Raw genomic sequence first — 256,251 nt, forward strand, 5'->3', positions numbered from 1 at the left:
TGGGCAGGGTGTTTTGCCATCGGTTGGCAGCAGCGATGTCGGGAGTTGGGGAACACATCATTTTATTTGTTTGGTTTCCGATCACGGGACGATTTGCAAGTTTGGCTTCATTTCCTGGCTATGTATAATGGTCGCTCATTGTGGATGTCTCAGGCGTTTGACATTTTTGATCTGGAGTTGTTCACTGACGCGTCGGGGCGCGTTCTGGAAAGGTCAATGGTGTGCGGGTCAATGGACGGCTTCTTGGGTAGAGTCGGGTTTTACACTCAACTTGGCCCTGCTCTAACTGTTTCCCATAGTGGTAGCAGTTACCATTTGGGGCGACAGGTTCCGGGACAAGAATGTTCGCTTCCATTGCGATAATCTGGGGGTGGTGATGGCTATAAACAACATTTCGGCGGCGGCTCCTCCGGTAGTTCGTTTATTACGCCAGTTGGTGCTCACCTGTCTACAATTGAATGCGTGGGTGGTGGCGGTGCATTTTCCAGGGGTAGAGAATTGTATCGCTAACGCGCTTTCTCGCTCGCAGTCGAATCGTTTTCGGCAGCTGGTTCCGGACGCAGAGTTAACTGGGATGGACTGTCCCAGTCATCATAGGGAGCTCGTATCCGGGCTGCAGGTGCATTAGTCGAACAATCGCTGGCCAGCTCGACGTGGGCGGTGTACTCTGCTGGATGGCGTCAATGGGAGGAGTGGGTGAGATCCCTGGGTGATGTTGTGTCTGATGATGACAGGATAATTGTTTTGTTGTTTAGGTTGGGGGAAGCTTTTTCTGCTGGTTGCACGGTTGCCAAGGTCAATCGCTTTGTGGCCATTGCTTTCGGTTTTAAAGTCTGTGGGTTAGTGGACATCACAAAGCATTTCTTGGTGGGTAAGGTATTGCGGGGCCTGAGAAGGGGTGTGATGGTGAAGGATCAGAGGCTTCCAGTGTCTTTCCAAATGTTGTGTTCTATGGGAGATGTGGTGTGGCAGGTGTGTCATTCGCCTTATGAGAGCGAGTTGTTTCGGTTGTCTTTCTCGCTGGCTTTCTTTGAGGCTTTTCGGGTGGGGGAATTGGTTTCGCCTAGTTCATCTAGACCAGGGGGTCTGATGCAAGATAATGTGGATTTGTATGCGGATAGGGTGGAGATAGTTCTCCGTCGTTGGAAAACATATCAAACGGGTAGGGGTAGAAGGGTGGTGTTGTTTGCATTACCCGGGAATGTAGTATGTCCAGTTTTCTGCCTCAGGTAGTTTGTAGCGGGAAGGGGTCTCTCGGATTCCCCGTTGCTGAGACACGCTGATGGTATGTTTTTGTTGCGTTTTCAGTTTGTCTCTGTATTTAAGAAATGTTTGGTGGAATGTCACGTGCGGATAGAACAATACTCGTCTTATTAATTTTGAATTGGAGCTGTGACGGAAGCAGTAAGGTGGGGATTAGACGAAGCAGGGGTGTGGCGTATCGGATGTTGGGAATCGGCGCGTATCCATTATTGTGCTCGCCCGGATATGTTATGATCTGTGTATTTGTGTAACAACGTTCTGGGTGTGTGCGTTCCGCCTGTGATATGATTTCTGATAGTGTGCGTGAGTTGGTGTGTGTGTATGTTCTCCTTTGTCTTGCAGGATATAACCCCTGCATGGTATGAATTATGGGGCATTCGCATGTGTACTGGGGTGCCCTCCAGGCGGACATACGGCCGGACGGTCGACAGCTCCGGATTCCTCGTGACACAGCGATCCTGCGTTGGATGGCTTTCCGTGGCATGACCTGGAGTCGGGTGTTGCCTGAATTCCATAACTACATATTTTTAGACAGGGCACCAGAGGTTCTGGTACTGCACGTTGGGGGCAATGATTTGGGCTTGCTCCCTTTTCGGGAATTGGTGCGGGACGTCAAGCATGACCTGCTTTGCTTGTGATCGTTACATCCCAAGCTGGTGACCGTTTGGTCGGAAATGGTCCCGAGGAAGAGTTGGCGGTTGGCTCGCTCCGTAGCTAGGGTTAACAAGGCCCGCATTAAGGCCAACAGGGCTATATCGGGCTTTGTGCCACGCAACGGCGGTGTTGCAGTTCTTCATTGGGTCTTGGAGTCTGGGACGGGGAACTTTTGGAGGGAGGACAAAGTGCACCTGAACGATGTGGGAATGGATGTGTGGAGTCTGGCTTTGATGGATAGAATTGAACGAGCGGTGGGTGTGTGGAGGAGCTGACAGGCTTGAGGCGGTCAAGGCTTATTTAGCTTTGGCGGGGGGAGTCCTTGAAGTAGGTCGTAAAAAGTAGTGGGGGGAATGCATCACGGGATGCACCCCCAATTAGTTGGAATACGGCTTCTTAGGGTGTTACCCCTTTTGAAGGCTGTGATATATATGGTGAAGGTCATCTGCAAAAGGTAATCGGTGCCCCCGAGCCGGGTTACGGCTGGGAGCTAAGGTATTGGTGGGCAGATGACCCATGCGCGTTACAACAGAACAAGCCAATATACACCACGTGACAAGTGACGTGTCGTATACCCGGCAAAGAATTCAAGATCAACAAAGCGGCAGAGCCAGTGCAGAGAGTGCCGTCACCAGTCAAGTTCCCCACAGCAGGATCTGGAAACAGGGCCACTTTGGAAAATTTAAGTATATTACAAATGTATTTACATTTATAAATTACATGCATTAAAGGGGTTTTTGAAAATATGATGCTATCTCGGACAACCCCTTTAAGCTCAGATGTGATCCTCACACAAGTTTTCTCAAGTTCTTGCTGCAAAAGCTGTGAAAAGCGTGCAATGAGAACTTTATCCCCTGAATATGCATCAGTGGCAACCTGTAGCTGCGGGGAGGGAGATTGAGAATCGCCATTTTGTCCAGCCTGGCTGAAGGAGAACCTCTGCACCACAGGCTCTGCAGAGGAGGCACTAGACCCCTCATCCCCCAATAAATCTGAGGCCGGGCTCACGCTTCGAAAACACGGGGTACCTCAATTCATAGTAAACATCAGGTCCTGCGAAGATGCCTGCAGCTGGGGAGAGTGAGACGGGTCCGGCGCCATCACAGCCTGTTCCGCGTGTGTGCTCTGTAATGGAGGCTTCGACACAACAGCCGCAGATCTGGTCACGATCCAGGACTTTTTGGCGTTCCCTTTCACCATCAAACGAACACTGAATAGAAGCAGGAGGAATTCCGGTGGAGTGTGAGGAAGGTGAGCAGCTTAAAATTGTTGAAATACGCTGGATACTCCCGCTGAGGTGCGGAGCTCTAGGGAAGCACGTCCACCATCAGTCTTGCGCGCATACGCCCCCTCGACTGAAGCGATTTTGAAGAGATTTTCCAGCTGCTCAACGCATTCCAATTGACAGTACATTTCAGGGCGTTTGTTTTTTTTAATGAGCAATTCAAAGTCTAGCCCTAGCCTGAAAGTGATTCAGTGTGATGAGGATATTAGCCGCACATTTTTTACAGGTGAAACACGTTCACAACATGTGATTTACTGGTAAAAACACGCAGCCATCGCAAAGCTGGTAGCTTATGGGCAAAGCTTAAGGCGCCAACATGCAGTTTTACTACAAAACAGTATGGATTGCAAATGATTGTAATGTCTACGCATTTTTTGCTGTCCCGCCGATACGTGTGTCCCTACACTCACAGACTGATCTGCTGATCAGTTAATCTTACCGGGCAGCAGAAAATATTAATAAGTTATTAATAAGTTGTATTTAGCAACTTTCAGGAAGGTGTACTTATTTTTGCAAAAGTAACTGATAAATCAGAGTTTCTGGAACATCACATCAAATAGGAAACCTAAACATGTTTTATTTGTGAGGACAAATTGCTGAAATGATTAGGTTTCAGAGTTTCTGTACTTACTCTGTATATATTTGGTTGCAATGGTGGATAACCCTGCACTCAAAGTGTGGGAAACGTAATCGGTGAGGGAGATTTATTAAATCTGGTTCAGAGGAAATGTGGAGCAGTTTCCCATAGCAACCATTCAGATCACTATTCTATATCTATTTTTTAGAGGTGTTTGGAAAATAAAAACGGTAAAATGACTGCTTGCTTTGAGGAACTGCTCCACTTTTCACTTGTGCTAGCTTTTTCAAAAAATGTCAACCACTATGGTGTTTGGCAAATAAGTTTCAATATGGATAAATGTAAAGTTATGCATCTAGAGAGAATTAATCTGCGTGCACCATATGTCCCGGGAGGAAAGTCAACACTGGAGAAGTTATACTTGTAGATTATAGACAAATAATAGCTTGCAAAGCTCATCCGCTTTTTCTAATGTCGGCAGGATACTGTCGTGTATTAAAACGTATGGATTTACGATACAGACACATAATCCTGTAACTCAACTTGAGTGTAACTTTGCAAAGCATTAGTACGCCTCATCTAGAATAGGCAGTACAGTATAAAGAAGGGTAACAACAGGATTATCATTGCTGCTGTTATTCCCTTGTTCTGCTCCTCTGACGGAGCAGAACAACGGAACACACCAACGCAGGTGTGAACGAAGCCTAATTAGATAATAACGAACTAAAAATCCTTTCAGAGCCCTGGTCATTTGGTTCTGTAAAAGATAGTAGATAAAGTGATACATTTTAGGGTATTTTTCATATGTGGCAGATTTGTTGCAGAAATTTCTTCAACAAATTTGACAAGTGTGAATATATCCTGACTGGTTAACTAGAGTTGAAATTGCTGAAAGTCTTGTCAAACTTCACACAAAAATTCCATTATATAAACGATCTCAGGGTGACTGTGCTCATGAGAAACTTGTAGCATGAAAATAAATCCATGCATAAATTAATATTTAATATTCTGATCACTGTCTTTGTGTCTGAGAACAGTGCATATCACATGACGATAAGTAAAATAAAAATTATATTCCCTTGTGGCTGTGGCAATAAATGTATGCTGTACAGATTCAGTCTTGACCATAGAAGAATCTAACATCTGTTGAAAGTTTGTATGTTTCAAACAACCACTGTTGGAAACTGATATAATTTCTGTGCTTTGTTGTTTGACCAGCAGGTGGAAACAGTGCTTTATATTAGACCAGGGGTCTCAAGCACGCGGCCCGCGGGCCGCATGCGGCCCCTGGGGCTGTAATCTGCGGCCCGCGGGACACAGAGCCGCTAGTATCGGCTCTGCTCCGAGACTATGGAATTCCCTGACATCGCTGTCCACATATGAACAGCGATGTCTGGGGCTTCCCCAGAGCCGGAGTCCCGGGCAGAGCGCTAGTACAGGCTCTGCTCCGGGACTCTGTGGAATTCCCTGACATCGCTGCCCATATATGGACAGTGTGTCAGGGTCTTGCCCAGAGCGGAGCAGAGCGCTGGTGTCTGCTCTGCTCCTGGACTCTGTGGAATTCCCTGACATCGCTGTCCACATATGAACAGCGATATCTGGGGCTTCCCCAGAGCCGGAGTCCCAGTGATGTCAGGAGCACAGCTGGAGTCCCAGGAAGAGCCTACTAGCGCTCTGCCTGGGACTCCAGCTCTGGGTAAGCCCCTGACATCACTGGGGCAGCCTCTACAGAGGGCACTGGGGCAACCTCTACAGAGGGCACTGGGGCAGCCTCTACAGAGGGCACTGGGGCAGCCTCTACAGAGGGCACTGGGGCAGCCTCTACAGAGGGCACTGGGGCAGCCTCTACAGAGGGCACTGTGGCAGCCTCTACAGAGGGCACTGTGGCAGCCTCTACAGAGGGCACTGTGGCAGCCTCTACAGAGGGCACTGTGGCGTTATCTACAAGTGGGTGTGTGACAGTATCTGAAGAGGACACTGGCATTATCTAGGGGTGTGTTGCATTATCTACAGAGGGCACTGTGGCCTTATCTACAGAAGGCACTGCGGCCTTATCTACAGAGGGCACTGTGGCCTTATCTACAGAGGGCACTGTGGCCTTATCTACAGAGGGCACTGTGGCCTTATCTACAGAGGGCACTGTGGCCTTATCTACAGAGGGCACTGTGGCCTTATCTACAGAGGGCACTGTGGCCTTATCTAGGGGTGTGTTGCATTATCCACAGAGGGCACTGTGGCCTTATCTACAGAGGGCACTGTGGCCTTATCTAGGGGTGTGTTGCATTATCCACAGAGGGCACTGCGGCAGCATCCACAGAGGGCACTGCGGCACTATCTAAAAAGGGGCTGCCCAATCTTGACGTGTGCTAACTGAGCCGCCGGACTGCATTTGGCGACACTTAAACTGGAAAGCTGGATTGTTGAAATAAGCACGTGGAGAAATATCTCAAATTTTAAACCTAGCGCTATTATTATAGTAATGTAGTATTATTATTCTAGTAATATAGTGTTATAGTAGTTCAAATAACTAATTGATTAACAATAATTTTGTATTGTATCAAATTTGAAAGTAATGCGGCCCGTCAACTTTCCTTTTTTTCTATATGCGGCCCACTTACCCGGCCGAGTTTGAGACCCCTGTATTAGACTTTATATCAATATAGAATATGACTGTGTCACTTTTATATCAGTGTTACTTGTTTGGGTTTAGTCAACTTTGCTTTCTAAGGGTCCTTTAACACCGGCCAATGGTGTAGACTGACAGCTTGTTGATTGGGGCTCGTTTTCTCCTTTCACAAGAAGCTATGTATGGGGATGAGTGATCGTTACTACGACTGCTGATCGCCATGCATTGCTATGCTATCCACAGCTCATCTCCCTGTTTATACAGGGAGATGTGCTGCCGACAATGATAAGATTTTGTGCTGCATTAACCATGCGATCAGTCGATGAACGAGCATTTGCTTTTTCATCAGCTGATCGTCGCCCTGTTTGCACAGGGCAATGATAGGGAACGAGCGATCATATGAACGCTTAAGGTTTACTATAACAAAAAGGCTAAACCTTGTTTTTTATAAATTAATTTCGCTCAGCCAAATATGCATTGTGACCCCCGTTGTGGACAAGGACTAATGTCAATGGAGAAAACTTCTGTATAGCACTCCAGAATAAATTGGTGATACATAAGAAGCGGGAAATAAATGCATGTTAATTCTATGTATGTGGGGGAGATAAGTGACTCTCTGGGGCACCATGGCAGAACTATTAATAGTGGGCACTCTACTGACACTATAAATGGGGCAATCTGCTGGCTATACTCTTAGTGGGTGTTCTGATGGCACTAAAAATAGGGCCAGGGGCATGCTCTCTCTCTCTCCTCCTTGATTTATTGTTTGCTTGTCATAAGAAGTCTTCACGATTAATTTCAACTCCATGAAGACAGAGTAAAGACAGCCGTGAAGATATACAATGCTACAATGATGCTGGAGTATTTGACAATTAATTTACTGTTTCAGGAACTCATGCATAAGCATGGATGGGGTCAGCAGGTTAACCCACCTCCATCCCTGACAGCACTAAAGGCCCTTTTACATGGAACAATTATGGGGCAAACGAGCGATCATATTAACGCTCGCTCCCAATCATTGCCCTGTGTAAACAGGGAAACGTTCAGTCGATGAACAAGCAAACTCTCGTTCATTGGCTGAGCGCATCGTTTATGAAGCATTTAATATTATCCTTGTTGGCAACACATCTCCCTGTGTAAACAGGGAGTTGTGCTGCCGACATAATGGAAATGTATGGGGATGAGTTAGCGTAGTAATGATTGTTCATCCGAATACATTGCTCCGTTCATCCGTCTTGTTGATTGGCGCTCGTTTACACGGCCCTTGTCAGGCCGTAGAAGAGGAACCTTAATCCCTTACCCACTGCAGCCACTTTTGACCTTCCTGACAGAGCCTTATTTTTCAAATCTGACATATCTAATTTTATGTAGTAATAACTTTGGAATGCTTTTAACTATCCAAGCGATTCTGAGATTGTTTTCTCGTGACACATTGGACTTCATATTACTGGTAAAATTTGGTCGATACATTCAGTATTAAATTGTGAAAAAAAAACAAATTTAGCGAAAAAATTTCAAAAAATTTGCATTGTTATCAATTTAAATGTATCTGCTTTTAAGTCAGATAGTAATACCACACAAAATAGTTACTAATTAACATCCCCTGTATGTCTACTTTAGATTGGCATAATTTTTTGAATATCCTTTTATTTTTCTAGGACGTTACAAGTCTTAGAACTTTAGCAGAAATTTCTCATATTTTCAAGAAAATTTCAAAAGGCTATTTTTTCAGGGAATAGTTCAGATCTGAAGTCGCTTTGATAGGCCCATACAATACAAACCCCTATAAATCGACCCATTTTAAAACATGCACACCTCAAAGTATTCAGAAAAGCATTTAGAAAGTTTCTTAACCCTTTAGGCGTTTCACAAGAATTAAAGCAAAGTAGAGGTGACATTTTCAAATTTATTTTTTTTGCAGGAAGTCATTTTTAATTCATATTTTTCTGTAACACAGAAGGTTTTACGAGGGAAATGCATTTAATATTTATTGCCCAGATTCTGGCGTTTTTAGAAATATCCCACACATTGCCCTAGTATGCTTATGGACTGAAACACAGGACTCAGAAACAAAGGAGCACCTAGTGGATTTTGGGGAATTCTATTTATTAGGTTATATTTTAGGCACCATGTCAGGTTTAAAGAGGTCTTGTGATGCCAAAACAAAGGAAACAACACAATAAAGACCCGTTTTGGAAACTACACCCCACAAGGAATTAATTTAGGGGTGGAGTGAGCATGTTGGCCGCTAGTGGCCCCGTTTTGATCCCCTGAGGACGCTGTGTTGACAGCGAAACATGTCGGGGGGGCTAAATTTACAATTTTAAAGAGCCTAGCTTGCGTGGTAATCCTAAGCACGCATACCATACCATATCCTATCCACTAAAGCTCGGCAGTCTGCAGCTGCCGACCTGATACTCTGCAATCTGAGTACCTTACACTCCGTCTGGCAATACATGCAGATCGAGTGGAAACAAGCGTGTGCTAGAGCAATACTGGCTACTAATTTTAACTGTTCGTGCTGAATGTTATGTCCCCTTGGACATCTTTAATGGCAAAAATATTAAAAGTTATATTTTAATTACACTGATTAGCAGTTGGGAAATCGATTTTCAGTGTGCCTCAGGCACATTTGGTTCTTTCTAAACTGCTGTTTGGGCACACGTAGGACTCAGAAGGGAAGGAGCGCCATTTGGCTTTTGAGGTGCAGATTTTGCTGGATTGGTTTCTGGGCGCTATCTCGCATTTGCAAAGCCCCTTCCATTTTGGAAACTACACTCCTCAAGGTATTCACCTAGGGGTGAAGTGAGAATGTTAACCCTGCATTTATTCTACAGAAATTAGTGTATACTCGACGTTGCAGAGTGAAAATGGCAATTTTTCCATAGATATGCCAATATGTGTTGCCCATGAAAAGACAGCTCTCTAATTAATATGCTGTGTTTCCCGGTTTTAGAAACACCCTACATGTGGCCCTAATCTTTTGCCTGGACGATCGACACTACTCAGGAGTGAAAGAGTACAATGCGAAATTGAGGCCTAATTTGGCGACTTACACAGTATTGGTTCACAATTGCAGAGGCTCTGATGTGAAATAATAAAAGAAACACATGAGAAGTGACACCATTTTGTAATCTACACCCCTCAAGGCATTTATTAAGGGGTGTAGTGAGCATTTTCACCCCACAGGTCTTTTCCATAAATAATTGTGCTGCGGATTGTGCAAAGTAAAAATTGACATTTTCCCCTAGATATGGCATTTCAGTGGCAAATATGTCATGCCCAGCTTGTGTCACTGGCAACACACGCCCCAAAAATTGTTAAAACGGTTCTCCCTGGTTTGGCGATTCCATATATGTGGAAGTAAACTTCTGTTTGGGATTGTTTTAGGGTTCAGAATGGAAGGAGCGCCATTTGGCTTTTGGAGAGTGGATTTTGCTTGGTAGTAGTTTTGTTTGGACTTTTACTGGTATGTTAGTTTATAATGTGGGGGCATATGTAAACTGTGCAGATTACATCAGGGGCATAGTCAGGTGGTATAATAATGGGGTAAAAAAAACAATGAAATAATCCATAGATGTATGTTACGCTGTGAAACAATCCTTTATGATGGTGTCCTTACTTATCCCCCTTTTGGTACAAACTCTGCACCTTTGCAGTTTGGGGAATTTTGCAGGGAAAGTGTTGTCCTGGTATAATACGGGCACCCTCACTTCCAGCAGATATGTTTGAGTGCTCCCCCTTCCTCGTTCCCTAATTTTAGGGCCTTGATAAATCGCCGCTTGAAACATTAGAAATGTTCCCCTCGGGCCTGCACAACTGCATATTTTTCTTTCCTAAATAGAAGCCTTAACTTATTTCATTTTTTCATAGATGTAGTGGTATGAGGGCTGTTTTTTTCCGGGACGAGCTGTAGTTATTAATGGTACCATTTTGGGGTGCATGCGACTTTTTGATCACCTTTGAGTCTTTTTTTTGGGAGGCAAGGTGACCAAAAAACAGCAATTCTGACATAGTTTTTTTTTAAAAATATATATACAGCGTTCACCGCGCATTATAAGTTAAATATTAACTTTAGTCTGTGGGTCAGTCCGATTCCGGTGATACCTAATTTATAGCAGTTTTTTATGTTTTACAAGTTTTTGCACAATAAAATGACTTTTGTAAAAAGAGTGTATTTTTTCTGTCGCCAAGTTGTAAGAGCCATAACTTTTAAAAATTTTTGTCAACGGAGCTGTATGAGGGCTTTTTTTTTGCGAGACGAGCTATAATTTTTAAAGGTACCATTTTTGGATACATGTGACTTTTTGGTCACTTTTTATTAATATTTTTGGAAGGCAAAGTGACCAAGAAACATAAATTCTGACATTGATTTTGAGGGTTTTTTTTTTATGGTCTTCACTGCGCGGTATAAATAAACTAATAGTTTTATAGTTCAGGCCGTTACGGACGCGGCGATACCAGATATGGCTTATTTCGGGTTTTTTCAATAATAAATGCTTTGATAAGGGAAAAGGGGTGATTGTGTTTTATTTTATTACTTGAAACTTTTGTTTTATTTTTTACAAACTTTATTTTTACTTTTTTGTACACTTTTCTTTAGTCCCACTAGGGGACTTGAAGGTCTAACTGTTTGATTGCTGTTCTAATACATTGCACTAACTATGTAGTGAAATTTATTAGAACTGTCAGTCGTTCACTGACAACAAGCCAATTAGGCTCCACCTCCGGGCGGGGCCTAATCGTCTTCCGTAATGGCAGACCAGGAGGCCATTGTTAAGCCTCCTGTTGCGATAGTAGCAGTCGGCAACCCTGTGATTGATCTCTGCATCTAAGGGGTTAATGGCAGGGATCGGAGCTACAGATGTAGCCTTCTTTAATTTAATTCTGATAACTTGCTGCAGTGTGATATCACACAACAAAAGCCATTGAAAAAGTCAAGATAAGAAATCTAGCCATTGTTTATTTAATGCGTTAAAAATCAAGGTAAAAATCAAGGTTCCTGCCATTACAGCAGGGTGTCCGCTCTAATATACAGCAGGCACCCACCGCTGATGACGCCGGCTCAGCTTCTGAGCTGGAAGCTGTGCTGGTGCGATCTTGCCGTCAGTACCAGAAGCCTTTTAGGCCCCGTCTCCAAGCGGGGCATAGGAGGCTTCCGTAGCGGTCAGACCGGGAGGCCAGTATTAGGCCTCATGTTGCTATTGCAGCCCCCGGCAACCCAGCGATCACGTTGCTGGGGTGACGTTGGCTAAAAAACCCTCAGATGCTGCGATCTCTATTGAGCACAACATCGGAGGCTAGTTTCGGTGTTAGCCGTTACAGCAGGGTGTCAGCGACGTATCATTACTGCGCTTTGCGGGAACTTCTGCTTAACAGCTTCGGATATATACGGTGGATGTCGAGAAGGGGTTAAAATCCAGTTTGTGCTTCAGAGTCCAAGATATGTGTTCTCAAATTGGGACAGCAGTGAGGGGACTGTAGTGTGTGCCTTTGTGTGTATTGTTAGCATGTCGCTAACTGGAGGGGGTGTATTTCTCACCTGGCTGGTTAAGATGGGTGAGATGAGGAATCCAGGAAAGTTGGGTTTCTCAACAAAACTTTGTTTGCTGAGGCTTGTATTAAGTCTGTTTTCCAGGCCTTGAATTCTTTGGTATGGCAGGTAAGATTGGTAGAGGTACTTGCAATTCCTTCCCCGCTCCATTCTAGGGTTTCTCCTAGCCCAAATCATTACAAGTGTGCTCACTGGTCTATTTAGAACTGCCGTGAATTCAGTTCAGTGTGACAGCCTGGAAATCCCCCTTGATAGCTTGGAAAGCTTGATCTAAGGAACACTGTACTCGTGCTTTAACCCCTTAATGACCGCCGTATATATGTGTTTTCACGGCGGCCATTAACCCCTTAAGGACACAGCCTATTTTGGCCTTGTGGACACAGCGGATTTTTGCAAATCTGACATGTGTCAATTTATGTGGTAATAACTCCAGAATGCTTTTGCCTATCCAAGCGATTCTGAGACTGTTTTCTCGTGACATGTTGTACTTTATGATACTGAAAACATTTTGTCGTTAAATTCAATATTTATTTGTAAAAAAACACCAAAATTTAGAGAAAATTTGCAAAAATCTGCATTTTTCAAAATTGTAATGTATCTGCTTGTAAAACAGATCGTAATACCACACAAAATATTTACTAGTTAACATTTCCTATATGTCTGTTTTTTGAACGTGCTTTAGCTGCAATTTCTCGCATTTTCAAGAAAATTTCAATAGGCTATTTTTTCAGGTACCAGTTCAGTACTGAAGTGGCTTTGAGGGCCTTATATATTAGAAACCCCCTATAAAACAGCCCATTTTAAAAACTGCACCCCTCAAAGTATTCAAAACCACATTCAGAAATTATTTTAACCCTTTAGGCCTCATTCACACGGCAGGGTTTCCCGGCCGGGTGCCGGCCGTTCATAAATCGGCCGGCACCCGGCTGCATTAGGAATAATAGACCCCTAATGGGGCTATTCACACGATCGATTTTTTGACGGCCGGGAAAACCGGCCGTCAAAAAATAGGACATGCTCTATCTTCGCCCAGGTACCCGGCCCCCATAGAAGTCTATGGGGCCGGGTATTACACGGCCATCACCGGGATGTGTCCCGAGTGATAGCCGGGTTTTCCGGCGCTTGCGCTCTATCTCCTCCTCCTCACAGCGCAGAGTGCATGTGAGGAGGAGGAGTTGATGCCATTCTGACGAATGGTATCGCTGTACACTGTGTGGCAGGGCCTGGGTGTACAGCAGGTGGAAGGGAGCGCTGCGCTGGCTCCCTTCCCCTGCTTGTTTTAAAAGCACCCTGGCCCGGCGACACCTTCGATGGCGCCGCTAGCAGCTGCAGCTGCTGCTGCTACTACTGTAGCGACGCCACTATAGCAGAGCGGGGAGGTATCTCCCCGCTCTGCTATGTGCTAGCCACACTTTAGCTCCTTGAAGGAGCGGAATCCCCGTGTTTTCGGGGATTCCGCTCCTGGACAGAGCGCTTGATGTCTCTGTCCATATCTGGGCAGTGACATCAGGGGAAACTCCTGAAGCGGAATCCCCGAACACATGGGGATTCCCCTTCAGGAGTTGCCGCTGATGTCACTGTCCGGATCTGCCCGGCCCGGCACGGATGCAAAACTTAATGCAAACCGGCCGGGCAAAATGGCCGATTTTACCGGCCGACACTCGGGCTCGGGAACGACCCGGTCGTGTGAATCCCGCCTTAGGCATTTCACAGGAAATAAAGCAAAGTAGAGGTGAAATTTACACATTTTTTCTGTAACACAGAAGGTTTTACCAGAGAAATGCAACTCAATATTTATTGCCCAGATTCTGCAATTTTTAGAAATATCCCACATGTGGCCCTAGTGTGGTAATGGACTGAAATACCGGCCTCAGAAGCAAAGGAGCACCTGGTGGATTTTGGGGCCTCTATTTTATTAGAATATATTTTAGGCACCATGTCAGGTTTGAAGAGGTCTTGTGGTGCCAAAACAGTGGAAACCCCCCAAAAGTGACCCCATTTTGGAAACTACACCCCTCAAGGAATTTTTCAAGAGGTATAGTTAGCATTTTTAGCCCACAGGTTTTTTGCTAAATTTATTGGAACTGGTCTGTGAAAATGAAAATCTACTTTTTTTCTGAAAAAACATACGATGTTTTCGTTTTTACAAGGAATAAAGGAGAAAAAGCACCCCAACATTTGTAAAGCAATGTCTCCCGATTACGGCAATACCCCATATGTGGTAATAAACTGCTGTTTGGACCCACAGCAGGGCTCAGAAGGGAACGAGCTCCATTTGGATTTTGGAGCGCAGATTTTGCTGGAATGGTTTTCGGTGCCATGTCGTGTTTGCAAAGCCCTGGAGGGACCATAACAGTGGAAACTCCACAATAGTGACCCCATTTTGGAAACTACACCCCTCAAGGAATTTTTCAAGAGGTATAGTTAGCATTTTTAGCCCACAGGTTCTTTGCTAAATTTATTGGAACTGGTCTGTGAAAATGAAAATCTACTTTTTTTCTGAAAAAACATACGATGTTTTAGATTTTACAAGGAATAAAAGAGAAAAGCACCCCAACATTTGTAAAGCAATGTCTCCCGATTACGGCAATACCCCATATGTGGTAATAAACTGCTGTTTGGACCCACGGCAGGGCTCAGAAGGGAACGAGGGCCATTTGGATTTTGGAGCGCAGATTTTGCTGGAATGGTTTTCGGTGCCATATCGTGTTTGCAAAGCCCTGGAGGGACCATAACAGTGGAAACTCCCCAAAAGTGACCCCATTTTGGAAACTACACCCCTCAAGGAATTTTTCTAGGGGTATAGTGTGCATTTTGACCCTACACGGTTCTTGCTGAATTTATGGGAATTATGCCGTGAAATTGAAAATCTAAATTTTTTCTAATAAAATGTCGTTTTAGCTCAGATTTTTTCATTTTTACAACAGATAAAGGAGAAAAAACACCCCAATATTTGTAAAGCAAACTCTTCTGAGCACAGCAATACCCCATATGTGGTAATAAACTGCTGTTTGGACACATGGCGGAAGTTAGAATGGACGGAGCGCCATTTGACTTTTGGAGCTCAAGTTTTGCTGGAATGGTTTGCGGCCCCATGTGACATTTGCAAAGCCACTGAGGGGCCAAAATAGTGCAAACCCGGCAAATGTGACCCCATTTGGGAAACTATACCCCTCGTGGAATTTATCTAGCGGTATAGTGAGCATTTTGACCCCACAGTTGTTTTGCTGAATTATTGGGATTATGCAGTGAAAATGAAAATCTACATTCTTTCCACTAAAATGTTGAATTGTTTTCATTTTCACAACGAATAAAGGAGAAAAAGCGCCCCAAAAATTGTAAAGCAATTTCTCCCGAGTACGGCAATACCCCATATGTGGTTATAAACTGCTGCTTGGATACACAGCAGGTCTCAGAATGGCAGGAGTGCTACTTGGCATGTAGATTTTGGTTGATTGTTTTTTGGGCGCCATGTCGCATTTGCAGAGCCCCTGAAATACCCGTACAGTAGAAACCCCTGAGAAGTGACTCCATTTTGAAAACTTTACCCCTCAGGGTAATCATCTAGGGGTGTACTGAGCATTTTGATCCCACAGGTGTTTCATAGATTGTTTTAGAATGAGGCAGTGAAAATGAAAAATTATTTTTTTTCCCAAAAATATGTCGTTTTGCACCCAATTTTTTTTCCCACAAGGGGTAATATGAAAAAAAACAACACATAATTTGTTACCCAATTTCTCCCGAGTACGGCAATACCCCATGTGTGACCCTAAACTGCTGTTTGGGCACATGGCAGAGCTCAAAATGGAAGGAGTGCCATGTGGCTTTTAGAGCACAGATTTTGCTGGACTGGTGTAGGGGCGCCATGTCGCATTTGCAGAGCTCCCTTAGGTACCAGACTAGAGTGTAAAACCATGAGAAGTGACCCCATTTTGTAAACTACACCCCTCAAGGCATTTATCATTTGCCTGGACATATGACAGGGCTTGGGAGTGAAAGGCGCATGTGAGACCTATTTTGGTGATTTTTGCAGCATTAGCCCACAACGGCAGGGCTCTGAGGTCAAATAGTAAAACAAACCCCCAAGTAGTGACCCCCATTTTGGAAACTGCACCCCTCAAGGCATTTTGACCACACAGGTTTTTTTTTTTCTATTAGAAATGAATGCTCAGTGGATGGTGCAAAGTGGTGAAAATTGCAAATTTCCACAGGTATGTGCCATTTTAGTGCACAATATTTTGTGCCCAGTTCGTGCCACTGAAGACAAATACCTCAAACTGTTAAGCGGGTTCTCCCGGGTATGGCGATGCCATATATGTGGACGTACACTGCTGTTTGGGCACGCTGCAGGGCGCACCATTTGGCTTTTGGAGCGTGGATTTTGCTCACTAGTTGTTTTGTTTGGGGTTTTGCTGGTATTTCAGTTATGATGTGGGGGCAAATGTAATCTGTGCGGAGAACATCAGGGGTATAATAAGAGAGTATAATAATGGGGTAAATAAGTAATTATCTACAGATGTGTGGCCGGTGTCGCACTGATAAATGGCGCCCGATCTTATCCGCTTTTGGACACTTTGCACATTTTGCATCGCCATATTCTGAGAGCCAAAACTTCTTTATTTTTTCTCCACCGGAGCCGTGTGAGGACTTATTTGTTGCGGGACAATCTGTAGATTTCATTGGTACCATTTTGGGGTACATGCGATTTTTTGATCACTTTGTATTTCATTTTTTTGGCAAGCAAGGTGACCAAAAACCTGCAATTCTGATGTTTTTTATTATTTTTTTTTTTCGGCGTTCGCCATGCGCTATGAATGACGATTACGGTGATTCCAGATGTATATAGTTTTTCTTATGCTTTGAAGCGTCTGCACGATAAAATCACTTTTGTTTCAAATAATTTATTTTTGGTGTCGCCATATTCTGAGAGCCATAACTTTTTTATTTTTCCGTCAAAAAAGCGGTGGGAGAGCTTGTTTTTTGCGGGACGGGCTGCGTTTTTTAATGGTATAATTTTGGGGTACATGCAACTTTTAGATCCCTTTTTTTATTCTGTTTTGTGAGGGGTAGCGACTAACAAACAGCGATTCTGGAACTGTTTTTTATTTAATTTTTTTACGGTGTTCACCGTACGGGTAAAATAGCGTGATATTTTTATAGTTTGGGTCGTTACGGACGCGGGGATACCACATATGTGTACTTTTTTTTAATGTTTTTTGGTTTTTCCTATAATAAAAGACTTATTATAGGAAAAAAGGCTGTAAGGCTTTATTCAGACGAACGGGAAAAACGTCCGTGCAACGCGCGTGATTTGCACTCGCGTTGCACGGACCTATATGTGTCTATGGGGCCGTGCAGACATGTCCGTGATTTTTCATCAGCGTGAGTCCTCTGAAAAAAAGTCACGACATGTCCGTTCTTTCGGCGTTTTGCACGCATCACGCACCCATTGAAGTCAATGGGTGCGTGAAAATCACGCAGCCGCGCATCATACACGGATGACACACGGAGCTGTCAAGTGGTTTTTGCGCGCGCAAAACGCCGCGTTTTTGCGTCCGCAAAAACGCCACGTTCGTGTGAATCCATCTTATAGTGTTTTTTGACATGAAACGTATTTTTTTTTACTTTTTTACAACATTTTTATTAACTTGTTTTAACTTTTTTTTGTCCCACTAGGGAACTTGAAGGCATGAGGCCCTGATCGCTATTCTTATACACTGCACTACCTACATAGTGCAGTGTATTAGAGCTGTCAGCTATTCACTGACAGCAAGTCTATTAGGCTTTGCCTCCCGGCGGGGCCTAATAGGCTTCCGTACTAGGAAGCGATTGTTAGGCTATGGTTGCCATAGCTGCATCTAAGGGGTTAATCGGCCGGATCGGAGCCTTGCTCCGGTCCTGGCCGTTAGGGCACGATGTCAGCTGTGACAAACATCGTGGTTGCCGACAGGCTACAAGACACTTCGATGCATCGATCACGTTGATCGATGCATCGAAGGGGTTAATCGGCCGGATCGGAGCCTAGCTCCGGTCCTGGCCATTGCAGAGGGGCGTCGGACAGCTGATTCCCAGCGGTGATAGCGCTGGCTCAAGCTGAGCCAGCGCCATCACATACACTACGTCATGGAGCTGTGATTGGTCAGTCTGCTTTGACTGACCAATCACAGCGATTGCCGGCAGGAGACCGCTGTGAATGGTCCCCTGCCGTGTTACTGTGCCGGTCAACTGTCATAAACAGTTGACGGCACAGTTCTGTCACCTTGTCCTTTGACAGGGTGACAGTTTTTAGCCAGGACGCGCCGGTACGTCCCTGTGCTTTAAAGCACTTCAATGCAGGATTTACCGGTGCGTCCTGGTGCGCTAAGGGGTTAAGGGTACTTATACCAGAGCGCCGCTTTTTCACGGTGGCGCTTTGGCATAAGATAGCGCCCCGAGGAAGCGCTTAAATTCTGTGTACTCAGCTAAGGAGGTAGCTGAGGCCTCTTAGCACAGACCAAGGACCGTTTTGTCTGGTCCCCGGTCACGTGATCGCCGTTATTCACCGAATAACGGCGATCGCTGAAAAAACAGCAGCGGTTAGTTCTCTCTCTTCTCTCACAGAATACATTCTGTGGGAGAAGAGGGAAATGGTCAAAATAGGGGCCAGCACCTCCTATTAGACCCCCGATCAGCCCCCCATCCATCCCCCCTGTACCTGATCATCAAAATGGCGTGACTGACTGTCACGTCACAATGACAGAACACATTATACTACGTAGGTAGTGTAAGGCTGGATTCACACGAGCATGTTCGGTTCGTAAAGGACGGAACGTATTTCGGCCGCAAGTCCCGTACCGAACACACTGCAGAGAGTCGGGCTCCTAGCATCATAGTTATGTACCTACCTCTCCGTGGAACTACTGTCCCGTACTGAAAACATGATTACAGTACAGGACAGTTGTCCCGCAGCGAGGCAGGGACTCCTAGCGTCGTACATAACTATGATGCTAGGAGCCTGGCTCCCTGCAGTGTGTTCGGTCCTGGACTTGCGGCCGAAATACGTTCCGTCCATTACGGACCGAACATGATCGTGTGAATCCAGCCTAATGTGTTCTAGCAGCGATCAGAGCTGCAAATCAAAATGTTCCCTAGAAGGACAAGTAAAAAAAAGTAAAAAAATGATAATAAAAAAGTTTTAAAAAAGTGTAAAAATAAAAGTTATAAGTTACATAAACAAAAAATGCTTTTTTTTTCCCATAATAAGTCTTTTATTATAGGAAAAAAATGAACACATTAAAAAAGTACACATATTTGGTATCACCACGTTTGTAACGACCCAATCTATAAACCTATAATATTATTTTTCCCGCATGATGAACACCGCAAAAAAATAAGTAAAAAAACAATGCTAGAATCACTATTTTTTGGTTACTACTCCTCTCAAAATATACAATAAAAAGTGATCAAAAAGTCGCATGTACGCCAAAATAGTACCACTAAAAACTACAACCCGTCCCGCAAAAAACAAGAACTTACACAGCCTTTTTGACTCAAAAATAAAAAAGTTATGGCTCTCAGAATATGGTGACAAAAAAACAATTATTTTCTAAATAGGTGATTTTATTGCGCAAACGCTGCAAAACATAAAAAAACCTATATACATATGGTATCGCCGTAATCGTACTGACCCGCAGAATAAAGTCAAATGGTCATTTATAGCCCAGGGTGAACGCCGTAAAAAAAAAATAATAAATAAAAAACATTGTCTGAATTGATGGTTTTTGGTCACATTGCTTGCCAAAAAATGGAATAAAATGTGATTTTAAAAAACGCATGTACCCCAAAATGGTACGAATGAAATCTACAGATTGAATGAAATCTACAGATTGTCCCGCAACAAATAAGCCCCAACATAGCTCCGGTGAAGAAAAAATAAAGAAGTTCTAGCTCTCAGAATATGGCGATGTGCAGTGTTCCAAAAGCAGATAAGATTGGGCACCATTTATCAGTGCGACACCGGCCACATACCTGCGGATTATTATTTATTTACCGCATTATTATACCCTCATATTATGCCGCTCCCTCCCTTCTGAGCCCCACAGCGTGCCAAAAACAGCAGTTTACATCCACAGATATTGGATCTCCATACCCGGGAGAACCCGGTTAATATTTTATGAGGTATTTGTCTTCAGTGGCACAAACTGGGCATAACACATAGTGCATTAAACTGTCAAATCGGCGGAAAATTTAAATTTTCACACTGCACCTTCCGCTGCGCATTAACCCCTTCGCGCACCACGACTTAATAGCATGTCTCGGTGTGGAGAGTTATGTATGGAGCGGGCTCACGCGCTGATCCCGTGCCATACGCTGCGGGTGTCACAGCTGACACCGGGGACTAACGGACAGGAACATGGATCGCGCTGTAAAAATTACAATATATTGCAATACATTAGTATTGCAGTGTATTGTACCAGCTATCTACTGATTGCTGGTTCAAGTCCCCTAGGGGGACTAATAAAATGTCTAAAAACAAAAGTAAATTATTATTAGTGGAAAAAAAAATCTTTTCACATTTTTTCTCTAAAGTAATATAAAACAATAAAAAAAATACATAAAATTGGTATCGCTGTGTCTGTAAAAGTCCAAACTATTACAATATACCATTATTTAACTCGCACGGTGAACGCCGTGAAAAATAAAGAATTTAAAACGGCAAAATCGCAATTTTTTTGGTCACCTTGGCTCTACCAAAAAATGTAATAAAAAGTGCTAAAAAAGTTGTATATACTAAAAAATGGTACCAATAAGAACTATAGCTCGTGCCCTCACACCGCTCTATTGACGGAAAAATAAAAAGAAAACTTAAAAATCAGTCCTGAAAAGGGTTAGTTACTTTCTAATGAAAAAACATTTATGACCACATGTGGTTACTCGGGAGAAATTGCTTTACAAATGTTGGGGTGCTATTTCCTCCTTTATCCTTTGTGAAATTGAAAAAATTCAACATTTTAGTGGAAATAATGTTGATATTCATTTTCATGGCCTAATTCTAATAAATTCTGAAAAAGACCTGTGGGGTCTAAATGCTCACTATACCCCTAGATCGATTCCTTAAGTGGTGTAGTTTCCCAAATAGGGTCACTTTTGTGTGGTTTCCACTGTTTTGGTCTCTCAGGGGCTTTGCAAATTCTACATGGCACCCGTAAACCATTTCAGCTAAATTTGAGCTCCAAAAGCCAAATAGCGCTCCTTCCCTGCTAAGCCCTGCTGTGGGTCCAAACAGCAGTTTATTACCACATATGGCGTATTTACGTAATCAGGAGAAATTGTTTTACAAATGTTGGGTTTCTTTTTCTCATTTATTCCTTGTAAAAATAAAAAATGTCTACGTTTTTACACAAAAAAAAGTAGATTTTTACCTTTAGGATATGTTCACACGCAGTGTTTTCAGACGTAATTCGGGCGTTTTATGCCTCGGATTATGCCTGAAAAAAAGGCCCTAATAAGCCTACAAACATCTGCCCATTGCTTGCAATCGGTTTTATGGTGTTCTGTTCCCACTAGGTACGCGTCGCTGTCAAAATACGGCGCATAAAAAGACGCCTGCGAAAAAGAAGTGCATGCAACTTCTTGGGATGTTTTTGGAGCCGTTTTTCATTGACTCCATTGATAAACAGCTCCAAAAACATCTGTAAAATACGCCGCGAAAAACGCGAGTTGCTCCAAAAACCTGAAAACAGCTCCATATTTTGAGATGTTTTTTGGTCACTGCATGAGAACATACCCTTACAGACTTACAGTATTTTGACAGCGACGCGTAAAATGAAGGCTCGTGGGAACAGAACACTGTAAAACCCATTGAAAGCAATGGGCAGATGTTTGTAGGTGTATTAGGGGCGTTTTTTCAGGCGCAATTCGAGCCGTAAAACGCCCGAATTACGTCTGAAAACACCGTGTGAACATACCCTATTTCCAATGAATTCAGCAAAACAACTGTCTAGTCAAAATGCTAAATTTACCCCTAGAAAAATTCCTTGAGGGGTGTAGTTTCCAAAATGGGGTCACTTTGGATGGTTTCCACTGTTTTGGTCCCTCCAGTGCATTACAAACGTTACACTGCACTGAAAACTATTCCAGCAAAATCAGAAATCCAAATCCAAATGGTGCTCCTTCTACTGCTATAATCGGGAGAAATTGTTTTACATATGTTGGGGTGTTTTTTCTCAGAAAAAAAGTAAATTTTCATCTTCACATACTAATTAAAATAAATTTAGCAAAAAAAAACCTGTGGGTTCAAAATGCTAACTATACCCCTAGATAAATTCCTTGATGGGTGTAGTTTCCAAAATGGGGTCACTTTTGGGGGGTCTTTACTGTTTTGCCACCACAAGACCACTTCAAACCTGACATGGTGCCTAAAATATATTATAAAAAAAGGAGGCCCCAAAATCCACTAGGTGCTCCTTTGCTTCTGAGGCCTGTGTTTCAGTCCATTAGCACACTAAAGCCACATGTGGGATATTTCTAAAAACTAGAGAAACTGGGCAATAAATGTTGAGTTGCATTTCTTGGGGGAAAAACATTCTGGGGTACAAAAAAAAATGAAATTTGTAAATTTCACCTCTGCTTTGCTTTAATTCCTGTGAAACGCCGTGTTCGGTCCGTGATATATGGTCCGCATGTACCGGACCGAACACAGTGCAGGGAGCCTGGGTCCTAGCATAATACTTATTATCTATGATGCTAGATGTCACTGCCTTCCGTGGAACTACTGTCCTGTACTGTAATCATGTTTTCAGTGCGGGACAGTAGTTTCGTGGATAGGCAGTGACACCTAGCGTCATAGATAATAAGTATTATGCTAGGACCCAGGCTCCCTGCACTGTGTTCGGTCCGGGACATGCGGCCGACATGCGGACCGTATATCGCGGACCAAACACGGTCGTGTGCATGGGGCCTAAAGGGTTAAAACACTTTCTGGATGCTGTTTTGAATACTTTGAGGGATGCCGTTTTCAAAATGGGGTTATTTATGGGGACTTTCTAATATATAAGGCCCTCAAAGCCACTTCAGAACTGAACTGGTCCCTGAAATTTATTTTTACATTTTCTTGAAAATATGAGAAATTGCTGCTAAAGTTCTAAGCCTTGTAATGTACTAGAAAATAAAGGGACGTATTGGGAAATATAAACTAGTAACTATTTTGTGTGGTATTACTATCTGTTTTACAAGTAGATACATTTAAATTTAGAAAAATGCTCTTTTTTGCAAATTTTCTCCAAATCTTGGTGTTTTTTACAATTAAATATTGAATATTGACCAAATTTTTTCACTAACATAAAGTACAATATGTCACGAGAAAACAATCTCAGAATCGCTTGGATAGGTAAAAGCATTCCGAAGTTATTACCACATAAAGTGACACATGTCAGATTTGAAAAATCGGCTTCGTCCTGAAGGCCAAAACAGGCTCAGTCCTGAAGGGGTTAAAATAGGTGAGGAAACCTGCTGTTAGTGCCTAGACGAACAAGGTGTTTGGTTTGTTTTGTTTGAATGCTGCAACAAAAGTTTGGACTTAAAGCTTGGAAGGAATCGACATTCTTATTGCCAACCGCAACCCCTCATACGCGCAGATCCTGACAGTATGTACACACACACACTTTCCCAATCACCAGGGGAGGTTGGTGGTCAGAAGTGCAGAGGGCTTGTGTCTGCAATGTTCTGGGGCATGTTTCTGACAATGTTACAGGGCATTTGGCTGCACTGTAAGGCTGGATTCACACCAAGCATGTTCGGTCCGTAAATGACGGAACGTATTTCAGCCGCAAGTCCCGGAACGAACACACTGCAGGGAGCCGGGCTCCTAGCATCATAGTTTTGTACGACGCTAGGAGTCCTGCCTCTCCGTGGAACTACTGTCCCGTACTGAAAACATGATTACAGTACAGGACAGTTGTCCGCAGCGAGGCAGGGACTCCTAGCGTCGTACATAACTATGATGCTAGGAGCCCGGCTTCCTGCAGTGTGCTCGGTCCGGGACTTGCGGCCGAAATACGTCAATGTAAAACGCCTGAATTACGTCTGAAAATAGGTCACGTGAACATACCCTTATAGGACATATGGCTGGCAGGTGTTATTTGGCACAAGGTTGTCACAATCATAGAGGCACTGGTGCTGGTAAGAGGCCAATGGCGGATCATCATAATGGCATTTTGGGCAGCCCAAAGTACATTGCAATTTTGGTGCGGATTTGTTGCAAATCGCGGCAAAAACCGTGACAGAACTGCATTTTGTATGTCCTGCAAAAGGACCTGCAGATATATGGTTACATGACCTTATGTCTGCAGTTCTTGTTACTGTTTAGAGACCTGCAGGTCACATGACCGCAGGTCCAACAACAGCAGCAAGACTCCAGAGAGAAGATTGGGGGGCTGGATTATTTTAAGGGGTCTGTATTTAGGGGGTCTGGTCTGGGGTTTGTATTAGTGTAAAATGTCTGGCGTATGTATTTAGGGGGTCTGTATTAGTTTAAGGGGTCTGGGGTTTGTATTTAGGGGTCAGTATTAGTTTACGAGGTCTGTATTTAGGGGGTCTGGGGGTCTGTATTAGTTTAAGGGGTCTGTATTTAGGGGGTCTGTATTAGTTTAAGGGGTCTGGAGTCTGTAATTAGGGGGTCTGCTCTAGGGTCTGTATTTAGGAGGTCTGTATTAGTTTAAGGGGTCTGTATTAGTTTAAGGAGTCTGGGATCTGCATTAGTTTATGGGGGTCTGTATTTAAGGGGCCTGGTCTGGGGTCTGTATGTATTAGTCTGGTCTAATGTCTGTATTTAGGGGTCTGTATTAGTTTAGGGAGCCAGGTCTGGGGTCATTATTAGTTTAAAGGGTCAGGTCTTGGGTCTGTATTTATTTAGGGTGCTTTTTCTGGGCTCTGGATTTGATTTAGGGTGCTTTTTCTGAGGTCTGTATTTGTTTAGGGGAGTCTGGTTTGGGGACTGCAATAGTTTAGAAGGTCTGGGGCCTGTATGTATTATAGGATCTGGTCTGGGGGTCCAAATTTTTAGTCTGAGTTGAAGAGGTTGTGTGGCCACGTGGATAGGTCATCAGTATGAAAAGCCGATCTGTGCCCATACAAACTCTTTAATGTATGGGCCTGGGCCATGGTGTCTGAATTTTTGTGTTTCTATAGAGGCTGGAAATGGCTGCAGAAGCGAGGAGCAAAGATGTCTCATCAGGAGAACTCGCCATAATGGTCTGTGTCAGATGGAGAAGAAAAGAGAACGATTCCCATCAGAGAAGACATCACTTGTGAGTCACTGGATCTATAGAGGATCTGTCCCCTCTCCTGACATGTCTGTTGTAGGAAATCCTTGTATATCACATAGTCTTTGTGTACCCAGGACTAATAGACAAATGTGTGTTACCATTCCCGTTGTCAAGAGGATGTGTCCCTACACAGTGTGAATGTGCCAACGATGGTTGGAGACTGTCAGTATGTAGGGACACAGCCCTTTGACAAGGGGTATCGTAACACCCATTTGTCAATGCTCGCACAGAAAGGTGCTGTTCACTATAGACACGGCAGAGTGGCGGTGGGTAAGGGGGGCCCAGGTTTGGGGAACAGCCCAGAGCCTATGGTCTACTTAATCCGCCACTGTAAGAGGCACTGTGGTTAACACCTCTAGCTTTGTGCTTTTCTGTACAGGTAACTAGTAAAATCTACATTCAGACTGGATGCCAAGTTCCTTTATAACATTTTTATTTATTTCTTAAGGTTGTTTCTTCAATTGCCACCTGTAAGCATTATACACATTCATCCCAACTGAATTTAACATTAAGATCTTTCATTTTCTCCTGGTAAATTATATCCATATATTCATTTTGTTTCTGTGTAAAATGGTTTTTCCAGTCACCAATGATCCCTAAAAAGAAATATGGTAAATAGGTCAGACATCTCAAACAGTAAGGGTATGTTCACACGGCTTAGCAAAATACGTCTGAAAATACGGAGCTGTTTTCAGGCGAAAACAGCTCCTGATTTTCAGAAGTTTTTTTAGCAACTCGCGTTTTTCGCAGTGTATTTTACGGACGTTATTGGAGCTGTTTTTCAATGGAGTCAATGAAAAACGGCTCCAAAAACATCCCAAGAAGTGACATGCACTTCTTTTTCGCGGGCGTACACATCGTCTTTTGACAGCGACCCATTGAAAGAAATGGGCAGATGTTTGTAGGCGTAATGGAGCTGTTTTTTCAGGCGTAATTCGAGGCGTAAAACGCCCGAATTACGTCTGAAAACAGTGCATGTGAACATACCTTAATAGCTCTCTATTATTACTGACTCATTATAGATCTATTCCAAAGTCCCATATAAATCATAGAAATATCAGTTTTATAATACACTAGACCGCAGAAGCACAGCTCACAGGCCCACACCAACATAATAATCACAAGTCTAAACAACATATCAGAAGATTTGAAAAGTGGAATACCCCTCTAACTCAGAGTTTTACAGTAGATTAATATTTCTTTGCAGGTTCTAGAAGCCATCGATTACTGCTAATGGCATTGTAATACTTATTTGCTCCTTACCTTTCCTCATAAAATTATTGTTTTTTGTATCCATAATATAGTCTGGAACCAGGCTGTTGTTGGACATGTTGTTGTTTTTCATGGTGTTGAATCTGGAATTCTCCACAACTGAGTCAATAGCTTGTTCTTCTAGCTCTTTTTCAAGGAATGTACAAATCTTTTTTATAGTTCCTCTGAGGTCCTGGAAAAAAAAATAAGACTTAAACAGCTTTAATATGGGCAGATATTTAGCAGATAAACAATCGCCGATTGACGGTACAGCACATGGATCGGCGCTCGTTTTTATTTAAAACGGAACAATGATTGGAATGTATGGGGACGAAGGATCGTTAATACAATCGTTTTTTCCCATACATTTTGTATCTTGTCAGCAACATATCTCCCTGGTAACACGGGGAGATTGAATCAAATTTCCTGTTTTGTGTCTAAAAGTCTAAATCAAGCACAGCCACAGAGTTCATACATGCCACTTATGCCTAGGTCTACATGCACGTATCTTCAGAAAATCACCAAAACTGAAAAGAAAAATATGTTTTTAAGTGCCAATTTTGAAAGCAAATACTTTATAAAAGAAAACAGGGATTACACAATTGAAAGTGAGTGTACCACTACATCCTATATATTTCCAAAAAGCAGACAACCTAAAGAATGTAAAAGCCCCAATGCTTCCTAATTTATTAGCTATGTGTGCAGAACAGTTTCTATACACTGAATGGCTATTTTATTAGACACACCCATCTAGTAGCGTGTTGGACCTCCTTTGGCCTTCAGAACTGCAGCAATTTGTCATGGCATAGACTCCACTAGGTGTTGAAATTGTTCTGCAGGATTAATGTCCCATGCGGACAAGATAGCTTCTCACAGTTGCCACTAAAGTGTCCTTCTGCCATAGAGTAAACAGCTGCCATGAAGGGATAAACTGGGCTGGCCACAATGCTTAGGTAAGCCCTATTGTCCAAACATCTATCCACAGGTATCAGAAGAACCAGGATGTGCCAACAAAACATTCGCCACACCATTACTCCACCACCAGCCTGAACTGATGACACCTGACAGGAAGGGTTCATCGATTCATGCTGTTTGTGCCAAATTCAGACTATCCCATAAGCATGGTGCAACAGAAATCTGGATTGATCTGACCAGGCGATGTTTTTTTCACTGCTCAGTGATCCAATTTTTGCACTCTTTTGTCCACTGGAGTCTTGCCTTTCTGTTTCCTGGTCATCCATTGTTATAGCCCATCAGTACAAAGAACCGTTGAGTTGTGCATTTGGACATATCAATTGGAGCACCTGTCTTTACTACCACAGGTATCCCTGCTCGAACTAAAGACTTTACTTGGTACACTGTTTGGCCAGCTGCTATCCCACTACGGCGGTATGTCCCAGTAGGTCCACAGAACGTGACAGTACGTTCAGGCCATGGACCTCGCTGGTCAACCCAAGACCGTGACGACATCACAAGCCATGCAGGCGGATATACTAGTCTGCCAATTACGACAGGACCAACTCCTCCAGGCGGTGAACATTATTGCATGTCGGCTGGATACGCAAGCTGCAGTTCCTCTGACACCTGTTCCTATTGGCTCTGCTGCTCCTCCTACTACACCTCCTGGCAGTACTGACCCCCCGACTACACCTTCTGGCAATGCTGACCCCCGATTTTCTCTGCCACTACCTCATCACTATGATGGAGACGCGAGGACCTGCAGGGGATTTCAGAACCAGTGCCAGATCCACTTCAGACTACATGCCAGAGCTTTTTCTACTGATGGTGCAAGGATCGCTTTCATCGTGTCTCTCCCTCTCCTTACTGGCAAGGTCCTAGCATGGGCGAGTCCCATCTGGGAACGTCAGGGACCAGAGACCTCCAGGTTTTCCTACAGATTTTTTGCATGGTGTTTGAGGAACCTGGATGAGTCTACTCAGCAGCTGAATCTCTGCTGACCCTTCGCCAGGGGGACACCTCCGTTGGCGAGTACGCCTTTCAGTTCTGCACCCTGGCGGCAGAGCTGTCCTGGAACAATGAGGCCTTGGGGGCTACATTCTGGCAGGGACTGTCTCCTAAGATTAAAGACGAGCTCGCCGCTCTTGATCTGCCACCTACCCTGGATGACCTCATACTTTTAGCTACCCGGATTGACATGAGGATCTGGGAGCGATCCCAAGAGGCTCACCGGGGGACAAGATTCCCACCAAAGGAGTCTATGCAAGTGGACCTGTTTAAACTGTCTATACAGGAGAGACACCGCAGACACACTTCAGGACTTTGTATTGCGGCCTCGGAGGCCATATTGTGCGTTGGTGTCTGCAGAGGCAAGCGAGACACCCGTGCCTAGGATTTGTTGGAGAGACAACCCTAGGTGGAACAGTGCTAGGGAGAAAGTTCTCCTCGAGACTGTCATTCCCGTGACCATAGTGTCTGGTGAAAAGACGCACCGGGTCTCTGCATATCTGGACTCAGTGTCCACAGTAAACTTCATCTAGAAAGACCTAGTGGACCTTCTTCAGTTGCCCACAGTCCCCCTGGGGACATCTTTGGCTGTTGTCTCGGTGAATGGACTGCCTCTGCCCAACCAAAACGTAGCGGAGACCAAACCGCTGAAACTCCAAGTTGGAGCCCTTCATTCGGAGCTAATCTCATTTCTCGTTCTGCCCAAAGCCGTCAACATTGTGCTGCTGGGTCTGCCTTGGCTTCGGCTACATGCCCCAGTTCTTTACTGGAATTCTCCAATGGGGTCTCAAGTGTCGCAATCGCTGTCTGTCGCAGATCCATCCGGTCCAGTCTCCTTTCCCTCAGTCATTGTCAGGATTGCCTCCTCAGTACTCTCAATTTGTGGATGTCTTCAGCAAGAAGTAGGCTGAGACGCTCCCGCCACACCAGGCTTATGACTGCCCCATTGAACTGGTTCCAGATATGTCCCCTCCCTGTGGCCGGGTATACCCTCTTTCCTTTCCAGAGACTCAGTCCATGTCAATCTACATCAAGGAGAATCTGGAGAGGGATTTCATATAGAAGTCGTCCTCCCCGGTTGGGGCCAGGTTCTTCTTTGTCAAGAAAAAAGACAGATCTCTTCGGCCTTGCATTGACTACCGTGGTCTCAATCAAGTCACGGTGAAAAACAAATTTCCGTTACCTCTAATCTCCGAACTATTTGACCGCATAACAGGAGCCAAGCTCTTTTCTAACCTGGACTTGCATGGGGCTTACAGCTTGATTCGAATCCGTCAAGGTGATGAGTGGAAGACGGCGTTTAACACTCGAGATGGGGACTACGAATACCTAATAATGCCCTTCGGTCTGTATAACGCTCCCGCGGTCTTCCAGGAATTCGTCAATGACATCTTCCGAGACCTCCTCTATGTCTGTGTTGTGGTCTATCTCGATGACATTTTAATTTTTTCTCCAGATCTGACGGCTCATCGGAGACATATCCGTCAAGTTCTGCTGCGACTAAGGGCAAATCGCCTGTATGCCGGAGAAGCTGGAGAAGTGCGTGTTTGAAAAAATTCTCTCTCCTTCCTGGGCTATATCATATCGGATCAAGGCCTCAAGATGGACCCTGAGAAGGTAAAGGCCATCCTGGAATAGCCATGTCCTCAAAGCTTGAGATCCATACAGCTCTTTTTGGGATTCGCCAACTTCTACTGGCAGTTTATCCCACACTTCACTGACGGCTCCCATCTCTACCCTCACCAAGTAAGGTATGAATGCCAAGGTTTGGACTCCAGAGGTAGACACTGCATTTAATAGCCTTAAGAGTGCCTTCATGTTTGCCTCAATCCTCCATCATCCCGATGTATCCCTACAGTTTTCGTTGGAGGTGGACGCCTCCTCTGTTGGTGCAAGCGCACTTCTGTTCCAGAGAGGCTCCAAAGGGAAGGCAGTGGTATGTGGCTATTATTCTAGACTTATTTCTTCCACAGAGCGCAATTACTCTATTGCCGATTGGGAGTTATTGGCCATCAAATTGGCTCTGGAGGAGTGGAGACATCTACTAGAGGGTGCAGCTCACTCCATCCTGATACATACTGACCACAAGAACCTCACCTATCTCCAGTCGGCCCAAAGGCTCAACCCCCGTCAAGCCAGTTGTTCGCTGTTCTTTGCTCAGTTCCAGTTTGTGCTCCACTACCGCCCTGCCGACAAAAATGTGAGGGCCGATGCCTTGTCCTGGTCGTTCGAGACAGAGGACACTGTGGTCTCCGCAAAATATCATTGATCCATCCTACATCATCCCTCTTAATCCCCTGCAAGTTATAGACATCCCTACGGGGGAGGACTTTTGTACGCCTGGCAGACAGGAGGAGAATCCTTTGCTGGGGACACAGCTCCAAACTGGCGGGGCACGCAGGTGTCCATAAAACCTGATCTGAGATCTGATTGCCCATCAGTTCTGGTGGCCCACGCCACCCAAAGACATCGTGGACTTTGTCATGTCCTACACGGTGTGCACGGCTAATAAGGTTGCTCATTCCAAGCCTGCTGGTCTGCTCCAGTCATTGCCTGTGTCCAATATCCCCTGGTAGCATATAGCAATGGACTTTGTCACGGACCTGCCCCCATCTGCTGGATACAGTACGGTCTGGGGCATCAGAGGAAGTCGGAAGGGCGAAACCCAGGGCTGGGCGAGAGTGTTTGGCGTGCCGCCTAGAAATGTTAAAGATTTTTACTTACCTTGATGCTTTTATTTCTTGTTACTTCTAGACATAAGATCCTTTTCCTACCAGGAGTTCTTTGAATGTGGAGAGAGACCATAGGGAGCTCGGTGGAACTACAAGGATAAGAATTACCATCCACACCCTCATTGGATTGTGGATTGTCCACTGCATTTTTCTGGGAGAGAGTGTCCATACTGAATGATATTGGACTGTTTACCAGTGCCATCTGAGCGGTAAACTTAACTGTACTTTAAAGATTATTAACGTTTGTGATCCTCATTTTGATGAAAGTATTTTAGCACCGGCTATTTGTGTCTTAAATGGGACTCAATTCATGAGATCTATTTGTACAAATCTTTTAAGAGTTACTCCCATTTTGTCCATTCTTTTTTTTTCCCTCTAAAGTGAATATATGTACAATCAAAAACCATATGTACCCTTCTTATGTAATGTATATTATGCTTTTATGTCTGATCTCTGTGGCTCCGCACCTCACTCTCTGGCTTCTTATGGTTTGATAGCGGTACTAAGGCACGGCCTTCTGAGTGCCAAATACAGCATGAGTGCCACGTTCAGGGCTACTGCGCATGTAATTGAGATTTGCGCAAGCATAGCCCTTCTTGCAAGATAGCAGCGATGGCCGTATCCATTGGAAACAAGCAATATACAAATGAAGGACCATAGGGTGAACACTAAAAGATATCTAAATAATGCTGCATTTTTAAAAAGAGAAGGGTAAATACAAATTTTGTTCTAGTGACTTCAGGAACTATATTAAAGGGGTTTTCCCATCGGAGACATTTATGACATATCCACAGGATATAATCCAAAAAATAAAGTATTTGAAGCAGCACAAATCCCGATATCAGGGGCGGTGTCACGCTGTAAAATCAGACAAACCCGGTCTGACGTAATGTAATCCTCAGATAAAGCATGGTTGAACAACAGCACACGTCTCCAAAATTTCAATCAATATATTCTTTTATTGGTCAAACATCCAGTAAAAAATGGCAAAGTTTCGACCCGTGACAAGTGGAGGGTCTTTCTTAAGCTTGAGAAGGAGGAGGACTTGTCACGGGTCGAAACGGTGCCATTTTTTACTGGATGTTTGACCAATTAAAGAAAATATTGATCGAAATTTGGGAGACGTGTTCTGCTGTTCAACATGCTTTTTCTGAGGATATCCAAAGGATATGTCATAAATGTCATACAGATTCGTGTCCCACCTATGGGACCAGCACCTATCCCTAGAACGTGGCCCCCTAAATCTCGTTCTATTGCTATGTGTTGTAGCTAAAAAGTGTGATTTCCGAGCATGATTTAAGGAAACAGTGTAGCTCGCTGAGCTACTCTGTTTCCGTAACTCCCATAGTAGTGAATGGCAGTTACGGAAACAGCATAGCATGCAAGTTATGTTGTTTCCGTAACTATCATTCAGTTCTATATAACTTACGGAAACAGCGTAGCTCAGCAAGCTACACGGTTTCTGTAATTCATGGTCTGAAATCAAACTTTTCAGCTACAACAAATAGCAGTAAAACAGGGTTTAGTGGGCCCCTGTAATGTTAGCGTTTACCTCAAGGCTGCTGGAGTCTACCAGGAGAGAGAGTGCACGTAAACCGCAACCTCAAATCCGCAACCACTCTGATCGACAGCGTCTAAGGCTATTCTGAGGTGTTCGCCAGAGCCAACCGCAAAGTGGGATGGACTTTGCTGCTCAGAACTCAGGTTGTCTCAGCAGAGTGCAGTCAGGGTTGAGAGGTGCAATGCAGGCAAACTTGAGCTGGAAACCAGACAGCCAGAGAGTATTTGAAAGCTCAAAACAGAAGGCAAGCGGATTTCAGGAAAAGCAAAATGTCAAAACCGGCCAGGAGCGGATAATCAAAATCGGTAAGCAGCGAGTAAACGGGAGACAAGCCGAGGTCAGTGTACACGAGGTCTAGAATCAGAAGTACGTGTAATGGCTGAAGCTTGATCAGAAACCAAAGGAGGAAATTCACAAGCAAAGGACAGGTGGAAAAAGGCATAAATACAACCCCACAGCTGATTGGCAGACAGACAAAGAAAAGAGATAGGCTCAAGGCAAAGGAAGAACCACCCAGAAGCTAGAGAAGTCATCATAGTGACCTTAAGGGAGCAGGTGTTTTCCCAACAGTACCCCCCTGCTTTGAGGGACCTCTGGGCCCTTAAGTCTTGGCCTAGGCTTTAAAGGAAACTTCGAATTAAAAATGTTTACCAAACGACTGGCGTGTACTGAATGGGCAGAAAACCCAAGTACGATCTTCTGGCCCATACCCCTTCAAGGAGCACTAAGTACTGTAGAATACCCCTGACCCTTCTAGAATCCACAATCCTCTGAACCTCAAACTCCATATCTTCCTCTACTAGAACTGGAGGAGGAGGTTTCTTTAGTGGATTGGATGGTGGAAAAAAACATTTCAGGTGAGATTTGTAAAATACATTATGAATCCTGAAGGATGAAGGAAGAGCAAGATGAAATGACACAGGGTTAATAATGTCAACAATTTCATAAGAACCAATAAACCTAGGGACAAACTTACGAGAGGGTACCTTTAGTTGCATATTTTTCGAAGAAAGCCACACCTTTTGACCCACACAAAATACAGGACCCACAGTACGTTTTTTGTTAGCATTTTTTTCCTGAATAACTTGGGAGTCCTTCAGGTTCAATTGAACCTCAGCCCACACTGTGCACAGTTTATTTGATTCAACTTCAACCTCAGGGTTATCACTAGTAGAGGCATAAAATGAACCAAAATGAGGATGAAAACCATATTTACAGAAAACCCGGCGAGGCATCAACAGCAACATCGTGGCGATTATTTATAGCAAACTCCGCTAAAGGAAGACATGAGACCCATTCAACCTGGTTATATAACACCTAAGATATTGTTCCAAGGTTTGATTAAATGCTCGGTTTGACAATTAGTCTCAGGGTAGAATGCAGAAAAGAACGACAACTGTACCCCAAGCTTCTTACAGAAGGCTCTCCAGAAGTTAGCTACAAATTATACACCTCTATGGCTATGTTCACACGGGGTATTTTGCCGAGTTTTTTGACGCGGAAACCGCGTCGCAAAACTCGTCAGAAACGGCCCGAGAACGCCTCCCATTGATTCCAATGGGAGGCGTCGGCGTCTTTTTCCCGCGAGCAGTAAAACTGCCTCGCGGGAAAAAGAAGCGACATGCCCTATCTTCGGGCGCTTCCGCCTCTGACCTCCCATTGACTTCAATGGGAGGCAGGAGGAAGTGTATTTCTCGCTGTTTTATGCCCGCGGCGCTCAATGGCCGCGGGCGAAAAACGGCGCGATAATTGCCGCGAAAATCGGCGTGCAGGGAGAGGAATATCTGCCTCAAAGTTCCAAACTGAATTTTGAGGCAGATATTCCTCCCCCAAAATACTCCGTGTGAACATAGCCTATCAGAGACAATATTTTCTAGAATACCATGCAGGCGAACCACTTGATCAACAAATAGTTTAGACAAAGTTTCGGAATCAGGGAGTTGAGGTAACGGAATAAAATGACAATCTTGTAATAAAAGCAGACACATGTTAGCCAGAGTATTAAAGGCTCAGTTTGCCCAATCCCACATACCAAATATTAAATCTTCCTCTGGCTACGTGGTCCATACGACCCCCGAGATTGCGGACTGCTTTCACCAATTTTATTCTGACCTCTATAACCTTAGGCCCTCTACTGCCTCTTCCTTCCCGGGCAGGCCTCTCTCCCGTCACACTTTTCACGCCTTTGTCTAGTGAGATGGCTGAGGAGATGGAAGCTGATTTTACCTCGCCGGAGATCCTTGCAGTTATCAAGGACCTCCCGGGGGAAAGAGTCCTGGACTGGATGGGTACACTGCCAAATTTTATAAAACATAGATTGACTGTTTGGCGCCACTTCTGCTCCAAACCTTTAATTCTATCTCCCCTGAAGTCTTGTTCTCCACTGGCTCCACCTTAGCCCATGTTACGGTCATCCCTAAATCGGGCAAAGATCCTCAGCTCTGCTCCAGTTATCGCCCCATCTCCTTGCTCAACGTCGACCTAAAAATGTATGCCAAATTGCTAGCGAACAGATTGAATAAACATCTCCCATCCAGATCAGGTGGGATTAGTGCCTGGTCGGGAGGCGCGCGATAATACCCTTAAAGAGGCTCTGTCACCAGATTTTGCAACCCCTATCTGCTATTGCAGCAGATAGGCGCTGCAATGTAGATTACAGTAACGTTTTTATTTTTAAAAAACGAGCATTTTTGGCCAAGTTATGACCATTTTTGTATTTATGCAAAGGAGGCTTGCAAAAGTACAACTGGGCGTGTATTATGTGCGTACATCGGGGCGTTTTTACTTCTTTTACTAGCTGGGCGTTCTGACGAGAAGTATCATCCACTTCTCTTCAGAACGCCCAGCTTCTGGCAGATCACGCTGTGACGTCACTTCCCCAGGTCCTGCATCTTGTCAGACGAGCGAGGACACATCGGCACCAGAGGCTACATCGACTTACCTGCAAACGCCGATGCTGCTGCAGAATCATCTGTAGCCTCTGGTGCCGATGTGTCCTCGCTCGTCTGACACGATGTAGGACCTGGGGAAGTGACGTCACAGCGTGATCTGCCAGAAGCTGTGCGTTCTGAAGAGAAGTGGATGATACTTCTCGTCAGCAGAACGCCCAGCTAGTAAAAGAAGTAAAAACGCCCCGATGTACGCACATAATACACGCCCAGTTGTACTTTTACTTTTCAACATGCCCAGTTGTACTTTTGCAAGCCTCATTTGCATAAATACAAAAATGGTCATATCTTGGCCAAAAATGCTCGTTTTTTAAAAATAAAAACGTTACTGTAATCTACATTGCAGCGCCTATCTGCTGCAATAGCAGATAGGGGTTGCAAAATCTGGTGAGAGAGCCTCTTTAAACCTTGGATATTATCCATCATGCCCAGACTCACCACATCCTCCTCATGATTCTGTCTCTAGATGCCGTAAAGGCGTTTGACAAGATATTCTGGCCCGCCCTTCACCAAACTCTTCAACATATAGGACTCGGACCTTCCTTTATGAGTAAAGTCATGGCCCTTTATCATTCCCCATCTGCCCAATTAAAAATAAACGGCTCCCTCTCTGCGCCGTTTGCTATTCATTGGCTGCCCTTTATCCCCATTGTTGTATGTCCTCGTTATGTAGCATCTCATGGCCTCCATTTGGAACAACACGGATATTAAGGGTATTCTCATAGGCAGGATAGAATATAAGTGCTCTGCATTTGCTGATGACCTATTGGTTTATCTCATGAACCTGCATATATCTCTTCCCTCGTTGATGTCTGAGCTGTCTCATTTTGGAACATGGTCCAATTTTAAGATTAACTTCTCCAAGTCTGAGGCTTTGAATGTATCTCTTCCATCCTCGACACTATCACTCCTCAAAAGTAATTTCCCCTTCTCCTGGCCTGCTAAGGGTATAACATATTTGGGTGCATGTATAAACTCTGATCTCTCACAACTGTTTGCCAATAACTTCACCCCTTTACTAGATAAATTTTGCACAGATCTCGCCTCTTGGCATAAAAGGGAATTCTCCTGGTTTGGCCGTATTAACATTATTAAAATGTCACTCCTCCCCAGGTTGCTGTACCTCCTGCAGACAATCCCTATATCCATCCCATCCTCTTATTAGCTACGTATCAATGTTTTGGATCCCTCATATACCCAATGGGTCGTCCCCGTAAGGGTAGGACAATTCTTACTCGTTCCAGGGACGTTGGGGTTGTTGGTCTACCGGACTGTCGTCTTTATTATCTGGCGTCGACTCATGCTCGTGTCCTTGACTTATTTCATAATCATGACTCTAAACTTTGGGTTAGTTTAGCCCAACAACTCTGTTCTCGTACCCTATAGACTCCCGCCTCCTTTGTTGTTCTCCATACCCTCTTGCAATGCGGTCCTCTGGGGTGGGGGGCTCACTGGTTGACCCACTGGGTCCACTGACCCCTATTACTGACAACCCTGCCTTTCCTGCTGGGGAGGCGCGTCTTTCCTTCCTGGGTAGGTCTCCCGCCAATCCGATGTACTTCACTCAGGTCCTATCCGATTACTCTCTACTCCCATTAGCCACTATCTGCTCAGCTGATGCACCTTCACCACGTCACATATCTCAATACTCCCAGTTAAAACAATTCTATAGTGTTACTAAGCACCAGGTCCACCTTCACCGGCCACTTACTGACTTCTAGCACTTATGTGTTTCCGCCCTGTCCCCTACGCACGCCATTTCCATACTCTATAGAATACTCCTCTCCCAGCGATCCCCTCATCTCCCATCCCTCTGCAAGGCTTGGGAGACAGAATTGAACGCGACATTCTCTGACGCACAATGGAGACGATGTTTTCCCCTTTCCCAGAAAGCCTCGATAGCCATATGAGCTCAGGAAACTAGCTATAAAATGATCTCTAGGTGGTATCGGCTCCCCACTGCCCTGCATAAATGGTGCCCATCTGTACCTTACATGTGCTGGCGCTGTGGGGCGACAGGGGTAAACATGTCTCATATTTGGTGGAGTTGTCCCTCCTTGCGGCGTTTCTGGGTGGTGGTTCTCCAAATGAGATTAGAAGTTACTGGGGTCTCGGTCCCTAGCTTAGACACCTCCTCCAAGCTGCCAAATCAGTTATTCCTCGCAGGTGGCGAACGGCAGTCTCTCCACTGTTGGATGAGTGGTTCCAGGAAGTTGCCTTACTACAGCGAATGGAGCACCTTCTGGCTCATTCTGCAGCTGCTTTTACCAGATACAAGGATACTTGGTCTCCATGGCTTATGTTCCTTTCTTCCTCCACCTACCGTGATGTAGTGACTTGAGACACATGGGACTTCCTCGGGGCGGGGACTACATACAGCTGTGTGGGGTTTTGCTTGCTCCAATCATGTCTCTGCAAGGTACATAGCTGCTTCTTATTTACCCATGACAATCCGGAACCGAAGTCCAGGTTCACCATAAAAACCCCCGTGTCTCTTCTTTGCCCTTGTTTGTTTCCCATTCTATCTTCTCCTTCCCTTCTTATGTCTTTTTTAAGTGGTCATTGGCTTCCTGTGATTGTGCTTACCCACTATTGCCATTGCATTTTAGGACGTATAGGAAGTTGAACTGTTACTGTTTTCCTTCTTAAGCAATGCTCCTTTCTCTTATCCTTCCTGAGACTGTTGTAGTATTTTGTGCTTTCTATAGGATGTGATGTTCACCCTCATGTTTGAGCTGTGCCCTCATTTGTCATGAATATGAAAAACAATATAAAATAAAATGACAGTCTTCCCTTCGGAGGTTAAATCAATAATGAAATCCATGGACAGATGAGACCAAGGTTTCTATGGAGCTGGCATTGGCAGTGTGACATCCATGGCCACGGACCATCGGTATTACTCACCCCCCAACGGCCGCCGCCATGGATCAGTGAGCACTGGCCCGCATCTCCTCCTCAGGAGATGCCAGCGCTCACTTTCGCTTCACTCTGCTATGTCCCGTAGGGTGCGCGCGCACGCTCGTGCTCGGCCAGCGCGCACACCTGAATTGTATAGAAAGGCCAGGAACGAGCGTGCGCACAGCTGAATTGTATATAAAATTAGCCCATAACCTTGGACTATAAGTAGGGCCCCTCCTTTATTGCCTGAGCGTTGTTGTGTTTACCCGTGTTAGTCTTTGCAAATGGTCCCTTAGTGTTCCCAGTTCCCAGTGTTGCCGTACCTGCTACCTGTATCCTGTATCCCGTGCTACGTTATTCCTGTGCCATTGTCAGTTGGAGTTGTGTTGTGTCGTATAGTACGCCTTCCGTGTTACCCACGCCTGGTGTCTGCCTGCTGCCAAGGTCCCATCCGAGCCTACCATCGCTACTGTCTGAAGTTACCACAGGTACCCTTATTTGAACTATAGATTTTGACTTGGTATCCTGTTGGCCAGCTGCTATCCCGCTACGGCGGTACAGCCCAATGGGTCCACGCACCCATTGTGAAAATACGCTCAGGCCATGGACCCCGCTGGTCAACCTAAGACCATGTCGACATATCAAGCCATGCAAGAAGATCTGCGAGACCTTCGTTCATGACAGGACCAACTCCTTCTGGCAGTGAACTCCATTGCACAGCGGCTGGAAGCGCAAGCTGCAGCCTCCTCAGCTCCTGTTCCAGTTACCTCGGCTGACAATCCTGCTACACCTGCTTTCAGCACCAGTGCTGATCCCCGATTATCGCTACCACTACCTCCTCGTTACAACAGAAACGTGAGTACCTGCAGGGGATTTCTCAATCAGAGTCAGATCAACTTCTCTCTACATGCCAGAGCATTCCCGTCTGATGGCGCCAGGATCGCCTTCATTATTTCTCTGCTCACGGGCAAGGACCTAGCATGGACGAACCATATCTGGGAAAGACAAGGACCAGAGACGCATGACTTCAAGGGGTTCCTACGGACATTTCGCACTGTGTCTGAGGAGCCTGGACGAGTCTCGTCGGCAGCTGCCTCCCTGCTGATCCTTTGCCAGGGAGACACTTCCGTGGGTGAGTACGCCATTCAGTTCCGTACCCTGGCAGGTGAGCTGTCCTGGAACAACGAGGCCTTGGTGGCTACATTCTGGCAGGGACTGTCATCCGAGATCAAGTACGAACTGGCCGCTCGTGATCTGCCATGTACCCTGGACGACCTCATTTTCCTTGCCACCTGGGTTAATATGAGGTTCTGGGAACTATCCCAAGAGATTCGTCGGGAGAGAAGACTCCCCAGGCTGGCCTCCACTTTCCAGCAGTCCCTGTTGCCCTTACCAGGTGGTCCACCTGAGGAGCCTATGCAGGTGGACCGGCTTAAGTTATCCGTTCAGAAGAAAGATCGCAGACGCACTTCGGGAATTTGTCTGTATTGCGGCCTCGGAGGCCATATCGTGCGTCTGTGTCCTCAGAAGCCAAAAAACTCCAATGCCTTGGATTGTTGGGGAGACAACCCTATGCCATGCAGCACTGGATAGAGAACTATTTTCTAAGCTGTCCATCCCTGTGACTATAATATCCGACGAGAAGACCCACCGGGTCTTTGCCTAACTGGACTCTGGGTCCGCAGCCAGTTTTATCCACAAAGACCTAGTGTATCTCCTCCAGTTACCCCCAACCTCCCCGGAGAGGCCATTGATCGTCACTTCGGTGAATGGACTACCTCTGCCAAACCCGATTGTAGCCGTAACCAAACCGCTAAGGCTCCAAGTGGGAGCCCTTTATTTTGAGCTCATCTCGTTTCTTGTTCTACCCAAGGCCATCAACCCTGTGCTGCTGGGCATGCCCTGGCTCCGACTACATGCCCCAGTTCTGGACTGGAATTCCGGAGAGATTCTTCAGTGGGATCCCAAGTGCCTCAACTGCTGCCTGGGGCAGATCCATTGGGTCCAACCTCCTTGGCCTCAGTCATTGGCAGGATTGCCTTCTCATTATTCTCTGTTCTCTAATGTCTTCAGAAAGAAGGAGGCGGAGAAGCTGCCTCTACACCGGGCATATGACGGCCCTATTGAGCTGGTTCCTGATGCATCCCTTCCCTGTGGTAGGGTAAATCCTCTCTCCTTGCCAGAGACTCAGTCTATGTCGGCCTATATTAAGGAGAATTTGGAGAGGTGTTTCATGCGAAAATCCTCCTCCCCGGCCGGGGCCGGGTTCTTCTTCGTCAAAAAGAAGGACGGATCTCTGCGACTCTGCATTGACTACCCGGGTCTCAACCACATCACGGTCAAAAATAGATATCTGTTGTCATTGATTTCAGAATTTTTTGACCGCATATGAGGAGCCAAGATTTTTTCTAAACTAGACCTGCGTGGGGCTTACAACCTAATCCTGATTCGCCGGGGTGACGAATGGAAGACGGTATTTAACACCCGAGACGGGCACTATGAATATCTAGTGATGCCCTTCGGCCTGTGTAACGCTCCCGTGGTCTTCCAAGAATTCGTCAATGACATCTTCCAGGGTTCTCCTCTGTGTTTGTGTTGTGGTCTATCTCGATGACATCTTAATTTTTTCCCCAGTCCCAACGACTCATCAGAGACATGTCCGTCAAGTTCTGCTGCGATTGAGGGAGAATCGCCTGTATGCCAAGCTGGAGAAGTGCATGTTTGAGAGGAATTCTCTACCCTCGGACCAAGGTCTCGAAATGGATCCAGAGAAAGTAAAAGACGTCCTGGAATGGCCACATCCTCAAGGCTTAATGGCCACATCCTCAATAGACCATACAGCGTTTCTTGGGATTTGCCAATTTCTACCAGCAGTTCATCCCAAGCGTCTCCTCACTGACAGCTCCCATCTCTACCCTCACCAAGAAAGGCATAAACGCCAAGGTGTGGACTCCAGAAGCTGAATCCGCATTTAATAGCCTGAAGAGAGCCTTCACGTCAGCCTCTACCCTCCATCAACCTGATGTATCTCGACAGTTTTCGTTAGAGGTGGACGCCTCTTCGGTTGGTGCTGGCGCACTTCTGTTCCAGAGAGGTCCCAAAGGCAAGGCAGTGGTATGTGGCTATTACTCTAAACTTTTCTTTGCCGCAGAGCGCAACTACTCGATTGGGGATCGGGAGTTACTGGCCATAAAATTGGCCCTTTGGGAGTGTAAATATCTACTAAAGGGTGCAGCTCATCCCATCCTGATATTTACTGACCACTAGGACCTCATCTATCTCCAGATGGCCGGATGACTGAACCTACATCAAGCCAAGTGGTCGCTGTTCTTTGCCGGGTTCCAGTTTGAGCTCCACTAACGCCCGGCCGACAAGAATGTGAGGGCCGATGCCTTGTCCAGGTCGTTCGAGACAGAGGACACCATGGATTCTCCACAAAATATCATTGATCCATTCTGCATTATCTCTGTCAACCCTCTGCAAGTTAGAGACATCCCTCCAGGGAGGACTTTTGTGCGCCTGGCAGACAGAGGGAGAATCCTCCGCTGTGGAGACAGCTCCAAACTGGCAGGTCACGCGGGTGCATGTAAGACCCGAGATCTGATTGCCCATCATTTCTGGTGGCCCATGCTGCCCAAAGACATCATGGACTTTGTTTTGTCCAGCACGGTGTGCACGGTTAACAGGGTTGGTTGCTCACTCCAAACTTGCTGGCCTGCTCCAGCTCTTGCCTGTGCACAATGCTCTGTGGCAGCATAGAGCAATGGACTATTGTTATGGAACTGTCTCCCTTTGCTGGATGTAGTACGGTCTGGGTGTTGGTGGACCGGTTTTTCGAAGATGGCTCATTTTGTTCCGCTGACCGGCCTACTTTCTTCTTCTCGAATGGCCAACCTCTTCATCCAACACATCTACCGCCTGAACGGCTTACCTCGGCATATCGTGTCTGATCGAGGGCTTCTGTTCACCTCAAAATTCTGGAGAGCCCTCTGTAAACTCCTTGAAGTAAAGTTGGACTTTTCCTCAGATTACAATCCCCAGTCCAATGGTCAAGTCGAGAGGATCAATCAGATCATGGAGAACTATCTACGACACTTCATCTCCAGACAGCATGACGACTGGGTGCAGCTTCTTCCTTGGGCCAAGTTCTTGTATAATAACCATACAAGCGAGTCCACAAGAACCACACCGTTCTTCATCGTCTAAGGCCAACACCCACAAATTCCTCTCCCGGTGTCCGTTACGTCCGAGGTGCCCGCAGCTGATTCTGCTTTCAGGGACTTCCTGCAGATCTTGCAGCAAACCCGATCCTTCATTCTGCTGGTGGCCGACCGCATGAAATGAAAGGCAGACAAATGGAGAAGAGAACCTCCCCAGTTTCTTCCAAGTACCAAGGTCTGGCTGTCCTCTAGAAATATCCGGCAGAGGGTGCCATCATACAAGTTTACTCCCAGGTTCCTCAGACCCTTCAAGGTCTTGCAACAGATCAACCCTGTCTCCTACAAGCTTCGGCTGCCTCCTAGCCTCAAGATCCCCATCTCCCTCCTGAAGCCTGTGGTCCTGAATCGCTACACCAAGATTCCTAGTCCTGCAGTTGCCCCCAGCGGTTCATCGGATACATTCAAGGTTAAGAAGATCCTGGACACCAAGAAAGTAAGAGTAAGAACTTTTTATTTGGTGGATTGGAGGGGGTTTAGTCCAGAAGAGAGGTCCTGGGAGCCAGAGCAGAACCTCAATGCTCTTACCCTCCTAAAGAAGGTTCTCTCCCGCTCAGGCCCCAAGAGGAGGGGGCGTAAGAGGGGGGATACTGTGACACAGATGGCCGCGGACCGTCGGGATTACTCACCCCCCGACGGCCGCAGCCATGGATCAATGAGCGCTGGCCCGCATTTCCTCCTCAGGAGATGCCAGCGCTCAATTCCGCTTCACTCTGAGGTGTTCTGTAAGGTGCACATGCACGCTCTTGCGAGGCCTTAAAAAGCCAGCGCGCGCACCTGAATTGTATATCAAATTAGCCCATAATAACCCTGGACTATAAGAAGGGCCCTGCCCCTTCCTTCATTGCCTGAGCGTTGTTGTGTTTACCCGTGTTAGTCATTGCAAATGGTCCCTTCGTGTTTTCCAGTTCCCAATGTTCTCTTACCTGCTACCTGTATCCTGTATCCCGTGCTACCTTGTTCCTGTGCCATTGTGAGTTGAAGTCGTGTTGTATCTTATAATACGCCTTCCGTGTTACACCACACCATTCTTTAATTTCAGTAGTAAGATCAAATGATATTGCAGAAACCACTATCCCTTTAGACAAAATAGGTTCAGGATTAAAGTCTGGAATCTGTGAGGAGCAAAAACTTTGATATAATGCGTTGGCCCTGAAATTTTTGGACCCGTGTCTGTAGGTTAAAATGAAGTCAAATCTGGTAAAGTACAAAGCCCACCTAGCCTGTCTAGGGTTCAGGCTTTTATGGTCAGTCAGTACAGTAGTTTGATGTCTGGCTCCCTCCACGAAGTGGCGCCACTCTTCAAATGCCCACTTAATAGCAAGAAGCTCACGATTACCTATATCATAGTTCTTTTAGTGGAAGAAAATTTGCGAGAAAAAAAAGCACAGGGACGCAAATTAGTTAATATAGAAGATCCTTGAGACAACACAGCCCCCACACCTATTTCTGAGGCATCAACCTCAACAATAAAATAACTAGAAAGGTCAGGTTGAACCAAAACATGAGCTTTCATAAAACACTGTTTTAACGTTTTAAAGGCGGAGATCGCACTAGGTTTCCAATTAACAAGATCAGAACCCACTTTAGTAAGATCCATCAGAGGTTTAGCAAGGAAGGAAAATTATTAATACATTTCCGGTAATAATTAGCAAAACCTAAGGACCTCTGCAGCGCTTTTAATGAAGTGAGTTGAACCCAGACTGGAATTGCTTGAACCTTAGTGGAGTCTATACGAAAATCATGAGGAGACAGCACATAACCAAAGAAATTAATTTCCTGAACTCCAAACAGAAATTTTTCTAATTTTGTATACAGACAATTCTCCCTCAGTACTTGAAGGACTGACCTTAAATGTTGGATATGAGAGGACAAATCGGAAGAAAATACAAGAATATCAGCCAGATACACAAGCAGAAAGCGTCCAATAAAATTTCTGAAAATATCAGTGACCAGATTTTGAAAAACTGCTGGAGCATTACCTAAACCAAAAGGCATGACCAACTACTCGTCCATCTGGAGTATTAAGTGCTGTCTTCCACTCATCCCCTTTGCGGATACGAACAAAATTGTAGGCCGTGTGTAAATCTAGTTTAGAGAACCACTTGGCTCCTGAGATCTGATTAAACAGGTCCGGGAATGCGTGGAAGAGGATATTGATTCTTCACAGTAATCTTATTCAATTCACCATAGTCAATAACGGATCTTAAACCGCCATTTATTTTTTTTAACAAAGAAAAACCTGGCTCCCACCGGAGAAGTAGATGGACGAATATGACCCTTATGGAGACTGTCTTTAACATAGTCTTTCATGGCCTGTCTTTCCGGAGCAGAAAGATTATACATCCGTACCTTGGGTAGTTTAGCATTACGGAGAAGTTCAACAAAACAGTCATACGGCCTATGAGGAGGGAGAGATTCACAAGCAACTTCAGAAAAAACATCCTCATAATCTTGAATGTACTCAGGCAATGATGGTGCGATGCAAATGATATTAGTAGTAGACAAAGACATGAAAGAATCGTAACATTTAGTATTCCACTTAACCACATCTGCTTTCACCCAGTCAATAACTGGATTATGTGCCTGTAATCATGGGATACCCCAAATTATTTCAGATGGCAAATTTTCTAAAATACAAAAATACATTTGTTCAGTATGTAAAGTACCCACTTTCAATGTAACAGGCGGAGTAGAGAACTTGACTGACCCCTGAGCGAGAGGAGTATTATCAATAGCGGCAAGTTTGACTGGGGTACTCAATTGAACAAGACGGATAGCCAATTTTTTAGCAACCTGGAGATCTAAGAAATTTGCTGCAGAACCAGCATCTACAAAAGCTAGTCCAGAAACACAGACATTATCAAAACACAAATCCACAGGCAAAAGGACTTTTTTTGAAAATGTGGGGAAAACCTGACTGCCCAGATGGAATTCCCGGGGACCATCTAGGCTCTGAAGTTTTCTGGAGCTGGACGTTCAGGGTATTTGGAACAGTTCTTGAGAGTATGACCAGCGTCCCCACAATAAAAACAGCCCGTTGCGCTTCCGAAAAAGTCTCCGATCCTGAGAGGACATAGTGGAGCCCAACAAAATGGGTTCTTGAGCATCAGAAGAAGGACTCTCAGCACAGAGAAGAGGAGCAGTCATAACAATCTTTTAATTTGTGCGCTCTTGTAGTCGTCGGTCTAGACGTACTACAATGGTCATAGTATCCTCTAGAGTAAGAGGTGGAGGATAATTGAATAAGAGATCTTTTACGTTTTCTGAAAGGCCACAGTGGAATTAACAACGGAGCATCATGCCACTGAGAAAAAATAGACCATTGTCTGAACTTCGAACAATAATACTCAACTGGACGTAGTCCCTGCTGGAGAGATAACATCTCGCCCTCCGATACTGCAGTGACATTTGGTTCTTCATAACTTAATACCAGAGCAGAAAAAAAGGTTTCCGCAGACAAAAGTTCAGGGGCATCAGGTCCCAATAAAAAGGCCCAGGTTAGAGGATCATCCTGTAGGAGTGATATGATGATACCCACTCGTTGTTGCTCAGCTCCAGAGGACATAAGTCTCAGACGAAAATATAATTTACAGCTGTCCCGAAAATTAATAAAAGACTTACGATCACCAGAGAAACGATCAGGTAAGTTCACTTTCAACTCCACAGGAAATGCCGCTGGATCGACTGCTCAGGCATGCGCAGTTTCATGCTGTTGAACCTGTATAGTCAACTCTTGCATCTGGTCCACCAGGGCTTGCATAGGTTCCATTGTGGAAAAAATTTAATATATTTTAGGCTTGTGAATATGTAATGTTAGCGATTACCTCAAGGCTACTGGAGTCTGCTGGGAGGCAGCGTCCATGTAAACCGCAACCACAAATCCGCAACCACTCTGATTGACAGCGTCTAAGGCTACTCTGAGGTGTTCGTCAGAATCCTGACACTTCTGAATCTTTTCTGTGAGATTTGCAGCAAGGGAAACAAAATCTCGTTTCCTCCGTAATCTCGTTTCCCTTGCTAGAAATCTCTAACAAAAGAGTCAGAAGTGTCAGGATTCTGAATACACATGACGTCCAGGCTGGATGATCATGTGTATTCATTATCAGGACACTTGATTAACGTTAATCTCTGTTTATGTGGCTGCACATCGCTGCCACATCAATGGAGATGAGTGTATGATGCTGACTGGTCACTGATTGGTCAGCGTCATACACGTAAACACGCCCAGTTAAAAACACAATACACGCCCAGTTGGACATAACGAAAAAAAACCGCCCAGTTTTCCATTTCAAACCTCATTTGCATATACAGTGAAGGAAATAAGTATTTGATCCCTTGCTGATTTTGTAAGTTTGCCCACTGTTAAAGACATGAACAGTCTAGAATTTTTAGGCTAGGTTAATTTTACCAGTGAAAGATAGATTATATAAAAAAAAAAAAAAAAAGAAAATCACATTGTCAAAATTATATATATTTATTTGCATTGTGCACAGAGAAATAAGTATTTGATCCCTTTGGCAAACAAGACTTAATACTTGGTGGCAAAACCCTTGTTGGCAAGCACAGCAGTCAGATGTTTTTCATAGTTGATGATGAGGTTTGCACACATGTTAGATGGAATTTTGGCCCACTCCTCTTTGCAGATCATCTGTAAATCATTAAGATTTCGAGGCTGTCGTTTGGCAACTCGGATTTTCAGCTCCCTCCATAAGTTTTCGATGGGATTAAGGTCTGGAGACTGGCTAGGCCACTCCATGACCTTAATGTGCTTCTTTTTGAGCCACTCCTTTGTTGCCTTGGCTGTATGTTTCGGGTCATTGTCGTGCTGGAAGACCCAGCCACGAGCCATTTTTAATGTCCTGGTGGAGGGAAGGAGGTTGTCACTCAGGATTTGACGGTACATGGCTCCATCCATTCTCCCATTGATGCGGTAAAGTAGTCCTGTGCCCTTAGCAGAGAAACACCCCCAAAACATAATGTTTCCACCTCCATGCTTGACAGTGGGGACGGTGTTCTTTGGGTCATAGGCAGCATTTCTCTTCCTCCAAACACGGCGAGTTGAGTTAATGCCAAAGAGCTCAATTTTTGTCTCATCTGACCACAGCACCTTCTCCCAATCACTCTCAGAATCATCCAGATGTTCATTTGCAAACTTCAGACGGGCCTGTACATGTGCCTTCTTGAGCAGGGGGACCTTGCGGGCACTGCAGGATTTTAATCCATTACGGCGTAATGTGTTACCAATGGTTTTCTTGGTGACTGTGGTCCCAGCTACCTTGAGATCATTAACAAGTTCCCCCGTGTAGTTTTCGGCTGAGCTCTCACCTTCCTCAGGATCAAGGATACCCCACGAGGTGAGATTTTGCATGGAGCCCCAGATCCATGTCGATTTCAGTCATTTTATATGTCTTCCATTTTCTTACTATTGCACCAACAGTTGTCTCCTTGTCACCCAGCGTCTTACTTATGGTTTTGTAGCCCATTCCAGCCTTGTGCAGGTCTATGATCTTGTCCCTGACATCCTTAGAAAGCTCTTTGGTCTTGCCCATGTTGTAGAGGTTAGAGTCAGACTGATTAATTGAGTCTGTGGACAGGAGTCTTTTATACAGGTGACCATTTAAAACAGCTGTCTTTAATGCAGGCACCAAGTTGATTTGGAGCGTGTAACTGGTCTGGAAGAGGCGGAACTCTTAATGGTTGGTAGGGGATCAAATACTTATTTCTCTGTGCACAATGCAAATAAATATATATAATTTTGACAATGTGATTTTCTTTTTTTTTTTTTATATAATCTATCTCTCACTGGTAAAATTAACCTAGCCTAAAAATTCTAGACTGTTCATTTCTTTGACAGTGGGCAAACTTACAAAATCAGCAAGGGATCAAATATTTATTTCCTTCACTGTATATAAAATAGCTCATAACTTGGCCAAAAATGAACGTTTTTAAAAAAAACAAACGTTACTGTTATCTACATTGCAGCGCCGATCACATGCAATAGGAGATAGGAATTTGAGAATCTGGTGACGGAGCCTCTTTAAGGGAGCAGGTGTTTTCCTAACAGCCCCGTTCTAGGGATAGGTGCGGGTTTCAGAGGTAGGACCCGCATCTATCTGACATTTATGACATATCCTTTGGATATGTCATAAATGTCTCTGATGGGAAAACCCCATTAATATGGGATTGCCCGTTTAAGACAAATGTAGTGCAGTATGATGGTAAGATCTCTGCAAAATCACATCCAGAACACAAATTAAAAGTTTATTGTAAATCTCAAACAGAAACAGATAGGGTTTATTTTAAAGTAGATTTTTTTTGTTAACAATAAATATCTTAACTTACCTGACTTAGCTCTTCATATGTAACAAACAAGAAGTTTTTGTTGTCTTTCATCTCCATCCAGCCCTTTATGTGATCAAACCAGGAGCCAAATGGCACTGAAGGGGAACGATATAATTGAAATACATTAGATCATTGAAATGAATTAGTCAAAAAGGAAATAATCAAATATTAATTTCAAGTTGACCTTTTTCTAAATCGAGATTGCTGCAGCATAACTAGAGTATATAACATATGTGTACAAATGTATGTGTCAAGTTAAGTAGTAATTGTAATGGACGATAGAACCAATCCTAAGAAAGACAGTGAAATAAATGTACCTAACGAACAGTAAGACAGGCAGGAAAAAAAAAAAAAACTGTAAAACCCTTGCAATAATTCTCCTCAACATGCCGTATTGCATTATCTTACAGTGGTAAACGGAATAAATATTAACCACGCGGTGTGGCTACTTTTTTTTACAAGCTATTCTATTATTGCTATATATCTTTTGCTCAGCCCAGGCTAAGATTTATTCTTTTCAACAGAATACTCGTAAATGCAGATGAACAAAGTGCAAACATTTTTTTATATTGGCTAGTTATAGTCATAATGCCAGTGTGAATGAAGGAGAGCAATGGTAAATGATAAAACGATAACTTATTTTTGCTGCTAACAGCGTCATTTACGCATATGTTTAGGTAGAGCTGTTGACAGCCTACAATGGCGCTCCTGATATCCATTACAACCTCAGATCCTTTTCAAACCATCCATTGTTCATCAGCGGTCTGAAAAATGATTGTGTGGAAACAAGTTTTCAGTTTAGTTCAAACTATTAATATACAGTAAGTAACATCATAACTGCAATATAAATATTATATACAAAATGACAACTCATTATTAAAATATGTTATTTATAAGAGCAGAGAAGGGCAATCCTTCACATTTCATGACACATACCTCTGCCCTGCAAGAAGTCTTCTATGAATTCATCAAAGCTGTTAGGTTTTTTGATGACATATGACATGTGGGCATAATGATAAAGAGACACCAAGACATCTTTTGGGCTTCGAGCTGTGTAAATAACCTAATAATAAAACGAAAACAGAAGTGTTTTAAAGATACAAACAATATCCCACTTGGGCAAAATCTTAAAGCCCTTTGAACTTTATATTCTTTTTAAAATAAAACAATATTTGAGGTGATTTTAAGCAACTTTTAAATTCATTTTTTTAATTAAAGAAATGTTTTACTTTTTGAGATTCAGCTTCTGTGCGTCCTGATTATATAAAAGCTGTATCTTGCCATGAAAGCCAATTTCATTAGGTCAGCTGGACTTACGGCTCGTCTGAAAGCTGGTCCTGCGTATCTCTGAAACGCAGGATCCAGTTAATAACAATCACATATATGTTGATGAACTCAGATATAATAATTATTAGCGGGATCCCGTGTTTAAGAGACACGCAGGACCAGCTTTCAGCTGTCAGTACAGATAGTGCAGGATACATAGAAGCTTTATCTCAAAGAAGGTAATTATTTTTTTTTTATTAAAAACTATTTAAAAGTTGCTTAAAACCAAATTAAAAAAATTGTTTGCAAAACTGACAGAATTTAAAACCCTTTTTTCCATCTTAGCTTCTGTCCTGCTGTGCAGCTGACTAGGGGGAGGGGTTACCTGCTCCCAGGTAGTATAAATTATCCCTCAGGCCTCTGTAGAGCCTGCTCTGTTTTGGCTTGCTAAACAAGTGGTTTGTATACCAAGTGGAGTTACAAAACCAGAGTTAAAGCCCCTGTAAGTACTCTTCTTTTCTTTTACTTTAACAATTGTTCACTGTTTTTTTTGTAACTCGGATAATGGATAGCAAGATTGGAGGTATTCTTCAGTGCACAGTCTGCCATATGTATGCACGACTGAAGCCGGAGTTCCAGGGTTAATACCTCTGTGGCAGATGTGAGCATGTTGTTCGCCTGGAAGCTCGCATTAGAGATCTGGAGGAGCAAAATGCAACACTGAGGACGATAGACAATCTTGAGCGGAGCATGATGCTGACTGAGCAAGCAGTTAGTGGGGTAGAACTGGAGGGTGAAGACATGGGTCAGCAGGATAAGGCAAGTAGCTGGGTTAATGTAGTTAAGGGCAGTAGAAAGGGGTCAAAGAAAAGGAAAGCCAATCCTGTTTCTGATATTACAAGCAAAATTGCCATGTTGGGTGACGATGCGAGGGTGTCGGTCTCAGAAATGGCAGCCCTAGTGGATACTGATCTCCCTAACAGACGGGAGAATAGCCCAGCTAGTAGTCGGCGGGATGGAAATGAAGGTAAGGCAAGACAATTGGTAGTTATAGGGGATTCTATAATCAGGAAGACGGATAGAATAATTTGTCGCCAAGACCGCTTCAACCGAATGGTTGGCTGTCTACCTGGTGCCAGGGTTCGGCATGTGGTAGAATGGGTGGATAAATTACTGGCAGGGGCTGGTGATGATCCTGCTGTCGTGGTCCATGTGGGTACCAACGACAGAACAAATGGTAGGTGGAGGAGCCTTAAGAATAATTTTAAAGAATTAGGCTACAAGCTTAAGGGAAGGACCTCCAAGGCTGTATTCTCAGGAATACTGCCTGTGCCATGCGCATCACAGGAAAGACAGCGGGAGCTCAGTGAGTTAAATGCATGGCTTAAGTCTTGGTGTAGAGGAGAAGGCTTTGGATTCCTAGAGCACTGGGCTGACTTTTCATTGGGGTACAAACTGTATTCTGCAGATGATTTGCAACTAAATGGAAGGGGGTTCGCTGTGCTGGGGAGAGAATTCTAGCTGGGCTGGCGGAGTATTTAAACTAGGGCTGAGGAGGGAGGTCAATGTAGAAAATAAAGGGGTAGTCCGGTTAGAGAGGGGTCAGACTATATTGGTGGGGGGATAAACAGACTGTGGGGAGAGGACTAGACAACAGGATAGGGAGATCCTTTAGTTACAAAAAAGCAATGAAAATAAAAATGCCCAAATAATGTCAAATAATCACATTTCTGATACTGAAAGTGAAAAGCTGACAGGCAAGTTAAAGTGTATGTTCACAAATGCCAGAAGTCTAGCAAGCAAAATGGGGGAGCTGGAGGTCTTGATACTGGAAGAAAGTATAGATATAGTTGGTGTTGCTGAAACATGGCTAGACTCTTCTCATGACTGGGCTGTAAATCTACAGGGTTTTTACACTTTTTCGGAAAGACAGGACAAATAGGAAAGGCGGTGGTGTATGTCTGTATGTGAGAAGTGATATGAAGGCGAGTGTGAAAGAGACATTAGAGGGTGAAGATTGTGAGGAGGTTGAAACCTTGTGGGTGGAACTAGAAAGGGAGGTAAACACTGAAAAAATTACTTTTGGTGTTATCTATAGACCCCCCAATATAACTGAGGAGATGGAAGGTCAGCTATATAAACAGATGGAGCAGGCTGGTACTGTAGAAAGATTTTAATTACCGGGATATTAATTGGCATCATGGTTCGGCTTCAACTGCAAAGGGGAGACATTTCTTCCACCTGTTGCAGGAAAATTTTATGAGCCAGTTTGTGGAAGACCCAACTAGAGATGAATCTCTGTTGGTTCTGTTAATTTCTAATAATGCAGTGCTTGTTGGGAATGTCAATGTTCGTGAAAACCTTGGTAACAGTGATCACAATATAGTTAAATTTTACCTATGCTGTAAAAAAACAAACACAGGCTGGGAGGGCAAAAACACTTAATTTTAAGAAGGCCAATTTCCCCAGGATGAGGACTACAATTCAGGATATAGACTGGTAAAAACTAATGTCAAATAATGGTTCAAATGATAAATGGGAGATTTTCAAACCTACTTTGGGTAATTATAGTGCAAAATTGATTCCTATGGGTAACAAGTATAAACGACTAACATTAAACCCCACATGGCTCACACCTTCTGCTAAAAAGGGCAATACATGACAAAAAAAAAAGGGCATTTGAAAAATACTAATCTGAGGGTACATCTGTAGCCTTTTTAAATTATAAAGAGCGTAAGAAAATCTGTAAAAATGTCATAAAATTAGCAAAAATACAAAATGAAAGGCAGGTGGCGAAGGATAATAAAACAAATCCCCAAAAATTCTTACAGTATATAGAAGCCAAGGTCTGAAAATGGACCCTTAGATAGTAGTAATGGGTGTAACGTCTATGGCCGGGGGTCGTCGTTCAGACTTACCCTCTGACGGCCCCGGCCATGGAGATCTGACTTTGCGGCGTCAGCTCCCTCCAGGGAGATGCCGGCACTCAAAGGGCCTGTACGCGTCCAGCTGTCACCCATCAATAATTAGCCCAAATGGCTGCTGGACTAAAAAAAGGGCTCTGCCCACTTGTTCCCCGCCTGAGCGTTGTTGTATACCTAAGTTTGTCTTGCAAATGGTCTCCCAGTATTTTCCAGTTTCCAGTGTTACCCGTTCCTGCTGCCTGTACCCTGTATCCCGTGCTATCGTATCTACTGAAAAAGTCAAGTCGTGTCTTTCGCTGCATCCACGGTGCCACCTGCTGAGAAAGTCAAGTCGTGTCTTCCACTGCACCCACGGTGCCATCTGCTGTGAAAGTCAAATCGTGCCTCCGCTACTGTCTACCTTGTTGGCCAGCTGCTACCCCGCCACGCAGCACGGCCCAGTGGGTCCACACCCTGCGCCGTGACAGTACGCTCAGGCCATGGACCCCGCTGCCCAAGTCAAGGGCCTGTCATCCTCCCAAGCCATGCAGACCTCCAGCATCTGCAAGCACGACAGGATCAACTCTTTGTGGCAGTAGACTCCATGGCACAGCAGCTAGGGGCGCTAGCTACTTCCTTCACCGCTCCTATTCAAGCTCCTCTGATTGACTCTCCTGCTACATCTCCTGGCAGCCCCAGTTCGGACCCTCGGTTCTCGCTGCCATTGCCACCTCGGTTCCATGGAGACGCAAGTTCAAGCAAGTGGTTTCTGAATCAATGGCAAATCCACTTCACTCTGCACGCCCGAGCATTTCCTTCAGATGGAGCCAGGATCGCCTTCATTATATCTCTAGTTGCCAGTAAAGCCCTGGGAATCCAATCTGGGAACGACAGGGACCCGAGACTTCCAGGGGTTCGTGCGGTTGTTCCGTTCCGTATTTGAGGAACCATGGCCGAGTCTCGTCGGCAGCCACTGCTATCTTTAACCTGCGTCAGGAGGACACCTCCGTGGGCGAATACACCATCCAGTTCCGGACTCTGGCAGGAGAATTGTTCTGGAAAAAAGAGGCCTTGGTAGCACCCTTCTGGCATGGCCTATCGCCGAGATCAAGGACTAACTGGCTGCTCAAGATCTTCCAGCTGCCTTGGACGACCTGATTCTACTGGCTACCCGTGTGGACATAAAGCTCAGGGAGAGATCTCAAGAGATTCTATAGGAGAGACGGCTTCCTAGACTGGCGCCCAACTTCCAGCAACCCCTCTTGCCTTGTTCTTGTGCAGCGCCCGAGGTTCCGATGCAGGTGGATCGGTTTAAACTGTCCGTTCAAGAAAGACAGTGCAGACACACCTCTGGACTCTGCCTATATTGCGGCCTCACTGGCCATGTTGTGCGTCTGTGTTCCCAGAGGCCAAAGAAACCCCAACGCCTGGGATTGGTTGGAGAGACAACCCTGGGCGCTACGGCGTTTAACCCCTTCCCGACATCCGCCGTATATATACGGCGCACGCCGGGTGGGGGAATATGGAGCGGTGCGCTCTTTTTTTTCAAGAATCCACCAAACCATTGATTTGACCACTCCTAACATTTGTGCTATCTCGCTGATGGATTTCTTCTTTTTTTTTTTTGCCTAACGATGGTCTGTTTCACTTGCATTGAGAGCTCCTGTGGCCTCATATTGTGGGTTCACAGCAACAGCTTCCAAATGAAAATGCCACACCTGGAATCAACTCCAGACCTGCTTAATTCATGATGGATTAATGAGGGAATAGCCCATTAAATAGCTTTTGAGATAATTGTCCAATTACCTTTGGTCCCTTGAAAAAGAGGCAGCTACATATTAAAGAGCTGTAATTCCTAAACCCTTCCTCAAATTAGGATGTGAATACCCTCAATTTAAAGCTGAGAGTCTGCACTTTAAGCCCATGTTCATTATATAACTGTATATTCAACATGTTTGGGTAAACAGCTAAAATGCCAAAACTTGTGTCACTGTCCAAATAATTCTGGACTTAACTGTAGCTAAAGATGTCACATAAGAGGGAAACTTTGGAGCTTATCTCCATTTCTTTGAGGGGGGTGCTCTTTAACTGCAGGAAATGTTAAAGATCTCAATGTTAAAGGGGTTATCCGGGTTTTTAAAATTGATGGTCTATCCTTAGTACAAACGAGAACCATGTGAACAATGAAGAGACTGCAGCACTCTTATGAGCGCCGCGGCCACTTCAACAGCTGAATGGCCGCGGTACCAAGAGTCGAACTCCCACTGATATAATATTGATGGCCTATTCTAAAAATTTAAAAATCCAGATAAACTCTTTAAGGAAATTGTGAAATGTGTTTTTTATACTATTATATATTAGATATAACTTTACAGCTGAAATTTGTCTAGCTTCTATTGCCCATCAGTCCCATTGTACTTTGTACCATTTAAAATGCTTCATTATCTAGTATCGCAGTCCTCACCTTTGCTTTTGAAGAGGATAAATACTTTGGAAAACACTGTATTGGTAAATGAGATGAAAGAAAACGTGGGGATTGACATCCAACAACCAACTGTTCTCCAATCCCACTAACATCAAGCCAGGGGATCCTCATGTAATTTGGGACTTCACGGCACCAGGTAAAATCCCCATTTCTACGGATAAGGCTCAAGATTTCCATCATCCACGTGGTTCCTAAAAAGTTATTAAAATCAACAGGTCATGGTCATATGTCGCTTTGAGGGCCTTTGAAGAACCCAAATTTGTGGAGCACTCCCTTGTGGTTAGACATAGCTGTATGTGTTTAACTGGATACTTTGTCCTGAAAATCTTACATAGCATTAAATTAAGCTACATTAAAGAAACTTACCACAGAATTAACAGGTGTACAAAGAATGTATTTTCATAAAACTCAGAGGATGGAATATCATAATTCTACCATAAACGCAGCCCATGCAGAGCAGAATGGTGAGAGAAAAAAAAAAAACAGTAAAATCAAACATGAACCATTCATTTTCTCACTGAATAGAAGCCTGCAATATACAGTGCATGGAGGGCTTTGGGACTTTCATGTTCTAATAAACAAATAATGATAAAGGGTAAAAGAAGGATGTCAACTGCTAAGGGTTTGCATGATGCAACCCCCCTCATATTCTAAAGATGGCCATAGCTATAGCTAAAAGTCTGCCATATCCACCAATTTTGGCAGTATCATGAAACGGTCTAATGTGTGTGAGAGTAGGCAAACCGTCCACTGGGGGGACACATGGGAGAAAGAAGGATCGGACATCTTGGATTTCACTATGCCTGATTTTTTGTTCTCCGAGGAGATAAACCGCTGGCCAGAGCTGTGTGGCAGCAGCTTATGCCCTTCTAAACATTTAATTAAACATGCATACTCGGCAGAACTGAGCGTTCATGTTTGTTGGAGGTATGAGAAGATATGCTCTTGCCCAAATGATCATTCAGCCCAGCTATCTAATGTATATTACCAGCATAACAAACTAAGGTATCCACTCAGTAATAACTCATTTGGCGGTTGGTAGTAAAGATGCTATGTATTTGGAATGTCCAAATATATGAATGGAAATTCCTAAAATCGGGCTACTGTAGTAAAAAGCTACCACTAGAATGCCCTGTGTAAATATCTACAGCAGGGGCTAGCACTCTAATTTGTGCTGCAGCCAATTTATAAATAAATAAAAATCAAAGTTGAAGTACTCTGTATGCCATGCAACATGAAAGTCATATACCACGGAATATTACCATATATGTTAAGAAGATAAACTCAAGCACCCCTCTTGTAGAGGAGTGCTTGAGTTGATCTTATTACCAGAGGAGTGCTTGAGTTTATCTTATTAATATATGGCGCTATTATAGTTAGTGGTGCAGTGTATGGCGCTTTATTATATTTAGAGGTGTTGAGAATTTTAACTTCGTCTATAGGTGCAGAAATGTTTTAAATGTGAAAAGCTGAAGACATCTGAGCAGAAAATGGGTCATGGCCGGGAGAAATCCATCATAGAGGTAGAGGGAGAAAAAAAGAACTAGAATCTGAGACGTCACCGGTGAGTCACTTAATGTAAATGTTTATTCTGCCTCTAATCAGTACTGTAGTCACTGTATGATCTGCAGCGAAATGATGGGTGGTATGAATTTTTTTGTGAAACAGCATCTCCCAGCATATCCTTACTATTGTTTGGGCCATGCTGGGAGCCGTAGTTTTACGCCTTACAAACCTATACGGCAGGGGTTGCACTAAATTGAGCTGTATTTGTTCTGGTGTTGTATATATGTACTGAGCTTTGTTCTGGTGTTGTATATATGTACTGAGCTTGGTTCTGGTGTTGTATATATGTACTGATCTTGGTTCTGATGCTGTATTTAGGTACTGAGCTTTGTTCTGGTGCTGTATATATGTATGAGCTTTGTTCTGGTGCTGTATATATGTACTGAGCTTGGTTCTGTGGATGTATATATGGATGTATATTCTGGGGATGTATATATGTACTGAGCTTGGTTCTGGGCTGTATTTATGTACTGAGCTTGGTTCTGGGGCTGTATTTATGTACTGAGCTTGGTTCTGTGGCTGTATTTATGTACTGAGGTTGGTTCTGTGGCTGTATTTATGTACTGATCTTTCTTCTGGTATTGTATATATGTACTGAGCTTGGTTCTAGTGCTGTATTTATGTACTGAGGTTGGTTCTGGTGCTGTATATATGTATGAGCTTGGTTCTGGAGCTGTAATTATATAGGATATATTTATAATAACAAAATTGCATGGGGAAATGGAATTGTTCTCAATTCATTGTATATTTCATGGGAACCTGTCTGGTAGTTTTAACCCGTTGAACCACCACCATGCGGTAATACATGACCAGACAATATTTCCAAATGTATGTTTTTTTTCCCAGATGCAGCAAAATCTTTAAAATCCACTTTTAAAACAGCGTGCACTATATGCTAATTACTCATTAAAGGGTCATGGGGCAGTGCCACTATCCTGAAGAGTCACATAGTCCTGCCTCCAAACCCTCCTTTTCATGTTTGATTGACATCCCCCTGGCTGATACAACTTTCTCGGATGTGCCATTGCCTTGTGGCACTATATACAAGGGGGGCTGTGTGGCACTGTATACAAGGGGGGCTGTGTGGCACTATACACAAGGTGGAGCTGTGTGCCACTATACACAAGGGGGAGCTGTGTGGCACTATACACATGGGGGGGCTGTGTGGGACTATACACATGGGGGGGCTGTGTGGCACTACTAAGAGGGGGGCTGTGTGGCACTATCTACTAGGAGGGCTGTTTGGCACTATCTACTAGGGGGGCTGTATGGCACTATTTAAAAGGGGAGTGCTGTATAGCGCTATATACAGGGGGGCTTTATGGCAATATCTACAGGGAGCTGTATGGCACTATCTACAAGGGGTAGGTTGGGGCGCTATCTATAAGTGGGGTGTGACACTGTCTATAGGCGGGACTGTATAGCACTGTCTACAGGGGGGCTGTATGGCACATTCTACAGGGGGCACTATCTATAAGGGGGGCTGCTTGTGGCACCTGGTGGGGAACCAGTCAAAAGATTGCTATGGAGCCCAGTCTTTCCTAGTTTGATTCAAACTGAGAAGAACAATCCTTCCCCCAATTGGTCACCCAAAGACATCAGATAAAGAAGTAGATAATATCGCCTGGACAAGAACGCTTAAAAAATGCTTTCATTTTATTAAATCTTTAAAATGGGCTAATGAAGCCAATATTTCCTATAGATACCAGACTAACCAGGTAAGTAGGACTAGATAAGGATGCCAATATACTTAGATTAAATTATTTATGGAACTACTCCAAATATCTAGTTAAAACATATCAATTCTATCCGTACCTGGATGAGATAGCAAAGTGCGCATTCACACTGAGTAAAGATCTGATACTTAGCAGCAGAGTGTGCATGAACACTCAGTAGCAGAAACGCAACACCTACGACACAGTGTGCATTCACACTGAAATGAAACACAGCACATACATTTCTTATGTATTAGCACCCATAGATACTAGTGCAGCACCTAGAGTAGTAGTGTGCTAAACAAAATTGAACGCCTAACGCGTTGCCACTGGCGGTCAGGTACCAGAACCGTGCTGTTATAAGAAAAGCTCTAGGAGACACAGGACGGACAGACAATATTGCAAGAGAAACTGATGTGCTAATGTAATGATGGGGTAGGGAGACAGACAGGTGAGCCCTAATCTACCCGCCACTCAGTCCCTGCCTACTTGCAACGACCCGCCCTAGGCGACGGGGTACAACTGGGCGACGGTCCCTACACTCAATAGGTGCATGACAGACAAACAGACAAGGGTACAAAGAAGCCGGGGAAATGGGGAAGTTGCCCACGGGAACACCGTGAGCAACAAGCGAGGTGAACGAGCCGAGTCAAACCACGAGATGAGCGAGGTACAAAACGCAGAGCAGAAGAGTGGTCAGTAAAGCCAAGGTCAATAACAAGCAGAGGGTCAGTAGTTCAAGAAGCTGCAGCAGGGCCAGGAAACCAGCAGAGAAGAATCACAAGCAAAGGAGGAACAGGAAAGGCAGGTATAAATAGACAGAGGGCGGGAGCTAGCTCCGTCTGGCCAGGCTGTGATAGGCTCTCCCACTCCTAAGCCTGCCAATCCTGAGTGGTGGAAGATGGAGTCAGTCTCACAGACATAGAAGCAGGTGCAGACTGATTACCTATGGGCATTGACACAGAAGCTGTGTCTGGCAGATCCTTTACAGTACCGGACCCTTTCTAGGTGGACCTGGTTTATTGGGGAAACGAAGGTGAAACCTCCTGACCAATACCCCAGCGTGAACATCCCGGGCTGGAACCCAAGTCCTCTCCTCAGGCCCGTATCCTCTCCAATGGACCAGGTACTGGAGGGAGCCTTGGACCATCCTGCTGTCCACAATCTTGGCCACCTCGAATTCTACCCCCTCAGGGGTGAGAACAGGGACCAGAGGTTTCCTCGAGGGAGCCAAGGACGGGGAGCAGCGTTTAAGGAGGGAGGCATGAAACACGTCATTTACTCGAAAAGACGGGGCAACTCCAGTCGGAAGGAGACAGGGTTGAGGACTTCAATGACCTTGTACGGCCCTATAAACCGGGGAGCAAACTTCTTGGACGGGACTTTAAGGCGCAAATTTTTGACGATAGCCACACCAGATCCCCGACCACAAACAAGGGGTTAGCAGAACGTCTTCTATCTGCCTGAGTCTTTTGTATGCTCTGGGACGCCTCTAGGTTCTTCTGAACCTGGGCCCAGACTGTGCACAGTTCCCGATGAATGACCTCTACCTCGGGATTGTTGGAACTACCAGGCGAAACGGAGGAGAATCGTGGATTAAACCCAAAATTACAGAAAAAGGGGGAAACCCCTGACGAGTTACTGACCCGGTAATTAAGGGAAAATTCGGCGAGGGGAATGAATGAGACCCAATCATATTGACAGTCAGAGATAAAACACCTTAAATATTGTTCTAGAGACTGATTAGTCCTCTCAGTTTGGCCATTAGTTTCAGGATGGAAGGCAGAGGAGAAGGACAGATCAATCTCCAACTTTTTACAGAAGGCTCTCCAAAACAATGAAACAAATTGTACCCCTCTGTCAGAAACAATATTGACAGGGACCCCATGGAGACGCAGGATGTGTTTGACAAACAAGGTAGCTAACATCTTAGCATTGGGTAGTTTCTTGAGGGGCACAAAGTGGCACATCTTACTGAAGCGGTCTACTACAACCCACACCACCAACTTGCCTTGAGATGGAGGCAAATCGGTGATAAAATCCATGGAGATATGGGTCCAAGGTCTCTGGGGAATGGGCAAAGAACATAGTAAGCCCGCTGGTCGGGACCTGGGAGTCTTGGACCTAGCACAAACTTCACAAGCGGCGACGTAGGCCTTAACGTCTTTAGGCAACCCAGGCCACCAATAGTTTCTGGCAATGAGGTGCTTGGTACCCAGGATGCCTGGATGACCAGATAGTGCGGAGTCATGATTTTCCCTAAGTACCCTTGGCCGAAATTGCAGGGGAACAAACAGCTTGTTCTCAGGAAGGTTCCCGGGAGCTGAACCTTGATCAGCCGCAATTTCAGAGACTAAATCAGAATCAATAGAGGAAATGATTATACCTGGAGGCAAAACACAAGCAGGATCTTCCTCCAAAGGAGGGCGGGCCATGAAGCGACGCGACAGTGCATCAGCCTTAATATTTTTAGACCCAGCCCTACCCTTAGGGAGCTTAGCTCCTGGTATCAAATCAATTGCGCAATCGTATTCTCTATGAGGAGGTAACACTTCGGAGGCCTCTTTAGAGAAAACATCAGCGAAGTCCTGAACAAACTCAGGTAGAGTGTTCACCTCCTCAGGGGGAGAAATAGAATTAACAGAAAAACATGACGTCATGCATTCATTGCCCCATTTAGTAAGATCCCCAGTATTCCAGTCAAACGTGGGATTATGCAACTGCAACCAGGGAAGGCCTAGAACCAAATCGTACGATAATCCCTGCATCAACAGTACAGAGCACTGCTCCAAATGCATGGAGCCAACAAGGAGTTCAAAAACAGGGGTATGCTGTGTAAAATAACCATTAGCAAGAGGAGTGGAGTCGATACCCACTACCGGGACAAGTTTAGGCAAATCAATCAATGGCATAGCTAGAGACATAGCAAATTCCACAGACATAATATTAGCAGACGACCCTGAATCCACAAAGGCACTGCCGGTAGCAGACCTACCACCAAAAGAGACCTGAAAGGGAAACAAGATTTTATTACGTTTCATATTTACGGGAAATACCTGTGCGCCCAAGTGACCTCCCAGATGGTCACTTAGGCGCGGAAGTTCCTCCAACTGGTTATTCTTACGCCTAGGACATTTGTTCACTTGATGCTTGTCATCCCCACAGTAGAAGCAGAGACCGTTCTTCCTGTGGAACTCTCTACGTTGTTGGGGGGACACGGAGGCCCTGAGTTGCATAGGTACCTCCGAGTCTTCCGTGGAAGAACGAAGCAACGGAACCTCGGGAGACATCATGGGGGAGTCAGGGGAGAAAACACAAAAACGTTCAAGTCGTCGTTCCCTGAGACGTCGGTCAAGTCGTACCGCTAAAGCCATAACCTGATCTAGAGAGTCAGAAGAGAGATAGCTAACTAGCAGGTCTTTCAGGGCGTTCGACAGACCCAATCTAAACTGGCACCTTAAGGCAGGGTCATTCCACCGAGAAGCTACACACCACTTCCTAAAGTCAGAACAATACTCCTCAACAGGTCTCTCACCCTGACGTAAGGTCACCAGCTGACTCTCGGCAAAGGCAGTCTTGTCAGTTTCGTCATAAATGAGCCCAAGAGCAGAAAAGAAAAGATCAATGGAGGAAAGTTCAGGGGCGTCAGGAGCCAAGGAGAAGGCCCATTCTTGGGGCCCGTCCTGGAGCCGGGACATAATTATACCCACCTGCTGGCTCTCAGAACCAGAGGAGTGGGGCTTTAAGCAAAAATAGAGCCTACAACTCTCCCGAAAGGAGAAAAAAGTCTTCCGGTCCCCTGAGAACCGGTCAGGCAACTTGAGGTGGGGTTCAAGAGGTGAGGTGAGGGGCACTATCAGGGTAGCATCAGGCTGGTTGTCCCTCTGAGCCAGGGCCTGTAGGGAGAGGCCCTGCATTTGCTGAGCCAGGGTCTCAAGGGGGTCCATAGAGTGTCAGGGACCAGGGTAGACTAGGTATATGGGCTAGTGATTATGTAATGATGGGGTAGGGAGACAGACAGGTGAGCCCTAATCTACCCGCCACTCAGTCCCTGCCTACTTGCAACGACCCGCCCTAGGCGACGGGGTACAACTGGGCGACGGTCCCTACACTCAATAGGTGCACGACAGACAAACAGACAAGGGTACTAAGAAGCCTGGGAAATGGGGAAGTTGCACACGGGAACACTGTGAGCAACAAGCGAGGTGAACGAGCCGAGTCAAACCACGAGATGAGCGAGGTACAAAACGCAGAGCAGGAGTGGTCAGTAAAGCCAAGGTCAATAACAAGCAGAGGGTCAGTAGTTCAAGAAGCTGCAGTAGGGCCAGGAAACCAGCAGAGAAGAATCACAAGCAAAGGAGGAACAGGAAAGGCAGGTATAAATAGACAGAGGGCGGGAGCTAGCTCCGTCTGGCCAGGCTGTGATAGGCTCTCCCACTCCTAAGCCTGTCATCCTGAGTGGTGGAAGATGGAGTCAGTCTCACAGACATAGAAGCAGGTTCAGACTGATTACCTATGGGCGTTGACACAGAAGCTGTGTCTGGCAGATCCTTTACAGCTAATCTTCTTCAGTACCCATGCCTCTGAAGAAACGTTCTATTTAAACTAAGGATGTGGAAACACGTTAGGCGTTCAATTTTGATTTGTGTGAATGCACACTCTTGTTCTCGGGTGTACAATATTCGTCATGCATGAATTCACACTACTACCTTAGGTGTTACCCTGCTGCTGAGGAGTGTGAATGCACATTACCTGTATGTGCTGGTCGTTATTTCAGCGATAATGCACACTGTGTTGTAGGTCCTGCTAATTAGTGTGAATGCACATATACTTTACCATATCTATCTAGTGTGAATGCACACTTTTGTCTAAATGTACAGTTCCTTGTAAGTGTGAATGCACTCTACTGCTCTAGGTGCTGCACTGCTATCTATGGGTGCTAATACATAAGAAATGTATGTACTGTATCTCATTTTAGTGTGAATGCACACTCTGCTAGGTATCAGATCTTTACTCCAGGTAGGGACAGAATTTATATGTTTTAACTAGATATTTGGAGTAGTTCCATAAATATATTAATCTAAGTGTATTGGTATCCTTATCTAGTCCTACCTACCTGGTTAGCCTGGTATCTATAGGAAATATTGGCTTGATTTGCCCATTTTAAAGATTTAATAAAATGAAAACATTTTTTAAGTGTTCTTGTCCAGGCGATATTATCTACCCAAAGACATTATAAACCCAAATGAGACCAGCTTCCTAGCGTCCCTAGTCATGGAACCTTTGCGAAAACCATTCATTGCCTGTTTAACCAAGAAGGTGACATCAGTTTGATCCCGTAATTTAAACCGAATGCTATAGCCGCCAGCCTGCGGCCCATATCGGACTTCGACACCCCTTCACTATATGATCTGTCAATAAAATAGGGGAGGCACGCCTCCCTATCACTAGTTTTATTCCTCACCTGAGCGCTGTGCAACAAATCTTCCAAATCCTGCTGTAAGCCGTCCACATGCCCCTCACACAGATCTCTGCACCAAAGACATCACCATTACAACACCATAGTCCAGAGCAGCTCTGGACAAGGGATCCCCTGTGCCTCTGCCACCGGCGCCAGTAGGCATAACCTGTCCTACTGTTGATGAGAAAGGGAATCAGCAACCGAGTTCAGAACACCAGGCACATGTACTGCAACAAAATGCGAATTTAACATAAAGCCCCGCAAAACTAAGTGACGCAACAAAGACACCACTGGGTGGGGGGAATTTGCCATTTTTGCATTAATGGAATGAACCACTCCCATATTGTCGCAAACAAAACGCATCCACCTATCTAGCAATCTGTTCCCCTCAATTTCCACAGCCACAATTATGAGGAACAATTCCAGCAAAGCCAGATTACGAACCAAACCAGAAGAGTGCCAAGCCTCCGGCTAAACCCCAGCACCTAGAAATGTGCCCTAAAACCACACACTCCTGGCGCGTCCGTAAAAAATTCCAGGTCTACACTGGAAACAGGCCTATCCATTAGTACCCACCAGCTGTTGAAACAATTAAAAAATTTCATCCAAACAAATAAGTTGGCTTTCAGGTCCCCACACAACCAAATAAAATTATGAGGGCAACGAACTCCAACAGTAGCACTAGCCAGCCGTTGACAAAAAAAAACGCCCCATGGGCATAATCCGTCAAGCAAAATTAAGTTGACCCAACAATGATTGCAACTTCCGTAATTGGATCTTCTTCAACCTCAATGCCCGCCACACTAAATCCTGAAGCTCCCCCCAACTTATCCTCCGATAGCAGAAATTCAATCTTATCTGAGTCAATAACAATCCCAAGAAACTTGAAGACCATAGCAGGTCCCTCAGTTTTCTCAGGTGCTAGTGGAATGCCAAAACTGTCCGACACCTTTTTCATGGTATACAACAATGTAGCACACACATACTTATCCGGCGTACAGACGAACAAGAAATCGTCCATGTAATGCAACACAGAGGCCACCTGAGCCTCCTGGCACACTACCCATTCCAAAAAGGCGCTGAACGTCTCAAAATAGGCGCATAAGATTGAGTTACCCATCGGGAGACAACAATCCACAAAATAACCACCCTGCCAAAAACAACCTCACAAACAGAAACTATGCACAGGCAACATTCGAAAAGCAGCTTCAATGTCCGTTTTAGCCAACGGAGCCGCTTTACCATACCTCCGAACCCAATCCACTGCTGCATCAAAAGAAGTGTAGCTAACTGTGCAAAGCTCCGGATCAATACCATCATTCACCGATGCGCCATCAGGGTACGACAAATGGTGAATCAGGTAGAATTTATTAAGCTCCTATTTCGGGACCAAGCCCAAAGGGGATACACGCAACCCATCAGCAGGAGGGGAATCAAATGGCCCAGCTATGTGGCCCAGAGCCAAATTTTTCATCAATTTCTCCATCACTACATCCGGCTTAGCCAATGCAGAAGATAAATTGCGTGGAATACTCTGAGGACAAGGCAATGAACAAAGAATTTTAAAACCATTCAGGAAACCACTCTACAACAATTCCGCCGCCTGCCTATTTGGATAAACCGCGAGAAACAGACGCATCTTTTCCACCCTCCATGGCTCATCACCGACCTTGCCTCGATGCTTCTTAAAGCACCTGGAAAGTCTGTGTGCCGCTCCGCAACCAGAGCACTTGCGCTTGTACAGTACGTACCAAACTTACAGTGTCCCTCAGTGAATTGCCAGCAAAATCCTATACCGGATGCAGCTGACCGACCAGTCGCTGCCCCTGACCACAGGCTGCTTAGCAAAAGTGCTGATGCCCCCCATTTGGCGAACATAAGGCGCATCCAAAGACTAATATCCTTATGATCCCACTTCAATGAAGGATGCACCACCTTCAGTTGACTAAACAGTTCGTCATACCGCAAACACACATTTCCACCATACACCCTGTAAGCATCCCCCACGGAATCCAGGTAACAAAAAAGCGCGGAACAATTTTCCGGCACCTTCTCTCCCGCCACATTTGCCAATATAGCGAAAGCCTGCAACCAAATAGAAAAGGTGTGGGGAATCAACCTATATCTCCTCCACTCCTCCTCCTTCTTGCTCTCATCTGGTCGAGATTAAATTATTCCAAAGGAAGCAAAGAAAATATCTCCACACACTCGTCCTTCCAAATCTTCTGTCTAACCTCCATCTTCAAATGCGCCCCTAGAGGACCATCAAAGCAAACATACACTTTGCCCTTTGTGGCATCAGCCAAGCGTACCTCATCCACCACCTTTTGGGGGCCCCACTCCCTGCTTCTGCCGCCATCTCAACCCCTACCGCCGTGTCTATAACAAATGCCTCAGAACCCCCCCGCGGAAGCACCTGCCACTACCGCCATTACCAGTTGGTCCCCATACTGAGGCCAGGTACTGCCTGGACCCTATCCCACCTCTATTAAAAAAATTCCTGCATCCCCCTAAAAAACAGTTGCATACTATCTACAGAAAACATGTCCCCCCAACCAACCCCCCTTGCAGACCCAGGCAAAAGTAAAGGTGGTAGACTCACCCGGCCATCCCTGAGCAGTGGTCGTCACCAAGGATCCGGAAGATGTCGCCGCGATCCTGGATTAACCAGATTCTTGCCCTGAAGGGGCCGACCATGACCTGCTGCCGGCGGAGTTATGGAAATGCGGTGATGCAGGCCTTGTGGGAACTAGCCCATCAGAAATAGTACGATCCACCTCAGGCGTGGCATAAGCTGAGTTGCCTTCCACATGCCTGAGCTAATACTCCTTACTGCATCTTGGACTGTAGTCGCCGCCCTCCTGCTGCCGTTGTCCTCTCCCCCATCTTGCTCCCTTGGGCGGGCAAGATGGGCGCCGGCCTACCTCCCGAGCGTAGGCCGCGGCGTCAGCATCAGGTACAGGCCAGGTGCTTCCGGCCTCCAGCGCCATCCTCCCTACTCCTGTAGGAGGGGTAGACACTCCTCTCTCAGACCCTGCCCGCCGGTGACGACTCCAGCTCTGCCCGCAGAGCCCCCCTGCGCTCAATACTTTAGTGCTGGGGACAGCCGTGACCTTGCGCTGTGCAAGTACAGAGAGGGGGAGGAGGATGTTCGTGGCCGTGCTCCTCCCAATGCCTATGACACCGCCCACCTGACGGGATTCCTCCCAGCCCTCATGCCGCCCGAGCAAGACAAACTCTTGGGAGCCAGAGGGTCCCTGCTGGGACTCCCACGGCGGTGACGGGAACGAGGCGTATCCTCCGGGGAAACCCGCACCGCAGGCCTAACATGCTGTCGCGTGCGGGTCTCATTACCATCCACCACAGTGGGAGGCACCAGAGGCAATACCCCCCCTATCTACTTTTCCAGCAGCCCGCACCGTGCTGCAGAGCCGCATCACTTTCTAGTTACAGTGCCCATAAGGAAAGAGGGATTGCCTCTATCCCAACAGTCCTTATATTTCCTTTAACTCCTCCCATTTTCTTATCAGGCCCATTTACCAACCGCTTTTCTATTAACCCTTTAATTCACTTCCCATGCTACTTAAACCATCTACATGACTTTCCAAACAAACTTATCATGTGCCCCTTACACTATGCCTGCGTCTTCATTTAGTTGGGGCTTACTTTCTGAGTTTAGGAGTCCAGTAGGCAGTCCTAATCACTGATTGACACCTATCTCTATATTCAAACTCATACAGGGAAGGCTTTCAATCATTAAGTAGGACTGACCACTGTATTCCCAAGCCCAGAATGAGCAGAAGTTTAAATCAATAAATTACAAGTTGTACTGAATCTTTTGCTACCAAATTATAAATCAACCTGCTCAGCTCCCCCTGCTCTATAACATGCTGCCCTCAGTTTGGATTGCATCTTCAATGTGACATGTTCCCTTTAAGGTAAGGCTGTGCTGTCAGCTATCTCACACTGCACTATAATCGTGCAAATGCTAATTTTACCAATTCTGGCACAGTCAAATCCTCTACAGCACATACCTGCTCAAAATAAGAGAGGATTGATAGGGACATATTTGTTTCAGAAATTTCTGTGACTGTCCTGCTTATCTAAATGGAACTTGTGCTCCGCACAGCTTAGTATTGAAATACATGAATCTAGTCACAAGTACGACAAAGAACATGGTGCGTGCACTACACAGTGACCCAATGTTCTCTTTGTTCCGCTCCGGCAACATTACAGGAGGAGAGAGCAACGCTCCTCATCCCGTGACTGACATTACTGTTGAACTATACTTCACATCTATGCTCGTCATGAGCGGCTTGGTGTCATGACGTGCATAGACATCATGCTGATCGTGCCAGGAGCAGGGCAACAGTTGTAATATACAGCCACAGCCCTGCTCTAATGGCGGAGATCAGAGAAACCACTGATATTCGCCGTTGACCCCTTGAATGCCTTTATCAACGCTGATCGCTGCATTTATAGGGAAAATGAGAAGGGTGATCCCTCCTTTGAACGCATCACAGGGCATCCCTGGGACTCGATCAAAGAACATACCTTATATGCACAGACAGCCCAGCTGTTGTTAGGGCTAAGGCTTCATGCCCACTTCAGTCTTTTCCTTCAGGGTGCTAGCCGTTTTTCTGACGGCTAGCACCCTGACTCATTCATTTCAATGGGGCCATGAACACTTCAGTTTTTTTGACGGTCCCGTTGCTCCGTTCCGACAAATGTAGAGCATGTCCTACTTTGGTCCGAGATTCCGTGACCGCGAGGACCATGCAAGTCAATGAGGCAGTCAAAAAAACTGAAGGCACGCGGAAGGTGTGCCGTCCGTGTGTGACGGAGCCGTTGCCTAGCAACGGCCGGGTGGGCAGAAGTACACTACAGATATTACACTAATCGGCAGCCACTTCTCTCTATCCAGCACTGATAGAGTGAAGAGGCTGCTGATAAAAATAAAATAAAAAGCAGTTCATACGTACCCCGGTCATTGTCTTGGTGATGAGTCCCTCTTCTTCCTCCAGTCCAACCTTCCTGTATGACTCGGCAGTCCATGTGGCCGCTGCAGCTGTGATTGGCTGCAGAGGTGGTCACATGGGATGAAGCGTCATCCCAGGAGGCCGGCCTTCTGTTATGACTTTTATCCCATGTGACTGCCACTACAGCCTGTGATTGGCTGCAGCGGTGACATGGGATGAAACGTCATCCCAGGAGGCCGGACCGGAGGAAAAAGCAGGGAGTTCTGGGCAAGTATGAACTGATTTTTTTATTTCATTCGAATTGTATTTTGCGAGCGCCGTGCATGGTCATTCTTCAGCGCTAGTCACTGTCCAGGGTGCTAACAGAGTTTCCGCCGATCAGTGCAGCCCATTAACTCTTTCAGCACCCTTTACAGTGACTAGCACTGAACAACCATGCTCTTTCAGCACCCTGGACAGTACCATGCTCGGCACTCGGAAACGGAAACAGAAACACGGAGTGCACACGGGAGTGCACATGGAAACCACACGGATAACAAAACGGGCACACGGATCCGTAAAAAACGGCCGATAAAACGGTGAAGGAAGTGTGCATGAGGCCTTAGGTATGCATTATACAACTGCCTATGCATAATTTAGATATATGCAAGTCCCAAAAAATTTAATAATACATACATATTTGGTATCGTCACAATCGTAACAACCTGCACAACAAATGTATAGTGTTATTTATGATAATCGGTGTATGCTGTAAAAAAACAAAAAACTGCAGCAAAGCTGCTTTTTTTCTTGCATTTTTACCAAAAGAAAGATTTATTTATAATAATGTAAATGTGCCCAAAAAAAAAGGCATCTACATGAAAAACAACTTGTCCCGCAAAAAACTAGGTCTCATGCAGCTACGTCGAGCACAAAATGTAAAAGTTACTAGCACTGGGATGCAAAGAAGAAAAAAACTAAAAAAATGAACCCCAACGTTGCCAAAATGCGAGGGAAATTATTGGGTCACTTATTAATGTGAGGCACATGGTGTTATGAATTTTGACCCTCCATGTGTCTCAGATTAATAGTAATTAACATTTTTTTTATTGTTGGCAAAGTATCATTTTTGGTATCGAGAATCGTGATACTACACAAGTATCGGTATTAGGTCCAAATTCTGGTGTCGTGACAAGCATAGCAGTCAAGCTTCCTGCTGGGATTTCAGAGCAATATTAAAAACAAGTAGTTACTTTTTTTTTTCTCTGTACAGTAACTTGTTAAGGTTTGGGTTACTCTAGGGTGCAAGCCCACCAGGGACACGACCAAAGTCACCCAAATGTATAGTTCCAAATATCAGGCAGCACTCCAGAGATGTAGGAAAATAGAAAAGGTGCTTTAATCCATCAGTCAAATGCAATGTTTCAGCTCTACAATAGAGCCTTTTTCAAGCTAGTGAACACGTGTCAGTCAACAACGTATATATAGAGGAAATTCAATCAAGAAGTGTTTACATCAAGCGGTAATTAACCATATACAGTACAAATATAGTATATAATACAGAACAATAAAATAGTGATACATGTAATGCATATAGTATTATAACGTGCACATGCATGAATTTAAATTTTCAAAGAGCATAATAGTGGTAAGTGTATATTCGTGATTATACACAATTAAGCATAAACATCACCTGTGAAAAGATAAGGAGTTACACATGGAAACACTCACCATAATGATACCGGCCATAGAAATTTCACATAACCGCGTTATTCACGGCTTCCCTGGTGCGCTACTGCGCATGCCCAGGAAACTAAATATGTCAGGAGTGTGTCACCCTAATGCGCATGTCCACGCATGCTCTAATATGAGAGGCTCAACAAAATCGCCATATTGGATGTGGGCATGCAGGGGCCAGCCGTCAATCTCGCTATATGTCGAATGACATCGGAATAAACATAAGGGAAAGACAGGGAAATGTAATATAATAATAATAATAATAATCTTTATTTATATAGCGCCAACATATTACGCAGCACTTTACAATTTAGAGGGGACATGAAACAAACAATATCAGACATTACATAGTGACAAAGTTCATTTACAATTCAAATCTGGGGAGTGAGGACCCTGCTCGCAAGAGTTTACAATCTATGAGGAAGTAAAGGAGACACAAAGTGTAACAGTGTTTGTTCTGTACAATGGTCCGGCCATTTTTATACACATGCGGTGGTAACATAAAGCTGCATGAGCCGGTCACCAGCCAGTATCCGTGTATGACGGACATGAAGAGAAGGAGTGTGAGGGAATCTTATTCTGATGACTAATCTAAAAGGAGGGCCATGGAAAGGAGTCAGATTAGGGAATGTTATAGGCCTGTCTAAATAGACGTGTTTTCAGGGCACGTTTAAAACTGTGGATATTGGGAATTAATCTGATTGTCTGGGGTAGCACATTCCAGAGGACTGGTGCAGCACGAGAGAAATCCTGGAGACGGTAGTGGGAGGTTCGGATTATGGAGGATTTTAATCTAAGGTCGTTGGCAGAACGTAGAGCCCGAGTAGGGTGGTAGACAGAGATGAGGGAGGAGATGTAAGGAGGTGCAGCACTGTGGAGAGCTTTGTGGGTGAGAGTAATAAGTTTGAATTTTATTCGGAAGGGGATGGGCAACCAGTGCAGTGACTGGCACAGATTACAGGCGTTGGTGTAGCGGTTGGTCATAAAGATGAGCCTGGCTGCTGCATTGAGGATAGATTGGAGAGGGGAGAGTTTAGTGAGGGGAAGACCGACTAGTAATGAGTTACAGTAGTCAAGACGAGAGTGAATCAGAGCAACAATGAGAGTTTTGGCAGTTTCCTCCGTAAGAAAAGAGCGGATTCTGGAGATGTTTTTGAGGTGAAAATGACAGGAGCGTGAAAGTGATTGTATGTGAGGAGTAAAGGAAAGATCTGAGTCAAAAATAACCCTGAGACAGCGGGCGTGCTGCTTAGGAGTGATGATAGTGCCACACACAGAGATGGAGACATCAGGTTTAGGGAGGTTAGTAGATGGTGGTAACACAAGGAGCTCAGTTTTAGAAAGATTCAGTTTCAGATAGAGAGAGGACATGATGTTAGAGACAGCGGACAGACAATCACTGGTTTTCTGTATTAGAGCAGGGGTGATGTCAAGGGAAGAGGTATATAATTGGGTGTCATCAGCGTAGAGATGGTACTGGAAGCCAAATCTGCTGATGGTTTGTCCAATAGGAGCTGTGTAGAGAGAAAAGAGCAGCGGACCTAGGACTGATCCCTGAGGAACCCCGATATCAAGGGGAAGAGGAGACTGTATTTATAACATTTAGGGTTATGTGCACACGATCCCTTTTCAGACGTAATGGAGGCGTTTTACAGCTCAATAGCAAGCGCCGCATCTGAGTGATTTTAGAGGGAGGGGGCTCTCTCTCTCATCCCACTGGCATCCCCATGTGAACCGCGGGGTGCCGACGGGTTCTATGGCAGCCTGGGGGACTAACAAAGGCCCCCAGGTCTGCCTTTAGTAATTGCCAGTTAGACCATGCCAGTGGCATGACCTAACAGGTGCCTGTCAGTTTTACATTGACCGGCAATAATACACTGCAATACAGAAGTATTGCAGTGTATTATAATAGCGATCAAAAGATCGTACAGTAAAGTCGCCTAGGGGGAATAAAAAAAAAAGAAAAAAAAGTTAAATAAAGTTTGAAATAAATAAATAAATGTCCCAAGTAAAAAAATAAATAAAACCCCCCACTTTTTCCCCTTACAAAATACTTTATGAAAAAAAGTAAAAAGTTACTCATATTTGGTATCGCCGCGTCCGTAACAAACCCAACTATAAAACGATTACATTATTTAACCCACATGGTGAATGCCGTAAAAAAAATAATAAAAAAACGCCAGAATTGATGTTTTCTGTTCATCCTGCCTTCAAAAGAATTTGATAAGAAGTGATCAAACCGTCGCATCTACTACAAAATGGTACCAATAAAAACTACCAGTCATCCCACAAAAAAAGGCCCTCATACAGCTGCATCGCTGAAAAAATAAAAAAGTTATGGCTCTTAAAATATGGCGACACAAAAGCAAATAATTTTGAAAAAAATGTGTTTTTACTGTGTAAAAGTAGGAAAACATTAAAAAAAATCCATTTAACCCCTTAGTGACCAGTCCATTTTAGGCCCTAATGACCAAGCTATTTTATTCGTTTTTCTATAGTCGCATTCAAAGAGCTATAACTTTTTTTTATTTTTTCGTCTACATAACTGTATGAGGACTTGTTTTTTGCAGGATTAGTTGTACTTTTTACTAGCACCATTTTTGGGTACATATAATTTTTTTATTAACTAAATTTTTTGGGGGGGATTATAGAAAAAAACTGAAATTCCGCCATTATTCTATGCGTTTTTAAATTGACGTCATTCACTATGCGACGTAAATAACATGTTACCTTTATTCTCTGGGTCGGTACGATTACGGCGATACCACATATGTAGAGGTTTTTTATGTTTTACGACTTTTGCACAATAAAAACACTTTTGAACTAAAATTATTTGTTTTTGGATCGTTGCTTTCCAAGAGCCGTAACTTTTTTATTTTTCCATCAATGTAGTGATTTTTTGGGCTTGTTTTCTGCGGGACGAGACGTAGTTTTGATTGGTACTGTTTTGGGGTGCATGGGACTTATTGATTCATTTTTATTATGATTTTTTTGGGGGGCAATGGAAAAAAATAGCAATTTTGCCATTGTTTTTTGCGGTTTTTTTTTACGGTGTTCACCTTGCGGTTTAAATTACATATTAACTTTATTAATGGAGTCATTACGGTCGCGGCGATACTATATATGTGTACTTTTATTTATTTTTTACACTTTTATTAAATAAAACCACTTTTTATGGAAAAAAATGTTTTTTTGTTTTTTTTTAATGTAACTTTTATTATTAATCTTTATTTCACATTTATTATTTATTTCATTAGTCCCACTAGGGGACTTTACTGTGCAATCTTCAGATCGCTGATATAATGCTCTGGTATACTTCGTATACCAGAGCATTATTGCCTGTCAGTGTAAATCTGACAGGCAATCTATTAGGAGCTGCCTCCGGCGCGTCCTAACAGGCATATGTCCATGGCAGACCTGGGGGCTTTTATCAAGCCCCCGGCTGCCATGACACCCCATCGGAGACCCGCGATTGCATTTGCGGGCCGCCGATGGGTGACAGAGGGAGCTCACTCCCACTGTAAACAAAGTTAAATGCCGCGGTCGCTATTGACGGCGGCATTTAACGGGTTAAACGGCCGCGATCGAAGTAAACTTCGATCGCGGGCATTGGAGCAGGAGCTCAGCTGTCATCAGACAGCTGAGCCCCGGCTCCAGCCTGCACGGGAGACCCGTGCAGGACTTAGACTAGGCGAACGTGAAAAGGCATCAGCCTAGCCTAAGGCCCCTTAGTGACCAACGTAAAAAGTCGTATTGGTGGTCACTAAGGGGTTAAATTTGGTATCGCCGCAATCGTGATGACCCGCTGAATAAAGTTGTTATGTTATTTATACCACACGATGAACGGCGTAAAATTAAGACGCAAAATAAATGCCAAAATTTCAGTTTTTTTCCAGTACCCCACTAAAAAAGTTATTAAAAAATTAATCAATAAATTATATGTACCCCAAAATTGTGCTATTATAAAATACAACTTGTCCCGCAAAAAAAAATCCTTATACAGCTATGTAGACGCAAAAATAAAAAAGTTATAGCTCTTTGAATGCGACGATGGAAAAACTTAATTACATTATTTGACTCAATAAAAAATAAATGCAAAAGTTTGTTGATCATCTTAGCTCTAAAAAAATGTAAAATAAAGTGATGAAAAAGTCATATGTACTAAACAACGGTACCAATAAAAACGACAGCTCGTCCCGCAAAAAATAAGCCCTCACTGCTCAATCCACAAAAAAAAAAAAAGTTAAAAAAAAAAAAGTTTGGACTTTCAGAATATGCAACAGAAACTTTTTTTAAACAATTCGTTTCTTTCTTTGAAAAAACAAGTGAAACATTAAAAAAAATTATATATATATATATATATATATATATATAAATTTGGTATCGCCGTAAATCTTATTGACCAGCAGAATAAAGTAAAGTTTTAGTTTTTACCACACTGTGAAAGACGTAAAAACGAAACCCAAAATAAAAATGGAGGAATGAGTTTTTTCCAATTCCACCCCACAAGGTATTTTTTTTATTTTGCCAGTACATTATATGGTACTTTAAATAGTACCAATGGAAACTACAACTCCTTCCGCAAAAAACATTCCATTGATGGAAAAATAAAAAAAGGCAGGGAATGAAAAACAAAAACACGAATGGCTGTGTCGCAGGGGGTAATAAATAAGTTGAATAATAGTGGTCCCAGCACTGAACCCTGGGGTACACCACTTATAACCGGTGACCATTCAGAGTAGGAATCATTGACCACAACTCTCAGGATACGGTCCTTGAGCCAATTCTCAATCCAATTACAAACTCTACTTTCTAAACCTATAGTCCTTAATTTACCCATTAGATGTCTATGAGGGACAGTGTCAAATGCCTTTGCAAAGTCCAAAAACACTATATCCACAGCGGCACCTCTGTCTAGGCTTCTACTCACCTCTTCATAAAAACAGATCAGGTTAGTTTGACAACTTCTGTCGTTAGTAAAACCGTGCTGGCTGTCACTTAATACAATAATATTATTTTCTGTCACATAATCCAGTATATAGTCCCTTAAGAGTCCCTCAAATTTTGTTCCTACTATTTATGTTTAGTTTGCTGGTCTATAATTACCTGAGAAAGACTTAGAGCCCTTTTTGAAAATGAGCACATTTAGCTTGTGCTAGTCCATTGCCGCTATACCAGTCACTAGAGGATCTCTGAATATTTTTACAGTTTGTAAGAATTGCCCAAAAATAAAAAAAAAGCAAAGGAAACTTCTTATAGTCATACCTGATTTGGGATATGAAACAATGTAGACATCATCCTCACAGACATGGAATTCATTCTCCAAGTATTGAAGTCTTTCTTGTGAGTAGATTACAGAAGCAAAGTAAATCCCTTTGTGTTGGAAATAGTTGATATCCATAGTGCCTCCGCAAGTAATAAAATAGGTAAAAATATCACAATGGAAATTCACAGTTTTCTGCTTCAGTAAAATAAATATTGGAAGATATGGGAGAATATGCAACTTAGTTTCACACCAGCTGAAAGAGTAAAGACGGTGTCATACAAATAAGACGTCCTTTGTCATCTACTACTGTGCTTTACCTTAACACAAAGTTAACACAAGTTAAAACAAGCTAAAATGTGTGGTGCTTCAAAGAAGAGAACATGAAAGAACATTCGTATTTATAGATACTTACTATGTCTATCCCATAAATATGACATTAAACCATTAGACCCTACCCAGCATCATGTCAGTGTTGGAACTGCACCCTAAAGTTAGTGTACTGTAGTTTTTCTTCAATTATACAGTATTTATAAGTAGGAAATGTTCAGTGTGAACATGTATGTACAACATAGAGGATTAAAGCTCCTAAGTGTTATAACTATTATAATTGTCATGTTATTGTAATACTGAACTGCATACAGTAAACACACGAGTGAGAAGCTGTTTTGCCGTTGGGTAGACTGCATGAATGTGGGCTATAATAGTGTGATGTGTTTATTTAGCAACTGGCCTCATGCACACGACCGTAAATACTCCCGTTATTACGGGTCGTAATTACGACCCGTAATAACGGGCTCATAGACTTCTATTGGCCACGGGTACCTTCCCGTTTTCTCACAGGAAGGTGCCCGTGCCGTTGAAAAAGATAGAACATGTCCTATTTCAGGCCGTAATAACGGCACGGACAGTCCATAGAAGTCTATGGAGCTCCCGTAATGACGGGTGGCTACATGTGTGCACCCGTCATTACTGCAGCGTTGCTAAGCGACGTCAGTAAATAGTCACTGTCCAGGGAGCTGAAAGAGTTAACTGATCGGCAGTAACTCTTTCAGCACCCTGGACAGTGACTACCGATCAGAATAAACCTGTAAAAAATAAAAATAAAAGACATTCATACTTACCGAGAACTTCCTGCTTCCTCCAGTCCGGTCTCCCGGCCGTTGCCTTGGTGACGCGTCCCTCTCTACATCCGGCCCGACGTCCTGGATGACGTTTCAGCCCATGTGATCGCTGCAGCCAATCACAGGTCAATCACAGGCGCAGCGGTCACATGGACTGCCGCGTCATCCAGGGATGTCGGGCTGGATGTGAAGAGAGGGACGCGTCACCAAGACAACGGCCGGGTAAGTATGAATTTCTTTAACTTTTATTACAGAAAGGGCTGTCCCTTCTCTCTATCCTGCACTGATAGAGAGAAGGGGCTGCCGATTATTGCAGTGCTATTTTGCCGCCAAAAACGTGCCCGTAAATACGGGTGGAATACGGGTGACACCGGACCCATATTTACGGGCACGGGTCCGTAAATACTGGTGCAAAACGGGTCGAATACGTGTGACACCGAACCCGTATTTACGCCAGTATTTACGGGTGGGAAAAAATACGGTCGTGTGCATGAGGCCTTAGAAAGTGAGTTCTTTATGGAAAAACATATAGTGGTCTGCCCAGGGTATTTTATAAATTCTGTGTTTTTTTTATACACTATGTCCAGGAATAGAAGAATAGTCTGCTGTTTTTCCAGAAAGCATATCTATAGGACTATGACCACTATAGCAATGTTGCTGGGTAGGATTACATAAAGCTGCTCAGCAATCTGTATTACATATGATAGGATTAGATACATGGCAAAGAAAACTGGATCACACATAATAGTTTTACATGCAGGGCCCAGCAAACAGTATTACACACAGGGCTGTATTTAGAACTTGTGCTGCCCTAGGCACTTTTAGGGCTGATACCCCCAATAATGCAGCTTTTCTGCCGCAAAAATCGCAACATGTGCTATTTGTTGCAGGTTTTACCTCCCCATTGAATTAGATAGGGAAAACCTGCAACAGAAAAACAGCAATTTCACAACATAAATAGACATGCTGCTGATTAAAAAACACTGCAGGTCAATTTATAAAAAAAAATTCGGTGGGTTTTATACGCAGCGGATGGCTGAGATTTGTTCAAATAACATCCACTCTACTGCTACTCTATTTTGCTGCGGATTTTTCGCAATGAAATTTGTAGCGTAAAATCTGCAGTGTTTACGCTACGTGTGGACATACCCTAAAATAAATGCTCAGTGCTACCCCATTAACATTCCCTCCCCTGCCCCCATGATCACTGGGGCCCATTACCCCTATTATTGATCAGGTCAGCTTATTCGTTTTTAGAAAAAAAGCACACTCCTGCAGCAACCCCTTTTCACCACGTGATGTAAACGAACCAATGACAGCTTAGAGCTGTCACTGCTTAGTTTACTAAGCCTTGTAAGTGACACAGGATCACCCGAGATGCAACTCAGATGAGTGTGCCACTAAAAACCTACTGCGGGGACACCTTCAGATACAAAGGAATCCCCGCCCGAGAAGTTACTAGCGTCGGCGGGTTTAAGCAATAAAGTTTCCGTTGATGCAGGCCTGGTCTTTTCTGATCAGGCCTGCTCCAGAGGAACAACGGCAGGCGGCGCAATGAAGTCATCGCACCGCCTGCGCCACAAGAAAGCGTTGAATGATGAAAAAGGGAACTAATGGTTCCCTTGCTTCACCTGCGCTTTCAATTAGATCCGCTTCCTAAGGACGCGGATACAATTGAATACAGTACATTACACTAGGGTTGTCATAATACCAGAATTTGGACTTCCATACCAATACTTTGTGTAGTATTGCGATTCTCAATACCAAAATGATACTCGGCCAACAATAATAAAAAAAAGTTCTTCCATTTTCTGATGTGAGGCACGTGGTGTGATGAATTTTGAACCTCCATGTTACATCGTTACATAGTTTGAAAAAAGGCATAGGTTCATCAGGCTCAACCTTTCTCAATAAATTACCCATCATTCATTGCTTGATTAGCTATAACCCTCAATGCAATTTTTTCAGTAAATAAACAACCCAAAATCCTATTTGCTTTTGCAGCTGCTGCCTGACATTGAGTGCTGATGCTTAGCTTGTTACCAGAATACCCAGGCCCTTCTCTTGTTCCGTTATCCCCAGTTTTATTCCATTTAATGTATATTATTGCGTAGTAAGTGCATTACTTTACATTTAACAACATTAAATTTCATCTGCCATGTTTTTGCCCATGCTGCCAGCTTATCCAGGTCTTTCTGTAATATTTTATAGTCAAGTTCAGTTTTAAGTATTCTACAAAGTTTTGTATTGTCAGCAAAAACCGACACCTTGCTATCAATCCCATCCACAAGGTCATTAATAAAGAGATTAAAAAGAATTAACACTGATCCTTGTGGTACCCCCGCTGCTGACTTCAACCCATTTAGAGTAAGTTCCATTTATAACAACTCTTTGGTTTCTGTCCCTTAACCAATTCTTTACCCACTTGCATACATGGTCCCACAGTCCCTGTGCTTGTGGCTTCAGAACAAGACTGTTGTGTGAACAGTATCAAAATCTACAAGTAAATCACATCAGCCACATGACCAACATCCAGATTTGCACTTACCTCCTCATAGAAAACGAGCATGTTGGTTAGGCATGACCTGTTTTTCATGAATCTATGCTGGTTATCAGTTATTAGACTATTCTCTTTTGTAGTTCATCTCTTAGAATACTCTCAAATACGTTACATACCACAGATGTCAAACTTACTGGATGGTGGTTACTCGGTTCCACCTTTTTACATTTCTTAACCCCTTTTACATTTCTTAACCCCTTCACGACATTTGTCGTAAGTATACGATATGGAAAGCCAGTGCTTCCCGCAAAATGTCGTATACTTACAACTAACCGGAAAACGGTTATAGTAAAAAATAAGAACGTTTTAAAGTGCTCCGACCGACCAATCGCAGCCATGGCGGGTGTTTGAAACACCCTCCACCAGCCCTGCCCACCTCATTCCATTCCGGTTAGGAACGGTGAGAAGAGCTGGTGTGACCGTCTGTGAGCTGATACGTACCGGTTCCAAGGCGTTCTGTGCTGCGATCCTGCTGTGACGTCTTCATCCGTCTGCTTCCTGCTGCTGTGTGATCACCTCTGCTGTGGTCATCATCATCAACTGTGCAGCTTTTTTTTTTTTTTTTTTGTTTTTTTAGCAGCAGCACTAGTTTTGTCCCTAAATTTCTTATCCCTATACACCTCCCCCTCCCCCTCTTCACGTCCTGCGGCCGCTGAGTGTGGATCAGTGACCACCATCACTGATCGCTCTGTGCGCTCAATTTTTGGCACAGGACTCTTTTTAATGTTTTCTGCACCTTCTCCCTGTGTGTGCCCTGCGGTCACTGAGTGCCGATGAGGGACCGCGGTCACTGATCAGCATCCGTGGTAATTTTTTTGACGCAGTTTTTTTTTTTTTTCCTTTTTTTACCCATTGTACACACCATTTTAGTGTGTGCATCCTGTGACCGCTGCGCACTGATCAGTGACCCCCATCACTGATCAGCATTTGTGCTAAATTTTTGGCGCAGGTTTTTTATCCTTTTTTTTACTGCACCATCTTTTGTGTGCGCGCTGTGGCTACTGAGTGCTGAGTCTATAATCAGCCTTAGTGGTAATTTGTTGATGCAGGGTTTTTTTTTGGGCCTCTTTTTTTTTTAAATATAATTGTAAAAAAGATTAACTTTAGGGCGTTAGAGTAGCGGTTGTTTACTGACGTTCGTTTTGTAAAAAAAACATATGGCAGAAGTTTTAGCTATATATTTTTTCTACAGTTTTAAAGTAAATTTACAGCTTATAGTTAGCATCAGTTAGTGACGGACATTCAGTTTTTTTTAACTGAAGTTCGTTAACTAAATTTTTGATAGCGTAGCGACAGTTTTAGAGTAAATTTACTGCGTTATAGTTAGCGTCAGTTATTGACGGACATTCAGTTTTTTTTAATTGAATTTCGTTCACTAAATTTTTTACAACGTAGCGACAGTTTTAGAGTCAATTTACCGCGTTATAGTTAGCGTCAGTTAGTGACGGACATTCAGGTTTTTTTAACTGAAGTTCGTTCACTACATTTTTGATAGCGTAGCGACAGTTTTAGAGTAAATTTACTGCGTTATAGTTAGCTTTAGTTATTCATTTGTTAGTGTCAGGTGGTCAGGAATTTTTTACAGTTTTATATGGGACGTTCAGTAAATTTCTTTCTCTTAAATTTTTATCTTATTCTTCTCTTCATTTTCTTCTCTTCCGTTTTTTTTTCTTTACTATAAATTTCATTTACATGTGTAAAAGCTCAACACACACAACCACCTCTATAAAAATAAATTATTACACGTGTTGAAGCACTACATACCCCCCTAATAACAATGTCCCCATTATCCCAAAGGGTCTACTCAGCCGAGGAGGCATACGCCATGCTGGCCTCTGACACTGAATCGGCCAGCAAGGGAGAAGAGGAAATTGCCCCATTCGTCTTGAGCTCCTCCTCATCCTCATCCATTGATGAGGAACCCCTACAAAGGCACCCCAGGACATCAGCTCAGGCAACCCCCCAAATTAGTGATATCATGTGGAACCCACCCCATGAGAATTATGAGCCTCACATTCCGGATTTCACAATGAGATCAGGAATTTGGTTAGAGGCAGCAGGCCTCACAGAAATTGACTTTTTCAAGGTCTTTTTCTCTGAGGATTTTGTTAATGTAATGGTGGCCCAGACAAATTTATACGCCCAGCAATTTTTAGCCCAAAACCCCACGTCATCATTTGCTAGGTGGACCCCCATAGAGGCAGCAGAGAGGATGAAATTTTGGGGCCTTGTGCTACATATGGGCCTAGTAAAAAAAAAGCCAGAGATTAGGCAATACTGGAGTACGGACGTTTTATACAGCACCCCATTTAATCGCATGGAAATAACCCGGACACGTTTTGAAATTATTTTGAAATTTTTGCATTATAATGATAATGCACAGTGCCCGCCCCATGATGACCCCACATATGACCGCCTATTCAAAATCAGGCCAGTCATTGATCATTTCTGCACCAAATTTCAAGAAGCTTACACCCCCAAAAGAACATAGCAATAGACGAGTCCCTTGTACATTTTAAGGGGAGACTAAAATTCTGCCAATACCTGCCAAGCAAGAGGGCGAGGTACAGAATTAAAATGTACAAGCTGTGCGAGAGTAGCTCAGGGTACACCTAGGTTTAGGGTTTATGAACGGAAGGACACCAGGATAGACCCTCCAGAATGCCCCCCTGTCCTGGGAGTTAGTGGGAAAATAGTGTGGGATTTGATGCACCCACTGCTGGACCAGGGTTACCATCTTTATGTGGATAACTTCTACACCAGCATCCCATTATTTAACTGCCTCTCCACCAGAAGTACTGTAGCATGCGGCGCCGTGCGCAAAAAACAGAGAGGCCTCTCGAAAACTGGACAACCAATAAGAAAGGGAGAAAGCAGGTCACTAAATAGCGAGAACATGTTGCTGGTCAAGTATAAGGACAAGAGGGATGTCCTTATGTTGACCACAATACACGGTAGCGGCAGCACCCCTGTACCTGTCTGATGTAGCACTACAATGGCCCCCAAGCCAGATTGCATCCTGCGCTACAATAAGTACATGGGAGGGGTTGATCTCTCTGATCAAGTACTAAAGCCATACAGTGCCATGCGGAAAACAAAGGTGTGGTACAAAAAGCTGGCAGTGCACATGGTACAGATGGCATTGTATAAGGGTATGTGCACACGGTAGCAGGCTTTTACGTCTGAAATGACAGACTGTTTTCAGGAGAAAACAGCTGCCTCGTTTCAGACGTAATTGCTCCTCCTCGCATTTTGCGAGGCTTCTCTGACAGCCGTAAATTTTGAGCTGTGCTTCATTGAGTTCAATGAAGAACGGCTCAAATTACGTCTGAAAGAAGTGTCCTTTGACGAGGCTGTATTTTTACGCGTCGTCGTTTGACAGCTGTCAAACGACGATGCGTAAATGACAGGTTGTCTGCACAGTACGTCGGCAAACCCATTCAAATGAATGGGCAGATGTTTGCCGATGTATTGTAGCCCTATTTTCAGACGTAAAACGAGGCATAATACGCCTCGTTTACATCTGAAAATAGGTCGTGTGAACCCAGCCTAACGCTTACGTGCTATACCAATGTGCAGGCCGGACAGGGACATTCCTTAATATTCAAGAGGTGGTTATCAAGGCCCTTGTATTTGAGAACCAGGAAGGGGAGAGCCCCAGTACATCTGGAAGCGATGGTCCACGTATTGTACCAGGACAACACTTTCCCAGCGAAATCCCCTCCACTGATAAAAAGGGAAGGACCCAAAAAAGGTGCAAAGTGTGCTACAAAAGGGGGAGAAGAAAGACACCATTTATATGTGCGACACCTGGCCTGTGTATAAAGGAGTGCTTCAAAGTTTATCACACATCCATGGATTTTTAATTGGATCATTTATTTAAATGCTCACTATACCCCTAAATAATTTCCTTGAGCGGCATACTTTCCCAAAGGGGGTCAAATTTGGGGGGTTTCCAACGTTTTATTCTCTCTTTGCAAATGCGACATGGCCTCCGCAAACCTTTCCTGCTAAATTTAAGCTCCAAATGGTGCTCTTTCCCTTCTCAGCCCTGCCGTGTGTTCAAACAGCCGTTTATGACCACATATGGGGTAGAAATTGCTTTACAAATTTTGTGGAGCTTTTTCTCCTTTCGCCCTTGTGGATATTAAAAAAAATTAGCTAAACCTACATTTTATTTGAAAAAATGTAGTTTTTCATTTTTACGGCCTACTTCCAATAATTTCTGCAAAAATCCTGTCGGGTCAAAATGCTCACTATACCCCTAGGTAATTTCCTCAAGGGCTGTAGTTTCCAAAACAGGGTCACTTGTGTGGGGTTTCCACTGTTTTGTCCCCTCAGGGGCTTTGCAAATGCGACATGGCCTCTGCAAACCATTCCTGCTAAATTTGAGCTTCAAATGCCGCTCTTTCCCTTCTCAGCCCTGCCGTGTGTCCAAACAGCCGTTTATGACCAGATGTGGGGTACTGTTTTACTCGGGAGAGATTGCTTTACAACTTTTGTGGAGCTTTTTCTCCTTTCACCCTTGTGGAAAAGAAAAAAAATAGCTAAACCTACATTTTATTTGAAAAAATTTAGATTTTCATTTTCACAGCCTAATTCCAATAATTTCTGCAAAAAACCTGTGGTGTCAAAATGCTTACTATACCCCTAAATAAATTCCTTGAGGGGTGTAGTTTACCAAATGGGGTAACTTTTTGGGGATTTCCACTGTTGTGAAACCACAAGACCTCTTCAAACCTGCCATGGTGCCTAAAATATTTTCTAATTAAAAGGAGGCCCCAAAATCCACTAGGTGCTCCTCTCATTCTGAGGCCTGTGCTTCAGTCCATAAGCACGCTAGGGCCACATGTGGGATATTTCTTAAAACTGCAGATTCTGGGAAATAAATATTGTGTTGCATTTCTCTTGTAAAACCTTCTTTGTTACAAAAAAAATGGATTAAAATGAATTTCTGGAAAAATAAAATGAAATTTGTAAATTTCACCTCTAGTTTGCTTTAATTCCTGCGACATGTCTAAAGGGTTAAGAAACTTTCTAAATGCGGTTTTGAATACTTTGAGGGTGCAGTTTTTAAAATGGGGTGACTTATTGGGATTTTCTAATATATAAGGCCCTCAAAGCCACTTCACAACTTAACTGTAACCTGTAAAAATAGCCTTTTGAATTTTTCTTGAAAATGTGAGAAATTGCTGCTATAGATCTAAGTCTTGTAACGTCCTAGAAAAATAAAAAGGATGTTAAAAACAACTATGCCAAACTAAAGTAGACATATGGGGGATGTTAATTAGTGACTATTTTGTGTAGTATAACTGCCTGCCTTACAAGCAGATACATTAAAATTTAGAAAAATGCAGATTTTTGCAATTTTTCACAAAATTTTGGTGTTTTTCACAATTAAATACTGAATGTGTCAAGCAAATTTTGCCAGTAACATAATGTCCAATGTGTCACGAGAAAACAATCTCAGAATCGCTTGGATAGGTTAAAGCGAAGTTATTACCACATAAAGTGAAACATAAAAACACAGAAAAAGGCCATACTTACAAATGGACACAGCCAGGTCAGAAACGCTGATGAAGGAGAGTGAGCAGGTGCTTTAAATAATAATAGCCGCTCCCACTAGTCTTGAGGGGAGTGGTGTGTGTGGTGCATGGGATGTGTAGTAAGAAATAATAAATGAATAGTGTGTGCGCAAGTGTAATACTATAAGTGAAATATAGGGGGCAGTAATGAGTGAAGTGCCTCAATAGAAATAAATCGATAATGGGGTGCAAGTGTGTGAGACATGGAGGGATAGTGTGCACGTCATGAGGCACAACGTGTATAGCCAGGTAGAAGCCTATTTGTGACTCCTTGATAGTTCATAGAGCGGGCTACCCTGCTTGCTATGCCAAACAACACACCATGCTCTCCCAGCATCAAAGACCCGGCTGTGTCCAAGAGAAGCGAATATACGTAATAATGAAAAATACCTGGGGTATTAGTGATCATTTTGGCCAAAAGGACGCAAGCTCGCAATCCACGACAAGGAACCCCAGACTTGCGAGTCCCTAACTCCTTAACTGGAACTGAATGTTCCTGATGCACAGACAAAACCGATAAAAACAAGGGGACATATATACAAAAACACCGAAAAAGGCCATACTTACCAGTGGACACAGCCAGGTCAGAAACGCTGATGAAGGAGAGTGAGCAGGTGCTTTAAATAATAATAGCCACTCCCACTAGTCTTGAGGGGAGTGGTGTGTGTGGTGCATGGGATGTGTAGTAAGAAATAAGAAATGAATAGTGTGTGTATAAAGTGAAACATGTCAGATTTGAAAAATGAGGCTCTGTCAGGAAGGTCAAAAGTGGCCAAAGAGGGAAGGGGTTAAAGAGGCTCTGTCACCACATTATAAGTGCCCTATCTCCTACATAAGGAGATCGGCGCTGTAATGTAGGTGACAGTAATGCTTTTTATTTAAAAAACCGATCTTTCTTCACAAGGAGATTCCAGCAACGGATACGAAATCTCGCGAGATTACGAGGTAAACGAGATTTCGTATCCGTTGCTGTAAATCTAACAGAAAAGATTCAGAAGTGTCAGGATTCTGAGTACACATGACGTCCAGGCTGGATGGTCATGTGTATTCATTATCAGGACACTGTAGTAATGTTAGGGCTTGTGTATGAGGCTGCACATAGCGATATAACTATATCGCTAGTGCAGTGTAAATGAATGGAGAGGAGTGCATGATGCTGATTGGTCAGCGTCATGCACTCCTCTGTACAACGCCCACTTGGTCGAAAGTAAAAGTACGCCCACTTGGGCATTAAGAAAGCTCATTAGCATAAACCAAAATCGCTCCTAACGTTGTGAAAAAAGATCGGTTTTTTAAATAAAAAGCATTACTGTCACCTACATTACAGCGCCCATCTCCTTATGTAGGAGACAGGGCACTTATAATGTGGTGACAGAGCCTCTTTAAATACCCTGTGGCAATGATCCTGTTACAAGAGAGTCTAAGAACATGAGATACAATGGTCTGTCCAATACTGAGCTTAACCCCTTCCCGCACCTTGACGTAACTGCACGTCAATGTGTGCAGTAAGTTCGCGCACCTTGACGTGCAGTTACGTCTGTGCTTTGACAGTTAACCGCCGCGCGGCGCTACACCGCAGCGGCGGTTAACTGTGCAGGGTGTCTGCCCTGCACTCCCCGTTGCCGATCAGCGACCTATCGCCGCTGATTTTGGCAGTTAACCCCTTAATTGCGGCGTTCGATTTGAATGCCACAATTAAGGTGTTTAGCGCCGATCGGCAGCCCCCATGTGAAATCGTACCCATGGCAACCAGACGCCAGACAATGGCGTCCGGGCTGCCATGTACAGAAGCCTATGAGGACCACCCGGAGGGTGGTCGTCGTAGGCTTCCTGTCAGTGTGACTGTCACATCACACTGACAGTTGGAATGCATTACACTACGTATGTAGTGTAATGTATTCCAGCAGCGATCAGAGCTGCAAGTCTAAGTGTCCCCTAGTGGGACAAGTGAAAAAAGTAAAAAAAAAAAGAATAAAAACGTTTTAAAAAAAGTGTAAAAATAAAAGTTATAAGTGACATAAACATGAACTGCTTTTTTTTTTATAGTAAGGGCATGACCACACGTGGCGGATTTCCTCCGCAACTGTCCGCATCAATGCCGCACAGAATCTGCGTTGCAGATTCTGCTGCGGATCTGCACAAAATGTGCAGTACATTGATGCGGACTAGCTGCTGCGGACTGCGGGAAAAGTGCTTCCCTTCTCCCTATCAGTGCAGGATAGAGAGAAGGGACAGCACTTTCCCTAGTGAAAGTAAACGATTTTCATACTTACCGGCCGTTGTCTTGGTGACGCGTCCCTCTTTCGGCATCCAGCCCGACCTCCCTGGATGACGCGCCAGTCCATGTGACCGCTGCAGCCTGTGCTTGGCCTGTGATTGGCTGCGGCCGTCACTTACACTGAAACGTCATCCTGGGAGGCCGGACTGGAGACAGACGCAGGGAGTTCTCGGTAAGTATGAACTTATATGTTTTTTTACAGATACATGTATATTGAGATCGGTAGTCACTGTCCCGGGTGCAGAAACAGTTACTGCCGATCGCTTAACTCTTTCAGCACCCTGGACAGTGACTATTTACAGACGTCTCCTAGCAACGCTCCCGTCATTACGGGAGCCCCATTGACTTCCTCAGTCTGGCTGTAGACCTAGAAATACATAGGTCCAGCCAGAATGAAGAAATGTCATGGTAGTAAAACCAATACGCTCCGCAGCACACATAATATCTGCGGACTTCATTGCGGAATTTTGACTCTCCATTGAAGTCAATGGAGAAATTCCGCCATGAGTCCGCCACTGCTCCGCAACAGACAGAGCATGCTGCGGACACCAAATTCCGCTCCGCAGCCTATGCTCCGCAGCGGAATTTTACGCCTCGTCTAAACGAACACTGCTAAATTAAAGTGTAAGTCAATGGACAAACGGCACCGCTGCGGATTAACGCTGCGGAGTGTCCGCAGCGGAATTTAAGTGAAATTCCGCCACGTGTGAACCCGCCCTAAGTCTTTTATTATAGGAAAAAAAATGAACACGTAAAAAAAAGTACACATATTTGGTATCACCGCGTTCGTAACGACCCCAACTATAAAACTATAATATTATTTTTCCCGCATGGTGAACACCGCAAAAAAAAAAAATGAAAAACAATGTCAGAATCACTATTTTTTGGTCACCACCCCTCCCAAAATATACAATAAAAAGTGATCAAAAAGTCGCATGTACGCCAAAATAGTACCGATACAAACTACAACCCGTCCCGAAAAAAAACAAGCCCTTACACAGCTTTATTGACAGAAAAATAAAAAATTTATGGCTCTCAGAATATGGTGACACAAAAAATAATTTTTTTTATAAATAAGTTATTTTATTGCGCAAACGCTGCAAAACATAAAAAAACCTATATACATATAGTATCGCCGTAATCGTACCGACCCGCAGAATAAAATATAATTGTCATTTATAGCCCAGGGTGAACGCCGTAAAAAATAAATAAAAATCATTGTCAGAATTGATGGTTTTTGGTCACCTGGCCGAAAAATGGAATAAAAAGGGATCAACAAAATCGCATGTACCCCAAAATGGTACCAATGAAAATTACAGATTGTCCCGCAACAAATAAGCCCTCACGCAGCTCCGGTGGTGAAAAAATAAAAAAAGTTCCGGCTCCCAGATTATGGCGATGCAAAATGTGCAGTGTTCCAAAAGCGGATAAGATTGGCAAGAGTGCAACACTGGCCACATATCTGCGGATTATTATTTATTTACCCCATTATTATACCCTCTTACTATGCCCTGATGTACTCTGCCCAGCCTACATATGCCCCCACATTATAAACTAAAATACCAGCAAAACGCCAAACAGAACTACTACCAAGCAAAATCTGTGCTTCAAAAAGCCAAATGCCGCTCCCTCCCTTCTGAGCCCTACAGCGTGCCCAAACAGCCGTTTACGTCCACCGATATGGCATCGCCATACCCGGGAGAACCCTGTTAATATTTTATTTGTGGTATTTGTGGCACAAACTGGGCACAACATATAGTGCACTAAAATGGCACATCAGTGGAAAATTTTAATTTTCACTTTCCACCATCGGCTGCGCATTAAACCCTTCGCGCACCATGACTTAATAGCATGTCATGGTATGGGGGGGTGATATATGGAGCGTCTCACGCGCTGAGCCTGTGCCATACGCTGCAGGTGTCCGCTGTGTATTTCAGCTGACACCCGGGACTAACGGACAGAAACAGCGATCGCGCTGTCACAGGAGCATGTAAAAATGACAAAATACTGCAATATATTAGTATTGCAGTGTATTCTACCAGTGATCTAACGATTGCTGGTTCAAGTCTCCCAGGGGGACTAATAAAATATGTAAAAACAAAAGTAAATAGTTATTATTAGTGGAAAAAAATTAAATAAATATTTAAAGTCCAAAAAGAAACCCTTTTCATATTTTTTCTCAAAAGTAATGTAAAAAAATAAAAAAATACATAAAACTGGTATCGCTGCGTCCGTAAAAGTCCAAGCTATTACAATTTACCATTATTGAACTCGCACGGTGAACGGCGTGGAAAATAAAGAATTTGAAATGGCAAAATCGCCGTTTTTTGGTCACCTTCGCTCTACCAAAAAATGTTATAAAAAGTGCTCAAAAAGTCTTATGTACCAAAAAATGGTACCAATAAAAACTACAGCTCGTCCCGCAAAAAATAAGCCCCCACACCACTCTATTGACGGAAAAATAAAGAAGTTGTGGCTCTCAGAAAGCGGGGAGGAAAAAAGAAAAAGCAAAACATGGATCAGTCCGGAAAGGGTTAATTATTTTCTAATGAAAAAACATTTATGACCACATGTGGGGTATAGCCGTACTCGGGAGAAATTGCTTTACAAATGTTGGGGTGCATTTTCTCCTTTTATCCTTTGTGAAATTGAAAAAATTCTAAGTTTTAGTGGAAATAATGTTGATATTAATTTTCACGGCCTAATTCTAATAAATTCTGCAAAAGACGTGTGGGGCCTAAATGCTCACTATACCCCTAGATAGATTCCTTAAGTAGTGTAGTTTCCCAAATGGGGTTACTTTTGGGGGGCTTCCACTGTTTTGGTCCCTCGGGGGCTTTGCAAATTCGACATGACACCCAAAAACTATTTAAGGCACCCGTAAACCATTTCAGCTAAATTTGAGCTCCAAAAGCCAAATGATGCCCCTTCCCTTCTAAGCCCCGGTGTGGGTCCAAACAGCAGTTTATTACCACATATGGGGTATTTACGTAATCAGGAGAAATTGTTTTACAAATGCTGGGGTGCTTTTTCTCCTTTATTCCTTGTAAAAATAAAAAATTAAAGATTTTTACTTTTACAGACTAATTCCAATGACTTCAGCAAAACAACTGTGGGGTCAAAATGCTAACTTTACCCCTAGAAAAATTCCTTGAGGGGTGTAGTTTCCAAAATGGGGTCACTATTGGGGGGTTTCCACGGTTTTCATCCCTCCAGTGCATTGCAAACGCGACACGGCACTGAAAACTATTCCAGCAAAATCAGAAATCCAAAATCCAAATGGTGCTCCTTCTCTTCTGAGGCCTGCTGTGGGTCAAACAGCAGTTTATTACCACATATGGGGTATTGCTATAATCGTAAGAAATTGCTTTACATATGTTGGGGTGTTTTTTCTACTTTATTCCTTGTAAAAATGTAACATTTTTAAGTTTTTTCACAAAAAAAGGAGATTTTCATCTTCACATACTAATTCAAATAAATTTAGCAAAAAAACTGTGGGTTCAAAATGCTAACTATACCCATAGATAAATTCCTTGAGGGGTATAGTTTCCAAAATGGGGTCACTTTTGGGGGGTCTTTACTGTTTTGGTACCACAAGACCTATTCAAACCTGACATGGTGCCTAAAATATATTCTAAAAAAAGGAGGCTCCAAAATCGACTAGGTGCTCCTTTGCTTCTGAGGCCGGTGTTTCAGTCCATTACTGCACTAGGACCACATGTGGGATATTTCTAAAAACTGCAGAATCTGGGCAATAAATATTGAGTTGCATTTCTTGGGTAAAACCTTCTGTGGTACAGGAAAAATTTATTACAAATGAATTTTTGAAAAAAAAAATGAAATTTGTACATTTCCCCTCTACTTTACTTTAATTCCTGTGAAACGCCTAAAGTGTTAAAATACTTTCTGAATGCTGTTTTGAATACTTTGAGGGGTGCAGTTTTCAAAATGGGGTGCTTTATGGGGACTTTCTAATATATAAGGCCCTCAAAGCCACTTAAGAACTGAACTGGTCTCTGAAAAAATAGGCTTTTGAAATTTTCTTGAAAATATGAGAAATTGCTGCTAAAGTTCTAAGCCTTGTAACGTCCTAGAAAAATAAAAGAATGTTCAAAAAACGATGCAAACATAAAGTAGACCTATGGGAAATATAAACTAGCAAGTATTTTGTATGGTATTACTATCTGTCTTACAAGCAGATACATTTAAATTTAGAAAAATGCAAATTTTTGCTAATTTTCTCTAAATCTTGGTGTTTTTTACAAATAAATATTGAATTTATCGACCAAATTTTTTCCCTAACATAAAGTACAATATGTCACGAGAAAACATTCTCAGAATCACTTGGATAGGCAAAAGCATTCCGGAGTTATTACCACATAAAGTGACACATGTCCGATTTGAAAAATCGGCTTCGTCCTGAAGGCCGAAACAGGCTCAGTCCTGAAGGGGTTAAAGAAGCTCTGTCACCAGTTTATAAGTGCCCTATGTCCTACCTAATCTAAAAGGTGCTCTAATGTAGATAACAAAAGGGTTTTTATTTTGAAAAACGATCAGTTTTGAGCAAGTTATGAACAATTTTAGATTTATGCAAATTAGTTCTTAATGACCAACTGGGCGTTTTTTTTACTTTTGACCAAGTGGGCGTTGTAAAGAGAAGTGTATGACGCTGACCAATCACATACACTTCAATACACTTCATTCAAGCCCAGCTTGTTTCATTGTCGCGAGATCATGATGTGACGGGACTTCCTCCCACATTTCCTTCACCAGAGCGATGGAAGAGTCAACAGACATCGCCTCCAGCCGTGCCAGGACATTTATCCGAATCTGCAGCGGCTGGAGGCGATGTCTGTTAAGTCCTCCATGGCTCCGATGAAGAACATCTGGGAGGCAGTCCCGTCACAGCGTGATCTCGCGAGATCACACTGTGCAGTGAAACAAGTGGGCATGAATGAAGGGAAGTGTATGACGCTGATTGGTCAGCGTTATATACTTCTCTTTACAACGCCCACTTGGTCAAAAGTGAAACGCCCAGTTGGTCATTAAGAACTAATTAGCATAAATCTAAAATTGTTCATAACCTGCTCAAAAATGATTGTTTTTCAAAATAAAAACCACTGCTGTTATCTACATTACAGCGCCGATCACATTATGTAGAAGATAGGGCACTTATAATCTGGTGACAGAGCCTCTTTAATTCCCTTAATACTTGTAGATTGAATGTCGTCTGGGCCGGGGGATTTATAAATATTTAATTTGCTCAGACGCTGCTGCACTTCCTCCTGTGTTAAGCAGGTAATATTGGGTGGGGAACATTTATCACTTTCCCCCTGAATATCTGGTACTGGCAGTTTATCAGTGAACACAGAGGAAAAGTACGTGTTTAACCCCTTACGTGCTGTGCCGCAATTGTACGTCCTGCAGAGGGCTTGCTTCCCGCATCGGGACGTACAGTTGCTGAGTAGTTCCCGGCGCACACTGTCTTAACGGACAGTGTCCAGGAACCGGGAGGTCAGCTGTCCCCGACAGCTGACACTTCATTCTTGCCGGTCAGTGGACCATCGCCGCTGATTTTGGCAATTAACCCCATAAATGCGGCGAAAGATTTAACGTGTTTGAAGCACATCGGCAGCCCTCACTAAGTGATTGTGGGGGCTGCCGATGCTTGCCGTGGCAATCGGAGGGCAGACAATGACCTCCGGGTTGCCATGTACAGAAGCCTCGGAGGAGCACCCTCCGGCCAGTCCTCTGAGGCTTCCTGTCAGTGTGACTGTCACGTCACAATGACAGTTAGAATACATTACACTGCGTAGGTAGTGTAATGTACTCTAGCAGCGATCAAAGCTGCAAGTCCAAATGTCCCCTAGTGGGACAAGTAAAAAAAGTAAAAAAAAGTAATCAAAATGTTTTAAAAAAAGTGTAAAAATAAAAGTTATATTATATAAACAAAAAAATGCTTTTTTTCCTGTAATAAGACTTTCATTATAGGAAAAAAATGAACACATTAAAAAAGTACACATATTTGGTATCACCGCGTTCGTAACGACCCCAACTTTATAAAACTATAATGTTATTTTTCCCGCACGATGAACACCCCAAAAAAATCAATAAAAAACTACACCAGAATCGCTGTTTTTTATTCACCACTCCTCCCAAAATATTGAATAAAAAGTGATCAAAAAGTCGCATCTACCCGAAGATAGTACCGATAAAAATTACAACCCGTCCCGCAAAAAACAAGCCCTTACACAGCTTTTTGACAAAAAAATAAAAAAGTTATGGTGACACAAAAAATAAATTATTTTATAAAAAAGTGATTTTATTGCGCAAAACATAAAAAACATAAAAAAACCTATATACATATGGTATCGCCGTAATCGTACCGACCCGCAAAATAAAACTGTAAAACTGTAATTTCTAGCACACGGTGAACGCTGCAAAAATAAACTAAAAAACATTGTCAGAATTGCTTGTTTTTGTTCACCCAGCTTGCAAAAAAATTTAATAAAAAGTGATCAAAAAAATCGCGTGTACCCCAAAATGGTACCAATGAAAAGTACAGATTGTCCCACAACAAATAAGCCCTCACACAGCTCCGGTGATGAAAAAATAACAACGTTCTGGCTCTCAGAATATGGCGATGCAAAATGTGCAGAGTAGGGATGTCACGATACCAGAATTTGGACTTCTATACCGATACTTCGTGTAGTATTGCGATTTCGATACCAAAACGATACTTTGCCAACAGTAATAAAAAAATAATATAAAAAAAAAGTTCTTACATTTTCTGGTGTGATTCATTTTGAATGTGCCTCACAATAGTAATTAACCCCATCATGTTTTTCAGTCATGGGTTAATGGATAAGGTACATGATGAGGTTAATTACTATTAATGAGAGGCACTTGTAGGTTAAATTCACACCTCATGCCCCACAACAAGCAAAAGAAAGTAGTTTTTATTTTTTTTACAGCGTACACATCATAAATGCTACAAAAAAATTGTTGTGAAGGTTATTATGGCCGCACCAATAACTAATATGTATATATTTTATGTATTGAGACTTATTTTAATGTTTATTTTAAATAATGTGTCTGTGTATTTTATGTATTGAGATTTATTTTAATGTTTAATGTAAAAAATGTGTGTGTATTTTTTTACATTTAATATTACTTTGTTTTTACTTTATTTTTAAACTTTAATGCATTAGCCCGTATACTGACAGGCTGTTGTTAGGACATACCTAAGTATGCCCTAACAACAGGAAATATAATAAGACAGCCCTGGGGTCCTCCAATGGACCCTGGGCTGTCTGCCTATATATGGTATGTCCCTTAATCGCGTCACGGGTATTCCTTCTCATTTTTTCAGTCAGCTTTGATCGCAGCATTCAGGGGAATAACGGCGGAGATGAGAGGTTTCTCTGATCTCCCGGTTATAGAGCGGGACTGTGGCTGTGTAATACAGCAATTGCCATACATCCCAACCGTCCTGATTCCGGCGGGACAGTCCCGGTTTCTCACCGCTGTCCCGCCGTCCCGCCCGGTCTTCAAAATGTCCCGCTGGGCGCTGCATCAAAACAGCTGATTGCTGCTGACTGAAGCAGCGATCAGAAGAAGGCAGGAGTTTTGCGGCGGTGTTCTCACTGGGATCGATGCCGGCCCGGGAGTGGACCAGTCCAGTCACCTGACCAGTCACCTGACCGGTCATCTGAACTCACCGGTCAGGTGACTGGACTGGTCCACTCCCGGGCTGGCATCGATCCCAGTGAGAACACCGCCGCAAGACTCCTGCCTTCTTCTGACAGTGAGTGAAAGCAGAGTGCATGTGAGGAGGAGGGTCTTTTTTTGCTCCCTGTAGGAGTCGGAATCCCCAATCCCTGGCGGGGATTGGGGATTACTCTACAGGAGAAGTGAGTGACTACACTGTCCATATATGGACACAGCGACGTCACTCACTTCTGAAGCGGAATCACCAACCCCATGGCTGGGGATTCCGCTACAGGAGAAGTGAGTGACTACACTGTCCATATATGGACACAGCGACGTCACTCACTTTTGAAGCGAAATCCCCGACCCCATGGCCGGGGATTCCGCTACAGGAGAAGTGAGTGACTACACTGTCCATATATGGACACAGCGACATCACTCACTTCTGAAGAGGAATCCCCGACCCCATGGCTGGGGATTCCGCTACAGAAGTGAGTGACTACACTGTCCATATATGGACACAGCGACGTCACTCACTTCTGAAGCGGAATCCCCGACCCCATGGCCGGGGATTCCGCTACAGAAGTGAGTGACTACACTGTCCATATATGGACACAGCGATGTCACTCACTTCTGAAGCAGAATCCCCGACCCCATGGCCGGGGATTCTACTACAGGAGAAGTGAGTGACTACACTGTCCATATATGGACACAGCGACGTCACTCACTTCTGAAGCGGAATCCCCGACCCCATGGCCGGGGATTCCGCTACAGGAGAAGTGAGTGACTACACTGTCCATATATGGACATAGCGACGTCACTCACTTCTGAAGCGGAATCCCCGACCCTGTGGCCGGGAATTCTTCTCCAGGAGAAGTCAGTGACTACACTTCCATATATTTTCATTGAAGTCAGTGACTTCTCCTGGAAGGGGGGGGGGATGGGTGCGACTTACAGGGGGCTGTGTGGCATTACCTACAGGGGACTGGGTGGCATTACCTGCAGGGAGCTGGGTGGCATTACCTACAGGGGGCTGGGTGGCATTACCTGCAGGGGCTGGGTGGCATTACCTGAAGGGCTGGGTGGCAGTACCTGCCGGGGGCTGGGTGGCATTACCTGCCGGGGGCTGGGTGGCATTACCTGCTGGGGGCTGGGTGGCATTACCTGCCGGGGGCTGGGTGGCATTACCTGCAGAGGGCTGGGTGGCATTACCTGCAGAGGGCTGGGTGGCATTACCTGCAGAGGGCTGGGTGGCATTACCTGCAGAGGGCTGGGTGGCTTTACCTACAGGGGACTGGGTGGCATTACCTGCAGGGGGCTCGGTGGCATTACATACAGGGGGCTGGGTGGCATTACCTTCAGGGGGCTGGGTAGCATTACCTGCCGGGGGCTGGGTGGCATTACCTGCCAGGGGCTGGGTGGCATTACATACAGGGGGCTGGGTGGCATTACCTGCAGAGGGCTGGGTGGCATTACCTATAGGGGACTGGGTGGCATTACCTGCAGGGAGATGGGTGGCATTACCTACAGGGGTCTGGGTGGCATTACCTGCAAGGGCTGGGTGGCATTACCTGCAGGGGCTGGCTGGCATTACCTGCCGGGGCCTGGGTGGCATTACCTGCAGAAGGCTGGGTGGCATTACCTGCAGAGGGATGGGTGGCATTACCTACAGGGGACTGGGTGGCATTACCTACAGGGGGCTGGGTGGCATTACCTTCAGGGGGCTGAGTGGCATTACCTGCCGGGGGCTGGGTGGCATTACCTGCCAGGGGCTGGGTGGCATTACCTGCCAGGGGTGGGTGGCATTACATACAGGGGGCTGGGTGGCATTACCTTCAGGGGGCTGGGTGGCATTACCTGCCGGGGGCTGGGTGGCCTTACCTACAGGGGACTGGGTGGCATTACCTGCAGGGAGATGGGTGGCATTACCTACAGGGGGCTGGGTGGCATTACCTGCAGGGGCTGGGTGGCATTACCTGCCGGGGCCTGGGTGGCATTACCTGCAGAAGGCTGGGTGGCATTACCTGCAGAGGGCTGGGTGGCATTACATACAGGGAGCTGGGTGGCATTACCTACAGGGGGCTGGGTGGCATTACCTGCAGGGGCTGGGTGGCATTACATACAGGGGGCTGGGTGGCATTACATACAGGGGGCTGGGTGGCATTACATACAGGGGGCTGGGTGGCATTACCTGCCGGGGGCTGGGTGGCATTACCTGCCGGGGGCTGGGTGGCATTACCTGCCGGGGGCTGGGTGGCATTACCTGCCAGGGGCTGGGTGGTATTACCTGAAGAGGGCTGGGTGGCATTACCTGCAGAGGGCTGGTTGGTAATACATACAGGGGCCTGGGTGGCATTACCTGCAGAGGGCTGGATGGCATTATATACAGGGGGCTGGGTGGCATTACCTGAAGAGGGCTGGGTGGCATTACCTGCAGAGGGCTGGGTGGCATTACCTGCCGGGGGCTGGGTGGCATTACCTGCAGAGGGCTGGGTGGCATTACCTGCAGGGGACAGGGTGGCATTACCTGCAGGGGCTGGGTGGCATTACACACAGGGGGCTGGGTGGCATTACCTTCAGGGGGCTGGGTGGCATTACCTGCAGGGGGCTGGGTGGCATTACATACAGGGGGCTGGGTGGCATTGCCTTCAGGGGGCTGGGGTGCATTACCTGCCGGGGGCTGGGTGGCATTACCTGCCGGGGTCTGGGTGGCATTACCTGCCAGGGGCTGGGTGGCATTACCTGCAGAGGGCTGGGTGGCATTACATACAGGGAGCTGGGTGGCATTACCTACAGGGGGCTGGGTGACATTACCTGCAGGGGCTGGGTGGCATTACATACAGGGGGCTGGGTGGCATTACCTGCCGGGGGCTGGGTGGTATTACCTGAAGAGGGCTGGGTGGCATTACCTGCAGAGGGCTGGTTGGTATTACATACAGGGGCCTGGGTGGCATTACCTGCAGGGGGCTGGGTGGTATTATGTACAGGGGGCTGGGTGGCACGGACAGGGAAAAAAACTGATGCAAAACGGGTCAAAAACGGCAACACGGCCCGGAACGGAAGCAAAACGGACGTTTTTATTGGCCGACACTCGGACCCTGTGAATAAGGCCTAAGGGGCTGTGTGTTGCGCTATCTACAGGGGGGCTGTGTCTGGAGCTATCTACAGGGGGGCTGTATCTGGAGCTATCTACAGGGGAGCTGCATCAGGAGCTATCTACAGGGGGGCTGCATCTGGAGCTATCTACAGGGGGGCTGTATCTGGAACTATCTACAGGGGGGCTGTATCTCGAACTATCTACAGGGCGGCTGTGTCTGGCGCTATGTACAGGGGGGCTGTATCTGGAGCTATCTAAAGGGGGGCTGTATCTGGAGCTATCTACATGGGGCTGTATCTGGAGCTATCTACAGGGGAGCTGTATCTGGAACTATCTACAGGGCGGCTGTGTCTGGCGCTATGTACAGGGGGGCTGTGTGTGGAGCAATCTACAGGGGGGCTGTGTTTGGTGCTATGTACAGGGGGGCTGTATCTGGTGTTATGTACAGGGGGGCTGTATCTGGAGCTATCTACAGGGGGGCTGTGTGTGGAGCTATCTACAGGGGGGTTGTATCTGGCGCTATGTACAGGGGGCTGTGTGTGTGTGGAGCTATCTACAGGGGGGCTGTATCTGGAGCTATCTACAGGGGGGCTGTGTGTGGCACTATCTACAGGGGGGCTGTGTGTGGAGCAATCTACAGGGGGGCTCTGGTGGATGATTTTTCCATTGACTCGGTAGCAGAGTTACACAACTGGAAAAAAAAAATCCCCATCATGTAACTCTGATACCTATCAATTGAAAAGTCATCCCCTCTTGACTTTCATTGTTCTCAGCCTTTTGTCCTGCAGCTGCTGCCGCCGTGATGAGCAAATGTTATACCCAAGATAGGAAAAGTAACACAAAGACGATATAACCGGAACCATAATATCTGTGATATCCAGACAGTCCAGAGATCCGCAGTGAGAATGTGCGCGCGTTATTTGCAGAAGGATCTGGCCGCGATTTGATATGTTGATGCCGGATATTGGGCGTGGTTAGGTGGCGTTGCTTAAAATTTCCCTCTTTTCCGAATTCAAAAGTTGGGACGTATGCCATTGCCCCGCTCCTGACAACAAGTGCACGCGGTCAGCACGAGGTGATGCGGCCGACGCTGCACTAATGAGCGGTGGCGCATGCACTGAAGACAGAACATGGGGGTGTTTTGCAGAGCACCCTCCATGTTCTGTCTAAAGTGCTGCCGCTCATTAGTACAGCGCTGGCCGCATCGCAGCATCCTGACAGCGCGCACATGTCAGTACTCAGGAACGGGGCAATGGCTGCATCACACAGACGCAGCCCGGCTTTCATACATTCATGTGTTACAATACTGAGCTGTGTGGCCGCACAGCTAAGTATCGAAATACATGAAATAACGGTATCGAACAGTTTGGGGATGCACAGTATCGAAACAGCATCGAAGTTTCGATGCATCGTGCATCCCTAGTGCAGTGTTCCAAAATCGGATAAGATCGGGAGCCATTTATCAGTGCGACACCGGCCACATATCTATGAATTATTATTTATTTACCACATTTTTATACCCTCTTATTATGCCCTGATGTAAAATGGCATATCAGTGGAAAATTTCAATATTCACACCATCCGCTGTGCATTAACCCCTTTGCGCACTATGACTTAATAGCACATCATGGTGCGGGGATTGATATATGGAGCGGGCTCACGTGCTGAACCCGCTCCATACGCTGTGGGTGTCAGCTGTGTATTACAGCTGACACTCAGGACTAACGGACAGGAACAGCGATCGTGCGGTTAAAAAAGGCTGTAAAAATAACAATATACTGCAATACATTAGTATTGCAGTATATTGTACCAGCGATCCAATGATCAATGATAAAATGTGTAGAAGAATTAAAATGTGTAGAAGAATTAAAGTTATTAGTAGTGAGAAAGAAATAAGTTTAAAGTTTAAAAAAAAAAACCTTTTCCCATTTTTCTTCTAAAGTAATGTAAAATAAATAAACAAAATTGGTATCACTACGTCTGTAAAAGGCCAAACTATTACAATATACCATTATTTAACTCGCACGGTGAACACCGTAAAAAACGTAAATCATTTAAACCGCCAAAATCGCTGTTTTTTGTCACATTAGCTCTCAAAAAAAAATTAAATACAACTTTTTGATCACTTTTTATGTACGAAAAAATGGTACCAATAAAAACTACAGCTCGTCCCGCAAAAAACTAAGACCTCTCAGAATGTGGTGAAACAAAACAATTTTTATTTTAACAATTCGATTTTTCTTTGTAAAAGTAGTATACCGTATTTTTCAGATTATAAGACGCACCTGACCATAAAACGCACCCAGGTTTTAGACAACGGAGAATAGGAAAAAAATAATTTGTTAAAAATAATTTCTTCTGTTTCACCACATTCTGAGAGCCAAATTTTTTTAATATTTTTTTCATCGATTGAGCGGTGTGTGGGCTTACTTTTTGCGGGACAAGCCGGTAGTTTTATTGGCACCAGTTTTTGGTACATACGATTTTTTTATCCCTTTTTTTAATTTCATATTTTAAGCACTAAGGTGACCAAAAAACTATTTTGATGTTTTAAATTTTTAAACTCACCGTGCGAGTTAAATAATGGTATAATGTAATAGATCGGACTTTTAGGGACACAGCGATACCAAATAATTGTATTTTTTACATGTGCTTGGGGAAAAATGGGAGAAGGTTTTTTTTTTAAATTCTTAATATTTTTTTTTTTTTACACTCCTGAAAATTGATCTAACATTTTTTTTTTTTACACATTTTATTAGTTCCCCTAGGGGACTTGAACCAGCGGCCACTTGGCTACATGTGGAGTTACTGAAACAGTGTTTCTATGCTGTTTCCCTAACTCCCATAGTAGTAAATGGCAGGTACGGAAGCAGCATAGCATGCGAGCTACACTGTTTCCGTAACTACTATTCAGTTCTATGAGAGTTACGGAAACAGCGTAGCTCAGCGAGTTACGCTGTTCCAGTAACTCCACATGTAACCAAGTGGCCGGGAGAGCACAGAAAGCTAGAACAGGGTTTAGAGAGGCCCCGTTCTAGAGATAGGTGCGGGTCCCAGAGGTGGGACCTGCATCTACCTGACATTTATGACATATCCTGTGGATACGTCATAAATGTCCTTCATAGAAAAACCCCTATAAATGCGGCTATTGACCACGGCATTTAACTAGTTAAAGGGGTTTTCCATAAAACACATTTATCCCCTATCCACAGGATAGGGGCTACATGTAAGATCGCTGGGGGTCCGACCGCTGGGACCCCCAGCGATGAGGAGAACAGGGGACCGAAAGTTACCAAGAGCGCTACATGAGAAGCCTGAACTTCCGGGTTCGGTGTCCGGCTTATCTGTTCCGCAGCTCCATAGAGATCAATGGAGAGCTGCTCGCGCATGCGCAGAAGAATCCCATTTATCTCTATGAAGCTGCCGGACACAGAATGCGGAAGTCACAGCTTCTCATGCAGCACTCCTGGTAACCTTCAGTCCCCGTTCCCTTTATCGATCACACATGTATCCCCTATCCTGTGGATAGGGGAATACATGTGTTTTATGGCACAAGCCCTTTAAACTGCTGTTCCTGGTCGTTAGAGCAGCGTGTCAGAAGCTGACACCTGCTGTGTATGGAGCGGGCTCAGTGCGGGAGGCCGCTCCATACATCATCCCCCTCCAGCTCCATGATATGCCGGCACGTCATGGGTCGGGAAGGGGTTAAGTAATGCCAGGTCCCTTGACTGCGGACTATAAGATGCATGGACTTTAGCACAATTTATTCTTGCTAAAAACTGCGTCTTATAGTCCGAAAAATACAGTAATATAAAAAAAAAACTATATAAATTTGGTATCACCGTAATTGTATTGAGACGCAGAATAAAGTTTTTGTTTTTACCGCACGGCGATAGCTGTAAAAACGAAAACCCCAAAAAGGGGAATCAGATTTTTTTTCCTATATCAGCCCGCAGTTTCAGTTTCCCAGTACATTTTATGGCACTTTAAATGGTGTCAATAGAAACTACAGCTCCTCCTGCAAGAAATAAGTCCTCACACCCCTCTATTGATGGAAAAATAAAAAAGTTATGGCTCTAAGAACGTGGGGAGTGAAAAAACGAAAATAAGAAAGCAAAAAATGGATCAATCCAGAAAGGGTTAATTAATTTCTTGTGAAAAAAAAATGTATGACCCCATGTGGGGTATTTCCATACTCGGGAGAAATTGCTTTACAAAAATTGGTTGTTTTTTTCTCCTTTATCCCTTGTGAAAATAAGAAAATTCAACATATTAGTGGAAAAAAATTGTGATATTAATTTTCGCAGCCTAATTCTAATAAATTCTGCAAAAGACCCGTGGGGTCTAAATGCTCACTATACCCCTATAGAAATACCTTGAGGGGTGTTTCCAAAATGGGGTAACTTTGGGGGTTTCCACTGTTTTGGTCCCTCCAGGGCGTTGCAAACGCGACATGGCACCGAAAACCATTCCAGCAAAATCCGTGCTCCAAAATCCAAATGGCGCTCCTTCCGTTCTGAGCCCTGCTGTGGGTCCAATCAGCAGTTTATTACCACATATGGGGTATTGCCGTAATCGGGAGACATTGCTTTACAAATGTTGGGGTGCATTTTCTTCGTTACTCCTTGTAAATATTAAAAATGTCTATGTTTTTTCAGAAAAACAGATTTTCTTTTTTACAGACTAATTCCAATATATTTAGCGAAAAACCTGTGTGGTCAAAATGCAAAGTATACCCCTAGATAAATCCCTTAAGAGGTGTAGTTTCCAAAATGGGGTCACTTTTGGGGTGTTTCCACTGTTTTGGCACCACAAGACCTCTTCAAACCTGACAATGTGCTTAAAATATATTCTAAAAAAAAGGAGGCCCACTAGGTGCTCCTTTGCTTCAGAGGCCTGTGTTTCAGTCCATTAGCGCACTAGGGCCACATGTGGGATATTTCTAGAAACTGCAGAATCTGGGCAATAAAATACTGAGTTGCATTTCTCGGGTAAAACCTTCTGAATTTCGGCAAAAAAAATAACATTTGTAAATTTCACCTCTACTTTGCTTTAATTCCTGTGAAACGCCTAAAGGGTTAAAACACTTTGTGAATGCTGATTTGAATACCTTGAGGGGTGCAGTTTTCAAAATAGGGTGACTTCTGGGGATTTTCTAATATATAAGGCCCTCAAAGCCACTTCAGAACTGAACTGGTCCCTGAAAAAATGGCCTTTTAAAATTTTCTTTAAAATATGAGAAATTGCTGCTAAAGTTCTAAGCCTTGTAACGTCCTAGAAAAATAAAAGGACGTTCAAAAAACGATGCAAACATAAAGTAGACATATGGGAAATGTTAACTAGTAACTATTTTGCCTGGTATTACTATCTGTTTTACAAGCAGATACGCTTAAATTTAGAAAAATGTGTTTTTCAGAAATAAATACCGAAATTATCGACCAAATTTTTTCACTAACATAAAGTACAACATGTCATGAGAAAACAATCTCAGAATCGCTTGGATAGGTAAAAGCATTCTGATGTTATTACCACATAAATTAACACATGTCCGATTTGAAAACATCGGCTGTGTCCTAAAGGCCAAAACAGACTGGGTCCTGAAGGGGTTAATATCTCAGCCCTCCCTTTCTCCTCTACAATTGTATTCCTATGCTCATTTTTAAGAGGACCAATATTATCAGATTTGTTCTTTTTGTCATTAATATATTTGTAAAAATGTTTGTGATTTATTTTAATGTCGTTAGCGATTTGTTTTTCTGTAGATAACTTTGATAACTTGATTTCATTTTTACATTTCCTATTGAGGTCTCTGTCAGTCTGGAATGCCTTTGCTGAGCCCTCAGCCTTCAATGCTTTTTGTTTTTGTCCTACTATAGTCAGTAATTCCCTTTTCATCCATATTTGCTACCAGTCGGTATCATCTTACTACACGATTCCTCTAATATATCTTTAAAAACTCCCCATTTAGCTTCAGTGTCCCTATTTACCATTACATGATCCCAGTCAACATGACTAAGTGTTTCCCTCAGTCGATTGAATTTTTCTTTCCTAAAATTCCAGGTTTGTGTTGCTCTCCTTCGTACAGTTTTATTGAAAATTATATTAAAACTTACCATATTGTGGTCACTATTGCCCAAGTGCTCCCTGAACTCCACATCTGATATTGTGTCTGGTCTATTAGATAACACCAGATCCAGCAGGTTATCCCCTCTGGTTGGTTTATTAACAACTGAGCGAAATAATTGTCTTGAATTGTGTATAAAAACTTCCAGCTTTTAGCACATCCAGCGGCCTCCATGTCCCAATTAATGTCAGGATAGTAAAAATCCCCCATAATAAGGACCCTATTATTATTTGCTGCTTTTTGTATTTGTTGCAGCATTTCATCCTCAGTCTGTTCCGCTACGTTTGGTGGCTTATAACAAACTCCAATTAGCAGTTTACCGTTATTAATCGTTCCATGAATATTTACCCATAAAGACTCCACAATGTTAGTCTCCCCCAATGTTTTCATTCAGGACTGGTCTTAGGCTGGATTTTACAAGCAGACAAACCCCTGCACTTTTTTTATCTTTTCTATCCCTTCTGAATACGGTGTAGACCTTCACATTTATTACCCCGTCATGGTTCTCATCCAGCCAGGTTTCTGTTATGGCCACTACAGCATAATCCTTGTCAAAACGTTCATTTTACTTGCAAGACGTCTTGCATTCGCCAGCTTACCTTTAATCTAACTGACACCTTTAATATTCCTAGGTCTGTATTTATTCCTAGTCACCTCCCTACTCGGCTTGCTATCCCCAGCCCACACTAAATCCCCATTATCCCATTCTGTATCCCACTCCCTATAAATCTATCTAACCCCGCTTGAGTATCCCCTCCCTCCCCCAGATCCCAGTTTAAAAGCTCCTCCAGCCGTCTAACCATTCTTTCCCCCAGCACAGCTGCACCCTCCCGATATAGATGCAGCCCGTCCCTACCATAGAGCCTGTAGCCGACAGAGAAGTCAGTCAGTTCTCCATGAACCCAATCCCTTCCTTCCTGCACCAATTTCTAAGCTACTTATTTAACTCCCTGATCTCCCGCTGTCTTTCTAGTGACGCTAGTGGCATTGGTAGTATTTCTGAAAGCACTACCTTGGAGGTCCTGGACTTCAGCTTCTCTCCTAGTTCCCTAAAATAATTTTTAAGGACCTTCCATCTCCCACTGACTTTGTCATTGGTACCGATGTGTACCATGACCACCGGGTCTTCCCCAGCCCCACCCAGCAATCTGTCTATTCGATACACAATATGCCGAACCCGAGCACCCGGCAGACAACACACTGTTTTGCATTCACGGTCGCGGTAACAGATGACACTATGGCTGGGTTCACACACCCTATTTACGGACGTAATTCGGGCGTTTTAGCCTCGAATTACATCTGAAAATGTGGCTCCAAAGCGTCGGCAAACATCTGCCCATTCATTTGAATGGGTCTTACGATGTTCTGTGCCGACGGTCATTTTTTTTATGCGCCGCTGTCAAAAGACGGCGCGTAAAAAAGACGCCCACGTCAAAGAAGTGCCTGTCACTTCTTGAGACGTAATTGGAGCCGTTTTCCAATGACTCCGTAATGGACGCAGCGAAAAACGCCTGCACATGCCATTACGTCTGAAATTACGGAGCTGTTTTCTCCTGAAAACAGCTCCGTAATTTCAGCCGTAACGGTGGCTGCCGCGTGAACATACCCTATCTGTCCGACTAATAATAGAATCCCCGACCACCAGTATCTGTCTGAACTTTGCTGCACTCCTACTTCCATGCTTCATACAGTCCTTGTCCTGGTTGCTAGGAGCAACGTCCTGCTGTAGTGATGCTGGCCCTGGACTTGCATTCCTAATATCAGCCAAACAGGCATATTTACTAGGTTGTGCCAGTTCAGGACTAGCCTCCCTGGAAATTTTCTCCTACCCCTTCCTCTAAGGGTATGTGCACACACACTAATTACGTCCGTAATTGACGGACGTATTTCGGCTGCAAGTCCCGGACCGAACACAGTGCAAGGAGCCGGGCTCCTAGCATCATAGTTATGTACGATGCTAGAAGTCCCTGCTTCGCTGCAGGACAACTGTCCCGTACTGTAAACATGATTACACTACGGGACAGTTGTCCTGCAGCAAGGCAGGGACTCCTAGCGTCGTACATAAGTATGATGCTAGGAGCCCGGCTCCTTGCACTGTGTTCGGTCCGGGACTTGCGGCCGAAATACGTCCGTCAATTACGGACGTAATTAGTGTGTGTGCACATACCCTAAGAGACCAAGAAGACACACTTCAGCCAGGGCGAGTGGCACCGGAATCCCCAGAATAGATGTCAATTGCAATGTGATCTCTTTCCAAAATGAATATATGAGCATTCCCATGCCATATGCCAGAAGTCAGCCTGCGGTTAAGAACATGTATGACATCTGGTGTGTGGGATTCTCCCCATTTTATGAAGACGTGTTGGAGATAAGTAGCATAGATGTAGAGAATACAGTTGGGTCATGCGGTTGTTAACTGCAGGAGAAACATAAAGTGGGGATGCCAGTGCCTCCTCCCAATCTTCTGAAGAGAGACCGGGAACAAGTGTTTTCCACCTAGTCTCCGATGCTGAGTACATTTCAATCTATTTCCCAAGAGATATGTGTACAAGGCTGATATAATACCTCTGGATCCCTGAGAAATAAAAATTCAAAGTAAAGGATAATCAGATATGGGGCAGGATACATTCGGAAACTGGCTCCAAAGAAGGTGTCTCAATTGCAGATAAAAACTAACTTTTAATGAAAAAACATGATAGAAACCATATGTGCAGGTACTGTAAACGTACTGTTTACGTACTGTAAACATGATTACACTACGGGACAGTTGTCCTGCAGCAAGGCAGGGACTCCTAGCGTCGTACATAAGTATGATGCTAGGAGCCCGGCTCCTTGCACTGTGTTCGGTCCGGGACTTGCGGCCGAAATACGTCCGTCAATTACGGACGTAATTAGTGTGTGTGCACATACCCTAACTGTTACCCAGCTACTAATCTCCGGATCCTGAGCTTGCCCCCCTCCACCCACCTCCATCTCACTGACCCCTGCTAGTGTTTTCTTAGTGAGCTCTAAACTCCTCTCCAGGTTTGCAATGCTCCTAAGGGCAAGTTCACACACAGTTTTTTTTACACGTTTTTTTGACGCGGGAAACGCGCCAAAAAACTGCCGAAAATGCCTTCCATTGATTTCAATAGGAGGCGGAAAAACCGTCTTGCAGGAAAAAGAGGCGACATGCCCTATCTTCTGGTGTTTACGTCTCTGACCTCCCATTGACATCAATGGGAGGCAGAGAAAGCTTATTTCACTGCGTTTTTTGCCCGCGGCGCTGAAACAGCGTGGCAAACAGCGTGCAGGCAGATCAAAGTTTTCGCGTCGGCACTTCAGAAGAACTTTCCTCGCAATGTGCGGGGATCTACTGAAGCCCGTGCTGTTGCTAACAGCCTCGGGCTTCAGGGCAACGATACAGAAGTATTGCAGTGTATTATAAAAGTGATCAAAAGATCGCACAGTAAAGTCCCCTAGTGGGACTGAAAAGAGTTAAATAAAGTTTTAAATTAAAAAAAATTAAAAACCCACGTTTTCCCCTTACAAAATACTTTATTATGGAAAAAAGTATGCATATTTGGTATCACCGCGTCCGTAATGAACCCAACTATAAAACGGTTACATTATCTAACCCGCACGGTGAACACCGTAGAAAATAAAATAGAAAACAACGCCGGAATTGCTGTTTTCTCTTCATTCTACCTTCAAAATTTTTTTATAAACAGTGATCCAACAGTCGCAACTACTCCAAAATGGTACGAATAAAAACTGGTGGTCCCACAAAAACAAAGCCCTCAAGCTGCATCGGTCAAAAAATAAAAAAGTTATGGCTCTTAAAATATGGCGACCCAAAAAAAATAATTTTGAAAAAAAAACCTTAGGAAAACCTAAAAAAAAAATATGAAATTTGGTATCGTCGCAATCATAACGACCTGCTGAATAAAGTTATTATGTTATTTATGCCACACGGTAAATGGCGTAAAATTAAGGCGCAAAAAAATTGGCGAAATTTCCGGTTTTTTCCCAGTACCCCACTAAAAAAGTTAAGAAAAAGGTAATCAATAAATTATTTGTACCCTAAAATTATGCTATTACAAAATACAACTTGTCCCGCAAAAAAAAAGTCCTTATACAGCTAAGTCGACAGAAAAATAAAAGGTTATAGCTCTTTTAATGCGACGATGGAAAAACCTGAAAAAATTGCTCGGTCATTAAGGTTTAAAATACCTTTGGTGTTAAGGGGTTAAACTTTAAAGGGGTATTCCAGTTACAACAAGTTAACCCCTATCTGTAGGGTAAGGGGTAACTTGCTGATCAGTGGGTGTCCGACAGCTGGGACCCCCATCGCTCATGCGCAGTTCCGCTCCATTCATTCCCTATGGGAGCGCCTGAGATAATCAATAAAGTCGACTTCGCTATTGATTCCATCGTTAAAACGGAAACCTGCCGGAATGGTGACGAACGGAAACCATTAGCAATGTTTCCGTCACCATTGATACCAATAGTGACGGAAACGGAAGCTGTGGTTTCAGTTTGACTTTGCGTTGCGGGGTTCACCCGACGGAAACCTCAGACGGAACCCCGGAACGGAAAGCGAACGGTGATGTGAACAGGCCCTTAGAATGAGTCTAAGACACGCCCACTGTTCTTGGATTGGCCACAGCTGCTCTGGCCAATCCATTAACAGTGGGCGTGTCTTACAGACTAAGGCCTCATGCACACGAACGTATTTTTTCCCTCCCGTAAATACTGGCGTAAATACGGGTCCTTGGTCACACGTATTCGACCCGTATTGCACCAGTATTTACGGACCCGTGCCCGTAAATACGGGTCCGGTGTCACCAGTATTCCACCTGTATCTACGGGCACGTTTTCTCTGCAAAATTGCACTGCAGTAATCAGCAGCCCTTCTCTCTATGGCTGGGTTCACACGACCACATTAACGTCCGTAATGGACGGACGTATTTCGGCCGGAAGTCCCGGACCGAACTCAGTGCAGGGAGCCGGGCTCCTAGCATCATAGTTTTGTACGATGCTAGGAGTCCCCGCTTCACTGCAGGACAACTGTCCCGTACTGTAATCATGTTTTCAGTACGGGACAGTAGTTCCACGGAGAGGCAGGGACTCCTAGCATCGTACATAACTATGATGCTAGGAGCCCGGCTCCCTGCACTGAGTTTGGTCCGGGACTTCCGGCCGAAATACGTCCGTCCATTATGGACGTTAATGTGGTCGTGTGAACCCAGCCTATCAGTGCAGGATAGAGAGAAGCCCTTTCCGTAGTAAAAGCAAAAGAAATTCATACTTACCCGGCTGTTGTCTTGGTGACGCGTCCCTCTTTTGACCTCCCTGGATGACGCGGCAGTCCATGAGACCGCTGCAGCCTGTGATTGGCTGCAGCGGTCACATGGGCTGAAACTTCATCCCACGAGGCCAGACTGGAGGAAGAAGCAGGGAGTTCTGGGTAAGTATGAACGTCTTTTTTTTTTTTTTACCGGTTGATCTATATTGTGATCGGTAGTTTCTGTCCAGGGTGCTGAGTTACTGCCGATCGTTTAACTCTTTCAGCACCCTGGACTGTGACTATTTACTGACGTCGCCTAACAACGCTCCCGTAATTACGGGTGCACACACGTAGTCACCTGTAATTACGGGAGCCCCATAGACTTCTATGGGCTGCCCGTGCCGTAATTACGGCCTGAAATAGGACATGTTCTATATTTTTCAACAGCCCGGGCACCTTCCCGTAAGCATATGGGGAGGTACACGTGGCCAATAGAAGTCCATGGGCCCGTAAAAACGTGCCGTAATTACGGCCCATAATTACGGGAGTTTTTACGTTCGTGTGCATGGGGCCTAAGGAGTGTTGGGGACCCCCCTCCCTGCACTGTGAGTGACCTGACCATATGCAGAGTTGATGCTGCCCTAGCCACCTATAACTCCCGAAGTCACGGGAACAGCGTAGCTTGCTGATTTTGTGGCGCCAGCATTTGACCCATGAAAGGTAAGTATAATAATTCAAAAAGTAGAAGAAATTGAGGCACTCGCCGAATTTCTTTACTTGGGATCTCCTAGCTTCAAGGTATGTCGCTTAGAAAAGTACAGCTTACATGAGGAGTTGCTAATACATAATTACCTACCCTCCCAAAATAGGTGTCACGCCCCAAAAGAACAGGCAAGTTGCCCACAAAAGAATCCCAGCTGCCCCATATTTTTTTTAATAAAATGTACTAATTTATTAGAAAACATTTGTAATTGACATTCAAAATTGTGTTTGCTTTTCAATATACAGCTTCTATGCATTCACTACACGTAGAAGCTACAGCTCAGTGCTGTCAGCGCTTACTGTGTCCCTCTGATGTCTTCTATAACTCTCTATTCTTGATCATATCTATATGATAGGTAATAGTTATAGGAACACAGACAGCCGAGTTGTCAGCGCAGTTTACTGGCGGATATGACTGATAGCGCCGAGATGCCGCTTCTATGTAAAGTGAAGGGATAGAAGCTGCACACTTCTGTCATAAACACGAGACAATCGGGCCATTTTTTCTTTTTCATCCCTTGGATGATACCAACTAAACCACACTTACTGCCTGCAAAGCCCGAGTGACGCTGAATCCACCGGAACAACTATTTTTTACAACTGACGAGAAGCCAGAAAACTTCTCCCCGCCCCCTGCCAGTACAGCAGTACGTTGGCGCCATCTTTGACAATGGCATACTGCTGGCAATAGAGCACGTTCATGTCCGCCATCTTGTTTTCAAAGTGAGGCTGATACCAACTTCCGGTTTGAACCGTTTCCGCGATCGTTACCGATTTGAAAATATAAATATACGTATATACGGAGATATTTCTGCTACCTCCAGTAAAGCGACTGTGGCTTCCAGGAATATGGAGACGCTCGATGAAAATGATGAGACGGCAAATATGGAGGATGTTCTTTCTTCCTCAAACAGTGAAGCTAAGCACAGCTGTTTGCTCCATCAGGTACAGCACTCCGATACTGCAGTTCCCAACTCCTGTCATACGACACAGGTTTAGGGTTGTGGTAGTTTTTTTTAGATACTTGGTTAAAGGCAAGAAAAAATAATTGTATATGTTTGTATAAACCTGCAGGGTGAATACACTAATGGAAATTAGTAAATGTTTTATAATACATAATTAGAGTTGATGTAAGGCCAGGGTGCCTGATCTGAGTTGCACCATGCTATTTATTTTCTACTGTTGGACGGACTGTAGCCTATGTAAGGGCCTGTTCACATCTGTGTTAAGGGCAGATTTTGTCCAAAATACTGGAAACCATAGCGCAGCATGACGGAAACCTGACGCAACTGTCAAAGTCAATGGGTTCTGTCGGGCACCGATGGTGTACTTCATACAGCGGAACCAGTGCTTCCAGTAGTTTTGTTGCTCCGCTCCTCTGACAGAGTGGAACAATGGAAACACAGACGCAGATGTGAACAGGCCCTAAATGTCATTGTTTACGCCTCATAAAACTTACGTTGAACCTGAGCTCTTGGTGACCACGTTGGTTATGGGCTTAATTTATCAAAAACCGTTGAATGAAAAAAAAAAAATAAATTTGTCTTGTTTTCTACAGCAACCAATCGCTGACGTAGCCCGCGACACAGATGTGGACAGAACCTAAGACCGTTTTGACAAATGAGCCCCTATGTCCAGATCTGTGCATCCCTTTGGCCATAATATGATGTGCACGACTTCAGATGACATACTGTTAGGCTATGTTCACACTGCGGTTCACGGTTTTGTTCAGAGAGTCCGTCAAGTTTTCCGTCCCATTTGAGAGCAAGAATAGCAGAGCGTCTTACAGCACTATTATTGCCATCAAAACAGAAATCTTGTTGGAAACCTTGACAGACCCCATTAAAAGGAAGTGGGGTGCGCCATTTATATCTGTCGTACCATGCAGGGCTCCAGACTTAAAAAATTACCCAAATGAATAAATTTAAAAATGTAGGAGCCAAATACATTTCAATTTATAGTCCCCAAATAAATATATAATTAAGGTTATAAATACTTTACTGGAGAGAATTTATTAGGACTGGCCTTTCATACAACAGTCTTAAAATAAACTGTTGTCTTGAAAAGCGCCAAATTCCTCGCCTCTTAATAAATCTGGTTCATCTTTGGCTGTTTGTACACCAGAAATTCACATATATGCCTTCTGTGACCAGGTGTAGATTTTCGCTGATGTCGTAAATTATAGTAAATGTGTCGGCCCAAAGGTGGCCCACCACCTCCCATATAACCCTATTTGAAAAGTTGTGAGAGAAGTAAAAAATGTCGCAAATGACATGCATCAAAATTTGTGACTTTTCAATGCCACAAAATTGGTGCGAAGTCTTTGATCATTTCTTCCCACTGTGTACAATAGGCCTAATTCATCAAAACTTTCTATCAGTAAAACTGGTCTTGTTTCCCATAGCAACCAATTAGAGCACAGCTTTCATTTATTAAACTGCTGTGGAAAAATGAATGCTGGACTGTGATTGGTTGCTATGGACAAGTGTTTTTTCTTTTAGCCTGCTGAGGTTCCTACACAGGGTAAACATCGCAGCAGATCCGCAACAGAATTTTGTGCGTAAATTTCACAGCATTTACAGTAGCGGTAAAGTAAATGAGATCTTGATTGAGATGTCTATTGATGCGGCGTACACTGAAGGGAGATGATGCGTTTTTTGGCCCATAGTCTTCAATGGGAAACAGAAACTCCACACTAAAATGCGCAAGTTAATTTTTGTTGCAGTTTGTACAGCGTTTACGCAGCGGAATGACGTTAAATGCTGGGAATTCGCAGGTGTACAGAAATTAAGTTTTATTTAAAACAATTCTCATGGAACAAATAGGAGGAAAAGAAAATGTCTCCATTATAGCTGTACAAGTGAAACCAGCAGAGCAGCCCCAGCCTAAGGACCAATGTAAGCTGGTATGAAAGGATGGGCATCAATGTTCCCCGTCTAATTTGGCATGTGAGTACTGTGGCTTCCTATCTGTAGCCTTATGTGATTGTAAACTATGTTGTTGGCTATCATTATTTAAAATTTTGAAAACTTTGTTGTTTTTTTAGGTGAAGTCACATCCCGTTATCACGGCAGAGGGGTACAGTGCCCGGGATAAGAGGCTGGTGCGTGGCTTCAGGTTTGCTGATTTTTGTATCCTGATTGGGATGCCACTGAGTCTGACCAACTCCAGACTGGCGAGTGTGTGTTCTGCTTGTTTGTCCATTTTTTTTTTTTTTCCTCAGATATATTACCCCTTCAGGCCCGTACAGATTCATTGCTGGGACCCCTCACTAGATCAGCTCCCCAGCCGCCAGATCTGAGCCCCCCCCCCCCCTCCCCCCTAAAATTGTCTTTAAAAAAAGCAAATCCTTTGTGCTCCCGTGTCTTCTCTTGTCTGCAGGGGTCTGCCATGGATCCCGTCCGGCCGTCCCATCAGGCCAAGTCTGTACTGAGCCGTATAGAAGGTGCTGACGCTGGCCAGCCTCATGACGACGTATGCGACGCACCACACAATGTCCATGTTGTATGCGGCGCTGTACAGGCCGTCTAATGTGGCACCCTGAGGGGATCCAGGCCAGGTCCCCTGCTAGCCAACTTCCCCTCCAGGCTGGCCGCGGTTGCAATCCGTATGACCACAATTGTTATGCGCTTGTACCCTTTGGGGTATGTTCACACAGTTTTTGTCAAGCAGAAAAAATCTGCCTCCAATCTTCCTCTAGGAATTTGGAGGCGACTTTTAAAATGCAGGCGGTTTTTGAGGTGTATATTTTTTTTATTTTTTTTTCGTTGGGAAATTATTAATCTGTAAAATTCACTGGCGTTTTTTGATGCCAATTCTGACTTAAAAAATGCATCTAAGTCTACGTAAATCTACCCTTACAGATTATGTATGTAATTGTGCGTCCGTGATAGCATTGTTTTTTGCACAATGAACGTGGTATGATAGATGGAGGTGATGAGAGTTTATTCCCTGGGACATCTACACTGGTTGCTGGCTGGGATCTGAAGGCCAAATTGTGATATACCGGCCATGATTGGACATTATTTTATTTGAGCCCGCGACTGTATTTTTAATCCATCCATAAATGCGGATCCATAGTCATTTATAGTCATCCGTGAATCATCCGCATATACGGAAGGGTGTCGTGTCCGTAAATACGGTCTGTAGTGCACCCGTACTTACGGATCCACAAAAAAAAGGGAGGAATCTTGGGTAATCCCCTGGCATCGCATAGCAACGCTTCTGTAATTACGGATGCACATCCGTAGCCGTCCGTAAATACGGAAGCACCCATAGACTTCTATGGCGAGTCTGTGTCGGAATTGCGGACAAAAAAAAGGACATCTATCATTTTCTACGGCACGGACACCCATCCGTAAAAATATGGAAAGGTGTCCGTAGCCCATAGAAATGAATGGGTCCGTAATTGCAGTCCGAAATTACGGATGAAAAATACTGTCGTGTGCATGGGGCCTAAAACCGTATAATTTGAAACTGTATGCCATCTATTATGTGCCTTTATTTTTAAGTGTGTGTCTGGAAGAAGCAGTCATGTCACTGTCCATCTATAAGTAATTATTAAATTTGTGGAATCTCTCAGTGGGGGTGGTAGTCACAGAAATGTTTGCTATAGTGCACTCTAATCTCATCTCCCCCCCCCCCCCGGTCCAAAGTCGTTGTGCTGAGTGACGTTTCTGGGCTCTCTACGACTGCTAGTGGCATTTCCGAAAAAATCCTTTCCTAGCCAGTCCCAATGTTGTATTTTATGGGCCTGCGTATAAGCTAGTGATGTTACAGTTCCATATTTGAGTCGTCGTCCTAGAGATTCATTGCCATTTAAAAAGAAGCAGTACTGGTACATAGCCTCAGAACGTGGTTTTTTTTTTTTTTTGTTTTTTTTCTTTAAAATGCTTTCCTAGCGTTTTTTTTGTGAAGAACTGTGGCTGATGTTTTATTGTTTGATTTTTAGGGCCTGTTCACATCAGTGTTGGCGTTGGGTTCCGTCTGAGGTTTTCGTCGGGTGAACCCTGCAACGGAAAGTCAAACTGAAACCACAGCTTCCGTTTGTCACCATTGATATCAATGGTGACGGAAACATTGCTAATGGTCGACTGCGTTATTGATTCCGTCGTTAAAACGGAAACCTGCCGGAATGGTGACGAACGGAAAACATTAGCAATGTTTCCGTCACCATTGATCGCAATGGTGACTGAAATGGAAGCTGTGGTTTCATTTTGACTTTCCGTTGCGGGGTTCACCCGAAGGAAACACCGGGATGTGAACAGGCCCTTATATGTTTAGAACGGGACCTGAAGAATCAGTGAAGGTCTCTGCAGGATCGATTCCTGAAGGAGAAGAGTTGCTCTTCTCCGACGCGGCAGCGGTACACCTATTACAAGGATCTGCAGTTCCTCCTGACTAGTCGGGAGCTCCGGGAGTAAGTATCTTTTTATGTTAATATATACGCACATAAGATCTCTTACAACTATCACACCATGTAGTTTTGTTGGAAATACCTGCAAGACATGTAATGTGTTTTGTTTTTTTTGCCTCTTTGCACATCCCGTTTTGTCATTCTGGTGTATATTGAACTTTTGTGTACTACAGAAATGGAGCTGACCTAACAAAGTGTAAAGTACTATATAGGCGTACAGTGGAATGCGTCATATAAACCGATTCCCCCAGTTTGTTTGTTTCCAATTTTTCCAATACATAAAGTGACATTCTGGGATCAAACTTGAAGTTACTAAATTATGCCCTTTCAGATACCGCTACAATTCATCTGGTAACGTACCATCTTGGCCAATTGAGCTCTCCCATATGAGGAACTGTAGATTAGAGAGAGTGATCCACCAGCATCCATGGACCCACCTGAGGAACATCAAGCAGGGCCTTCAACAGCGGGGGCAACCAACGCTTGCTAATCCAGAAGATGTGCATTTCCTGAAGCTTCAGGCACGGCACCGCCCCAATGGGGAACGGAAAGAACCCTCAAGACTATGGACAGAGAAATGTATGTGGAGGCTCTTGTCCATTATTTGGAGGGTGGACCACTGGGACCACCTCAGCGTTGCCGTGGGACAAACAATAGTCATGTGTCCTAGTTGTCTTTCTGGTCATGAATCTTTTAGCTTCCGCCAAGTCACAAGCCGAGACGGAGGAAGAGATTGCCAATATCCGAAGGCATGCCAGCAGCCCTCGGGCTGGATCGTCTAATCCCTCACCAGACAAAAGTCCCCAGTATTCCCAATACTATGCAACACCCAGTCTTCTCATTCTTATTATGATCACTAATTCCTCTCTTCTTTACCTTCTACTTTATCTTTTTTTTTTTTATCTTCATTCTCATTCTTGGGCTTCCTTCATATCTGCATTGTAGCATCCGTTTTAGCGGATCCGTTGAAATAAAAAAACAAACAGGCTGACTGATGCAGACTGAATGCAACGTAAGGTAAAATGTTTGTTTTTGACGGATCATTTTACCGGATTCGTCAAAAAAACGACTATCTTTCCGTTTGTCATCAGTTACACTCCGTTTTTAACGGATCTGTTTTTTTCTTTGCATCTTTCTTGCTTTCATTTAACGTAATGCATAACTGATACAAACGGATGGCATATCTGTTTGTATCCGTCATCCATTGAGTTCAATGTTGGAAACCTGACGGAAAGGAGCTTTCCTTTTTTTTGTCACTAATGACGGAAACAATAGCGCAGCAGACTACAGTATTTCTTCTGTCAAAAAAACCTGAAACCTGACGGAATGGAGCCTAACTGAGCACAACTGATGCAAAAATAAAACCCATTGTAATCAATGGGTTTTTTGAGGGAAACCTTAACTTCCGTTCTTGTGGTCCTCTGACGGATACGTTGGAGCGGAAGCCACAACGCAGATGTGAATGCAGCCTTACTATGCCCCAGTCTCCTTACCTGCTCCCCTAACCACCACCACCTACACCGCCACCACTTCCACCACTACCATCTCTTCTGCCACATCTTAATCTGCCCAATCTCCCCTTTATTTTTGGAGTTGGGGGGGGGGGGGGGTGTTTGGATTGCAGGGCTGTGTGCCTTTCTATTTTTTTTTTGTGGGTGCGAAATTAAAACATTGGGTGGTTTTAAAAATTAAAACAAAAAAACACTAACCTATTGTGTCTGTCGTTTTTAAGCTTTTGTCTTCAAATTAACTCTTTGAAGTAAAAATTAACTAAGTAGTACCTACCTTTGACCAAATAAACTAGTTTGTGGAAGGCATTTTAGTAATACTACTTGATCTAGTTTTGAAGGGTCAGAGTTGGGGCTTGTCCACACGTAACAGAATTGCTGCGTATTTTCCGACCGGCATTGCGGACGGAAAATACGCAGCGGAAACAGTAGCCGTAAAGTGGTTGAGATTTCACACGCTGCTTAAAATTTCTGTCCAGAAATTCACCTGCGGTGCACAATTTTCTTTCCGCAACATGTCAATTCCTGCTGTGAAAAATAGACTGAATTGCTGCATTTTTTAGAGGAGATGTCACCATCCCCCAGCATTGACAAAAATGGCGCAAAATCCGCACTATTTTCTGCAGCAAAAAACGCAGGAAATGGTGCGGTTTTTCCGCTGCGGATTGTCCTCTAGTTTCAACGGAAATGCTGCAGAAATTTTCCGCAGCAATTCCGTTACGTGTGGACAAGCCCTAAACCATTGCTTGGTTGGACACATAGGGTGCACTAGTAAAAGCAAACTTCACTGTTGGTGAACCCAGTGTGAGGTTGTGAAAGGCAGAGAAAGCTATAGTCAAGCATTTATTAAATTATGGATGCTTGATCAAAAGTTTTCTGTTGGCAAGGTAGCCGTGCCTACGGTGGAGAATCAGACCGGGTAGTGTTCTATATTTGGCATGGGCATTTACCAACAATTTGCAGACCTGTAGACCTTTGATGGGCAAAAGTTTAGAAGAACAAAACAAATTTGGAACACCATTAAATGTTAAATATAATCATCAAACACATGTTTGTTTCTTCAAAGGTTTGACATTAAAGTTAAAGTAATGACAAACTTGACACATTTTATTTAATTAACAAATTGTAAAAAAGTAAAACATCCTTTTTTTTATTTTAGTTTTGGTAAAAAAAAAACAACAAATTTCTACAAAACATAAGGTTGAAAAATAATTGAAGTTCAGAACATATTGTACAAAACGTCTCCGCCAATATCCTTCTTGACCAACTTCAACACAGGGTAACAAGGAAGACAATCTATGTTTTCAAGGCCGCACATCACCAATATAGAAATATTGCCAGAGCATAGCACCTTCAGGACTTATAAAATAGTCAGCAAAGTTATCTCGTGCGCACACACCCCAAAAATATTGGTAATGGCCAGGACTCCAGTTAATGACTGTGTCAAAAGCTGGGTGCAGTGTCTCTCCACATCTACCTTGGGATTGTAGTCCCGAGCGTATTTGTGGGGTACACAGCAGGCCTTAATCACAGCATCAACTGTGGTTGGATGAACATGGTTAAGACCTTCCACTGACTAACCGTGGTTCTGAAGGTACACTCCACAACTCTGTGCCTGGCACAGTTAAATATCCTTTTTCGGGCATTTAGTCCCCCTTGAGGGTATGGGCACAGCAGGATCGACAGAGGGAAAGCCTCATCTGATACCATCATAAAGGGGACTAGATACATGGTTCCCGGAGGAGATCTTTGGGCCGAGCGCATTCCGCAACGTAATAAAAATAACATGGGGGGGGGGGGGTGGAGGAGGAGAAGAGAGATCAGGAGGGATATTTAAAGGAGCCATCTTATACCGATGTGCATCTACATGCACCAATTATGGCAAAAAATGGTTGGAATGAAGTTGTTGGTTTTTTTAAAAAAAATTAAATGTATATCTGAGATGAAGTTCTTTACAGGATGGCTCATATAATTGAATCTCTCCTAAGTGCAGTAAGGCAATATAACAAGACTAAGTTAGTGTGTGTCGGCTATATTCAAGTCATAGAGTTGAGTTCTATTAGTCTGCCATCCTTTCCATATTTGAACAAATGGAGTTGTGTGTTCTGAGTTCCCAATACGAGCGTATCTCTAACCTAGCAATTTGATCAACTTTATGTAACCAATGTGAAATTGACGGGGAGTCTGTCAACTTCTATCTGACTGGGATCAGTAGACGAGCTGCAGCTAATAGTATGAGTATCAGTTTTACTGATTTTCTAGGTACATATCTGGGATTAGAGCAAGGAGAGCTATCTTTGGGGCCACAGGGAGTTTTATATTACATATTATGTTAATTTGTTTAAAAACTTGTTGCCAAAAAGTCAGGTGCTCTGAACATTCCCACCAAATGTGTGTAAGAAAAAAAAATGTGCCTATGTTGTCATATCTCCAGCAAGTATCCGAAGTAGAGCTATACCAGCAAGTATCCGAGGTAGAGCTATACATCTGTTTCAATCTGACAGGGGTTAAGTACCATCTATATGCATTCTCTTGTATTTTGATACGAGATGTGGATTTAGGAGCTCTCAACATCCTTGATATGTCTGTGGTGGAGTATGCAAGGTTCAAATCTGTTTCCCAGCACGTTTTCTGTACCTATTGTGACAATCTGTTTACTAAGTTTTGATAACAATTTCTTAGGCGCTTCAGTCTGTGTCCAAATTTCCTCGAACCATGAAAGAGTTCTGTGATGTCCAAGAGAGAGAGCTTCATGTATGTTTGCAATTGAAACTGTTGGAAGGTATTACGCTTTTGGTAATCCAGTATATCGCTAGTCTGCGCAATAGATGGTAAAGCTCCATCTTGATCTAGAATCACCAAAGGATTGATTGTATTATGTCTAATAGATATAGGTAGTGTTTGATATCCTGGGTCTAGGACTGGTATGCAGTCTTGTAATTGGGTTAGTGGTGATGGGTGTGATGAACACATTGTTCTAATATGTGGGTGTCTCTTATCTTTAGTGTGGCTTGTGACAAAGTGCTTAATCCCAATATAGGGGAGTTATTTTTCGGGTTATCTAAATTAGTTGGTGTAGAGGCCTCTGTGCTGTTTGCTCTTCAATGGTCATCCAGTGCTTATACAGTGTGTTTTTGTTAACCAATCTACGATCCTAGTTCGGTGTACTGCTTTGTAGCCTTTGGATAGTAGGGAGAATCCAATTCCTGCTTTATCAGGTGGTAACTGGAGAATTTTTTTACGAGATTCTGGGCCTAGAACCATCCCAAATGTAATCTGAGCAAATCTTCCTATAATGGTGAAAAACGTTATTTGGAAGTGGTATAGGGAGAGTTTGTAATAGGTATCAGTGAGAAATCAGTGAGTTCAACCTGTTACTTGAACCTATCTATGATCGAAAGGCCAGAGACCGAGACTTTAAAATTGTGGGTATGGTAGTCCACAATTTTTTTTTATAGTTCAAAAAGTATAATTGTTTTGGGTTAGGGGTTATATTTATACCCAAAAAAGTGATAGATTCCATTGGCCGTGAGAAAGGGAATTTCTCTTTTAATAGTTCTATTTGTGCATTCGGTATTGAATTATTTAAAGCTTGAGATGTTGTCATGTTTATTTTAAAGTTAGATACATATCCAAAGCTATTTAAAATGTGTTGGAGGGTAGTAAATGTAGTTTTTGGGTTCGAGAGTATGAGTAGGAGGTCAACCGCGAATGCAGCTATTTTGTATTCCTGTCATCCACATTTCAACCACTGGATTGACTTATACTGTCGTATTGTTTATAGGAGGGTCTCCATTACTAATCTAAACCGCAGCGGAGAAAGTGGACACCCCTGACGAGTGCCATCATTGATTTCGGGATGGTATCATTAACTTTTATGTAAGCACTAGGTGATGAATACATTGATAAAATCGCTGTGATCAATTTTGTTGGAAATTGGAATTTCTTTAACACGCTAGTTATGAAAGGCCATGCTACTCTTCCAAACACCTTGCCGGCATCTGTGCAGAGTAGGACAAGAGGGTATTTAAATTTTTGGGCGTACGCAATGAAGTTGAGTACTTCTTTTGCATTGTCCGTTCCTTCTCTTCCTGGCACAAAACCTGTCTGGTCCGGATGTATTAGATATGGTAGTGTGGGTTTTCTCATTGTTGCTAGTATCTTGGCGTATGACTTTAGCTCACGGATATAGGTCGATAATTAGCACAGTTGGTTGGGTGTTTTTACCTGGTTTATTTGTAAGCGTGATATGCGCTTCTAATGTCTGAGAGAAGGGGGAGCCCTCTAATGCGGAATTAAATGTTTTTAGGATATGTGGTGCTAGGATCTTTGTAAAACATTAATAGTAGTAGAAAGGTAATCCATCGGGACCCGTGGCTTTCCTTTTAGAAGTAGATTTTCGTGCTGCTGTGAGTTAGTCTATTGTGATTGGATCACAAATATGTGAAGCATGATTTTGAGATATGAGTGGGAGGTCAATACCTTTCATGAAATTCTATGAGGCAGAGGCCTTTCTTTTAAGGGAATCAATAGTGTATGTCTTTTTAATATTACATAGTTCTGTATAGTAAGTGCGAAACATCTCTGCGATCTGTTCTGTCTCGGAGACCTCCACGCCATATCTGTTTTTTGGTCGACATTATCCTTTTGTTTTAAGTTTTCTATGTTTTGATCCTGGCCAGCATAAATTTGGTAGGCTTATTATCGTTTTGTTAGCACCTATAATACCTTTCGGGCACTGGTATCTCCGCAAGACCTAATGCAAACGACAGTAAACCTATATATGTCTCAAACACACAATTTGTGTATCAAAATCATTCTAGACACAAATTTGTCCAAAAATATATACTTTATTACTCCATAATTATAGTCCCCCCCCCCCCCCCCCCCCAAAAAAAACAACCAAACAAATATACATATAAAAATTAAAAAGCCTACTTAAAAATATTCCTCTAAGGCCATCAACTATGTGCCAGCATAACCGTAATGATTATTACGATTGTATAATGTGCAACAGGCTTGCAATAGTGCAGGGAGAGCGTACAATCAACCTCCATCCCAAATCCCCAAGTAAAGCCCAAAGCTTTCACAGTGATATGCCTATGGTAGTGTATATATAAAATCACAGGAGGCATAATATGATCAAGATATTTTAATTACCTGTGTCTGCCATGATTATTACCTTTTTGTGTGGTAGTTTTTGTTTTTTTTTTTGTTTTTTTTAATGTAGAATTTCAAAATGTCTAATCTTCTGAGTCAGGCCTTGGGTTTTCTTTGTTCTTGTTATGCCCCCACTTGCCGTCAGCCGCGACCGCAGGACTGTATCTTCATGTCAGCATCTCCCTCCTCAGACGCCGACACACACGTGTCACACTCACCTGTGTCCCGTAGTGTGCGCTCACGCACTCTCTTCCGGCCTTAAAGGGCCAGTGTGCGCAACTGTCTAAAGTTTCCCAGCCAAACCTGGACTTTAAATAGGGCTCTGCTTTTCCTCTCCTTGCCTGAGCGTTGTTAGTCTTCCTGTGATCGTTTATGCAAATGGTCCTTTAATTATATCCTGCTCCCAGTGTTCCTGTATCCTGTTCCTAAGCCTATTGTTGGAGCCGTGTGCCTCATCTGCCAAGTCCTGTGTCATCTGACATGTCAAGCATCACCTGTGCCACATGTCTGCTACTCCAAGTATCTGCCTGAACATCATCCCAAGTACTCTTGTCCGAGTGACTGTAATTGACTTTTGTTTGACCAACTGCTTCTCCACTACGGAACAACGGTCTGGTGGGTTCATATACCCCACAGCCGTGACTGTTCTTAGTTTAATATGATATGCAGCCAATGCTATTATGTTCGCCACGAATAACTGCTTTATAGGATTCCCATAGTACTTGAGGAGAAATGTCTGAGTCATTGTGAGTAAAGAACTCCTTTTAATTTGCCATTGATCTTATCTTTAATGTCAGGGAGATCTAATAAGGTCTTATTTAGAAGGCAATTATATGTTTTCTGTATATGTATGGGTGTTTCAAAGGTGAGAAACTGGTGAATGGTCTGACTGTACGATGGATTCTATAGTTGCTTCTAGGCAGTGTTTTATAAATTGAAATGGATAAAAAATATATAGTCGATTGGTATGAATTGTGGGGAGCTGAAAAATGTGTGTAATCTTTTTATATTAGGGTGAAAAAAATGGCAGGTATCTTTTAGATATGCTCTATGAAATAAGTTCTTAATATGCGCTAACGTCCTATAAGACAGCGCTGATGTGCCAGTAGAGGAGTCTATGCTGGATCAAGAGCGACGTTAAAATCCACTGCTACAACAGAAATGCCTTCTCTATAGTCTTCACAATTCACTTATCAGAACCTAGTTCTTACTAGATATGAAATATTGGGCACATAAAAGTTGCCAAGTGTATGTTTGATTATCAATTTTCCCCTTTATAAACCCATATCTACCATCTAAGGCCTCATGCACACGACCGTAAGCATTTTTCCGATCTGCAAATACGGATGTACATCGCCAGCTGTCCGCAATTGCGGACAAGAATAGGACATGTTCTATATTTTGCGGATCATTACTACGGCACAGACACATCTCTAAATATACTGAAAGGTGTCCGTGGCCAATAGAAATGAATGGGTCCGCAATTTCATCCGTAATTACGGAAGAAAACTACGGTCGTGTGCATGGGGCCTAAATCCGTTATAAAATCTGTTATAGAGATACTTAAGCTTCTATGGAAGCCTTACTCCCATTCTAGCTGCTGAGGGAGAGGAGCTATGCATCCATGAAGGGAAGGATGAATACGAAAGATTTGGGATATGATGGTGTCTCAAGGATCGGTAATAGGTTAGGATGAAACTTAAAGAGAACTTTTCATTGCGCCCATACATGTGCAGCATGTAATAGGCAGGGCTGTACAAACCCTGGGGCACTTTACAGTTTTTTTCCTATTCTCCTCAGTTGTTTAGATATCGGTGCTGTTATATTTGGCGCCCGATATTTAAATAACCCCTTGAACTGTCAATGGGGCGTGTAAGTGGCAAGGGGGCATGTAACATTGTTGTGACACTGTCCAATCCGCTACGTACAGTGTCACAGCAAGTGCTGGAGAGAGGAGAGGATGTGCACTCGGAGCTACGCACTCACGCTTTTACTCTTCAGCTCTTGGCAGACAAAGACAACAAGACTGATCTATCGCGAGAGATCACACAGTCTTGTCCTTGTTTGCTGAGAGCTGAAGAGTGTGTAAGAGCGTGCGCGCGCACACACTCTCCAGCTCTTGCTATGACACTGTCTGTAGCTGATTGGACAGTGTCACAGCGATGTTACACGCCCCATTGACCGTTCAGGGGGTTATTTAAATATTGGGCGCCAAATATAACGACACCGATATCTAAATAATGGAGGAGGATAGGAAAAAAAAAAGTAAAGTGCCCCAGGGTTTGTACAGCCCTGCCTATTACATGCTGCACTCAGCTGCACATGTATGGGCAGGTGAAGGGTTCTCTTTAAACGGGTATTGAAAAAACAAAGGATCTAGCAGGCATCCCAAAGTGCAAATCCCTGAAGGAGTCCCTCAATCTTTTGTTATGAATAACTGTATATTAAATTGTAATATTTGTATATTAAAATCAAACGTGTTGAGTGATGGGGAACCTTTGATTCGTCCTAACTTAACGCGTGAACAAATTGTGGCATTGCAGGAGTTGGTCCATAATGACGGGGGTGATCGTCGTTATGGACCGCCAACTCTATGTTAATGAATTGGAGAAACAGTTGCATGACCCTCGTGTTTATAGGAAAGTCAACAGAGATCCAAAGTTGGAGTTTATGAGGAACCTTAAACTCTTGGTTGATAATGCATACACACTTGATTTAGTGGACAAAGAGTTACATGATTTTTTTTATTGCCTAATCATCCAGTTACTCTCCTCATATATTGCCTCCCGAAGATCCACAAAGACCTACATAATCCACCAGGGCGCCCAATTGTCAGGGAGAAATTCTATATTCAGTCCCATTTTTCTGGACAAACTTTTATAAGGAATTGAGCTACGACAGCTAGGTCCTATATCAGGGATTTATTTATTTTTTGTCCAAGATTCATGACTTAAACATACCTAAGGGAGCCATTTTGGTCTAATTTGATGTGACCTCACTATACACTTCGATTAACCATGAGAGGGGGTTATTTAGTGTAAAAAAAAAAAAAAAAAAAAGCTTTGGATGTCACAGATTACTCTCCTGATTGTAAGGAGTTTGCCCTGGGCCTATTAGAAACTATTTTGACTTGTACCTATTTTTTTATTTGGTGATGACTTCTTTGTCCAATTGAAAGGTACCACTATGGGATCAAATATGGCTCCCACCTATGCCAATATTTATATGGCAGACCTGGAGGAATCTGTCGTCTGTGTCCCACCATTTTTCCAAAGTTTTGGGATGGTGGCGATACATAGACAACATATTCCTCATTTGGATTGATGCACAAGACTCCTTAAAATCATTTTTTGTTGACCTGAATGGAATGGACCCAGACATCAAATTCACTATGGTTCGCTCCACTGAATCCATACAATTCCTAGACACTACTGTCCTTATTAGGGATGACCATCTAGTGACGGATCTCTTTAGAAAAAATACGTATCGTAATAGTCTAAGGTATGCGAGCCAGCATCCTAGAAGGATGATTAGATCCCTCCCATTTAGCCAAATGTTGAGAATTAAGAGGATTGTGGAGGAGGAGTTCACTATGACTGATCGATTGAGCGAGATGGGAGACAAATTCAGTTTTTGAGGTTATCCTGATAAACTGATTAGATCCCATACTGCCAGAGTTAAGAATGTTGAAGGACATGATAGGAATATTACCGCTCCTAAAAAGGAAACGCATATTCCCTGTGTCACCACTTATGATATACATAGTTCACGAGTTATGCAAGTCATACGTAGACATTGGCCCATGTTAGGTAATTTCTACTATATCCCCTCCTTTAAAAATCCCCCTCTGTTCTCCTATAAGAGGACATCTAATTTGAAGGAGAAGTTGGTGAAGACTGACATAGGCCCTAAGGGTAGTGGTAGGTAAGGTAGGCAGGGTTCGATTACCCGTAGCGGATGTTATCCGTGTTTGGGTTGTGCCAATTGCAGTCTGATATGTAAGGGTGATTCCTTTACACACCGTATTACAGGCAGGATCTATAAAATCCGACATTACCTGACTTGCAGATCGGGTTTTGTAATCTATGTTCTTATGTGCCTGTGTAAATTATTAGATGTTGGGGAGACAACCACTGAATGTAGGATTAGACTCAATACACATAAATCCACCATTAATACGAACAAGACTGAATTACCAATCCCCAGACACTTTTGTGAGGCCCATTATAGAGTTAATCAGCTCTAGTTTTGGATCATTGACCGTGTACCCCACTTAGGAGGGGTGGTGATAGGGAGAAACTACTTAAAGAGGCTCTGTCACCACATTATAAGTGGCCTATATTGTACATGATGTGATCGGCGCTGTAATGTAGATTACAGCAGTGTTTTTTTATTTAGAAAAACGATCATTTTTGACTGAGTTATGACCTATATTAGCTTTATTCTAATGAGTTTCTTAATGGACAACTGGGCGTGTTTTACTATATGACCAAGTGGGCGTTGTGGAGAGAAGTGTATGACGCTGACCAATCAGCGTCATACACTTCTCTCCATTACAACCCAATGGACTCAATTTTGAGTACAATTTGAAGGCGTTTCTAGGATGTATATTCTGAGGGAGAGGGGATGTGGTGGTTTTTCCTAGATTACCACTCAGGGACATTATTCTACATGATCCCCCTCTAAGTAGTAAGATTTTTTTTTTTTAATAGGGGTTTATTTACTTATTTTCACTTTGTTTTTATGATATTCTTATAATACCACACATCTTTTTGATTATTTAGTTATACTTTTCTATTTGTCCTCTGTTTCTGTAGGTTTGTTTACAGTTTATTGTAACTGGATTACTCCACTGAACGCTGACCCAAGCCGAGGGATACATTTGCGCTGGGGGTTATTTATATGAACCCATATGTTGATTATCTTTTGAATCCACCTAGTGACTATATGTCTGTCCTTATGATATTATTATATCTACTTTTATTTGGAGTTATGGACCCTTTATGATTTAGCATCTTGTGGTGTGAGTTTCTCGTTGCCATATTCTGCTAAAACATCAGACTTTTTGCCATGTTTGAGCATTGTAAGTTGGGTCAATGTAATCCTTTTAGATTGTTGGACTCTGACGTAGTCTCTTCTTTTGTTATGTGTATCCTGCTTACGGCGCTCTCGTACGCATGCGCAATCGACTATGACTACGGTTGCTAGCGGTCTTGTTAGACGCTGATATCGATGTGCTTGACAGCAGATCATGTGATTATCTATGTCACGTGGTTTAAACTCGAGCATGCGCAGTTGAACTCTATGGACGCCGGAATCAGAACAGTGTGACATACTAGACCCACGAGCGCTGTATCCCCTTGTTTTGGGTGAGTGACAGTGATTAGATATGTGTGTGTTGTTTTCCACACACCTGCCAAATTACAGCTGCTTGATATAAACCTGAAATTATGATCTAGAGAATTGTGATGGTATTTTTATGTATGTTTTATTGTGTCACTTATATCTTTACGTATATTCTCACATGCATATATTGTTACACAATATTGACACCATGTATTTTGTATTGTAGTTGATTGTGCTCTTAAACTTTTTATTAGATGTAAATTTTGATGGTGCCTCCTCCCACTTTGGGTTGTATAAATGCACTGAATTGTGAGTTGTATTTTGCTTGACAAAGGCTGCATGGAGCAGCTGAAACGTTGCAATCTTTTTTTCACTGATGGGTGAATAAATTGTTCCATTTTGATATGATTTTTGGAGTGCTGCCTCTTTATATCCTATTTTATCTACATTTGGGGATTTACAAGTCGGATCCCTGGAGGCTTGCACCCTAATACCCTGGAGGTTCTGTTCTGCTGTGCTGCCCATACTTTCTTTTGAGTAAAGGGACCTTATCATTCCAACAAGAGTGTGATTGGTCCATAAAGGCTGCGACCCTATAAGAGAAGTCTGGAACTACTAGACCTCAGTCTCTAGTAAAACGGAATAAAAGGCATCCGTACAACACCGAAAGTTTCTGCGGCAAAAGGAACTTTTCAGTAGCAACAGTCCGAATGCAAAGTGACCGCGAAGTGTTAATATTCTTACTACTTAGGTCCTTTATCACCCAATAGCAATGAAGCATAGAAATTCATATCTGTACGTTGTAAAACCATATGCTCTTCTGCATGATACTTGAGTGATCCTTTCTATATATAGCTTGTCTATTTTTTTTTGTTCATTGGCTTCATTTTCTACCATCAGGAAATTTTAATATCCAGCGTTTCTCCTCCTGAATATCGCCTGGAGCAGGATCTGGTGACAGACAGACCTATATCAAAGAAAAAGACATGTAAGGCGGTCAAGAGAAGAAAGGATGGAGTTGGTAATCGAAAGAGAGCACATTTCTGTTCTCGGATTCAAAAAGAAGTAGGTGAGATCCATGTATTAATTATTTTGTAACTATACTTGAATATTCGTTTCAATCCAATATTTCTATGAAGAAAACAACTTGAAGGCCGGGCCCCGCACCGAATTACGGCCGCAATACCCTAACCCACTGCTTCACTATACTGAACTTAGATCACCACAGAACCCTATGGCGTATAAGTTACGTTCAGTAGAACTGCAGAAAGCCCAGGTCTTTAATACTGACGCTAAAATGTGGCCATAACGGCCCATGTGAAACCTGCTGAAAAATGTATGATGGCCTTGTGGACCTGTCACATTGGACATGCAGCATTTTATAGAGCAAGAGGAGCTGAGCAGATTGATCTATAATGGGAAAAGATTTATTATAACTTTACTGATTTTAATCCCTGCTTAGTCAGCCAAAAGAGCATTCTCATTTAAGGATTGACCGCTAGCTGTGTATGCGCACTCACAAAGGGAAGAAGGCTCGTGAGAAGGAACACCTTAAAGGCTATGTAAAAGTTTTTGTTTTTTTTAATGTATGTGTTTTGGGAAATGAAACCTCTTTCTATTGGATTTTATAAAAAAAAAATTGGCTCACTTTTAGAGCAATTTCACACGCTAAACAAAAACTGCTGTAAAATACGGAGCTGTTTTCAAGGGAAAACAGCCTCTGATTTTCAGCTATTTGTTGCGTTTTTTTACGGCCGTTTTTGGAGCTGTTTTTCTATTGACCCAATGAAAAACGGTATAAAAAAACGGCTCAAGTAGTGACATGCACTTCTTATTACGCGCCATTTTTACAAACTGCCGCGTAAAAAAACGACCGTGGGAACGAAACGCAGTTTTTTTTCCTATTAAAAATCAATGGGCAGATGTTTGGAGGCATTCAGCCCCTGTATTTTTAGCCGTTTTTTGGGCCGTAAATGCCAAATGGGTGAAAATAAGCCATGTTAACATACCCTCAGATATTCTGCATATTGTTGCTGTCTACCACATCTGTGTGCTGGACTGACTGCTCAGCGGAGAGTGGTACCTGTTCTTTAGCTCAAAACTGTGCATTCAAATCCGCAACAAATCTCGATGTGGAAAAATAGCGCCTCTGGGTGCAGTCACATGCAGAAGATTTTATTGCATAAATTTCTGCGACTGAAAATCTGTTAATTTATCTGAATGGGATTGTTTCTGTAGCAGGTGCATGAATTTCTGGAACTGATTTTCGGTCGCAAAAATTTGCCTCGTGTGACTGCACCCTAAGGCCCCATGCACACAACCATATTCCATCCATATATACGGATCCGTAAAAAAGAGGGAGTCCTTGTCTCAATTACTGACAAGAATAGGACCGGTTCTATAATTTTTTCGGCAGGGACATCCATCAGTAAAAATACTGAAAGGTGTCCGTGGCCAATAGAAATTAATGTGTCCGTAATTACTGTCGAAAAATACGGTCGTGTGCATGGAGCCTAACGGTGCGCTTACACGTGGCGTACTTGCATTGTATTTGCACAACTCAAATACACTGCAGAAAACTACAATGTTAGCCTATGTGATAAAAACAGACCGATTTCTCGGGTTCTTGCGTTGCAGAATATTTGTTTTCCGCAGTATGTATTTGACTTGCGCAAGGCCTTAGGACCCATGCACACGACCGTATAAATCATCCGTAATTACGAACCCATTAATTTCTATTGGCCACGGACACCTTTCAGTATTTTTACTGATGGGTGTCCGTGCTGAAAAAAATGATAGAACCTGTCCTATTCTTGTCAGTAATTACGGCACGGACTCTCCCATAGAAGCCTATGGGCGCTTCCATAAATACGGACGGCTACGGATGTGCATCCATAAACTGTCCATATTTACGGAAACTTTGCTATTGCCGCAGCAGCCATTTTTCTGATTTTCACTTTAGTTTTTTCCTCCCCACCTTCCAAAAGCCGTAACTTTTTTTTAATTTTCCAATCAATATTGCTGTAAGAGGGCTTGTTTTTTGCGGGATGAGTTGTAGATTTTCTCAGCACGATTTATTGTACCGTATAATGTAGTGGGAAAAAATATTTGTGGGGTGGAATAGGAAAAAAACGGCCATTCATTTTGCGTGGTTTTATTTTTACAGCGTTCACGGTGTGGTAAAAACGGCATGTTAACTTTATTTTGCAGGTCAATGCGATTACAGCGATACCGAGTTTATATAGTTTTTTTTTTTATGTGTTACTACCGTACTTTTACAAGGAAAAAACTGAAAATTTGAGCTTTCTCGCCATATTCTGAGAGCCATAACTTTTTTTTATTTTTCCGTCGATTTAGTAGTATGAGGGCTTATTTTTTTCGCGGGGCGAGCTGTTTTTACTGGTACAATTTTGGTGTACATGCAACTTATTTTGATCACTTTTTATTTCACTTTTTTGTGTGAGATAAGGTGTCCAAAAATAACGCAATTCTGTTTTTTTTTTTTTGTTTTTTTTTTACAGCGCTCACCATGTGGACTAAATAATGATATATTGTAATAGTTCAGACTTTTACGTACGCGTCGATACCAGTTGTTAATTTTTTTATTTTTTTACATTGTGATTGAGGGAAAATGGGAAAAGGTTTTTTTCCTTTTACTTTTAATTTTTTTTTATTTATGAAGTTTTATTTCAGTTTTTTTTTTTACTTGTCCCCCCTAGGGGACTTGAGCAAGCGATTGCTGGATTGCTTGCACAATGTATTGCAGTATATCATGATACTGGCAGTCTCTAATCAAGCCCTGCCGGAGTGCAAAGATGGCGGAGCTGGGGGCTTTCATCAGGCCCCCAGGCTGCCATGCCAACCAACGTCGTCGTCCAATCAGAATGGTCCCGTGCCGGTGATTGCTGTGATTGGCCAGTCTGTACAGACTGGCCAATCACAGCAGAGTAGAATTGTTTTGACAGCATCTCCTGCTCTGTCAAGCTCACTTCTGTCCCAGAGCTTGACAGAGTCAGACGCCGTCTTCAATAGAGTTTTTATTACTAAGTTAAATACTTACAAAATAAGAAAAAAAATTGTGGCCAGTCACTCCTGTACTGTTAATAATATAAAGTATGGCCCAAATGCTTTACACCGCTGATGAGGCATACAAAATGTTATTCTCCGGTACGGACTCAAGTGAAAATTAAGCACAGTTTGTGCTTTCATCTGATTCCGTATCTAGCGACACGGACTCTAAATCCCCCCATCGGCACAGAAGAGTCGCAGGTCCTGCTATGCCCGAGTTGTTGTTGCTGCAGACCATTATAGCCCCCAAGTGCCTGATTTTACAGCCTCCTCAGGTATTCAATTTGATGCCACAGGGTTCGGGGCCATTGATTGATTTATTTTTCCCCGGGGGAATGGTACGCTGTTTTTCCCTTTGAAATCAATAGGCAGATGTTTGGAGGCGTTCAGCCTCAACATTTTTAGGGGGCGTTTACGGCAAGAAAAACTGCTGAAAATGGCCCGTGTGTACATACCCTTACTCCTACTGTGCCAAAATTGGACTCCCGACAAATGCAGCAGATCTGCGTAAATTCTGGGGCATATATAAAAAGTTCACTATTAGAGATTACTGGTCCCCCGATATATTATACAGCATACCTCTCTACCGCACAATAATGAGCAGTGCACGCTTTGAGGCGATCTTAAAATGCAGGAATTTAATTGACAACAGTCGCTGCGCACCCCTAGATGCCACAAATTTATTGTCAGACATTTTCTATTCCTGTACAGAATATTGCGGTGGATGAATCCTTTGTTTGTTTTAAGGGAAGGCTCCGGTTTAGGCAGTATAAAGGCCCAGTACGGTATTCAGATGTAAAAAATCTGTGAGAATTCCACCGTGTACACCCATCGCTTCAGAGTTTGTGAGGGAAAGAACTCTAATATTGATCCCCCTGAATGCCTCCACTTCCTAGGAGTCAATGGGAAGATTGTATGGGACCTTGTGCATGCGCTGCTTGGCAAAGGGTCCCATTTATACATAGATAATTTCTATAATAGTGTCCCTTTTCTCAAAGTCCTTGCGTCCCGATCCACATTGGCCTGTGGCACAATCTGCAAAAAAAACCTCAAACTCCTCCCAAAACTCTGCTGGGCTAGTTGTTGAGGGTGGGAGAGAGCAGGGCCAGCTGCAGCAAAAATTTGCTGCTCCTCAGATACAGAGACAAAAGAGAAATCCTGATCCTGAACACCATTCATGATGGCAGCAGCAGCCTTGTCCCTGTACGCAGGTCCACCACTGAAGCCCTCAAACCCCTGTGAGTACATGAGTACAATAAATATATGGGTGGTGAATATCTTTCGGATCAAGCCATAGAACGCCATGCACAAAACAAAGGTATGGTATAAGAAGCTGTCTCTTCACCTGACACAAATAGCACTATACAATGTCTGTATTTTGTACAGATATGTTGGCAGTGGGGATACGTTCCTACAATTTCAGGAAAGAGTAATCAAATCCCTGTTATTTTTGGTGACCAGAAAGCGGAGGAGAGTAGATCTAGCAGCAATGCCAGCAGGATTGTTCCCGGCCAACATTTCATCAGAGAAGTCGTCGTCGTCCCCCCACCAAAAAAAAATAATAGAAGCACCAAAAAAGATGCCGCATGTGCTCAAAACAAGGCCTCAGGAAGGACACAATATATATGTGTGAAATGTGCCCCACAAAGGCCAGATTGTATCTTCAGTGTTTTAAAATTACCACACTTTAGATTTAACTTTTTTTTATTTATTTTTTAATTCTTCATCCACCCTTCCCTCTTGCATATTGGCCATAACGGTTTTTTTTTTCTCCCCACTGACGAGCCCCTTAGCTCATTATATAATGTTAATTAAATAAACGCAATATTCTCACTATACCCAGTACACTATACCCTGTAGGCAGCTGGAATAGTATTGGAGGAAGTTTCCCTCTCACATTGCTTGCAAAGCTGGGAGAGGATAAAATGCAGAATAGATGTTACCTCGGCAAATTATTTTTTTTTGCAGAAGTTTTTAATAAATGTATTTTCTGGGCTGCATTTTATGGAATGGTTGGCAGTGGGACCTGCCATTCCATCTCCCTCCAGTGTGGGATTTCACCACCATAGTAGGCCTCAAATATTGCATAGTGCTCTTTCTCTCCTGAGCCCTACCATGTGCCTAAATACCAGTTTACCTTCATATATGGTGTGTTGCCGTACTCTGTAGAAATTGTGGACAAACTTTTGGCATGCTATTTCTATTATTATGCCTTCGGAAAAAAAATTGTGACTAAACCCACATATTATTGTAGAAAATGTTTTTGTTTTTTTCATGGACCGTTTCTAAGAAACACCTGTTGGGACAAGTTTACTAGGCCACCAGAATAATTCCTTTATGAGTGTAAATTCTAAAACTCCATTATTTTTGGGGGTTTTCACTGTATTGATACCTCAGGAGCTTTGCAAATGCAATGTGGCGGCCTAAAATCATTCCAGCCAAATCTGTGCTCCAAAGAGCTTCGCCGTGTTCCAATACAGCAGTTTACGACCACATATGGGGTATTTCCATGTTCAGGAGAAATTGCGTAACAAATTGTGGGGTGTTTTCTCTCGTTACTTGTGAAAATGTAAAATATGGGGCAAAAGTGACGTTTTAGTGGAAAAATTGCAATTTCTCATTTTCACGGCCCAGAGTTAATAACTTTTATGTAAGACCTGTAGGGTCAAAACGATAACTATACCCCTAGACAAATTCCTTGAGGGGTGTAGTTTAGAAAATGGGGTCACTTTTGGGGGATTTCAATTGTACTGGTACTTATGGGGCTCAACGAATGCGAACTATTCCAGCAAAATCTTGCCTCCAAAAGCCAATTAGCGCTCTGTCCCTTCTGAGCCCTGCCATGTGCCCATACAGCAGTTCACGGACACATATGGAGTATTTCCGTGTTCAGGAGAAATTGTGTAAGAAATTGTGTAAGAAATTGTGGAGTGTTTTCTCTCCTATTACTACTTGTGAAAATAAAACATTTGGGGCAAAAGCGATGTTTTAGTTGAAAAAAATGCAACTTCTCATTTGTGTTATGTAATACCTGTGGGTTCAAAACGATGACTGGGGTCACTTTTTGGGAGTTTCCTTTGTACTGGTACTTTAGGAGCTCAACGAATGTAACATGGTGTCTAAAAACATCCTAAAAATCAAGGCCGCAAAAAAACATATGGTGTGTTTGAGTCAACTGGCACACTAGCGCCACATATGGTGGATTTCTGCAAACTGCTGAATCAGGGTAATAAATATTGAGGCTTGCTTTTCTATTAAACCCTTGCTTTGTTGCACACAAAAATGTATACAAATGGAAAATCATTTTTGAAATTTCACCTCTGTTGCTTTAATTCCTGTGGAACACCTAAAGGGTTAAAGTTTCTAAATGCAATTTTAAATAATTTGAAGGGTGCAGTTTCTAAAATAGGTAATTTATGGGGTTTTTCTATTATACAAGTCCCTCAAAGGCAGTTCAAAACATAGCTGGTCCCTAAAAAAATAGGTTTTGGGGGAAAAAAAATAACAAAATTTGGAGAAATTGCCTTCTAAAGTTTTATAAGCCTTGTAAGTCCTAGTAAAAAAAAAAAAATTATGCCAACATAAAGTAGACATGTGGTAAATGTCAACTATCTTGTGTTGTATGACTATCTGTCTTACAAGCAGAATATTTGAAAATTTGAATATTTCAAATATTCTGTAAATTTTGCACTTTTTAATGAATAAACGCAAAGCATAATGCCCAAAATTTACCACTAACATAAAGTCCAATGTGTCATGAAAAAACAATCTCAGAATCACTTGGATAGGGAAATGAAGTCTAAAGTTATTACCACATAAAGTTACTAATGTCAGATTAGAAAAATAGGGCTCCGGTGTTAATGCAAAAACTGGCAGCGACGGCAAGGGGTTAAGGAGGCAGCCTATTTTGGGTCTTCAGGACCGAGCAATTAATTTATTTTTGTTCATCGCTGCCACCTCTCCATTCATTCTTCACCTGGGACCCGCATCTATCAAACATTTATGGTATATCCCATGGATATAACCCCTTTAACTCATTTATATTATCCAATTAGAAATTTGTAGCATCTAAACCACCAGGTTTCCAAAATTAGTAATACGTTCTTTTTATTTTCCTGTCTATATAGCTGCGTGATGGATTGTTTTTTGCAGCACGAGTTGGATTTTTCAATAACACTTTTTAGAGTACATATAATATATTGATAAACTTTTATGAATTTCTTTTTTTGGGTGGGGAATGGAAACAAACAGTTCCGCCATTGTTTGGGCTCTATTTTTTATTTTAATACTTTTGCCAATAAAATAATATTTTAAAGAAACAAAATAATTTTCTGCTGCAACATTCCAAGAGCCAAAACTTTTTATGCAGTTGTCATAGCTGTATGATGGCTTATTTTTTGCAGGACGAGTTGTAGTATTTATGGCATCATTTTGGGATACATATAATCACTTGATTACACATAAAATGCTTTGGAATATTTAGTGTATATGTACCGCTCTCACACGTTCGTTTTCTCAGTATTTTACATCAGTATTTGTAAGTTAACAAAAATACAGAGGTGCAAATCTTTGCATTATACTTTTTATCTGTTTATTCTCCACTGTTTTGGTTTACAAATACTAATGCAAAATACTATCTAAAAACATGCCCGTGTGAAAGTGGCTTGACCGCTTCACTCTCACCACAATCTTGTAGGTACACTGGGCAGTTCGCATAAGATCGCAGTGACGGATAGATCCTTCGCTGTGCAGGATCAAACCGCCACCTACAGCGGATATATCCGTCACTGGTCGTAAAGGGGTTAAATCAATAAATGAAATATCCTAAATATATCTCGAACTGTGCACTCATTTGTTTAGCACCTACTGCTCTGTAACATGCTGGCCGTAGATCAGACATCCTGTGCAATGCGATTGATCCACTTTAACCCCTCAGTGACCAGCCTATTTTTTAGGCAAGCAATTTTTTTCAGTTTTTCCATCGTCTCATTCAAAAAGTTAACTTTTTAGTTTTTCCATCGATGTAGCTGTATGAGGACTTGTTTTTTGCGGGATTAGTTGTATGTTTTGATGGCACCATTTTGGAGTACATATAATTTTTTTATTAACTTGTATTTTTGGGGGGGGGGAGCAAAAAAAGAGCAATTCCACCATTGTTCTATGCATTTTAGATTTACGCCGTTCGTGCTGCGTAAATAACATGTTACCTTTTATTCTATGGGTCGGTATGATTACGACGATACAACTTATGTAGAGGTTTTTTTTACGTTTTACACTTTTTCACAATAACAACCCTTTTGAACTAAAATTATTTTGTTTTTGCATTCCAAGAGTCATAACTTTTTTTTTTTTTTTTTTTTTCCGTCAATGTAGTGATATGTGGGCTTGTTTTTTGTGAGACCAGATGTAGTTTTCATTGGTTCTTTTTGGGGGTACATGGGACCTACTGATGAACTTTTATTACTTTTTTGGGACGCAATGCAAAAACAAATAGCAATTCTGTCTGTTTTTTTTTTTTTATACCAAAGCACTGCCTGTCCGTGTAAGACCTATTCAAATCCATTAGGCCATGCCTCTGGTGCATACAGCCATGGCAGGCCTTGTTGGGCCTCCGGCTGCCATGGTACCTCATCTGATGCCCACGATCGCATTTGAGCCCCCTCCCTCTGTAAGCCACTTAAATGCTGAGGTCGCTATTGACTGCAGCATTAAAGGGGTTACCGCGATCTAAGGAAACTTCAATCACTACTATTAGAGCAGGAGCCTGGCTGTCATCAGACAGCCGAGCACCCGCTCCAGCCTGCACTTAGACTGCTCTGGCCTTAGACCAGACTTCCGTGAAAAGGCATATTTGTGGTCATTAAGGGGTTAAAGTGAATCTTCATCTCTAAACACCAATCAGGAGGCATGACACAATGCGGCATCCTAAGAAAGTTGCTCCAGAATTGTTATTTTATTAAAAATGAGTATTTACTAACCAACATTTCAGGAGAGCTGCGGGTCCTCTTTAAACTCTGTCTTTTTATCCCTCATTCTTCAGAAGTTCAGTCCAGCATTGGTGATTTGGTATTGGCTGCAGAATTGATGGAAAAAGCAAATGAAGCAAAAATCCAAGATGTGGGTGACCGGAATGAATGTATTGTACATGACCATGGATATTACTGTGTACCTGATGATCCTGAGCTCTTGAAACAGTTGGTAAGAGAGTTGATGAAGACAACTCATCAGCAGAGCCAGACTTTACAATCTTTGCAAGGAGCACTTCACAACAAGGAAAAGCAGTGTCAGCAACTCCAGGTAAATGCCAATCAACCAAAAAGATCTCTAACGTTGCTTACATATTAATAACACAGTATACATGTTGAAACAGCACTATTTTTAATCACCCCTGAAGGAATCCTCCACAAAGGTGGACATTTCTTGCTATGTTTTACAACAACTAATTCCAAGAACACCGGCCCTGTGGCACTCTAGCAAGTGCCATACTGTTACGCCTTATGGTGTAAGGTGAGGTGACTGGGTATTATAGTCCCAATTGGACTTCAATGGTCTTTCAGCTTCCCTCACTGAAACCAAGGACACCACAACGCTATTGTTGATCAGTGGGGGCATTACGGTCCTACTCCATCAACTTGTGACACTTGAAATCTGTGTGAAGCCAGCAATGTGGCACGTGTCTTTACTCACGGACCGCCACATATAAACACTTCTGACATGTCTGACAAGAGGTGTGTGTGTGTATATGTGTGTGTGTGTGTGTATATATATATATATATATATATATATATATGTATACACAGTGAAGGAAATAAGTATTTGATCCCTTGCTGATTTTGTAAGTTTGCCCACTGTCAAAGACATGAACAGTCTAGAATTTTTAGGCTAGGTTAATTTTACCAGTGAGAGATAGATTATATATATAAAAAAAACAAAAAAACAGAAAATCACATTGTCAAAATTATATATATTTATTTGCATTGTGCACAGAGAAATAAGTATTGGATCCCTTTGGCAAACAAGACTTAAAGAGGCTCTGTCACCAGATTTTGCAACCCCTATCTGCTATTGCAGCAGATAGGCGCTGCAATGTAGATTACAGTAACGTTTTTATTTTTAAAAAACGAGCATTTTTGGCCAAGTTATAACCATTTTCGTATTTATGCAAATGAGGCTTGCAAAAGTACAACTGGGCGTGTTGAAAAGTAAAAGTACAACTGGGCGTGTATTATGTGCGTACATCGGGGCGTGTTTACTACTTTTACTAGCTGGGCGTTGTGTATAGAAGTGTCATCCACTTCTCTTCACAACGCCCAGCTTCTGGCAGTGCAGACACAGCCGTGTTCTCCAGAGATCACGCTGTGACGTCACTCACAGGTCCTGCATCGTGTCGGCACCAGAGGCTACAGATGATTCTGCAGCAGCATCGGCGTTTGCAGGTAAGTCGATGTAGCTACTTACCTGCTGATGCTGCTGCAGAATCAACTGTAGCCTCTGGTGCCGACACGATGCAGGACCTGTGAGTGACGTCACAGATCTGCACTGCCAGGAGCTGGGCGTTCTGAAGAGAAGTGGATGATACTTCTCATCAGAAAGCCCAGCTAGTAAAAGTAGTAAACACGCCCCCATGTACGCACATAATACACGCCCAGTTGTACTTTTACTTTTCAACACGCCCAGTTGTACTTTTGCAAGCCTCATTTGCATAAATACGAAAATGGTCATAACTTGGCCAAAAATGCTCGTTTTTTAAAAATAAAAACGTTACTGTAATCTACATTGCAGCGCCTATCTGCTGCAATAGCAGATAGGGGCTGCAAAATCTGGTGACAGAGCCTCTTTAATACTTGGTGGAAAAACCCTTGTTGGCAAGCACAGCAGTCAGACGTTTCTTGTAGTTGATGATGAGGTTTGCGCACATGTTAGATGGAATTTTGGCCCACTCCTCTTTGCAGATCATCTGTAAATCATTAAGATTTCGAGGCTGTCGCTTGGCAACTCGGATCTTCAGCTCCCTCCATAAGTTTTCGTTGGGATTAAGGTCTGGAGACTGGCTAGGCCACTCCATGACCTTAATGTTCTTCTTTTTTAGCCACTCCTTTGTTGCCTTGGCTGTATGTTTCGGGTCATTGTCGTGCTGGAAGACCCAGCCACGAGCCATTTTTAATGTCCTGGTGGAGGGAAGGAGGTTGTCACTCAGGATTTGACGTTACATGGCTCCATCCATTCTCCCATTGATGCGGTGAAGTAGTCCTGTGCCCTTCGCAGAGAAACACCCCCAAAACATAATGTTTCCACCTCCATGCTTGACAGTGGGGACGGTGTTCTTTGGGTCATAGGCAGCATTTCTCTTCCTCCAAACACGGCGAGTTGAGTTAATGCCAAAGAGCTAAATTTTAGTCTCATCTGACCACAGCACCTTCTCCCAATCATTCTCAGAATCATCCAGATGTTCATTTGCAAACTTCAGACGGGCCTGTACATGTGCCTTCTTGAGCAGGGGGACCTTGCGGGCACTGCAGGATTTGAATCCATTACGGCGTAATGTATTACCAATGGTTTTCTTGGTGACTGTGGTCCCAGCTGCCATGAGATCATTAACAAGTTCCCCCCGTGTAGTTTTCGGCTGAGCTCTCACCTTCCTCAGGATCAAGGATACCCCACGAGGTGAGATTTTGCATGGAGCCCCAGATCGATGTCGATTGACAGTCATTTTGTATGTCTTCCATTTTCTTACTATTGCACCAACAGTTGTCTCATTCTCACCCAGCGTCTTACTTATGGTTTTGTAGCCCATTCCAGTCTTGTGCAGGTCTATGATCTTGTCCCTGACATCCTTAGAAAGCTCTTTGGTCTTGCCCATGTTGTAGAGGTTAGAGTCAGACTGATTAATTGAGTCTGTGGACAGGAGTCTTTTATACAGGTGACCATGTAAGACAGCTGTCTTTAATGCAGGCACCAAGTTGATTTGGAGCGTGTAACTGGTCTGGAGGAGGCTGAACTCTTAATGGTTGGTAGGGGATCAAATACTTATTTCTCTGTGCACAATGCAAATAAATATATATCATTTTGACAATGTGATTTTCAGTTGTTTTTTATTTTTATTTTTTTATGTAATCTATCTCTCACTGGTAAAATTAACCTAGCCTAAAAAGTCTATACTGTTCATGACTTTGACAGTGGGCAAACTTACAAAATCAGCAAGGGATCAAATACTTATTTCCTTCACTCTGTGTGTGTGTGTGTGTGTGTGTGTGTGTGTGTATATGTATATATATATATATATATATATATATATATATATATTATTTTTATAAATGTGTTTATTGAAATTTTCAAATACAACTGTGGACAACATCAGGCAATATAAATTGCTGAGTCAAATATATAATAAAGGGTTACAGCTTAAATATTTCCAGTAACAACCCAGAGCGAGTCATCCAGAGGTAATAACCAATGTACCCTACGTTGTTATAGGTAAGAAGGGAGGGGGAAGTGAGGGGAGGAAGGAGGGAAAGAAACTAGGGGGAGACGGGGACTAAATAAAACACAATAATCAACATAGCACTCTACATTATGGACAGAATATCACAAACTGTTCTTGGGCACGAGCAAGGTGGCACGCAAATCCCTCAAACACATAAGATCCCCATATTTTCAGCCATATTTATTGGAGTCTCACCAAATAGTGTATATGTAGAAGCAATCACATATAGAGCTACGGATATGAATGGGGAAGATCTCAATAAAGCTGTCCCAAATATAAAAAAACAGTTTCACCCAAGCTAATTTATGCAGCAAAGCCTCCACCCAATCCATCCGCATGAGATATGAAAGTTTCTAAAGTACTAACTTGAACAGAGGAGCAGTGGGGTTGAGGCACGTTTGCAGAATGAACTTCCTTCCAGCTGCCGCAACATGTTGTAATGACTTGCGACGTCCTGGTGTGCAATTAAATTTGTCAGGATCGATATGGCCCACATAGTGTCTTGAGCAGTGTAGTTAGTAAAATTATTGGTAGTAAAGATGATAACTTTGTGGGAATGTCGAGTGCTTAGGGAGTTCTGGAACAAACCATGGTATAACCTGGCGTCCCTGGTCTTACATTTAAAACCTTCTGAGTTGTCATACATCCCGATTTTATACCCCCTACGCGGAGTGAGGTAAGGTACGACCTGTGACAGATTTGTAACATGATTTTAATATAGCGTGCAAAGGGTAGGTTCTGTGAGATTGTGATATGACTTGGAAGGGCAGTACAATAATTCATGGCAATGTGTGGAAATTTATTTGGAGTCCGCATTAGAGCCCATGTACAGTTTCCTAATGTACATATTCCATTCTCTTTCTGCCATGAGAGGAGCAATTTTAGATATATAACTGCTTGTCTGTAAATAGGGAAAAGAGGGGAAAGAAATATCCGGGAAGGCCCCCTGGAGCTCAGGAAGAGTCCTATTCGCTTTAGTGTGTGGATTAATGAGTTTATTAATAGAGGTGATGCCCTGGGAATGCCATCTGTAGAATGCGGCATGGGAGCGGCCAACCTGAAAATTAGGACTATCTATGAGAGTCAAGTGGGTGAAGAGTGAGGGGTCATATCCAGCCTATGACAAGACTTGCTCCAAGCTCCCCATGTTGACATGAGGAGGGGATTATTCTTGTCCTCCAGGGCAATTCCGTATAAGCTCGGTGCTAGGACATTAGGAACTGACATTTGAGGGCTAAAAGATCTGTCCAAGAGAATGTCCATGTAAGCCAAAGAATTTTGTAACTTGTATCTGAAAATGTGCGTCAAATCACAAATATTATACAGGGTGGGCCATTTATATGGATACACCTAAATAAAATGGGAATGGTTGGTGATATTAACTTCCTGTTTGTGGCACATTAATATATGGGAGGGGGGAAACTTTTCAAGCTGGGTGTTGACCATGGCAGCCATTTTGAAGTCGGCCATTTTGTATCCAACTTTAGTTTTTTCAATGGGAAGAGGGTCCTGTGACACATCAAACTTATCGAGAATTTCACAAGAAAAACAATGGTGTGCTTGGTCTTAACGTTACTTTCATGAGTTATTTACAAGCTTCTCTTTGTTTACAGCCATTGACATGTCGCAGAGGTTAACACGTGAGGAGCGGATAGAAATTGTGTTGTCTGGTGAACGCAGTACCCGGGTCATTGCAGCAGATTTCAATGCAAGACACCCTTCGAGACCACCCATCTCCCATGCTACAGTTTGCAAACTGCTTGCCAAGTTTCGTGAAACTGGTTCAGTGTTGGATTTGCCCAAATGTGGACGCATGAAAACTGTCACTAATGAAGAAACATCAGTGGCTGTCCTAGCTTCATTCAGCAAGAGCCCACAGCGTAGCACTCGCCACATGTCACTGGAGAGTGGCATCAGTCGAACATCCCTTCGGCGGATATTAGCTATTCACAAATGGCACCCTTACAAACTCCAGCTGCTGCAGCATCTCAACGAGGATGACCCAGATCGGCGCACTGAATTTGCAGAATGGGCAAAACAAAAATTGGAACAGGACCCTCAGTTTACACAGAACATTTTGTTCAGTGATGAGGCAAACTTTTTTTGTGAATGGTGAAGTTAACAAACAAAACCACCGCTATTGGTCTGACATTAACCCACATTGGATAGATCCCTCCAAGACTGTTGGAACACAAAAATTGATGGTGTGGTATATGGGGTACAAAGATAGTGGGGCCATTCTTCATCAATGGAAACCTCAAGGCCACGGGATATCTGAAATTGCTACATGATGATGTGTTTCCCTGCTTTATGCACTGAAGCTGGCACGTTCCCTGAGTTTTTCCAGCAAGATGGTGCACCACCACATTATGGGTGTCAGGTCCAAGCATTCCTAGATGAACAGTTTCCTGGAAAGTGGATTGGTCGTCGTGGGCCAGTTGAATGGCCCCCTAGGTCTCCCAATCTGACCCCCTTAGACTTTTTTATCTTTGGGGTCATCTGAAGGCAATTGTCTATGCTGTGAAGATACGAGATGTGCAGCAACTGAAACTACGGATACTGGAAGCCTGTGCTAGCATTTCTTCTGCGGTGTTGCTATCAGTGTGTGAAGAGTGGGAGAAGAGGGTTGCATTGACAATCCAACACAATGGGCAGCACTTTGAACATATTTTATAAGTGGTCAGAAACTTGTAAATAACTAATGAAAGAATAAAGTAACGTTAAAACCAAGCACACCATTGTTTTTCTTGTGAAATTCTCGATAAGTTTGATGTGTCACATGACCCTCTTCCCATTGAAAAAACTAAAGTTGCATACAAAATGGGCGCCATGGTCAACACCCAGCTTGAAAAGTTTCCCCCCCTCCCATATACTAATGTGCCACAAACAGGAAGTTAATATCACCAACCATTCCCATTTTATTTAGGTGTATCCATATAAATGGCCCACCCTGTACATTCTAATGTTTGGAAAATGTAAACCACCATTTAGCCTGGGCTGCTGCAAAATAAAGAATGCTATCCTGGGGTGTTTCCCAGCCCAAATAAAATTGCGCTACAGAAAGATTATCAGTTTCTCATCTTTAGGCGTGTGAGGTATATAGGTAGGGATTGAAGTATTTATTTAAAGCCTAGGGAATTCTGTCATTTTTATGAAATTTTCCCTTCCTGTAGAAGAGAGGGGAAAAATGTCTTCAACTTTCGAAAGTAGAGTCCAAGGCATTAATTTATGGTTGTATATTTGCACAATATAATTAGGATGGGTGTTTTAGTTATGCATATCCCAAAATAAGTAAAAGAAGAGTCCTTCCAAGAAAATTGAAAAGTCCAGGTCCAAGGGGGGGTCGACTCGGACCCCGCAATAGAAGGGCCTCCGTTTTCTCCAAGTTAATGGTATAGCCCGAGAAATAGCCCAGTTCCCCCAGCTCCCGGAGAAGTAATTCCAAGGATTTTGTGGGATTAGTCCCCATAAGTAAAATATAATCAGCGAATACCGCCACCCTAAGCCCTGTAGGCCCAATGCCCAATCCCCGGAAGCTGGAGGTAATGTGCAGGTGATGCAATATATGCTCTATGGAGAGGTAAAATATGAGAAATTTGTAGTCTTGGTTCATGTGTGAAAGGTCTATATGATTGGGGATATAGGTTGTGATCTTTTCCCAGCTTAGCGTGTAAAATCACCCTGGAATCCAGAAAGCGGTCCGAAAATTCACCTTCCTTTTAAACGCTAGGCTATAAAGAGTGGTTATGATAGGAACCATCTCTGAGGAAAGTGTCCTATAATAATCTGCGGTCAACCCATCCAGGCTGAGAGTTTCCTGAGAATGGACGCACAAAATGACCAATCGCACCTCCTTTTACAGAAATTTTGGAATCTAAGGCAGCCCTTTGATCCTCAGTCAAGGAAGGCATATGCAAGGAGTCACGAAAAGATTGCATTTTAGGCAATTTGTAGGAGTAGGACTTCATCATAAAGGACTTCTGAAAATATCAGTTATGTCTTCCGATCTTATGTAGAACCCGATAAGGGGCACCGTAGGCTAGTTATAGGTTTGCTAGATTTGAATGGTTTAGTAAGTGATGCCAATAAGTTTCCCGCCCTATTGCCCCAACGGTAATATTTGTTTTGTATACAGCAAGTGAACCAGTGGGCCTGTCCCTGGACAAAGGTATCCAATAATGTTTTCGCCTCGAGAAATTCCTGCTGTGATGTGGAAGAAGGTATGGACGCATGTGCTTGCTCGGCCATCGGGAAAGCAAAATGAAGCTAGGCAGAGTTTTTCATGGCTTGTTTCTTTTTGTGGGTCATGTATGCTATAATATGCTGACTCATTACAGGTTTGGAGGTAGCCCACAATAAGGGAACATCATCCAGATGAATAACAACATCTAAGGAGTTAGTCCAATGTAATTTGAGGTATATTGCATAATCCTTTGAGTCAAACAAATATATGGGATACATTCAAAGACGAGATTGAGTCTGGGGTTCCAGGGCCTCTAAATTAAGTCACCGGGGCATGGTCGGAAATGGCTGTGGGGTTATTAGAGGACTCCCCTAATCGGTCAACCAGTCCAGCAGACTTGAAGGAAAAGGTCAATATGGGAGGACGAGCCGTTAACGTCAGAGTAGCAGGTATATTTCCGTACCTAATTATTTAGAGTCTTCAAAACATCGCACAGCGACTGTCCCTCCATAAGCTGCAATACAGTCCTATAGGCCGGAGATCGCTGCATTCTCATCGAGGAGCAATCCAGACAGAGATCGAGGGTGGTATTAAAATCTCCTCTTAGAATCAAATTCTGAGAGCTACGAGTAATAAGGAATTTAGTTAATTTGGAAAAGATAATGAAGTCAGTCGCACGTCTGACAAGATATTTAAACCCGCAAATCGCATCATTTACAAGTAAACTTGAAGGGTAAGAATAACTTTGTATCTACTTTTGTCTCAACTTTAAAGGAGAAGTGGGAGAATGAGAAATGGACGCTGTTGTCTGATATGGGCCAACAGATTTCTCAGTTAGAATCGGATTTACGGAACTTTACTTGTAAAAAGGATATTCTGGAAAAGAGAAACAAAGAGTTGCAGGAGCAGCTGGAGAGAAGCTCTGGAACAGTTCTGTATTTGGGTCGGCAAGTAAAGCATCAAGAGCACAACAGGGAGGATACCAGTTTCTGTATGACCAGCATTAAAAATGAAAGCAAATGGGTACGCTTTTATACGGGCTTTGACAGCTATGAGCATCTCATAGACTTCCTTGGTTTTCTTACAGCAGATCGAAAACTGTGTACTGGCAGAATTAGGAAAAAAGCCGAGGTGGGACCTCAGAGTGCCTTAACGTTAGAAGATCAGCTCCTCCTTGTACTCACAAGATTGCGCTTAGGTTTATTGCTACAGGATTTGGCATTTCGATTTAGAGTATCCGAGTCCACTGTCTCTCGTTATTGGTTAAACTGGACCGAACTTTTATATGCACGTCTTACCCAGGTAAGTAACAATAAGGTATTTTAATTGCGTAATACATTTTTGTTTTTAGGATGGCTCACAGCCAGATCTTCATTGACAGTTGACCTTGCAAAGCGTGAAATCCACGGCCAAATCTGCATGTTCCACATCACACAGGATAACAGACTTGTTGGCCCGTTCCATGGTGTTTGACTGATCTTAAAAGGGTTGGCCACTTAATAAAAATATTTCCTAAAATCCCCTAAACCGTTTGCTTTGGCATAATAAAATTTAAAAATTCCTCATACTTTACGCCAGCTTCTTAGAAGCCCTCGGCTGCCCATCTATGGACTAAGTAAACGTGTAAATCACCGGACCACTGCCATCTAGATTTCTATGGACGTAATTGTACCGACCTGCAGAATAAAGTTAACATAGCAATTATACTGCACAGTGAGCGCTGTAAAGACGAAACCCAAGAAAAAGAAACCATCGCGGAAGTGTTTTTTATTTTTTCTATTCCCTCGCCCCTGCCAAATTTTTTACGATGTGTATTGAAAAATGGTACCATTAAATACAACTAGTCTCTCAAAAAACAAGCCCTTATATGGCTACATCATCAGAGAAATAAAAAAAGTTATGGTTTGTGGAAAGCGATCTGCTGGCCTTGGCTTGAGTCCCACAACTTTGGCTTATCTTGCACCAGAGCTGTGAGACTCATAGCCACAATAAAGCATGGCATTATATGGCAAGTGATTCCAGTAGACCTCTGTACCTCTGTACCACACTGGTGTGGAAGAGACTTCATGGTTACACTTTCTCTTCCATGGCAAAGGATCTGTTGGAAACGGATCGCATATGGATGGCTTCCATATGAAATCAGTTTTTTTTTTCTCTCGCTCCTATAGACTTGAATGGCTTAGGCTAAGTTCACACTACTGTAAGGCCTTATTCACAAGAGCGTATTTCACGTCCGTGTTACGTGCGTTAAAACAACGGACGTCACACGGACCTATGCAATTCAATGGGTCCATTCAGATATTCAGTGTTTTTCACGCAGCGTGTGTCCGCTGCGTGAAACTCACTGCATGTCCTATACTTGTGCGCTTTTTGTGCATCACTCACCCATTGAAGTCAATGGGTGGGTGAAAATCACGGACAGAACACGGACGCACATCCGTGTTATTTACGCAACAGTTGCTAAAGAAATGAGAAAAATAAATACATCTTCAGTTTTTTTTGCTGATTTAAAAAATGCGTGAGATACGGATAACATACGCGCGTAAAAAGACGCGCGCCGAACACGGATGTCACATGGAACAGCAATGCAGGAAAAAAATCAGCGTTTTTTACGCGTGCAAAACGGACACGTTTGTGTGAATAAGGTCTAAGTATACGTTTACCTCTCTTTCGTCAGAGGAAGAGCGAATCGAAAGATTAAACGGAAAGCAACGGTTTCGTTAGATTTACCATTTATTTCAATGGCAATTATTTTATTTCAGTTGCTTTCCGTTTGCCTTCGTTCGCTAGGTTTCAGGTTTTTTTGACGGAAACAGAAGTTCTGCAGTTTGCACTTTAGTTTCCGATCAAAAAAATGGAAACCTAGCGAATGGAGACAAACGGAAAGCAACTGAAACAGAAGACTTATCATTGAAAGCAATGGTAAATCTAACGGAACCGTTGCTTTCCATTTAATCTTTCGATCCTCTCTTTCTCTGACGGAAGAGAGGTAAAGGTATACTTACGGTAGTGTGAACTTCGCCTTAGGCCTCGTTTACACGAGCGTGTGCATTTTGCGCGCACAAAAAAACGTGGCGTTTTGCGTGTGCAAAAGGCACTTAACAGCTCCGTGTGTCATCACCATATGATGCGCGGCTGCGTGATTTTCGCGCAGCCGCCATCATTATGACACTCTGTTTGGATGTTTGTAAACAGAAAAGCACGTGGTGCTTTTTTGTTTTCATTCGTCCTTTTCACTGCTGTTGCGCGAATCACGCTGTTCGCACGGAAGTGCTTCCGTGTGACATGCGTGGTTTTCACGCACCCATTGACTTCAATGGGTACGTGATGCGCGAACAGCGAACAAATATAGAACATGTCGTGAGTTTTTTTAAACTGACTCAAGTTGCACAAAATTCACGGATTTTCGGCACGGCCCCATATACTATTATAGGTCCGTACCACACGCGTGAACATCACACGCGTCGCACGGACGAATAACACGCTCGTGTAAACAAGCCCTCCGTCTGATTCAGAAAAACTGACCAGAATGGGGTATGCTCTGAGTTTCTCGCATCAAACACGGATCTGTAAAAAAAAAAAAAACGGATGTGTGAAAGCCCCCATTGACTTGTATGGGCCAGTGTGTTGTCCGTTTTAAAATAGACAGCACACTGAAGAAAAAAAAAACTATAGTTGCATTCTTTTTTGGTAGAATACTTTTTTCTTAAGCCCATGGAGAGTCAGACAATTTTTGGTTTTTCATTTACGCCTTCCAAAAGCCATAACTTTAAAAAATTTCCGGCAACATAGCCATATAAGGGCTTGTTTTTTGCAGGACAGGTTGTAGTTTTTCATACAATGTACTGGGAAACTTAAAAAAAACATCTGTGTGGTGAAATGGGGAAAAAAAAACAAAGATTCTGTCATTGTTTTTTGGGTTTCGTTTTGTGGTAAAAACAAGTTAACTTTATTATACCTGTCGATTACGGCAATACAAAGTTTTATATAGATTTTTATGTTTTACCACTTTTACAAAGAAAAAAATATTCATTAAAGAAATTGTTTTGTGATGCCATATTCTGAAAGCCATTGCTTTTTTATATTTTTCAGTTTATTAAACAGTGTTAGGTCTTGTTTTTTGCGGGTCGAGCTGTAGTTTTTATTGGTACCATTTTTTTGGGAACTAAGGTGACCAAAAACAGTAATTCTTAGGGTATGTTCACACGCAGTGAGCAAAAACGTCTGAAAATACGGAGCTGTTTTCAGGCGAAAACTGCTCCTGATTTTCAGACGTGTGTTTTTTTTTTTTTTTTTTACGGCCGTTTTTGGAGCTGTTTTTCAATGGAGTCAATGAAAAACGCCTCCAAAAACGTCCCAAGAAGTGTCCTGCACTTCTTTTAACGAGCCGTCATTTTATGCACCGTATTTTGACAGCGACGCGCAAAATAAAGCCTCGTGGGAACAGAACATCGTGATTCTCATTGAAAACAATGGGCAGATGTTTGTAGGCGTATTAGGGGCGTTTTTTCAGGCGTAATTCGAGGTGTAAATAGCCCGAATTACATCTGAAACCACTACGTGTGAACATACCCTAACAAGTTTTATTTTTAATTTTGTTTACGGCTTTCCCCGTGCAGGTTAAATCACGTTATATTAGAATAGTTCTAACTTTTAGGGACACTGCATTACCAATTATGTTTAAAAAAAAACAAACAAATTACGTTGCTTTAGTGGAAAGATGGGAATAAGGTTTTTTGTGTTTTTTTTGCACATTTCTTAATAGTGGCACAAAGATGACAAACCTGCCATGACAACCATCGGCATCCCCGCGATTATGCCGCAGTGGGACCCCCACTTTCTAACGGATTAGATGCTACGGTCGCTATTGACTGTGGCATCTAAGTGGTTAAACGGGTGGGTTCAAAATAATCTTTGATCCTGCCCAATACAGTGAGGTGTCCGCTGTAACATACAGCCTACACACACTGAGTGTGGAGCGCGCTCAGCCCGTGAGCTTGCTCCATACTTCCCCCTTAGCGGCTGTCTTCTACATGACATGTCATTTTCTCAGAACCTGCTAAGGGGGTTCCCCGGAAGGCAGCAGAAAGCCCTGTCACTTTTACTGCTGGGATGTTAAACTAATTTTAGTCTGCCCGAAGATGCTTGGCATGGAGGCAAGCAAAGCAAGCAACAAATATTGGCCACAATACAGAGTTATAAACTGCTTTACCAGCCTCTACACCAAGCTTTGAGGTAGGAATGTGAATTGGGGTTCTCTGGGAATGAAAAAATTTTCAGGGGTTCCCTCATGGTAATAGGGTTGGCAATCGCTGCCCTTGTAGTTCATATTTAGCAAATACATTGCATCCCTGGTGCACTGTATATACTCTATAGTCAGTAGTAGTACAGTTCTTGTGTTGTGCCTCCCATATTGTAGCACTCACACGCATGCTAAAAAAAAATACAAAAATCATATTTTGTATAATGTTTAGTATTTGGTTAGTTTTTCCCTATCTCTTCTACAATTTTGAGAAATAAGTAATTGTAAAATTACTTATGATAAAACGTCTTTTAAAGGGCTTTTTCCGGGACTTTCATATTCATTACCTATCCTTTAAAATAGACCATCAATATCAGATTGGGGCAGGTCTGACCTAACTGATCAGCTGATTGAAGAGGCTGTGGTGCTCAGGTAAGCGCTGCGGCGTCTTCATTGCTTACCAGGCACAGCTCTGTACATTTGGTAGTGGCTGTGCCTGGTACTGTAGTTCTTTGCAGCTTAGTCCCCTTCAAGTGAATGGGACTTTGCTGCAGTACAAGGCACAGCCACTGCTGAATGCTTGCCAGGCACAGCCCCGTACATTCAGCAGTGGCTGTGCCTTGTACTGCAGCAAAGTCCCATTCACTTGAAGGGGACTAAGCTGCAAAGAACTACAGTACCAGGCACAGCCACTACCAAATGTACAGAGCTGTGCCTGGCAAGCAATAAAAAGACGGCTGAGCTCACCTGAGCACCTCAGCCACTTCAATCAGCTCATTGGTGGGTGGGAGGGCCTAAGAGTCTATTTATTTTTATTTTTATTATTTTTTTGCATATTCCTGAAACAGTGGGGAATTTATTATTCGTTTAGGTGGAAAATCTGCAAATGCATATGCGCTGCTCATGCCAAATGAGCTTCATGTTACTCCAGCGCTCTTTCGACTCTGTTCGCTTTGGAAATGCCAGTCTTAATACATTTCCCCCAATATCTTTTAGAAAATTTGGGTTGAGAGTGTGGGCCTCAGCAAAGGGGGCAGGACTTAATTATACTTGTGTCCTATTGTAGACCGGGCAGTGGGGTAAGGCTACTTCTGCAACCTTCTTAATTTTTCACCCCCGTTTCTGGAGCTGTTTTTCTATAGTCAATGAAAAACGGCTACAAAAACAGCCCGAGAAGTGACATGCACTTTTTCGCGGGGATTTTTTACGTGCCGTTTTTGGAAAACGAGGCGTAAAAAAAACGCCCTGTCGGAAAAGAACACCGTATTTCCCATTTGAAGTCAATGGGCAGATGTTTCGAAGCGTTCTGCTTCCGTTTTTCGAGGCGTAAACGCCCCGAAATACGCCTGAAAACACTGTGTGAACATACCCTAAATAGGTTTAATTATTTTAATCTTTCGTCATAACTTAAATTTGCCATGCCACTTAGCTTCGTTGCTCTTCTTTTTATTTTTTCCAACTCCAGGGCATCCTTTCTATGAACTGGAGCCAGAACTGAACTGCATATTCTAGATGAGGCCTCACTAATGTTTTGTAAAGTGGTAATATTATATCCCTGTCCCGCGAGCCAATTACTCTTTTAATACACGACAATATCTTGCTGGCCTTACAAGCAGCTGATTGACACTGTATCACTGTTACCGAGGTTTTCACGAACATTGACATTCCCAACAAACTCTGCATTATTAGAAATGACCAGATCCAACAGAGCGTCCCCTCTAGTCGGGTCTTCCACAAACTGGCCCATAAAATATTCCTGCAACAAGTTGAGGAAATTTCTCCCCTTTGCAGTTGAAGCAGAACCATGACACCAATTAGTGTCCCGGAAATTAAAATCTCCCATTATCACTACAATACCAGCCTGTGCAGCCCGCTCCATCTGTTTTTATATAGCTGATCTTCCATCTCCTCAGTTATATTGGGGGGTCTATAGATTACACCAAAAGTAATTTTTTCAGTGTTTAACTCCCTTTTGTAATTTCACCCACAAGGTTTCAACCTCCTCACAATCTTCACCCTCTGTCTTTCCCACTCGCCTTCATCACTTCTCACATACAGACATACACCACCGCCTTTCCTATTTGTCCTGTCTTTCTGAAAAAGTGTAAAACCCTGTAGATTTACAACCCAGTCATGAGAAAAGTCTAGTCATGTTTCAGCAACACCAACTATATCTATATGTTCCTCCAGTATCAAGGCCTCCAGCTCCCCCATTTTGCTTGCTAGACTTCTGGCATTTGTGAACATACACTTTAATTTGCCTTTCAATTTTTCACTTTTAGTATCAGAAATGTGATTATTTGACATTTGGGCATTTTTGTTTTCATTGCTGTTTTGTAACAAAAGGCTTTCCTTATCCTGTTGTGTCGTCCTCTCCCCACAGTCTGTTGTCGTCCCCCCACCAACATCGTCTCATCCCTCTCTAACCTGACTACCCCTTTATTTTCTACATTGACCTCCCTCCTCCAGCCCTAGTTTAAATACTCTGCCACCCCAGCTAGAATTCCCTCCCCCAGCACAGCAGAGCCCCTTCCATTTAGGTGCAAATCATCTGCAGAATACAGTTTGTAACCCAATGAAAAAAAGTCAGCCCAGTGCTCTAGGAACCCAAAGCCTTCTCCTCTACACCAAGACTTAAGCCATGCATTTAACTCTGAGCTCCCACGGTCTTTCCTGTGATGCGCATGGCACAGACAGTATTCCTGAGAATACTACTTTGGAGGTCCTTAAGGCTCCTCCAACTACCATGTATTCTATTGTTGGTCCCCACATGGACGATGACACCTAGATCATCACCAGCCCCTCCCAGTAATTTATCCACCCGTTCCACCACAAGCCGAGCCCTGGTACCAGGGAGACAGCAAACCATTCGGTTGAGGCAGTCTTGGCAACAAATTATTCTATCAGTCTCCCTGATTACAGAATCCCCTACAACTACCAATTGTCTTGCCTTTAACTGGATTACCATTCTGCCGACTACTAGCTGGGCTGTTCGCCCGGCTATTAGGGAGATCAGTATCCACTAGGGCTGCCATTTCGGAGACTGACACCCTCACATCATCACCCAACTTGGCAATTTTGCTTGGAATATCAGAAACCGGATTGGCCTTCCTTCTCTTGGACCCCTTTCTACTGCCCCTAACTACATTAACCCAGCTACTTGCCTGGTCCTGCTGACCCATGTCTTCACCCTCCAGTTCTACCCCACTAACTGTGTGCTCAGTGAGCAGCATGCTCTGCTCAAGATTGTCTATTGCCCTCAGTGTTGCATTTTGCTCTTTCGGATCTCTAAAGCGAGCTTCCAGGTGAACAACATGCTCACATCTGCCACAGAGGTATTTACCCTGCAACTCTGGCTCCAGTCGTGCATACATATGGCAAACTGTGCACTGAAGAAAACCTCCAATCTTGCTATCCATTATCCCAGTTACAAAAAAAGTGAACAATTGTTAGTCAAAAAAAGAAGAGTACTTACAGGGACTTTAACTCTTTGTAACTCTGATTTAGTAACTCCACTTGATCCACAAGCCGCTTAATTTAGCAAAGCCAAAACAGAGCAAGTTGATCTTAGATCCAGAATCTGGACTTCTTAATGGGCAATTCTCACACACCCTGCACATCAGTATGGTGCATCAAACGGCTGTTCAAGGAGAGTATACATGGCACTGGATGCACACTGGGTATCAGTGGAGTTCATTGTATCTCATTGGGATTAAACAATCCATATACCATTGTAGGGAAAAAAAAATAATACACTAAGCACCCCAAGCAACAATTTCTGCTAAAGTCACTGCGCACTTTGAATCAGAAATCTAGAGATAGGTGCTGGTCCCAGAGGTGGGACCCACATCTATCAGACACATCCTGTGGATGTTTTAAATGTCCCTCATGGGAAAACCCCTTTAAAAGGAATGTGTCACTAGAAAAAAAATTTTTTTTAGTTAAACAGTTAGTAAATACATGATTAGACATTGTTCTAATTTTTAAAAAAATTTTCACAAGTCAGGAAATATTATAAATTAGATTCTAATTTATAACATTTCCATGTGCTGGTCACTAGAGGGAGCAATTCCCAAAATTGCAGCATTGGCATGTGGTAAAGCACCCAACCGCATTGCTTTATGCTGCAAAATTTGAGAAGACCCACTCGCTCTAGTGTGCTCAATTAATCCCCCTCCTTTATCCTGGCTAGTGCCAGGAGAAAGGAGGGGGTTGAATGTTCAAACCTCCTACACTGTGTGCCGCCATTTTTTGAGCGCATGCAGTGTAGTAGGCTTACATACAGTGGTAATCACACACTAAAACACGAACATACACAGACATCACTTACCTGCTCCTGCTGCCGCCGCTCCCAGGGCTTGCTTTTGAACACATGTCCGGAAGCCGCGACCTAAAGTAGTCATCTTACTGTCCGGCCGCGGCTTCCGGGCCACATGAAAATGGTGCCGGATGTCGCTCGGCCGAATACCTTCCTTTTGGACTGTGTGGTAGCGGCGCATTCGCTGTTCCCACACAGACGGCGTACACCATAGTGAATGGAATGGCTCCCGTTCGCGTTCTCTATGGGGATGTATGTGCCGTATTCCATCTCTGTATGTGTCGTTAATCGACACATACAGAGATTTAAAAAAAAAATGCCAGCCCCCATAGTGAAGTAAGTTAGATAAAAAAAAAAAGGTAAAACACAAACACACAAAATGTATTTTAATAAAACACTAAAAGCAAATTTATATAAACATTTTTTTTTTCGCAACACCTGTCCTTTAAAACCCGTTCAGGACCAGACACCGGTTAGCCATTTTTAGCACGCGTTCGTAAAATGGCTATCATTTTTTTTTTATTTGTTGGGCTAGCGACATGATTTTTGCGATGTTTTTTTCTGTAGACAATGCAGGTTTCTTTTTTTATCCACATTCTTTTTGCTATTTTAGAATTGTTGTTCTTAACCCCTTCCCGACATTTGCCGTATGGGTACACCATGGAAAGCATTGACTTCCTGCTAATTGCCGTACCCATACGCAGAGCCGGTGCATTCATCGCCGGATCTCAGCTGTATCTTACAGCTGAGATCCGACTGTAATGGCGGGGACCGAAATTAGCTTCCATCCCCGCCATTAACCCCTTAAGTGCAGCGCTCAAACGCGAGTGCTGCACTTAAGGTGTTTGCTGGGGTTCCGATGAGCTGCAATGAAATTGCCGTGGTTCCGGTGGCTGCAATGGCTACCGGAGGCCTAATACTGGCCTCCCGGGCTGCCTAGCACGGAAACCGGTCAAGATCAGCCCGGCGGTGGAGCCTGATCGGCTTCTGTAGCCGCCGGCAAGATGGCGCCGGCTCAGGAGCTGATCCGGCGTCATCAGCGGTGTAAGTTAGCTGTATGTTACAGCTGACATCCACCTGTAACGGCAGGAACCAGAGCTAGCTCCGATACCTGTTATTAACCCCTTTTATGCAGCAATCGAAAGCGATTGCTGCATCGTAGCGGTTACTAGCAGATCGCCAGCCCTGACAGGCAATCAGGACTGGCGACTGCTGCTATGGCAACAGGAGAAACAATAGCCTCCTGCTCTGCCATTACGGAAGCCGATTAGGCCCCGCCTGGAGGTGAAACCTAATCTGCTTGCTGTCAGTGAATAACTGACAGCTCTAATACATGCCACTACGTAGGTAGTGCCATGTATTAGAAAAAAAATAAATCTGACAGCTGGACCTTCAAGTCCCCTAGTGGGACTTGAGAAAAAGTGTAAAAAAAAAAGTGAAAAAAATAAAAGTTTGAAAACAAATGTTTCAAGTAATAAAATAAAACACAATCCCCCTTTTATTCTCATCAAGTCCTTTATTATTGAAAGAAAATAATAAACCATATGTATTTGGTATCGCCGCGACAGTAACGACCTGAAGTATCAAAATATTGTATTTATTGCACGCGGTGAACAGCATAAAAAAAACGTAAAAAACTATACCAGAGTTTCTGTTTTTTGGTCACTTTGCCCTATAAATATAGGCATAAAAAGTGATCAAAAAGTCGCACATATAGCAAAAATAGTACCTATAAAAACTATAGCTTGTCTCGCAAAAAACAAACCCTCATACAGCTGCGTCAACAAAAAAATTAAAACATTATGGTTCTCACAACTTGGCGACAGAAAAAATACATTATTTTTACCAAAGTAGTTTTATTGTGCAAAAAGTTGTAAAACATAAATAAGTTCTATAAAATAGGTATCGCCGGAATCGTACTGACCCGCAGAATAAAGTTAACATGCAAATTATAACGCTTGGTGAACGCTGTATAAAAAAAACAACTAAATAGAACTCTGCCAGAATTGCGGTTTTTCGTTTACCTGGCCTCCCAAAAATTAGGATAAAAGGTGATCAAAAAGTCGCATGTACCCCAAAATGGTACCAATAATAATAGCTCGTCCCGCAAAAAAAACAGCCCTCATACCACTACGTCTATGAAAAAATCAAATTGGTTATGGCTCCAATAAGTCAGGAAATAAAAAATATACAGTTGTGCCGGCCCAAGGGGAACATTTCTTCTGTTTGAAGAGGCGATTTATCAAGGACCTAAAATCAGGGAACCAGGAAAGGGAGGGCCCAAACATATCCGCTGGAAGCAACGGTGCCCGTATTATACCAGGACAACACTTCCTAGCAAAATTCCCCAAACTGCAAAGGTGCAGAATGTGGATCAAAAGGGGGATAAGAAAGGACGCCATATATCAGTGCTACACCAGCCTGTGCAGAAAGGATTGTCACAGCGTAACACACATCTATGGATCATTTTGGTTTTTTTTACCCCATTATTATACCACCTGACTATGCCCCTGATGTACTCTGCCCAGCTTACATGTAACCCCCACATTATAAACGGAAACACCAGCAATACTCAAACAAAACTACTGCCAAGCAAAATCCGCTCTCCAAAAGCCAAATGGCGTTCCCTCCCCTCTGAACCCTACAGCATGCCCAAACAGCAGTTTCCTTCCACATATATGGCACCGCCATACCCGGGAGAACCCTTTTAACAATTTTTGGGGTGTGTGTCTCCAGTGTCATAATCTGGGCATGACATATTTGTCACTGAAATGGCATATCTAGGGAAAAATATACATTTTTAATTTGCACCATCCGCAGCGCATTCATTTATGGAAAAGACCTGTGGAGTGAAATGCTCGCTACACCCTTTAACAAATGCTTTGAGGGGTGTAGTTTCCAAATGAGGTCACTTCTCAAGGGTTTCTTTTTATTATTTCACATCAGAGCCTCTGCAATTGTGAACCAATACTTTGTAAATCGCCAAATTAGGCCTCAATTTCGCATTGGTACTCTTTCACTCCTGAGCCTGCTCGAATGTCCAGGCAAAAGATTAGGGTCACATGTAGGGTGTTTCTAAAACCGGGAAACACCGCATAATAATTAGAGGGCTGTCTTGTTATGGTGGCACAAGCTGGGCACGACATATTGGCATATCTATGGAAAAAAAATCCCATTTTCACTCTGCAACATAGAGTGCACACTAATTTCTACAAAACACCTGCGGGGTTAACATTCTCACTACACCACTAGGTAAATGCATTGAGGGGTGTAGTTTCCAAAATGGGGTCACTTCTGGGGGGGGTTTCCACTGTTTTGGTCCCACAGGCGCCCAGAAACTAATCCAGCAAAATCTGCACTCCAAATGGCGCTCCTTCCGTTCTGAGCCCTGCCGTGTGCCCAAACAGCAGTTTATGACCACATATGGGGTATTGCCGTACACGGGAGAAATTACTTTACAAATGTTGTTTTTTTTTTTTTTCCTTTATTTGTTGAGAAAATGAAAAATTTGGCGCTAAAGCTACGTCTTTTATTGAAGAAAAGGATTGTTTTTATTTTCACTGCCCAATTCTAATAAAATCTATGAAACATCTATGGGGTCTAAATGCTTAATACACCCCTAGATGAATTCCTCAAGGGGTGTAGTTTCCTAAATGGAATCACTTTTTGGGCATTTTTATTGTTTTGTCCCCTCAGGGGCTTTGCAAATGTGACATGGCCTCCGCAAACCATTCCTGCTCAATGTGATCTCCAAAAGCCAAATGGCGCTCTTTCCCTTCTAAGCCCCGCCGTGTGTCTAAACAGCCGTTTATGACCACATGTGGGGTATTGCTTTACAAATTTTGCGGTGCTTTTTCTCCTTCAGTCCTTGTGGAAATGAGAGAAAATTAGCTAAAGCTACATTTTCTTTGAAAAAATGTAGAAATTAATTTTCACAGCCTACTTCCAATTTCTGTAAAAAAACATGTGCGGTCAAAATGCTCACTACACCCCTAGATAATTTCCTTGGTGTGTGTAGTTTCCCAAATGGGGTCACTTTTGGGGGATTTCCACTGTTTTGGCACCGTAAAAGCCCTTCAAACCTGACATGGTGCCTAAAATATATTGTAATAAAAATAAGGCCCTAAAATCCACTAGGTGCTCCTTTGCTTCTGAGGCCGGTGCTTCAGTCCAGTAGCTCGCTACGGCCACATGTGGGATATTTCCTAAAACTGCAGAACCTGGGCAATAAATATTGAGTTGCATTTCTCTGGTAAAACTTTGTTATAAAGAAAATTGGATTAAAAATTAATTTCTGCAAAAAAATATGTAATTTGTAAGTTTCACCTTGACTTTGCTTTAATTCCTGTGAAAAGTCTAAAGGGTTAAGAAATTTTCTAAATGCTGTTTTGAATACTTTGAGGGGTGAAGTTTTTTTTTTTTAAATGGGGTGACTTTTTGGGGTTTCTAATATAAGGCCCTCAAAGCCACTTCACAACTGAACTGACCCTGTTCAAAGCCTTGTAACGTCTTAGAAAAATAAAAGGATGTTCAAAAAAAACGACATATGGGTGATGTTAATTAGCAACATTTTTGTGTGTTATAACTGCCTGTCTTACGAGTCCAATGTGTCACGAGAAAACAATCTCAGAATCGCTTGGATAGGTAAAAGCATTTTGGAGTTATTACCACATAAAGTGACACAGGTCAGATTTGAAAAATGAGGCTCTGTCCGGAAGGTAAAACGTGGCTAGAGGGAAGGGGTTAAAGTCTGAAAATAGTAACAAAAATAAGCTTTTTTTACTTTTCAGCTATTTTTTTGGGTAATAAGTTTTACCCTAAAAACCTATTATTTGTGATAGTCATTGTTTACCGGAAATTTTAATATATTACATGTCTATATTAGGGTAATTGGGTCCGGGCTAGTGTTTCGACAATGATTGGCAGAGTATTGGTGTATTTATTATAAAATTTTGCACTTTACTTTGGGGAACTTTATATATTCTTTTACACCATCTTTTTCCACTGTAACTGCACAGCAGCCCCAGTTACAGGGGAAATTAGCCCCCTCAGTGACAATTGTCACAGATAGGGCTGTGCTGGGTCTAGTAAGACCCAGCAGCAGTCTGTCACCAACGGCACCTGGTGATCATGTGACCAGTCACATGAACTCTTCTATTCATATACGCAGCGTTCATTGAGCGCTGTGTAAAAGAGATCGGAGAAGACAGAAGCTGCTTCTATCTTCTCCTCAGGGTCCCCGGCAGTCACTGACAGCTGGATACCAGACATTCAGCTGCCCGATAGCTCGGAATAGTTAAAACCCGTGCCGTAAAAAGTCTATGGCGTGGGTTTTAAGGACCCTGACCGCTGGCCATAAAAACACAGCCAGCGGTCGGGAACCAGTTAATGGTCCAGCATGTTTATACCTCTGCACAAAACAAGGTCCATAAACACATGGTTTAAAGAAGTTTGGTGCGGAACTCAAGTGGCCTACAAAGAGCCCTGACCTGAACCGCATAGAATGTTATAGACAAATTAGAACGGCGATTGGAAGCCAGACCTGCTTTTCGATCTTGTTGTTAAAGGGATTTTTCAAGATCGGAGAACAGGAAGGGGTGGGAATGCCATAAGAGCTATTACTAACCTGACCATTTCCCTGCGTTCCATTACAGCTGCCCTAATCCTCCCCGACGCTCTTTAAAGGCATTGTGTTGCCAGAAAAACATGTTTGTTTTTTTTAATTAAACATTTAGTGTGTGGGTGATTAAACATTGTTCAATTTTTTTTTTATTTTTTTCACGAGTCAGGAAATATTATAAATTATTTCTAATTTATAATACTACCCATTTTTGGTCACTAGATGGAGCTATTTCTCAAAATTGCAGCATTGCAACATTGGGTAAAAGCCCTCGCTCTAGTGAGCTCTCAGCATCCCCCCCCCTCCTTTATCCTGGCTAGTGCCGGGATAAACGAGGGGATTGAACGGTCTAACCTCCTACACTGTGTGTCGCCATTTTTTTGAGCTAACACACAGCGTAGTAGGTTTACATACAGTAGTAAACAAACACGAACATACATTGAAATCTCTTACCTGCTCCTGCCGCCGCGGCTCCCTCCGGCCCGTCCGCTCCGTTGGCTGCCGCTGGTCCAAGTGCACAAATCCGGAAGCCGCGACCGGAAGTAGTAATGTTACTGTCCGTCCGCGACTTCCGGTCCACAGGAAAATGGCGCCGGACGGCGCCAATTTCGAATTGGACTGTGTGGGAGCGGCGCATGCGCAGTTCCCACACAGACGCCGTACACTGAAGTCAATGGGACGGGAGCCGTTCGCAGTCCCTATGGGACTGTGGCTGCCGTATTCCATGTCTGTGTGTGTCGTTAATCGACACAGACAGAAATGGAACAAAAAATGGCAGCCCCCATAGGGAAGAAAGTGTAAAAATAAGAAAAAGTAAAACACAAATGAATATAAACGTTTTTAATAAAGCACTAACATCTTTAACATATAAAAAAATAATTTGTGATGACACTGTTCCTTTAACACAGTTGCAGCAATGATGTATACCCATATAGCCACCTGATCGCTGCAGCCTATCACTGGCCTTTTAGGCTTTATTCAGACGAACTTGAAAAAGGTCCGTGCAACGCGTGTGATTTGCACGCACCTATGTGTCTATGGGGCCGTGCAGACATGTCCGTGGTTTTTCCTCAGCGTGAGTCCGCTGAAAAAAGTCACGACATGTCCGTTCTTTGGGCGTTTTACACGCATCCATTGAAGTCAATGGGTGCGTGAAAACCACGCATGCCGCACGGAAGCACTTCCGCGCAAACTGTGTGATTCGCGCAAGAGCTGTCAAAAGGATGAATGTAAACAGAAAAGCACCACATGCTTTTCTATTTACAAACATCCAAACGGAGTGTCTTTGTGAAGAGCGAACCCTGACAACCGATCCTCACCGGGTTCGGCCAAACTCGTTTTGGCCGAACCCGACAAAAAAATTTCCGGTACGCGACGTCCGTATATAGTCACTGTCCAGGGTGCAGAAAGAGTTAAACTGTTTCAGCACCCTGGACAGTGACTTCCGATCCCAATATACATGAACGAGTAAAACAAAAAAAAGTTCTGACTTACCGATAACTCCCAGCTTCTTCCTCCAGTCTGACCTCCCGGGATGACAATTCAGTCCAAGTGACAGCTGCAGCCAAGCACAGGCTGCAGCGGTCACATGGACTGCGGCGTCATCCAGGGAGGTGGGGCCAGATGTCGAGAGACGCGTCACCAAGGCAACGGCCGGGAAGTTCTCTGTAAGTACGAACCTCTTTTTAACAGGTTGCTGTATATTGTGATCGGAATTCACTGTCGAGGGTGCTGAAAGAGTTACTGCCGATCAGTTAACTCTTTCAGCACCCTGGACAGTGACTGACGTCGGCAAGAATCTTTATGATGGCGGCTGTGAAAATCACGCAGCCGCGCATCATACACGGATGACACACGGAGCTGGCAAGTGATTTTTACGCGCGCAAAACGCCACGTTTTTGCGTCCGCAAAAACGCCACGTTTGTGTAAATCCAGCCTCAGAGTTCTTGTGCCATATACCACTGAGGCTAGTGATCGGATGCAGCGATTACACATGTATTCAAGCATGTCAATATTTCAGCACTGCCAACAAGTGTCGGGAAGCAGCTGCGCTGAAACACAAAAGGCATCAGGTATGTAATAGCTCATTTATGGCATTTCCCTTCCCCACCTTTTTCCAATCTCAGAAAATCCCTTTAGCCTCACAAACAATCTTTGGACTAGAATGGCACATATTCCCAGACACTAAAGTTTTGAGAAAAGCCTTCCCGGAAGAGTGGAGGTTGTTGTAACGCAAGAGGGGTCCCAACTCCATATTAATGTACATAGCTTTTGACTGGGATGGCTAAGCTCATACAGGTGTCCACATACTTTCGGCCATCTAGTGTATACGTGTCACCTCTTTGCAGTATAAGGCCTAGTTTTCTAAGGCAAGACCCAGCCCAGCTAACAGCATCATAGATTCCTAGGAGTTTTGTTTTTTTTCGGGTCTCCTCATGCCAGGATTAAAGTATTTGAATTCAGGTTTTGGCACTAAATTAACAGCTCTTGCACGGAACCGTATGAGGTGAACGCAGCCTCCGCTTTCCCCTACATATTGTATGCGGTTACACAAAGTCGTTTTGATCAGCAGATTGTTTTAGTGGTGCTGATTTAGTGCATAAACTCCATATTTATGAAGCCCCTGCACCACTTTCCCTGACAGTTTAGGAATCTCAGACTGCCACAATCAGATTTGACACTTCTCTATGTAACACACCAGATATGCTTATCATTATTTACCTACAGTGGGTCGTAGTGTCACTTGATGAATTTGACGCATGTTGCACTAGACTAGCTCACCGCTCTAGTACCAAGACTTGTCCATAACGTATCTTTACTCTTATTTCCAGATACCCATCCTGTACAGTGCCAGATACCTAGAACACTTTGAACCAAAGAGAACTGTGCAGTATCAAGGCCTTACTTGTACAATCTTGGATTGTACAGACCTATTCTTCGAAGTACAAGCCAAAGACCGTGCTAAACCTGCAGCAACTCATCCATCCAGAAATCATTATTTAAGACGTGGTTATGCCATTGCCTCTTCCAATGGCTACCTCACTTTTTCTTCTAGTTTACCGTTTGGAATAGCCACTAAAGTAATGGATGGCCAGCCACAAGAAGGGCTTTTTGTAGGAATAAGTCAGCAATTAGAACTACCATCTTTTATGCAAAATATTTCTACGCAGCTGTCAGAGCAGCAGAAAGAGATGAGCAAACAAGTTCTAAGTATCCCAAGTCTCATAGATAAAGCGCTCAACTTTCGCTTTTTAAAGGGTGTATATCCACAGAATATGGAAGGACAAGTGGATAGAGCCTGGATAATCTGCTGCTACTTGGCATGTCTGCTTCATGACCCTATGGGACTATCCTAAACAAAAATAAATGGTTATTAAGGGCTCAAGTTCTGCATAGCATATTAGGCAAATGTGTGCTTTGCCAAGTTAAAACAAATTGGCCCATTACCGTATTCACTTACAATAAACTAGTTCAAAGTCCATTTACACAGGCTAATGATTTGGCAAACGAGCGTTCATATAGCTGATCGTATGGTTTATGCAGCACGTCTGTATAAACAGATGTGCTCCCGACAAGATGGAAATGCATGGGGATGAGCGATTGTAGTAATCACTTGTCCCCATACATTACTGATCATTGCTCCTTGTGAAAGGAGGAGTAGACGAGCGCCGATCAACGAGCGGTCTCATTTATAGGTGTTGGTTTTTGCAGCCCAAATTGGCCGCTGTAAAAGGACCGACTGGTTTTGCCATTCAATTTTAAAAGGTTTTAGGTCAAGAACACTATACAGATCTATGTGCCTCCATGCTAGACTACAAACTGTAAAGGGGAGTATGACAGCAGAATCAGACTACGCAATTTGTTTGCAGTCATACGATGTAAACAGGTCTGCATAGGAGCTGTAAACAAAAGGATACATTTTTAATCATTTTAAGTTACTTTATTATTTTATTTAGAGGCTGGAACAAAAAAAATAAACAAAAATTGATGCAAAAATAGACCTTACCTTTAAAGAGGTTGTAGAACACAAAAAAAATAAAATAAAAACAAACAATGACATGGCTTCTTTATCCCAGAAACATGCCACTCTGTCCATCAGCCGTGTGTGGTATTGCAGCCTAGCCTTATTTACTAAAATAGGAGCAATAAACAGCCTTAAGACAATAGAGCTTTTACTTGAAGAAAGCAGCCATGTTTTTCCATTCTCCTACAACCACTTTATTATCTACTAGCACATATGGCTATGCAACCCAAAATTGTATTTGGTGTTATACCCATTGAACTATTTAAAACTGGGTGGTTTTTTTTTTGTGTGTTTTTCATGACCAGATTGTTACTTTCAGAGGTCTTTTTTCTCTTGTATACCAAAGTAAAAGTGAAAAAACTTGTTTGGAAAGACTTAACATCTTTATTGTGTACAAAGAATGGACAGTGATTTTAGTTCTTGTATCCTCTGCTGGCTCTGCGACCTCTGGCACGTTCAAACTTTCTACCCTTAGAACGAATGTAGGGCCTAGAAGGAAGGAAAACAGTTTTAAGCATTCAATTCAACACAAAGCTTAACTGTGCAAAGGCAAACTCAAATCTCCGCATACATGGCTATGCTAGCTGTATGGACTACACTACAACGAAACAGAAGACTACGTTTGATATTACCTGAGCCCAAAAGCCAACCCCATTTTCCTGTAATCTAGCGATAAAATCTCTTGCCCACAGTGACTGTCCATTTAGACCACATTTACCATTCTGCTTGTTCTAATGCCCATTTTTACCCAGCTGATTACTTCCTGCATGGGTATTCTCTGTATGCATGCAATAGCCATGATAGCTGTGGTAACCAGGAGGCTCAGGCTTTAGCTGCTGTTTTAGGACTAAGATGCAGTGAGGTCTCCAGAGTAACGCAGGAGCCACTGGACAATTACTGCAGCCTAGTTCCAATATCAAAGCGGTCCCACACCCCCCCCCCCGGTCTTAGTTTTATACACCGTCGAGTCACATTATTATGACCACCAGCTAATATCCAGAGTACCCGCCATGTGCAGCACGGACCGCAGCTAGACGGGCTGGGATAGACTCAAGGTGCTGGTAGGATGTCTCAGGTATCTGGAACCATGCTGACTGCAGTGCATCCCACATTTGCTGGTGGGGGAGGATCCATAGAGCAAACAAGACTATCAAGGGGGTCTCACAGATGCTCAATTGGGTTCAAGTCTGGCGAATTAGGGGGCCAGGAAAGTGCTTGGTCGTGCTCTTCCTACCACTGTCAGACATTTCTAGACGTGTGACATGTCGCATTGTCTTGCTGGAAGATTCCATTTGCCTCAGGGAAGACAAACAGCATGTATGGGTGGACGTGATCTGCGACAATGGATTTGTACCCAAATTGGTTCAGAGTGCCTTCCACATGGATGAGTGGGCCCAGAAAATGGCATGGAAAAAAAAATTCTCCAGACCATATTGCTGCCGCCACCAGCTTGTGTTCTTCCAGCAAATGATTACAGGGTGTTTGTTCTCTGATGTTTTTAGAATGACACGCCAACGTCCATCCGTTCGATGAAGCACAAAACGTGACTCATCTTAGAAGGCAACCCTTTGCCAATCATCAGTGGTCCAACTCAGATACTGCCATGTGAATTGAAGCCTTTTTTGCAATGCACCTTTGTTAGCATAGGAGCAGTGACCACCCGTCTGCTTCGGAGCCCCATAGTTCGCTGAACTTTTTTAGACACGTCTGGTAGCCCACTGGTAGATTTTCAGTGAACTGCTCCACTGTAGGGTGTTCGGCACTCGTGCACCTTCGTAGCGGACGTTCACCTCTCACATCAACGTCACATGGTACTCCAGTTTCCACGTCTGTTATTCCCAATGGTGCCATTTGTCCACTCATGATACACTAACCACAGCACGCGAACAGTTCACAAGCTGCGCTGTTTGAGAAATACTGCCACCCTTGCCCAAAAGCCATTAATGATCCTGTTTTGCAACTCTGATAAATCGCCCTTTTTACCCATGGCAACAAGTGATGTGTTCAGACAGCCTATCGCACACCTTATATACCCACCAGGCCAGTCCACGACATTACACTACATTTATGGGCACTGCCGACGTCAAAAGCAGGTGGTTGTCGTAATAATGCGACTCGACGGTCTAAACACCTAGTCCCAGACAGCCCCTTGTAAACTTATCTATAATGGATCTTTTGGCACCATATACGCAATCTATCCAGCCTCCTATTTGATATAATGTTAATGGCATAGGAGACCACTTCTGCATTCAACTGGTTTGTGCACACCTCATAATTTAAGTAAAAGTGCCCTTTGGTACTAACAATCGGGAACACATTACAAAGAACAGAGGGAGAGATTTATATAATAACTCACTTGGTGTGACTGTGTGGGGTACCGGGAGCCTTTCCAAAATGTCTGTAAACCTCACGTGCCTTACGGGGGCCTAATGTAAAGAGGGGGGAAAAAAACGCAAATAAAGCTCTGGTTTTTGGTTGTGAATGGCGATCAGTAATACAGTTTTAAAAAAGGTCTATATTCCAATAGACAATCTAAAAGACAACGGCCCCATTTAATGCATAATAGACTTAAAAAATGTAACAGTGCTCATTGGTTATAGAAGCACATGAATTTGAAAGCAAGTTATGGGCTTTATAACATGTGGTGGGCAAAATACAATGCAAATACCTATAGCAGCACACAACTTTAAAGGGGTTGTCTAGCCCCAAAAAAAAAAAACCACATTTGATGGCCTATGCTCAGGATAGGCCATCAATATCTGATCGGTCGGGGTTAGACTCCAGTCGATCATCTGTTTTGAAGAGGGCCACAGCACTTGTACGAGCGCTGCTTCCCCTTTATCGTTCACAGTGAATCGCTGACACTTGTAGCGGTGGTTCATAATATCACAGCCCTCTCCTCTTCACTGGGAGATGGGTGTAATACTGTGAACCGCCACTACAAGTGTGTCAGCAAATCAGTGCGAGCAGTGAAGGAAATGTAAAGTAAGCAGCCCTCCAAAACAGCTGATCGGCAGGGGTGCCAGAGTCAGACCCCGACTGATCAGTTCTCGATGACCTAGTCCGAGTATAGGCTTTCAGTTTTTTGGGATTGGACAACTCCTTTAAAGGGAACTTGTTATCCACATTATGCTGCCGGAGAACAGCATAACGTAGTGACACACGTGTTGATTTCAGAGGTCTGTCACTCATATGTTAATGTGAACCCTTTTCTGAGAACTTACATATAGAGCCCAGGCAGTGCTATGGAGAGGAGTCCGGCGCATTCATGAGCAACTGCTAGCTCTGCCCACTCTGACAGATGTCGCATAGGGATACATCCATCAGCAGAAAGTGGGAGCTTATGAATATGCCACTCCTCTCGGATGGCGCTGCCTGGGCTCTAAACCCAAGTTCTCAGAAAAGAGTTCACAAGTTACAGAACGCTGAAATTAGCACGTGTGACGCTACATTATGCTGCCCTCAGGGGGCAGAATAATGAATATGACAGGATCTCTTTAAATCTAGCCATAGACAAAGTTATTCCACAATTTTAAGAAATTGTCAAATTTGTCTGCTTTCAAACACTAATAAATGTGAGAGGTGGACAATCGAAATGGGAATTGTTTTCTATCAGTAAGGTACAGACCACATCAATAGACAGACTAGTCTATATTGTGCTGACAGTGAAGTCCCCTGGCAATCCTGTTCCATTTCATGATTGCTCCTGCCACTAAAAGTAGTAACACTTAGGCCTCATGCACACGGCCGTGATTTTCGGGTCGGCCGGCCACGAAGTGACAGCCGTGAGCCACCCGCAAATCGCAGGCCGCGCACATGCGTGAGATGCGCCTGATGCTGCCGCACTGCTTTCAGTAAGTTACAACCTATTTGGACAATGCTTTTTGTTAGAAGGGTTCCCCCAGAAAATAACCTAACCACAGGGTGCACCACTGTTGGGGGAGCCTGGCAGCAAGTGTTCAATACCCGCAGTACATCACCACAGGGGAAATAAAACACTACACATTCTCTATTGAAATCAATGAGGACCTCCAGAGAAAATATCTTTCCAGCCTCTTTCTGCTCCAGCAAATTGAAGCCTATACAAGACAGGGTTGTCTCACCACAACAAACCCTGTCCTAAACCTAATGAAGTATATGGACGCTATAGATGTTGGCCCCCGGACCTCTTCTATGAGGCAGAACAAAAAGCTGCTGTGTAACCGTGGCTGCCACTGGTGGACCCTGTGCACGCATGGACGACCATTCAGATTTTTATTTATTTTTTAATTGCCGGCTTTCAAGGGGAAAATACAACTGGATGCGGCTTCCCATGGCAACAACCGCTAAAGACAAGAGGGGCTTCCTTACAAAAAGGGTCTGTCTTCATGAGGCAACCCCATAAACTCAAAGCTCTATTAGAATTTTTAAAAATGGATTAGATGCCAGACAACCCCTTTGACTTATTTATATCATACTGATAAACATGTTAAACCTCTTCCCGATATCCACTAGCTCTCTCTATATCTGTCAATATATCCGCTCGTTTAACCCGTTAAATGCCAGGGTCAACAGCGACAGTGGCGTTTAAACTCCTAGAAACAGGGGGGGCAGCCCCCTGTAATGTTGCAACAGTCCCCTGCGAATCAATCGCAGGGTGCCGTTGGTGGGCATGGCAGCCTGATGAAGGCCCCCCAGGTCTGCCATCCTTGTACTCCTATGAAGCCTTGCTTAAAGCAGGGTAAAGTAAAGCAAAGGGTAAAGCAAGTAAAGATCAAAAGTTGAAATAAAGCCCCCTTTTTCCATTAAGCACAAAGTAAAAAACAACAAGTATTTAGTCCGCACGGTAAAGGCCGTAAAAATGTAAAAAAAAAAAAAAAAAAAAAAAAAAAAAAAAAAAAATCGCCAGAACCGCTGTTTTTTGGTCACTTCATCTCCCACAAAAAAAGTAATAAATAAAATAAGTGATCAAGAAGTCTCATGTACCCCAAAATAGTACCAATAGAAACTAAGGCTCGTCCTGCAGGAAACACGCCCTCATACCACATAATCAATGGAAAAAAATAAAAAAAAATTATTATGGCTCATCACGTTGCAATAAAACTCTAATGTTTCTAATTCTTGAAATTGTTTTTGCCTTGCAAAAGTAGTAAAACACACACTACATAAATGTGTTATCTCCGTAATCATATTGGCCAGCAGAATAAAGTTATCATGCCTTTTTACTGCACGGTGAATGCCGGAAAAACAAAATCCCCCAAAAGATTGAGGAATGGCTGTTTTTTTCTATTTCACCCCACAAATATTTTTCCCCAGTTTCCCACTACATACGGTACAATAAATGGTGCTGTGAAAAACTACAACTCGTCCCACAAAAAACAATCCCTCATTCTGCATTAATCTCAATAGGATCAGTTACCTGACAGAAGAACAGTGTTCTGCCCTTTGGGAGCAGCAAGAGCCAGTTGATCAAAAGTCATGATTTGGCCTCCAGTTTTAAGGATTCGGCTACGAGCTTCGCTGGACACTTTAAGTGCACAAACCTAAGTGGAAAGAACGCATTTATATAAACATATATATGTGAAAAAATAAATAAATTGGTAACACACAATACTTCACTGTAGATTTTTTTTCTGCAGCTTCCAATTCCTCAGCATTGTCAAGACCTTTGTTTGCAGTTAAAGAGGCTCTGTCATTAGTTTAGAACGGCCCTATCTTCTACCTAATCTAATAGGCGCTTTAATGTAGAGAACTAATGTGATTTTTTTTTCTTTCACTTTTATGTTTTACAAAGTTATGAGCATTTTAAGTGTTATGCAAATTTGTTCTTAATGCCCAAGTGGGCGTTTCTTCACTTTTCACCAAGTGGACGTTGTAAAGAAGTGTATGACGCTGACCAATCAGCGTCATACACTTTTTATTCATGCTCGGCTGTACTTACGGCACAGCGTGATCTCGCGAGAGTCACGCTGTGCTGTCACTTACTCCCACATTGACTTTACCAGAGTGTTCGGAGGCAATGTGTTTTAATTTTCCCGACGCTCCGGTAAACTTACTGTGGGAGTAGGTGACAGCACAGCGTGATCTCGCGAGATCACGCTGTGAGTTCAGCTGAACATGAATGTTGAGAAGCGTATGACGCGGATTGGTCCGAATCACACACTTCCCTTTACTACGCCCACTTGGGCATTAAAGAGAACCTTTTCACCTCCCCATACATGTGCAGCATGTAATGGGCAGGGCTGCACAAACCCTGCGGCACTTTAAAAAAAATTTCCACCTCCCACTGTTATTTAGATATCGGTGCCGTTATATTTGGCACCCAATATTTAAATAACCCCCTGAACAGTCAATGGGGCATGTTACTATGGCTGTGACACTGTCCAATCAGATATGGACAGTGCCACAGCATGAGAGTGTATGCGATTGCAGTCTTTTCAGGACAGTGTCACCGCCATAGTAACACGCCCCCTTGACAGTACAGTGCCCCAGGGTTTGTGCAGCCCTCCCCATTACATGCTGCACATGTATGGGGAGGTGAAAGGTTAAAATGCTCGTAACTGTAAAAAATAAAGTTTTTTTTTTTTTTTTTTTAAAAACACCACATTACTTATCTACATTAAAGCACCTATTAGATAGGTGATAGGGCAGTTATAAACTGGTGACAGAGCCTCCTTAATGGAAGCTTTGTAGTTTGCAGAGGCTACAAACCTGTCAAGACCCTAATTCGCACATTAGTTTACTGTAGGAAGTAGCAGTACAAAACCCAAGGCATATACTTCCTTCTGATAGTCCTCACCTACACTGACACATTCTAAAGACACAAAATTCATCAGATTTGCATGAAGCGCTATTCTGCCCATCAAAACGGACCCCATTGCAAGTCCTTTAAACACTGAAGCCAGCTGCTCCGGCGACCGTCTCGCTACATGACTTTAAAGAGGCTGTCACCAGTTTAGAACTTCCCTATCTCCTACTTAATCTAATAGGCGCTTTGATTTAGAGAACTACGGTTTTGTTTTTTTTAATTAAAAAAAACACGTTTATTATTGACCAAGTTATGAACATTTTTCAAATAATACATATTTTTTCTAAATGCCAAACTGAGCGTTTTTTTTCTATTCATCAAGTAGGCATTGTATAGAAGTTTGTATGACGCTGACCAATCAGCATCATGCACTTCTCTTCATTCCAGCCGGGCTTGATCCACAGCTCCCGCAGGTTCTTCACCGGAGCGACAGATGTCTGAACAGACATCTCCTCCAGCCGTGCCAGGACGTTTACCCGAATCTGGAGTGGCTGGAGGCGATGTCTGTTCAGTCTAACGTCGCTCCGGTGGAGGACCTACAAGTGGAGAATGATCGGTCAGCGTCATACACTTTTCTATGCAACGCCCACTTTGTGAATAGAAAAAAAAAAAAGAAGCAAACCACCCAGTTGGGCATTTAGAAAAAAATATGCATAAGTCAAAAAATTTACATAACCTAATCAGTTTCTTTTTTTTTTTTTTTTAAAAGACTAGTTATCTACATCAAAGCGCCCATTAGATTAGGTAAGAGATAGGAGAGCTATAAACGGGTAAGAGCCTCTTTCAGTGCTTGATAAAGGACCAACTTGGCCAGAAATGTTGCCTACACTTGTTTATGTCACATGAACTAAAATAAAATCTGCACGAGTTACGGCATCCATTCAGTTGTGTGTTGTCCTATTTTCTACCTACTTGGATAAACTTAAGCCATGACAGATCGGAGGAGCCGAAAACCTGGATTTGTGCGAAAGTAGAACTACAGGATTAGCCTCTAATCTAAAAAAATTGTTGCCATTCACGGAAAGCAAGCAGATTTGCTGAGTACTTGATACAAAGTAAGAGAAAGTTGAACAACTTTAATATACAAAAATATTTTCCAGAAACATGTGGTGCTTTAAATATTTGGCAAAATACACGAAAAGCTGCTGTAAGAAAAAAGCGAGCATGTGAATACAGCCAAAGGAACTGGATTTGGGGGGGCAGATTGCTACTCCCACAGGTCTTCTGAAAAGTGCAGGAAGCAATCCTGGACAGCCTTGCCCGTCAGCAGCACCACCACTTCAGTTAGCTTTAGAAAAGTTGCAGCTTATTTGTTCTGGTGCAATGACCAAGCTGTAACATCGGAGACGACATCCTCGCAAAGAATCTACTAAATTACTTCTTACCTTCAGCTTGGGGATATTCTGAATCCGGACATCATCAGTGATACATCCCACTACCACAGCAGTTTTGCTTTCACGTCCAGGAAGCTTCATTTTGCGAATCTATGTGAAAAGAATAATTCATGAACTTACAACATAACTCCCTCCCCACTTATCCCTGGATTACTTAGCAATATGTTTGTACCATCAATCCGTACGAAGCAGCTCTTAGTTCTGCCTCATGGAGGGGCTCGAGCTCGGCATAGTGACAGGTAAAACAGTGGAACTATTTTTTTTTAATACGTAAGGTAACTGCACAATCACCCCTTCGCCATCATTGAAAAGCTTTACTTTTCAAATGTAAAATGAAAATAAAATCTACAGGGTTGCTGGGAACTAAACTTATGAATTTGGTTCTAATTTCCTCTTTAATCAAATGAAATGGTTTCAAAATAACTACGTGCCGAAGGACCAATTGGATTAGGGCTACACAACGGCCTTCGCCATGCAGCGGGATGTTCTGATGCTTTCAGGCAGGTTGGATGCCCCACAATATGTTGTCTCTTCGGAGAGGAAATGATCGTGGACCGTATCAGTAGTGACACCTCCACAACTCGAAAGTAGCAGAAAAATAAAACAAGTAGTGAAGACAATGGTGCTGCATGGAACTGGAAAATGAAGTCTCCAGTTTCCATTTACAGCCTATAAAAACCTTTGAAGGCAATTTTTTATGTAATGTAGGTGTTTTTACATACTAATACATTTTCTAATAGTTTTATTTAAAAAAAAAAAAGGGGGTTTTGTTTTAGCGCAGCAGCTATTATACATATAAAGTATGCTGTAAACTGGCATTTACAGTGTGATCTCGCGAGATCACGCTTGCTGTGCTGTAACTCCCACACAAACGTTACCGAAGTGTCAGTATTGTGAATAGACATCGCGTCCTGGCTGGAGGTGATGTCTATTCACTCTCAAGACACTTCAGTAACGCTAATGTGTGAGTAAGTGACAGCACATCATGATCTAGCAAGAGAACTGTGTGCCGAGTACATAAATGGAGAGAAGTGTAAGACGCTGATTGGTCAGCATCATACACTTCTCTCCACAACGCCCACTTGGTCATATAGTAAAACACGCCCAGTTGGGCATTAAGAAAGTCATTAGCATAAAGCTAATATAGGTCATAACTCCGTCAAAATTGATCATTTTTCTAAATAAAAAACACACTGCTGTAATATACATTACAGCGCCGATAACATGTACAATATAGGGCACTTATGTGGTGGCAGAGCCTCTTTAAGCAGATTGATGCCAATTTATTAAACCCAGAAACTCCAAAAATACTTAACACCATCTTCGACCCATAAACATGTACGATACAAGCTACCAAGCATGGGCGTTTAGTGCCATAGGGAAAGTGAGAATCATAGGGCGACTTTTAGTCAGTCACCTGACAGGGATTACCTCCCAGGTTAACAATCAGCTGAGCATGTGGAAATCTGCTTAATCCTTGTTTCGTGGGGGTAAAGCCAGGTGGTCCCAATGTTTTTATAATGCGTATAACCAGTTTTACTCTGTGCACATCCATAAATTAGGAAAACATCACCTATAATGTGCACTCCATATGCTGAATAGATCAATGATGGATTAGAAACACTAGTGCGTGGCAGCATGGAACGACATCCCGAGAGGGTACCACCGAGCTCTAGTGAAGGGATCATGCAACCAGTTGCAAACATTCACTTACCAAGCGGGACAGAGAGAGGGGTGGCCTGTTTGTGCGGCTCATAAACAGACGTCGGAGTACCACTCTGTTGAAGTTGGAGTTGGTACGACGGGCCAGGAAACGGTAAAGCTGAAAAAGGAAAACAAAGCAATGTGTTATTTTTCTGCACGCTGAAATAACGGGGGGAGTGTGTCTACAGAAGCCGCAGGCGGACAATACGAACCTTAACCAAAAGCCTCAGATAGATATCCTGACTTTTTGGCTCCTTTCGCCGCACCTTGCGGTCCTTGTTGTGGCGGATATCGACTCCCTGTATTACAGAGGGACATGAGAAAGCGTTTATTTCATGAAGTACAGCATGCAGACAGTCGTATATCAAGACATTGTAACCACCTTATAAATGTAACCCTTCAATAAAGCGAGCACAAAAGGGGGTTTTACACTGGGCAATTATCGGGCAGACAAGCGTTCATAGACCACTCGTTGCTGATAATTGCCCAGTGTAAACAGAGCAGCGATCAGCAGATGATCGATCATCTGCTGGGCTCGATCTGATAGTTTTAAAACAGTGAAATATTATCGTTGTCGGCAGCACATCTGCCTGTGTAAACCGGGAGACGCGCTGCCGACATAACGTATGGGGACAAGCGATCGGCGGAACGACCGTCGATGTCTCGGCCGGTGTAAACGGGCCTTAAGCACGGATTTCAGGGGTCGGCCATGTCTTAAGTGGAATTCTATTCATTCACAACCACCTCAGAAGCGATCACAATAAATGAATACGATGATAGATCTACACATGCAGCAGTCATTCACCTATTTGGAGCTGCATGGTCTATAAATAGGGATTAGTTACAGAAATGGCAGATTTACCTGCAGAGCCCTATGTTCGAGCACTTACAACATATTGCGATATCAGGAGAGGTGCCAAATGACAACCTCAGCTCTACTACACTGCTGTTGAAAAAAAGAAACCACACAGACATTTAAAGCCTGAATCCCTGACAAAGTGGAGTGCATTAGTAATAACGGAACAGGGTCACGCAGGGCACAGAGCGGTACATGAGCAGACTGGCAGCTCTGCCCAACTGCTACCAAGCCTGTCAGCACCCTCACAACACCGCTCAGCACACCCAAGCCCAGGCTGCACACAGGCGGAGTCAACACAGGGAAGGAGAGCCACACTGTCGCACGTCAAGGCCCTGCTTAAGACGGGGCAGACCGGCGGGCTACATAATCTTTATTAACCAAATGAACGCTCCAGCTCCTCGTTCAAAACGGGTCCAAACCGAAGCCCAACAGTAACATGATGCCTGGAGCGTCCTAATAAACAGGATTAAAAGCAATAAGGAGTGAGATGGGCGCGGATTAAAATCAAACTCAAATTCTCACCATGATGGCGGCTGTGACACCAGCGGCTTCTCGGGGAGGAAAGGAAGGAGGAGGGCGAGCGCGGAGGCTTATGGGAAATCACCGAGGCAGGAAGTAGTCAGCCAGAGTAGCGGACACTCTCTCCACAATACTCTATGGTTGGAGGACCATATAATTGTACGCCGGTATCTAAGACGTGATGTTTCTTAGCACCACACGTGACTGATAAAGCATTTCTGTGTATTTTATATGTGAAAGGGTTAATGAAGGGAACGTATCCTTCCTTATAGAGGCAGATCATTATCATAGTTAACACTTTTTTATTTTTTTGCAGTTTGTCTTTGTTTTTTCTCTGCAAATTATTTAAACTGATTGGAAAATGACAAATTATATTGGTTGTCCCGTAAGGCTTCGTTCACATCTGCGTCAGGGCTCCGTTCCGACTGAGCTTTTCATCGGAACGGAGCCCTGACTGACACAAACTGGAACCAAAGGTTTCCATCACCATTGATTTCAATGGTGACGGATCCGGTGGCAATGGTTTCAGTTTGTCTCCGTTGTGCAAGGATTCCGTCGTTTTGACGGGATGAATGCCGTGTGAACATACTCTAAGGGCCTGTTCACATCAGTGTTGGCTTTCCGTTCTGGGGTTCCGTTTTTGATATCAATGGTGACGGAAACATTGCTAATGGTTTCCGTTCGTCATCATTCCAGCAGGTTTCCGTTTTTCCGACGGAATCAATAGCGCAGTCGACTGCGCTATTGATTCCGTCGTTGAAACGGAAACCTTCCGGAATGGTGACCAACGGAAACCATTAGCAATGTTTCCGTCACCATTGATATCAATGGTGACGGAAACGGAAGCTGTGGTTTCAGTTTGACTTTCCGTAGCGGGGTTCACCCGACGGAAACCTCCGAAGGAACCCCGGAACGGAAAGCCAACGCTGATGTGAACAGGCCCTTACACATTACACCTACAGGAGCTTTTATGACATCCCACTTTACATCCATATGTATTAATATGGAGTTTATCCCCCTTTGCAGTTACACAGCTTCCACTCTTCCGGGGAGGATTCTACAAGATTTTGGAGTGTGTCTGTGGGAATTTTTGTCCATTTATCCAGAAGTCAGAGCAGGCAGAATACGTGAAAAAAGAAAAAGTTTGTAGTTCAGCTCACCCTTGGCGTTTGGACTGAGATGCTTGCATGAGGCGACGCACGGAGCGGTACGCTGAGCCAGTTTCAAGTGCAGATTTCTGTACTTGGAATAGAGAGAAGCTCCAGCAACGGCATAGTAGAGAGAACTTAAAAAATTACTTTTAATGAAAGAACATGATAACGAACATATACGACTAAGGACAGACTGTGTCCAAAACGCGGCAGCGGTTTTCTTCCATTTTTCATACCTGCACATATGGTTTCTATCATGTTTTTTCATTAAAAGTTAGTTTTTATCTGCAATTGAGACACCTTCTTTGGAGCCAGTTTCCGAATGTATCCTGCCCCATATCTGATTATCCTTTACTTTGAATTTTTATTTCTCAGGGATCCAGAGGTATTATATCAGCCTTGTACACATATCTCTTGGGAAATAGATTGAAATGTACTCAGCATCGGAGACTAGGTGGAAAACACTTGTTCCCGGTCTCTCTTCAGAAGATTGGGAGGAGGCACTGGCATCCCCACTTTATGTTTCTCCTGCAGTTAACAACCGCATGACCCAACTGTATTCTCTACATCTATGCTACTTATCTCCAACACGTCTTCATAAAATGGGGAGAATCCCACACACCAGATGTCATACATGTTCTTAACCGCAAGCTGACTTCTGGCATATGGCATGGGAATGCTCATATATTCATTTTGGAAAGAGATCACATTGCAATTGACATCTATTCTGGGGATTCCGGTGCCACTCGCCCTGGCTGAAGTGTGTCTTCTTGGTCTCTTAGATGAGTTGTCGTGGCCACATCATACTAGAATTTTTCTCAGGGAATCTTTATTTTTTGCTTGAAAGGCCACGGCATTCAGATGGATGGGAGATATATCTCCAACCTCAATACGATTCCCTATGAGGAAATAGTATATGCCCACAGAGGCGGCCCCAAAAAATTCCAGAAGGTGTAGGAAATATGGAACACATCCCCATTAGCTCTTTCTTCCCCGAGATCGCTGAGGGCAGGTCTTTCCTTTGATATTTGGGGTTCTGGGAGGGCCCAATTATGTTTTGTTTTAACTCCATCAACAAAATATGTGTATACCAAGCACACAGGCAGAACACGCTCGTAACAAAATACGCGCAGAAGCGCACTGCAGGTGGCAGACAGGACGATGTCAAGGTCCATGAGACAGCAGGGGACCTGGAAGGGAGCGATAGTGGGGGAGGTGTGACCCAAGCGGTCTGAAGGATCAGGCCGGGACAGAGAAGGCGCCAGGATGAAATGAATATCCGTCAGGAGGAGGTGGATGCGGCCATGACACGCCGCTGGGAAAGTATCAGGAGAACCCCAGACATATCAGAGAGTTGGCTGAAATTGGCAGGGTACAGACAACTTTTATTTAATGAGTAGCTCCAGCTTCACACACAACAGCTTGAATAGCAGCTGGAACAAGACATTTTTTTTCTGCCTGTGTCATTCTTGTTCATAAATTTGTTACACAACAGTTGCACAGTAACAATCCTCTAATGTGCTCGTTTACTAAAGTCTTATTACACTTCTAGGTATAGCAGCTATTACTTGAACCAAATCTCCTGAAAATTCAGCAATTACTATGCAGAGAACTGTATAAGGCCCCATGCACACGACCGTGCCCGTAACCACGGTGCGTAATCACGGTGCTTTCATTATAAAGTATGGGAGCACGGTCCGTAAAATAAACAAATAGGACATGCCCTATTTTTAACGGAAACTTTTTACGGCCCGGACACCTTCCTGTAAATATACGGGAAGGTGTCTGTCGTCCATAGAAATTAATGGGTCCGTAATTACGGATAAAATCTACGGTCGTGTGCATGGGGCCTAACTGAATAGTTCTGTTTCAAGACACCTGGTGGTGAACTACTGGTATTGCATATGGAATGTGGTAAATGGAAGTGATTCTTCACTTGGTGGAGTTATCGGGGACTTTTCAAAATTGTCAGCAGGGGATGGCATTACATAATAAACAGATACTTACCCTCTGAGTTGCCCCCTGCTCCAGCGCTGATGTCCTTTTTCACGCCTATCTGGTACTGGAAGCTCCTGCATCTGTCCCATGCCACTGCAGCCAATCGCTGAGGCCAGCATTTTGCTGCAAGGTCACGTGGCTGATGAATGCTACTTGACCGTTGCAGTACCTTCCGGGACCAGATCAGCAAAGAGCAGGATCTCAGCGCTAGAGCAGGGGGCACTTGAGGGGTTCGTTTAGTAAGTAATCCCATCCCCAGCCCTGCTGCCAACTTTGAAAAGTACCAGATAACCCCTTTTAAGTGCACGGCCAGACGTGGCGGCGTTTTTCCGCTGCAAATGTTGGTGCAGATTATGGGCAATTACGCAACAAATCTGCACCAACATTTGCATATTTGACAGGTAATTCAGACGTTGCAGAAAACACAGCGGACTTGCCATAGATTTCAGTTTTTGCATTGCAAAGGCTGAAATCCGCAGTGAAATTCCGCTTCTTCTCCGCAACAGACAGTGCATGCTGCGGAGGGAAAATTCCGCACTGCAGCCTATGGTCCGCAGCAGAGTTTTTCCGGAATTTCTGAACTAACTTGCCTCAAAATGTATAGAAACAAATGTAAAAACGGCCGCTGGAGAATTCCACTGCGCACTGTCCGCAGTGGATTTCCACAGTAATTCCGCCACATCTGGCCGTGCCCTAAATGTAGAGACAAGTCATCATTACAACTATTAATACAAATATATACCAGAAATCTCCTATTTTTACTATAGATAGATTATAGGTTCATATCTAAATTATAGGCTGGACTGACATTGTCACTTTTCAGTCTCCTGCCATTTTAGATTGCGAGGCAAGCTATCTACCAGACATTTCCTTGCAAAATGGTTTGCATGTTAGAAGACAAAGCAGCATAACACTAATTGAAAAATAAGCTTTGAGCTGCGTATCTGATAACCTATATAAAAAAGTTCATACTCACCTTTTAATCCCCTGTCGCTCTATCACCATCCATGGTCCCTCGCTGGTCTAAGTTTACATTGGATAACATGACATACCAGCCACTCAGGGGCCACATGCCGTACTCAGTCAGAGATTGGCTGCAGCCAGTGGTGGATTATCATTAGGGCGGTTCGGCGGCCGCCCGGGGGGGCCCATGGCCGTCCGAACTACCCATGATTGAAAGGCCCCCCTCATGCCCTGTGTGACATAACTGGCGCCTATGTAATAAACTACACGGGCCCCTGTTACTATAGTAACTGACAGTACTTACCCCTCCTCTTCCTGGAGCGCATCGGAGGTTGTGACATCACAGCGCTGTGCGCAGCGCATAACGTCACGATGCTATGCGCCGCGCACAGCGTCCCGACAGTTGATGCAGCGGCCGAAGAGGAGGTAAGTTTAGTTTTATTGTTTTCCTGATGGGTTGGGCTCAGACACCCGGGACCCCCGCTAATCAGCTGTTTTAAAGGGGTTGCAGCCGCTCGTACGAGCGCTACTTCCCCTTCATTCCGGTCACTTTCTCACACTGAATCGCCGACACGGACGTGTCAGCGATTCACAGTGTGAGCAAGTGAGGGAAATGAAGTGGAAGCAGCACTAGTACGAGCGGCTGCAACCCCTTCAAAACAGCTAATTAGCGGGGGTCCCGGGTGTCTGACCCCAACCCATCAGCTATTGATGGCCTATACTGAAGGTAGGCCATCAATGTTTAAACCTTTAAAGCCTGTATCTAAGCCTAAAGTGTGTTAGGCTTAGATACAGGGCCCAGCTTATACTGCATAAGAATACTGTCTGCTGGACCCTGTATCTAAGCCTACATTAGGCTTAGATACAGGGTCCAACAAACAGTATCACACATGCACATGGGCCCTGTATCTAAGGCCCTGTTCACATCACCGCCGCCCTTCCGTTGTGGGTTTCCGTCTGGTTAACCCCTCAACGGAAAGGCAAATGGAAACCTTAGCTTCCGTTTGCATCACCATTGATCTCAATGGTGATGGAAACTTTACTAAAGATTTCCGTTTGGGGGGGATATTCATTTGTATCTATAGGGGGCTGTGTGTAACACTCTCTATGGGGGGGATGTGTGATATCTACAGGGGGCTGTGTGTGGCGCTATGTATGGGGGGTGTAATATCCACAGGGGGCTGTGCGTGGCACTATGTACAGGGGGCTGTGTGTGGCACTATGTACAGGGGGCTGTGTGTGGCACTATGTACAGGGGGCTGTGTGTATGTGGTGTTTTACAGTGTGTGGTATTATTATATTCAGTCGCGCAGTGTTTGGTGCTATTATATTTAGGGGCACAGTATGTCGCACCATGATAACTTTATTTTCATTTATAGGTGTGGAAATGTTGGAAAAGTGAGGAGCCGCATACATCTGAGTGGCAAATTCTGCAGAAATCAGTCACGGCCGGGAGACGTCGTCATGTGCTCTGGACCGGATGGAGAAGAAAAGAGGAAAAAAACTACTAGAATCTGAGACGTCGTCACAAGTGAGTCACTAGATTTATAGAGAATCTGTCACCTCTCCTGACATGTCTATTATAGGAAATCCTTGTATTTCACAAAAAGTCTTTATGCAGTCCAGGACTGATAGACAATTCCCCTTGTCAGGAGGATGTGTCCCTGCACAGTGTGATACTGTCAGTATGTAGGGACACAGCCCTGTGAAAAGGGGAATCCATAACACCCATTTGTTAATGCTTGCCTAAAAAGGTAGTGTTAAAAATAGTTACGGCGCGGCAGGGCGGCGGTGCGCAAGGGGGGCCAAAGTTTGGGTAACATCCCAGGGCCCATCGTCTACTTAATCTGCCACTGGCTGCAACAGCCATTTTGTCACAGCTTTAGCCAATGTAAACAAGGTATGCTCATGTAGATGTGGACTTGTGTGGTATACAAAAACTTGATCCATCATAACCCCTTTAGGACACAGCCTGTTTTGGCCTTGTGGACACAGCCTATTTTTTAAAATCTGACATGTGTCACTTTATGTGGTAATAACTCCGGAATGCTTTTACCTATCCAAGCGATTCTGAGATTGTTTTCTCGTGACATATTGTACTTTATGTCAGTGAAAAAATTTGGTCGATAAATTCAATATTTATTTGTGAAAAACTTCAAATTTTAGCAAAAATTTGCAAAAATTTGCATTTTTCTAAATTTAAATGTATTTGCTTGTGAAACAGATAGTAATACCACACAAAATAGTTACTAGTTAACATCCCCTATATGTCTACTTTATGTTTGCATCATTTTTTTTCACGTACTTTTATTTTTCTAGGACGTTACAAGGCTTAGAACTTTAGCAGCAATTTCTCATATTTTCAATAAAATTTCAAAAGGCTATTTTTTCAGGGACCAGTTCAGTTCTGAAGTGGCTTTGAGGGCCTTATATATTAGAAAGTCCCCATAAATCACCCCATTTTGAAAACTGCACCCCTCAAGGTATTCAAAACCACATTCAGAAAATATTTTAACCCTTTAGGCGTTTCACAGGAATTAAGGCAAAGTAGAGGTGAAATTTACAAATTTCATTTTTTTTGCCGAAATTCATTTGTAATAAAAAAAAATCTGTAACACAGAAGGTTTTACCAGGGAAACGCAACTCAATATTTATTGCCCAGATTCTGCAGATTTTAGAAATATCCAACATGTGGCCCTAGTGTCCTAATGGACTGAAACACAGGCCTCAGAAGCAAAGGAGCAGCTAGTGGATTTCGGGGCCTCCTTTTTTTAGGAATATATTTTAGGCACCATGTCAGGTTTGAGGCGGTCTTGTGGTACCTAAACAGCCGAAACCCCTCCAAAGTGACCCCATTTTGGAAACTACACCCCTCAAGGCATTTTTCTAGGGGTATAGATAGCATATTGACCCCACAGTTTTTTTGCAGAATTTAGTGGAATTAGTCTGTGAAGATGAAAATCACCTATTTTTCTGTGGAAACATAGAATTTTTTCATTTTTACAAGGAATAAAGGAGAAAAAGCACCCCAAAATTTGTAAAGCAATTTCTCCCGATTACGGCAATACCCCATATGTGGCCGTAAACTGATGTTTGGACCCACAGCAGGGCTCAGGAGGGAAGGAGCGCCTTTTGGATTTTGGAGCGCAGATTTTGCTGGATTGGTTTTCAGTGCCATGTCGGGTTTGCAACGCCCCGGAGGGACCAAAACAGTGTAAACCCCCCAAAAGTGACCCCATTTTGGAATCTACACCCCTCAAGGAATTTTTCTAGGGGTATAGTGAGATTTTGGCCCCTCAGGATCTTTTTTAGAGCTAAGGTGACCAAAAAACAGCGATTTTGGCGCTTTAAATTCTTTATTTATTACAGCGTTCACCGTGCGCAATAAATTACGTTTTAATTTATTCTGCCGGTCGGTACGATTATGGCGATACCATATGTGTATAGATTTTTTTACGTTTTGCAGCGTTTGCACAATAAAATTAAGTTTCTATAAAATAATTTATTTTCTGGGACACGCTATTTTGAGCCGTAACGTTTTTATTTTTTCGTCAAAAAAGCTGTGGGAGGTCTTGTTTTTTGCGGGACGGGTTGTAGTTTTTATTGGTACCATTTTGGGGTAAATGCGACTTTTTGATCACTTTTTATTCTATATCTTGGGAGGGGTGGTGACTAAAAAATAGCGATGCTGACAGTTTTCCGTTTATTTTGTTTGCGGCGTTCACCGTGCGGAAAAATTAACATTATAGTTTCATAGATTGGGTCGTTACGAACGCGGCGATACCAAATATGTGTACTTTTTTTTTAACGTTTTCATTTTTTCCCTATAATAAATGACTTATTATAGGAAAACAAAACCTTTTATTTTTACACTTTTATAAAAAAAAATTATTAACTTTTTTTTACTTTTTACACTTTATATTTTTGTTTATTAACTTTTCTTTTACTTTTTACACTTTCTTTTTTTGACCTGCAGCTCTGATCGCTGCTAGAATACATTACACTACCTAGGTAGTGTAATGTATTCCAACTGTCAGTGTGACGTCACAGTCACTCTGACAGTTGGTCTACGAGGATCAACAGAGGCTGATCCTCATAGGCTGACATACATGGCAGACCTGGGGGCCGTTGTCTGGCCCCCGGGTGCCATCACAAGCATCAGAAGCCCCCACGATTGCATGGGGGCTGCTGATGCGCTACAAACCCGCTACATGCGGAGATCGCAATCGAGCCCCGCATGTAACGGGTTAATTGCCGAAATCAGCGGCGATGAGCCGCTGATCGGCAACACTGGAGAGTGTCAGCTGTCGGGGACAGCTGATCTCCAAGTTCCCGATGCACACTGTCGCCGACAGTGTGCATCGGGAACGGCACAGTGACTTTCTGTCACTCTGACAGGAAGCCTATCAGGACCAGCCGAAGGTTGGTCCTGATGGGCTTCTGTCCATGGCAGACCCGGAAGCCATTGTTTGGCTTCCGTTTGCCATACTAACTATCGGCAGACCCCGCGATTTCGGACGGGGGTCTGCCGATATGTTAGAAACCCCTAAAATTCGGCGATTGCACCCGATCGCCGAATTTAAGGGGTTAATGCGCCGAAATCAGCGGCAAAGGACCGCTGGCCGGCAAGAGGGGAGTGTCAGCTGTCGGCGACAGCTGACCTCCTGGTTCCCGGTGCACACTGTCGCCGACAGTGTGCACCGGGATTAACTCAGTAACTGTACGTCCTCGTGCGGGAAGTAACTTCCCGCAACGACGTACAGTTACGTCCTGGTGCGGGTAGGGGTTAACAGCAGATCTTGTGTGCATGCCTTGCTTGGATTCAAGTTTCAGTCACAGACATACATGAGATTTTATACATTTGAGGCTTATGCTCCTGACTAAGGCCTAACGCCCCTCCGAGGCACAAACTACCTGAAATCTACCATATGTAGATTTGCGCAAGTGACTTACTGTCAGGAGCTATGCCCAAACTACTCCATGCCTTCACTATGGGGATTTTTCCCTACTTATCCTCCAAAACTTGACTTGGAAGACCCTATAACTTCGGACAGCCTTGAAACCTCTCATCTGACACACTTCTCTTAGGCCCCATGCACACGACCGTAAAAAACCTCAGTTTTTGCGGACCGCAATTGCGGTCCGCAAAAACGGACCCATTCACTTTCATTGAACGCGGACACCTTTCCGTAGCACTACGGAAGGGTGTCCGTGCCGCGGAAATGTTCCGGGAATTATAGAACATGTCCGTTCTTTTGCATTTTGCGGGCCGTGCTCCCATACTTTTTATGGGAGCACGGCCCGAAAATGCGGATGTCATTATAATGCGGATGTCATAATAATTTTCTCCTTCAAACTTTGCTTTCATCAAAGAATGCTCCATTTGCAGCAATTACAGCATTGCAGACCTTTGTCATTCTAGCTGTTAATTTGCTGAGGTAATCGGGAGAAATTTCACCCCATGCTTCCAGAAGCCCCTCCCACAAGTTGGATTGGCTTGATGGGCACTTCTTGCGTACCATACGGTCAAGCTGCTCCCACAACAGCTCTATGGGGTTGAGATCTGGTGACTGCGCTGGCCACTCCATTACAGATAGAATACCAGCTGCCTGCTTCTTCCCTAAATAGTTCTTGCATAATTTGGAGGTGTGCTTTGGGTCATTGTCCTGTTGTAGGATGAAATCAGCTCCAATCAAGTGCTGTCCACAGGGTATGGCATGGCGTTGCAAAATGGAGTGATAGCCTTCCTTATTCAAAATCCCTTTTACCTTGTACAAATCTCCCACTTTACCAGCACCAAAGCAACCCCAGACCATCACATTACCTCCACCATGCTTGACAGATGGCGTCAGGCACTTTTCAGTTGTTCTGCGTCTCACAAATATTCTTCTGTGTGATCCAAACACCTCAAACTTCGATTTGTCTGTCCATAACACTTTTTTCCAATCTTCCTCTGTCCAATGTCTGTGTGCTTTTGCCCATATTAATCTTTTCCTTTTATTAGCCAGTCTCAGATATGGCTTTTTCTTTGCCACTCTGCCCTGAAGGCCAGCATCCCGGAGTCGCCTCTTCACTGTAGACGTTGACACTGGCGTTTTGCGGGTACTATTTAATGAAGCTGCCACTTGAGGACCTGTGAGGCGTCTATTTCTCAAACTAGAGACTCTAATGTACTTGTCTTGTTGCTCAGTTGTGCAGCGGGGCCTCCCACTTCTCTTTCTACTCTGGTTAGAGCCTGCTTGTGCTGTCCTCTGAAGGGAGTAGTACACACCGTTGTAGGAAATCTTCAGTTTCTTGTCAATTTCTCGCATGGAATAGCCTTCATTTCTAAGAACAAGAATAGACTGTCGAGTTTCACATGAAAGCTCTCTTTTTCTAGCCATTTTGAGAGTTTAATCGAACCCACAAATGTAATGCTCCAGATTCTCAACTAGCTCAAAGGAAGGTCAGTTTTATAGCTCCTCTAAACAGCAAAACTGTTTAAAGCTGTGATAACATAATTGCACAAGTGTTTTCAAGTGTTTTCTAATCATCCATTAGCCTTCTAACACAGTTAGCAAACACAATGTACCATTAGAACACTGGAGTGATGGTTGCTGGAAATGGGCCTCTATACACCTATGTAGATATTGCATTAAAAACCAGACGTTTGCAGCTAGAATAGTCATTTAGCACATTAACAATGTATAGAGTGTATTTCTGATTAATTTAATATTATCTTCATTGAAAAAAACTGTGCTTTTCTTGCAAAAATAAGGAAATTTCTAAGTGACCCTAAACTTTTGAACGGTAGTGTATGTATATATATATATATATATATATATATATATATATATATATATATATATATATATAGTAAGGAAGTGACTAGAAAGGTGGTTGATGGTGTCTATATTCCACCAAGGTTTCTCTCCTATACACGGTGTGGGGCTCCAAGTACACAAAGCAGTAGAAAAAAGACATTGCTAGTCTTTTTCCATGTTGTGTGTGAGGTATGGAACTTGGAGCTTGGAGGTTTTGTAGTGTCCTGGATGGGATAAAGCCTCCATTCCCAGTCCAGTACCTATTTTCCTCTGCATTGGCCTCATTACTAAATGCAGCTGTACTGAGGCTTATTTAAAGAGGCTCTGTCACCAGATTATAAGTGCCCTATCTCCTACATAATCTGATCGGCTCTGTAATGTAGATAACAGCAGTGGTTTTTATGGTGAAAAACTATCATTTTTGAGGAAGTTATGAGCAATTTTCGATTTATGCCAATTAGTTTCTTAATGCCCAACTGGGCGTTTTTTAAGTTTGGACCAAGTGGGCGTTGTAAAGAGAAGTGTATGACACTGACCAATCAATGTCATACACTTCCCTTCATTCATGTCCATTTGTACTCAGCACAGCGTGATCTTACGAGATCACGCTGTGCTGTCACATACACCCACATTAACTTTACTGAAGTGTCTTGAGAGTGAATAGACATCACCTCCAGCCAGGACGCGATGTCTATTCACACTAGATGGAGGTGATGTCTATTCACTCTCAAGACACTTTAGTAAAGTTAATGTGGGTGTATGTGACAGCACAGCGTAATCTAGCAAGATCATGCTGTGCTGAGTACAAATGGACATGAATGGAGAGAAGTGTATGACGCTGATTGGTCAGCGTCAAACACTTCTCTTTACAACGCCCACTTGTTCATAAGTAAAAACACGCCCAGTTGGGCATTAAGAAACTAATTAGGATAAATCAAAAATTGCTCATAACTTGCTCAAAAATGATCGTTTTTCAAAATAAAAACCACTGTTGTTATCTACATTACAGAGCCGATCAGATTATGTAGAAGATAGGGCACTTATAATCTGGTGACAGAGCCTCTTTAAGCTGCACTGTGTAAGGTTTCTCTGGGAAGAGCAGTGTTGCTGCTCACAAGCTGTGTACAAACTGCAGGTACAGGCTGATGCTATATTGTCTGTAAGATAGAGAGGGAACTTTATACTGTTTAGTCAGTGCTTGGACAAGCAGGATTTTGTTTTGCTTTGTGCAACCTGTATATTTCTTGAAAGCACCTACGCTAGCAATAAAAGCCGGAAAGGACCCGAGCTTTGGATACTTGTTTTTGTAAAGTCTGACTTCGCTCTGGCCAGTGAGCTAAATCCCCACAATATATAATATATATACACTACCGTTCAAAAGTTTGGGGTCACCCAGATAATTTTGTGTTTTCCATGAAAACTCACACTTATATTTATCAAATGAGTTGCAAAATGACTAGAAAATATAGTCAAGACATTGACAAGGTTAGAAATAATGATTTTTATTTCAAATAATAATATTCTCCTTCAAACTTTGCTTTCGTCAAAGAATGCTCCATTTGCAGCAATTACAGCATTGCAGACCTTTGGCATTCTAGCTGTTAATTTGCTGAGGTAATCGGGAGAAATTTCACCCCATGCTTCCAGAAGCCCCTCCCACAAGTTGGATTGGCTTGATAGGCACTTCTTGCGTACCATACGGTCAAGCTGCTCCCACAACAGCTCTATGGGGTTGAGATCTGGTGTCTGCGTTGGCCACTCCATTACAGATAGAATACCAGCTGCCTGCTTCTTCCCTAAATAGTTCTTGCATAATTTGGAGGTGTGGTTTGGGTGATTGTCCTGTTGTAGGATGAAATTGGCTCCAATCAAGCACTGTCCACAGGGTATGGCATGGCGTTGCAAAATGGAGTGATAGCCTTCCTTATTCAAAATCCCTTTTACCCTTTACCAGCACCAAAGCAACCCCAGACCATCACATTACCTCCACCATGCTTGACAGATGGCGTCAGGCACTCTTCCAGCATCTTTTCAGTTGTTCTGCGTCTCACAAATGTTCTTCTGTGTGATCCAAACACCTCAAACTTTGATTTGTCTGTCCATAACACTTTTTTCCAATCTTCCTCTGTCCAATGTCTGTGTGCTTTTGCCCATATTAATCTTTTCCTTTTATTGGCCAGTCTCAGATATGGCTTTTTCTTTGCCACTCTGCCCTGAAGGCCAGCATCCCGGAGTCGCCTGTTCACTGTAGACGTTGACACTGGCGTTTTGCGGGTACTATTTAATGAAGCTGCCAGTTGAGGACCTGTGAGGCGTCTATTTCTCAAATTAGAGACTCTAATGCACTTGTCTTGTTGCTCAGTTGTGCAGCGGGCCCTCCCACTTTTCTTTCTACTCTGGTTAGAGCCTGTTTGTGCTGTCCTCTGAAGGGAGTAGTACACACCGTTGTAGGAAATCTACAGTTTCTTGGCAATTTCTCGCATGGAATAGCCTTCATTTTTCTAAGAACAAGAATAGACTGTCGCGCTTCACATGAAAGCTCTCTTTTTCTAGCCATTTTGAGAGTTTAATCGAACTCAGAAATGTACTGCTCCAGATTCTCAACTAGCTCAATGGAAGGTCAGTTTTATAGCTCCTCTAAACAGCAAAACTGTTTACAGCGGTTCTAACATAAATGCACAAGGGTTTTCAAGTGTTTTCTAATCATCCATTAGCCTTCTAACACAGTTAGCAAACACAATGTACCATTAGAACACTGGAGTGATGGTTGCTGGAAATGGGCCTCTATACACCTATGTAGATATTGCATTAAAAAGCAGAGGTTTGCAGCTAGAATAGTCATTTAGCACATTAACAATGTATAGAGTGTATTTCTGATTAATTTAATTTTATCTTCATTGAAAAAAACTGTACTTTTCTTGCAAAAATAAGGAAATTTCTAAGTGACCCTAAACTTTTGAACGGTAGTGTGTATATATATATGCATTAACTTGGAGTTGGTTCCCCCCCCCCCCCCCCCCTTTTGCAGGTAAAACAGCTTTCACTTTTCTGGGAAGACTTTCTACAAGATTTGTCTGTAGGATTTTTGCCCATTCATCCAGAAGAGCATTTGTGAGTTCAGACACTGATGTTGGGGAAGAGGGCATGGGTCACATCTCTGTTCTAATTCATCCCAAAGGTTTTGGATGGGGTTCAGGTCAGGGCTCTGTGCGACCAGTTAAGTTCTTACACACCAAACTTGCCCAACCATATCTTTATGGACCCTGCTTTATGCACTGGGGCACAGTCCTGCTGGAACAGAAAAGGGCCTTCCCCAAGCTGTTCTCTATGTTTTTTGTTATTGTGAAGCATTAAGATTTCCCTTAACTGGAACTAAGCGCCCTAGGTCGACCCCTGAAAAACAACCCCATAGCATTATTTCTCCTCCAAACTTTCCAGTTGGCACAATTCAGTCAGGCAGGTAACATTACCCAGACTCATCCATCAGCCTGCAAGATAGAGAAGCGTGTTTCGTCACTCCACAGAACATGTCCCCCTTGCTCCAGTGTCCAGTGGCCGCGTGCTTTACACCACTTGGCTTTGTGCTTGGTGATGTAAGGCTTGTGTGCAGCTGCTCACTGCTCCTCTGCTGCTTGTGTGGAAACCCATGCCACGAGGCTCCCGTTTTTGTGCGGATGTTAACGCCAGAGGAGGTACTCTGCGGATATTGAGTCAGCAGAGCATTGGTGACTTCTATGCACTATGCGCCTCAGCATTTGGCGACCCCGCTCTGTAACTTTACGTGGTCTGCCACTCCGTGGCTGAGTGGCTGTGGCTCCTAAACGCTTCCACTTTGTAATAATACCACCCAGAGTTTATCATTTGAATATCTATGAGGGAAGAGATTTCACAAACTGATTTGTTGCTACGGCGGCATCCTATTACAGTACCACGCTGGAATTCAGTGAGCTCTTTAGGACAATCCATTCTTTCACAAATGTTTATGAAGGAGACTGCTTGATTTTATACACCGGTGGCAATGGGACTGAATAAAACACCTGAATTCAATGATTAGGAGGTGTGTCCCAATACTTTTGTCCGCATAGTGTATATAATGTACTGCAATGGTTTTATATGTCTCAGCTTTCAAGGTTGTACTTTGGTTTAGCACTGCTCCTGTCCTCCCCAATCTTTTGGAATTGCCAGTCTACGATGCGGTATGTATGTATGAGTTTTTGCTCTTGCAATACTTTTTGTACCCACTATGTTTTTGACGCTGTGCCCTGTATTTACATAAAAATTAAATTAAAAAAAATATTAAAAATACTATTTCTGTAAGGCCTTATTCACATGAGCATTGAATACGTCCGTGTGGCGGCCGTTGAAACAACGGCCGTCACACGGACCTATGTAATTCAATGGGGCCGTTCACACGGCCGTTGTTTCAATGGTTCGTGTGAAGGGTCCGTGAGGAAATAGGACATGTCCTATTTTTTTCCGCTTCACGCATCCCTCCATAGACTCTAGTCTATGGGGGATGCGTGAATACACGTCCCGCAGGGTACAGCACAGGTTCACCTCGGACGTGAAAAACTGCAAACTAAAATGTGTCAATGTAACAGCCCCTCTAATAGCCTAACAAATAATAATGTTATTGCTATTTAACCACCTCATGTCCCTAATAGCAAAAAGAGAGTCCGCATGTGAAAATCTTTTATCTTTGCCTCTGTTTGAAATGTATACCAGTTAAAAGGTAGGACAGGTAATTCTCTTACAGGGCACTATAGTGCCAAACTATCTTCATTTTGGGCTGTGTTATGTCACGTGACTCGCCATGTCCGCTGTGTAGATCGGAAGTCACTTTTTTTATGCATTTCTAGGAGACTTAACATTAAGCATTTAATGGCAATGCATAGTGAGACATTCATGTGTTTGCATTTGCTCCATTGTCAGCTTTCCTTTTTATAGGGATCATGGACAAATTGTCATGTTGCTTAAAGAGGCTCTGTCACCAGATTTTGCAACCCCTATCTGCTATTGCAGCAGATAGGTGCTGCAAGGTAGATTACAGTAACGTTTTTATTTTTAAAAAACGAGCATTTTTGGCCAAGTTATGACCATTTTTGTAGTTATGCAAATGAGGCTTGCAAAAGTCCAAGTGGGTGTGTTTAAAAGTAAAAGTCCAAGTGGGTGTGTATTATGTGCGTACATCGGGGCGTTTTTAATACTTTTACTAGCTGGGCGTTCTGACGAGAAGTATCATCCACTTCTCTTCAGAACGCCCAGCTTCTGCCAGATCACGCTGTGACGTCACTCACAGGTCCTACATCGTGTCAGACGAGCGAGGACACATCGGCACCAGAGGCTACAGTTGATTCTGCAGCAGCATCAGCGTTTGCAGGTAAGTAGCGACATCGACTTACCTGCTAACGCCGATGCTGCTGCAGAATCAACTGAAGCCTCTGGTGCCGATGTGTCCTCGCTCGTCTGACACGATGCAGGACCTGTGAGTGACGTCACAGCGTGATCTGGCAGAAGCTGGGCATTCTGAAGAGAAGTGGATGATACTTCTCGTCAGAGCGCCCAGCTAGTAAAAGTATTAAAAACGCCCCGATGTACGCACATAATACACGCCCACTTGGACTTTTACTTTTAAACACACCCACTTGGACTTTTGCAAGCCTCATTTGCATAACTACAAAAATGGTCATAACTTGGCCAAAAATGCTCGTTTTTTAAAAATAAAAACGTTACTGTAATCTACATTGCAGCGCCTATCTGCTGCAATAGCAGATAGGGGTTGCAAAATCTGGTGACAGAGTCTCTTTAAGGATGATAACACAATGAAGGCATTATGGTCAGTTTTGGCATAGTCGATCTAACGTTTAATATCTCCCAAGGTCCAGTAGTATTTTTGTTGCCTCTTTTGCTGATCTGAGAGAATGGAGAGTGAAATGACAGCAGCTCCGCTATCTTTTTTTCTGCATTGACTTTATGGGAATAGGAACACGAAAAGCGAAGGGCAAAAAATTAAGAACCTCTGGCACTCCTTATACATTTCACTGCTATCTCCATGGAACTGGTGAGGTTAGTAGCCAAACTCCTTTACATTAAGAAATCAGGCTCTAGACACTAAAATACACCATATACAGTGCTACAGAGGAAGGTAAAAAAAAAACTGTACAGTTGAGAGTTTTGACTCTTATCATGTCCTACATTTTCTTTACATAACACACTATTTTTTCTTTACATACAAATTAAAGTGTCATGGATGTAGCTACGTGGTCCCGCTTGGCCAAACAGCCAAGCAGAACGATAAATTAAAGGGGTTTCCCCATTTGAGAAATTTAAGGCATATCCACAGGATATCTGATATCATATAAATATCTGATAGGTGGGCATCCGACAGACTTAATGGAGAGGTGGCAGCGCATGTGTACAGCTCTCTTCACTCAAGTCTATGACAGCATTCAGAGTTTCCAGGTCTAAAGTTCAAAACCAGTGAAAGGTAATCTGAAAAACAGCCCAAAATTGACATTGCAAACACACACACTTAATAAATGATAGAAAAAAATAGATGGAACACTTTATTACATAATGCAGGTTAGAAAGGATGTGCTTTTGGCATATGAGTAGTGACAGCAAGATTTCCTTAAATACAGTGATAGCAATGGTGCACACAGATAAAGTGACAGCCACATTGTTCCTAAAACAGTGACAGCCCCCTAAACTGGCAACCATGGGACCAATATTAAAATGCACACAATGATATCCCACCACAGTGATGATAAACACTGAAGTCACAATACAGGTATACTAAACACATAATTACAATGATGTCACAATACAGCGATAAAAACAGTGATATAAAGATAGAAATAATAATGATAGTGATGTCACAGCACAAGGGTAATGCACAGGAATAAGGCTGGATTCACACGAGCACATTACGTACGTAATGGACGGAAGGTATTTTGGCCGCTAATCCCGGACCGAACACACTGCAGGGAGCCGGGCTCCTAGCATCATAGTTATGTACGATGCTAGGAGTCCCTGCCTCGCTGCAGGACAACTGTCCCGTACTGTAATCATGTTTTCAGTACGGGACAGTTGTCCTGCAGCGAGGCAGGGACTCCTAGCATCGTACATAAATATGATGCTAGGAGCCCGGCTCCCTGCACTATGTTCGGCAGTGGCGGATTATCATATGGGCGAATCCGGCGGCCGCCCGGGGCCCGAGGCTCCCAGGGGGCCCATGGCAGCCCGAACCGCACATCTTCCAAACCTATTCAGCGCGCTAGCGCTGCTAACTTCCGAAGATGAGGAGGGGAGTAGCAGGGAATTGGCCGGGAAAGGGGTAGGACACGCCTCCCTGACAAGTGCGCCATTGAGTAACAGAACAGCGACGGACGGCTGTTCTGTTACTCCAAAGCTGCAAGAGAAGAGAAGAGCCGGGCGGTCACCGGCGCTGAGGTTAGTTATCCTCCTACCCAACTGGTTCCCGACCGCTGGCTGTATTTTTACGGCCAGCGGTCAGGGATGGGTCCTTAAAACCCGAGCCATAGACTTTCTACGGCTCGGGTTTTAACTTGCTGCCCGCGCGATCGGGCAGCTGAATGTCGGGTCTCCGGCTGTCAGTGACTGCCGGGGACCCTGAGGAGAGGATAGAAGCAGCTTTCGCTGCTTCTGTCTTCTCCGATGTCTTCTTACACAGCGTTCAATGAACGCTATGTATAGGAATAGAGACAGCAGCAGCGGCGCTGTCTCTATTCCTCCCGGTGATCATGTGACTGGTCACATGATCACCGGGTGCCGTTAGTGACAGACTGTTGCTGGGTCTAACTAGACCCAGCACAGCCCTATTAGTGACAATCGTCACTATGAGAGGGCTGATTTCCCCTGTAACTGGGGCTGCTGTGCAGCCCCAGTTACAGTGGAAAAACCTGGTGTAAAATAAAGAAAAAATATATATAAAGTTCCCCAAAGGTCTTCTTTGACCTTTGGGGGACAGACCATAGTAATAAAAAAATAGTAAAGTAAAGTGCAAAAAAAAAAGAAATAATAAATACACATAAAATACCCAACCCAAAATAAAAACGTTCCCCCCCCCCCGCCAAACATTGTTGTAACGCTAGCGCTGACCCAATTACCCTAATATAGACATGTAATATATTAAAATTTACGGTAAACAATGACGATTACAAATAAAAGGTCTATTTTAGGGTAAAACTGTGTTATTACCAAAAAAAATAGCTGAAACGTAAAAAAGCTTATTTTTTTACTATTATTTTCAAACTTTATGAATAAAAATTCTAAAATAGCAATTGTCTACGGAAAAAACGTCGCAAAAATCACGTCATTTTTATTTATTTTTTATAAAAATGTGTGTTTGGTGCAACTTGTAATTCCGTTTTATTAAAAAATATTTTCACTTTTTGAGATACAGCTGCTTTGTATCCTGTATCCGTCAGGTCAGCAGGACTGACGGGATCAGTGAAACGGGCCCTGCGCTAAATTATAATCTTAGATGTGATAGATTTGAGGTGGATCCTGCGTGTCACTGATCCTGTCAGTCCTGCTGACCTGACGGATACAGGATACAAAGCAGCTGTATCTCAAAAAGTGAAAATATTTTTTAATGAAATCAATCAATCACACACATACTTATATATATATATATATATATATATATATATATATATATATAATATAAAGTTTTTAAATGTGTACATAACCTTGTGGCACTATATACAAGGGGGAGCGCTGTGTGCCACTATATACAAGGGGGAGCGCTGTGTGCCACTATATACAAGGGGGAGCGCTGTGTGCCACTATATACAAGGGGGAGCGCTGTGTGCCACTATATACAAGGGGGAGCGCTGTGTGCCACTATATACAAGGGGGAGCGCTGTGTGCCACTATATACAAGGGGGAGCGCTGTGTGCCACTATATACAAGGGGGAGCGCTGTGTGCCACTATATACAAGGGGGAGCGCTGTGTGCCACTATATACAAGGGGGAGCGCTGTGTGCCACTATATACAAGGGGGAGCGCTGTGTGCCACTATATACAAGGGGGAGCGCTGTGTGCCACTATATACAAGGGGGAGCGCTGTGTGCCACTATATACAAGGGGGAGCGCTGTGTGCCACTATATACAAGGGGGGGGGGCTGTGTAGTGCTATCCACAGTGGTATGTGTGTGGCGCTCTTTATAGGGGGGGCTTTTTGGTGCTATTTACAAGGGGGAGGGCTGTGTGGCGCTCTCTACAGGGGGGCTGTATGGCACTATCTATAGGGGGCTGTGTGTAACGCTCTCTATGGGGGGGATGTGTGATATATAGAGGGGGCTGTGTATGGCGATATCTATGGGGGTGTGTAATATCTACAGGGTTCTCTATGTGGCGCGATCTATGGGATTGTGTAATATCTACAGGGGCTGTGTGTGGCACTATGTACAGGGGGCTGTGTGTATGTGGTGTTTTACAGTGTGTGGTATTATTATATTCAGGCGCGCAGTGTTTGGTGCTATTATATTTAGGGGTACAGTATGTGGCACCATGATAACTTTATTTTCGTTTATAGGTGTGGAAATGTTGGAAAAGTGAGGAGACGTCTGAGTGGCAAATTCTGCAGAAATGAGTCATGGCCGGGAGAAGTCGTCATGAGCGCTGGACCGGATGGAGAAGAAAAGAGGAAAAAAACTACTAGAATCTGAGACGTCGTCACCTGTGAGTCACTAGATTTATAGAGAATCTGTCACCTCTCCTGACATTTTTATTATAGGAATCCTTGTATTTCACAAAAAGTCTTTCTGCAGTCCAGGACTGATAGACAATTCCCCTTGTCAGGAGGTTGTGTCCCTGCACAGTGTGATACTGTCAGTATGTAGGGACACCGCGCTGTGACAAGGGAAATCGTAACACTGTTAATGCTTGCCCAAAAAGGTAGTGTTAAAAATAGTTACGGCGCGGCAGGGCGGCGGTGAGGAAGGGGGGCCCAAGTTTGGGTAACAGCCCAGGGCCCATGGTCTACTTAATCCGCCACTGATGTTCGGTCCGGGACTTCCGGCCGAAATACATTCCGTCCATTACGGACGTAACATGGTCGTGTGAACCCAGCCTAAGAGTCACAACAGAGATGATGCCCACAGTGATGTCACAGTGAAGAGCAATGTTTCCCATTCCAGTTCTCAAGGAACCCCAACAGGTCATGTATTCAGGATTTTTATTACCCTTTAAAGGGGTATTCCCATGTTATATATAGATGGCATATCATTAGGATATAACAACACTTCATGATCAGGGGGGTCCAACCACTAAGACCCCTACTGATCCTCAGAATAAAAGGGACGTATCGCTAATTTAGCTATGTGGCACCTTAAAGAGGCTCTGTCACCAGATTGTGCAACCCCTATCTGCTATTGCAGCAGATCGGCGCTGCAATGTAGATAACAGTAACGTTTTTATTTTTTAAAAACGAGCATTTTTGGCCAAGTTATGACCATTTTCGTATTTATGCAAATGAGGCTTGCAAAAGTACAACTGGGCGTGCTGAAAAGTAAAAGTCCAACTGGGCGTGTATTATGTGTTACATCGGGGCGTGTTTACTACTTTTACTAGCAGGGCTTTCTGAAGAGAAGTATCATCCTCTTCTCTTCAGAACGCCCAGCTTCTGGCAGTGCAGATCTGTGACGTCTCTCACAGGTCCTGCATCGTGTCGGCACCAGAGGCTACAGTTGATTCTGCAGCAGCATCAGCGTTTGCAGGTAAGTAGCTACATCGACTTACCTGCTAACGCCGATGCTGCTGCAGAATCATCTGTAGCCTCTGGTGCCGACACGATGCAGGACCTGTGAGTGACGTCACAGATCTGCACTGCCAGAAGCTGGGCGTTCTGAAGAGAAGAGGATGTTACTTCTCTTCAGAAAGCCCAGCTAGTAAAAGTAGTAAACACGCCCCGATGTACGCACATAATACACGCCCAGTTGTACTTTTACTTTTCAGCACGCCCAGTTGTACTTTTGCAAGCCTCATTTGCATAAATACGAAAATGGTCATAACTTGGCCAAAAATGCTCGTTTTTAAAAAATAAAAACGTTACTGTAATCTACATTGCAGCGCCTATCTGCTGCAATAGCAGATAGGGGCTGCAAAATCTGGTGACAGAGCCTCTTTAACTGTTTTTCTCTGCACAGCGGCGCCCACAGGGGACACAGTGCTAAATCAGCCCTGCAGCCCCTTCTTTATCAGGATCGGTGGGGGTCCCAGAGGTTGCACCCCCACCAATCATAAAGTGATGGCATATTCTAGCGATATGCCATCACTTTATAAGCTGGGAATAACCCTTTAAGGACGCAGTTATTTTTGGCCTTGTGGACACAACAATTTATTATTTTATGGCAGTCAATGTGCAGTATAAATGACATGTTAAAGGGTAACTAAACGTTCAACAAACTTCTGACATGTCAGAAGTTTTGATTGGTGGGGGTCAGAGCACTGAGACCCGCACCAGTCGCTAAAACGAAGAGGCAAAAGTGCTCATGTGAGCCGCTTCGGTTCTGTTTTTTTTTTTTTCAGAAATCCGATGTAGCGGTGCACGGGCTCATATAACATGTCAGAAGTTTGTTAAAAGTTTAGTTACCCTTTAAGTTTATTCTGCAGGTCATTATGATTACGACAATACCACATCTATGCATTTTTCTCATGTTTTACTACTTTTGCACAATACAAACACTTTCAAAAAATCTATTGTTTTTGTGTCGCCGCATTCCGAGAGCCATAACTATTTTTTCTTTCTTCCCATCGATAGAGCTTCATGTAGGCTTATTTTTTGCGGAATGAGTTGTAGTTTTCATTGATACTATTTGCGGGACGTATAACTCCTTTATTAACTTTTACTCCTTTTTTTGGGAGGGGGTGAACAAAAAAAAAAAATCGCAATTTTAATTATGTTAATATATAATGTTAATATATCATGATATAAAGCTAGGTTCACACCATGATTTTCAACCTCTTGAAAGAAACTTGATAAAAGGCAATTGAAAAATCCAGCACTTCATCCAGTGAGAAATTAAGCCATCAGACAGTGTTTTCCACCACGTATAGTGCCCAATATAATCAGATCCGTATTATTATAAAACGTTATTTACCCTTAGTACATAGGGACAATAAGTTACCACACATTTTACAGTCTGGCACAAAATTTGTGGCCAAGAGAGGGAGCACACTAGGCAATATAGTCTCTCCAAGTTTGTATAATTCACATTAAAAAACCAAATCTGGATCTTGGGTATCTACCCAGGGTTCTTACAAGTGTGCCAAACCCAGATGTGGCATCTCTGCGTTTATGCACACCAAAAAAAACTTTTGTTCAGTACATCACCCTCAAGAGTATAAAATAGGCTCAACCGCGATTCCACTTATGTGGTTTATATTATAGAATGCCAGTCTTGTCATTTGCAATATGTGGGTTGCACCACACGCACCCCTAAAAAACGAATCAGTGAACACTTTTCCTCAATCACCAACCCTGGCACCCGTAGTCTCTCTGTAGCGTCACAGCATTTTTTAAAACAATATGGGGGTGGCAACAACTCCTTATGAGTGTTTGCTATAGAAAAAGTGTATAAGCCCATTAGAGGGGGGGATTGGCAAAGCCTACTCCTAAATAGTGAAGCAGGTCTAAACCTAAAAAATTATTTCATGTATCTACACTACCGTTCAAAAGTTTGGGGTCACCCAGACAATTTTGTGTTTTCCATGAAAACTCACACTTATATTTATCAAATGAGTTGCAAAATGACTAGAAAATATCGTCAAGACATTGACAAGGTTAGAAATAATGATTTTTATTTGAAATAATAATTTTCTCCCTCAAACTTTGCTTTCGTCAAAGAATGCTCCATTTGCAGCAATTACAGCATTGCAGACCTTTGGCATTCTAGCTGTTAATTTGCTGAGGTAATCGGGAGAAATTTCACCCCATGCTTCCAGAAGCTCCTCCCACAAGTTGGATTGGCTTGATGGGCACTTCTTGCGTACCATACGGTCAAGCTGCTCCCACAATAGCTCTATGGGGTTGAGATCTGGTGACTGCGCTGGCCACTCCATTACAGATAGAATACCAGCTGCCTGCTTCTTCCGTAAATAGTTCTTGCATAATTTGGAGGTGTGCTTTGGGTCATTGGCCTGTTGTAGGATGAAATTGGCTCCAATCAAGCGCTGTCCACAGGGTATGGCATGGCGTTGCAAAATGGAGTGATAGCCTTCCTTATTCAAAATCCCTTTTACCCTGTACAAATCTCCCACTTTACCAGCACCAAAGCAACCCCAGACCATAACATTACCTCCACCATGCTTGACAGATGGCGTCAGGCACTCTTCCGGCATCTTTTCAGTTGTTCTGCGTCTCACAAAAGTTCTTTTGTGTGATCCAAACACCTCAAACTTCGATTCGTCTGTCCATAACACTTTTTTCCAATCTTCCTCTGTACAATGTCTGTGTGCTTTTGCCCATATTAATCTTTTCCTTTTATTAGCCAGTCTCAGATACGGCTTTTTCTTTGCCACTCTGCCCTGAAGGCCAGCATCCCGGAGTCGCCTCTTCACTGTAGACGTTGACACTGGCGTTTTGCGGTTACTATTTAATGAAGCTGCCAGTTGAGGACCTGTGAGGCGTCTATTTCTCAAACTAGAGACTCTAATGTACTTGTCTTGTTGCTCAGTTGTGCAGCGAGGCCTCCCACTTCCCTTTCTACTCTGGTTAGAGCCTGTGTGTGCTATCCTCTGAAGGGAGTAGTACACACCGTTGTAGGAAATCTTCAGTTTCTTGGCAATTTCTCGCATGGAATAGCCTTCATTTCTAAGAACAAGAATAGACTGTCGAGTTTCACATGAAAGCTCTCTTTTTCTAGCCATTTTGAGAGTTTAATCGAACCCACAAATGTAATGCTCCAGATTCTCAACTAGCTCAAAGGAAGGTCAGTTTTATAGCTCCTCTAAACAGCAAAACTGTTTACAGTGGTGCTAACATAATTGCACAAGGGTTTTCAAGTGTTTTCTAATCATCCATTAGCCTTCTAACACAGTTAGCAAACACAATGTACCATTAGATCACTCGATGGTTGCTGGAAATGGGCCTCTATACACCTATGTAGATATCGCATTAAAAACCAGACGTTTGCAGCTAGAATAGTCATTTAGCACATTAACAATGTATAGAGTGTATTTCTGATTAATTTAATGTTATCTTCATTGAAAAAAACTGTGCTTTTCTTTAAAAAATAAGGAAATTTCTAAGTGACCCTAAACTTTTGAACGGTAGTGTATATTAACTTACAGTAAAATAATAAAAGGTCATGTTTTTTCATTACTGACCACTTACCTGTGTTGATGTCAGACACACCGCATAGTCAGAAGACCAGGCGAATTTGAGTTTTTTCATTTTCGTTTTTTCCTTCCCGCCTTCCAAAAGCCATAACTTTACAATTTCTTAGTCGACATAGCCATATGAGGGCTTGTTTTTTGCGGGACAAGTTGGAGTTTTTCATGGCACCATTTATTTGGGGGTTTTATGGCAAAAAGCGATCACACCATTTTTTTGGGGGGTTTTGTTTTTACCGCGTCCATCAGGTGGTAAAAACGACATATTCACCTAATTCTACAGGTTTATACGATTACGGCGATACCAAATTTATGTTTTGTTTTATGTTTTACTACTTTTAAAAAAAATAAAACTATTTGCTATTTTTTTCAGTTAAACAATTATTTTTTAAGTGATTACACATTGTTTTAATTTTTTTAATTTTTTCACTAGTCAGGAAATATTATAAATTAGATTCTAATTTATAACATTTCCATGTGCTGGGCACTAGAGGGAGCAGTTCCCAAAATTGGTCAATGTGGGAAAGCAACCTCATTGATTTATGATGCAAATTTGGGGTGGAGTGTATTTCTGATTAATAAAACTATTTGCTAAAAAAAATAAATGTTCTGTGTCGTCATATTCTGAGAGGCATAAGTTTTTTTTATTTTTACATCATTTAAAGTTGTGAGGGCTTAAATTTTGCGGGGCGAGCTGTAGTTTTCACCGATACCATTTTGGGGTACATGCGACTTTTTGATAACTTTTTTTAATTCCTTTTTGGAGAGCGAATGTGACCAAAAAACAGCAATTTGCATGTTTTATATATATTCTAATACAACATGCAAGGGTTAAACACCATACTGGGTGTTTTCTTTAAGTTATCTGGTTCTACAGGTGTATATAAGAAGCATGTTTCCATTTATTCCTTAGTCACTATGATCTAAATAAGCACGACGCCACATGGTGCACGTAAACCAGGGAGAGTTGGACATATAGGTCGAGACAAGGTTATGCTCACCTATTATGGTTGTGCTCGTTCAGACACAACTCTGATGTAGATGTGGAAAAGTAAGTATAGGTGTGCTGCCGCCAAGGTCCGAAAAGGTAAACAATAGATGTCACCGCAACATATAGAATGATATTCCACAAAAACTTTGAACCATAAATGGCGCTGCTACACATATAACCCAAAAGCAATTGAGATTATAAAAGGTATATTTAATAATAAGGCTACTCGTTTCAACGCTGGACTAGCATCTTCCTCAGGCCATACATAAAGCAAACAGTAATGCATCTTAACCCCTTCCCGACATCCGCCGTATATATACGGCGCTGTCGGGAGGTGCTTCCCGCAAAGCGCCGTATATGTACGGCGCAGTGATGGTGCGGGCTCAGAAGCAGAGCCGGCACTATCACCGCGGGGTGACAGCTGTATTATACAGCTGGCACCCTCCTGTAACTGCCAGGACCGGAGCTACTCTCCGATCCGGCAGATTAACCCCTCAGATGCTGCGCTCAATAGAGCGCAGCATCTGATAGGTTTTCACCCGATCGGCAACCCAGTGATGCAATCGCTGGGTTGCTGTGGCAATCGGACGCCAGAAAATGGCGTCCGAGTCTGCCTTGTACGGGAGCCGATGAGGACCCGCCTGCGGCGTGTCCTCATAGGCTTGCGGTCAGTGAATAACTGACAGCGCTAATACACTGCACTACGTATGTAGTGCAGTGTATAAGAATAGCGATCGGGGCATCAGGCCCTCATGTCCCCTAGTGGGACAAGTAAAAAAAGTAAAAAAAAGTAAATAAAAATGTGGTAAAACAATAAAAACACACACATTTCAAATAAAAATAAAGCTAAACTGACTTTTTTCCCATAGTAAGACTTTTATTATGGGAAAAACCGTAAAAATCAAAAAAACTATACATAATTGGTATCGCCGCGTCCGTAACGACCCAAACTACAAAACTATTATGTAATTTATCCCGCACGGTGAACGCGGTAAAACAAAAACATGAAAAACAGCGCCAGAATCTTTGTTTTTAGGTCACATCTCCTTCCAAAAAATGCTATAAAAAGTGATCAAAAAGTCACATTTACTCCAAAATAGTACTAATAAAAACGACAATCCGTGCCGCAAAAAATAATCCCTGACACCGCTTTGTGCACGCAAAAATAATAAAGTTATGGGTCTTAGAATATGTCGACACAGAAAACAAATGATTTTATAAAAAACTTGATTTTATTGTGCAAAAGCTGCAATACATAAAAAATATTAGATAAATTTGGTATCGCCGTAATCGTATGGACCCGCAGAATAAAGCTAACATGTAATTTAGGGCGCACTGTGGATGCCGAGAAAAAAAACAATAAAAAACTATTCCAGAATTGCTTGTTTTTGGTAATTTCCTTTACCAAAAAATGAAATAAAAAGTGATCAAAAAGTCGTATGTGTTCTAAAATGGTACCAATAAAATCTACAGCCCGTCTCGCAAAAAACAAGCTCGCACACCGCTCAATCAACTGAAAAACAAAAAAGTTATGGCACTAGTAATGCGGTGATGAAAAAACATCTCAATGCGCAGGCCGGAGGGGAACATTCCTTCAGTTTCAGGGCCCTAGTATTTAGGAACTAGAAAAGGGAATGGACACAGCACATCCGCTGGAAGCGAGGGTGCCCATATTTTACCAGCACAAAACTTTCCCAGTAATATTTCCCAAACTACGAAGGAGAAAAAGTCCCCAAAAGGTGCAGAGCGTTACAAAGGGGGGATAAGAAAGAAAACCGTTTATCAGTGTGACACCGGCCTGTGCATAACGGATCGCTTCACAGCGTAACACACATCTATGGATAATTGTATTATTTACCCCATTATTATACCCTCTTATTATGCCCTGATGTACTCCGCACAGATTACATATGGCCCCACATTATAAACGGAAATACCAGCAAAACCACAAACAGAACTATTACCAAGCAAAATCCATGCTCAAAATGGCGGTCTTTCCCTTCTTAGCCCTACAGTGTGCCCAAACAGCAATTTATGACCACAAGTAAGGCATTACCATACCCGGGAGAACCCGCTTAACAATTTATGGGGTAAGATTCTCTAGGGGCACAACATCTTGTGCGGTGAATGGGCAGATCAGTGGAGAAATTGTAATTTTCACTTTGCACAATCCACTGCGTATTCATTTCTGAAAAACACCTGTGGAGTCTAAATTCTCACTACACCCCTTGATAAATGCCTTTAGGGGTGTAGTTTCTAAAACGGGGTCACTTTTGTTTGGTACATCAGGGGTTTTGCAAATGCAACATGGCGTCCGCAAACCATTCCAGCAAAATCTACACTCCAAAAGATAAATACCGCTCCTTTTCTTCTGAATGCTCCCATATACGTAAACAGCTGATTATAACCACATATGGGGTGTTACGTACTCGGGAGAAATTACTTTACAAATGTTGGGGTGCTTTTTCTTCTCTATTCCTTGTAAAAATGAAAAATGTGTATCTAAAACTACATCTTGTTGGAAAAAAAAATTATTTTTCATTTTCATGGCTTAATTCTAATTAATTCAGCAAAAAACCTTTGGGATCAAAATTTTCACTATACCCCTAGATGATTCCTCAGGGGGTGCAGTTTCCCAAATGGTGTCACTTTTGGGGTGTTTCCACTGTACTAGTACTACAGGGGCTCAGCAAATATGACATGACACCCAGAAACCATTCCAAAATCCAAATGGTGCTCCTTCCATTCTGAGCCCTACCGTGTGTCCAAACAGATGTTTGTGACCACATATGGGGTATTGTTTTACTCGGGAGAAGTTGCTTTACAAATGTTGCGGTGCTTTTTCTCCTTCAGTCCTTGTGGAAATGAAAAAAAAATACCTAAACCTACATTTTCTTTGAAAAAATGTAGATTTTAATTTTTACGGCCTACTTACAATAAGTTCTGTAAAACACCTGTGGGGTCAAACTGCTCACTGTACCCCTAGATAATTTCCTCATGGGGTGTAGTTTCCAAAATGGGGTCACTTGTTGGGGGTTTCCACTGTTTTGTCCCCTCAGGAGCTTTGCAAATGCGACATGTCCTCCGCAAACCATTCCTGCTAAATTTGAGCTCCAAGAGCCAAATGGCGCTCTTTCCCTTCTAAGCCCTGCCGTGTGTCCAAACAACCGTTTATTACCAAATGTGGGGAATTGTTTTACTCGGGAGAAATTTCTTTACAAATTTTATGGTGCTTTTTCTCCTTTAGTCCTTGTGGAAATGAAAAAAAATTAGCTAAACCTACATTTTATTTGAAAAAATGTAGATTTTCATTTTCATAGCCTACTTGCAAAAATTTCTGCAAAAAACCTGTGGGGTCAAAATGCTCACTATACCCCTAATTTCCTCAAAGGGTATAGTTTCCAAAATGGGGTCACTTGTTGGGGGTTTCCACTGTTTTGTCACCTCAGGGGCTTTGCAAATGCGACATGGCCTCCGCAAACCATTCCTGCTAAATTTGAGCTCCAAGAGCCAAATGGCGCACTTTCCATTCTAAGCCCTGCCGTGTGTCCAAACAATCGTTTATTACCACATGTGGGGTATTGTTTTACTCGGGAGAAATTGCTCTACAAATATTGTGGTGCTTTTTCTACTTTAGTTCTTTTGTAAATGAAAAAAAATTAGCTAAACCTACATTTTATTTGAAAAAATTTAGATTTTCATTTTCATGGCCTAGTTCCAAAAATTTTTGCAAAAAAACTGGCTGGTCAAAATGCTTGCTACACCCCTAGATAAATTCCTCGAGGGGTGTAGTTTCCCAAATGGGTTCACTTATGGGGGGTTTCCACTGTTTTAGTTCCACTAGACCTGTTCAAAGCTGACATGGTGCCTAAAATATATTCTAATAAAAAGGAGGCCCAAAATCCTCTAGGTGCTCCTTTGCTTCTGAGGCAGGTGTTTCAGTCCATTACCGCACTAGGGCCATATGTGGGATATTTCCTAAAACTGCAGAACCTGGGCAATAAATATTGAGTTGCATTTCTTGGGTAAAACATTCTGTGGTACAAAAAAAATGGATTCAAAATTAATTTCTGGAAAAAAATAATGAACTTTGTAAATTTCACCTCTACTTTGCCTTAATTCCTGCGCAATGTCTAAAGGGTTAAGAAACTTTCTAAATGCTGTTTTGAATACTTTGAGGGGTGCAGTTTTTAAAATGGGGTGACTTATTGGGGGTTTCTAATATCTAAGGACCTCAAAGCCACTTCACAACTGAACTGGCCCCTGTAAAAATAGCATTTTTAAATTTTCTTGAAAATGTGAGAAATTGCTGCTAAAGTTCTAAGCCTTGTAACGTTCTAGAAAATAAAATGATGATCAAAAAACGATGCCAATCTAAAGTAGACATATGGGGGATGTTAGTTAGCAACATTTTTGTGTGGTATAACTGCCTGTCTTACAAGCAGATAAATTTAAATTGAGAAAAATGCAAATTTTTGAAATTTTTCGCTAAATTTTGGTGTTTTTCACAATTAAATACTGAATGTATCGGGCAAATTTTGCCAGTAACATAAAGTCCAATGTGTCACGAGAAAACAATCTCAGAATCGCTTGGATAGGTAAAAGCATTACGGAGTTATTACCACATAAAGTGAAACATGTCAGATTTGAAAAATGAGGCTCTGTCAGGAAGGACAAAAGTGGCCAAAGAGGGAAGGGGTTAAAGGGAATGTGTCGCTAGAATTTTTTTTTTCAGTTAAACAATTATTATTTGAGTGATTACACATTGTTTTAATTATTTGATTTTTTTCACTAGTCAGGAAATATTATAAATTAGATTCTAATTGATAAAATGTCCATGTGCTGGACACTAGAGGGAGCAGTTCCCAAAATTGCAGCATGGTCAATTTGGGAAAGCAACCTCATTGATCTATGATGCAAATTTGGGGTGGACACACTCTCCCTAGCGTCCTCATACAATCCCCCCTCCCTTCTTCTAGCTAGTGGCCACACACATCACGCCACACACATCACATACACAAACATAAATTACCTGCCACCGCCGCCGCCTCCGCTGGTCTACGCTCCTCTTCCTTGCGCCTGACTGTCATCATCTGACTGTCCGGCAGCAGCTTCCGGTCCACATGAAAATGGTGCCGGATTTCGCTCTGCGAATGAGCTTCGTTTTGGTCTGTGTGGGAGCGGCTAAAAGGGCCGTTCCCACACAGACGGCGAAAGCTTCTGAGAATGGAATGGCTCCCGTTCGCATTCTCTATGGGGTTGTATGTGCCGTATTCCATCTCTGTATGTGTCGTTAATCGACATATACAGAGATTTAAAAAAAATGGCAGCCCCATAGAGAAGTAAAAGTAAGAACACAGTAAAAAGTAGAACATGAGAACACAAATAAATACAATTTATGTTAATATCATATTAAAAGCAATATGATAAAAAAAAGAATAATTTCATGACACCTTCCCTTTAACTACAATGAGACTTTGAGTACCCTTTATAGCACTATAGACACACCTGCTATCACGCCTTCCGCACTACGAATGGTCAGTTGGAACATTGCCGACCTGAACACTGTAGTCAAACGTAAAAAGGTAGTAACACACCTGAAGTGACTGAGACCCCATGTAATTTTCCTATAGGAGACACACTGGTGTGAGGGTGATGGGGGTTCCTTGAGGGCCCCATAGTTTGGTGACTATTACACAGCCTCATATACCTAAATCTAGAGGGGTGGCGATTATTTTTCACAAATCTCTGGACCTGACTGTTCACGATACATACTCAGACCCGGGTGGACATTTCCTGTATATTGATGTTACCATTAACATGCACAGATATAGCCTTGTTAACATATACTCTGATCCTGGGAGGTGACTTTAACCTCACCCTAAACTCCGAAGTAGACCGATCCAACCCGTCTACACAAGACCGCGCTGGGGCCTCAGTTCTCCTTACACTCATGGAACACCTATCATTGTGTTATCCCTGGCGTGTAACCCATACCGCCTCCCGGGAATACACGTACTTTTCACATGTCCACAACACTCACTCGAGAATTGACTGTTTTTTTTATATCCGATTCCCTTTTTCCATCACTTACCTCAGCGGACCTGACACCCATATGTATCTCGGATCATGCTCCAGTATGTATGGAATTTACCACGGGCACTCCAACATCATAAAGTCGTAATTGGCGCTTTCCTTCCTATCTGTTGACCTTTGAGAACTTCTGCAAGTACCTGAAGTCCACTGGTCTCATTATGTAGACGACAATATTGCCCACCTAGATGAGATGGCCCTTTTCTGGTCTGCGTCCAAGGAGGTTATGAGAGGACACATTATCTCTTATGTTAATTTTAAACGTAGGGAATATCGCAAGAAGTTCCATACCTTAAATATGGACCATATCTAGGCTCATAAATTGTTGGTGGAATCCCACACTCCCGAAGCCAAAACAGCGTATTTAGCAACTAAATCCCTACTGGAGACTTATATACAGGGTCAGGCTAGATGGGGCATGGATATGACCAATAACAGATATTTTAGATGGGGTAATCGTGTCGGCTCCCTACTGGCAAAAATTCACAGACCTAAACACTCGAACCACAACATTGTGAAACTAGTGGATGCTGTGTCTCGTTCTGAGATTTTAGACTCGGATCTCGTCCGACGGAAGTTTGAATTATTTTGCGGACTTTTATCGGACGACATCCTATAATCAGGAGGAAACTAAATCATTCTTGTGTAAGCTTCATCTGCCCAAATTAACCCGAAGAAAGTAGAACAATCTTAAATAATGATATCATGGAGGCGGAGGTTGCTTTGGCACTCTCTAAACTGCCCAATAATAAAACACTGGGTCCTGATGGCCTATCTGCTGGATACTACAAACTTTTACCGGACATTGTACCGACTTTACAAGCCATATTTAGCAGGGAGATTGATATGCTTGCCTTCCATGAGTCTAGGACCATATTGATTCCCAAACCTGACAGGGACCCAACTCTTCTTTTCTCATACCACCCGGTTTCCCTTTTAAACCAAGACTACAAACTCCTAACAAAGATCCTGGCTGACCGTCTCCAAACCATGCTTGGACCGATCATTGCCCCAACCAAGCTGGGTTTCTTAAGGCACAGACATTCAACTAAAGGTATCCGTCAGGCTGTAGCAGCCACGGTATCTGCACTAGATCCTTCAGGATATCTCATTTTATGGTTCCCTGTCAGGTTTCAAGATCAATATACAAAAATTGGAAGCCCTAATTCTTAAGGGTCCCTCCAGGCCACTTTGGTCCTCGAAGCATGCGTTTAAATGGAACTCCGATCACATTCCCTATTTGGGGGTATGCATCACGATGCAACCATCACGTCTATATAAACAAAACCTAAATCCCTTTATTGCATGTTTGGAATCCCACTTGGAGGCACTTTACTCTGTCTTTTTTGGGTAGAGCAAATTTATTAAAAATGGTTATCTTTCCTAAATTGTTATATTTACTGCAATCCTTACCTATATACTTGAGACCGGTGGACGTTAGGCGACTGTACGCTCTCTTTCGTGGCTACATTTGGCAAAACAAAAGACCAAGAGTAAGCCTATGCATATCACAGCAACATCGTGAACATGGTGGGATTAACTTTCCCCAGATTCACTTATACAATATGGCAGCTCAACTGCGAGTGATTGGAGATTTGATAACTGGTAGCTCTTGCTTTACTGATTCTACATTAGACCTACAATTTTCAAGACCCATTTCTTTAACGTACTAGAAAAGGAGAAAAAACACACGGCGCCACATAGTGCAATTATCCAATGGTCATGGGAAACAACAATGGTAAGGCGATATGCACTCACCTGGACAAGTTATGCTGACCAGGCACAACGCTGTTGAACAGTAAAAAGAGATCTCCAGCAAGCACGACACTGAGAGGATCCGTGTGGAGAAGACACACCCAGGGTGTGTACAGCCAGGTGCGAGGTATAGCTGCTGCCAAGGTCCAAAACCGGTGAACGTAAATTCACCATTGGTGATAAGATAGGAGATAGGAAAAAAAAGGACCAATAAAAGGCGCTGCTAAACCAATGTAGGTTTTAATAGGCTACGCGTTTCGACACAGAAATTGCGTCTTCAACAGGCCATCGTGATGGCCTGATGAAGACGCAATTTCTGCGTCGAAACGCGTAGCCTATTAAAACCTACATTGGTTTAGCAGCGCCTTTTATTGGTCCTTTTTTTTCCTATCTCCTATCTTATTTCTTTAACGTGTCTCCTACACACTCCCTACACGGCTCGGTCACCCGGTCAACGAGCTAACCCCCTAGTTATGTCATCCTGGAAGACATGGACCAAGGTCGGACAACACTTAGATTTAAACCCTAGATTTTCCTTACTCCTTCCTTGGATCGATAATTTTGAATTCCAAAACGCCAATCTCCATACGGTCTTTCGTAGATGGGCTCTGAAGGGGTTAACTTGCATGAACCAGATAATGGACATGCTTACTTGTCGTCCCTACTCATTTAATGAAATAGGTATACAATGCGATTTCTTGGGACAACACCCATTTTATTACATGCAGGTCATTCGACACTTACAGGATCAAGATTGGGTTGACGTCTTCTGTCACTTAACCCCATCTCATCAATGCCAAAAAAGTCTGATTACTACCTATAATAACACTTTACGACAACCATTTGACTACACTAAATCGAGAACAGAAATATCTTACTGGGTCGACCACTTAGATCAACTTGTCATCTGCAACCTGTCATCTGTAAATCAGGCTGCCAAATACCTCCCATCAGCCATGAACTGGGAAATGTCTTTTAAAATAGTTCATAGGGCTTACGTCTCCCCTCACAGGGGCTTTCTCATTGGTAACTCCTTTGACCATTCGTGTTTAAAGTGCGGAGCACCGCACGCAGACTTATTACATTTTGTTGACTTTTGGCAAAAAGTACAGCATTTTGTATCAAACACCCTGTCTATACAATGCCCCTCCACCCAGCAATGGAGTCTATTTGAGATACTGCCACCTTCCATGACCCCTCTCCCGAAGATTAACAAAAAACTATTATATCTCTGCGGCTGCTAGGAAGGCGATCCTCCAGTTATGGATAAACAATGCACCCCCACACATTGTATTTTCCTAGAAAAAGTATCATACCTCTTCAGAATGGATTGGGTGGAAACCTCCCTTCGAAAACAGCACAAAACTGAAACTTTTTTAAGTTAAGGCAGAACTTTATACCTCTCTTACCACTTCATATAAAACAAAGTAATTGCATGCTTTGGTTCCACAACTTCATATCTGGAACATCAGCTGACTGGTGTGGCACCGATTACAATATGATTCCTTAACCCCTTCCCTCTTTAGCCACTTTTGACCTTCCTGACCGAGCCTCATTTTTCAAATCTGACATGTGTCACTTTATGTGGTAATAACTCCGGAATGCTTTCACCTATACAAGCGATTCTGAGATTGTTTTCTCGTGACACATTGGACTTTAAGTTACTGCCAAAATTTGCTCGATATGTTCAGTATTTAATTGTGAAAAACACCAAAATTTAGTGAAAAATTGCAAAAATTAGCATTTTTCTCAATTTAAATGTATCTGCTTGTAAGACAGGCAGTTATACCACACAAAATTGTTGCTAATTAACATCCCCCATATGTCTACTTTAGATTGACATCGTTTTTTGAACATCCTTTTATTTTTCTATGACCTCACAAGGCTTAGAACTTTAGCAGCAATTTCTCACATTTTCAAGAAAATTTCAAAAGGCCATTTTTACAGGGGCCAGTTCAGTTGTAAAGTGGCTTTGAGGGCCTTATATATTAGAAACACCCAAAAAGTCACCCCATTTTAAAAACTTCACCCCTCAAAGTATTCAAAACAGCATCTAGAAAATGTCTTAACCCTTTACACATGTCACAGGAATTAAAGCAAAGTAGAGGTGAAATTTACAAATTTCATATTTTTTTGCAGAAATAAATTTTTAGTACAATTTTTTTTATAATACAGAAGGTTTTACCAGAGAAATGCAACTCAATATTTGTTGCCCAGTTTCTGCAGTTTTAGGAAATATCCCACATGTAGCCGTAGAGTGCTACTGGACTGAAGCACCGGCCTCAGAAGCAAAGGAACACCTAGTGGATTTTGGGGCCTTATTTTTGTTAGAATAAATTTTAGGCACCATGTCAGGTTTGAAGGGCTCTTGCGGTGCCAAAACAGTGGAAATCCCCCAAAAGTGACCCCATCTGGGAAACTACACACCTCAAGGAAATTATCTAGGGGTACAGTGAGCATTTTGACCGCACAGGTTTTTTACAGAAATTATTGGAAGTAGGCCGTGAAAATTAAAATCAACATTTCTTCAAAGAAAATGTAGGTTTAGCGATTTTTTTTCTCATTTCCACAAGGACTAAAGGAGAAAAAGCACCGTAAAATTTGTAAAGCAATTTCTCCCGAGTAAAACAATACCCCACATGTGGTAATAAACGGTTGTTTGGAGACACGGCAGGGCTGAGAAGGGAAAGAGCGCTATTTGGCTTTTGGAGCTCAAGTTTAGCAGGAATGGTATGCGGAGGCCATGTCACATTTACAAAGCCCCTGAGGGGACAAAACAGTGGAAACCCCCCACAAGTGACCCCATTTTGGAAACTACACCCATTGAGGAAATTATCTAGGGGTATAGTGAGCGTTTTGACCCAACAGGTTTTTTGCATAAATTATTGGAAATAGGCCCTGAAAATGACAATCTAAATTTTTTCAAAGAAAATGTAGGTTTAGCTAATTTTTTCTCATTTCCACAAGGACTAAAAGAGAAAAAGCACCGTAAAATTTGTAAAACAATCTCTCCCGAGTAAAACAATACCCCACATGTGGTAATAAACGGTTGTTTGGAGACACGGCAGGGCTGAGAATGGAAAGAGCGCTATTTGGCTTTTGGAGCTCAAGTTTAGCAGGAATGGTTTGCGGAGGCCATGTCACATTTACGAAGTCCCTGAGGAGACAAAACAGTGGAAACCCCCCACAAGTGACCCCATTTTGGAGACTACACCCATTGAGGAAATTATCTAGGGGTATAGTGAGCGATTTGACCCCACAGGTTTTTTGCAGAAATTATTGGAAGTAGGCCCTGAAAATGACAATCTAAATTTTTTCAAAGAAAATGTAGGTTTAGCAAATTTTTTCTCATTTCCACAAGGACTGAAGGAGAAAAAGCACCACAAAATTTGCAAAGCAATTTCTCCCGAGTAAAACAATGCCCCACATGTGGTAATAAACGGCTGTTTGGAGACACGGCTTGGCTTAGAAGGGAAAGAGCGCTATTTGGCTTTTGGAGATCACATTGAGCAGGAATGGTTTGCAGCGGCCATGTCACATTTGCAAAGCCCCTGAGGGGAAAAAACAATGAAAACGCCCAAAAAGTGACTCCATTTAGGAAACTACACCTCTTGAGGAATCCATCTAGGGGCGTAGTGAGCATTTTGACCCCACAGATGTTTCATAGAATTTATTAGAATTGGGCAGTGAAAATAAAAACAATCCTTTTTCTTCAATAAGACGTAGCTTTAGCGCAAATTTTTTCATTTTCGCAACAAATAAAGGAAAAAAAAGAACCCAACATTTGTAAAGCAATTTCTCCCGAGTACGGCAATACCCCATATGTGGTCATAAACTGCTGTTTGGGCACACGGCAGGGCTCAGAAGGGAAGGACCGCCATTTGGAGTGCAGATGTTGCTGGATTGGTTTCTGGGCGCCTGTGGGCCCAAAACAGTGGAAACCCCCCAGAAGTGACCCAATTTTGGAAACTACACCCCTCAATGCATTTACCTAGGGGTGTAGTGAGCATGTTAACCCTGCAGGTGTTTTGTAGAAATTAGTGTGAACTCGATGTTGCAGAGTGAAAATGGGATTTTTTTCCACAGATATGTGGACAATATGTGGTGCCCGGCTTGTGCCACCATAACAAGACAGCTCTCTAATTATTATGCTGGGTTTCCTGGTTTTAGAAACACCCTACATGTGGCCCTAATCTCTTGCCTGGACAGTCGACCAGGCTCAGGAGTGAAAGCGTACCATGTAAAATTGAGGCCTAATTTGGCGATTTACAAAGTATTGGTTCACAACTGCAGAGGCTCAGATGTGAAATAATAAAAAGAAACCCCTGAGAAGTGACCCCATTATGGAAACTTCACCCCTCAAGGCATTTATTAAGGGGTGTAGTGAGCATTTTCACCCCACAGGTCTTTTCCATAAATGAATGCGCTGTGGATGGTGCAAATTAAAAATTTCTATTTTTCCCTAGATATGCCATTCAGTGGCAAATATGTCGTGCCCAGCTTATGCCACTGGAGACACACACCCCAAAAATTGCTAAAAGGGTTCTCCCGGGTATGGCGATGCCATATATGTGGAAGTAAACTGCTGTTTGGGCACACTGTAGGGTTCAGATGGGAGGAAATGCCATTTGGCTTTTGGAGCGTGGATTTTGCTTGGTAGTAGTTTTGTTTGGAGTCTTACTGGTGTTTCCGTTTATAATGTAGGGCATATGTAAGCCGGGCAGAGTACATCGGGGGCATAGTCAGGTGGTATAATAATGGGGTAAAAAAAACAATAAAATAATCCATAGATGTGTGTTACGTTGTGACACAATCATTTCTGCACAGGCCAGTGTCGCACTGATATATGGCGTCCTTTATTATCCCCCTTTTGATCCACACTCCGCGCCTTTGTAGTTTGGGGAATTTTGCTAGGAAGTGATGTCCTGGTATAATACGGGCACCGTCGCTTCCAGCGGATATGTTTGGGCCCTCCCTTTCCTGGTTCCCTAATTTTAGGTCCTTGATAAATCGCCTCTTCAAACAGAAGAAATGTTCCCCTCGGGCCGGCACAACTGCATATTTTTTTATTTCCTGACTTATTGGAGCCATAACTAATTTTATTTTTCATAGACGTAGTGGTATGAGGGCTGGTTTGTTGCGGGACGAGCTGTAGTTATTATTGGTACCATTTTGGGGTACATGCGACTTTTTGATCACCTTTTATCCTATTTTTTGGGATGCCAGGTAAACAAAAAAACGCAATTCTGGCACAGCTTTTTTCGTTTTTTTTTTATACAGCGTTCACCACGCATTATAAACTACATGTTAACTTTATTCTGTGGGTCAGTACGATTCCGACGATACCTAATTTATAGCACTTTTTTATGTTTTACAACTTTTTGCACAATAATATTACTTTTGTAAAAAGAATGTATTTTTTTTCTGTCGCCAAGTTGTGAGAACCATAACTTTTTAATTTTTTTGTCGACGGAGGTGTATGAGGGCTTGTTTTTTGCGGGACGAGCTATAGTTTTTATAGGTACCATTTTTGGATACGTGCGACTTTTTGATCACTTTTTATTCTAACATTTGTAGGGCAAAGTGACTAAAAAACAGAAACTCTGGTAACGTTTTTTCCTTTTTTATTTACGCTATTCACCGCGTGCAATAAATAATATAATATTTTGATACCTCAGGTCGTTACGGTCGCGGCGATACCAAATACATATGGTTTATTATTATTTTTCAATAATAAAGGACTTGATATGAGTAAAAGGGGGATTGTGTTTTATTTGATTACTTGAAACTTTTATTGTTTTCAAACTTTTATTATTTGCACTTTTTTTTTACACTTTTTTATACTTTTTTTACACTTTTTCTCAAGTCCCACTAGGGGACTTGAAGGTCCAACGGTCAGTTTTATTTTTTTCTAATACATTGCACTACCTATGTAGTGCAATGTATTAGATCTGTCAGTCATTCACTGACAGCAAGCCGATTAGGCTTCGCCTCCCGGCGGGGCCTAAATCGGCTTCCGTAATGGCAGAGCAGGAGACCATTGTGTCTCCTGTTGCCATAACAGCAGTCGCCAGTCCTGATTGCCTGTCAGGGCTGGCGATCTGCTAGTAACCGCTACGATGCAGCAATCGCTTTCGATTGCTGCATCGAAGGGGTTAATGGCAGGGATCGGAGCTAGCTCCGGTTCCTGCCATTACAGGTGGATGTCAGCTGTACAGTACAGCTGACTTCCACCGCTGATGACGCCGGATCAGCTCCTGACCCGGCGCCATCTTGCCGGCAGCTACGGAAGCCGATCAGGCTCCGCCGCCGGGCGGATCTTGACCGGCTTCGGTGCTAGGCAGACCGGGAGGCCAGTATTAGGCCTCCGGTTGCCATTGCAGCCACCGGAACTCCGGCAATTTCATTACTGGGGTTCCGATGAGCTGCAAACACCTTAAGTGCAGCGATCGCGTTTGAGCGCTGCACTTAAGGGGTTAATGGCGGGGATCGAAGCTAATTTCGGTCCCCGCCGTTACAGCCGGATGTCAGCTGTAAGATACAGCTGAGATCCGGTGATGATGGCTTCTGAGCCGGTCCCAAACATTCGGCGTACATGTACGGCAAGATGCGGGAAGTCAATGCTTTCCATGACGTACATGTACGGCAAATGTCGGGAAGGGGTTAATATCTGTACTACCTCATGATGACTATGGAGGATACACGTGTCCATCTCCCTTCCCCTTCCCCCCCTCTATCCTTCCCCTTTCCTTATGGTTTATTTAGTGTGTTATGTCCTGTGACTTTTTGACACTTTTCAATTTGTTTTGAGGGCAAAATCTCTGACCCTATCGTTGTTTTATCAATGATCATTTGATGTATACGATATAATATGTGCAATAATGGTATACATGTTCATAAATGCTGTTGTCATGGGACATCTTAATTCTTTCTTTGTAACGTTTGCAAAAATAAAAAATACATAAATTTAAAAAAACATCTCCCATTATCACTACAGTACCAGCCTGTGCAGCCCGCTCCATCTGTTTATATATTTGACCTTCTATATCCTCAGTTATATTTGGGGGTCTATAGATTACACCAAAAGTAATTTTTTCAGTGTTTACCTCCCTTTGTAATTCCACCCACAAGGTTTCAACCTCCTCACAGTCTTCACCTACTATTGTCTCTTTCACACTCACCTTCATATCACTTCTCGCATACAGACATACACCACACCACCGCCTTTCCTATTTGTCCTGTCTTTCCGAAAAAGTGTAAAACCCTGTAAATTTACAGCCCAGTCATGTGAAGATTCCGGACATGTTTCAGCAACACCAACTATATCTATATTTTCTTCCAGTATCAAGGCCTCCAGCTCCCCCATTTTGCTTGCTAGACTTCTGGCATTTGTGAACATACACTTTAACTTGCCTTTAAGGCTGGGTTCACACGACCACATTAACGTTCGTAATGGACGGACGTATTTCGGCCGGAAGTCCCGGACCGAACTCAGTGCAGCGAGCCGGGCTCCTAGCATCATAGTTATGTACGATGCTAGGAGTCCCTGCCTCTCTGCAGGACAACTGTCCCGTACTGTAATCATGTTTTCAGTACGGGACATTAGTTCCACGGAGAGGCAGGGACTCCTAGCATCGTACATAACTATGATGCTAGGAGCCCAGCTCCCTGCACTGAGTTCGGTCCGGGACTTCCGGCCGAAATACGACCGTCCATTACGGACGTTAATGTGGTCGTGTGAACCAAGCCTAAATGTTTCACTTTCAGTATCAGAAATGTGATTATTTGGGCATTTTTATTTTCACTGCTGTTTTGTAACAAAGGGATCTCCTTATTCTATTGTCTAGTCCTCTCCCCACAGTCTGTTTCTCCCACCACCAAAATAGTCTGACCCCTCTCTAACCTGACTACCCCTTTATTTTCTACATTGACCTCCCTCCTAGCCCTAGTTTAAATACTCTGCCACCCCAGCTAGAATTCCCTCCCCCAGCACAGCAGACCCCCTTTCATTTAGGTGCAAATCATCTGCAGAATACAGTTTGTACCCCAATGAAATGTCAGCCCAGTGCTCTAGGAACCCAAAGCCTTCTCCTCTACACCAAGACTTAAGCCATGCATTTAACTCCCTGAGCTCCCGCTGTCTTTCCTGTGATGCGCATGGCACAGGCAGTATTCCTGAGAATACAACCTTGGAGGTCCTTCCCTTCAGCTTGTAGCCTAGTTCTTTACAATTATTCTTAAGGCTCCTCCACCTGCCATGTATTCTGTCGTTGGTACCCACATGGACCACAACAGCTGGATCATCACCAGTAAATGAGAAAGTTTAAAAATCCAATAATTTTCACGTTGTTTGAGTTTATTAAATCTATTGCAGGTGTCGAAAGAGATTTGTTCAATAGGGGTAATACACGAATTATATAAAATTGCCAATTGTGTGTATGGGCACAGTGACGTGAAACACTGTGTTTAACCCCTTCCCGACATTTGCCGTATGGGTAAGCCATGGAAAGCCATGACTTCCCGCAAATTGCCATATCCGTACGCCAAATGTTTGGCACCGGAAATTTGCTTCGATCACCGCCATTAACCCCTTAAGTGCAGCGCTCAAACGCGATCGATGCACTTAAGGTGCTTAATGAAATTGCCGGGGTTCCGGTGGCTGCAATGGCAACCGGAGGCCTAATACTGGCCTCCCGGTCTGTCTAGGAACAAAAGCCGTTCAGGACCCGCCCGGCGGTGGAGCCTGATCGGCTTCCGTAGCCGCCGGCAAGATGGCGCCGGCTCAGGAGCTGATCCTGCGTCATCAGCGGTGGAAGTCGGCTGTATGTTACAGCTGACATCCACCTGTAATGGCAGGAACCAGAGCTAGCTCCAATCCCTGCCATTAACCCCTTTGATGCAGCAATCGAAAGCGATCCCTGCATCTTAGCGGTTGCTAGCAGATTGCCAGCCCTGACAGGCAATCAGGACTGGCGACTGCTGCTATGCCAACAGGAGACACAATGGCCTTCTGCTCTGCCATTACGGAAGCCGATAAGGCCCCGCCGGGAGGCGAAGCCTAATCGACTTGCTGTCAGTGAATAACTAACAGATCTAATACATTGCACTACGTAGGTAGTGCAATGTATTAAAAAAAAACATCAGTTGGACCTTCAAGTCCCCTAGTGCGACTTGAAAAAAAGTGTAAGAAAAGTATAAAAAAAAGTGAAAAAAATAAAAGTTTGAAAACAATAAAAGTTTCAAGTAATAAAATAAAACACAATCCCCCTTTTTCTCTTATCAAGTCCTTTATTATTGCAAAAAATTAATAAACCATATGTATTTGGTATCCCCGCAACCGTAACGACCTGAGGTATCAAAATTTTATATTATTTATTGCACGCGGTGAACAGCGTAAAAAACTATACCAGAGTTTCTGGTTTTTTGGTCACTTAGTCCTACAAATATTGGAATAAAAAGTGATCAAAAAGTCGCACGTATCCAAAAATGGTAGCTATAAAAACTATAGCTCGTCTCGCAGAAAACAAGCCCAGATAAAGCTCCGTCGACAAAAAAGTTAAAAAGTTATGGCTCTCACAACTTGGCGACAGAAAAAATACATTCTTTCTACAAAAGTAATTTTATTGTGCAAAAAGTTGTAAAACATAAAAAAGTTCTATAAATTAGGTATCGCCGGAATTGTACGAACCAGCAGAATAAAGTTAACATGTAATTTATAACGCATGGTGAACGCTGTTTAAAAAAAACAAAAAAAAACTATGGCAGAATTGCGGTTTTTTGTTCATCTGGCCTCCCAAAAAATAGGATAAAAGGTCATCAAAAAGTCACATGTACCCCAAAATGGTACCAATAATAACTACAGCTCGTCCCACAAAAAAACAGCCCTCATACCACTATGTCTAAATTTCTTCTGTTTCAAGAGGCAATTTATCAAGGACCTAAAATTAGGGAACCAGGAAGGGGAGGGCCCAAACATATCTGCTGGAAGCGAGAGCGCCCGTATTATACCAGGACAACACTTCCCAGCAAAATTCCCCAAACTGCAAAGGTGCGAAGTGTGGACCAAAAGGGGCATAAGAAAGGACGCCATATATCAGTGCGACACTGGCATGTGCAGAAAGGATTGCTTCACAGCGTAACACACATCTATGGATCATTTTATTGTTTTTTTACCCCATTAATATACCACCTGACTATGCACCTGATGTACTCTGCCCAGCTTACATGTACCCCCACATTATAAATGGAAACACCAGCAAGACTCAAACAAATCTACTACCAAGAAAAATCCGCTCTCCAAAATCCAAATGGCGCTCCCTCCGCTCTGAACCCTACACTGTGCCCAAACAGCAGTTTACATCCACATATATGGCATCGTCATACCCGGGAGAACCCTTTTAACAACTTTTGGGGTGTGTGTCTCCAGTGGCATAAGCTGGGCATGACATATTTGCCACTGAAATGGCATATCTAGGGAAAAATATACATTTTTAATTTGCACCACCCGCAGCGCATTTATTTATGGAAAAGACCTGTGGGGTGAAAATGCTCACTACACCCCTTAATAAATGCCTTGAGGGGTGTAGTTTCCAAATGGGGTCACTTCTCATTGGTTTCTTTTATTATTTCACATCAGAGCCTCTGCAATTGTGAACCAATACTTTGTAAATCGCCAAATTAGGCCTCAATTTTACATGGTACGCTTTTACTCCTGAGCCTGGTCGAATGTCCAGGCAAAAGATTAGGGCCACATGTAGGGTGTTTCTAAAACACTGCATAATAATTAGAGAGCTGTCTTGTTATGGTGGCACAAGCTGGGCGCCACATATTGGCATATCTATGGAAAAATCCCATCTTCACTCTGCAACATCGAGTGAACACTAATTTCTACAAAACACCTGCAGGGTTAACATGCTTACTACACCACTAGGTAAATGAATTGAAGGGTGTCGTTTCCAAAATGAGGTCACTTCTGGGGGGTTTCCACTGTTTTGGTCCCACAGGCGCCCAGAAACCAATCCAGCAAAATCTGCACTCCAAATGGCGCTCCTTCCCTTCAGAGCCCTGCCATGTGTCCAAACAGCCGTTTCTGACCACATATGGGGTATTGCCGTACTTGAGAGAAATTGCTTTACAAATGTTGTTTTTTTCCCTTTATTTGTTGAGAAAATGAAAAATTTTGCGCTAAAGCTACGTCTTATTGAAGAAAAAGGATTGTTTTTATTTTCACTGCCCAATTCTTATAAATTCTATGAAACATCTGTGGGGTCAAAATGCTTACTACACTCCTAGATGAATTCCTTAAGGGGTGAAGTTTCCTAAATGGAGTCACTTTTTGAGCGTTTTCATTGTTTTGTCCCTTTAAAGGCTTTGCAAATGTGACATTGCCTCTGCAAACCATTCCTGCTAAATGTGATCTCCAAAAAGCCAAATAGCGCTCTTTCCCTTCTAAACCCTGCCATGTGTCCAAGCAGCCGTTTATGACCACATGTGGGGAATTGTTTTACTCGGGAGAAATTGCTTTACAAATTTTGCGGTGCTTTTTCTCCTTCAGTCCTTGTGGAAATGAGAAAAAATTAGCTAAACCTACATTTTCTTTGAAAAAATTTAGATTTTTATTTTCAGGGCCTACTTCCAATAATTTCTGCAAAAAACCTGCAAAATGCTCACTATACCCCTAGATAATTTCCTTGAGGTGTGTAGTTTCCCAAATGGGGTCACTTTTGGGGGATTTCCACTGTTTTGGCACCGCAAGAGCCCTTCAAACCTGACATGGTGCCTAAAATATGTTCTAATAAAAAGAAGGCCCAAAATTCACTAGGTGCTCTTTTTGCTTCTGAGGCCGGTGCTTCAGTCCAGTAGCACTAGGGCCACATGTGGGATATTTCTAAAACTGCAGAACCTGGGCAATAAATATTGAGTTGCATTTCTCTGGTAAAACTTTCTGTGTTATAAAGAAAATTGGATTAAAAATTAATTTCTGGGGGTTCATGCCCTCCAAATCGACGGCTGTCAACCTCAGGCGGCTGTTTATAAATCTTCAGGCGACACCGGATGATCAAGGAGGAAGGGCGGTGCTAACGTTAGACGCCGCAAAAGCGTTCGACTGCGTAGAATGGGGGTACCTATGGCGGGTAATAGAAAAGATGGGATTCGGCCCTAACTTCGTGAAGTGGGTACAGTTGTTGTATGTGGCCCCTACAGCCCGCATACGGGTGAATGGTGCAATGTCCGAGAGATTTTCACTGGCCCGGGGTACGCGCCAGGGGTGCCCACTGTCACCATTGCTATTCGCCTTGGCGGTAGAGCCACTGGCGTGCCTCATAAGACAGGAGGAGCGTATAAGAGGCTTGCAATATGGGGAAATGGAGGAAAAAATTTCACTATATGCAGATGATATTTTAGTATATATTACGGACACTGAAAATACTCTGAAGGTAGTAATGGATACGATCACAAGGTTTGGGGAGTTCTCAGGATTAAATATTAACTGGACCAAGTCTGCTCTGATGCCACTTGACACGGTGAATATTGTAGATACTGGAGTGGGACCTCGGATTCCGATAGTCTCTGAATTTACGTACCTAGGGGTTAAGGTGACGGCTAGTGTCCAAGACTATATGTCTTTGAATGTTTTACCACTGCTGCTCAAGGTGAAACATAAGGTGGATGCCTGGAACAGGCTCCCGCTCTCTGCTCTGGGGAGGACTAATCTAATCAAGATGATCCTTATGCCTCAAGTTTTATATATTCTTCATAACTCCCCAGTATGGATACCTAAACACTGGTTCAGACGATTGCACAATCTCTTTCGGGATCTGGTCTGGAAAAAAGGGGTTCCAAGGATTAAATTGGAGAAATTGCAATTGCCTAAAGACGAAGGGGGGGGGGGGGTGTCGCGCTGCCAAATGCCTGGATATATTACCTGGCTGCCCAGAGCCAACAGTTTAAGGGGTGGGAGGACACAGAGACCTGGGGCTCCAGTGCACGGTTATTGTCATATTTGGGGGGAGGACTCAACCCACTAGAGGGTCTGGAAGCGCATACCTTTAAGTGATTGGCGAGTGCTAAACCAACGTTACTCCTGATACATAAAATATGGTGGCAATGCAAATAGATCCTGGGAGTGGGAATGTGTACCAAATATACTCCCCTATGGCATAATCCGGTTTTATGGGAATTATACCAATTAGAGGGCATGCAAAAATGGGAATAGGCAGGGGTTAAGCGATTACAACACCTGTATGATGATAACGGGCTGAGATCATTTCAGCAGTTGAAAGACCTATTTCCACTGGAGCACAATATGTTTTACCAATATTTGCAGATCCGTCATGCCCTACAGGCGCATGTGGTTGACCTGACGGTATGTGCTCTTGGGGTCCTAGAGTAAGTGGGACGGGCTGACACGACCAAAGGCCTGATCTCAATGGCGTACAGGAGCTTACTGTCCAAACACTTGGGAAACCCAATGGTGCTGGTAAAAGCGAAATGGGAACAGGATGTCGGTCCATTGACCGAGGAGGAGTGGGAAGAGATATTAGCGTCCACATGTCACTTATCGCTCAGTCTGGCGCAGAGGAGATCACAACTCTTCCTGATACATAGAGTGTACTGCACCCCATGGGTATTAAAACAGATGGGTATTAGAGCGGATGCTAAATGTCCTAGGTGCACGGAGGAGAAGGCGGACATATTGCATATGTTTTGGTTATGTGAGGCCCTGAGGATCCTATGGGGGGAAATATTGGACCTGATAAAGCAGGTGTATGGTCGGGAATTGGCGGCAGACCCTAAAGTTATGTTGTTGGGAGCGGTGGGAGAATTGGAGAGTGACAGAATGGCAAGCTTGGCAATTGCCAAGATATTATATCAAACGAGGAAATGCATTGCTAAACACTGGCTGGACGCGGAGCCACCAGGGATGAGGGAAATTGTAGGAATGTTGAATTATAATATCCTGATGGAGCATAAGATATTTTCTAAAAGGGGCACGGAAAAAAAAATTGAGAAACAATGGAGCAGATGGTTGGCCTGTCCTGAGGTGCTGTCACCTGAACTGAGCAGACTAAGGGCGAGAGTCGTCTGAGGAACTGGAGGTGATAGAGTCTGGAGCAAAGAAGGGGTGGTGGGGAACCTTGATAAGAGAAATGTGTTCTGACCAGGAATGGTACTAGAAACAAAGGGCGGAGATATAGTGGGGGGCTGTGCGGGGAGGGGGGAAAGTTGGGGATTTCATTATATGCTGTAACTATTGCATACGATGTTGGAAAATTGTAATGTGAATGTTAATGTGTTATTTCATTTCTGTGTTCGTATCAATAAAATTGGATTGATTAAAAAAAAAAAAATTTCTGCAAAAAAATATGAAATTTGTAAATTTCACCTCTACGTTGCTTTAATTCCTGTGAAAAGTCTAAAGGGTTAAGAAATTTTCTAAATGCTGTTTTGAATATTTTGAGGGGTGAAGTTTTTGAAAAGGGGTGACTTTTTGGGGGTTTCTAATATATAAGGCCCTCAAAGCCAGTTTACAACTGAACTGGCCCCTGTAAAAATAGCCTTTTGACATTTTCTTGAAAATGTGAGAAATTGCTGCTAAAGTTCAAAGCCTTGTAACGTCCTAGAAAAATAAAAGGATGTTCAAAAAACGATGCCAATCTAAAGTAGATATATGAGGGATCTTAGTTAGCAACAATTTTGTGTGTTATAACTAACTGCCTGTCTTACAAGCAGATACATTTAAGTTGAGAAAAATGCAAATTTTTGCAATTTTTCGCAAAATTTTGGTGTTTTTCACAATTAAATACTGAACCCATCGAGCAAATTTTGCCAGTAACATAAAGTCCAATGTGTTACGAGAAAACAATCTCAGAATCGCTTGGATAGGTAAAAGCATTCCGACGTTATTACCACATAAAGTGAAACATGTCAGATTTGAAAAATGAGGCTCTGTAATGAAGGTCAAAAGTGGCTAAAGAGGGAAGGGGTTAAGAAGCCATTTATTAACATTAAAACAGTGTTTGTTAATTCTAGTACGTAAGGCCTGTGTGGTCCTACCTATATATTGCAGGTTACAAGAACATTCAAGTAGATAGATTACAAACTCACTACCGCAATTGAGAAAGGATTCAGAGGTCACAGAAGAGGTGTAAGTGTCCTTCCTATGTGTAATGTTTCCACAACACAAATAGCGTGAATGACCACATTTTGTTGTAGTAACAAACTTTCCCGGCACTTGATGTTTATAACGTTCTCTCTCCCCCTGCCTTCTGTCAGTGTGACTTCTTCTGAGGAGAGAGAATACAGTCAAAAACAATTACAGCTCCTCAGTTGTCCCCACACAATTAACCGCTTCCCGACCGCTCATTAAATTCACGTCGGCGCTTGCTGGGCTCTGTGCAGCGCCGACGTGAATTCACGGTGTGTCAACAGTGCGATCGAGTGTCTCAGAGTAGCGCTGACACCCGGATCACGCTGTTAACACTGGCCTCTGGTCCCAGAGACATGATCAGGACCTCATTGGTTCAGGTCCCGATCATGTGATCGCAGGGAAAGTTTGTTGCAGCAACAAACTGGAAAGTTTTTTGCTACAACAAACTTTCCCGGGGACCGATTGCGGGTGCTACCGTTTGTTGTCATGGCAAAACCGGAGGCCATACAACGGCCTCCGGGTCTGCCATGCATGGAAGCAGGCTGGTCCTGATAGGCGTCCTGTCAGTGTGACACTCAGCGTTACACTGACCGTTTATAATACGTTACATTACCTAGGTAGTGTAATGTATTATAGCAGCTATCAGTGCTGCAAGTAAAAAAAAAGTAACAAAAATGTTTTATAAAAGTGGAAAAATAAGTTATGTTATTATAGGAAAAAGCATATTTTGTTTTTGTGTTTAACCCCTACCCGCACGAGTAAGTAACTGTACGTCGTTGCGGGAGGTTACTTCCCGCACAAGGACGTACAGTTACTGAGTTGTTTCCGATGCACACTGTCGACGACAGTGTGCACCGGGAACCGGGAGGTCAGCTGTTGCCGACAGCTGACACTCCACTCTTGCCGGCCAACGGTCCTTTGCCGCTGATTTCGGCGAATTAACCCCTTAAATTCGGCGATCGGTTGCAATTGCCAAATTTTAGGGGTTTCTAGCATATCGGCAGACCCCGGTCCGAAATCGCGGAGTTTGCTGATAGTTAGTATGGCAAATGGAAGCCAAACAATTTCTTCCGTGTCTGCCATGGACGGAAGCCCCTCAGGACCAACCTTCGGCTGGTCCTGATAGGCTTCCTGTCAGAGTGACAAGGTGTGTATCAGGAACTGGGAGATCAGCTGTAATGGATCTGCCAGGCACTACGTCTGTGGAGACTCCCAGGGTTAATCAGTCGACACCTGAGGCCAGACCTCTTAGACTGACACCGGCTCCCACCAATCAGGGTGGCAGGCTCAGGAGTGGGAGAGCCTATCGCGGCCTGGTCAGTCAGAGTTAGCTCCGCCCCCTGTCCATTTATACCTGCAGTTTTCTCTTCCTCATTGCTTGTTATTCTTTTGGATTCCTGGCCCCACTGCTGCTTGCTCCAGCCTGCTTCTGCCGTGCTTCTGCCTTGCTGCAGTTCCCCTTGTCTTGCTTTGCTTTGCCCCTGGCTTGCTTCTGTCTCCGTGCCCGCTCGGGTTACTCACTTCGTCCTGGTCCTGACTGTTCGTTCGCCGCTCCGTTTCCTCGTGGCGTTCCGTGGCTACTGCCCCTTCCCTTGCGTGTTCCCTGTTTGTTTTCCATGTCCCCTCGACAACGTAGGGAGTTTCGCAGAATGAACGGTCTCTGCTTCTACTGTGGGGACGACAAGCATCTACTGAACACCTGTCCCAGGCGCAAGAATAAGAAGCCGGAAAACCTTCCGCGCCTAAGTGATCATCGGGGAGGTCACTTGGGCGCACAGGTATTTCCCGTTAATGTGAAACGCAATAAAATTTTGCTTCCCTTTCAGGTCTCGTTTGCTGGCCGGTCTGCCACGGGCAGTGCTTTCGTGGATTCTGGTTCATCTGCTAATATCATGTCTGTGGAATTTGCTATGTCTCTAAAGATGCCTTGTATTGATTTACCTTATCCTATCCCTGTAGTAGGTATCGACTCGACTCCCCTTGCTAATGGTTATTTTACTCAGCATACTCCTGTTTTTGAACTCCTTGTTGGCTCCATGCATTTGGAGCAGTGCTCTGTACTGGTGATGCAGGGATTATCGTCTGATCTGGTATTAGGTCTTCCCTGGTTGCAGTTGCATAATCCCACGTTTGATTGGAATACTGGGGATCTCACCAAATGGGGTAATGAATGTCTTACGTCATGTCTCTCTGTTAACTCTATTTCTCCCCGGGAGGAGGTAAACACGCTTCCTGAGTTTGTTCAGGACTTCGCCGATGTGTTTTCTAAGGAGGCCTCCGAGGTGTTGCCCCCCCATAGAGATTACGATTGCGCTATCGATTTGGTGCCTGGTGCCAAGCTTCCTAAGGGTAGGATATTTAATCTTTCATGTCCTGAACGTGAAGCCATGAGGGTGTATATCCAGGAATGCCTGGCCAAGGGTTTCATTCGCCCGTCGACTTCTCCTGTAGGTGCTGGCTTCTTCTTCGTGGGGAAGAAGGATGGTGGTCTTAGGCCGTGCATTGATTATCGTAACCTGAATAAGGTCACTGTAAGGAACCAGTACCCACTTCCTTTGATTCCGGATCTTTTTAATCAGGTTCAGGGAGCCCAATGGTTTTCTAAGTTCGATCTACGGGGGGCATATAACCTTATCCGCATCAAAGAGGGGGATGAGTGGAAAACTGCGTTCAACACACCCGAGGGTCATTTCGAATACCTGGTCATGCCCTTTGGGTTGTGTAACGCCCCTGCTGTCTTCCAGAATTTTATTAATGAAATCCTGAGAGAGTACCAAGCCTAAATGTTTCACTTTCAGTATCAGAAATGTGATTATTTGGGCATTTTTATTTTCACTGCTGTTTTGTAACAAAGGGATCTCCTTATTCTATTGTCTAGTCCTCTCCCCACAGTCTGTTTCTCCCACCACCAAAATAGTCTGACCCCTCTCTAACCTGACTACCCCTTTATTTTCTACATTGACCTCCCTCCTAGCCCTAGTTTAAATACTCTGCCACCCCAGCTAGAATTCCCTCCCCCAGCACAGCAGACCCCCTTTCATTTAGGTGCAAATCATCTGCAGAATACAGTTTGTACCCCAATGAAATGTCAGCCCAGTGCTCTAGGAACCCAAAGCCTTCTCCTCTACACCAAGACTTAAGCCATGCATTTAACTCCCTGAGCTCCCGCTGTCTTTCCTGTGATGCGCATGGCACAGGCAGTATTCCTGAGAATACAACCTTGGAGGTCCTTCCCTTCAGCTTGTAGCCTAGTTCTTTACAATTATTCTTAAGGCTCCTCCACCTGCCATGTATTCTGTCGTTGGTACCCACATGGACCACAACAGCTGGATCATCACCAGTAAATGAGAAAGTTTAAAAATCCAATAATTTTCACGTTGTTTGAGTTTATTAAATCTATTGCAGGTGTCGAAAGAGATTTGTTCAATAGGGGTAATACACGAATTATATAAAATTGCCAATTGTGTGTATGGGCACAGTGACGTGAAACACTGTGTTTAACCCCTTCCCGACATTTGCCGTATGGGTAAGCCATGGAAAGCCATGACTTCCCGCAAATTGCCATATCCGTACGCCAAATGTTTGGCACCGGAAATTTGCTTCGATCACCGCCATTAACCCCTTAAGTGCAGCGCTCAAACGCGATCGATGCACTTAAGGTGCTTAATGAAATTGCCGGGGTTCCGGTGGCTGCAATGGCAACCGGAGGCCTAATACTGGCCTCCCGGTCTGTCTAGGAACAAAAGCCGGTCAGGACCCGCCCGGCGGTGGAGCCTGATCGGCTTCCGTAGCCGCCGGCAAGATGGCGCCGGCTCAGGAGCTGATCCTGCGTCATCAGCGGTGGAAGTCGGCTGTATGTTACAGCTGACATCCACCTGTAATGGCAGGAACCAGAGCTAGCTCCAATCCCTGCCATTAACCCCTTTGATGCAGCAATCGAAAGCGATCCCTGCATCTTAGCGGTTGCTAGCAGATTGCCAGCCCTGACAGGCAATCAGGACTGGCGACTGCTGCTATGCCAACAGGAGACACAATGGCCTTCTGCTCTGCCATTACGGAAGCCGATAAGGCCCCGCCGGGAGGCGAAGCCTAATCGACTTGCTGTCAGTGAATAACTAACAGATCTAATACATTGCACTACGTAGGTAGTGCAATGTATTAAAAAAAAACATCAGTTGGACCTTCAAGTCCCCTAGTGCGACTTGAAAAAAAGTGTAAGAAAAGTATAAAAAAAAGTGAAAAAAATAAAAGTTTGAAAACAATAAAAGTTTCAAGTAATAAAATAAAACACAATCCCCCTTTTTCTCTTATCAAGTCCTTTATTATTGCAAAAAATTAATAAACCATATGTATTTGGTATCCCCGCAACCGTAACGACCTGAGGTATCAAAATTTTATATTATTTATTGCACGCGGTGAACAGCGTAAAAAACTATACCAGAGTTTCTGGTTTTTTGGTCACTTAGTCCTACAAATATTGGAATAAAAAGTGATCAAAAAGTCGCACGTATCCAAAAATGGTAGCTATAAAAACTATAGCTCGTCTCGCAGAAAACAAGCCCAGATAAAGCTCCGTCGACAAAAAAGTTAAAAAGTTATGGCTCTCACAACTTGGCGACAGAAAAAATACATTCTTTCTACAAAAGTAATTTTATTGTGCAAAAAGTTGTAAAACATAAAAAAGTTCTATAAATTAGGTATCGCCGGAATTGTACGAACCAGCAGAATAAAGTTAACATGTAATTTATAACGCATGGTGAACGCTGTTTAAAAAAAACAAAAAAAAACTATGGCAGAATTGCGGTTTTTTGTTCATCTGGCCTCCCAAAAAATAGGATAAAAGGTCATCAAAAAGTCACATGTACCCCAAAATGGTACCAATAATAACTACAGCTCGTCCCACAAAAAAACAGCCCTCATACCACTATGTCTAAATTTCTTCTGTTTCAAGAGGCAATTTATCAAGGACCTAAAATTAGGGAACCAGGAAGGGGAGGGCCCAAACATATCTGCTGGAAGCGAGAGCGCCCGTATTATACCAGGACAACACTTCCCAGCAAAATTCCCCAAACTGCAAAGGTGCGAAGTGTGGACCAAAAGGGGCATAAGAAAGGACGCCATATATCAGTGCGACACTGGCATGTGCAGAAAGGATTGCTTCACAGCGTAACACACATCTATGGATCATTTTATTGTTTTTTTACCCCATTAATATACCACCTGACTATGCACCTGATGTACTCTGCCCAGCTTACATGTACCCCCACATTATAAATGGAAACACCAGCAAGACTCAAACAAATCTACTACCAAGAAAAATCCGCTCTCCAAAATCCAAATGGCGCTCCCTCCGCTCTGAACCCTACACTGTGCCCAAACAGCAGTTTACATCCACATATATGGCATCGTCATACCCGGGAGAACCCTTTTAACAACTTTTGGGGTGTGTGTCTCCAGTGGCATAAGCTGGGCATGACATATTTGCCACTGAAATGGCATATCTAGGGAAAAATATACATTTTTAATTTGCACCACCCGCAGCGCATTTATTTATGGAAAAGACCTGTGGGGTGAAAATGCTCACTACACCCCTTAATAAATGCCTTGAGGGGTGTAGTTTCCAAATGGGGTCACTTCTCATTGGTTTCTTTTATTATTTCACATCAGAGCCTCTGCAATTGTGAACCAATACTTTGTAAATCGCCAAATTAGGCCTCAATTTTACATGGTACGCTTTTACTCCTGAGCCTGGTCGAATGTCCAGGCAAAAGATTAGGGCCACATGTAGGGTGTTTCTAAAACACTGCATAATAATTAGAGAGCTGTCTTGTTATGGTGGTACAAGCTGGGCGCCACATATTGGCATATCTATGGAAAAATCCCATCTTCACTCTGCAACATCGAGTGAACACTAATTTCTACAAAACACCTGCAGGGTTAACATGCTTACTACACCACTAGGTAAATGAATTGAAGGGTGTCGTTTCCAAAATGAGGTCACTTCTGGGGGGTTTCCACTGTTTTGGTCCCACAGGCGCCCAGAAACCAATCCAGCAAAATCTGCACTCCAAATGGCGCTCCTTCCCTTCAGAGCCCTGCCATGTGTCCAAACAGCCGTTTCTGACCACATATGGGGTATTGCCGTACTTGAGAGAAATTGCTTTACAAATGTTGTTTTTTTCCCTTTATTTGTTGAGAAAATGAAAAATTTTGCGCTAAAGCTACGTCTTATTGAAGAAAAAGGATTGTTTTTATTTTCACTGCCCAATTCTTATAAATTCTATGAAACATCTGTGGGGTCAAAATGCTTACTACACTCCTAGATGAATTCCTTAAGGGGTGAAGTTTCCTAAATGGAGTCACTTTTTGAGCGTTTTCATTGTTTTGTCCCTTTAAAGGCTTTGCAAATGTGACATTGCCTCTGCAAACCATTCCTGCTAAATGTGATCTCCAAAAAGCCAAATAGCGCTCTTTCCCTTCTAAACCCTGCCATGTGTCCAAGCAGCCGTTTATGACCACATGTGGGGAATTGTTTTACTCGGGAGAAATTGCTTTACAAATTTTGCGGTGCTTTTTCTCCTTCAGTCCTTGTGGAAATGAGAAAAAATTAGCTAAACCTACATTTTCTTTGAAAAAATTTAGATTTTTATTTTCAGGGCCTACTTCCAATAATTTCTGCAAAAAACCTGCAAAATGCTCACTATACCCCTAGATAATTTCCTTGAGGTGTGTAGTTTCCCAAATGGGGTCACTTTTGGGGGATTTCCACTGTTTTGGCACCGCAAGAGCCCTTCAAACCTGACATGGTGCCTAAAATATGTTCTAATAAAAAGAAGGCCCAAAATTCACTAGGTGCTCTTTTTGCTTCTGAGGCCGGTGCTTCAGTCCAGTAGCACTAGGGCCACATGTGGGATATTTCTAAAACTGCAGAACCTGGGCAATAAATATTGAGTTGCATTTCTCTGGTAAAACTTTCTGTGTTATAAAGAAAATTGGATTAAAAATTAATTTCTGGGGGTTCATGCCCTCCAAATCGACGGCTGTCAACCTCAGGCGGCTGTTTATAAATCTTCAGGCGACACCGGATGATCAAGGAGGAAGGGCGGTGCTAACGTTAGACGCCGCAAAAGCGTTCGACTGCGTAGAATGGGGGTACCTATGGCGGGTAATAGAAAAGATGGGATTCGGCCCTAACTTCGTGAAGTGGGTACAGTTGTTGTATGTGGCCCCTACAGCCCGCATACGGGTGAATGGTGCAATGTCCGAGAGATTTTCACTGGCCCGGGGTACGCGCCAGGGGTGCCCACTGTCACCATTGCTATTCGCCTTGGCGGTAGAGCCACTGGCGTGCCTCATAAGACAGGAGGAGCGTATAAGAGGCTTGCAATATGGGGAAATGGAGGAAAAAATTTCACTATATGCAGATGATATTTTAGTATATATTACGGACACTGAAAATACTCTGAAGGTAGTAATGGATACGATCACAAGGTTTGGGGAGTTCTCAGGATTAAATATTAACTGGACCAAGTCTGCTCTGATGCCACTTGACACGGTGAATATTGTAGATACTGGAGTGGGACCTCGGATTCCGATAGTCTCTGAATTTACGTACCTAGGGGTTAAGGTGACGGCTAGTGTCCAAGACTATATGTCTTTGAATGTTTTACCACTGCTGCTAAAGGTGAAACATAAGGTGGATGCCTGGAACAGGCTCCCGCTCTCTGCTCTGGGGAGGACTAATCTAATCAAGATGATCCTTATGCCTCAAGTTTTATATATTCTTCATAACTCCCCAGTATGGATACCTAAACACTGGTTCAGACGATTGCACAATCTCTTTCGGGATCTGGTCTGGAAAAAAGGGGTTCCAAGGATTAAATTGGAGAAATTGCAATTGCCTAAAGACGAAGGGGGGGGGGGGGGTGTCGCGCTGCCAAATGCCTGGATATATTACCTGGCTGCCCAGAGCCAACAGTTTAAGGGGTGGGAGGACACAGAGACCTGGGGCTCCAGTGCACGGTTATTGTCATATTTGGGGGGAGGACTCAACCCACTAGAGGGTCTGGAAGCGCATACCTTTAAGTGATTGGCGAGTGCTAAACCAACGTTACTCCTGATACATAAAATATGGTGGCAATGCAAATAGATCCTGGGAGTGGGAATGTGTACCAAATATACTCCCCTATGGCATAATCCGGTTTTATGGGAATTATACCAATTAGAGGGCATGCAAAAATGGGAATAGGCAGGGGTTAAGCGATTACAACACCTGTATGATGATAACGGGCTGAGATCATTTCAGCAGTTGAAAGACCTATTTCCACTGGAGCACAATATGTTTTACCAATATTTGCAGATCCGTCATGCCCTACAGGCGCATGTGGTTGACCTGACGGTATGTGCTCTTGGGGTCCTAGAGTAAGTGGGACGGGCTGACACGACCAAAGGCCTGATCTCAATGGCGTACAGGAGCTTACTGTCCAAACACTTGGGAAACCCAATGGTGCTGGTAAAAGCGAAATGGGAACAGGATGTCGGTCCATTGACCGAGGAGGAGTGGGAAGAGATATTAGCGTCCACATGTCACTTATCGCTCAGTCTGGCGCAGAGGAGATCACAACTCTTCCTGATACATAGAGTGTACTGCACCCCATGGGTATTAAAACAGATGGGTATTAGAGCGGATGCTAAATGTCCTAGGTGCACGGAGGAGAAGGCGGACATATTGCATATGTTTTGGTTATGTGAGGCCCTGAGGATCCTATGGGGGGAAATATTGGACCTGATAAAGCAGGTGTATGGTCGGGAATTGGCGGCAGACCCTAAAGTTATGTTGTTGGGAGCGGTGGGAGAATTGGAGAGTGACAGAATGGCAAGCTTGGCAATTGCCAAGATATTATATCAAACGAGGAAATGCATTGCTAAACACTGGCTGGACGCGGAGCCACCAGGGATGAGGGAAATTGTAGGAATGTTGAATTATAATATCCTGATGGAGCATAAGATATTTTCTAAAAGGGGCACGGAAAAAAAAATTGAGAAACAATGGAGCAGATGGTTGGCCTGTCCTGAGGTGCTGTCACCTGAACTGAGCAGACTAAGGGCGAGAGTCGTCTGAGGAACTGGAGGTGATAGAGTCTGGAGCAAAGAAGGGGTGGTGGGGAACCTTGATAAGAGAAATGTGTTCTGACCAGGAATGGTACTAGAAACAAAGGGCGGAGATATAGTGGGGGGCTGTGCGGGGAGGGGGGAAAGTTGGGGATTTCATTATATGCTGTAACTATTGCATACGATGTTGGAAAATTGTAATGTGAATGTTAATGTGTTATTTCATTTCTGTGTTCGTATCAATAAAATTGGATTGATTAAAAAAAAAAAAATTTCTGCAAAAAAATATGAAATTTGTAAATTTCACCTCTACGTTGCTTTAATTCCTGTGAAAAGTCTAAAGGGTTAAGAAATTTTCTAAATGCTGTTTTGAATATTTTGAGGGGTGAAGTTTTTGAAAAGGGGTGACTTTTTGGGGGTTTCTAATATATAAGGCCCTCAAAGCCAGTTTACAACTGAACTGGCCCCTGTAAAAATAGCCTTTTGACATTTTCTTGAAAATGTGAGAAATTGCTGCTAAAGTTCAAAGCCTTGTAACGTCCTAGAAAAATAAAAGGATGTTCAAAAAACGATGCCAATCTAAAGTAGATATATGAGGGATCTTAGTTAGCAACAATTTTGTGTGTTATAACTAACTGCCTGTCTTACAAGCAGATACATTTAAGTTGAGAAAAATGCAAATTTTTGCAATTTTTCGCAAAATTTTGGTGTTTTTCACAATTAAATACTGAACCCATCGAGCAAATTTTGCCAGTAACATAAAGTCCAATGTGTTACGAGAAAACAATCTCAGAATCGCTTGGATAGGTAAAAGCATTCCGACGTTATTACCACATAAAGTGAAACATGTCAGATTTGAAAAATGAGGCTCTGTAATGAAGGTCAAAAGTGGCTAAAGAGGGAAGGGGTTAAGAAGCCATTTATTAACATTAAAACAGTGTTTGTTAATTCTAGTACGTAAGGCCTGTGTGGTCCTACCTATATATTGCAGGTTACAAGAACATTCAAGTAGATAGATTACAAAGTCACTACCGCAATTGAGAAAGGATTCAGAGGTCACAGAAGAGGTGTAAGTGTCCTTCCTATGTGTAATGTTTCCACAACACAAATAGCGTGAATGACCACATTTTGTTGTAGTAACAAACTTTCCCGGCACTTGATGTTTATAACGTTCTCTCTCCCCCTGCCTTCTGTCAGTGTGACTTCTTCTGAGGAGAGAGAATACAGTCAAAAACAATTACAGCTCCTCAGTTGTCCCCACACAATTAACCGCTTCCCGACCGCTCATTAAATTCACGTCGGCGCTTGCTGGGCTCTGTGCAGCGCCGACGTGAATTCACGGTGTGTCAACAGTGCGATCGAGTGTCTCAGAGTAGCGCTGACACCCGGATCACGCTGTTAACACTGGCCTCTGGTCCCAGAGACATGATCAGGACCTCATTGGTTCAGGTCCCGATCATGTGATCGCAGGGAAAGTTTGTTGCAGCAACAAACTGGAAAGTTTTTTGCTACAACAAACTTTCCCGGGGACCGATTGCGGGTGCTACCGTTTGTTGTCATGGCAAAACCGGAGGCCATACAACGGCCTCCGGGTCTGCCATGCATGGAAGCAGGCTGGTCCTGATAGGCGTCCTGTCAGTGTGACACTCAGCGTTACACTGACCGTTTATAATACGTTACATTACCTAGGTAGTGTAATGTATTATAGCAGCTATCAGTGCTGCAAGTAAAAAAAAAGTAACAAAAATGTTTTATAAAAGTGGAAAAATAAGTTATGTTATTATAGGAAAAAGCATATTTTGTTTTTGTGTTTAACCCCTACCCGCACGAGTAAGTAACTGTACGTCGTTGCGGGAGGTTACTTCCCGCACAAGGACGTACAGTTACTGAGTTGTTTCCGATGCACACTGTCGACGACAGTGTGCACCGGGAACCGGGAGGTCAGCTGTTGCCGACAGCTGACACTCCACTCTTGCCGGCCAACGGTCCTTTGCCGCTGATTTCGGCGAATTAACCCCTTAAATTCGGCGATCGGTTGCAATTGCCAAATTTTAGGGGTTTCTAGCATATCGGCAGACCCCGGTCCGAAATCGCGGAGTTTGCTGATAGTTAGTATGGCAAATGGAAGCCAAACAATTTCTTCCGTGTCTGCCATGGACGGAAGCCCCTCAGGACCAACCTTCGGCTGGTCCTGATAGGCTTCCTGTCAGAGTGACAAGGTGTGTATCAGGAACTGGGAGATCAGCTGTAATGGATCTGCCAGGCACTACGTCTGTGGAGACTCCCAGGGTTAATCAGTCGACACCTGAGGCCAGACCTCTTAGACTGACACCGGCTCCCACCAATCAGGGTGGCAGGCTCAGGAGTGGGAGAGCCTATCGCGGCCTGGTCAGTCAGAGTTAGCTCCGCCCCCTGTCCATTTATACCTGCAGTTTTCTCTTCCTCATTGCTTGTTATTCTTTTGGATTCCTGGCCCCACTGCTGCTTGCTCCAGCCTGCTTCTGCCGTGCTTCTGCCTTGCTGCAGTTCCCCTTGTCTTGCTTTGCTTTGCCCCTGGCTTGCTTCTGTCTCCGTGCCCGCTCGGGTTACTCACTTCGTCCTGGTCCTGACTGTTCGTTCGCCGCTCCGTTTCCTCGTGGCGTTCCGTGGCTACTGCCCCTTCCCTTGCGTGTTCCCTGTTTGTTTTCCATGTCCCCTCGACAACGTAGGGAGTTTCGCAGAATGAACGGTCTCTGCTTCTACTGTGGGGACGACAAGCATCTACTGAACACCTGTCCCAGGCGCAAGAATAAGAAGCCGGAAAACCTTCCGCGCCTAAGTGATCATCGGGGAGGTCACTTGGGCGCACAGGTATTTCCCGTTAATGTGAAACGCAATAAAATTTTGCTTCCCTTTCAGGTCTCGTTTGCTGGCCGGTCTGCCACGGGCAGTGCTTTCGTGGATTCTGGTTCATCTGCTAATATCATGTCTGTGGAATTTGCTATGTCTCTAAAGATGCCTTGTATTGATTTACCTTATCCTATCCCTGTAGTAGGTATCGACTCGACTCCCCTTGCTAATGGTTATTTTACTCAGCATACTCCTGTTTTTGAACTCCTTGTTGGCTCCATGCATTTGGAGCAGTGCTCTGTACTGGTGATGCAGGGATTATCGTCTGATCTGGTATTAGGTCTTCCCTGGTTGCAGTTGCATAATCCCACGTTTGATTGGAATACTGGGGATCTCACCAAATGGGGTAATGAATGTCTTACGTCATGTCTCTCTGTTAACTCTATTTCTCCCCGGGAGGAGGTAAACACGCTTCCTGAGTTTGTTCAGGACTTCGCCGATGTGTTTTCTAAGGAGGCCTCCGAGGTGTTGCCCCCCCATAGAGATTACGATTGCGCTATCGATTTGGTGCCTGGTGCCAAGCTTCCTAAGGGTAGGATATTTAATCTTTCATGTCCTGAACGTGAAGCCATGAGGGTGTATATCCAGGAATGCCTGGCCAAGGGTTTCATTCGCCCGTCGACTTCTCCTGTAGGTGCTGGCTTCTTCTTCGTGGGGAAGAAGGATGGTGGTCTTAGGCCGTGCATTGATTATCGTAACCTGAATAAGGTCACTGTAAGGAACCAGTACCCACTTCCTTTGATTCCGGATCTTTTTAATCAGGTTCAGGGAGCCCAATGGTTTTCTAAGTTCGATCTACGGGGGGCATATAACCTTATCCGCATCAAAGAGGGGGATGAGTGGAAAACTGCGTTCAACACACCCGAGGGTCATTTCGAATACCTGGTCATGCCCTTTGGGTTGTGTAACGCCCCTGCTGTCTTCCAGAATTTTATTAATGAAATCCTGAGAGAGTACCTGGGTAATTTTCTTGTTGTGTACCTTGATGACATACTGGTGTTTTCCAAGGACTGGTCCTCTCACGTGGAGCATGTCAGGAAGGTGCTCCAGGTCCTTCGGGAGAATAATCTGTTTGCTAAGACTGAAAAATGTGTCTTTGGGGTACAGGAGATACCATTTTTAGGGCAAATCCTCACTCCTCATGAATTCCGCATGGACCCTGCCAAGGTTCAAGCTGTGGCGGAATGGGTCCAACCTGCCTCCCTTAAGGCGTTACAGTGTTTTTTAGGGTTCGCCAACTATTACAGGAGATTTATTGCCAACTTCTCGGTCGTCGCTAAGCCTCTTACGGACCTTACCCGCAAGGGTGCTGATGTCCTCCATTGGCCCCCTGAGGCCGTCCAGGCCTTTGAGACTCTCAAGAAGTGCTTTATCTCGGCCCCCGTGCTGATTCAGCCCAACCAAGAGGAGCCATTTATTGTGGAGGTTGACGCTTCCGAGGTGGGAGTGGGGGCCGTCTTGTCCCAGGGTACCAGCTCCCTCACCCATCTCCGCCCCTGTGCTTACTTCTCTAGGAAGTTTTCGCCCACGGAGAGTAACTATGATATTGGCAACCGCGAACTTCTAGCCATTAAATGGGCTTTTGAGGAGTGGCGGCACTTCCTGGAGGGGGCCAGACACCAGGTAACGGTCCTTACGGATCACAAGAATCTGGTTTTCCTAGAATCGGCCCGGAGGCTTAATCCTAGACAAGCTCGGTGGGCACTATTCTTTACCAGATTTAATTTCTTGGTTACCTATAGGGCTGGGTCCAAGAATATTAAGGCTGATGCTCTGTCACGTAGTTTCATGGCCAATCCTCCTTCCGAGAAGGATCCCGCTTGTATTTTACCCCCTGGTATAATCGTCTCTGCCACGGATTCTGATTTAGCTTCTGATATCGCGGCTGATCAGGGTGCAGCTCCCGGGAACGCCCCTGGGGACAAACTGTTTGTTCCCCTGCAATACCGGATGAGGGTACTCAGGGAAAACCATGACTCCGCTCTATCTGGTCATCCTGGCATCTTGGGCACCAAACACCTCATTACCAGAAACTATTGGTGGCCTAGGTTGCCTAAAGATGTTAGGGCTTACGTCGCCGCTTGTGAGGTTTGCGCTAGGTCCAAAACCCCTAGGTCCCGACCTGCGGGCCTACTACGTCCCTTGCCCATTCCCCAGAGACCTTGGACCCATATCTCCATGGATTTTATCACCGATTTGCCTCCATCTCAGGGCAAGTCGGTGGTGTGGGTGGTAGTCGACCGCTTCAGCAAGATGTGCCACTTTGTGCCCCTTAAGAAGCTACCTAACGCCAAGACGTTAGCTTCTTTGTTTGTGAAGCACATCCTGCGTCTCCATGGGGCCCCAGTCAATATCGTTTCGGACAGAGGGGTACAATTTGTTTCCTTATTTTGGAGAGCCTTTTGTAAAAAGTTGGAGATTGATCTGTCCTTCTCCTCCGCCTTCCATCCCGAAACTAACGGCCAAACGGAAAGGACCAACCAATCCCTGGAACAATATTTAAGGTGTTTCATCTCTGACTGTCAATTCGATTGGGTCTCATTCCTTCCCCTTGCTGAATTTTCCCTGAATAACCGGGTCAGTAACTCGTCAGGGGTCTCCCCGTTTTTCTGTAATTTCGGGTTTAACCCAAGGTTCTCCTCCGTCTCCCCTGGTTGTTCCAATAATCCTGAGGTAGAGGATGTTCATCGGGAACTGTGCACTGTCTGGGCCCAGGTTCAGAAGAACCTAGAGGCGTCCCAGAGCGCACAAAAGATTCAGGCAGATAGTAGACGTTCTGCTAACCCCCGGTTTGTCGTCGGGGATTTGGTCTGGTTGTCGTCCAGGAACTTGCGCCTTAAGGTCTCGTCCAGGAAGTTTGCTCCCCGATTTATTGGGCCTTATAAGGTCATTGAAGTCCTCAACCCTGTATCCTTCCGTCTGGAGCTGCCCCCATCCTTCCGCATACACGACGTCTTTCATGCCTCCCTCCTTAAACGCTGCTCCCCGTCCTGGTCCCCCTCTAGGAAACCTCCTGTTCCCGTTCTCACCCCTGAGGGGGTGGAATTCGAGGTGGCCAAGATTGTGGACAGTAGGATGATCCAGGGCTCCCTCCAGTACCTGGTCCATTGGAGAGGATACGGGCCGGAGGAGAGGACTTGGGTACCTGCTCGAGATGTTCACGCTGGGGTATTGGTCAGGAGGTTCCACCTTCTCTTCCCCACTAAACCGGGTCCTCTTAGTAAGGGTCCGGTGGCCCCTCATAAAAGGGGGAGTACTGTAATGGATCTGCCAGGCACTACGTCTGTGGAGACTCCCAGGGTTAATCAGTCGACACCTGAGGCCAGACCTCTTAGACTGACACCGGCTCCCACCAATCAGGGTGGCAGGCTCAGGAGTGGGAGAGCCTATCGCGGCCTGGTCAGTCAGAGTTAGCTCCGCCCCCTGTCCATTTATACCTGCAGTTTTCTCTTCCTCATTGCTTGTTATTCTTTTGGATTCCTGGCCCCACTGCTGCTTGCTCCAGCCTGCTTCTGCCGTGCTTCTGCCTTGCTGCAGTTCCCCTTGTCTTGCTTTGCCCCTGGCTTGCTTCTGTCTCCGTGCCCGCTCGGGTTACTCACTTCGTCCTGGTCCTGACTGTTCGTTCGCCGCTCCGTTTCCTCGTGGCGTTCCGTGGCTACTGCCCCTTCCCTTGCGTGTTCCCTGTTTGTTTTCCTGTGCACTTAGACAGCGTAGGGACCGCCGCCCAGTTGTACCTCGTCGCCTAGGGCGGGTCGTTGCAAGTAGGCAGGGACAGGGCGGTGGGTAGATTAGGGCTCACTTTCCCTTCACCTCCTTCCTGCCATCACATCAGCTGTCCCCGACAGCTGACACTCCAGTGTTGCCGATCAGCGGCTCATCGTCGCTGATTTCGGCAATTAACCCGATAAATGTGGTGCTCTATTGCGATCACCACATTTAGGGGGTTTGTAGCACATCAGCAGCCCCCATGCAATTGTGGGGGCTGCTGATGCTAGTGATGGAACCCGGGGGCCAGGCAACGGTCTCCGGGTCTGCCATGTATGGAAGCCTATGAGGACCAGCCTCTGGCTGGCCCTCGTAGACTTACTGTCAGAGTGACTGTGACGTCACACTGGCAGTTGGAATACATTACACTACCTAGGTAGTGTAATATATTCTAGCAGCGATCAGAGCTGCAGGTAAAAAAAATAAAGTGTAAAAAGTAAAAAAAAGTTAATAAAAATGTTTTATAAAAGTGTAAAAATAAAAGTTTTTGTTTTCCTATAATAAGTCATTTATTATAGGGAAAAAATTAAAACGTTAAAAAAAAGTACACATATTTGGTATCACCGTGTTCGTAACGACCCATACTATAAAACTATAATGTTATTTTTTCCACACGGTGAACGGCGCAAACAAAATAAATGGAAAACGATGTCAGCATCGCTATTTTTTGGTCACCACCCCTCCCAAGATATAGAATAAAAAGTAGTACCAATAAAAACTACAACCCGTCCCGCAATAAACAAGACCTCCCACAGCTTTTTTGACGAAAAAATAAAAAGGTTACGGCTCAGAATAGGGTGTCTCAGAAAATAAATTATTTTATAGAAACGTAATTTTATTGGGCAAACGTTGAAAAACGTAAAAAAAACTATACACATATAGTATCGCCATAATCGTACCGACCGGCAGAATAAAGTAAACCATAATTTATTGCGCACGGTGAACGCTGTAAGAAATAAAGAATTTAAAGCGCCAAAATCGCTGTATTTTGGTCACCTTAGCGCCACAAAAGATCCTGTGGGGTCAAAATGCTCACTCTACCCCTAGAAAAATTCCTTGAGGGGTGTAGTTTCCAAAATAGGGTCACTTTTGGGGGGTTTCACCTGTTTTGGTCTCTCCGGGGCGTTGCAAACCCGACATGGAACTGAAAACCAATCCAGCAAAATCTGCGCTCCAAAATCCAAAAGGCGCTCCTTCCCTCCTGAGCCCTGCTGTGGGTCCAAACATCAGTTTATGACCACATATGGGGTATTGCCGTAATCGGGAGAGATTGCTTTACAAATGTTGGGGTGCTTTTTCTCCTTTATTCCTTGTAAAAATGAAAAAATTCTATGTTTCCACCGAAAAAAAGGTGATTTTCATCTTCACAGACTAATTCCACTAAATTCTGCAAAAAACCTGTGGGGTCAAAATGCTAACTATACGCCTAGAAAAATGCCTAGAGGGGTGTAGTTTCCAAAATGGGGTAACTTTTGGGGGTTTCGACTGTTTAGGTACCACAAGACCTCTTCAAACCTGAAATGGTGCCTAAAATATATGTCAGAATAGAGGTCAGAAGAATCTCCAGCGCGAAACAGGCTGTAACCTACAACTAGCTGTCCTCCCTGTAATGCTTTTACCCTCGCCAAGGTGACACAATAAAGTTAAAAAGATTTGCAAACGGGTGAGTGCCGCATTTTCATTTCTCTCATTCATATTGCCTAAAATATATTCCTAAAAAAAAGGAGGCCCCAAAATCCACTAGGTGCTCCTTTGCTTCTGAGGCCTGTGTTTAAGTCCATTAGGACACTAGGGCCACATGTTGGATATTTCTAAAAACTTCAGAATCTGGGCAATAAATATTGCGTTGCATTGCTCTATTGAGTACCTCCTGTGTTACAGATTTTTTTTTTTATTACAAATGAATTTCGCCAAAAAAAATGAAATTTCACCTCTACTTTGCTTTAATTCCTGTGAAACGCCTAAAGGGTTAAAATACTTTCTCAATGTGGTTTTGAATACCTTGAGGCTTTCAAAATGGGGTGATTTATGGGACTTTCTTATATAGAAGGCCCTCAAAGCCACTTCAGAACTGAACTGGTCCCTGAAAAAACGGCCTATTGAAATTTTCTTTAAAATATGAGAAATTGCTGCTAAAGTTCTAAGCCTTGTAATGTCCTAGAAAAATAAAAGGACATGAAAAAAAAACCGATGCAAACATAAAGTAGACATATGGGGGATGTTAACTAGTAACTATTTTGTGTGGTATTACTAATCTGTTTTACAAGCAAATACATTTAAGTGTAAAGGATCTGCCAGGCACTACGTCTGTGGAGACTCCCAGGGTTAATCAGCCGACACCTGAGGCCAGACCTCTTAGACTGACACCGGCTCCCACCAATCAGGGTGGCAGGCTCAGGAGTGGGAGAGCCTATCGCGGCCTGGTCAGTCAGAGTTAGCTCCGCCCCCTGTCCATTTATACCTGCAGTTTTCTCTTCCTCATTGCTTGTTATTCTTTTGGATTCCTGGCCCCACTGCTGCTTGCTCCAGCCTGCTTCTGCCGTGCTTCTGCCTTGCTGCAGTTCTCCTTGACTTGACTTGCTTTGCTTTGCTTTGCCCCTGGCTTGCTTCTGTCTCCGTGCCCGCTCGGGTTACTCACTTCGTCCTGGTCCTGACTGTTCGTTCGCCGCTCCGTTTCCTCGTGTCGTTCCGTGGCTACTGCCCCTTCCCTTGCGTGTTCCCTGTTTGTTTTCCTGTGCACTTAGACAGCGTAGGGACCGCCGCCCAGTTGTACCTCGTCGCCTAGGGCGGGTCGTTGCAAGTAGGCAGGGACAGGGCGGTGGGTAGATTAGGGCTCACTTTCCCTTCACCTCCTTCCTGCCATCACAGAATAACAAGCCCTTACCTAGTCTACCATTTCTCCTACGCTGTCGCTATCATGGACCCCCTTGAGACCCTGACCCAGAAGATGCAGGGCCTCTCCCTACAGGTCCAGGCCCTGGCCCAAAGGGTTGGGCGCACCACCTCACCTCTAGAACCCGACCTCAAGTTACCTGACCGGTTTTCAGGGGACCGTAAGACGTTTCTCTCCTTCCGGGAGAGTTGCAGACTATATTTCCGCCTTAAGCCCCACTCCTCAGGTTCCGAGAACCAGCGGGTGGGTATCATCATATCCCGACTCCAGGAAGGGCCCCAAGAGTGGGCCTTCTCCTTGGCTCCTGACGCCCCTGAACTTTCCTCTGTTGATCGTTTTTTCTCTGCCCTCGGACTCATTTACGACGAGACTGACAGGACTGCTTTAGCCGAGAGTCAGTTGGTGACCTTACGTCAGGGTAGGAGACCGGTTGAGGAATACTGTTCTGATTTTAGGAAGTGGTGCGTAGCTTCTCAGTGGAACGATCCGGCCCTAAGGTGCCAGTTTAGGTTAGGATTATCTGACGCCCTGAAGGATCTGCTGGTTAGCTACCCCTCGTCTGACTCTCTTGACCAGGTTATGGCCCTAGCAGTACGACTTGACCGACGTCTCAGGGAACGTCAGCTAGAACGCTTCAGTGTGCTCCCCTCTGACTTTTCTGCGATCCCCCCCGAGGTCCCGCCTCCTCGCCCCTCCACGGAGGACTCGGAGGTACCTATGCAACTCGGGGCCTCCATGTCCCCTCAACAACGTAGGGAGTTTCGCAGAATGAACGGTCTCTGCTTCTACTGTGGGGACGACAAGCATCTACTGAACACCTGTCCCAGGCGCAAGAATAAGAAGCCGGAAAACTTCCGCGCCTAAGTGATCATCGGGGAGGTCACTTGGGCGCACAGGTATTTCCCGTTAATGTGAAACGCAATAAAATTTTGCTTCCCTTTCAGGTCTCGTTTGCTGGCCGGTCTGCCACGGGCAGTGCTTTCGTGGATTCTGGCTCATCTGCTAATATCATGTCTGTGGAATTTGCTATGTCTCTAAAGATGCCTTGTATTGATTTACCTTATCCTATCCCTGTAGTAGGTATCGACTCAACTCCCCTTGCTAATGGTTATTTTACTCAGCATACTCCTGTTTTTGAACTCCTGGTTGGCTCCATGCATTTGGAGCAGTGCTCTGTACTGGTGATGCAGGGATTATCGTCTGATCTGGTTTTAGGCCTTCCCTGGTTGCAGTTGCATAATCCCACGTTTGATTGGAATACTGGGGATCTCACCAAATGGGGTAATGAATGTCTTATGTCATGTCTTTCTGTTAACTCTATTTCTCCCCGGGAGGAGGTAAACACGCTTCCTGAGTTTGTTCAGGACTTCGCCGATGTGTTTTCTAAGGAGGCCTCCGAGGTGTTGCCCCCCCATAGAGATTACGATTGCGCTATCGATTTGGTGCCTGGTGCCAAGCTTCCTAAAGGTAGGATATTTAATCTTTCATGTCCTGAACGTGAAGCCATGAGGGTGTATATCCAGGAATGCCTGGCCAAGGGTTTCATTCGCCCCTCGACTTCTCCTGTAGGTGCTGGCTTCTTCTTCGTGGGGAAGAAGGATGGTGGTCTTAGGCCGTGCATTGATTATCGTAACCTGAATAAGGTCACCGTAAGGAACCAGTACCCACTTCCTTTGATTCCGGATCTTTTTAATCAGGTTCAGGGAGCCCAATGGTTTTCTAAGTTCGATCTACGGGGGGCATATAACCTTATCCGCATCAAAGAGGGGGATGAGTGGAAAACTGCGTTCAACACACCCGAGGGTCATTTCGAATACCTGGTCATGCCCTTTGGGTTGTGTAACGCCCCTGCTGTCTTCCAGAATTTTATTAATGAAATCCTGAGAGAGTACCTGGGTAATTTTCTTGTTGTGTACCTTGATGACATACTGGTGTTTTCCAAGGACTGGTCCTCTCACGTGGAGCATGTCAGGAAGGTGCTCCAGGTCCTTCGGGAGAATAATCTGTTTGCTAAGACTGAAAAATGTGTCTTTGGGGTACAGGAGATACCATTTTTAGGGCAAATCCTCACTCCTCATGAATTCCGCATGGACCCTGCCAAGGTTCAAGCTGTGGCGGAATGGGTCCAACCTGCCTCCCTTAAGGCGTTACAGTGTTTTTTAGGGTTCGCCAACTATTACAGGAGATTTATTGCCAACTTCTCGGTCGTCGCTAAGCCTCTTACGGACCTTACCCGCAAGGGTGCTGATGTCCTCCATTGGCCCCCTGAGGCCGTCCAGGCCTTTGAGACTCTCAAGAAGTGCTTTATCTCGGCCCCCGTGCTGATTCAGCCCAACCAAGAGGAGCCATTTATTGTGGAGGTTGACGCTTCCGAGGTGGGAGTGGGGGCCGTCTTGTCCCAGGGTACCAGCTCCCTCACCCATCTCCGCCCCTGTGCTTACTTCTCTAGGAAGTTTTCGCCCACGGAGAGTAACTATGATATTGGCAACCGTGAACTTCTAGCCATTAAATGGGCTTTTGAAGAGTGGCGGCACTTCCTGGAGGGGGCCAGACACCAGGTAACGGTCCTTACGGATCACAAGAATCTGGTTTTCCTAGAATCGGCCCGGAGGCTTAATCCTAGACAAGCTCGGTGGGCACTATTCTTTACCAGATTTAATTTCTTGGTTACCTATAGGGCTGGGTCCAAGAATATTAAGGCTGATGCTCTGTCACGTAGTTTCATGGCCAATCCTCCTTCCGAGAAGGATCCCGCTTGTATTTTACCCCCTGGTATAATCGTCTCTGCCACGGATTCTGATTTAGCTTCTGATATCGCGGCTGATCAGGGTGCAGCTCCCGGGAACGTCCCTGGGGACAAACTGTTTGTTCCCCTGCAATACCGGCTGAGGGTACTCAGGGAAAACCATGACTCCGCTCTATCTGGTCATCCTGGCATCTTGGGCACCAAACACCTCATTACCAGAAACTATTGGTGGCCTGGGTTGCCTAAAGATGTTAGGGCTTACGTCGCCGCTTGTGAGGTTTGCGCTAGGTCCAAAACCCCTAGGTCCCGACCTGCGGGCCTACTACGTCCCTTGCCCATTCCCCAGAGACCTTGGACCCATATCTCCATGGATTTTATCACCGATTTGCCTCCATCTCAGGGCAAGTCGGTGGTGTGGGTGGTAGTCGACCGCTTCAGCAAGATGTGCCACTTTGTGCCCCTTAAGAAGCTACCTAACGCCAAGACGTTAGCTTCTTTGTTTGTGAAACACATCCTGCGTCTCCATGGGGCCCCAGTCAATATCGTTTCGGACAGAGGGGTACAATTTGTTTCCTTATTTTGGAGAGCCTTTTGTAAAAAGTTGGAGATTGATCTGTCCTTCTCCTCCGCCTTCCATCCCGAAACTAACGGCCAAACGGAAAGGACCAACCAATCCCTGGAACAATATTTAAGGTGTTTCATCTCTGACTGTCAATTCGATTGGGTCTCATTCCTTCCCCTTGCTGAATTTTCCCTGAATAACCGGGTCAGTAACTCGTCAGGGGTCTCCCCGTTTTTCTGTAATTTCGGGTTTAACCCAAGGTTCTCCTCCGTCTCCCCTGGTTGTTCCAATAATCCTGAGGTAGAGGATGTTCATCGGGAACTGTGCACTGTCTGGGCCCAGGTTCAGAAGAACCTAGAGGCGTCCCAGAGCGCACAAAAGATTCAGGCGGATAGTAGACGTTCTGCTAACCCCCGGTTTGTCGTCGGGGATTTGGTCTGGTTGTCGTCCAGGAACTTGCGCCTTAAGGTCCCGTCCAGGAAGTTTGCTCCCCGATTTATTGGGCCTTATAAGGTCATTGAAGTCCTCAACCCTGTATCCTTCCGTCTGGAGCTGCCCCCATCCTTCCGCATACACGACGTCTTTCATGCTTCCCTCCTTAAACGCTGCTCCCCGTCCTGGTCCCCCTCTAGGAAACCTCCTGTTCCCGTTCTCACCCCTGAGGGGGTGGAATTCGAGGTGGCCAAGATTGTGGACAGTAGGATGATCCAGGGCTCCCTCCAGTACCTGGTCCATTGGAGAGGATACGGGCCGGAGGAGAGGACTTGGGTACCTGCTCGAGATGTTCACGCTGGGGTATTGGTCAGGAGGTTCCACCTTCTCTTCCCCACTAAACCGGGTCCTCTTAGTAAGGGTCCGGTGGCCCCTCATAAAAGGGGGAGTACTGTAAAGGATCTGCCAGGCACTACGTCTGTGGAGACTCCCAGGGTTAATCAGCCGACACCTGAGGCCAGACCTCTTAGACTGACACCGGCTCCCACCAATCAGGGTGGCAGGCTCAGGAGTGGGAGAGCCTATCGCGGCCTGGTCAGTCAGAGTTAGCTCCGCCCCCTGTCCATTTATACCTGCAGTTTTCTCTTCCTCATTGCTTGTTATTCTTTTGGATTCCTGGCCCCACTGCTGCTTGCTCCAGCCTGCTTCTGCCGTGCTTCTGCCTTGCTGCAGTTCTCCTTGACTTGACTTGCTTTGCTTTGCTTTGCCCCTGGCTTGCTTCTGTCTCCGTGCCCGCTCGGGTTACTCACTTCGTCCTGGTCCTGACTGTTCGTTCGCCGCTCCGTTTCCTCGTGTCGTTCCGTGGCTACTGCCCCTTCCCTTGCGTGTTCCCTGTTTGTTTTCCTGTGCACTTAGACAGCGTAGGGACCGCCGCCCAGTTGTACCTCGTCGCCTAGGGCGGGTCGTTGCAAGTAGGCAGGGACAGGGCGGTGGGTAGATTAGGGCTCACTTTCCCTTCACCTCCTTCCTGCCATCACATTAAGTTTAGAGAAATGCACATTTTTGCTAAAATTTGACGTTTTTCACAAATAAATATTGAATTTATCGACCAAATTTTTTCGCTAATATAAAGTACAATATGTCATGAAAAAACAATCTCAGAATCGCTTGGATAGGCAAAAGCATTCCGGAGTTATTACCACATAAAGTGACACGTTAGATTTGAAAAAATCATCTGTGTCCAGAAGGCCAAAACAGGCTGTGTCCTAAAGGGGTTTTAAATAAGATGGCAATATCAATGCAAATGGTTAGAGGTGTAAACCAACAAAATGAGACAGATTACTAGTAAGTGATCCTATGCCCGAGATAATGGGGCAGCCAGGTGTATTAGTGTGGGATTTATGGATTATATTCTGCCATATAGGATGTGAGCGGGTTATCTGTGAGTTTTTTATAAAAAAAAAAGTGTCATCTGCTAAATGTCTAGATGTTTCACCTAGGTAATTGGATTTGTCCTGAATGACAATACCCTCTCCTTTACCTGAAGACCAGATAACAATACGATCATTGTTAAGTAGCGTTTTGACTGCACTTCTCACGAAAGGTTAAATTATCAGACACAGTTTATGGTTTGTCAAGTATTTTAACAGGTTCCCGACCGCTGGCTGTATATATACGGCCAGCATTCTCTGAAGTCCGCCGTATAGACTAATTACAGCGGCACTTCAGAGACTGTGCACGCGCGATCGCGTGCACACAGCTCTGTGCCCTGGCTGTTGCTAACAGCCATGGGCACTGGGCAGAATGTCAGGGGCCAATCTTTTGGCCCCTGAACATGTGATCGCTGTGACAACCAATCACAGCGATCACATGCATTTCTGCGTATAAAACAGTGTGCACGCGATCGCGTGCACACAGCCCTGTGCCCACGCTGTTACCAACAGCTCTGGGCACTGGGCAGAGTATCAGGGACCAATCTGATGGTCCCTGAACATGTGGTCGCTGTGAAAACCACAGCGACCACATTTGTTTTATTTTGACTTTTCTGGCAGTAAATCTCCTGCCTCTTTTCTTCTCCTCAAACATTGTTTCAGTTTGAGGAGAAGAAGAGACTCGAGAGAATTGCTGCCAGAAGAATCCTGTGAAAAAAAAATACAGTTACACTATAAAACATTCTCTGTATAGATAGATTTCTATCTATCTATACAATCTATCTATCCATCTATCTTTTTTTCTATATATATATCTATCTTTCTTTCTTTTATTCTATGAGAATAGGCAGGTAGGGAGTATATAATTATATATATATCCACATATATATAATATATATAGCAATAGCGGTTTATTTGTTTGTTAGCGGTAGCGTAGATATATATACCAGTTAGGCCTCATGCACACGACCGTATTTTTTCCCACCCGTAAATACTGGCGTAAATACGGGTCCGGTGTCACACGTATTCGACCCGTTTTGCACCAGTATTTACGGACCCGTGCCCGTAAATATGGGTCCGGTGTCACCCGTATTCCACCCGTATTTACGGGCACGTTTTTGGCGGCAAAATAGCACTGCACTAATCGGCAGCCCCTTCTCTCTATCAGTGCAGGATAGAGAGAAGGGACAGCCCTTTCTGTAATAAAAGTTAAAGAAATTCATACTTACCCGGCCGTTGTCTTGGTGACGCGTCCCTCTCTTCACATCCAGCCCGACATCCCTGGATGACGCGGCAGTCCATGTGACCGCTGCAGCCTGTGATTGACCTGTGATTGGCTGCAGCGGTCACATGGGCTGAAACATCATCCAGGGACGGCCAGGACGTCGGGCCGGATGTCGAGAGGGACGCGTCACCAAGGCAACGGCCGGGAGACCGGACTGGAGGAAGCAGGAAGTTCTCGGTAAGTATGAACGTCTTTTATTTTTATTTTTTACAGGTTGCTCTTTATTCTGATCGGTAGTCACTGTCCAGGGTGCTGAAAGAGTTACTGCCGATCAGTTAACTCTTTCAGCTCCCTCGACAGTGACTATTTACTGACGTCGCTTAGCAACGCTGCCGTAATGACGGGTGCACACATGTAGCCACCCGTCATTACGGGAGCTCCATAGACTTCTATGGACTGTCCGTGCCGTTATTACGGCCTGAAATAGGACATGTTCTATCTTTTTTAACGGCACGGGCACCTTCCCGTAAGAAAACGGGAAGGTACCCGTGGCCAATAGAAGTCTATGAGCCCGTTATTACGGGTCGTAATTACGACCCGTAATAACGGGAGTTTTTACGGTCGTGTGCATGAGGCCTTAGTTTGTGTTTTATAAAAAATAAAAAATTTGTTTAGTTAGTGTTAGTGACGTTATGGCGAGGAAGTTGTTTAGCGCCGAGGAGGCATACGCCATGCTGTGGTCTGAGTAGTGTAACGTCTATGTCCGGGGGCCGACTTACCCTCTGACGGCCATGGACATCTGTCTTCTCGGCGTCAGCTCCCCCCCGGAAGATGCCGGCACTCATTTCCGGGTCCTCGGACTGTTTCCCGCAGGGCGCGCGCGCCCGCGCATGCACGGCCTTAAAGGGCCAGTACGCGTCCAGCTGTCACCAAACAATAATTAGCCCAAATGGCCGCTGGACTATAAAAAGGGTCTCTGCCCACTTGTTCCTCGCCTGAGCATTGTTGTATACCTAAGTTTGTCTTGCAAGTGGTCTCCCAGTGTTTCCCAGTGTTACCCTTTCCTGCTGCCTGTACCCTATATCCCGTGCTATCGTATCTACTGAGAAAGTCAAGTCGTGTCTTCCGCTGCATCCACTCTGCCACCCGCAGTGAAAGTCAAGTCGTGCTTCCGCTACTGTCTCCCTAAATTAATTTAGACTCCTGACCAGACCCCTAAATTAATTCATAATCCAGATGAGACCCCTAAATTAATGTATAGACCAGACCCCTAAATTAATGCAGACCCCAAACCAGAGCCCTAAATAATTCAGACTCCTGACATCACCCCTAAATTAACTCAGACCCCAGACCAGACCCCTAAATTAATTCAGACCCCCGACCAGACCTAAATAATTCAGACTTCCGACCAGACCCTATCATTAATACAGACCCCCAGACCACTAAATTACTTCACTCTCAATCAAAACCCTGAATTAATTTATACCCCCAATCAGATCCCTTATTAATTACCCCAGACCAGACCCCAAAAAAATAAATTCAGACCCCCTATGTACTTACCATTCCCGGGTCCTCTAGCCTCCACATTTAGCTGGATGCCCCAACACTTTTGATGCCTCACGATCCTGATGCTGGGGCCCTGCTTCACAAGTTCCCAGCATTGTATGCACTGCTGCACAAAACATCCTGACACTGGCCAGCAGGACCTGTGTTCCCTATAAGGTGAACCGTGCACCTTCCGCAGTCCGTCCGCTCACTAAAGTTTAAAGCCTGTGCACTGTCATGGGCGTCGGGCAGATGCAGTGAGGGGGGTTCCGGTGCTAGCGACAGCCACATTCAATTGTATGTGTGTCCTCAGGACGCAGATACAAATGAATACTATAGGCTGCAGGCCACGTTAGGATTGCAGCCTATAAGGCGCTGGGAAGACTCCCTGCGCAGGCTGGCGTGATGACGTCATATCATCACGCCGGTCTAAACATGCGTCCCGCCCGAGAGGCAGTGTAGCGCTCCGGGAGCGGGGCAAAGTAAGTACAATTTTGGTTTTTTTGAGGGGCCTGTGTGGTAATATACAGGGGGGGGGGATTGCTGTGTGGCAGTATATACAAGGGGAGAGGGGGGCTGTGTGGCACTATATACAAGGGGAGGGAGGATTGCTGTGTGGCAGTATATACAGGGGGGATTGCTTTGTGGTAATATACAGGGAGGGGAATTGCTGTGTAGCACTGTATTCAAGGGTAGGGGAGGCTGTGTAGCAATATATACAAGGGGAGAGGGGGGCTGTGTAGCACTATATACGGGGGGATTGTTGTGTAGCACCATTTACAAGGGGAGGGGGGATTGCTGTGTGGCAGGATATACAAGGGGAGGGGGGATTGCTGTGTGGCAGTATATACAAGGGGACGGGGGATTGCAGTGTGGCAGTATATACAAGGGGATGGGGGATTGCTGTGTGGCAGTATATACAAGGGAGGGGGAATTGCTGTGTGGCAGTATATACAAGGAGAGGGGGGATTTCTGTGTGGCAGTATATACAAGGGGAGAGGGGGATTGCTGTGTGGCAGTACATACAGGGGCAGGGGGGATTGCTGTGTGGCAGTATATACAAGGGGCAGGGGGGATTGCTGTGTGGCAGTATATACAAGGGGAGGGGGATTGCTGTGTGGCAGTACATACAGGGGCAGGGGGAATTGCTGTGTGGCAGTATATACAAGGGGAGGGGGAATTGCTGTGTGGCAGTATATACAAGGGGAGGGGGAATTTCTGTGTGGCAGTATATACAAGGGGAGGGGGGATTGCTGTGTGGCAGTATATACAAGGGGAGGGGGATTTCTGTGTGGCAGTACATACAGGGGGGATTGCTGTGTGGCAGTATATACAAGGGGAGGGGGGATTGCTGTTTGGCAGTATATACAAGGAGAAGGGGATTGCTGTTTGGCAGTATATACAAGGGGAGGGGGATTGCTGTGTGGCAGTATATACAAGGGGCTGTATGGCATTATCTACAGAGGGGTTGCGTGGCGCTATCTACAGGCGGGCTGCATGGCACCATCTACAGGGGGCTGTGTGTGGCGCTATGTGACACTATCTACAGGGGGGCTGTGTGGCTCTATCTACAGGGGGCTATGTGTGGCAGTATCTACAGGGATGTGTGTGTGACGCTATCTACAGGGAGGGGGTGTGGCACTATCTATAGGGGCAGCGGTGTAATGAGGGATTCTTTCATTGATGTCTATAATTGGTGTTTATAACTGTTTATTTTACAGGTGTACTTGTAATATTATAGTATTTAAAAAGTAATTAAAACTAATTTAAAATAAGTTTTCTTCTCCTATTTAGTATGCTATATTAGCGTTTACTGGGGGCATTAGTTAGGTCATCAGATTGCCCACCATTGATGGAGACTTGCCCTGCTCACTAACTGCTCTGCCAAGACTTAGAGGGAACATTGATCAGGACCTGGAAAGCAGGGCCCTAGCGATAGTTATTTTGGATTCTCCAAACTAACTACTGCTGGGTATAACTTTGATGGGCTGCTGGGGCCAAATTTTTTATTTTATTTTTTGCCCGTACCCCTGTAAGAGTACCAGCAGGGTGGGCCTGATGGTGGCCCTATATTGTGTCTGCGATTAACTAGTCCATAATAAATTTGGCACGATCATTGTGAATTGTTAAGCCAAGCCCTTATTTTTTCAATCCTGGCATAAGTCTGTCATAAATATGGCACGTATCACTTGTACCATAGCTATAATGCACGTTACAGCACACTTCATTTGATAGATCTCCCCCTTGGGGTTAGGACCTGGAATACTCTTTACGGTATATTCACACGGGTTGGATATGCTGCGGAAAAATCTCCAGCCAGTCTGGATTGACCACTGCGAAAAACGGATGCCAGAAAAGAAAAGGCCTACACTCACCTCTCCTGGAGTTGCCATAGCCTATGATTGGATGCAGGGGGTCACATGCGATGAAATAACATCATAGGAGTGCGGACACAAAGCAGCCGAAAGAGCAGGGAATTGTTGCTATGGCAGCTATACGAGAGGGCACTATAGGTTTATTTATTTTTTTAACCTATATAATGCCAAATATGCTGCAGAATCGGAGCAAATTCCACAAACAATGGCAATTGTTGCAAAATTTTACTTCCCCATAATGGGGAAATTCTACAACAAATGCACAGTAAATTCGCAGCATAAATTGACATGCTGCGGATTTATTATCAGCACAGCAGGTCAATTTATTCACATATTCTACATTTAGGCCGGGTCCCACGCTGTGGAATTTCCGCAATGGAAATCTGTGTGGAAATTCTGCGGCATTTACAGTAGCAGCAAAGAGAATATTTAGAAAATCTCATGCCCACGCTGCTTAAAAAACGTAGCGAAAACGTTCATAAAATGACTTACGGTTACATCGGCTGCAGCGTCATCTCAGGAGGCTGGACTGCACGACAACATAGGGACACGTCGCCATGACTACGACCGGGGTAAGTATGAACGTTTTTTTCCCAGCGTTGCTTTCCGCCCCCAAAAATCTGTTTTTTCGGACTGAATGTGATGCGGGTTCTAGGTCGTAGCTTTTTGCAGCGTATCCGACCCGTAGGAACTGGGCCTTAGGCTGGAATCACATATGCCGTTTTTTATGCAGTTTTTGTTTTTTCAAAACACTTTATTAGAGTTTTTGCAGACAAACCTCACTGCCCCCATGTGGGGAGCCAGCAATGAGTAATAGAAGCGTAACACAAATGTAAACGTCTTCAAACAACAGAGTTTACAAGTCACAGTCTACATAGCATCAAGATCACAGCAGTGAAAAAGAATCCCATAGTAAGAAATCTAGTACATCGTTAGGCCTTATTCACACAAACGTGTTATACGTCCGTGCTACGCGAGTGATTTTCCCGTGCGTTGCACGGACCTATGTTAGTGAATGGGGCCGTTCAGACTGTCAGTGAATTTCACGTAGGATATGTGCGCTGTGTAAAACTCACAACATGTCCTATACTTGCCCGTGTTTTGCGCAGCACGCACCCATTGAAGTCAATGGGTGCGTGCAAATCGCGCTCGGCACACGGAAGCACTTCCGGGTGCCGTGCGTGATTCGCGCTACAGTAGTAAAAACAATGAATGAAAACAGAAAAGCACCACGTGCTTTTCTGTTTGTAAACATAAAAACAGAGTGTCATAATGATGCCGGCCGCGCGAAAATTACGCAGCCGCGCACCATATGCTGATGCCAAACGGACCTTTTG

The 256,251-nt window shown here is 43.8% G+C and overlaps 3 protein-coding genes across 9 annotated transcripts; 1 reads left to right on the forward strand and 2 right to left on the reverse strand.

Annotated features, from left to right (window-relative positions):
• Positions 1 to 25,679: 25,679 nt before the first annotated feature.
• Positions 25,680 to 112,599, reverse strand: LOC142662093 (sulfotransferase 2B1-like). Of its 4 annotated transcripts, none has more exons than XM_075839988.1 (7): positions 112,503 to 112,599; positions 76,537 to 76,790; positions 55,814 to 56,025; positions 50,117 to 50,243; positions 49,181 to 49,275; positions 26,527 to 26,707; positions 25,680 to 25,859 (listed from the first exon to the last, which is right to left on the reverse strand). In XM_075839988.1, the coding sequence occupies exons 2-7, from the start codon at positions 76,670 to 76,672 to the stop codon at positions 25,741 to 25,743; spliced, it is 870 nt and encodes a 289-aa protein (XP_075696103.1). In that variant the 5' UTR covers positions 76,673 to 76,790; positions 112,503 to 112,599; the 3' UTR covers positions 25,680 to 25,740. The 4 variants fall into 4 exon arrangements, with proteins under 4 accessions (XP_075696103.1, XP_075696105.1, XP_075696102.1 ...); XM_075839990.1 differs by lacking the exon at positions 112,503 to 112,599 and adding an exon at positions 111,591 to 111,752 and having other exon boundaries at positions 76,537 to 76,677; XM_075839987.1 differs by lacking the exon at positions 112,503 to 112,599 and adding an exon at positions 111,591 to 111,752.
• Positions 111,736 to 164,869, forward strand: LOC142662092 (uncharacterized). 4 transcript variants are annotated; one of them, XM_075839984.1, is made up of 6 exons: positions 111,736 to 111,988; positions 129,374 to 129,542; positions 138,582 to 138,838; positions 146,983 to 147,199; positions 147,296 to 147,510; positions 164,220 to 164,869. In XM_075839984.1, the coding sequence occupies exons 1-6, from the start codon at positions 111,893 to 111,895 to the stop codon at positions 164,742 to 164,744; spliced, it is 1,479 nt and encodes a 492-aa protein (XP_075696099.1). In that variant the 5' UTR covers positions 111,736 to 111,892; the 3' UTR covers positions 164,745 to 164,869. The 4 variants fall into 4 exon arrangements, with proteins under 4 accessions (XP_075696099.1, XP_075696097.1, XP_075696098.1 ...); XM_075839983.1 differs by lacking the exon at positions 111,736 to 111,988 and adding exons at positions 113,533 to 113,991; positions 114,090 to 114,146 and having other exon boundaries at positions 146,983 to 147,510; XM_075839982.1 differs by having other exon boundaries at positions 146,983 to 147,510.
• Positions 164,870 to 165,773: 904 nt separating this feature from the next.
• RPL18 (ribosomal protein L18) lies at positions 165,774 to 176,781 on the reverse strand. The gene is made up of 7 exons (XM_075839991.1): positions 176,679 to 176,781; positions 175,510 to 175,596; positions 175,308 to 175,415; positions 173,585 to 173,683; positions 170,811 to 170,934; positions 167,769 to 167,838; positions 165,774 to 165,901 (listed from the first exon to the last, which is right to left on the reverse strand). Exons 1-7 carry the CDS (start codon positions 176,679 to 176,681, stop codon positions 165,826 to 165,828), a joined length of 567 nt encoding a protein of 188 aa, XP_075696106.1. The 5' UTR covers positions 176,682 to 176,781; the 3' UTR covers positions 165,774 to 165,825.
• Positions 176,782 to 256,251: the final 79,470 nt, after the last annotated feature.

Source organism: Rhinoderma darwinii, chromosome 10 (genome assembly GCF_050947455.1).
Source record: "Rhinoderma darwinii isolate aRhiDar2 chromosome 10, aRhiDar2.hap1, whole genome shotgun sequence".
Taxonomy (NCBI): domain Eukaryota; kingdom Metazoa; phylum Chordata; class Amphibia; order Anura; family Rhinodermatidae; genus Rhinoderma; species Rhinoderma darwinii.

Excerpts from the sequence above, each read along its gene's own strand:
- RPL18 (XM_075839991.1), bottom strand. Across the intron at positions 175,416-175,509 it reads ATCTGAGGCTTTTGGTTAAG|CTTTACCGTTTCCTGGCCCG; the intron begins GTTCGTATTGTC and ends TTCCTTTTTCAG. Across the intron at positions 165,902-167,768 it reads ACCCCACACAGTCACACCAA|GCCCTACATTCGTTCTAAGG; the intron begins GTGAGTTATTAT and ends CCTTCCTTCTAG.
- LOC142662092 (XM_075839982.1), top strand. The coding sequence starts at position 111,893 with ATGGAGACGCTCGATGAAAATGATGAGACGGCAAATATGGAGGATGTT. Across the intron at positions 129,543-138,581 it reads TCGGATTCAAAAAGAAGTAG|AAGTTCAGTCCAGCATTGGT; the intron begins GTGAGATCCATG and ends CTCATTCTTCAG. Across the intron at positions 138,839-146,982 it reads AGCAGTGTCAGCAACTCCAG|GAGAAGTGGGAGAATGAGAA; the intron begins GTAAATGCCAAT and ends TCAACTTTAAAG.
- LOC142662093 (XM_075839986.1), bottom strand. The coding sequence starts at position 103,358 with ATGGTTTTCGGTGCCATGTCGCGTTTGCAACGCCCTGGAGGGACCAAA. Across the intron at positions 50,244-55,813 it reads TATCCTCTTCAAAAGCAAAG|GTTATTTACACAGCTCGAAG; the intron begins GTGAGGACTGCG and ends TTTTATTATTAG. Across the intron at positions 25,860-26,526 it reads CAATAATTTTATGAGGAAAG|GGATCATTGGTGACTGGAAA; the intron begins GTAAGGAGCAAA and ends ATTTCTTTTTAG.